Source organism: Takifugu flavidus, chromosome 9, assembly GCF_003711565.1.
Source record: "Takifugu flavidus isolate HTHZ2018 chromosome 9, ASM371156v2, whole genome shotgun sequence".
NCBI lineage: Eukaryota > Metazoa > Chordata > Actinopteri > Tetraodontiformes > Tetraodontidae > Takifugu > Takifugu flavidus.
The window spans coordinates 13490246-13760060 of NC_079528.1; the positions used below are offsets into that span (position 1 = coordinate 13490246).

The 269815-nt window shown below is 43.3% G+C and overlaps 34 protein-coding genes, 2 long non-coding RNA genes and 1 other non-coding gene across 70 annotated transcripts; 22 read left to right on the forward strand and 15 right to left on the reverse strand.

The window, feature by feature from the left end:
• Window positions 1-1706: 1706 nt before the first annotated feature.
• Window positions 1707-7256, reverse strand: cab39l1 (calcium binding protein 39, like 1). Of its 3 annotated transcripts, none has more exons than XM_057043304.1 (9): window positions 6877-7256; window positions 6274-6464; window positions 6026-6190; window positions 5831-5949; window positions 4853-5021; window positions 4713-4772; window positions 4572-4637; window positions 4341-4484; window positions 1707-4264 (listed from the first exon to the last, which is right to left on the reverse strand). In XM_057043304.1, the coding sequence occupies exons 2-9, from the start codon at window positions 6385-6387 to the stop codon at window positions 4073-4075; spliced, it is 1029 nt and encodes a 342-aa protein (XP_056899284.1). In that variant the 5' UTR covers window positions 6388-6464; window positions 6877-7256; the 3' UTR covers window positions 1707-4072. The 3 variants fall into 3 exon arrangements, with proteins under 3 accessions (XP_056899284.1, XP_056899283.1, XP_056899285.1); XM_057043303.1 differs by having other exon boundaries at window positions 6274-6414; window positions 6877-7254; XM_057043305.1 differs by lacking the exon at window positions 4572-4637 and having other exon boundaries at window positions 6274-6414.
• A 581-nt stretch (window positions 7257-7837) lies between these two features.
• phf6 (PHD finger protein 6) lies at window positions 7838-14436 on the forward strand. 2 transcript variants are annotated; one of them, XM_057043300.1, is made up of 11 exons: window positions 7838-7997; window positions 9757-9910; window positions 10207-10308; window positions 10615-10748; window positions 10833-10879; window positions 10953-11131; window positions 11227-11370; window positions 11448-11552; window positions 11630-11763; window positions 13421-13550; window positions 13664-14436. In XM_057043300.1, exons 2-10 carry the CDS (start codon window positions 9779-9781, stop codon window positions 13548-13550), a joined length of 1107 nt encoding a protein of 368 aa, XP_056899280.1. In that variant the 5' UTR covers window positions 7838-7997; window positions 9757-9778; the 3' UTR covers window positions 13664-14436. The 2 variants fall into 2 exon arrangements, with proteins under 2 accessions (XP_056899280.1, XP_056899282.1); XM_057043302.1 differs by having other exon boundaries at window positions 7852-8004.
• A 2152-nt stretch (window positions 14437-16588) lies between these two features.
• hprt1 (hypoxanthine phosphoribosyltransferase 1) lies at window positions 16589-21036 on the forward strand. Its single transcript, XM_057043309.1, has 9 exons — window positions 16589-16783; window positions 18107-18213; window positions 18634-18817; window positions 19474-19539; window positions 19714-19731; window positions 19853-19935; window positions 20060-20106; window positions 20213-20289; window positions 20356-21036. The coding sequence occupies exons 1-9, from the start codon at window positions 16757-16759 to the stop codon at window positions 20401-20403; spliced, it is 657 nt and encodes a 218-aa protein (XP_056899289.1). The 5' UTR covers window positions 16589-16756; the 3' UTR covers window positions 20404-21036.
• A 453-nt stretch (window positions 21037-21489) lies between these two features.
• Window positions 21490-26648, forward strand: pabir2 (PABIR family member 2). Of its 3 annotated transcripts, none has more exons than XR_008952079.1 (10): window positions 21490-22520; window positions 22602-22680; window positions 22741-22794; window positions 23454-23508; window positions 23895-23996; window positions 24361-24446; window positions 24615-24679; window positions 25018-25114; window positions 25188-25655; window positions 25733-26648. XR_008952079.1 is itself a non-coding variant. In XM_057043307.1 (10 exons), exons 1-10 carry the CDS (start codon window positions 22393-22395, stop codon window positions 25324-25326), a joined length of 849 nt encoding a protein of 282 aa, XP_056899287.1. In that variant the 5' UTR covers window positions 21491-22392; the 3' UTR covers window positions 25327-26648. The 3 variants fall into 3 exon arrangements, 2 of the variants coding, with proteins under 2 accessions (XP_056899286.1, XP_056899287.1); XM_057043307.1 differs by adding an exon at window positions 23319-23362 and having other exon boundaries at window positions 21491-22520; window positions 25188-26648; XM_057043306.1 differs by having other exon boundaries at window positions 25188-26648.
• Window positions 23556-23705, forward strand: LOC130531937 (small nucleolar RNA U109). The gene has a single exon (XR_008952237.1). It is a non-coding gene; the product is annotated as a small nucleolar RNA U109 (small nucleolar RNA).
• Window positions 26649-26686: 38 nt separating the features above from the next.
• mospd1 (motile sperm domain containing 1) lies at window positions 26687-29301 on the reverse strand. Its single transcript, XM_057043308.1, has 6 exons — window positions 29143-29301; window positions 28313-28609; window positions 28111-28186; window positions 27753-27985; window positions 27226-27387; window positions 26687-27135 (listed from the first exon to the last, which is right to left on the reverse strand). The coding sequence occupies exons 2-6, from the start codon at window positions 28467-28469 to the stop codon at window positions 27104-27106; spliced, it is 660 nt and encodes a 219-aa protein (XP_056899288.1). The 5' UTR covers window positions 28470-28609; window positions 29143-29301; the 3' UTR covers window positions 26687-27103.
• A 762-nt stretch (window positions 29302-30063) lies between these two features.
• On the forward strand, window positions 30064-37374 carry ints6l (integrator complex subunit 6 like). Of its 3 annotated transcripts, XR_008952077.1 has the most exons (19): window positions 30065-30334; window positions 30438-30515; window positions 31840-31989; window positions 32397-32486; window positions 32646-32829; window positions 32980-33108; window positions 33253-33416; window positions 33507-33659; window positions 33828-33960; window positions 34189-34283; window positions 34384-34494; window positions 34659-34868; window positions 34968-35094; window positions 35175-35317; window positions 35399-35630; window positions 35704-36084; window positions 36165-36258; window positions 36412-36612; window positions 36702-37374. XR_008952077.1 is itself a non-coding variant. In XM_057043297.1 (18 exons), the coding sequence occupies exons 1-18, from the start codon at window positions 30224-30226 to the stop codon at window positions 36515-36517; spliced, it is 2652 nt and encodes an 883-aa protein (XP_056899277.1). In that variant the 5' UTR covers window positions 30064-30223; the 3' UTR covers window positions 36518-37374. The 3 variants fall into 3 exon arrangements, 2 of the variants coding, with proteins under 2 accessions (XP_056899277.1, XP_056899276.1); XM_057043297.1 differs by having other exon boundaries at window positions 30064-30334; window positions 35399-35591; window positions 36412-37374; XM_057043296.1 differs by having other exon boundaries at window positions 36412-37374.
• A 1074-nt stretch (window positions 37375-38448) lies between these two features.
• Window positions 38449-40841, reverse strand: mmgt1 (membrane magnesium transporter 1). Of its 3 annotated transcripts, none has more exons than XM_057043445.1 (5): window positions 40747-40841; window positions 40413-40465; window positions 40216-40319; window positions 39236-39424; window positions 38449-38767 (listed from the first exon to the last, which is right to left on the reverse strand). In XM_057043445.1, the coding sequence occupies exons 1-4, from the start codon at window positions 40823-40825 to the stop codon at window positions 39268-39270; spliced, it is 393 nt and encodes a 130-aa protein (XP_056899425.1). In that variant the 5' UTR covers window positions 40826-40841; the 3' UTR covers window positions 38449-38767; window positions 39236-39267. The 3 variants fall into 3 exon arrangements, with proteins under 3 accessions (XP_056899425.1, XP_056899424.1, XP_056899423.1); XM_057043444.1 differs by having other exon boundaries at window positions 38449-39163; XM_057043443.1 differs by having other exon boundaries at window positions 38449-39424.
• Window positions 40842-40950: 109 nt separating this feature from the next.
• pfdn6 (prefoldin subunit 6) lies at window positions 40951-42596 on the forward strand. The gene is made up of 4 exons (XM_057043446.1): window positions 40951-41231; window positions 41419-41489; window positions 41610-41734; window positions 42350-42596. Exons 1-4 carry the CDS (start codon window positions 41168-41170, stop codon window positions 42468-42470), a joined length of 381 nt encoding a protein of 126 aa, XP_056899426.1. The 5' UTR covers window positions 40951-41167; the 3' UTR covers window positions 42471-42596.
• Window positions 42597-44055: 1459 nt separating this feature from the next.
• On the reverse strand, window positions 44056-45206 carry her5 (hairy-related 5). Its single transcript, XM_057043204.1, has 3 exons — window positions 45041-45206; window positions 44868-44963; window positions 44056-44789 (listed from the first exon to the last, which is right to left on the reverse strand). Exons 1-3 carry the CDS (start codon window positions 45200-45202, stop codon window positions 44340-44342), a joined length of 708 nt encoding a protein of 235 aa, XP_056899184.1. The 5' UTR covers window positions 45203-45206; the 3' UTR covers window positions 44056-44339.
• A 2065-nt stretch (window positions 45207-47271) lies between these two features.
• On the forward strand, window positions 47272-48868 carry her11 (hairy-related 11). Its single transcript, XM_057043258.1, has 4 exons — window positions 47272-47520; window positions 47788-47883; window positions 47972-48065; window positions 48165-48868. Exons 1-4 carry the CDS (start codon window positions 47467-47469, stop codon window positions 48713-48715), a joined length of 795 nt encoding a protein of 264 aa, XP_056899238.1. The 5' UTR covers window positions 47272-47466; the 3' UTR covers window positions 48716-48868.
• An 8157-nt stretch (window positions 48869-57025) lies between these two features.
• On the reverse strand, window positions 57026-59236 carry fgf20b (fibroblast growth factor 20b). The gene is made up of 3 exons (XM_057043834.1): window positions 58641-59236; window positions 58370-58473; window positions 57026-58227 (listed from the first exon to the last, which is right to left on the reverse strand). Exons 1-3 carry the CDS (start codon window positions 58930-58932, stop codon window positions 57982-57984), a joined length of 642 nt encoding a protein of 213 aa, XP_056899814.1. The 5' UTR covers window positions 58933-59236; the 3' UTR covers window positions 57026-57981.
• A 12919-nt stretch (window positions 59237-72155) lies between these two features.
• On the forward strand, window positions 72156-86717 carry zdhhc2 (zinc finger DHHC-type palmitoyltransferase 2). 3 transcript variants are annotated; one of them, XR_008951993.1, is made up of 14 exons: window positions 72156-72366; window positions 76052-76078; window positions 76336-76430; window positions 76570-76690; window positions 76791-76860; window positions 76945-76977; window positions 77286-77406; window positions 77616-77654; window positions 77794-77926; window positions 78029-78155; window positions 78941-79027; window positions 79152-79264; window positions 79359-80205; window positions 86701-86717. XR_008951993.1 is itself a non-coding variant. In XM_057042726.1 (13 exons), exons 1-13 carry the CDS (start codon window positions 72240-72242, stop codon window positions 79397-79399), a joined length of 1134 nt encoding a protein of 377 aa, XP_056898706.1. In that variant the 5' UTR covers window positions 72156-72239; the 3' UTR covers window positions 79400-80211. The 3 variants fall into 3 exon arrangements, 1 of the variants encoding a protein (XP_056898706.1); XR_008951994.1 differs by lacking the exon at window positions 77616-77654; XM_057042726.1 differs by lacking the exon at window positions 86701-86717 and having other exon boundaries at window positions 79359-80211.
• On the reverse strand, window positions 75413-146343 carry LOC130531043 (uncharacterized). Its single transcript, XR_008951996.1, has 2 exons — window positions 146203-146343; window positions 75413-75585 (listed from the first exon to the last, which is right to left on the reverse strand). It is a non-coding gene; the product is annotated as an uncharacterized LOC130531043 (long non-coding RNA).
• Window positions 80261-83929, reverse strand: cnot7 (CCR4-NOT transcription complex, subunit 7). Of its 3 annotated transcripts, none has more exons than XM_057042733.1 (7): window positions 83764-83928; window positions 83172-83295; window positions 82892-83085; window positions 82540-82701; window positions 82292-82436; window positions 82091-82201; window positions 80261-81705 (listed from the first exon to the last, which is right to left on the reverse strand). In XM_057042733.1, the coding sequence occupies exons 2-7, from the start codon at window positions 83286-83288 to the stop codon at window positions 81577-81579; spliced, it is 858 nt and encodes a 285-aa protein (XP_056898713.1). In that variant the 5' UTR covers window positions 83289-83295; window positions 83764-83928; the 3' UTR covers window positions 80261-81576. The 3 variants fall into 3 exon arrangements, with proteins under 3 accessions (XP_056898713.1, XP_056898714.1, XP_056898715.1); XM_057042735.1 differs by having other exon boundaries at window positions 81570-81705; window positions 82032-82201; window positions 83764-83929; XM_057042734.1 differs by having other exon boundaries at window positions 83172-83929.
• gabra4 (gamma-aminobutyric acid type A receptor subunit alpha4) lies at window positions 85754-95531 on the reverse strand. Of its 6 annotated transcripts, none has more exons than XM_057042712.1 (10): window positions 95228-95531; window positions 95013-95131; window positions 94447-94514; window positions 94003-94223; window positions 93622-93704; window positions 91749-91892; window positions 91515-91667; window positions 89116-89372; window positions 87070-87497; window positions 85754-86844 (listed from the first exon to the last, which is right to left on the reverse strand). In XM_057042712.1, exons 1-10 carry the CDS (start codon window positions 95299-95301, stop codon window positions 86811-86813), a joined length of 1581 nt encoding a protein of 526 aa, XP_056898692.1. In that variant the 5' UTR covers window positions 95302-95531; the 3' UTR covers window positions 85754-86810. The 6 variants fall into 6 exon arrangements, with proteins under 6 accessions (XP_056898692.1, XP_056898693.1, XP_056898695.1 ...); XM_057042713.1 differs by having other exon boundaries at window positions 85754-87497; window positions 94003-94092; window positions 94171-94223; window positions 95228-95528; XM_057042715.1 differs by lacking the exon at window positions 95228-95531 and adding an exon at window positions 94607-94715 and having other exon boundaries at window positions 85754-87497; window positions 94003-94092; window positions 94171-94223; window positions 95013-95125.
• cfap100 (cilia and flagella associated protein 100) lies at window positions 97424-101407 on the forward strand. Of its 3 annotated transcripts, none has more exons than XM_057042721.1 (13): window positions 97424-97471; window positions 98198-98386; window positions 98483-98547; window positions 98693-98856; window positions 98970-99050; window positions 99165-99283; window positions 99426-99513; window positions 99809-99857; window positions 99980-100134; window positions 100332-100461; window positions 100596-100798; window positions 100874-100967; window positions 101210-101407. In XM_057042721.1, exons 2-13 carry the CDS (start codon window positions 98251-98253, stop codon window positions 101330-101332), a joined length of 1407 nt encoding a protein of 468 aa, XP_056898701.1. In that variant the 5' UTR covers window positions 97424-97471; window positions 98198-98250; the 3' UTR covers window positions 101333-101407. The 3 variants fall into 3 exon arrangements, with proteins under 3 accessions (XP_056898701.1, XP_056898702.1, XP_056898703.1); XM_057042722.1 differs by having other exon boundaries at window positions 97434-97471; window positions 98251-98386; XM_057042723.1 differs by lacking the exons at window positions 97424-97471; window positions 101210-101407 and having other exon boundaries at window positions 97483-98386; window positions 100596-100625; window positions 100720-100798; window positions 100874-100969.
• On the forward strand, window positions 101873-109886 carry smad5 (SMAD family member 5). Of its 4 annotated transcripts, none has more exons than XM_057042716.1 (7): window positions 101873-101999; window positions 104704-105533; window positions 105891-106175; window positions 107229-107336; window positions 107713-107934; window positions 108054-108310; window positions 108402-109886. In XM_057042716.1, exons 2-7 carry the CDS (start codon window positions 105131-105133, stop codon window positions 108543-108545), a joined length of 1419 nt encoding a protein of 472 aa, XP_056898696.1. In that variant the 5' UTR covers window positions 101873-101999; window positions 104704-105130; the 3' UTR covers window positions 108546-109886. The 4 variants fall into 4 exon arrangements, with proteins under 4 accessions (XP_056898696.1, XP_056898699.1, XP_056898698.1 ...); XM_057042719.1 differs by lacking the exon at window positions 101873-101999 and adding an exon at window positions 102090-102104; XM_057042718.1 differs by lacking the exon at window positions 101873-101999 and adding an exon at window positions 102500-102622.
• Window positions 110667-119106, forward strand: syvn1 (synovial apoptosis inhibitor 1, synoviolin). Its single transcript, XM_057042708.1, has 16 exons — window positions 110667-110828; window positions 111776-111918; window positions 112039-112131; window positions 112231-112383; window positions 112484-112532; window positions 113323-113426; window positions 113574-113700; window positions 114314-114413; window positions 114533-114598; window positions 114722-114838; window positions 115683-115840; window positions 117453-117587; window positions 117676-117825; window positions 118028-118211; window positions 118302-118399; window positions 118475-119106. Exons 2-16 carry the CDS (start codon window positions 111784-111786, stop codon window positions 118648-118650), a joined length of 1845 nt encoding a protein of 614 aa, XP_056898688.1. The 5' UTR covers window positions 110667-110828; window positions 111776-111783; the 3' UTR covers window positions 118651-119106.
• smim19 (small integral membrane protein 19) lies at window positions 119756-121723 on the reverse strand. Its single transcript, XM_057042739.1, has 3 exons — window positions 121462-121723; window positions 121086-121210; window positions 119756-120387 (listed from the first exon to the last, which is right to left on the reverse strand). Exons 1-3 carry the CDS (start codon window positions 121593-121595, stop codon window positions 120329-120331), a joined length of 318 nt encoding a protein of 105 aa, XP_056898719.1. The 5' UTR covers window positions 121596-121723; the 3' UTR covers window positions 119756-120328.
• fam199x (family with sequence similarity 199, X-linked) lies at window positions 121986-126407 on the reverse strand. Its single transcript, XM_057042725.1, has 8 exons — window positions 126185-126407; window positions 125332-125514; window positions 124895-125114; window positions 124605-124763; window positions 123882-124043; window positions 123560-123734; window positions 123340-123443; window positions 121986-123030 (listed from the first exon to the last, which is right to left on the reverse strand). The coding sequence occupies exons 2-8, from the start codon at window positions 125508-125510 to the stop codon at window positions 122857-122859; spliced, it is 1173 nt and encodes a 390-aa protein (XP_056898705.1). The 5' UTR covers window positions 125511-125514; window positions 126185-126407; the 3' UTR covers window positions 121986-122856.
• Window positions 126567-129995, forward strand: commd5 (COMM domain containing 5). The gene is made up of 7 exons (XM_057042738.1): window positions 126567-126791; window positions 126965-127125; window positions 128108-128136; window positions 128238-128288; window positions 128471-128566; window positions 128655-128730; window positions 129645-129995. The coding sequence occupies exons 1-7, from the start codon at window positions 126680-126682 to the stop codon at window positions 129744-129746; spliced, it is 627 nt and encodes a 208-aa protein (XP_056898718.1). The 5' UTR covers window positions 126567-126679; the 3' UTR covers window positions 129747-129995.
• Window positions 130243-136984, reverse strand: atoh8 (atonal bHLH transcription factor 8). Its single transcript, XM_057042732.1, has 4 exons — window positions 135229-136984; window positions 133460-133615; window positions 132783-132974; window positions 130243-130601 (listed from the first exon to the last, which is right to left on the reverse strand). The coding sequence occupies exons 1-4, from the start codon at window positions 135844-135846 to the stop codon at window positions 130596-130598; spliced, it is 972 nt and encodes a 323-aa protein (XP_056898712.1). The 5' UTR covers window positions 135847-136984; the 3' UTR covers window positions 130243-130595.
• igbp1 (immunoglobulin (CD79A) binding protein 1) lies at window positions 137947-139815 on the forward strand. Its single transcript, XM_057042727.1, has 3 exons — window positions 137947-138438; window positions 138736-139068; window positions 139290-139815. The coding sequence occupies exons 1-3, from the start codon at window positions 137974-137976 to the stop codon at window positions 139560-139562; spliced, it is 1071 nt and encodes a 356-aa protein (XP_056898707.1). The 5' UTR covers window positions 137947-137973; the 3' UTR covers window positions 139563-139815.
• abhd18 (abhydrolase domain containing 18) lies at window positions 141244-150416 on the forward strand. The gene is made up of 14 exons (XM_057042741.1): window positions 141244-141374; window positions 142359-142467; window positions 143010-143094; window positions 143172-143272; window positions 143494-143569; window positions 143708-143792; window positions 143962-143989; window positions 145569-145707; window positions 145853-145942; window positions 146531-146632; window positions 147565-147800; window positions 148046-148173; window positions 148386-148548; window positions 149408-150416. The coding sequence occupies exons 2-14, from the start codon at window positions 142376-142378 to the stop codon at window positions 149460-149462; spliced, it is 1380 nt and encodes a 459-aa protein (XP_056898721.1). The 5' UTR covers window positions 141244-141374; window positions 142359-142375; the 3' UTR covers window positions 149463-150416.
• Window positions 150417-150580: 164 nt separating this feature from the next.
• On the reverse strand, window positions 150581-160531 carry LOC130531022 (storkhead-box protein 2-like). 4 transcript variants are annotated; one of them, XM_057042704.1, is made up of 5 exons: window positions 160306-160531; window positions 158499-158590; window positions 158195-158347; window positions 154043-156359; window positions 150581-153250 (listed from the first exon to the last, which is right to left on the reverse strand). In XM_057042704.1, exons 3-5 carry the CDS (start codon window positions 158325-158327, stop codon window positions 153046-153048), a joined length of 2655 nt encoding a protein of 884 aa, XP_056898684.1. In that variant the 5' UTR covers window positions 158328-158347; window positions 158499-158590; window positions 160306-160531; the 3' UTR covers window positions 150581-153045. The 4 variants fall into 4 exon arrangements, with proteins under 4 accessions (XP_056898684.1, XP_056898683.1, XP_056898682.1 ...); XM_057042703.1 differs by having other exon boundaries at window positions 158499-158629; XM_057042702.1 differs by having other exon boundaries at window positions 158499-158777.
• On the forward strand, window positions 151642-168906 carry enpp6 (ectonucleotide pyrophosphatase/phosphodiesterase 6). Its single transcript, XM_057042724.1, has 9 exons — window positions 151642-151881; window positions 162188-162415; window positions 165163-165342; window positions 165531-165642; window positions 166771-166912; window positions 167008-167187; window positions 167761-167898; window positions 168276-168399; window positions 168632-168906. The coding sequence occupies exons 2-9, from the start codon at window positions 162190-162192 to the stop codon at window positions 168838-168840; spliced, it is 1311 nt and encodes a 436-aa protein (XP_056898704.1). The 5' UTR covers window positions 151642-151881; window positions 162188-162189; the 3' UTR covers window positions 168841-168906.
• Window positions 168907-169761: 855 nt separating this feature from the next.
• Window positions 169762-173853, forward strand: slbp (stem-loop binding protein). Of its 2 annotated transcripts, none has more exons than XM_057042736.1 (8): window positions 169762-169977; window positions 171080-171199; window positions 171371-171487; window positions 171576-171647; window positions 171771-171893; window positions 171997-172152; window positions 172547-172655; window positions 173097-173853. In XM_057042736.1, the coding sequence occupies exons 1-8, from the start codon at window positions 169919-169921 to the stop codon at window positions 173166-173168; spliced, it is 828 nt and encodes a 275-aa protein (XP_056898716.1). In that variant the 5' UTR covers window positions 169762-169918; the 3' UTR covers window positions 173169-173853. The 2 variants fall into 2 exon arrangements, with proteins under 2 accessions (XP_056898716.1, XP_056898717.1); XM_057042737.1 differs by having other exon boundaries at window positions 171582-171647.
• Window positions 173854-173954: 101 nt separating this feature from the next.
• On the forward strand, window positions 173955-181466 carry immt (inner membrane protein, mitochondrial (mitofilin)). Of its 2 annotated transcripts, XM_057042705.1 has the most exons (14): window positions 173955-174145; window positions 174874-174947; window positions 175331-175517; window positions 176236-176368; window positions 176831-176920; window positions 177980-178144; window positions 178445-178578; window positions 178914-179017; window positions 179172-179307; window positions 179389-179518; window positions 179713-179936; window positions 180038-180169; window positions 180312-180441; window positions 180568-181466. In XM_057042705.1, exons 1-14 carry the CDS (start codon window positions 174104-174106, stop codon window positions 181173-181175), a joined length of 2289 nt encoding a protein of 762 aa, XP_056898685.1. In that variant the 5' UTR covers window positions 173955-174103; the 3' UTR covers window positions 181176-181466. The 2 variants fall into 2 exon arrangements, with proteins under 2 accessions (XP_056898685.1, XP_056898687.1); XM_057042707.1 differs by lacking the exon at window positions 176831-176920.
• LOC130531900 (MICOS complex subunit MIC60-like) lies at window positions 181271-183547 on the forward strand. The gene is made up of 6 exons (XM_057044076.1): window positions 181271-181298; window positions 181520-181594; window positions 181788-182011; window positions 182119-182250; window positions 182393-182522; window positions 182649-183547. The coding sequence occupies exons 1-6, from the start codon at window positions 181271-181273 to the stop codon at window positions 183254-183256; spliced, it is 1197 nt and encodes a 398-aa protein (XP_056900056.1). The 3' UTR covers window positions 183257-183547.
• A 664-nt stretch (window positions 183548-184211) lies between these two features.
• Window positions 184212-189966, reverse strand: ids (iduronate 2-sulfatase). The gene is made up of 14 exons (XM_057042709.1): window positions 189750-189966; window positions 189520-189613; window positions 188542-188584; window positions 188285-188462; window positions 188022-188110; window positions 187469-187669; window positions 186486-186656; window positions 186293-186419; window positions 185557-185721; window positions 185340-185446; window positions 185079-185195; window positions 184714-184824; window positions 184518-184637; window positions 184212-184451 (listed from the first exon to the last, which is right to left on the reverse strand). Exons 1-14 carry the CDS (start codon window positions 189820-189822, stop codon window positions 184374-184376), a joined length of 1674 nt encoding a protein of 557 aa, XP_056898689.1. The 5' UTR covers window positions 189823-189966; the 3' UTR covers window positions 184212-184373.
• A 392-nt stretch (window positions 189967-190358) lies between these two features.
• On the forward strand, window positions 190359-193648 carry dcps (decapping enzyme, scavenger). Of its 2 annotated transcripts, XM_057042729.1 has the most exons (8): window positions 190551-190658; window positions 190824-191209; window positions 191359-191870; window positions 192040-192190; window positions 192271-192416; window positions 192493-192606; window positions 192999-193109; window positions 193228-193648. In XM_057042729.1, exons 3-8 carry the CDS (start codon window positions 191634-191636, stop codon window positions 193492-193494), a joined length of 1026 nt encoding a protein of 341 aa, XP_056898709.1. In that variant the 5' UTR covers window positions 190551-190658; window positions 190824-191209; window positions 191359-191633; the 3' UTR covers window positions 193495-193648. The 2 variants fall into 2 exon arrangements, with proteins under 2 accessions (XP_056898710.1, XP_056898709.1); XM_057042730.1 differs by lacking the exons at window positions 190824-191209; window positions 191359-191870 and having other exon boundaries at window positions 190359-190658.
• Window positions 193649-193851: 203 nt separating this feature from the next.
• LOC130531035 (magnesium transporter protein 1-like) lies at window positions 193852-199875 on the reverse strand. Its single transcript, XM_057042731.1, has 10 exons — window positions 199717-199875; window positions 198236-198405; window positions 198045-198162; window positions 197220-197360; window positions 196556-196696; window positions 195591-195680; window positions 195444-195507; window positions 195238-195312; window positions 195057-195147; window positions 193852-194936 (listed from the first exon to the last, which is right to left on the reverse strand). The coding sequence occupies exons 1-10, from the start codon at window positions 199795-199797 to the stop codon at window positions 194921-194923; spliced, it is 987 nt and encodes a 328-aa protein (XP_056898711.1). The 5' UTR covers window positions 199798-199875; the 3' UTR covers window positions 193852-194920.
• A 440-nt stretch (window positions 199876-200315) lies between these two features.
• On the forward strand, window positions 200316-212505 carry fbxo38 (F-box protein 38). The gene is made up of 21 exons (XM_057043272.1): window positions 200316-200458; window positions 201560-201778; window positions 202453-202586; window positions 203819-203982; window positions 204086-204251; window positions 204649-204924; window positions 205515-205608; window positions 205857-205987; window positions 206288-206458; window positions 206552-206694; window positions 206913-207129; window positions 207310-207468; window positions 207887-208042; window positions 208361-209041; window positions 209202-209302; window positions 209568-209670; window positions 209815-209981; window positions 210102-210247; window positions 210586-210689; window positions 211119-211232; window positions 211303-212505. The coding sequence occupies exons 2-21, from the start codon at window positions 201645-201647 to the stop codon at window positions 211479-211481; spliced, it is 3540 nt and encodes a 1179-aa protein (XP_056899252.1). The 5' UTR covers window positions 200316-200458; window positions 201560-201644; the 3' UTR covers window positions 211482-212505.
• A 3835-nt stretch (window positions 212506-216340) lies between these two features.
• Window positions 216341-219988, forward strand: LOC130531095 (uncharacterized). Its single transcript, XR_008952013.1, has 3 exons — window positions 216341-216500; window positions 217762-217834; window positions 219636-219988. It is a non-coding gene; the product is annotated as an uncharacterized LOC130531095 (long non-coding RNA).
• A 2526-nt stretch (window positions 219989-222514) lies between these two features.
• Window positions 222515-242981, reverse strand: csnk1a1 (casein kinase 1, alpha 1). Of its 5 annotated transcripts, XM_057042847.1 has the most exons (12): window positions 242256-242981; window positions 241907-242013; window positions 238105-238231; window positions 237521-237619; window positions 233199-233282; window positions 227984-228123; window positions 227133-227211; window positions 226640-226714; window positions 226454-226560; window positions 225840-225988; window positions 225524-225541; window positions 222515-223809 (listed from the first exon to the last, which is right to left on the reverse strand). In XM_057042847.1, the coding sequence occupies exons 1-12, from the start codon at window positions 242376-242378 to the stop codon at window positions 223802-223804; spliced, it is 1116 nt and encodes a 371-aa protein (XP_056898827.1). In that variant the 5' UTR covers window positions 242379-242981; the 3' UTR covers window positions 222515-223801. The 5 variants fall into 5 exon arrangements, with proteins under 5 accessions (XP_056898827.1, XP_056898829.1, XP_056898828.1 ...); XM_057042849.1 differs by lacking the exon at window positions 225524-225541 and having other exon boundaries at window positions 225876-225988; XM_057042848.1 differs by lacking the exon at window positions 225524-225541.
• Window positions 242982-246503: 3522 nt separating this feature from the next.
• Window positions 246504-249279, forward strand: LOC130531645 (serine protease inhibitor Kazal-type 1-like). Its single transcript, XM_057043730.1, has 4 exons — window positions 246504-246711; window positions 247223-247317; window positions 248646-248755; window positions 249143-249279. The coding sequence occupies exons 1-4, from the start codon at window positions 246645-246647 to the stop codon at window positions 249192-249194; spliced, it is 324 nt and encodes a 107-aa protein (XP_056899710.1). The 5' UTR covers window positions 246504-246644; the 3' UTR covers window positions 249195-249279.
• Window positions 249280-269815: the final 20536 nt, after the last annotated feature.

The window sequence follows — 269815 nt, forward strand, 5'->3', positions numbered from 1 at the left end:
CCTTAGCTGGTGGACCGAAGGTCTCCAGGAGGCCGATCCGCCGATCCAGGCTGCAGCACCTGAAAGGGTCATACGTGAGGGGGGTCATCGTAACTCTGGTTTGAACCACCGAAAATAATAAATGTTGGCAGGAAAACACATGGAAATACGCAGAAACTCGTTGAACATCGGCGCCGTCGCATTAGAACCTGGTTTCAGATCTTTTGTTTACGCGAGATTCGGTTAAAACACAAAACAACAACAAAACTTGGGGGTCTTTTATCCATCAAACACGTGGTTTGAGCTGTGGCTTTGCCTCGTGTGGCTCGTACGAGATAAATGACGGGCTGTTTTACAGAGCCGCTCCCTGCCTTGGTGGACCTGGAGGAGCAGAAACGGGGAGAGATTTCCCTACCTGGTCGTGTGATCTAGTAGATCTAGTAGATCTTGTGGAGTTTGGATTCCGTGGAGGAGCTCCTGCATCGCCACCTCCCCCCGCTTGTGTCTCCGCCCGCCGATCGCCTGTTTGAACCCACAAAAAGTTCTGCCATGCATGAAATCGTGAGAGCATCTTTTCCTCCTGTTTTCTCTCTTTGTGGGGGTCGCTCGGGGGTGGGTGGGGGGGGGGGGGGGCGGCAGGCGGCGTGTTCTCCGTGTAAAAGTCCTCCTCCCGCCCGGACGCTGCTGTGCGGGGTTCTGGTCCTTTTCCTCCGGAGTCCACGTCCGTGTACAACCCAGTGCTGACCCAGAATCTTCGGACTGGTTCTGCTGGTACTTTAAGCCTCGGCTCGGCTCACGCAGCCGCAGGTTCGCTGGTCAGAGAAACCCCGAGGAGGGGGGTTGTGACCTTTAACCCCTGTCAACCCTCCCCCCACATAATCTAGTCCTCACTCTGAGCTCTCTCTCCCGTCTCCACTCATATGTAGGCGCTATTTTCCCCCACAGTAAGGTTGTTTTTGGACCAGTCCAGCTCGATGTGACCCTGACCGGCCCTCAGATCCCCCCCAGGGCCACGCCATCGGCTGGGGGAGCAGGTTGCTGCGTCATGTCGCTTTGCTTCTTCTCTTGCATGAGGTGGGCTGTGTTTATCGCCCAAAACTGTGGAACCTTGAAACATCTGATCCGAGGTATTGATCGATCTCCACAGACCATAATCCGCCGGGGTCAGCGGGGGGCTCCGTTTGCACCTCCTGGTATGGCGGAATGTGTCCCAGTGTTCCGGGTGCGCTGAGCTGCAGTTAAATCTTGGAGGAGGGGTGATTTTAGGAATGCTCATTTCCATGCAAGCACGGAAGAACCGCCAGATTCTGATCGGATCATTGATTATTTATTGGTTGTCTATGTGAGATGGATGGTCTTCTAGAGAGTAAAAACTGTGGGAAAAGGACCTCGGGCAAAGAAAGAATACAGATCTGTTATAAAAGTTACGAGATAAATGAGTATCTGAAATAAAACACAGTAGTTAATTAAATGCAATTACTTCCTGTTTTCCTTACTAATGCAACACATCAACAGTTTTCAGTGGGCCTTATATTCCTCCTGCATCCATCAGGAACAAAAGGCCAAAAAGGTTTTAAAAGAGCAATAACTTTATTGAGTTCGAGCCGCCTCGTTTGTCAAAGGTCAGAGACGACCTTTAACTCCGCCGTCAGGGTTTCACCGAGGTCATCGGCCTACATTAAAAGCTAAATGGAAGGATTAAGTCACCCACACAGACACAACCAACATTCAGGTTTGGTTTTTTTAATTTAATACCTGCGTTCACACTTTTTAATAGATTTATGTACACACACACACACACAATCCACCTCCGAGTATAGACATTTTATTTCGTTGCAGAAGAAAAGGAAAGTAGAGCAGTAACAAAGGCACAGCAAATATTTAAGGAAAAGTTCTGAATCTTGTAGCGGTCTTCTTAAGCAAGCAGTGTTAACTTTCTACATGAGGTTTTAATATAACCACAACAGGAGGAGGTAGGTTTACACACGCCATCTAAAGGGGCCTGCCTACCAACACCGCCCTCTGGTGGAAAGCCTGTGCGTTGCAAGGCCCTTTACTACTCATGCAGGACACGTTTTACGTGTTTCTGTGCACATTTATATTGTCCAATTTGGAAAATATTGCCCGAATCTTTCATTCAAACTGGTTCGAAAGCCCCTTGATCAACTAAACAATGCCTGACTTGCAAGTTCAAATTATTGAATATGTCTAAAGTGGCTGTGGAGAAATGAGTTTCACCATAAAGACCATGTTGAAATGAATTTCCACAAACACACAAATCCTGTCAACTCTTCTTTGCTTTGGTGCATAAAATAAAGAATTGTGAGTTCAAACAATGAAAATAAACACAAGAAACAAATGAATAAACAGGCTATGGGAGGAATTTACACACTGGGTGTGTCTGACTTTAAATCCATAGAGATTCTTTCACTTTCCATATCAAGTTTGGTTTTACAAGGTAAAAGGTCGTTCCTTAAATGCCTATCTTATAAATGCATTTATATAAAAAGGTATTTTTCTGAAGAATTGGCCACACTGACCCACATCCCCAAATCTACAATATATCAACTTAAAATGGGAGTTTTCCATAAGGAAAAGCTGGGAATGCAAGACGCTCACATCCGACTGTTTCTGCCTCATTACATTCTGGGCTGCTCACGCCACAGAGAAATTTATAAATAAATGATTATTTGGTAAAAAGAAAATCCTAACGTGAATTCAAATCCGATTCAAATGAGAATTCTTTTTCCTTCGAGGGTCAGGGCTAAAATTTTAAACACCACTCAATCAGTCAAAACCTCCACAATAAAATTAGAGAACACGAATATAGAATTTAAGAGAATATGTGAGAAACCCTGGATATGCATGTGCAAACTCTGAGAAGGCCGAGCTTTTCTTCAAACTCCACGTCTCGGGTCAGAGGCAGCGGCTAAAGTAAGGCAAACTGATTCAAAAGCAGAAAAACTAATCAATTATGCGTGTGACGACTAAATTCAGTGCTCCTCCCAAAATAACCCCAGCCCTCTGAGGACAGCGTGTGTGCCGAGTGATGGATCAAATATGTTACAGTGGATTCTACACTGCTCACAACAGCACTTTAATCCTTTATGGAGCAGAATAGCTTCAATGCTAAGCAGCTAACTGTGTGGCCTCCAGGACAGCGCAGGAGGGTCCGAACGCTGTGCAGTGCTCAGGAACAAACGCCTAAAAGGCCACATATCAAGTAGAAAAAGTCCTGTTAGATCACTATTTTACATAAATTTTTGTTCAGCCTCTGAGGATGAAGTGAAGCTCTGGGTGGGATCAATGGTTACGACCATGGGGGGGGGGGGGGGGCTGCTACCCTGCAGCATTATTTGATGCCTTGTTTCTATTTCAGCCTCACTGAGAGTAGACGCACTAGTCAGAGCACAATTAATTGATTCCTCTATGGTTTTGATTTTCTCTTCCTGTGTCAGCTAATGCGTTGGCAAGTACAGCACAGCGGGCTCATTTCTGACCTCTGTGACCCCCCCACGCACGCAAGCAAAGTCCTTAAAACGACCCATCGGTCACCTAAAATCACCCTGGAATCAGCATCCTCGTACAAACCCAGATTTCCAATGATCAAGTGAATCCCAACACAACTTCTGTCCAACACAAGCTGTGACAATCAAGGCAAAAACTCTGCAGAGTCCAACTATGTTCAGCCGAAACAATTATGGTACACAATCAACTATTTACCAGGAAAATACATTGGAAAAGTAAAATATTTACTTCACTTCAGCCTCTTAAACTATAGACAGGCGTTACCTCTGAAGGGGTTTCTAAGGGATCTGCCAGCAACACATGTGGAGAGGTAACATTTGAATGGTCTGATGTTACACCAACAGACGAGCGTCTCACAAAGAACAGCTATTATTTAATTTACACTTCTGGGCTCCCTTCAAAGGCTGGATGGAGACCACCTCCCCATCCAAATTCTAAAAAGAGCCAGAAGGCCAAAGGAGTTATCGTTGCATTTCTTTATGTTTCGCAGTTAATATTACAATGTATTGAAGCGCATCTGGTCGTTGTCCTCTTACGACTGGCGCGGCGGTCCGCCCCGCCAGCGCTAGGCCTCCTCCGGGGCCGCGGGCCTCTTCAGGTCTCGGATCTGCTTGATCAGATAGTTCTTCTCGTCACAGAACTGCTCGTCCTCTGCCCTGTCAGTCTGGAAGTGGCTCAGGAACTCCACTAGCTTAGTCTGGTTCTTCAGCAGTATGTCCAATACGGGCTGAGTTTTGTTTGGGTTTGCAACAAAAACCTTTGGGGTGGAAACCAGACGTTGTCTCAACTGGAAAAGTGGGAGCTGGAGGAAGTGCAAATGAAGGCCGCTTTACCTTGAAGACGTGGAAGGCTTCAAACTGGATGTTCCTGCTGTTGTCTCTCAGCAGGTTCATCATCAGCTTCAAGTTCTCGGGTTTACTGATGTATTTTGTCATGACGGTGAAATTGTGTCGGTCCAGGAGAAGTTCCCCAAGGAGCTGAAGACAGACAGAGACAGCGCGTCATTTGTGTAGCTTTGCTAAACTCCGACAGAAGCCCGCCGGCGCCCTCGAGCGGGGCTTTACCTTCAAAGACTGCCGTTTGGTGACATAGTTTTCAGAATGCAGGAGCTTCTCGTAGTCTTTAAACACCTGATGGACAGTTTGTTCTTAACTCCAGGGTGGAAAAGCCTCAACAACAATGACTAAAAGACACTCGTAACTCACCCTGTCGTAGTTGTTCTCTAGAAAATCTGCACACATAATTTTGTGTCTGGTGAGGAGGTCCTGGGGGGCAACAAGGAAGAACCACGGTGTTTAACAGACGATCGCAGACAAGGAGCAGTACCGAGGATCTGAGAACGGACCTTAAATGAGGCAAAGGCGTCGGAGGCGATGTCGAAGGTGGAGAGCTCCACGTAACGGAAGAAGCAGAAGAATTCTTCTGAGAAGAGCACGGTCCGGGCCAGAGGCTCGTGGCGGAGGCACTCCCTCAGCATCATCCCGCAGTTCAGCGCCACTTCTGGACTCTCATAGCTGCACACACACATACAGATTTATGCTGAGAGGCAGCACAAGATGGGGCAGATTATACACACACGCACATCTCAGGTCAAACGCTTGTCGTCAACAGAGACCCCCTGCTGCCTCACACTTTGCTTTATTTTCTCGTTCCCATCAAACTGGACACAGAACCAAAACTCCAACCGGCAGCTGGCAAATGTGGTGCAGGAGAGAGGAGAACATGCCATCAACAGGGGGGAAATTCATGGATTATTCCTACAGGGCAGCTGAACTGCAGCCAGTCACGCCGACGCTGTAGAGACGAGCGCTTTGTGTTAATCAGCCACATCTTCACTGTGCACGGCCACGCTGTTGGACCCAGAAACCCATCGGATGGATAGTGATCCGAACCTGGAGGTGGGTCCTCGTCGTGGTTTAGTGACAGATTCCTGCTGTTCTGGTTCAATTTCGTTCCCTAAAGCTCAACTATTCATTTCACTTTTGAAGTGGCTGTGATGCCGATTCAGGATATTCTCAGACGGTCTGGATCGGAGCCCACGCCCCGATGGCGTATCGGGGCGAGTTCAGACATCCCGCGATCAGGCCGCTGCGTCATGGCTCTGGTGGATCGGTTAGTAGCGAAAGCAACAAGTTTACGCTTGTATCTCCAGGAGTTGTCAAAACACCGGCGGACAATATAGGACGCGGCATGTCATGCGGAATGAAAAACACGAACGTTTCGATTTATCTCGCAATGGGGGCCGGAGTCCTGATCTCACACTGGAGATTGTCTAGACTCGAGGCTGCTACACTCAGAGTTCAAACAAGCCTGCACGACGTACCCTTTCAGAAGCATGAAGAGGATCTGCGAGTGCGCGCTGATGTACTCTACCGTCGGCGAACGGGCGCCGATCTGACGTCTCACGATGTTGCTGAACAGATGAACCACATCCTTCTTTCCCTGTAAAGAAAAGCACAGATGTCGACGCACCGATTCGCCTGTTGTGACAAGTAGAACCGAGGCCCGAGCGTCCCACCTCGAAATCGATCCTCTGTAGGTTCGCAATGAGATAAATCAGCAGGTCTGTATTGTACAGCTCCTGAGCCAGCTGAGCGACGGCTTCGGTCTGAGGCTCCTTGTCTCCCGTCCCTGAGAGGACCTCCTTCAGTGAAGCCAGGTTCTTGGACACCTCCTCTGCAACCTTAGGGGCCATTAAAAGTTAGCAGCATTAGTCGACTTGTGGAGCTAAATGTCAGACAGCAGGCAAGGACGACTATTGCTGACCTTTTCACACTTCTTGTCTGCAGCGTCCAGCCTTTCCATGTGTGCAATATTGTCCTTTAAAGTCCTCACTATTTCCCCGGGACTCTTCTGAGACTTCCCAAAGGAGAACGGCATGGCTGAAGGCGATCTGGGTCCAAATGTCTGACGAAACCAAACACGTTTGCGGGACTTAATTCGGCTTCCTGGAACCACTTGCAGCAGGAAATTGCAATAGAATAAAGCCAAGAGATCTCGCTTGCAGAGATCTGTTATTTTGCGGACATGCAAAAGTAGACTTTTATTCATTTGATAGAAACACTTGCTGCTTTTACTCCCTGAGCCGGTCTCAAACAGCTAGTTAGCCCCGGCCAACAACTAGTGATCAGCGCTTAGGTAACGTTACATCAAGTGTAGCTAACCCCGGTTCGACCAGGACATCACAGTTCATCGAGACCTACATTTATACTTCAGTCAGTCGTGGCATTATTCTCGGGAAGTCACCCACTGATCGCTGGCTTCAAGTTGGATAACAAGTAAACGTGTGTCCGCACATGCACACAGCAGGCAGACACACAGCAGGCTAAAAATCCACAGAAACACACAGTTCACCTCAACAAAACTCACCAAGTAAACTCCCGTGGAACGATGGCTGGTGGCTGAACGTTAGCTAGGAGGCTAACAACTCGTCCCGACTTACTTGCTTTCTTTCTTTCTTTTTTTTGGTCCACAGGGAAACTAATTGAAATGTCGGCAGCGGTGAGTGAATTTGTAGCTTTCGCTCTCCGGCGATCAAATCGTGCCTCCGACTTCCGCGAACTAAAGACCTTCGGAAGCTGTGAAACTTATGAGCCTCTCTCCTCGTCCCCGTCTGTCATCTAACTTGCTAGCTGCCTGCTTCTACAGAGAAAATGCTGGGCTGGCCTGTCTGACAACTTCATTTCCCTGTTCGCTTTTGTTGAACCTCCCGTCCTCTCTTCATCCCGGGGACACTGGGCGGGCATGTTTTGCTCCGCCATTTGACTGACAGTGACATCAACCAATGGGGTGCGCTATTTGAAGCTGGGGATCCTCCCTCTTCTACGTCATGAAACTACAAGACCCGCCTCCTTCTCTCCTTCAAAAAGAAAGTTTTTTTTAAAAGAGTTTAAGAGATTCTTTTAAAAAGAAATGTAGAAATGAGATTCTTTTAAAAAATACATTTTACAGTCACAGATAGTATGAACATACACACGTCATACTGTAGGTATAAACCCTAACCTTATACACACAGTAAATGCAGGTATGTGACTGACTATACAGAGTCACTATGAAATCCAAACAGGAAAAGGATCAATACAGGTTAAAGCGCTCAACATTTGACGGAAAGGACATGATAGACAACAGCAAATTGCATCCAAATGTGTTGATTCTTTAAATGACTGACGAGTCGCTCATCTTTGCAGCACTAAATTAGCTGCAGCAGTAGCTAATTAGTAGTACAGACCACCCAGGCATGTGATGGTTAACAAAGTCTTCGTCCCACCGGTGCTTTTTCCTCCGAAACCTGTTGGCGGAAGTATTTTATGCTGAAGCTTTTATTTTGAAAGCCCTGCCAGGATGTGGCGCGTCGCCGGACACAGTAGCTAGCTTGATGCTAATCGGAAAAGCTCACGTTCACTTCTGAAGGACGGAAAGAAGCGCAGTCACTGTACGGGACACTTTTCCACCTTTCCATCTGCCTCGGCGACAAACATTCACCGTCGCAGGTAAGCCGTAAGCCCGGACACAGCAGCTGGGTGTTAACCGCGCTGTTTTATGGCCTATTGTTGCTCCAGGCCGTAGTTGTGGCGTCCAAGCGGGGCTGCTCTCTGCACAGATGCATCACGTATGGCGCTCTTTACTCCCAAACCGTTTGAGAAGCCCCGCGCCTGTCATGATCATTTCCAACATTTAAAGGGAAATATTCGCACTCCCTGCGGCTCCATCAACCACCAAAGGGTCGACGGCTCATCTTTGCTCGTCCACGACCTTTGCTTTGCCCGACGGAAAGGCCTTTTGGAAGGAAATCGCGGCGCGGAGATGTTAGAGAACATTGTTTTCAATTCCAGCCAGTTTGGTGGGCAAGCAGACACACACCCCCTTTAATTCAAAACTTTAGAGGTTTTTCGCTTTTGTTCAAAAAAAGCACTCGCGATCCCTTCCTCGTTGTCGTCCAAAACAGAAAGCAGTCTCGACAGTTGCCACGGGAGTGTAATGTTGGCTTATTTGAGCCAAGAAGGGATGAAATGAATCATATTGGGTGCTTTTACGCGGAACTGGCGCCGCCGCAGTGAGATGTGGACCATCATGGCTGCAATGGCCGGATCGAGGCGTTGCAGTGCGTCGCTGCTGAGCCTGGAAGGAGGGAGAAGCAGGGCTCTTTTCAGATTTGGGTCTGGTTCGGTTCTGGAATTGCGCATCAGACGAATCCCGAACATGTCCTCCAGTAACAGCTTTGACCTGCTCCTCTGGATGGACACGCTGGGCTTTCAGGGCTGTTTGACATGATGTTCTTAGGGGAAATGGGCTGTTGCATTTATTTTAACAGGATGTTTCAATTTAGAAAAAAAATAATGTGTATGAAAAATCTTCCTTGAATGTTTCCTTATTGTAAAGCAGCCTTCAAGGGTCTTTCCATCAAAAGCACCCAGCAGCTAATCTGCAGGGTGCTTTTTCTTTCCATCATTCACACATAAGCACGATTCTAACAAATCTGAATTACTTTCCAGCCTTTACGGGTCACAACAAGCACTTCCCTGTCTTTAGGATTTAGGTAACGACTCAAATAAAACATCTGAAAGGGGGACTTTCTATCAAGGCGCCTTAAAAGGTTCCGTGAGTGGCATCGTTGGTTGAGATCTGCTGCTTTGAAACGCAGGAAGGGCCGAGAAGGTTTAAGACGTAGGTCCACAGGGAGCAGAGATCATTTGGCATGTGCACGTTCCCCCACACATCTGCCTGGCAGCACTTAGCTCCTGGCCCCGGTGCTGACGGCCGAGCTGCTGCGAAGAAAGATCCCGTTTGTAGCTCCATGCTGAAGCCATTTTTGGTGACTAATACAAATTACACGTCCACATGTTGATATTGGAGGCTTTCTATATGAATGTGCTTATACAAGTGTGATCAAATACTTCACCAAATGCTATTAAAACCATTACGAACCATGCCGTCTTCTCTTTATAGCTGTTGAAAAGCTTGATTTAAAGTAATTTTGTGCCAGGATTCATCCACCCTTTAACCTAAACCTGGCCTGTGATGATATATTGATATTACTTTTATAGTGTACATGTACGCTCAGGTGGGTTTACTGTAAATACATGAACCATCTACAATCAGCCAGGATGATACTACAGACTATGTGCTTAAAAGATTGAAGCTTCCCAAGTTTAGAGGGTCGGTTTGAGTGTAAGAATGCAGAGTTTTGTACTTTCTCTTTGATCTGCCTGCACAGTTTTGATGATCTGTTCTTTTTAAATCAATCTCCAGACAACCAGAGGAGCCTTTAGTCATGTCGGCACAGAGAAAAGGAGCAGCAGCGCGCCTTCCCAAATGTGCCTTCTGCAGAACCAGCCGGGATAAGGAATGTGGCCAGCTGCTGGTGTCTGACAGCCAGAAGGTGGCAGCCCACCACAAGTGCATGGTGAGGAGAGCACGTTGTTCGCGCTGGTTTCTCTCACCTCCAGGCGGCGTCTTCACGGGGCAGAGTGCAACATATTTGACATTTAGCCAAAACCCTTGTGCTTTTATTGTTATGTGGTCATGAGGTCGATCATTTCTATAATAATCTGAGTTAGATCTTGTCCTAAGCATGTATGAATAGTTGTACTTTCCCTAAAATTGACTGTTTTTGTGGAGAAGGGATCCACACGTCTATTAATTGGCGGAGAAAAGAGCGACCTGATTCAGCTGTAGCTAATAACTGGCTGTACTTTGCAGCTTTTCTCCTCCGCCCTGGTCACGTCTCCCTCCGACAACGACAACATCGGAGGGTTTTCTATTGAGGACGTCAAGAAGGAGATAAAAAGGGGAAATAAATTGGTAAGTACACGTTTCTTCCCCAGACGAGCCGTCAGCCCCGCCAGGGTTATCTCTGGTGTGATCGCACGAGACGTTTGAATGTTGATGAGGGATGTGTGTGAATCACCTGTTTCCAGACTGTCACAGTGTGTTTGTGCATCTCAGACTCTACGTGTTAAATATGTGACAATGATCAGTAAATGTCAGTAAATCAGCGTTTTCTACCTTAGATGTATTACAGGTGACATTCCTGGAGAAAACTGATCACTGTTGTTATTGTGGCTCAACCATGTGCTGTCTTTAAGTTGTGCGTCTTTGCCCCCCCAGATGTGTTCGTCGTGTCATCGACCGGGCGCTACTATCGGCTGCGATGTGAAGACGTGTCGGAGAACGTATCACTATTATTGTGCCGTCAAGGACAAAGCTCAGATCAAAGAAAACCCTTCACAAGGGATTTACCTGTAAGTCCCTTTTCAGCGTTAATAATCAAGCTTTCATTTGCTTTTGAAGGACGTGAAATGAATTCTCCTCTGCTCCGATTGTAGAGTTTACTGTCGCAAGCACAGAGACGCGTCACCAGAAGACCTCCAAGGTAAAGTGTGTGTCGCACCTGTTTCCTGTGTGTAGTGTTGTGTAGCTCACCATGATGAACTCCCATGACATAGAGGAAGAAGAAGAAGGAGGAGGAGGGGGAGGTGCGGTGAACGATTCCGATGCCTCGCCGCCCCAAAGCAGAGGGAGAGGGAGGTTAGAGAAGGGGCGGGGCAAGGTCGCATCCCGCGGCCAGTCAGAAGAGTCCCGTTCCACCTCGTCACAAGCTGCGGAAGAGGAGAGTTCCTCGCATGTAAAGACGTTTCTCTGCGCCTGGTGGCGAATCTGCAGGTTACCAAATGTGGCCCGTTTGCCGTACGTAGCTTCCGTTTGCTCCATCTTTTCTAGAGAGACAGGTCACCCATTCGAGCCAGTCCCGGAGACGGCGGCCAGCGCTGCGGCTTCTGTCACGCCGGCGAGGAGGAGAATGAAACCAGGGGCTTGCTCCACACCGATAACTCCAAAAAAGTGGCCGCGCACTACAGGTGTATGGTAAGGCTGTCGTGATTGTGAACGCCCCGCGCTGCCGACGCGCTGCACACGTTAACCTGAGCCGTGGTCCCCGCCAGCTCTTCTCTTCGGGGACGGTGCAGCTGACGACGACATCGCGGGCCGAATTCGGAAACTTTGACGTGAAGACGGTCATCCAAGAAATCAAGAGAGGCAAACGGATGGTGGGAGCTAGCTGCCTCTAGCTTTACCTGTTATACAACATTGAAATAACTCCATGCTCTCCGACCCTTTTTTTCAGAAATGCACGCTTTGCACTCAGTTGGGCGCCACCATCGGCTGCGAAATAAAGGCGTGTGTGAAGACTTACCACTATCACTGTGGCCTGCAGGACAAAGCCAAATACATTGAAAACATGGCCCGTGGTATCTACAAGTAAGCTGACCCCCCCCTCCAGTGGACATGCATGACAGCTGACAGTGTTGTTGAATTATAAATATTTTTGAAGGATTTTCTTTATATTTGCTGAGAGTTTATGCATATACATAGACATACCTAGTGTGTATTTACACATGCACTATCCCATTATCACCCTGCTTTTGTTAGAAACACGCTAGTGTCAAATTTGGACCCGGGACGAACGGAAAGCAACGGAAAATGTCCTTGTCAGAATCGTTTTCAGTTTATCTTACAAACATTTTCAGGAACAGCATCATAAGTGTGGAGTAAAGGTTATCGCCAAGTTGCTGTTGCTGCCCAGCCTAAACGCTGCTACGCAGAAACAACCTAGCCAATAGTCCTGCTACAGAACCTGTTGCACTGGCACCATTACTATTACCTGCTCTGGTTATTAACTGTGTGCAGGATGTAATGAGTGGATGTAATGGAATCATGGGCTGTCTGGAAAGGCTGGTTTTAAGAAATAAAATTCCTCCCTCCGTTCTAATCTGGACCTGTAAAGCTAACAGGCTTATGCCATCAGCACAGTTCTCCGCTGAAACCATTCGGGCTGACGTGTGTGATTGTTTCTTGTGGATATGAGCTGCACATTATAGACAGCCGGAGGTACCTAAACGGTGTTTGGACCAAGAGATGGGTCTTCCAAAAGAGGTGAAGTCCGGAAACTGAGTGTAGACAGATAATAGTGTCCAGTAGAAGAGGAAATGAACCTCCTGCTCCTCTGTGTGTCGGTATCTGTTCAGATGTCTATCAATACAGGAGTCGTTTCTCTCGTGCCCTCTAGGTGGTGCTGTTGGGCTGCAAAATACACCAGCAAAGACCAGAACTACTTGTTGTTGGTTTAAATCTGTGTTTCTCTCTATAGAGAGACAAAGATATTTTATTTATTTGATGCATTCTGCTTATATGTACAAGGACAGGGCTCATTAATAAACAGTGTAAATGTGGCTGTTCAGCCATAGGTGAAAAAACAATAATGCAAAACATAAAATGAATTAAAATAATGAAAGCTTTAACTCATATTCATGCTTTGGTAGTGACTTTTGGCCCATTAGTTGAGTGTCTTTACAGCTTAAATGACCTCCTTTTCTAGTTGTATTCTTCAGTAGATTGTTTTATTGATGGAGGAGCCACTACCTCAGCAGGGGGATTCTATATAAACCAACAAGGGTGAGAGACATTTGTAGGGACGATGTGATATTAAGAGCATTCCTCCCCCCAGACACTCGATCTGACAGCAGCTTACGGCATCTTTAACATGATTATCCCTCCTCCTCTTCCTTCATCCCTGACTTTCTTCACTTTCTCCAGCTATGCTAACATTATGAATTTGTCCCTGAGTAATTCTGCCCTCTGATTGGTCGATGTGACCCAGCGCTGGATCGATTGGCCGCGGTTCAGCAATGGTCACGGATCGGGAAGTCATTTTTGCGCTCGCTAGGATTTATCACTGGAATTTTTCCATCACCTGAACATTGAACATTGCTGGGTGGGCGACAGGCGGTGAGGTGTTTTGTAACTGCACCAGGACATTTGGCCTTGGCTCAGCAGCGTCTGCCTCACCTCACCGCCTTCCGTCAGCCATCTTCAGACATGATTTAAGCCTGTACATTGAAACGGTTTTACTTTTAAGGTTATACTGTAAGAACCACAGTGGCAATGAGGAAAGAGACGAGGAAGACGAGGAACGTGAGAATCGCAGCAGAGCCAGGGCGGCCATCGGCCCCGGAGGAACACAGTCAACGCAAGTGAACGGCAACTAGGTGGGTGCTGGAGCTGTGTGGGCGAACAAACGTATCACTGAAGCCAATATTTTGGACAAACAGCAGGTGTGAGATTAAAAACGGCCTGTTGTCTTTGTCTCCCCTTCACGCAGGTCGCTCCAGTGTAAGAGGAGAAAACCCAAGGACCTGAAAGATGAAGAAATGACATTTTTAAACTCATGAGCTTGTCTCAAAACTAGGTGGTACCAGCTCATATTCTTCTTCCAGTGATTGGACACAATGTTCCTGTGTTGTGTACCAGGCGTCTCTTCATGACATCCTTTCTACATGAGCTTTTCACAGACTGCTGGTACTCTGCAGAGCGCTGGACTGTTGCAGAATCACGAAAAGCCATGGCTAGTTTTTCCAAATAATCTCTAGGCTCGGTTTCAATTGCATGAGTTACTGCTGTGAATAAGAGCTGGTGGACTGATCATTTCTTCACTTCTTGCCCTCATCCCCCTTCAGATGACGTGACTCGCGTGTTCTTGCTCTTTGTTACCTTCTGAAGGACTCACTTTTGGGAGAAGTCTGTTTGTTACTCTACGCTATCAACTTGTGAAGTTTGATTACTTTGTTTCAGTAAATATGTCTTAATACTCTTTTGATGTTAGCCTTTTTTCTTAAAGTGTAATATTTTGCTACTGTTAGCTTGTGTGTCATTTGAAATATGTGGATTTCAGACCATCTTTGCATGTTTTGTGAGCATGCCCTTGGATAGTTTTCCACTGTGATGGCAGGTGGCGTGTTTCAGTTTTCCTCTGTTTGCTTTTTCACGAGCTGCTAAGGAGCAGAGTAGTGCTCTTTAGAGTTTGATGTAATGTTACTTGTATCTCTACCAATGTACCCATGAATAATTGGAAATAGGAAATATTTTATTTTACGAGTTAAGAGTCTTTGAATTGAATTTGTTACAGTTGATTAGCATGAAAATCACGGAATGTTTATTGGAGAGAGAACGCAGGGAATAGTCCGAGTTAGTGTCAAACATTTCAAAGATGTTGACCTGTGTCAAACGGGCCATAGCTCCGCCACAGATCAGCTTTTACACTTTTAAATCAAGAAAAAGTTGCCAGGCTCGGCAGATATAACGAACCCCATTTTCCCATTTCCAAGCTCTTTCAAGCACGTTCCAAATGGAGGAGACGTTGGCCATTTATTCAAAGCAAGAGATTGTTGCGTGGTTGCGATACATGTGTTAAAAGACGGACGAGGGTAAAAGGATCAACCGTTTTTACAGTATTTTACTACCCGTCATTCCCAGTCAGGGTCTGCAGGGGCCGGTAGTCTGTCCCTGGGTCAGAGGCAGGAATTTCCCCGGACAGGTCCCCAGTCTATCACAGTCACACTGATGGGCACTTATTCATCCTAATTTGTGTGTTTTATGCTTTTAAAAAAAAGGGAGCATCATTTTTTTTACCCAACAGAGGAAATGTATTTCTTTTTAATTGTGCTGCATCATGCTAAAAGCACTGTATTGGCACTTGAGTAGAGTTGGGGGTAACATGCAGCCAGTATCAGCAGAATTTATGAATCTACATATTAAAGATAATGATATAATGGGAGGCGCAAGCAGAAAATAGTTGTATTGTTCAGCAGTGTGCACTGGGTCCTGAAATGTGTCACAAATGTGGTGTGAAATGGAACAGCATGTGACATCAGAGCTGTCTGAGGGACTCCAGCGGTCCCGTCTTTGGTGGTGGTGGTGGTGGTGGTGGGGGGGGGGGGGGGGGAGTTGGATGAATCGGAGTCGGCAGGCTGTCTTTAGCTCACTGGACTCCACATTGAACAGCAGGTTTCCCCCAGCTCACATGTCCACAGGCGTCATGTTGTGCTCCTCTCCACCCCAAATATGGCAGGACTCTTCAGAGGAACCCTCTCCACTCACCTACAGTAACAGTGGCTGGATCTTGATGTGCGCACTGAAGAAATCCAGGAATCGTCACTTTGGACAAAAGCTGCTGGTGAAGGTTCTATCTCAACACTGTTTGGTCAGGTAAGTGCACTGCACCATGTGTGACGGCGCCTCTGTGGCTGCTGGGATGTTTGATGAGTAATTTAAAGCATTTCCTGTTTTATGAACAGTTATAGTTACTGTTTTACTCAGCAGGTTGTTTCCTTCAAATGGCTCCTTCCAGTTTAACCTAATGAAAACCTAAAACCACCTCTGACTGATAGTGAGACCTAAAATGTTGTACAGAAACTGCATTTATACTTGAACTAACTGGAACTGGAGGTGGACTAAAATGATTTAATCTCAGAAGTGGAAAGAATGTGACATAACATGTTTTAAGGTGAATGTCTGCTACCCCACATGCTGCGAGGACGCAGCAATAGCCAGAATCATCGATAGAAAATGATCAAATGGTGCAAGCTGTCCCCTACATGTCAATAAATGTTCTTACAAATAAATAAGATAACAAATAAATATGCATGTGGGGTTTTCTTTTTGTTTGTTTTTCAACATGAGGGATCAGAATGCTACTTTTTACCTTTAGTCCACCAGGAATACTGTTGCATACCCTCTATTTTTCTTCATAGAATGATCTTTGTTCCGGTCGACTAGTTGCCCATAGGGCAAAAGTGTCTTTTTCAACATGTTATTTACCATAATTATATAATCTTTTTCCATACCTTGTAATCATACATGCCACATTATAGATGGCTCCCTCAAATGAATGTTATTATTACAGATTTATACATTTTATTTGATGAGTTATTTTATTATCATTTCTGTTCTGGTGCTACTAATTTTCTCCACCTGAGGACATCCGGTATTTTCCCGGTATTTTTCACATTGACATGAACTTCAAAGGGCGCTACCGCCTGCCGGCGTCACCAAGAATAAAGAAACCTAGAAACAACATTCAGATGAGTTATTTTTTTATTCATTGCTGAGCATTATTCACGTCCCAGACAAACAGACTTTAACAATTCAATTGTCTGGTTTTTCTGCCCCTCGAGCGCAAGGACGTGCGCGGGGGCGTGGCCACAACCCCACCTGCTCATTTGATTTGCCCGGCGCCCGGTGACGTCACCACAGCAACTGTAGCCCGGAAATAGACAGACGCGGCTGCGGAGCGTCAGTTAGCCAACGCGGTGTGCGCGGTACCAACAAGGTTAGTGAGCGAGTCAGGCTGAGGACACGTTTGGCGTCTTTCCTACCAGTTGCGACCGAATCCTGACAGACCAATTCAGGCGAAGACATGGAGACCCCCAGCCCCTGTGTTGTGGTAAGACAGCGCGAGTATTTGTCGCCGCTCTCGCGTTGTCACCTCATGCTGGTGCTGCACCAGAAGAATGACTGTCGACCCTGGCGTTAACGGTGTAGGGACGCAGTTATTGTGAACTGGGAGCAGATCTGTAGATTTTAATATTTTTTTTACTATGTGGGCCGGTGGGATGGGTGAGCGAGTGTCGGGAGATGGACCTTCATATCCACCAGCCATCACACATGTGCGGTCCTTGGTTACAGCTTACCTGACTCAAGATGCAAACCTTCCTTATTTTACCCCCAGAGCAGGGAAAACTAACGGTTTTAAGAGTGTGTGTGTGTGTGTGTGTGCGTGTGTGTAAAAAGACATTTTCAAGGATGAATCCAAGTCTCTGTCATGTCGTTGAGCCTTATTGGGCACATAAATGTCAGAATCTGCTGGTGTCTGAGGTTACAGGATGCATCAACAGTCCCTCAAGAGTTTAAAAATCCGGTTTTTCTGCAGACTATTTTTGATGCACTTGAAATACTGTATTAAAGTGTTATTGGTCATTAACCTGGGGGCAAGTCGTCTCACAGCGCTATTTAATAACACTCAGCAAGATAAATCCACATTTTGCTAAAACAACTCTGGAAAAAAAAGAGTTCCTGTCTGCTTTATTAATTTTCACATGAAGGCAGGGCTCTGTCCTCGGAGCAGATACTGAGCAAACAGCAGAACTCCCGGCTTATCCTGCTGTGACCTCTGGTTGGTTATTATAACGGAAGGGAAACAACCACGGGATGGAAACGATCGAGAGTTTGTATCATTCATCCAGCCGTAAGCCTCTGATGGGTTAATGAAGTGCTAACATGCATGGCCCTGGGGATGTGCAGCGTACTGTGGTAACGGCCACATCGATCTAGCAGCGCTTCATGCTTTGCAGTAACTTCTCAGCTGTCACATGATCCTAGTTATGCTGTCAGGGTTCATGTGGGCACTCGGCCTCGGCTGCCGCACGTACACCGAAGCATTTAAGGTTCCCTCGGTGTGTCTCTCTCAGACCAAATCAGTATTTACTAATTCCTAAACAAAGTCCCGCGTGTCCATTTTAGCCTTAAAACCACGTGTGACCATGAGAACACGACATATTCTCTAAAGCCCGACTGACAAAGGCTCCTTGTCTTGTTCTGGGGCTGACAGAGGGTTTTCTGATCAGACGGCTGCTGCACTGAGCAGATCCACATGTTGAACCTCAGAGTTCTGTTTCCTGGGATTGGAAAGGGAAAGACTCTCAGACAGTTGGTGGGAAATCACACTAATACCTTTAGGAATTCTTTAAAGTGTCCTGCTTCGTTTCAGATCAGCGATGATGAGCAGGGATACGATTTGGACCTCTTCTGCATACCCAAGCACTACGCCACCGACCTGGAGAGGGTTTACATCCCACACGGACTCATTTTAGACAGGTGAGCTCCTTCTTGCTCAAGACAACTTGTGCTAGTTGTGGCGTGAACCTGCCATCGCCGTCAACTGGAAACTGTTCAGTTATCGGTCAGAACCAAAGGCCAGTGACCTTCATAGAGGTTCAGTAGATGATCAAACACACCTTATTTCACTGTTGACAGTGTCAAAAACCTGCTTGTCTGTGTTTTAACCAGCATGTTCTTTTAGCGGAATAAAAGCAGGAAGGGCTGCGTGAAGCCGTCTGGACATTTAGAGTTTTTGAGTAAACAGTAAGAGAAGTTTAAATAGACTTCCTGTGTTGAAACACACTGCAGAAGTGGGATGATGTTGAAGAGGCAGGGCTTCCACGCTTATTCTTCCCAGGCAAATGACCCCAAACTGACCCCCCCCCCCCTCTCTCTCCCCCTCCCATGTGATCTCAGGACGGAGCGGCTGGCCCGTGAGATCATGAAGGAGATGGGGGGCCACCACATCGTGGCCCTCTGCGTGCTTAAAGGGGGGTACAAATTCTTCGCGGACCTGCTGGACTACATCAAGGCTCTGAACAGGAACAGCGATCGCTCCATCCCCATGACGGTGGACTTCATCCGCCTCAAGAGCTACTGCGTAATCAGACCTCCTCTTTCAATCAGTAGCAGTTCGAAATGTTCTTTTACCATTATTGATCATGAAATGGCTGCAGCATGAGTAGAATCCCCAGGCTCTGAGGGCTTAGGTGGGTTATCTTCACACACTGAACCTTTGATAAGGAACTGGACTTTAGGACAGCGGGAGCTCACGTTAAAACGACCAGTTTCTTATCTGAAAGATCAAGCTGCCAGTGAATTTAAGGACAGTAGTTTGACTTGTGTTGTGATGGTTTCCACACGGGCCAGTGCTGCCCACTGGGAGCTAACGCGGGTGTCCCAGCCGGGACGTGACGCATGTGGACTTTTCTTTGGGGTTTTCCTGACATTTACCCACATGTGATGACTTTCATGCAGAAAACACAACTGCAGGCGTTTGATCTGGATCAAATCAGTTTAATCACCAGACAGTTTAGCCTAAACAATCCTTAAATGAGATGAAACCTGTCGTATTAGACAAGCTGAGCTGGGATCAGACGTTTCTATCTAATCACACACTAGGAGAATGTATGAATATGTTTTATGAGGTGTTTCATAATGGGTCCTTTCACCTTTGCACCGTTGCTACATTGTCTGAATGCTCTAGTCTTCTCAGGAGTTTAAATATATATGAAGGTGTTTCTCTTCATCTCGCAGAACGACCAGTCAACCGGAGAAATCAAGGTGATAGGAGGAGACGATCTGTCCACGCTGACGGGCAAGGTAGGACCAGTCCAGGCTACTGTGCGTCAGGGTTTAGCTTTGGTAGCGTTGACAGATTAACCTGTTTCCTCACCACGATGCCACCAAACAGCCAAAAGCATCAGGTCTCGTTATTTCTATGAGATGTGACCAGTTTTCTGTTGATACTGACGATCTTTTCTTGCTTTTACACAGAATGTCTTGATTGTGGAGGTACGTTCTCAATCATTAACATCAATGAATGTGTGAGAGAGAAAACAGTCTCTTTTTTTGACTATACTGTTTCTTTTATGACCTCCGGGGTGATTGTCCTTCATTGTTTTTGTGGTTTTAGGATATTATCGACACAGGAAAGACCATGAAGACACTACTGCAGCTCCTCAAACAGTACAATCCCAAAATGGTTAAAGTAGCAAGGTCAGCCGGAGGCCTAACGCCGTCTTTTCTGTTCAAGCTGTCTTATGTTAGCATCTTGTCGCTGTTAGCTAAAGGCTAATCTGAACCGTGGAAAAAGTATGACGACTTTTGTGTCCGTCCACAGTTTGCTGGTGAAGAGAACACCAAGAAGCGTTGGCTATCGCCCCGACTGTGAGTAGCCCGTGTTAGCGCGGGACATTAGCCGGCGCGCCACAGACTTACTGAGATGAGGAAGGTGGCGCCCAGGAACGTCAGACCCATTTCTTCTTATTTCCAGTTGTAGGATTCGAGGTGCCTGACAAGTTTGTGGTGGGATACGCATTAGACTACAACGAGTACTTTAGAGATCTAAATGTAAGTATTCCACGCGTCTACGTGCTAAATATGGTCTCAGCACTGATCAGCCATGTTGTCTTTCAGCACATCTGCGTCATCAGTGAAACGGGGAAGGAGAAGTACAAGGCGTGAGAGAAGTACCCGCCATGATGCGCTTGCCTGGTCACCGTGGCTACCTTTTATCGTAATTCCTTTCCCTTCGTGTTTTAAATGACTGCAGAGGCAGAGGGTGACATTATGAATCGCTGTGACATTTCAGCCCCCCACCCCCACCCACACACACACAGCTGGGTTTAGTGACTCAGCCCTCCTGCTGCTAAACCACGTGGAATATTGCACCCCAGGATTGGAAACATTAAAAGCCCCTATTGAAATATCACTTTTATTTAATTGTTAATAGTCACTTGTGGTAAATTGGAAGTGAAGAACTCTTTTATTGGCATTCACAGTTTAAGAAACCTGCTGGAGGGATGTCAGCTAAATATTAGCTGCTCCTGCTTTGACTGAACTCATCCAGGTTCTTTGGGCGACATCGCCATTGCATTTTTTTTGAAAATAAATTTATAAATGTACTGTGTAAATGTTCTGACTCAACTGCTGTTATTAAATGTATAAATCCTTTGGCCTGCACCTCCACCGAACACGAGTCACCTCTTTAGATTCGGGCACCTTTTCCTCGTGTGAATGTTCACACCAGCGTGCATCCAGTCTGACAAAGACGTTTATTCCTGTACAGCTATTAAAGATTCCCATCTTGTGGCTGCACTTTGTGTGTCATCCTGGTGGTTAAGGGGGAAAAGCTCCCATATATTAAAGAGAAATAAACATACTGCGCATCGTTAAAGAACGGAATGTGGATAAAAACGTTGGATGTAACCATTCTTTTGATTATTCTAACATAGAAAACACCTCCAACCTCTTTTTTTGGACTTTGATGTCAGTATCTACTAAAGGCAAAGCGACCTGCAGACATTTCGGGCTCCAGGCGGCTGCTGCGAGTCCTCCCCCCGCCTACAGAGACGATCGGCGGGTGAGCGTCGCTTCCCAAATGTGTCCCTTTGAAACGTGCTTCGATGTGACCGTCCAGTCATAAACGGGTGCCCCGTCCCTCCAGTCTGGCTCTCCAGGAAGTCAGACGCTCCAGATATTCCAGATGCTCCAGATGTCGGCGCGCCGGCAAACGAGCCTCCTCATTGGACAGCTGCGGTCACATGAGGGGGCGTGTCCTGCGCTGGTGACGCAGCCTCCTGCTGCTGCTGCTGCTGCTGCTGCTGTATGAAGGCTGAGGCTCTGGATCTGCTTCTGGTCGCGGTCTGTAGCGGAGAAGCCACTTTTAAAGGCGGGCTTTGCACAGCAGATGGAGTGTAGTTTTCTCCAGTGAGCCATAGTGAGCCTGTTTGGTTTTTCTTGTAGATAGATGACGCAAAATACGCCCGGCCTGTCTTGATGGCCACAGTATTGTGGCTCTGGCGTGGCTGCTAACATAGCTAGGGAGTTAGCATATAAGGCTAAGTACCAGTGCTGGATCGACTATTTAGCAATAAGTATCTCATGTGTGGTGCACATTAGCGAGCTTGGTGGCCTTTGCTTGAATATACACTGAGGTGTGAGGTAAAACACAAACACTGTTCTTTCCGAACACTCAACCCTGCACTTGAGAGGCTGCTGGCTTTGATTGACGCTAGCTAGTTTACCGCGCTACTATGAAACTAGTTCTGTAAGTTGCCGTTTCAGGCGTCACCACGGCTGCCGAAGAGCAGCAACCTAACGGGCTGCTAGCTAACAGTCAGTGGACGTTGGGCGGTATGTAGCCATGACATGCTAACCATCCACCGGTGGTGTTGCCCTCTGCTCATAACGTTGTTTGTAGCGTTAGCACAAGCCGAGCCTGTCCCCGTCGGTAGTAATAGTGGGTTTTGGTGCAGTTTTTATAGGTTCATCAAAGGTTATCGGTTGGAACTCCAGGGTTGACTACATCGCGTTAGCTAACGTCGCTTTCGTTAGCTCCTATGGCGGTTCCCCCCCACCGGAACACAAGTTAGCAAAGTCGTGAAAGGAACGATGTAACATCACTGCATTAGCGCCAAGTTTCTGCTCCATTAATTAGTCCCGCTAGCTAATATGATGAACAATCCTGGGGTCTTGCAACCAGAAAAGATGGACCTGGATCTGGAAATCCCGTCTTCATTGGTTCAGACGGATGGACACTTGAGAAGATCCAACAGTGCACCGATGATAAATGGCCTCAGGTTGAATAACCAAGCGATTTCTTCAACCTTTTAGCAACCATATTGTCGCTATGGGCCTGACTTCTGGATGTATCATTTCAGTGACAACTCCCTGGTCTTCCAGAGAGAAGTTCTACGCAGCCGGAGAAACAGCACAACAGTCGTGAACCGACCCAACATGGTAATTTATCTTGTTAAAATGGCTATCGGACGCTCTGCTCACACAGATTTTTCTCCACAGGTCCCTTCGTCACCGGTTCGCGTCCCCAGCACCAGGCTTCATCAGATCAAACAAGTAAGAAATGGAAAATGGGGTTATGGACCCAGCAGAACCCCTAAAATCCTTTGGAAGTTATGTTGTCTAATTTGAGATGCACGCAGGTTCACAGAAAATGATCTACATCTGTTTTATGCAACAAACGTGCATCTTATAATCTGTAAAGGCTTTATAGAGAGAAGGCAGAGGCATTTTATAGCTTGTATGGCTTTCATCAGCATCACGACCCAATTTAAGTGATGCTTCTGGTTTTTTTAGCACCATGAACCAGGAAAATAATGTCAAAAGGTGTCAGAACCTATTGGACTTGCAGGTTTCCATTCAGAGAGCGACAGAATTATGGCGCATGTGTGAAAAGAACTCAAGATGGCATCAGAAGATATAACTGACCTAATGACTTTATTTAATCACACGCTAAAAAGCTGCTGAATTCAAATAAAGTCACAACGTTTGATTTCATGAAATGTCATTAAGTCTAATGTGGCTGTGAGCCAGGCTGCACTTATATGCAACGATGACACGGTAAAAAACTGCTCTTGCAGGAAGAAGGGGTCGACGTGATGAACAGAGAGACCGCTCATGAGCGGTGAGTTGTGTAGTTGTGAATTCCTGCCCCCCCCCCCCCTTTGATAAAGCGTCTATGAGCATTCCAATGAAGGCTTGTTGTGTCCATGCAGGGGAGTGCAGGTCGCCATGCAGATGAGCCACTCTTGGGAGGAGAGTCTCAGCCTGGTAAATGTCACTCTTGTTTATTGTTTGGACCCTTGCTGCCCCGCCCAGCGCATGTCTGTGACCCGTCGGTCATCACCGACCTCTCAGCCGTTGTGGAGAGGTTGAAGACAAACATGCCAGATTAAGACGTGTGGAGTTAACAGGGCCACCAGCCTTTCAAGGACAGGCTGAGTCGGTAGTATAAAACTCCAACACTCCCCTTTTCCTGACTGTGCTACGTCCAGTTTCCGACTATATTTGGACCGCTTTGCTTCTCTACCTTCATCATCATCATCACTTTATTCTTACTTTACTCCCTGGGGAGCAGCAGGGGTCGCCTGTCCACATACTTGGAGCTTATTTCCAAATCCAGTGACCTTTACAGAATGATTCAAAACTGTTCTCAGAGCGACAACGACCTGGAGAAGTCGGCATCTTCCTCTCCGAAGCGCATCGACTTTGTCCCGGTGTCTCCCGCCCCGTCGCCGACCAGAGGGATCGGAAAAAAGGTGCACAAAGTCTTTGATCTGCACACACCATGGATGTTTTTATCTGCTGATTGGGATCGTTGTAATGAGGCAACTATCACGAATAAAAGCTCCAGACGTGCTTTGTGTAATTTAATGGTCCCGTTTCAGAATTCAAACGTCCCGTCGGGATCATAGTTGGCGTTTGTTCTTAGCGCAGCGCCCCTCCCGGAGGTGGCGGCGCCCGGTCCTGCAGTCACGTTGCAGCACGCGGACCTGGGCGCTTAGCTCTGCCCGGGTGCTCGCTGGCGTCCTCTGACCAATGAGCGCTGTACTCTGGTTGGAGGCGAATGCTAACCTGTTTCAACTCTCCCTCTTGTGTGCGTGTGTCCTGTGGCGCGAGCAGCAGTGCTTCTCTCCGTCGCTCCAGATCCTCGTCAGCAGCAACGGCCTCACCCCCAGCCCCATACCCAGCCCCACCCGGCGCTTCAGGTGAGCACGGGCTTTGTGTCCAAACATGTTGCTACCTCCCGTATGCTGGCTCCAGTTAAACGTTCCTGGGCTAGATTAGCGCTCAGGATTACGCCCCGTTGGCCTGGATCCACTGGTTTGTTGTGCTGATTTGGAGAGTTTGACATTGTGTGTTTTCTGTGCTCTTAGCCGGAGGAGTCAGAGCCCCATCAACTGCATCAGAGCCAGCATCCTGGGGCCCATAAAGCGCAAAGGTAACCCTCCCAGCATGGGCAACAGCTACGCTAACGTCAGAATCCCAGGGTACCACTGTGGTACCTGTAGACGGGAGGCTGCTACTGGGTTCCTCCTGGTTGAAAATAGGAGACTGTGTTTGGTATATGTGGATTTGGGAGCGTAAACATGTTTTTATGAGGCGTAACGTGTGTTACTGGTTCCCAGTAGAGGCCAGAGTCCAGATATTTACCCAAAAGAGAGCAGTTGGTTACTGGTTACATCACAATGACGGCCTGAGTAAAACCAGGCGACGCCATTAGTCATCCGTGTTGACCCTAAACAGTGCGAGACGGCTACGTGTCCCTTGTCTTTGTAGGAGAGATGGAGACGGAGAGTCAGCCCAAGAGGCTCTTCCAGGGCACCACCAGCATGCTGTCGTCAGACGCCTCCAACCTGTCGGAGCTCAGTTCCTGGTACGCTGCTCACATCCCACGCTCATGTTGTTCACCTCTGTTGATGGTCTGACACGGCTTCCGTTCTCCTCAGCCATTCTCCCGATCTGTTGGACGGAAGCCTCAGCAGCGTGGGCTCCTCCACCGACTCCCCAGGGAAGATGGAAGGCGTGTCGCCCTCCTCGTCCAGCAACTCCCCTTTCGCTTGTCTGCAGGATTTGTCGCCAAAGTGAGGACGGAACCACAGGAGCCTCTCTCCGGGGAAGCTCTTTGGTTCTCCAGCGGCTGCCCTCTGTGGCCTCGTCTCTGAGTGGGGGGGGGTCCAACAGCTGCATACTGAGAGATCCAGATGTTGGCAGCCCAGCAAAGGCAGGGTGGGCTGAGGACACCGAACACAGCTGCTATTGGAGGATCTTAGAGGCGATCTTGGCTTTATTGTCGCGTTCCTCCACGGCTGCACGTCATTCCATCAGTGGAGAGCGATGCTGGGCCCCAGCCTGCCAAGAAACTATGGGATGTTGAAGGTATCCTGGTCTCTGCTGGGACGCTTCTGTCCAGAATTGTGTGTACAGACTTTTCTTTTCTGAAGATTTAAATTATTGTCCCTCTTTTGTAAGTATGTACATATGTCGTCCATAGATCTGAGCCTGTGGTGGAGCAAATCCTAACTGAGCTTTTATGGGTGAATGAGCCCCAGCTCCTGGGGTAAATCTACAGATATTTGCCCTCTGCAGAGCTTCTAAGTTTCAGATCATTATATTTCAAGGCCGTGTTATATTTTCATCAGAGCCGATATATTATTATAAAAAAGGCCATTAAGAATCTTTGGAAGCAGTGTGCATCTAAATAACTTTATTTTTATTGATGTACTTCCCAAAAATCGGCATTTGGACTGAAAACGGATGAGTTTTGAGTATTCCTTCCATCGGTTCTCTGAACACTAAAGCTTCTCGTCTGTCCTGTGTTCTTGTCAGGATATCTTTGTAAATATGCAAAGCGCTGCAGCAACGGGCAGAAAAATGTTATTTATAAAGTCTGAAAAGTTCCTCTGAACTTGAGTGGCGGGTTTCCATCCCCAGTAAAGAGTAAAGGCTGGAGCAGGGGGCACGGAGCGGCGCCACCATGCCAGCGGAGCGGCGCCTCGCCTCTTGGGTTGCACGCACCGAGTCTTTTGCACAGGAAGTAGAAGTCGTCACGCGATGTTAAAATGCAGTATGTAAAGGTTCAACCTGTACTGCTCTGAGTCTGGAGATGCTTTCAACGGTCCGCAGCGTCGGATATCCGTCCGGTTTGGAAGTGTGCTAGCAGTCCTTTTACTGAATGTCCGTTACAGCGATTCAAAGCCTTGACCTGCTGTAAACAAGATCCTGCTGCTGCTCAGCCCTCATTAGCAAAGGTTCATCTGTAAACTGACGTGTGTGTGTGTGTGTGTGTGTGAGTGTGTGTGAGTGTGTGTGTGATGGAAGGCTGTGATCTGCTGAGCTGGCTAACACTGCCTGGCTTGTCTGATTGTAATAACAGTGGATATCAGGACTAAATAAATTATTTCTTTACAGGTCTGTGTGGCTTTTATATCTTTGACCTCATACCAGACACCTGTTATACGGTTTATTAAATATTTCATAGAAGCATTAATATTGTACAGCAAATAAATCGCAGCCTTAAAAAGATCTTTCCTTTGGTGACATGTACAATTGTGAGAGCAAAGTCATGCAAATAACCACACCTGTACTTCGGTTAACACTCAAAACACACTGTAGCAGAGCAAACCTACTGCTTTTATACACCGGTAGGATGAAGGTCCTTCGGGAGTTTACTATAATCTGCTGATAATGATACAAACCCAGGCCTTGCAAGAGTCTATGAATGGCTGTTTTCTTCCGGACGACTTCATGGCCTCCACTGGGGCATCGACATAAATGCAGGGAGCCTTTTTTTTTTTTTAAAAGAAAAGTATATTTTGAGCCTCTGTTGTAGACTCACACCCTCTGTCGGTATTATGGCCTCCTCTCACGTGCGTAAGATGACCATTGTAAGAAGACCTGAAGTAGAACAGAAGTGTGGGGGGGGCGGTTAGAACGTGGACAGAAGGATTTCCAAAAACAGTTTGGTCTGAATCGATTCTAGCTCACCGAGAACGTAAGCAGCTACGAGTTTCTTGTTAACACTTAAATGGAGGTAGACAGGCACCGTGGATTCGTGCTCCCCCAGCGTTGGAAGCATCAGGGCGGCCATACACACCAGCCCCAGCAGCACCGTCAGCAGACTGGGCCCTCCAGCAGCCGGACGGCTCTCTGTCAGACACACATTACAGGGTTGAGGACATTCCAATGTCAGAACAATGCACAAGGATATATGGTGCCACACGTTAACGGAGAGGACTCCGTTACCCATGGTGCATCTGTCGGGGACCATTGTGTAGGCTTTGGATTTGTAGTGAATACAATATGGAATAAAAGACACTTTGAGTCTAAAGGGATCAACCTGTCCTGTGGCCTCTGACAGTAGCGTGTCCTTAACTGCAGCGTGAAGCCGTAACCAGCTTTCAAATGTGATGCAACACTGCACCCAAGAGGTCAGGGAGTGAAGGGTGGCCATTAGCACTCCATCATGTTGGCGCCATAGCAACCGTTTGTCGGTAACGTCGCTGTCATGCTACCTGTCTGAAACGCAGTCTGTTCGAAGAATTCACTGTCTGTATTCTGCTCTTTCATTCTGCGCTCATCATCTTGAGCGCGGGGGCTGGCTGGATCCTGCGACGCTGATGGACGGAGGGTGGCCGTCACCTCTTTACGACCAAGAGCTTTCCGCTGGCTCTGCTCCGACACTTGCAGCCGGAACTTGTCGTACACTCCATAATGGCACGCCCGCACATCCCTGTGTCTGATGACTCTGTTGAAAAGGCAACCCTCTCAAAACTTGCAGTCCAAACAAATAGTTCCTTTTTAGCAAAGCCAGCAACAAACAAGACAAATACATTTTTGAGACAAGCGAATTGATGCAGGGAAAATACCCACATGTCAACACAACACTGTGGCTTGACGGCTCCAGTGGCATCCACCACTGTATACTTGTTTGGAGATGTGCACAGCACTGGAACATAAATAGAACAAACAATAATAACAGCTTGTGGGATTATGCTGTGTATAGAACGCATGGCGCTATTTCCCCATACTGTTTCATCATGTGCAAACACAGTACTGTGCCCGGCCAACTGACCTTTAAACTTGAGCGCGAACTCATATGGGTTGTAGAGGGTGAGCACCTGCTTGTGAGATGTCTGATCATCTCCGTAGAAGACGAGCTCAGTGGGGAACACGAACACAGGAAGGCTTCCTTCCACCAGCTCAGGCTGTCGATGCTGCTGCTGCTGCATTGGCTCCAGCTGAGCTCTTCCTCCGTCCACAGTCTGCCTCAGACCCCCACCCCTTTATCAACAAACCATTCAGCTGCGTGGGCTCCCTTTTGGTGCAAATAATGCTTCAGCACTCATCACCTCAAGGCCATGACATGTTGCTGAGGAAATGAAGGAGATGAGTCATTACACGTGTTTACACAAAACGCAATATTCTTCTACCTCCATTCATGTCACAAAGATTTCAGCCCATCTCTGTATAGTATGTATCTATGGGTGTATTGGTGTTGTGTTATAGTACATTATTCAGTGTATAGTTAATAAAAATGGGGGAAATAACATCTCTACTTGGTGTAATCTAATAACCTGACTTTCTATTTGTACCATCTGGTCCAGTGGTCACGTGCTGCTTGTTATGGTACAACTCGTGGCGTTACGACACTTTTGTTCTCGTACACATAAAAGAGAAAACCTAAGCCAAAAAGGCGTTATGCGCCAGTGTTTGTAGGTTTAACAACGGGGGTGATGCATCGCTTTGGGGTGGCAACATGAATGTAAACGTTGTTGGAGGGGTTTGGACAGAAAGCTAACCCTCGCTATCGGGTAGCATACAGACAACAACATTGCCAAACGCAGTTTCCTTCTATAAACGCAGTCAGGTTTTATAAGAGGGACGACAAGAGACCACTTCTACCTTATTGTCAGCTGTGTGCGCTTTGGGATGTTAACGTTACGCTTCCGTCGGTGTCCCCTCTGTTGTTTCTCTCCAGGCTTTTTTGCCCCTTTGTCAATAATGTACTGCAAAACTCGCGTTGCATGCCGGGAGGGCCGAGCGCGAGCCTGCGTCAAAAACGTCAACAACACGGACGTTGGTGTGTTCTTAAACACTCCTTTTCTCTGGGAAATAGTGTTCAAACTTTCATCATACTTGGGTAGAAAGTCAAACGTTAACAAGGGTTAGCTATATTAACCATTGATACGATTCATATTGATATCTTTAGACACAAATATTTGCTACAATTCTACCCTATGCTGGTGAATTCGTTGCCATTTAAAAAGGGTAACTTAGCAATATTATAACATAAAAATAGCTTGTTTTTTTTCTCTTATTGCGTTTCGGTTTTATAGCATTAGTGTATTTTTTTCTCTCAAATATGCCTTGATACACAAAATAAATGTCACTTGCAATGCCTCGCGAAAACCAAGAGTAACCTGCTCTAAACTATTAAGGGAGTTTGTGATTTAGACCATATATTCAAGATTGTGAAGGACCACTGAGGCTCGAGCAGAGGACGACAATGAACAACTTCACTTATTTTTTTCTCCTCACAGTATTGATACGTTGTACTCGGTTAGTTACTTGCAGCAATCGATGATTTTGTTTCAAATTTCTAAACAAATAAAGGGTTATCTGGCTGTAAAGACCGAGTCCATAAAGCATTGTGCCGTGTAATTTACCAAAAGTCTGAGTTTGATTCGGACGCTTCATAGCGAAATATGTACATGGAGTTTTTACACAGCATTACGTAGCTGGTGTGGGGGGCGTGGCCAACGGCCAATGGACTGAGCCAATCAGGAAGCAGCCTCGATTTCGGGGCGTTCCGATATGGCGAGAACAGAAGTTGAACAGCACGAGAGAGGGAGGGAGTGAATCCGGCCCTCTTCTGATGGGGGGGTCATTATAACAAACATACACATGTGTGAAGCTGTATGATAGGACATATGTAGATAACACTTATTTTACAACACGCACAACCGCGTCTTCTACATTTAAAATGCCTATTTTACTTTTCCTGTTAGACACGTCCGCCTCTATGAATCAGCGCACTTATTTGGGTACGACGTATCTGGATGTGGCTAAAGGCGCGGTTGAGGTCTTTATGAAGGTAAAGAATGAGATCACCCCGATGTTTACCAGACGAGCGCGGGGTTCTTTTGCAACATTGGTCGAAATTGATATATGTTGTTTTGGTTTTCTTTTTTTGACAGCTGCGTGCTCGAGATCCGGCTAGTAGAGGCGACAGGTACATGCTAGTTACATTCGATGATCCGCCATACGGAGTGAAGGTAATTAGAAACTGACGGCTTTATTTCAATCATTTTTCTGCCATGGAAGATTTTTATTTTCCTTCTTGTTTGTAGTCACTTTTCCGCAGTCTCCCGTTTGAGGAAAAAAAACATGCACCCGCAGCAATGCCCCGACACATCCCGCAGACATTTTGGTTTTGTGTGGAGAAAAGTCTCGAGCGTTGAGATGGAGGCGGAGAGATTTATTATCGCGTGACATCGCGCTTCTTTTAAAAAAATCCAACGTACCTATTGGTCAAATGCCCCTTCAATCATTGATAACCCCGCCCCCTGCGCCATTTTTGTATTTCTATTGGTCAATCCTGAGGGAACGTCGATAAATCCGCCTAATTAAGAGATTTTATTTTTTTCTCTTGTCCAGTTTTCGGTTTCACAAAAAATACAATTAATGTAATATGATCAGCAATATGCATCAAAACAACGCCGTGTATATTCAAAGCCAAGCACGTAACATGATGTAAATCCTTTTAAATTCTTTAACGGTTTTGGTTACTGCAGAAACCTTTCTACAGTGCATTACTAAACAACCAGGTAATCTCCCAGCATATAGGCGGTAGGAATACAAAGTTACGTGACATAGGTTGCTTTATGATCAAAGCCCCTTGGTCTTGATCTTTGGAAGATCAAGGGTCAAAGTCCATCTGGAAGCTTGCCTAAATTGAATCCTCTGTTCTTTGGCCCATGATTCATGAAAATCCATTCATAACATTTACTTATTTTGCAATCAGCAGCTTTCACATAACCTTGGCACAACATATTGTTTTTATATATGTGTAGGACTGAGGCAATCGCATTGTTTTAACAGTAAGAATTAAAAAGAACAAATGCAGCTGTCAGTTAAGTAGTGGTTTACGTATATTCTTTTTCAACCTTTTTATATCACCTTTTTCTCAAGTCTGCCAGTCTCTCCATGTCCTTGCACTTTGATTTGCAGAGTGGAGATTAAGAAATTACTGCTGGGAAAAAAACAGAAATTTAATCAAGACAATATAACTTGTCAAATATTGAGTACTGAGTATACACAAGGTTCTATGATTGGGTTTTTATGGGTTCCTAACATCACAACCATCACATATCAACTCAGTGGTACTGAGAAGTAAAGCACATTAAGGTTATTTTCTACCAGTTCATTACACTGCTTGGTTTTGCAACAATATGTAGAATCATCAATCAATTTAAATGGTGCCAGTTTAAAATTAAGCTCAGCTTTTCTCTCATTGCATATTTTCATAGGTGTCTGAGGGAACAGACCTATTTTGGTCTTGCTCTGCTCCTGTTTTATAGCTCTGCATGTGTATTTCAGGCAGGCTGGAAGGAGAACCACACCACTTTTATGTGTGAGCTGAAGAACCTGCAGGCATCTGGTCTGACAACATTAGGTCACGCTCTCCGCACAGCATTTGACCTGCTTAACCTTAATCGTCTTGTCTCTGGCATCGACAATTACGGGCAGGTTTGTGACTCTAACACCATGTCATGCATGTCTTTGGCAACAGTCTGGTGTAACATTATGACCAGACTGGGTTCTCATTCAGTTATTTTAAATAATTTTATGTTTTAGTCAGAGGTGAAATCAGTAATATGTCGTTGATCTTGTAAATGTTCACAATGGGAGTGTAGTTGGAATCAGTTGATTTGAATAAATAAAAAAATTAAGGTTAGAATTGTGATGTGAATCTGGCAAACTAAAAAAACATTACATTTTTTAAAATAAATTTTGCTAACATTTTTATTTTGCCGGACCAGAGACAGGCTGTGATTTAGCAGATTATTTGGACACACAGAGACCAGAAGCATCCAATGATCCAAAACAATTAAACAACATGATGAGACTCTTTTTGCTGAATGGTTCTGTCTCAGGGCCGTAACCCGTTTTACCTCGAGCCAGCTGTGATCATCACCATCACCGATGGGAACAAGCTTACGCACAGCTCAGGGGTGCCAGATGAGGTGAGATAACAAGCAAGAGCGCCATCACTGCAGTGTAGTGGTCATGTGATCTGATTAGACTCAGGCTGGCACCAGTTTCAGGCTTTGTGTTTGTAAGCCTTTTAAAACAACCGCAGCCGTTCTAAAACTACTTTTTCTTTCTTTACGCTGTCTCTCCAGCTGCACTTGCCCCTGCATTCCCCATTAGTTGGCAGTGAGTTAACCAAGGAGCCCTTCCGCTGGGACCAGCGTCTCTTTGCGTTGGTCCTGAGATTGCCGGGAGCAACGAGACCAGACAATGAACAGCTCGGCAGCGTCCCCACAGATGATTCTGCCATCACCCAAATGTGTGAAGTCACAGGAGGTTTGGCATTTTTTTTATTTTTAAATATACAAGGACAGCAGCAAAACCACACTGCACAAACACATATAGTGGCTGGTGCAGAGACCATGGTCAATAAAGAATGAGGTGGTACTGTTACACCACTAAACTGCGCTCACCGGTTTTTCTCAGGCCGATCGTACTGTGTGCGGACTCAGAGGATGCTGAACCAGTGTCTGGAGTCTCTGGTCCAAAAGGTTCAAAGCGGTGTTGTCATTAATTTTGAAAAGACTGGACCAGATCCACCCCTTGTCGGGGAAGGTGAGATTTAAGTTAAGGTGTCGTGAAAAGGTGAAGCTTTTACCTTCCTGCAAGCTCTCGTCTATACAATTATGGCGATTTTATTCTAAAATGTTAAGGGACTGTACATTGATGACTTTGTAACTTTAATGTTTGTTGTCATAGACAACTCTGTGGAGCTAAATCGCGCCGTGCCGGATTTTAACCTGCAACCGTGGCAGAGCTGCCATAAACTCATCTATGTGCGGCCAAACCCAAAGACGGGGGTTCCCATTGGGCACTGGCCGATCCCTGAGTCCTTCTGGCCAGACCAGAATACTCCGACTCTGGTGAGTCTTTGAAATAACTTTATACTCTAAATGAGCCTCTAAACTGTTGGCTGTCTTGTGGTAACATCTGGAAATGTCTCCTACTGCCAGCCCCCTCGTGCTGCACATCCCGTTGTGAGATTCTCTTGTGTGGACTGTGAACCAATGGTGATAGACAAGCTTCCCTTTGACAAGTATGAACTGGAGCCATCTCCACTTACCCAGTTTATTTTGGAAAGGAAGTCTCCACACAGTTGCTGGCAGGTATGATGATCAAGGGGACTGTGAACCTGAAAAAACTATATCTTCCTGCACATGTGATGTTATAACCCTTTGTTGACTGAAGCTGGGGTTTATTAATAAGCCTCATTTCTAAGATTTGCTCCCATTCAACTTGTAATGCTCTGATTTGGTTGTTTATGTGGTTCCCAGGTGTTTGTGAGCAGCAGCATGAAGCAGAATGATCTGGGGCAGCCTTTTGGATACCTGAAGGCCAGCACCACCCTAACATGTGTCAACCTGTTTGTCATGCCATACAATTACCCAGTCCTTCTCCCCCTTCTTGGTAAGACGCGTGGCATTAAATGCCCCCTTTAAAGTGGCTTCAAACTTCTTTGGCCAGTCGTGCGTGTTTATATGAACTCTAAAGCTTTCTTTGATTTCATTCTTTACGTGTTTTGCAACAAATACTGCAGATGTTTTGGTGTCCTGCAGTGTTTCAGTGAGCCAACTGTCGTCTACCATGTGAACGCGTTAGTCAGCAGATGGATGACCTCGTTTGTTCCCTTTTTAGATGATTTGTTTAAAGTGCACAAGCTGAAACCAAATGTAAAGTGGCGGCAGGCTTTTGAGATCTACCTGAAGACGATGCCTCCGTATTATCTTATGGTAAACGAAAGCTCTTACGTGTGTTTCCATCAGTACCTGTCATCTAAACCGACTCACCTTCTCATACGTAACGGCTGCTGCTTCTTGTGTTTTCTGACAGCCCTTAAAAAAGGCGTTGAGGATGATGGGTGCACCCAATCTTATTGCAGAGAATATGGACTGTGGCCTGAGTTACAGTGTGATCTCGTACCTGAAGAAGCTCAGCCAGCAGGTGAGGTCACATTTATTTAGCCATCGCAGTAACTTTATATATGTTTCTACTCTCTCAACAGCAGATGTGACAAGGACACAACTGCCGGGTTACGTCTGAGTGGTTAAAACAGTCGTTGGAGCAGAGAGATTTGCAAATGTGTTTCTCTCACTTTGTTGTTTAAGGCAAAGCTGGAATCAGATCGTCTGATTGTGTCTGTGGGTAAGAAGGCTCCTCAAGAGATCGCCATAAAGGTGAAGAACCAGTCCAGCTCGCCGTCTCTGTCCCACTACTGCGACTTCAAACACTTACTGCAGGGAATCAGTGGCGAGGGGCCGCTGCGCCTGGCGGACCTCAAGGAGTTCTCTGGCTTCCAGATTGCACTGCTCAACAAGGTTCACCAGACAAAATGGCCCACCTTCTCCCTAACTGGGAACCTTAGAATCCTTTGCTGAATGATTGTTTTGACTGAGACGATCCTGATGTGTCCACAGGATGTAAAACCTCAAGCTTATCGAAACGCCTTTGACATCCCGAGAAGAAACCTTCTGGATCATCTTACCCGCATGCGCTCCAATTTGCTCCAGAGATTCCAAAAACGGATCCGAGGGCAAGATGAAGGTATACAGATATTACTACCAACCCTTTTTACTATATATCACTGAGATTTGCCTAAAGAGAGTCCGTTTGCTCTTTGCCAGACTCTCTCCACAGCGTCCCAGTGGCTCAGATGGGAAATTATCAGGAGTACCTGAAAATGATGCCGTCTCCTCTGAGAGAACTGGACCCTGACCAACCCAAACGTCTACACACATTTGGAAACCCTTTCAAGCAGGATAAAAAGGTAGAGGCTCGAGTGGAACCTGCAGATGTTTTTCCCTTATGTCCGGCACTTTAGTTTTATGTTCTCGCACGTAAAACACAGGGGATGATGATTGACGAGGCGGACGAGTTTGTAACAGGACCTCAGAATAAGAAAAGAGGAACCAGCGGTGACCTGAGCTCTGGTGTTGCTGTAAAGAGGAGGAGGAGCATGTCTCCGTTACTGAGGCGGTCACAGACCCCACCAGGGAACAACAACCACGCAGGGGCAGGAAATAGTCCCGCAGGGGTGCAAGGTCAGCAGAACGCCCTCAAAGCCATCCCACAGCACAGAGGTTAGAAAGCTTGGATATAAAGGATGGTCATTATAGGAGAATATCCCATAACCGGCGTTTGTTTCTCCCATAGAGGGGGATGGTAACGACATGGTGGTGATGGAGAGTAATGGTGGCCTGAGTCTTGAGGCTGAGTCTGGAGACAATTGGCCCGCGAAGGCTGACATTGTAAGCAAACATTCATCTTCGCCGAACGCAGAGCAGAAGGCCGGTCTGGGGGCAGCAGAGCCGGAGGGGGGCGTAAACCCGGCCTGGGAGAGACTAGAGGAAGTTCACTTGGGCCAGCAGCTGTTGAAAGAGACCCACAACTGTGAGGAGCTGAGCCCAGAGAACCATCTGGAGGGCACTGAGCCTGACCCTGAAACGGCCAACACCATATTCATAGCCCCGCTCGACGGAAGCCAAGCAGAGCTGAGGAGTCGAGTCATCAAAGAAGTCCGGAAACCTGGGAGGAGTAAGTAGGAGCCAGCGTGGGGTACCAACCAAAGCTTGCTCACTAGTGTTCACGAGGCTGTCTCTCCTTTTCTCTCTCAGATTATGAGCCCATAGTGAGACTGCTACAGCAGGTGAAAGGCCCAGTGGATGTCCAGAAGTATGTCATCCAGCACGCTATCAAGGAGGCTGTCAGGTACAAGACACTGGCTCCCTTCAGCCTTTTAAACACCCTGGGAAACGAGTCCATAAAGATATTTAACTTTGACTTTTAACCCCAGCTTCATTGCACACGCTGCCATTTAGGATTGATTTGCAACCCTCCTAATAGTTTTTGCCTCTCTGACAGGTTCAAAAAACATGTTCTGATCCAGCAGCTTCAGACCACCATTGCCGAGCTGGAGAAGAAGGAATCGACAGCCAACCAGCAGCCAACCAGCGATCAGGAGATGTAGTCATGAACCCACGAGGACATTCTTACTGGGAGAAAAGACGACTCACTCTTTACCGTGCAAAAGCCTCCGAAAGAGGCGATATTTAGAAAAAAGAGGTGAATCATGTGGGCCGTGACTGCAGGCTAACAGACACTTCCCCTTTATACTGACAGAGGCCTTTAACGTTCTTCTGTTTTTATGGCAGCGTCTTTCAGCGCACGTGCATGTCTGACACTGGGTGAACAGAGAGGGTTGATCAGCAGGTCTTTCTTCAGCTGGTCTGAAGCTGGAAGACCATCAGTTATAAAAGGGGGTCTAGACCACAGCCTGCACTCCTCAGCAGATATGTTGTATTTTTATAATGAGGAACGTCTGAAGGTACTACATCACATTGATGCCAGCCTTTATAGATCCAGTATTGTCATATCAACGGCATTAGCTCACTCCTGCAGCAACGTCCCTCCTCCTTTTAAGGTTATAATGTCAAAACTCCACATTGCCTCATCTCTAATCGCAACAAATGACAGATTATTTTAACAGAGACAGGATTCTGTTGTGTTGACGCAGCGCAAACGTCCAGATTCAGAACGTTCATATCAATCGAATGAGCTCCTTCAACGCGCACGGCAGACCTCATTACCTCCACAGTCCTGCAACACGTCCTCCTACAAGCCGTCTGCTCCGACTGTATCAGCACTCCTCTTTTTATCTGTAAGACTTTTTATTGTTGATAGCAAATGCAGATTATTTTTCTAAATTTGTTACTTTCGGTATAAAATATATTGGATACACAAAGACAGTTTTGTATTATGTTGAATATGAATTATGAAGGTTTAATGTTGCTGTTGTCTGTATTAATAAAAAAGAAGCAAAGCACATTTTGACGTTTGTGTTGTATTTTTTGTCCTGCAAAGTGTAAAAAGTAAACAGCAGAATTTAACTGTGGTTGTACTAGATCCTTTAAAGTTAGATTATTTTGTTGGTTTGATTGTTTAGTCGGTCCCACTTCTACCACCAAACCAGCTGGGACCCGCTGGGACCTGCTTGTCCATTGCTTCCCACAGATGCTCGTCTGGGCGGCAGGACCCAGGTTCTCCAGCAGGACCCAGGATCTCCAGCAGGACCCAGGATCTCCAGCAGGACCCAGGATCTCCAGCAGGACCTTTCCGGAAGCATCTGACTGCCTCCGCTGGTTCACCTGCTTCCCAGAGTGCATAGCCCATAACTGCTGACCATATCACCCAATACCGGCAGATATTGGACCTTCCTTCTGTTCTCTCTGAGAGGCAGTAGAGGGAGTGCAGGACCTGTACTACAATCATTAGGAATGCTAGTAACGGGCTGGATTTCTTCTTCGCCGAGGCCTTCAGGTAGTTTTTAGCTGTTCAAGCTACAGCGGCTGGTTGATCGGATCAGACCACCATGACCAGCCTTCCCTCCCCACGTGCAACGTGGATCCTTGACCACCCCGACTCGCCTTGGAGCAATTCCAAGAGACCACAGCGGACTGGGAACCAGCCCAGAGGAGCAGGAGTTTTGGAGATAAAGGGAGAACCCATGGTGTTCGCCTCACCTGTCACAGGTCGTAATGTTACGGCTGAATGATGTGTTTGTGTGCCATAATTAACAATGCATTAATTAAGAGGTTCACGCTGCCTTCACTCATTTACAGATCCTTTGGGGGTTTAAAATGGATCCTTTCTAATAGTTTTAACCCTTGACATCATCTCCAGGTGTCTTCCATTGTAGTAATGACAAGCTCAGAATTTCTTTACAATGAATATTGAAATCAGACTGGTGTGCAAGGTTTCCTGTTTTAATGGTTTCCATGGTAGCCAAAAACAATTCTAAATATGGAAACGGGGAGTTTCTGATCAACGAATGACTGTTACACCACCTGAGCAGCAGGTCCGCTTCCCACATTAAATATAAAGTAACACATTAACAAACTGTAAAATCAGTTAGGATTTTATTAAACATTTGTTAAATGTTAACAAATGAAAACAAACGAAAGAAAAAACAGATCATGTACCAATCGTTACAGATGTAGAATGTTTCCCACCCCCTCAAAACAACAGAAAACTCCAAACCAAAGAAACAGAAGCAAAAGGAAGAAGACTCATGGCTGCTGACAGATGTTCACCAGCTGCTGGAGACTGGTGCAGCTGTGAACTTCGAGGGTGTGTGTGGCTCATCTGGGGGTATACAGGGCAGGAGGATTGCAGTTCAGTTCAGCAGGCAGTTTAGAACAGACTCCAAAGTGATGAAGGACTGTATAGAAAAACAGAAGGCTCTAGAAAAAGCTTGGGGTTGGCACATGCTGGATTGACAGTTTACCGTGTTTGGGATGGGGGGGGGCAAGATTACAACATCTGGCAGCTGCTGAAATGAGTTTTGACTCATGAGACTGATGAGGGGATGGAGATGGCAGATGGGGGCCCGCTGAGAAGACAACCAACGGCGGCCAGCGGAACATGCACTTTCTGAGAAGGTTTCATCAAACGGAGGCTCTAAGAAACAAAACCTATATATGGCTCGAGCAGGTTCACCCCCTCGCCCAGAGTCAGCGGTCAGCTGTTCCCTCAGCGGTGTCACGTGACTGAACGACATCAACACGGCGGCGCTTGTTCCCACTGGCGAGGATGCTCAATCTAACAGCATAGTAATCTATGTAGAAATACAAATAAAACTGGAAGAACTCTCACCGCCCATTCTAACAAACTTAAACTGGTGTCTAACCTCAGTTACATAACAGGCATGAGAGCCCAGTCTCAGTGCAAACGCTCCAGCTTGCGTAGTCGTATGGGGTTGGGAAGAGCTTGCTGGTTGCGTACAGAGGAGGCTTCTTCCTCCGGTGAGCGGAACAGCACCCGACCGCGGTGGTTGAAAAGATAAAAGGACGGGTGGTTTCTCAGCGTATCAAATGTTCTGGAAAAGCACAAAAGAAAGTTTATTGAAAGAAAAGAATCAGTAGATGACAAGCAAAGTCCAAGATAGTAAAAATGTATATTAGATGGTGACTTGGACTCGTGCTCCTATAAACAACAGTTCTTTTTCTCCTTTAGTTCAGCTCAGAACTCAAACATTAGAGGAATTTAATGAAAGTGCTGATTATTGCCGTAGTAACACCGTCCAGGTGTTCCATGTCTGATGCCACCTTGATACTGGTGTTAACGCACATGCACGGCAATGCTTTTGCCTCTAATGACCAGCACTTAGTGGTGGGAAGTAAATTAGTAGTCAGCCATGCAGGCAATCCTTTAGAATACAGAGAGCAGCGGTCTTTTTCTCGCTGCTGCAAACTTGAGAGATAACCAATGACTCAAGTCTCAGGCGGCAACGCATTCACCAAATCTGTCATTCAACAGCACAGGAAACCTGCTGCTCTGACCCAGATCATCCCGAGAGGTGATTTCTGAAACTTTGGAGTAATTCACTCATCAATCACTATTGTCTATAGCACATGTGTCAACTCAGTCCTCGAGGGCCACGATTCTGCCGGGTTTTCTGTCCTACCAGGCTGAAAATGCAGGCAGGATCGTGGCCCTCGAGGACTGAGTTTGACATGCCTGGTCTATAGCATCTATCATTCATTAACCAAGCTGGAAAATTCGCATTGTCGTCATAATGTTTAACATCTCAGACTATATTCACGCATGCAAACGTGTTGGTTTGGTGCTCTGGTGGAGGCTGGAACTGTGCACAACAGATGAACCTACTTGTTTTTCAGTTCCGATGAGGCGTCCATATCTTTGAACTCTCCGGCGATGTTGACAATACCGTAGCAAGTCATGACGAACGACAATAGCGTCTGCAGTACGATCTATGAGAACACAAATCAATTATAACTATTACAAATCTGTTGTTTTCGGTAAACGTGACCGCGTGAATGGATGCATGCCTCAAAGTCACTCACATCGATCGGTAATGTCTCGTTTTCCTTCTCCGTCAGCCGCATATATGACCGATCTGATCGGGGAGCACATTTTAGGAAGCAAGTTAGTCGACACCAACATCATTTCTAAGAAAATACCATTTCCAAAGACACAATATTTTATTAGACATTTATCATTTCATGCAATTTTCACATTAATGGTGAAAAACGGCAACTATATGCGTTAGCATTTAGCTTCAGTAGCTAGCCGTCAGCCGAAGGGCTAAAATTCTTGATGTGCCATCATACTCTGTACGATCTAAGGAAATAAATCAAAAAATACTTTTAACGTTTTAATTGTCAGTACAAAACTTACGTTGTGCCGCTGAGAAAGCTGCATGAGCTAAAGCAAAAAGTCCGACTCCAACAACACCTTTCCAAAACGAAGACGCCATTTTTCATGTGGAGATACTACAGGAAATGGGCAGCTCATTAGCACTGTCGTAAACCAATGTCGTAAAAATAGAAACCACGTTCATGTCATACAAAAAAACTGAAATATCCGTATTTGTTTGTTTTTTTTTATTAAATGTAACATTAAAATTAAGAACCAATTGTTTCCGTTTTTTGTTAAGAGAATATCTGGCGAGGAAGTCTTACTTTGAAGGGATTAAATAACATCCGCTGGTCACACTGCCTCTTCCTGTTAGCTAGCTCTGCTCTCATGCTGTGTGTTTAGCCTCTCACTTAGGTAATACTTTTACTCCTCTCTTCTGCTCTCTCGAACCTAAATAAAGATGGCAGACGCAATTCAAAGGAAACTGAATGCGGAAGTAGAAAAATATACTCAAATGCAAAAAGGTTTGTGCCGTCTGGTGTTTTCTAACTATCATGTATGAGGCTATGCTAATGTTCTCCATTAAGGCAAGGAGTCATCTGTTCAGCCGACCTAGCGGTTCTGTCCAAATATCCCTTGAGCTTACCACAATATTATCATGTTTCGCCAGTCAGAGTATATATTCACTAATGATCCCTCTTTATTATCCAGATTTTAGCAAAAGCGTGTCAGCCAGACAGAAGCTGGAGACGCAGGTGACAGAGAACAAAATTGTCAAAGAGGTAACTCGCAGCTTTTTATCCATTTTTGATAATTTTACCTTACGTGCCAGCAATATCGGTAAACTAAAATGTTTACATCCTCGAATAAATAATAACTGCATTTTTTTGTTCTCTTTGTAGGAGTTGGATCTGTTGAATAGTACAAACACAATTTATAAACTCATTGGTCCCGTATTGGTGAAGCAAGACCCAGAGGAAGCCAAAGCCACAGTTACAAAAAGGCTAGAATACATCAATGGAGAGATGTAAGTGGGTTAATTAAGAGAACTAGCCAAGCTCAGATAATAGCACAAACTGTACAGTAATGATACATTAGTCGGTGTCTTGTTTAGGTTGAGATGAACAGGATACTTATTTCAACCCTTGCTTGAATAAATGGTTGTGATTACACTTATATAGTTACATTTATTGTCATTGTAGGTCTATTTATAGGTTGTGCAGATCGATCCTGTAATGTTTTCACGACACCTGGGTGTTTTTCTGAGATCACAAGGATCAGTGCAATCAGAATTTCTTAATTTTCTGCAGGAACATTAATAAATGGATGACTGACTGTCACTTAAATGCTGATGGATTAGACCATTTTTACAATGTATTATACTCTCAACACCCATTGGGGTCTATTAGTGTGAACACGGTGTACCACAACAAGCAAAACACACTTTGTAATCTGTTGTTGCCAAGAGGTGCCTGGTGTGTTTCATCAAGCGAGAATTCAGACATTCAAATCTTACCAGTCTAGAACTGGAACACAGTTGTACGATACCTTATTATTTTTATTGGTATTGTTGTTGTGGTTAACCAGGATCAACTATGATCGTGTGGTGTTTTCAGTTGTCCTGTCGTGTTCTTTGTTACAGTCAAAGGTATGAAATACTCCTCAAAGATCTGGAGAAGAAATCTGAGGAGCAGCGAGAAGTCTTGATCAGTTTACAACAGGAGTTCAAGAAAGCTCAGGGCCTGTCTGCTGGCAAAGCCTAACCCAGTCATCCAGCTGGCACACCGGACAGTTTAATGAGATCACTCATATGTGCATCTGCAACATTAGACTGGATTTAATCCACTTGTATCTTTTTCCTTGTGACAATTAAATTTGTTTTTCATGTATATTTTTTCTCTTGTCTTTTTTGAAGGGGATTTTAAAGGTATTTGTGCAGAAACAACATGAGCATCTTTAGAACATCTGATTTAATTGCAGCAGGCTGGCGACCACCAGAGCAGATGTTTTCTTTATTCCCCAACCTGCTGGCAGCAGGGAAAGGGCAGCGGTGTAGCATTGTTCCCATTAATGAATGTACTTTCCCCTGCTGTATACCACCATGCAAGCAGTCAGGCAACATGAATAATGCTAAGTCTTTTAAAGGATTAGCAACCACAAAAACAAAACTTGGTAACAAAGCAAACTGGGATCAAAGAGCTGAAGCGAAGGCCTGAGAGAGAGTTTAAAACATCCTCCAAGTCTGGGAGGATAATTAGATTTCAGAGATATTTTTGTGACTGTCTACCTTCCCCCAGTGTGATAATATTCAGACAAATTGCAGTTTGATTGAGGTTAAAGGAGCTCTGCCAAACACGTGTACAATGTACACATTTAAGATTCAGTGTCGCCCATCGTTACAATAAAATGTATTGTTTGTTGGCTTTGCAGTGAACTGATGTTTTCAGGTTTTTATTCATGAGACCAAAGGTGATAAAGTCCACCACTTAAAGCTAATTCAAGTGTTAAATCTGCAATGTGCGGCAGATCCTTTCTAATGGTTGCCAAACTAAACAGGTTTGACACATTTCTTTGGCTCCAAAATGCAGCTTGTCTATCAGTGAAGCAGCTTAATCTGTAGACAGAAACCTCAACATGTAAACCTTAATCTCATTGTGCTTTTAATGGATTTACTTCCCCCTCTGAGTCTTTCTCATGACTTTTAAGGCTCAGAATAAAAGAACTTCCTGCTCAGAGGTGACTGACACCAGCACTAACAGCCTTTGTTTTTAGGATTATCATAGTTTCATTAGATTAACCTAAATACTCCATCTCGAGAGTGTAGAAATTATGGATCAATCATGCGGCACTATAATTTAGTAAGGTTTCGTACAAAAACAGGCTTTGTGTTAAAAGCAGTTTTGACCAATGACCAGTAACACACCCCAACATGTCTGACCTAAGTAAAAGATAAAATTGTTCATGTTCTAAATGTGGCAAATATGACATCTTGTGTAAAATGTAGTAAAAACTACTGTTTTTTCTGCAGGATTGTAGCGACTGTTGAAACTAATAGCAATAGCATAGCCTTTATGATGCCCTAACAAAGCTGTGTACTCCACCTCTGAAAAGGACTCTAAATGGGAGTTTGTAGATTGGACGTAGCCTCACGGGTCTGGACGAGTGCACAATTGACTGCTCTTACGGCTGAAAAGCAACAGTTCAGGACACCAAAGCACCTGATTCATTTCAATACAAATGCTGTTCAGTCTAAATAAAGAATGTGCTAACTGCCAGTGAGGTGCCCCCATCTTCCTCTAAATGGAGCTGCCAGGTAAGCCATTCACACAGTAAAGAGACCACTTTGGCTTAGGAAACGGAAAAAACTTTATTGTTTCAAAGGTCCGGTTGAGTCCCGACACTGGAAAAAACGACCCTGTAAACATCCAATGGCCTAATTGTTTCTGTCCACATTTCTGAGCATCAGACATCCACCTCCAGACAGGACCAATGCTAAAAATATACAAAAAAATGCTGCATGCAGGGCCTTGTAGCAAAAATACACTATACAAAACGTTTCCTGTACAATAGAATCACTATTATACTACAAAATACATATTTACACTGTTTCTGCATTTACAAGAAGGCCTGGATCATCCCTGAGGCCACGGCCTCCACACGGGAGCGCTGATGTTCGGTGAGAGCGGGGAGAACAGCTCCTGGGTGTGGGTGGCTGTGAGGTGTGGGTGTGCGATGGTGTGCTGCTGGAGCCAATGTGGAGGAGACAAAGTCGAGTCACGGACAGGAGTGTGCATCTGTGCTCCGTAGATGTGTCTGTGGTGGAGCTGAGGCTGAGGAGGTGGTGGCGAAGCCTGGAGCGCACTCTCCTCTGAAGGCTCCATCAGGGTTCTGCTCTTGCTGCTGATGAACTGGCTGATCCTCAGCAGGCAGGACCTCCTGCCTTCATCATAGGCCTCCTGGCTGAGGCGGGTTGGTGTCGGCAGCTCGTTGGCCTCCCGATCCTTCATCTCCTTCCCCATCTTCAAAAAGTGGATCACACTCTCCAGAATCTCTGCCTTTTCCACCTTTGGATTCTTCAAGTTCTAAAAGAATAAAAGCTTTAATGTGTCTACTATCACATTGCACATCAAAGATGCTGAAAGTGTGGGGTCCTTGTTTACCATATAATCTGTGTTTTCCAGCATCAGCAGTCGCAGCGTCTCCAGGTTGTGGTTAATTCTCTCCCTTCGGCGTTTCTCCATCTGAGGTTTGGAGAACTAAGCGATGGAAAGTTCTGGTTAGAAGCTCGTTCGACCTTTCATGCGTTGCTGCTGCAGGCGGTGAAGGATCTTACCCTCCTCCCTGTCCGACGCCCGGAAGCCCCCGAGGATAAAGCCTTCATGCTGGGAAACGCGTGCCTCCTCACGGGGATCTCAAAACAAACTGGCGCGTTTGAGCTCACGTCGCGTCTGTTAACGAGCCGGGCGCAGGCCACGCCCCCGGGCCACGCCCCCATCCACCGGGACGCGCGTTGCCTTGACAACAGCAGAAAGTGGATGCTGCTTTTCTGCAGACCAGAGCACAATGGAGATGATGTGCGCGCCAGTTTGTGTCTTTAAAGACCAGAACCAAGGTAGATTCGGCTCCATCGGGAGCGAGGGCGGCCTTTAAGTCAAGATATCGCCTTTTAAGCGTTTCAAATAGTTTTGCTCTTCTTTACAGCGTTGTTTTCAAGCGCAGGTTTATATTTGAACATATTGTAGTGAAATAGAATTCCGACATGTCACATTCCTGATCATATTTAGGCTGTGTGCATGTAGGGTATGTGTCTAAATATTAAAATCACAGAAAGACTCCGCGTGGAAATTACATTTCAATCTGGACCAACACCATTAATTTTACATGTTACTCGTTAAAACTTAACAAAAACCTTCTCAGATGAAAACAAAATGGTGTTACCAAACCTAACAAAGTTGCATTAGCGCGATCAGTTTGGTCCTTTTTGTGCAATTTGTATGACTACATAAATAAATTAATACATTTAAAAACAAACAAACAAACAAACTATAAAAGGAGCTCACAAAGCTCACAAATTGTCCCGAGGGACAATTATGAGGCACTTTAGAGCAGAATTAAAAATAAAATAAAAAACCAAACACATAAAAAAGCATAAATGAAGTTTAATAGTTAGTAGCTTTACAAACACAATACTGATCTACTGTAGGCTCCATTTGATTGGTGATCGTCCCACATCATCATTAAAAACAGCATCATCACATTGAAAATGCCGTTTTTTATTAAAAAATAAATAAATATATATATATGTTGTTATTGGTCACATTTGGTCTCTTTCCGCCTGTGTTTTTAACCCGAATGATACCCCCAGTCCCCCACCCAGTCTGTTCTGGCTTTGTTTTGCCAAATTGGCCCTTTCACACTTGCCTCGTGTGAAACAGTCGTGCTCGTCTCCAGTGGGCGCGCTTTCACACTTCGGCACGCGGTCTGCGTGACAACCGCCCTTTTATTGTTTCGAACCTCTCAAGTCCATCCCAGACCTCCAAAGTTTCCCCGGAGTTGCTGTTTTCTGTCTCTATGGTCACCCTAATCCCCACAAAAGGTCCAATCAAACAACACCGGGATGATCGGATCAACAGGATCCCGCAGATTAAAACAGATTAGGAGGCTTTTCAGAAGTAGTGATACTTCCGATCCAAATCAATGACGGTTTGAGAGGGAGGAAACTGGGGAAACTCACTGTTTACGCACTTGGTTATCTTATATATGTTTTAATCTGTGAACACTCCCCAGAGAGATCCCGATTGACCCTCTGCAATGGAAACTGATGGTGAGGAACGTTCCCTCAGAACTGGACCAACGGAATTCTAATATCGTGACCCGTCGTGTGCATCGGTCACACATGCTGAGGGGATGTTTTTGAAAGGGGGGGAGGGGGGGCTTCCGACAGAAGTGCAAACATCAGGCAGCGGGCAGGAGAGCAGCCGCGCACACTTGACACGCGGGTGCGACCGGCTGCTTCACACCCGACACCCGCTCCATCCCGACCAGAACCCGTGGCGCGGATGGGTTCACCCGACAACACAAAAGTGCTTTTACCTTCGGCCTTGTTTTCTTTAAATTGAAACACGCGTGATTCAATGTAGATGAGCACACAACCACGCAATAAACCGGGATTCCGTTCAAATTGGAATCATTTGGACAAACGCTCGCTCACATTTGCCCCCCCCCCCACCCCCCACCCCTCCCCGTCATCAACGTGTTGAATCCTTTACACGTCATAAACGGCCCTCTTTTGCGCTGTTCCTCACTTGATTTGGGTTCCCACGAGAAAAAGAAGTTTCCCACAGTTCCGAGGAAGAGGTGTGAGGGAAATACTGCAAGCTGCTCAGTAAAATAACCTGTTTCTAATATGAATTAATGGACGGACGAGCCGACAGACACACCCATAGATAGATAGATAGATAGATAGATAGATAGATAGATAGATAGATAGATAGATAGATAGATAGATAGACAGACATTTGGTCGATGGTAGATCTTTAATAAATGAGAAGCTGATGCAGATTCTGTGGGAAACTTTGCCGCATGAGAACTTTCACACACTGCTTTAGCAGCCTTGCTTGAATTCAGCCATATAAAAACGTGTCGGGGCTGAAGTGTCGTCGCTTACACCTGTCAGCCAATCAGAGGCGGGTAGGATGCTTAAAGCCCGCAGCGCGGCCCCGCAGAGGGTTTCTAAGCCGGGACACGCGCACCGACACCATGACTAAAAAACTGCAAAAACCGACCGTGGAAGACTGCAAGAGCAGGAAAAGGGTAAGAACCGAATTAGCGATGACTAAGAATGTTACCACACGTCACAGCATCATCATCTTCAAATGTGATCATGAAATAAACTATTGCTGTAATTGTAGAACTTGCTGTATCAGTTGGTTCTCTGAAACAGGTAATATTGCAGAAGCATTTTCAGGATAATCCGTCTCAACAGGCTAGTTGAACTCACATCACTGTGGGACGATGTCTACGTTGACGAGGGGCCAACCCTCCCCAGGTCAGATTCATCTTCATCCACTCTCTTTGTAGGTTCTCAAGCCCATGGTGGAGAAAAAGAGGAGAGATCGGATCAATCAAAGCCTGGTGGAGCTGAGAAGCCTCCTGTTGACTCACACGTCTGATCCGGTGAGTATAGTGAGGAAAACCAGCCTCGGCGTGTCCTTAGATGAATGTATCACACTCTTCTCCCCCTCTTTACGTTGGAACTCTGCAGCGGTTGCAGAATCCTAAATTAGAGAAAGCAGAAATTCTTGACCTGACTGTGGAATATCTCCAGAGGTGGACATATAAGAAGTACCAGGGGAATGGTTCGTTGTTCAAATTAATTAAAATCTCCTAAAGAAAAAGAAAGAAAGAAGAAAGGTGCATTTTGTGTTTGATTCATGGATTATTTCCACCTATTGCAGACATGATGAAGACGTCTGCTCCTTTGCTAAAGTGTAATGACTCAGACTTGAGCGCTCCGCTCTTCCTCATGGAGTGTGCAGGGTTTCAGCAGTGTGTGGCTCAGCTGACCAACTACATGCAAAAAATCCCTGGATCACAAAGATTAAGCTCTGAGGGACTCCACCGGCCAGTGAGGCAGCAGCCACACAGCCTCCAGCCAGACTGCAGCCACACAAACCCTGAAGGGGAAGTAGAAACTCGCCTAACATCTGCTTGCCCTTCTGAGAGAAAAGACGACTCTCTGCACGCCTTTTTCCCGTCTCACTCCCCGTTTCAGCCTCTCTCCTGCTCCACCCCCAGCCACGAGCATGCCTTCGCGCCCCCCTCTCCCTGGCTCTCTCCGCCTTTCTCCACGTACTCTCCTTCTTTCCTCTCCTCTCCTCTCTCCACTGACACCTCCTTTTTCAGCATTTCACCCACCGCCCCTCACTTCGGCCCCCCCTTCCTCAGCTGCCCTGCCACCACTGCCCACCCTGCCCCCTCCTCACTCATGTGGAGACCTTGGTTCTGATAAGGTGGACCAGAGACTGAGCAGCGGAGCAGTAGAGGTGCCAATAACAGAAGAATGGCAGCAGCTCCACACCACTCTGAATGTATATATGTATAGATTATTTAATTAGCTCTATTTTTTATTTCTTTTTATAAATAAAATGGATGAACACAAGACATCTCACTGTCTGTTTATTCATAACTGCAGTTTTACCATCCTTTAGTGACTTCATACTTTGAATACTGACCTTTTGTAAATGTGTAATTCAGTCGCTCACCTTAGTGACCCCTGATACTCTAATTACTGTACATTGTCATTAGATCTAATTGCATCTAATAATTCACATCTCTGTAAAATCCTCGTAAATGGAGAATGATGAAATGATATTGCATTCATCAGGCTTTGAGTCAAGCATTTCTTATACAAAATATGTGCACTTATTTAAACGTATCTGATGTTCTTGGTGGTATGAACCTATATACTCCACATTGTTTGATTTTTTTAACATTTAAATCTAAACCTACATTTGGCCACTCGCTTAAAATGATTTTTTGCATTTTTGAAGGATCCTGGGTGTGTAGATTTGCTATTTTATATTAGATTATTAGAGCCAGAGCTGTTGTCGCGTGTTTATGTTGTAATTTACCTTTGGATCGACAGGGGGCAGCATTGGCACAATAAAACAGGCGATATTGGGCTGTTCCCTCGAAAACACAATAAAAGACAACACTTCAATTAGAACAGAGGAGCTTTTGGTTGTCCCGTGAAAGAGAAACCATACATACCATAAATGATCCTTTCCCGTCCTCTTTTCTCAGAATTACTTCTGAGCTGACTCTTATCACGTGACAAATGTTAAGCATAATGGATATTTTGCACATGACTCCCGCCATTGTTCGCTGTCAGGAAAATGAGAGGGCAGGTACAGCAGCGGCAGCTCGATTCTCCACATTCTGTCTGCAACATGTTTTGATCATCCTGCACAGTGAAAGGAGAGTCTGCAGACCAGAGCAGCTCAGGCCCGGCACATAATTAATAGGGGAAGAGATCACCTCCTGAGTGAGCTGACAATAGTGTCTGACAATTTCTCAGGACACGCTGATTAGAGCTGATCCAGTTACTCTCTTTAATCTTCATTCTTGTTTGTCACCAATGCACCCAGAGTCTGGAGAAAATATATGGAGCTGTCCTCTGGAGACGGAGAAGGCTTGACGGGGCCCACTTTGAAGTTCCGAACACGGATATCGGCGTGCTTTAAAATAAATAAACGACACAGGGGTGTATTAATAATCAGAATAGATCATTGAAAGACTTCATATGGCTCCTCTTCAGTGGGTTTCACGAATCGTACCTAAGGTCCACTTAGTGAAATATAGTTTAATCTGCATAAATTGCAAAAATAGCAGTACGGATTATTTTCTTTGTATTAACCGTCCAGACCACAAAGATGAGGGTTTTCTTGTATTTGGGCAACAATAATGACATTTTCTGTGTGCACAAGCATCAGTAAATTCTTTTGGAGCAGAGTGGAGATGATGGGGATTCTCCATTCCGATAACATGTCAATACTCCCAAATGTCTGACGACCCACAGCTATTTTTCCTCCCTTTCATTTCTCTCTCTTCAGCCCTCTGCAGGCCTCTTTGAAGTAACAGTGAACGGGTCCCAGACTGTAGCAAATTACCTGAGGACTGAAGCATTTTTGACATAAGTCCTGAGAGATAGGCTGGGCCACTTTTCTCGGCGGCCCCTTTGGCGTTTTTTAATCTGGGGCCGAGCGAGACAGCGGCGCTGACAGAGTGACGGGGCGGCTGGACGCACTTCCAGGCTCACAGGGACGGGCAGCAGAAGGACCCGGAGAATGGCCGCGGCAGACAGCGCTCCATGGAGCCAGCCGGGACAGACAGGGGGAACATCCGCCCGCTCTGCTGGGGCTGAAGTCAGGGATTGTCCCAATATAAACAAAAGAGAAGTATTTTTGTCCTGCGAATGTGAACGTGGTTCTGAGGGAGCAGGAAATCAATAGATATTTACAGGAAGTAACTTGATCCAAACAGAGAAGAATTCAATAAGACATCAGCTTCTAGTTCATGGGAGGATAATAACTGGATGTCTGACACAGAGGACTTTTCCTACGTCAAGCGGGCCCGTCCCCTTTTATGGGCTCCCGCTGATGGGAAATGCAAATGGAGAATTTGCTCATACCATTTTTTCAGCTCGGCACACTTTCCGTCCCAAGTGGAAGCTCAGGTTGACCTCACAGGTGTGGCGAGCTCATCAGGAGCGATGACCATGCTCACAAATTCATGCTTCCCCGTGTACAGCGTGCACGTGGGATCAACCCGCCTGATCTGACTCTTTTAGTCACAAAGCTGTTTTGCAAACGAGTAAAAATGTCTTTTGAACAATTCCACATTTCATGGAAACGTATCAAATCCTCTCCTGGCCTGTGCTTTCCCATGTTTTTTTGTTTCCATGCTCTGGAGTTGTGTACCTTCTCTCTGGGAACATGCATCCTCCCCAGCCTTTGTGACCCTGTCTTCCCACCCCCCTGGGTGGGCTGTGACCCTGCTAGCCTGCAGCTACTGCACGCTACAAACTCTCACCCTGGAGTAATCCAGAGGGTGCACTTCTGACTGCTTTATGCTCTTTGCCCCTTCCTAAAAGTCAGCCCGACCCCCAGAGGTCACAGGTCAATACACCAAACCGAAGCAGTGGACAAAAATAGCAAATGATACACAGGTCATTTAAAAATAGAAGCCTGATGCCTATTCTCATTTAGATGACACTGATTTGTTGGTCGTATTTTGGAAACTTTGGCATTGAGGTCTAATGTTTACCGAAAACAAGAGAGGGTCACATGTGTTTTTTGTTCACAGAAAATGGGGCTAGATGATGTGGAAGACTTTTTCCTTACATGTAACCCCATACCGCTGAGAAAATGTCAAAGAGCAGAGGAGAGAGTATGGGCCCCTTGAACTAACAAATAAAGCCCTCTGTCCTTATCTCTATCATGTTAAAATTCCACCACTGCTCCCGGAAGCTGCAGTGGAGGAAGACAAGATGCTGGACAATGCAGGGCAGCGGCGGATCGGCTTCTGCTTCCTCATTTTTCCCCATCGGTGATGCTTCCCCGCGCTGCTGGGCGCCTCTGTGGCCGTGCAGGAGTCACGTCAGTAGAGCCTTAAACACCAACATTAGCATCATTTAGACAGAATCTGCTACGCCGCACCTCCAAAGACGACCTCACCCAACGTCTACATGTGTGTCCGACGCTGCGTGATGGCAACATGTACAGTTGTGCGCCGTGCGTGCTCTCACTTTGGTTCCCACTGTTTTAAAGCTGCAGACGTGAGCAGGAGAGGTGAGCCAACTATCTCCTCCTCAGGAGGTGTGCGTGAGACGCTCCATGCTTTTATCAGCCCTTTTGTCTCCCTCTTTTTATCCAGATCCATATTTTATAAAACACACACCTCCTTTTGTATAAAACAAGAATTATCTATCACTCAGCCACTCTTTTTTTCCCCCCTTTTTTTTCCACGGTGGTCTAAACGCATGGACCACCAAACTCTCATCCCCCCCCCGCGATCACTAAAAGCAGAGATATGGGGAATCAGATGAAACTCTGCTCAAATCTACAGGGCCTGGTGGTACTTTGTCTGGCCCATCTGCATCTCTCTGATATGGTGCCGTGATAAGGAACATGAAAGTAGCCTGTCATCAGCTGCTCCTGTCTCGGCCTTTGTGGAGAAAAGCCTCCATCGTGTGCAGAGCAGACAATATCGGTGCACATTACGTCCCTTCAGCAAAGTTTAAAGCCCTCAGACAGGTAGGAGGGATGTCTCCAAAACGCTGTGTTTACCTTTTAGTTCAACACTCTCACACCAGCAGAGCTCTTGATTGTTGGTGTGAAACGGGGGCTTCAACAGTGAAGTGGACCCGACGACTGTTGCCACGGTTGAAGCTTTCATTATGATTTGAGGATTGGCTGGAGAAGTTTAGAGACAGTGTCTGGGAGTTGACATCATTTCCCATTTACGCCTCAGACCTCCTTCACCTGGACGCAGTGTAAAAAAAAAGGAACATCTGCAGATGAGCAGACCTGCCCCTGCTCCTCTTACTACATCCTTCTATGTCAGACCAAAGGAATGAGGTGGTCCCTCTGAAGACAAACACCACCTCAAGATGTACGACGCCCGATTGGTTAATGCACCAATGACAACATAAACCCTCACCTATCTACCTCCAGGGCCTGGGATTGCAACTGCTCTTGTGATTGTTCCCCACAGGTGAGGCATATTGAGGGAACTGCATGCCTTTCTCCTCCCAGAAAGCCTCTTTGTTTGCCTCTGACAGGGGGAATGTCTAGCTAAGCATCTGCCTACATGTGGCTGTTTAATTGCATCCTCTTTATTTTCCAGATACTTTGATCCTCTCGGGGTGTAAAGTGTCTCAGAGAAGGACATGCAGCGTCTCCTGGCTCATTTTTCTTGCAGGTTTTCTTTGCTTAAAAGCACACAGGTATGTTTCCTTTCTTTAACCACAGATGTGTGTCCATCTTGGTGGCTCTCCTCTTCTACCTGATCAACAGGAAGCAAGAAAAACCAAAGTAACTGACTCGTGAGCTCAAACTGTGGACCATTTCATCCGGATCAGGAAGATTTATTCCTAAAGGGAAATGTGCCTGAGAGTGGAAATAACCATTTTCTTAGACAGTGAACAAACATGAATTAAGACTGTATCTTACAAACACCGAAGTAGCGACATGTCCCCTCAATTATCTCTGTGAAAACTTTTACTAATAATGCTATAATTACGGCTCATTGATACCTACGTACATGTCTGCCGGGGTTACCACGGGCTGTTATTTGAAGGTTATGACAGTGTTTTGGTGGTCTTGCACCACCTGGCTCGCTGCTGCTGCTGCTCCTGCTGCTCTATAGTGATGTGTTTTCCTGCTGAGGGGATTTCCTTCATTCACAAGCACTCAAGGTTATTGCTGCGGAGGAGGGTTGCAGCCTTGCTGCCATGTCTTTTGAAGTTTCCCACCACAGATCGCGTCCCTTAGTTTCAGTTTTAACCCATATGTTATAAATCCTATTATAAGTAGTGCCCCAGGAAACCTGATGTCGGCCGTTTGTACAAGTTTGTCATCATTAAATTTCAGCTCCACTCTGAGCTTCTCTGCACGACTCCCCGACTGGGGAGCTTTTCACGTTGAACCTTTCATCAGGCATTTAATGGGGTAAAAAAGAAGATGGCGAACGTCTTTCTTTTGAGCCTTTCAGAACGTTCTGCGGTGGTACAAGTCACAATAATTACTGCTATTCTGCAGGTCTGGGATCCGTCCAGAAAGCAGCGCATCACCTGCCACTCTGGGCTAAATGCATGTTCGGTTCAAATAAGCTGAAATGGGCGATGGCGGCAGAAGTTTTCACGGCGAATTCTTCCCACGTATCATTTTTCTCTCCCCCTTCCTCAAGTCATTTGCTCTAAGCCCTCCTTTCTGCCTCTCTCCCCCCGTTTTGTTATTTTACCTGGAGGTGCAGGTGCGAGAGGGAGAGGCCGTGGAAAAACATTTGATTCCGTAAGCTTGTCATGAAGGAATCCACTGAGTGACCTCTGCATCTTGTCATACAATGACAAATGGATTTGCAATTTTCCGCCCGACTGAGCGGCAACAAAGAACATTTCCACTTTCGCCAGGAGGCAGCGAGCGTACAGTCTTCCTCCATCAGGCTCTTCAAACAGCTACAAACATTACACACTACTTTGGTTTGGCCTTTGCAACTCAGAGGACGTTCCGTCGCTTCATTCCCACGTTCACGTAGAGTTTTGTTGTATTGCAACTGTTTGTTAATTATTTATTTACTGCATCGCAGAAACTTTTGAGACCTGGACATAACTGAGCTACCTCCTGATCTGTGTGCAGCCCCCCCGTCTCCTGCTTTTGGCTTCAGCTGCATCATCCAGGTGTCAGTAATGTGGGTACGAGGGACAGAGGAAGGATCTCCACGACTGCTGCAGAGGGATTTGCCCCCCCTCGGCGTACCACAGCAGCAGGGTCAGAGGTTCAGTGGGTTAAAGTGATGATTCTACATTCGCAGCCAGTTGGGATTGTTGTCCCTTTATGCTTTTTTCTGATATGAGGTTCAGGCCTTTTGATTTAGGGATCTAAATAAATGAATGAGCTCAATCTCGGCCTGTCATCACAGACGATCGTCAACAGCTGAATTTGCCTGTTGAAATTATTTGATGTGTAATGTTTTTAAGCAATTTTGGACAGCGTCGTTCCTACTGTGGCAGAACCTCTTTAATGAGACCTGAGGGCCCTTAAAATGGACCTTCAGGTACAATCCTGAAGTAACTCCATTATTTCACAAGACACAAGACCATGCAGTTCCAAATTTCTTGGTTTTCAAAGCCTGTTTTCTAAGAACTGGGGATGTATTCTGGTGTGACGGGGCCTGATGTCTCCTTCAGGCCAGCAGAGATTAGAGTGATCTGGATTTCTCACCTATGTGCTCCACACGGCACCTGTGCACGGCGGCAAACGTCTCCATGGAGACCTGCAAAAGAGAAGAGCACATTTTCCACTGCTTGTGAGCTGATGTGCAGACCAAAAACCGCTCTTAAACGTGATGCTACACGAGTGAACCGACCCACAGCAGCAGGTGTGAAACGCCGCCGTTAATCACAGGAAGGATGTTTGTTAATTGAAATCGGCGACCGACGCTTTCTGATAACGCCGTATACGCCTGCTCCTGTTGTAATCCTATAAACACGGACGCAGCTCGTTGCTTTGTGCGCATGGCAATTTAGTAAGTAATAAACAAACAACAAAGAGCCTGAAATCAATAGTTTGTGGGATTCAAATGACACAAAGCTGCACACACCATCCCTGCACAAACACACCCTTAGAAGTGGCCACAGGTGAGCGCCGGGGCACCACCCCTGTCTTCCCCACCGCAGCCGACTAAATATAGAAATTATACTCTCTGGAAATCGGGGGGAGAGGGAAAAAAAGGAGGGGGGGGGGGGTATTTTCACCCCCCCTCCCGCCGCTGCTAAGTCAGATCCCCAGCTGACAAACAAAAGGCCTGAGATCAGAGTGTGAACGCTTAAGTGCTGAGGGAACACCTGTGCAGCAGTCTGACGGCTCTGCAGGGACAGACACAGGAGATCACTGACTTCCACACCTGCCAGCGGTGGACCCATGCCACACACACACACACACACACACACACCACACACACACACACACACACACACACACACACACACACACACACACACAGGGGTTTGCTTAACAGTCATTTAAAGTTGCTGCTGGAGAGGCGATGAAAGTCCGGGAGCACCTATTAAGCGCGAGGCGGCCCTCCAGAGTGGCTGCGGATGAGGGGTTTAAGTGTTTTCAGACCACCTGCAAGAGGCGGAGAAAGGTGGGAACAAAAGCATCTGTCTCGGGGACAGGTAGGCTCCAAAAACACTGCTTTAGACGAGTGCCAGGGAACACCTTTGCGCATCAGGTATCACAGGTCAGGCTTTTCAGCGTGTTTAGAGAGATGACCTTCAAAAAGGAGAGGGCTCACTCTGCTTGGTGTTCACAGTCTGCTCTTCAGGACTACAGCTGAGTCACTCTGGAGGCATCGCTGTGATTCAGATGGTATAGCTGAAACTATCTGATGCTCCTTTAGATACAGACCACATCATTGCAGACATCTTTTTAACTCTATTAACTTAAAAAGTACCGGAACCTTTTCTGGGCTGCTGTCGTGGATGGGGCCCGATCACCTGCACGCTCTGGGACGCTGACTACAGGAGCACGTTGGCGCTCCGGTTGTGTGAATGTTGGAAAATCCCAGAGTCTCATGGTTGAAGGAAGGGGGAGTTGGCAGCAGAGCTGACTCCCAGTCCTGAGATCCCCCCCCACTGGCTCACCATCACACACACTGAGAACACAGGCTTTCATCACAGGCTTCACGGAACTATGAAGGAAACCGTGCACAGATATTAAGATATTACTTCTAGAATGTGATAGTCAGATATTTCTACCTGGCTCACTCAGCTTTAGAAACTCCCCGTACGAAGGCAGATTGTGTCTAAATCCATCCTGCAGAGGTTACTCAAGGCGTCATCCACTGACCTCCACTTATAGTGGCCAGAGCTGCTAGGCAAAAGTTAAAGGTCAGGTTTTATTTGCCCCTAATTGTGTCACAGCGATGCCGCGGCGTTCCGATGAGTTTGCAGAGGCTTTGAAGTTTTATGTGTGCATCAGGTCTGTGACTCATCTCCTGGCATAATGGCGTCCATAAAGAAAGACAACATTGGTCTCGTTAGTGGGTTTATATATTTAAACTTGAAAAGACAAAAGCAACCAATAAAATATGCTTTTTATGATCTGCTATTACCACTAAAAATTTGGTTTATTTAAAAGAATGCTGTTTTTTTAAGAACATGAACTATGAACACAGATTTTGACTTGTGATTAGAAAAAAATGATCATTTTGAGCTATTTTTTTTAACTGTTGCAGTTTGCATGATCAGTGTAACACATGTAACAGAACATGAATTAATATGTCAACAATACAAGAAGTTTAATAAAGCGATTCACTGTTACCATGATTAGATTTTGAAAAAAAAGAAATGTCTGTAGCATGTTGGAGATGCAACTATACCCTACCGCAGCATTGATACAAGACATTCTGGAGTAGTTTAATAGTTCATTTATCTAACTGTAAAAATATACTTTCCAATAAATAAATATATAACATAAATATATGCATCTAGAGGGAATAAATAATTTGTTACACGAGTTGCTCTTTTTCAAACGGGTGAACACAGACGTAAAGAGAAACAGAACCATTCCTTCAAAGTCCTTCTGAACAGACCACGGCGCTCCTGCTGCAACCGCTGCTAAAAGAACCATTTCAGAGTTCCCTCTGGCTCCATTCTTCAGCCCAGCTGGTATCTCCACTGGACCCGATGAGACCATCCTCCACACAGCTCTGGTTCCAGTCATCTCCTATTCCAAGCAAGAACTTTTCAGGTCACCTCTAGCTCTAAACAAATGACCCGCTCAGGCCAAGTGCTCAGACATTCTAGCCCATCTTCTTGGCTGTTGAAAAATGGACCACGCATCCCTTTAAGAGGCGCCGGTGCCTTTCCCCACGTGGGTCGGCCTGCTGTCCCTCAGCCTGCTGCGGCCACATCTGCCTCTTCTTCCCTGTTCCCTGCCTTCCAGGGCTTCAGCAGCTACTCCTCAGTGTCACCAAGTCCTCCACGTCTCAGCTGTGTCCTAAAATATCCCTGTACAGCTCTGGCACACGGTCAGGGTCCACCGGCCTGGGCAAAAAGTGGGTAAATTTCTGGTGCCGCCTGGATTTAGTCCCATCTCTGGGGGTCCCATCTTTGTTCAAAGCCACAAAGTAACGTGCCCCTTTTTCCCCATGTTTGTAGAGGTTGGAGGAGTAGGTGTTGTACCAGTTCTCTTCAAACTGCTCCCTGAAGACACATTCTGATGTGAGTTTATCCTGAAAGAAAAACAAGCAGGTAAATAATAATGAAAATAAGGGCGAGAAAAGAACATATCTGGTTTATTCTGCATGCCCCGTGACATATCTGATATGATTAAATGATATTAATATAATATAAAATAGGATGGGCGGTACGTACAGAACCATAAAGTTCCCCTTTGTCATTCATGCCCAGATAGAGTCCACTGTCCACCCCTCTAATGCTGATCAGTCCAACTGCCAGGCTGATGAATTCTAAAATACCTGGAAAAGAAGGCACATAAGAAAATGTATACTTTTAAAATAAACACAACAAATACACTATTGGCACTATTTAAACACGAATCACTCTCTTATTGGTTATGTTATTATTCTGACCTGGTTTAAAACTAGTATCCATTTATAATACGCGTAACAATCGGTTTCTTTACCGAAACGACTGTGGTCCCTCCTGGTGCCCTGCACGGTGCCGTCCGGAAGTATCTGCAGGTGAAATCCAGTCCTGCAGTACAGCTGTCTCCTCCGCAGGATCCCCTTGAGGTGCGTCAAATCCGTCGCTGCGCCCCGAGAGAGTCGGTCCCCGGCGATCAGCGGCTCCCCGAGCAGCGAGCCGGAGCTGTCCCCGAAAGGTGTCAGCACGAAGCGGGAGCCGACCTGCGGGATACCTTCGATCCCGAAAACGCCTCCAACTTCCCCCAGAAAGGCAGCAGAAGCCACCGCCATCGTGTTCAAGCGCAGCGGGTAAAGTTCAGAGAGGAGGTCCTGAGGCAGCGCTCCTGCGTACTTCACCTACTGCATGTTTACTTCCAGGAACGCGGACACACGCACGGCCGAAAACACCGAATCTCCGCTCGCGAGTGCGCCGATTGTCAACAGTTTTGTTTGTTGCGGTGTTGATGGGTCTGCTGTCAGTGGTGGCGCCGCTGCTGGTGCGCAGGTAGTCCCGCCGCAGAGAGGAGGCGTTGGGAGGGTTTGCGCTCGGAGTGCCAGCGGTGGAGAGGCAGGTGCAAAACCCACAGGGCTATTAATGGGCGGGGCTTTACAGTCCGGGCGTGCCCGGGCAGGATCTCACCCCCGCCCCCCCCCCCCCCACCTCTCTCTCTCTCTCTCTCTCTCTCTCTCCAAGATAAGAAGAGAGACGATGGTGGAGCGTTCTATTTCATGCAAAATCCTTCAGAAAACCAAACATGCACAAAAACAACAAAATAACGAGCGTGTTTTTGATCCTTGTTGGAGTTTACTTCCCCTAATTTGGACAACCTGTCATTGTTCATCGTCCACGCTGTCCTTCCTCAGCAGGAGCTGCATCTTATCGGTTACTTATCGGAAACAGATTAAGTGGACTCGGACACGCAGCCCCCAGCGCCTGCCCCCCCCCCCCCCCTTCTCCCCTGCGGGTGGTGCTGCGGTCTTGCCCTGCAGAGGTCGGTGGAGGCTTCGGCTCCAACAACCGTCCCCGCCTGACATCATTACCTCCACGTCCAGGCAACAGGGGGACATTTGTGGGGGCCACAATCATCACACAGTCAGGAAAAAAGAAAGAAAATCTCAGACGAGCTTTGCAAATTCCCGCTTTGAGTCAGAACCAGGACCTCGTGACAGTCCCGTTATGTTAAAGGTTCTGGAGCTGTCCTCCACCTTTGGTGCTGAAATGGTCAGTTTATATGATGTCACATAACACGAGGGCGACAGAATCCACAGAAAAACCCAGAGTTGTGCTGCAGGTTTATGGAGTAACCGCAAAAAAAGGAAACTATATGAAATCTAAACTTTGCAGGGATCAACTGACCCATTCGTGTTTTTTAAGATGCAGCCTTGTGATGTTGGCGCTGCTGTTGACCTGATGAGGCTATTCTTTTTTAATTAAAAATACCCAAAGAGAGTTTAGTTAATTAACTAGTCAGTGATTCCTGCATTAACTTCTCCAGAATACTATATGAGCCTGTTCCATCCACTTGTTGAGGTTTTATAGATTGAAAGAAGTTCATGTTGGCTTTCTAAAAATTGGTTATTGCCTGTAGAAAGGTCAAAGGTTAAAGAGTTAGATCTCCAGGATCACTTGGAAAATATTGAACAAATTATGCAATATTATATATTAAGCAGATTATACATACAATATAAAGAGGGTGAAAACAGGCCATTTTCATTCTGACGGGTCATTGGTGCGTTTACACTGTGATGAATCAGAGGATGACAAATTTAGCGCATTTATGGGACATTTAGACCATTGATTTTTGAGCTGTTGTAAATAAATGTTCTTCTTTCGTACTCCAGCTTTTACTCACCTCCTTATTTATACCGTTGGGTTTGTTATACAAGATTAGACCTGTGTTCACCTGTCTTTCTCATGTTATTGGAACTACTGATTATTTCTGAACTGTATTTTTAACTACAGGTCAAGACATATAATCAATCTATAATCAAACTTGTTCATTTTTATTATCCAGATGGATTTGGTTGAACTTTCATGCTGTAAGATTTTCAGGTATTTCTTATATCACAATGTGTTTACTGTCTAATATCTGCATTAGAGCCACGTTGCATTAGTCCCCAACATGAGATGGGGGTGGGGGGGAGCAACAGGGCTTTAATGTGCATCCGCTGGCGTCCAACTTCTCCCAGTAAACAAACATGGAAACTAAATCTGGTTGACACTTAAAGATAAAAAAGCTTCTTGTTTCTTATCTATTGATGCTTTAATTTGACAAGTGTTCACAGGCAGCAGGAATTCGGGGACATAGGAAACCAGACACTGGGACTTGGCGGAGGTGTTGACATCTGATGAGAGAGGGGGTGGTTGGAGGGGGTTTAATGGTTAAGCAAAGGGGGGCAGGCATTCCCTGGCTGTTTGCTCTGTGCCCAGTGGACCTGGCACTGTTCCACCTGATGGAGAGATCCATTCTGTCTTCACCAATCTGGCCTTCTGATCTGGCTGAGGTTGAGCACTTGTCTGGACATTATCTGGTGCACAGAGATGAAAAATAGAGCTGGCATCACACGTACCCCATTAAGGTCCGGGGCTCTTTGTTGCTCCACATGACTGAGACTTTTCATGTCCGAAAAGCCTCAGTAGATTTTATTAAAACATTTATCAGTCGCCCAAATCAACAAATCACTGCTGTGATTGAAATGTCACCGCAACAGCAATTTGTTAACAAAAGGTGTTGCTTCAGTACCATGAAAGCATCTGCACTGTTGTCTCCTGATGTGAGGGGCGTCTCAATAACCCCTTGATCAGAAGCAAACACACTCACAAACCTTTGAGAAACTAACTGAAAGATTCTCAATGCTAAAGGCTAAAGCTGTTCGTCAAGCTCTCGAGGAGTTCAACCTTAAATTAAATCAAATTAAATGAAACAGCTTTTGACACTGTTACTCACGCCTTTGGGCAGAGGTTTTTGTCTCCCTCCTGTGGCGCCATCATTCATTACACAAACATTGTTGCCAGTCCTTCACACAGGCTTTAGCTGTCTTTAGCTTTAGCAGCTATCCAGTTGGCCTGTTGGCCAGCAGCCAGGGGAGCCTTCGCTTCTTCCATCACATCTGTTCCCTAATTTAAAAGGAAAGTTGTTGTCGCTGGACAAAAGGCAGTGACTTGATGAGTCACTATCAGTCAGTCATAACACCTGCATAAAGATAGACATCTTTACCAGCAACCCCGCTTTTATGGCCCATTTATGTGGCAACAACCTCGTAGACACAAGGCGAGATGTTATGTGTTCGCGTATGTGCCATTGTTCTCTGCTGCCTAATGGCGAGCCTTACAAAATCCCAGGCATGCTGTTTTGCAGTTTGAACCTTTTTAAGACATGATTCCACGTTCTTATTTTTATAAAGTCCCGAAGCAGCAGTGATTGTTTTTAGAATAAATCATGAAGGAGAAGGTGGGTAACGGCCTTTAAATGTCAGCATCTGATTTATGTGTTTGTAGTCAAAGATGAGAAAGTGTTTACAGCCTTTTACCTTTTTTCACATGTTGGAATATTGTTGATAATAATTAGAAAATACTTCATTAGTCTAAACTCAACACCCCAGAGTGACACAGAGAAAATTATTTAACTGACTTGAGCATCAGCTCCTGATCCTGCAGTTCTCCTGATCATATATATATATGTGTGTGTGTGTGTGCCTGTGTGTGTGTGTGTATGTAGATATATGTGTATACAGTATATATACAGTATATGTATATATATATATGTGTGTGTGTGTGTGTGTGTGTGTGTGTGTGTGTATGTAGATTAATGTGTATATATATGTGTGTGTGGGTGTGTGTGTGTGTGTGTGTGTGTGTGTGTGTGTGTGTGTGTGTGTGTGTGTGTGTGTGTATGGAGAGAGAGAGAAAGTTCCAGAGGGTTCAAGGCAGGACTGCATCAATCTGAGCTTTATGGAAGGTGAAGCACTTGAAAGCTCACCTGGAGTGGATCTGAAATAAAGCACCTTCATGAATCACTAAACTTAACTAAACAGGATTCTCTGATCTGACCAACTCAGTCAGTGTCATATTAGGAAGCCCAAAACCCAACAATGAAGTATGGAGGTGGAAGCACCAGAGAACCTGTTCAAAACATGGTCAGGATCTGAGACGGGGCTAAATGGTCACCTCCCAACAGGTCAGTGGGCTTAAGGTTAGGGTTAGAACAAGGGTTTGGTTAGGGTTGGGGTTAGAACTAGGGTTTGGTTAGGGTTGGGGTTAGAACTAGGGTTTGGTTAGGGTTGGGGTTAGAACAAGGGTTTGGTTAGGGTTGGGGTTGGAACAAGGGTTAAGGTTAGGGTTAGGGTTAAGCTTAGGGTTAGGGTTAGAACTAGGGTTTGGTTAGGGTTGGGGTTAGAACTAGGGTTTGGTTAGGGTTGGGGTTAGAACTAGGGTTTGGTTAGGGTTGGGGTTAGAACTAGGGTTTGGTTAGGGTTGGGGTTAGAACAAGGGTTTGGTTAGGGTTGGGGTTAGAACAAGGTTTGGTTAGGGTTGGGGTTAGAACTAGGGTTTGGTTAGGGTTGGGGTTAGAACTAGGGTTTGGTTAGGGTTGGGGTTAGAACAGGGTTTGGTTAGGGTTGGGGTTAGAACTAGGGTTAAGGTTAATGTTAGGATTAGAACTAGAGTTAGGGTTCAGGGTTTAATTTAGATCTTTATTGTACAGGCCTACTGATTGGAATGATGGAAGAGTGTTTAAGGGTTAGTCTAGGGTTAGGGTTAGGATTAGGGTTAGGGTTAGAGTTAGGGTGGAGTTACGGCAGAATAACTCCAAATCCACGTGTGCAATGCCTGTAACATCCTACAGGATGACTGGAGGCTGCAACTGTTGCCAAAGTTACTTCAATTAGGTTCTCAATAAAGGCTCTGGGTACTAATTGTTCAAAAATCTTTTCAATTTAATACATTTTATAATTGTTTTTTTTCCCTCAGGCCACCAAATAACAAGGTGAGAGAAGAGAAACTGAAAAGTTGCCAACAATTTCATCTTGTCTAACCCTAACCCTAACCCTAACCCTAACCCTCAGGCATCAGACTTTTGTGGAGGTCTTAACAATCAAAATTAGTTCCTGGCTTTAAAATGTGTCCGTGGTGGGTTATCGTCAGTCATCAGGACAATTTCTTGGCCATTTTTTAACAACACCTTCCATCTTATCTCCTCCTTTTATTGACCATTGGAATGTGTCCATGGCGATATGTCGTTGTGTTTCCCTGCACACCAACACCTGTTTTCACTTTTGTCTCCTAGTTTTACATTCTTTGTGCTCAATTTAGTGCTTACATGCTTTATTATGTAATTTATCTCGAGGATCTGCTAACTGCTAAGCTTTTGGCTGTGTTCAGCACTTAAACCTCTAATGAATGCTGGTTACCTGGGATTTACAGCTAAAGGAGTGAATTAGGATTTTCCTCTTCTCTCGGGAATTACAAAAGGTCGGCTAATATCTGTTTGCAAAGGAAATTGCAGAAGAGATCTTCAGTAAAAAGGATGATGGGCCACAAAGGAATCCACTCAGATTAAGGGTTTATTTCCAACCTTAACTTCATCGCAGGAAACATGACATCAGCCCATCCTGTTTGACTTTAGAAAGTGAATTAAAAACATAACTTTGAAAGCTGAACATCACCGGTAAACACAATAGCACTTTTCTCACCCTAACGGGAGGAACAAGGACGATTTTGGAGGTAAATTTAATTTCCATAGTCCTCAAAATTCCCTTGAAGTTTAGCTTTCATCTAATCCGGAGCTCGAGTGTGTTGTAAATACTATCTTATCTCTCCATCAGTCTGGTAACGTGCACATGTCACCGGTGTGCATGTGGATTTATTCTCCCGCTCACCCTGCAGGAAGAGAGCCTCCCGAATCCACACACACAAAGATCTCCTCAGCGTTTGGAGCTTTGTCACCCTTCAGCTGCAGGAAGGCGAGATTTGATGAAATGTGATGGGCAGCCACAGGAAACGTTCAGTGACATAGATCATCAATCAACCCCCCCCCCCCCCCCCCCAACACACACACACGCGCGTGCGTTGCTGAGGAGGCCGCAGGTCCTCAGATCTGACTGTACCGCTCTGTCCTCTGTTGCTCTAAGTGCCAGCGTTGGGATTTGGGCCTTTTAATCCGGCTGTAAAATGTTGTGGCTCTGTCAGGGGGGGAAAAGGGCCGCACCGAATGGGGAACAAAGAATGAGAGAGTTGTTTGAACCCAGCTATGTCGAGACATGTCCCGCCGGCCGCTCCCGATCACCGTGGACATTATGAAGCCTGAGAATGGCATTGGATTACATCTCTGCAACTGCCACTCTCTATGAAGTGTTTCAGTGGAATTCTTTGTATTGTCTAACAACATCTACTTGAGCTCTGAGGCTCACAGAGCAGAGGGGGGGTCGCCTTCCTTTAGGAGCGAAGGTGTGTGGTATCGGAGAAACACGACTGGAATCTCAAAGCGTTTAAGCTTTAGAGGCTTTGAAGCGGGAGACTTGTGATATGGGCTGGTACCTGCCAAACCGGCGGCCTCTTTTATCTCTTCTGGATGGACGTCTTTGGGGAGGTGTTCATCGCTAATTCTCTTTTCACACCTGAGGTTTCACATCTCATTCTTGCCCTTACGTCATCGTCTTCGCATTTGACTTCCAGATTCTAGAGGAAGTTTTTCTCCCACCTCTTCCTGCAGAGATCTCCCTCCACAAAACTCTGTCCCCGGAATTCTTTTCCCGTAACACCAGAAGTCACCCAGAACTATCTATGCTCAATTCTCAATCTTCCCAAGGAAACAAAAGCTTGGGAATGCTTTCAGAGTCAGAGGGGAGCAGCATCCTGAGTTGAACGAGACACCTCCCGACACTTACTCCTTCCTTGTCCGTGTCACACAACAAAGGGAGCTGAAGGATGTGACACAAATCCCGAATCGGCCATTCTCCGCTAGTGACAGATCACTTGAGGGTGTATTACAACTTGTTAGTCACACATGATCAGAAGACAGGGGCCTTAAATTTGTTTGGGTTCATGTCCCGATAGGTCAGCTTTAGTTGTAAAGCCACTGTTTGTGTGAGGGGAAGGACAGAGATCAGGTAAAAGACACCTTTTAAGATGTTATCAGCCAGTGCCAGATTACTCTTGTCTGAGGAAGACCTGCGCATTTTCTTTGGAAACGGCTTATTCTTCTCAGGCGGATGGCTTTGAACACTTTGAATGTCTTTTAGCTGAATGATTTATGCTGTTTGATGCTGCTTTGGCAGAAACGGAAGCCTTCCGGTGAGGTTTTTGCTCCTGGATCTAAACTTGTGGATCTAAACCGCAATGTGCTCAATACATAAAAAAACCAAACAATGCCCACCCATCCTCAATTTCAACATGGCCTCTGTGTCCACTGTAACATGCAGGGAAACGCCAGTGTTCCTGCTGGCAGAGTTCCTGGAGAGAACCCAGGCTGCACAGAGGTGAGTGTGGTCATACAGGGTAAAACATGCCTGAAGCTTTCATCTCTTTAAGGCTGCCCTCTGCACATGCAGGTGGATGTAAACAGGCAAGGCTGAAGGGAGCGATAAAAGCAATTCTTTGAGGTCTTATCACACAAACACAGCATGCACAGCGCCGGGGCAAACGTTAGCATCTAAAGACGGCCTCGCAATAATCTGAAGCCCGCAGGAGCATCAAAAAGATCATTAAAAAGGCCACTTGAGATTTAGAAAAATTATGATGCTTTGCAAAGACACAGCTCAGGATAAAGGATCTTGAAAAGGTTGTTGATTTGGGGAGTTTTATAAATAAAGCGTTATGCACCCCAGCATCTGTGCAGCCATCATACGTACAATATATTAGATAATTACTGTCCGTCGCTGTCTGACAGGGAAAATATCATCTGGGACATTAGCGAGTCCATACAGAAGACTGTGTGTGTGTGTGTGTGTGTGTGTGTGTGTGTGTGTGTGTGTGTGTGTGTGTGCGTGTGTGTGTGTGTGTGTGTTAAGGGTTGACAGGACCCGTATTTGTCACTGTTAACAACAGATAACCTCATTCACGTTCACTGAAATTGAAACACACCGTATGATCTGGAATATTGTGTGTGTGTTGGCGTGCATGTGTGTGTGTGTTCTGTCTTCACATGGTTCTTAACTGAAGAGTGACAGGGTTCCTCCAGACCCCCGTGCTTTATTTTTACAGTTCCTGAAGGATCGGTATTTTGGCTCAGGTTACCTTTTGTGGCAGGTTTGACCATGAAAATGCCCATCATGGAGAGGCAGCACGGTGGAAACCACTCAACAAACACAGACGTGCCTACAGCCAACAGGACATGGCCATTGTTTCAGAGACCGAAGACGCCCCCCCCCCCCTCCACCGGGAGTGTCTTTTTTGTTTTTGCAGGTAAGGTTCAAGCAGAAAGTTGAAACGTCAAAGCTTTGGTGGAACAGCAGGCGTGTGTTCAGTGTTGTGGTTGGGCTTTCCCCACAGCGTCCTAATTACAAGTGAATCGGGACTTTTTTTTTCCCCCCCTCACAGGATGAGAACAGAGCTGTTCCACAATTAGTTGAGGGATCAGGCAGTAAATCTCTGTCTCACAGGAAGAGTCATGTAGCGTAGAGGGGAGCTGTTTCATTAGCCTCAGATCCACCCTGAGGCTCTTCACATGAAAAACAAAAAACATAGAATAAACATGATGGAATGAAGTCATTCTGAGAGGGATGTTGAGACCTGAAACATCGTGATAGATGGAGCCGAATGAACGTGGTTCTCGTCGGGGATTTTCATCTCCACTAGCTGAAAAATAGCATCTGCCACCTGCTGTAGGATCCTCGAGGGAAAGTTCTTCTGAATACAAAAAGAGGAGCGATTTCTACTGATCGACGTGTTCCGTTTGCTATTTCTCATAATTTTCAGTGTTATATCGTGGATTCACTTATTACTTATATTCCTAATATTAAGATGCTTGAAGTAAAAGTGCAGCACAAACCAAAGCTACACCTGAGCAGATGTCTGCTTGTGTCTGAGTTCTCCTTTTTACAGTTTTCTCCTCCTTCTGATTTAGATTTTAATCTGAACTATAATCTGATCCTGCAGATTACACCTCTTTTTCTCTGAAACTCTTCCATCATCTTACATAAGCGGCATTATATTCAACTTCTGCTCCGACCAACGTGAAGGTTTGTTTCCTCCTCCTTTGTAGGAGGGTTTAGGGTTAGGGTTGTAAAACATTTCTGATAATGACAAGAAGCGGGCATTCTGCTGAGATGTGTTACCTAACCTCTGGAGGTCTGACTGCCATCCTGCTTTCAGCATGTGTGAGCTGTGCCAGGTCGGCGTGCTGCACAGAGGACGCACGCATGGCTGCAGAGCTCGCCGATGGGCCCCTCAGATACTCCGCTGTCATCCGTCGTCTCGTTCTGCCTGTCTCCACCTCCTGTCTGACACGTTTGTCTGCTGCAACATGTCTGCCTCTTCAGTGTTTCTGCCCATGCAGCTCTCTTATACTGCTGCAACCAGGGGCTGGTATGTTTTCAGACACTTTAATGCCTCACTGATGACGTCGCGCTTGTGAAAACAACCCGACCTACAGCGATACTGCACATGCCCGGCAGAAGCGTAACATCTCCTGGAGCACCTATGCTTTTAGTAAAAGGAAAGCCTCCAACAAAACTGCTCTGTTTTCTGTTAAAAGGTTTAATAAATGACTAACGAATCTGTCACACATTCTTATCGTGCAGAAATTAGAACTGCCAGTTTAGTTTCAGGCACAGCGAAGCATTAAACATTAACTCCAAATAATTATTCAATAGCAGAATCGAGGCATGGCTTTGCACATCCTCACTTACATCTTGAAGCGCGGTTAGATAAATGGCATTGTTAATGTTTACCGGCTGCTCCCATTAACATATATTAAAACGGAAGAATCTGGCTTTAAATCGTACTGGTTGTTAAAGGGATTCGCTGGAAGGTGCTCCCCTCTGTCAGCAGGTAGCATGAGGATGAGGAGACGCAGCCAGAGGAGTCTCAGAAGACCTGGAACGTCTAAGAGCTCAGCCTTCACTGGTTCTGCTGGCCGTTACGTGGACCTGCAGCTGTCCACCTGTACTCAGCTGTCTTCCCGTCCACCGGTGCTCACAAGGGGCTCACGCAGGAGCCTTGTCTGTTGATTCAAAGTCTCTATTTGTAGCTTGAACGCTGCAAAGCTATCTGTCTGGTTCACATCGTAGTCAACGTGAAGACATTTAAATACACATCCGGCAATTAAAGAAAATAAAAACAGCATTTCATTGTATGAAATTTCTCATTTGCCTTCCCCAGCACTTAAATGAGGAAAGGTTAGAGATGACTGTGCACTGCAGCCCTGTGGCGGCGTTTACCACCTCAGGACAGTTCTGTCCCGCTCTTTCCCCCGATGCCAGCCTGCTCTCGTAGCTGCTGAGTGAAATGGGCTCTGTTTAGCTTTAATTTGTTTCCCCTCTTGGCCTCTGGGCCTGTTTCTTGGCCACCTCAAGTAGCTCGTTGCTAGATCTCCATTGATTATCAAGTGGGTCTCATGGTTGAGCTGAGAGATATTTTATGGCCCACGTCTGGTTAAAACAGCAAAGTGTCTTAAATTAGTCATTACTCCATTTGTTGGGCCATGTTGCCTGTGTGTCGGGGGCCCCCGGTGAGGGAAGGAGCTGGTAGCTGTGGGATGGTTGAGTGGAGATCAATAGGCTCGCTGTTTGAGTCGTCACTGGAGCTTGAGGTGTTTGGGGGTTCTTCACTTTTTGTTGTTTTTGTTTATGGGAGTATCGGGTTAATCCGCCTTAGAAAATGGCCTGACCTCTTCACAATTGCAACAATCCCCTCCCCGCTGCTGACAACTCGGCAGCATGTCCGTACTGCGCAGGGGAAAATCCAGCAATGTATACTTTGTCTGTTTGGGTGTGTTATCTAGCTGATGGCTTCAAAGTCCCCCCACACGCTAAAGGATCCTGTGCAGGATGAAAGGAGGCAGATTATGTGCTGTGAGAATCGTAGCACTAGCCTGGGCTCCGGTGTTGACACATGCGGCCATTAGCTTTATGTGCCACTTCACATGCTGCAGGTTTGATAATGAACACATTGTTTTATTGTTGTTATCTGCAAGAGGATCGACTCTGAGGAGGTCAGGGCTCACTCGGGGCAACCTCGGCGACGTAAAAAATGTAATGTAAATGTGCGACTATGCTAGTTGTTGGAACAGCCAAGGTTAAGTTGAGGGGAAGCAACTTCAAAAAACACTCCTAAATAGTAAAACCATGGGAGCCCATCTCCTGTCAACTCCACAGGGGATGCTGCAGCCTTCGCCACTATGAACGCTGAATATCGGGAATCCGCCCATTAAGGGTCACCCTGTCTTCGTGATTATTAAGGTTCATAGCAACAGAAGTTAGATTAGCAGTTGGACTGTGTCTGAAGCTGTTGTCCTCCCAGTGTTGGCAGAAGTCTGGCGGCTCATTTTGGGCCTTTATCAGTCAGGTCCTTCAGGACTTGCTGCTCCAGAGTTCTGTTCAGAGTGTGACATGTGGGCCAAGGTGTCCCTGAGATCTTGGTACGGTGTCTTCTCCTCTGTTCAGCTCTTCTCATCTACTGAAGAGGCTCAGAACTTCAGAGATGACAGATTAAATCATCAGGATTTCAGGTGATGTTTGATCTTCCTCATCTGCTGCTTGGGTGAAGGACAGTTTCCTCCAAAGATGATTGCTCTCCTCTTGCAGCCTTTGCGTTTCTTACTTAAAGTTCTCTACTTCCTCCAGATTTTTGCAACCGTCCTTAGATCCTCCCAGCTTTTCCTTCTGTCCTTGCCTCCGTTTCTCCATCGCACGAAGATATTAAAGGAATATTATCCAACAGAAATGCACATTTTGGCTTCTCCTTGTGCAGAACACAACCTTGAAATCTGACGTCCTTGATTGATAAATGTTAAAACACATTCAAATGGAGACCTGTAATTTTTAACACATGAGCTGTTCCAGGATCAGTTGTGCATCTACACTGTAATCATTCACTTGCACTATCAAACCAGCTGCACCTGAACAAACTGAGATGGTTTGTTTCCGTCTCTGACCTCACTGTCGGCCTTCCTTCTCTTCCAGGAAGCGGATCGAGCAATAATGTCGCATGGGCAGCAAAGCGCTACACAACCTGGTCCATAAGGACAAGATCTTCAGTCAGGATGGTAACAATGAGCTTTTTCACCAAGAGTTCTGAGGTATAATTCATGCACGGCTGCACTGTTGGTGCTGCACTAAGGCAGATCCATTATATCTGTGCATGGGATGGCTGCTGCAGCTACTTCTGTTAGCTGGATGGAAGCAGAGCAAATATGGAAAGATCCTCAGAGAACAATGAGCTTTCCTCAGAAACTGACGTACTTAAGAAAACAAGAATCAAACTTGTCTGAATTAAAGCCCTGCCAGTCGTTACAAGTGTCCACTGAAGAGAGGCTGTCTGCACTTCCATCATTTCATGCTTTTTTACAGCTTAGAGTGATTGAACATCAATCGTTATTTTCTGTCGTTTATTAATGCAGTATGTCACATAGCTGATGCCAGCTGGGAGCAGCCCGCTGGGGTAAAGGTCTGCGGGCTGTTTTCTAGAGGAAACGAGGTGAGATGGTGCTGCCATCTTCTGGCTGAGCATCCTTCAACAGACTGGAAACTCAGCACCGTTTACTGTTCAAATCAATAAAGTAAATGTTTGAAATAAATTGAAATTTCATAAATCCACGACAACTTCCGTCCAGCTAACGTAGCTCATTAATCTGTCATCAAAAGCACTGACATTAAAAGTAAAGGACTTTTTCATCCTGCTCTTGTGCATTCATACATTCATTTATACGCTCTGCGTTTGGGTGGTTTAGGTCAGGGCTGGAGGGTTCGTTGCTGTACTGTACAAACAACAATATCTATACATACACAGGAAATTATAGATATAAGAAACTGAGATGTGTGAAACAAAATGTCTTTGTCAAATTTAGGTTTTCAATCATGGAGAAATCGTGAAAGAGACAGTTTGAGATAAGCTTCTTGGCTCTTGACAAGACTTAAATAATGTTCAATATGTGTTGCAGTTGTATCATGATTTATTACTAATGGTGTTATTATTACTATTATTGGTGTTATTCCCTGTTATTATTGAATGTACCGCGGATTAACGGCTGCCTGTAAACGCGCACACATGAAAACCTGATGTCTGTGAACTTGTTGAACCCATGTGGTCGCAGACAGAAATGTGCCAGACTTGCAGCATCGCAAGAGCGTCATGGCAACCCGTGAGGAGGCGGTCGCGTGCGTATACACCTTTTCTCCTTCTCCTCCTTCGCCTCCTCCTTCTTTCCCCCCGGTTTTCGCCCGCCTGTGTGGCTGAACAGGGCGGCGGCAGCGGCGGAATTAGCGGCATTAGCAGGAGAATGGTGCGATGTTGCGCCTGTGCGGCCCAATAAGCTGATAAGCGCCGCTGCAAGCAGTCACACACACACACACACACACACACACGAGAGAGAGAGAGAGAGTGGTGGGGGGTAGGAGGGGGGATAGGCTTGCGCACAAGAAATGATCCGCCTGCTCAGACTATGGCACCGACGGGCTCGCGTACTATCAGGAATGGCTGTGAGAGAGTTTTGTACTGGATCCCAGTTCTCTTCATCGTCCTCATAGTGGCGTGGTCATACTACGCATACGTACTGCAGCTGTGCGTAGGTAAGCAAACCTGGGTATAAACAGAGGTAGTCTGTGTGTGTGTGTGTGTGTGTGTGTGGTGTGTGTGTGTGTGTGTGTGTGTGTGTGTGTGTGTGTGTGTGTGTGTGTGTGTGTGAGCATTTTTTACAGCATCTTGTGTTTGCAGCTCCAGTCACACTCCCTGTCTATTCAGGCTCAGGCAGCATTTTCTTGTGCTAACATCATTTCTGTTTAAACCGAGAGGGAAGTTCACCGTTTTGATTCTGACTCGGGGCAGAATCGTCCCGTCTGATCTTATCTTACACTCTCATCTGTATGGGTTTCTATAACTACTAATAATCACTGGAGCTTCTCTCACAAGTTATTGCAGCGTTCAACACCACCACATCAGTATATTCCATCCCTGGAGGCTTGAGGTCTGGATTCAGTGGCTCTCTAATGGTCTTCTGTGGTTCCAGATGATCCTTCTCAGTGAACACACATTTTGATCCGGATAGAGAGGAGTGGTGAGAATGCGTCGAGGTGTGTGTTCCCTGAGAAGGATCATCTGGAAACACGGTGCTCCACTGTCAGGTTGACCCAGAAAGAGAAATGTCTGCTATTAGTCTTACATCTGATCCAACTGCATAGAACACCATCAAATGCATGTGGTCGCGCTGGTCCGAAGGTAGCTAGAGCATGTTGTGAGCATGACGGCGCACTAGCCTCTGCGCACGCGCTACATTTCACTTATATTTCGCTGACCTGGGAGCAAAAACGTCCCACTGAGTTGTTTGCAAACAGTCCGGTGTGTGGGGCATGTAAAACAATAGCAGGTGGCCGGACTTCACCCATAATCCGACGACTGCAAACTGCTTTGTGAGGGGGGTGGGGGGGTGGGGGTGTACACAGGAAGTCCGGTTTCAATTATTATTCACGCCAATCGGGCAACATAGTGCAATCCAAAGACCATAACTGGTGTCCATACTGTCCCACTTGGTGTCCCACACCTAACTGTCAGGACACCAAGAACAGCAGGCGCACAAAGAGCAACCTCACTTAGCCTTCAACTGTCTGAGCTCCATGCAGAACCTTTTTTCTACACAGGTAGTTTCAACAGAATCAGTAAACACGAATACGATCAGCACCTGGTGGTCCAGATCTTTCCAGATTCGTCTTCTTTATTGGGTTTACTGGCTATCCACACTGCATAAGTGTCTCCTATAACCAAACCGAGGTGTACTGTTCCAAACTGTGTCATTCTGAACAGATGTTAGAACTCATGACCACCCTCTACCCTCTATGTGGCCTTCAAGCTCCCCCAACCCTCTTAGCGTGGAGGCTTGGCATTCGGGTTTCCAGCGTGACCTTCTTGCTTCCACCGATCGGCCGATGTGAGACGTGCTGGCTCTTGTTTGTCCCTTCAGACCAACAGAACGCAGCAGCACCCACTCTGAGTTTGCAACAACAGAGCAAAGTTGTGTTGCCTTCATGTCACATGGGACAGAGACATAAGCAGCAGCGGGGCAGCAGCGTTGTTGCTCAGGGCCGGCATGTGCTCTGCTGAGAGACACTCAGACCCTTGTGTGACTGTACTATCAGCTGATACCTCTCATTCAGCATCTCAGTTAATCCCATTGTCTGCCTTATATAATTCACCCCAAGAAATCTGTCTTTGACCCAGTTATTTTAGAAGCCCTGAACGCAGCGCAGTGCCCGGGGGATGGGGGGTGGGGGGCTTCGTCTTCCTTTCCAGTTTTAATGTGTCAAATGTTTCGTTCCTTCATTCTGACAGGAATGTTTTGGAAGATGAGTTCAGGGACACATGGTTATGTGGGAAAATTTGGAAGCGGCAATCCAGCCTAGAGGCAGCACAGGCGCACATGCACATTCTCTGCCTCTTTTGTGGCGCAATATTCCTGTTTTGCAGGAGGCTAAAGTTATAAATACCATAACTCTAAATAAGTGCTGGGGACAAAACAAGCAGAAAAAGAAAATTTAATTATCTGCTGCTTCTGGAACACTCAAGCTCTCTCCCCAGGGATTTCAGAACTGAAGAAGTCTTCTGGATAGAAGGCGAAACGTCTTCAAGAGAAGATACCAGTCCAGTTGACAGAGAAAACTACCTTGGATACAATGACCTGGATCTACACAGACATCTGGAACACAGGTCACCTGTGGCTGGAACATCAGCCATAAAGAGTCCTCTGGTCACCTGGTCCTTACTCAGGATCTCCACTGAGGCTTTGGGCTCTAATGCCCAGGTTGTTGGTTCTCATGTTGAGTCCCATGCTGAAGATTTTGGTTCTGATGCAGTGTACATTGGTTCTATTGCTAGGGCTTTTGTTGCCAATACCCCATTTTTATAGTGCTGAGGCTTTTGGTTTTAATGCTGTGGCCCATGGTACTAATACTGAGGCTTTTGGTTCTAATACTGAGGCTTTTGGTTCTAATGCTGAGACTTTTAACTCTAATGCCCAGGTTGTTGGTTCAAGTAATGAAGCTTTTGGTTCTAATGCTGAAGGGTTTGATTCTAACACTGAATCTAATGGTTCTAATGCTAAAGCTTTTGGATTTAAAAGAAGGGGCTTTTGGCTGTAATGGTTCTAATGCAGTAACCTTTGGGGAACAGCCAGCCAAATATGCATGTCTGACACGGCTTTTGTCAGCAGAACAGCAGATTCTGAAACGATTCATCCAGTTTCTGCCATCTCAGACTACAGCTGTCCCAGTGGAACATCTGCACTTACTTTTCCAGACATATTGGTGATTCCAGAAAATGCAGACCATCATTTTCTTTCTGATGAGTAAGATTCATCTGTAGATGCTCAAACTGCAGCTGGTCGAACTGAAGAGCATCAGCTCTTCTACACAGAGTTGGCTCATAGTCGTGTTATAACTGACATCTGTAATAACTACTGTGACTGATGGGTGTGACATCACTGACTAACTGGTCAGACTGGTGCATCTGGCTTCATGTTGGCAGGATCTGTGTTGTGGCAACAAATCAGTTAAAAACTTGGTGCTTAGAACTCCTGGAGTATGTGTGTGTGTGTGTGTGTGTGTGTGTGTGTGTGTGTGTGTGAAATCAAATCAAATCAATCTTTATTTATATAGCGTCTTTTACAATCAAAATAGTTTCAAGGCGCTTTCCAGAATCCCAGGGCCTGACCCCAGTCAAGCAACAGTGGCGAGGAAAAACTCCCCTTTAACAGGAAGAAACCTGGAGCAGGACCAGGCTCATGTAGGGGGACCCTCCTGCTGATGGGGGGGCTGGGTAGGAGAGAGGGAGGAGAGGAGAGGAGAGGAGAGGAGAGGAGAGGAGAGGAGAGGAGAGGAGAGGAGAAGAGGGGAAGGAGAGAAGGAGAAGGAGAAGGAGGGGGAAGAGGAGAGGAGAGGAGAGGGAGTAGAAGAGAGGAGAAGAGAGGAGAGGAGAGGAGAGGAGAGGAGAGGAGAGGAGAGGAGAGGAGGAGAGGAGAGGAGAGGAGAGGAGAGGCACAGAGCACAGAAACACACACAAAAATACACTATACAACGGGTCAGTGTGTGTGTGTGTGTGTGTGTGATTGGGTGAAAGAGGAACTCCATGACCGCCAACCAAGCAACAGGAAGAACCCTCAGGACCAGGAGGATATAGGATATATTTGGAAAATAATCCACAAGGGGTCGTTTGAGAATTGCCTAATTGTTTCAACAGAATCTTGACTTGCCTTTCATTTGTTTTCAGATTCTATCGAGGACACAAAAGAAAAAGGTGATTAAGACTCAGCACAGCAGAAATCACATCAAATACAATCCAACGTAGCAAAGACGCCGAAGGACCAGACACAGAAACAGCAACTCAAGCAGAGTTAAAAAGGACACTTTACATCTGACTTTAGGACTCACTAATGTTGTCCATCCCTAACATTTTCACAGAGATTTCAAATAACTTGACAGTGAATCAAAGTGATATTTAGGGGGGGGGGGGGGTCTTGTTAATAACGATCAGCTGTTTGTGGTTGTTTTTAGTCGGCTACCTGCTGGTGTACCATCTCATCTTCATCATGTTCATCTGGACTTATTGGCAAACCATCTTCACCAAACCAATGACACCCCTGAAGGAGGTTAGTGTGTGTGTGTGCGTTATGTGTGTGTGTATATGTGTGTGTGCTTTCATGCATATACTCTACAGGGAGAACGATTAATAATAACACAGCCTATTAATAAATCATAGGTGTTGTTTGTGTGTTCTGCCCCACGTAGTTTCATCTGTCCCACGCTGACAAAGAGCTGCTGCAGCGGGAAGATCGGGAAGAGTCCCAGCAGGAGATCCTGAGGAGAATAGCCAAGGACCTGCCAATCTACACGCGCACCAACTCTGGAGGTGCACCGCAGTACTCAGCACTGGTGCTGCCAGCAGCAGGGCCAGTATAGAACGATGTGGTCAGGGCAGGTGTTGGTCTGACCCGTGTGTGTCTCCTCAGCCATCCGATTCTGCGAGCGCTGCCAGTTGCTGAAGCCTGATCGTTCTCACCATTGTTCAGTCTGCGATAAGTATGAGGCCACATAAATATGGAATAAAAACACAACTGCGTTTTCGTTCAGACCCCCCAGATCAACATGTGTTGACTGTTACAGATGCGTCCTGAAGATGGATCACCACTGCCCCTGGTAGGTGCTGACACCCACATCTTCGTCTAAACGGCTCGATCAACATCTTCCCCGCTTCTTTACATTGTATTGCACAAACCCGTATATCGGGACGGTACAAACTGGATACTTTATATATTTTGGTCTGTAATTTCCCCAGCACCAGCAGAAACACACGCTAAGCAGACCAGCAGAAATTAAGAATTTCTTCTTCTTGTAGTCAAAAGTTGGATTTTTTATGCTCATGCATGAACAGAGCCAGTCATGCTTACAGGCCGAGCCTGTAAACGCGACATTTTCCCACTCTGACCAGTACTTTCCTGTTCCAGGGTGAACAACTGTGTAGGATTCTCCAACTACAAGTTCTTCATGCAGTTCTTGGCTTATTCGCTGCTCTACTGTCTTTTCATAACTGCTACGGATTTCCAGTACTTCATTAAATTTTGGATGGTGGGTATTTCTTCTCTCAGAAACTTCATTCATCATGATCTAGATGTCATGGTTTTTAATTCTTCTGAATCGGTCAATCAAAACCAGATATTTATGATGGGTTCTCGCATCGTCGCTAACATTTCCTTGTATTTATATCTAAGCATGAAGCTCTGGTCCGGATGTGTCCTCATTAGTATTCACACTCTGGTATTGATCTTCCTCACTAGGCCGGAGGTAGAGCACATTTCCGACTGAAGGAATACCTGGTATGAGCCGACAGTAGCCAGCTAGTGGCGCAGCTGTAGAAGTATTGTAGCGGGATCGGCTGCTGTGGTAGAAGCTCTCAGAGTGGGAACGTGCTGTGCGTTCCAGCCGTGCTGATGTTCTGTTGTTGTTTATCTTAAGAACAAACTCCCGGACACTCAGGCAAAGTTCCACATCCTCTTCCTCTTCTTCTCAGCCTCCATGTTCTCAGTCAGCCTGGCGGCACTTTTCATCTATCACTGCTGGCTCGTCTGTAAGAACAGGTCCACTCTGGGTGTGTATTTACCGCCTGTTTTCAGGCTTTGGTGGTGGTCTGGTAGACGGCGTAATGGGAATACGACGCTTCCGTGGTGACTCAGTCTGTGTGTGCTTGCAGAGGCCGTGCGCTCTCCGGTTTTTGGCCATGGCACAGATAAGAATGGGTTCAGTCTGGGCTTCAGCAAGAACTTCCTCCAAGTTTTTGGCAATGAAAGCAAATACTGGCCTGTCCCCGTGTTTTCCAGGTAAGGTCTGCTCCGAAATACTGAACGCTCTCCTTAACTGAGTTACTTGGTTTGTCTGGGTCCCTTTTTACTGTTCTATTTTGGTAGTCAAGTCATTTAAAAGGTTAGAAATACAATATTATATCAATTTGACTGAATGATTGAATTATTTTATTTCAAATGTATTTAAAAAATAAATAAAACCAGAAAAAACAACAACAAATAAAGCAAATTTCAACAATTTCCTAGAATATTCTGTAATGTGGATATTAATTACAGGACATACCTTGTAATGCCTCCACCCCAGGCTCTAACATAGAGGTTCCACAGTTCATTTCCTGTTCATGACATCCTCCATCTTCTGGGAATACTAATGTTCTCCCTCAAAGCCTTCATCAACAGCTTCCATTTATCTGTCTCGTCTAAATAAGGCACATCACCTGGAGCTAAGTTTGTCTGAGGCCCTTAGCTTCTTACCCTGGGTAGAGATCTCACTTTCACTACTCCATAAAGTAAATCCATCTGAGCTGTTCCTCATCTTCTCATATTCTTTGAGCGCTGTCTCTGTTTCCTTTGTGTGCTACCCTCAGTTGTTCTTCTTCAGATTTGATCATTCAAGACACTTTAATCACTGAAGCTATTTTTGACAAAAGCTTTTGTCTCTGTATTTAAATCTCGAGCCACCTCTGCGCTGTGCAAACATCCATATTCATTCATCCAGTCTTTTTGCTTGGTGCCCAAACTTGCTCTTTCTGACTATCCATACATCAACCTGATTCTGTGGCGTGTTTTTGGTTGGATTGAAGTTTAGGGGATGGATGTTCGTTCCCAACCGGTCCGGTGAATCTGGATCCAGAACAGCCCTCGTCGCCCAGTGGCTCCAGCCTAAATGGGTGAGTTGCGATGATGAATAAATATAAACTAATAAACAACGTAAAATGCGTTGTTTCAAAAACTTGTCTCTGCTATTTCTAACATTTTGGCCCATAGAACTCGTTCACATACGTCTGTTTCCAGGGCAACAGAGGCGCGCCACTTCTATCCCAAGCCACTGAGGGAGTCTCAAAGCCGGTTACTCATCAGCGCCCACTCGTGGTCAGAATGTGACAATGCAACAGACAAAGACAGGGGTCAGTAAGGGGTCTCATTAAAACCCTGGTGCAACCTAAATGAACAAATAAACTATAGAAACTATACTGTGTTTGTGTGTGTGTGTGTGTTCAGGTGCCAGCAACCCAGGAATGGTGATGGAAAATGAGGCCTAACTGGAAGAAGATGTTGGCCTAAATGCAAAGACGTAAACCTGCATTCACTCTTTTGTCATGAATGGAATTGTCCTTCTCCCCCAACAGCTTTCTGCTGGCCTCCTTTCGCTCTTTATACCGGTGGTAGTGAAATATAACCTATTGTAATAAGAACGAAGATCATCAGCATTTTAGTCCCATGATCAGAGCATCAGCTTCTATTGCAAGTGAATGTATTTGGTCTTCGGGCCTAAATTCCAATTTTCCTGATCCAACTGAGCTGCTTTGTATGTATCTGTGAGATGATCACTATTTACTTTTTACACCATACGCTGTCATAAGCCACAGCCACTGCCAAACGTTTTGCATATTACCTCCAGTTTCATGAGTATCGTGTGTGTCCAGGTTTCCCACTATGAATATAGGCGTTGATGATGTCATGATAACATTGAAATGATGCATGAGCTCATCTCAGGATATAACTTGGAAACAAACATTTGAGTATCATGTGAATAAGGGCTTTTCTGATGTTGTAGCATGACTGAGCGGTGTCACTGCTCCTCTGCTAAACCCGCTCTGCTCCGGCAGCCTCCAGCACACAATAAGCAAACGTTCCATCGTCCCTCTGATGCTGCAGCCTGGACATCAGGCTACTGCATACGTGTCCTGCTGTGGACGTGCTGTGGCTACGGGCAGAGTCAAAACCTGTACACAAACCTCCTCGGTGAGTGTTGGTCTATATTTTTCTATTCTATATGACTTGAAACAATGTGAGATAACATCTTGTACAGTTGTGAAGCCTTAGTGTGTGTGAATAAACACTTCCTGTCAGTGACGTTCTTTCTGGGGCCTTGACAGAAACAGGAAGTTCGGAGGGAGATGTAAAGGTAGAAAACTTTCAAGCCTTTATTTACAGATATTTATCATCGTCAAAAAACAAACAAAAACACCTTGCATATTTTTTTTACTGTTCAAACGGAGTCACCCTATGGAAGTCGGTGTGTCTGTTGCGCCTTGGCTTCAGCACAGACATGCAGAATCGATTCAAACATTTCAACAGATGCAGCTATTCTGCGCAGCGAGATATGGGTGTAGAAGGCAAATACAAAAACAAGCCCTTCCAGAGGCTACCGGGCAGCCAACCATCAAAGCTTTAATAACCCGGCAATGAGTAAAAGTCCCCTTTTATAAGTGTAAAACTACAAAATTCAATTCAAACACTAAAATGTGCTCCAACAGAATAATGTGTGGGGACTTTAGGAGGTCCTTCTTTAAACGGTTTTTATTTTAAAGGTCGGATGAAACTGGATTGAAATCAAGGCAGGACCACAGAGGTGCTGCATCAGGTGTGCTTGTCTCCTTCAAGCCTTTTACAAGCACATTCCTCCAAAGGAAGCGTACACATATACATTAAGTACTGTACATCCCCCCGTGTGCAATAACACAGCAGTATAAATAGCAAAAGCAAAACAAGTACACTTAAGATGAAATACCGGTGGGCTGGTTTCATATCCCGTTTACAAAGAAGCAGAACACACTGGCTGATTCCGTCTCAGAGGGAGTCGCACTTTTTTTTTTTTGGGTTGATACAAACAAACTTTATATGAACGATGTGCATATAAACAGACCGGCAGATTTCCTGGTCTCGCCGTGGTCGTAAAGATTGCACGACGGCGGCCGAGCCCGCGGTGTTGCTTCCCCAGGTCGCTATCAGGTCACCAACACAATAAATAAAAGGTTAAAAGATAAGAAAACTGCTAATCTTAAGGCTGAATGTGGTGACAGCTGCTGCTGTGAGAGGTTTACACGTCCACGATGTAAACCAGGAACACAGAGAAGGCAACAAAGAAGAGAGAGGCGGCAGACACGAGTTCAGCTTTTCCATATAAAATCAGGTTAGAGCTTTAAAGTGCAAAACATCTTCTACAGAACATTTTAGGAAAACTAAAACCCCATCTTCACAACCAGGATAAATGAAAGTGCCACTATCACTGTAGAACTAAAAGGGTTATCTCATACACACACACATGCAGCGAGCAGGAGCATGTGTGAGGACATGTGGGATATTAACTGGCGTGTGTGTGGCGAGCAGAGCCTATGACAAGCAGCAAATCCTAGTGGGTTGGTCTTCCGTCATTGGCGTCCAAAGCTGGAGTAAAGGTGCATGTAGAACCAGAGGAAGAGTCCCCGGAGCCGTGTCACGACTGCTTGTTGGCGTCTTCTTCGTACGCGTTCCCGGTTCCGTTCTGGACGTACGCCGAGCCGGAGCCCAGCCCGTACAAGTGACCGCAGTACTTGGCATCGTCGATGTGGTCCTCAAAGAACATCTGTGGGGAGAAAAGGGGTTACAGGCAGCGCAGCCCATAATAATGTCGGGCACAAGAGTCCATTTAAAGGGATTTTACACAAAGCAGCAACAGAAGATGTTGACACTTTTCCCAGGACTAGCAGCTGTTCCTGCACTTATTCAACATCACTGATGACCACCGGTCGGTCCCATTCGGCCCATTCATGGCAGAACCACAAGCTCGTCCGCCTGAAACTGTCCAGTAAGTTGCAGGAATGTTTCACGTCTTAAATTCGGGGTATTTTAGCCACGCGGATGAAAACAGCTGCTCAATCAAACTGGGATGGTGATCTACCTTGAACCCACCTGTTCAATCCACACCAGCTTCATATCAGGCTGCATTCATTCCTGCCGCTCCAGCCTACCTCTCTCATCTTGAAGAACGCCATGCCTGTGAGTAACGAGTCTGAGCCGGCTTGATGCTGCGGTCCGATCCTCTCCAGCTCCAGCTGCTCTGCCACTTCCTGCAGCCCGCCCTGCAAACCAGGCATCAGTTACCGGCGTCCGCCTCAGCGTCCGGGTGAGACGGGACAAATCGATGCTTCGGCTCAATAAACTGGGAAAACCTTCAGGCTTTTGCAACTCTTCATGAGGTACTTGACATCGTAAATGACTGGAAAATACAGGCGAAGGATCTCGAAGAAGTCCACCTCCTCCTCGGGCAGGTTGGCGTTGGACAGGATTTTGATCAGGTATCCAAAGTCGTAGCCGCTGCAACACAGATTAGACAGGAGCTTGGAAAAGAATCCCTGGAAAACCCACACAGCGTTCTGGTCCATCCCAGCCTTCGGAGGCGGCGCCGCCCACGCCCTACCTGTGGAAAGACAACCATTTGACGCCGTCGCAGAGCACCACCCCAGAGGTCATCAGCAGCTCTGCGAAGAAGAGCGTCTCGATCCCCTCGTCCTCGTGCTTCTTGAACTGAATCCCTGAAGTGGTGAGAAGCTCGATGGAGTCCTGCGCGTACATATCTTCACTGCGGACACACAGACGTGACAAATATACCCATAAAGAACGTTAACGTACGAGCGAGGGCGGGACATAAACGCCCCGAACAGTTGAGCGAGTTTCAAAAAGGTCAGTTTAGAAGATCCAGAATAACAGACAACCAAACAGGACGTGTGTTGGACACCACTAACATGGGAGAAAGACCGGAGATGCCTTACGTGAGGTTAAATTTAAAATTGAACTGCCAGGTGGATGTCCCTGACGGGTATTCCCCTTGTTCATTCATAAAGGTGAGTCCCAGCTGGATTATCTTGAGCAAATCCACATTGCATCGCAGTAACTGGTACTGATAGTCGGCGTTGCTCCTGAACTCTCCGATGGGTCTGGCTACCACTCCTGGAAACTCAGTGTCCTGGAAAGAGACAGGCAGCTTCTCTTTATGCACAGCAGAGGTGTTGGCGTGCAGGGCAGCTGTGGCCCAGCTCCGCCATCACTCACCATCGCTATGTAGTTATACTTTCTGATCACATGCCGGATCCTCTTCAGCTCCTCCTCTAGGTTGTTGGCCCAAACCTCACATATTCTTTGACTGTGATCCACAGTAGCAGCGGGCATAGTGCCACTTCAGGAGAGACAATATGGATAAAGTCAGAGGCTTCCTGACAGCTGCTCACAGGACATGGACAGGCAGCAAAATTATATGGAGAATAATCCGAAGCGCTGCGACATCAACACATCCACTCTGCTCATGTCGACTGAAACAACCCGCAATCTGTGCCCACAGCCGCCGGGTTTTGATCTAAAAACCCACTGTGCGTGAACGATGAGGTGGTCCTGGCTGCTGACGGAGACCCGGAGCGCGTCGCAGGGGTTGTCTCCGTAGCTAGCTAGGTTAGGTAGCATGTAGCCGGCTACAGCCCGCAAACGGTACCGAGGGGCCGTTGGGGAGGTAAGTTGGAACACCCGTGTGGAGACACACAACTGTGCAGATGAAACTGTGTGCAGGACATGGAACACGCACACACGCACACGCGCGCACACTCGGTGTCGCTTTTAACTGTCAAAGCCAAGTGTAGCTCCGTCCACTTACCGTTCCCCAAACCGTGTTTTGTGCACTATCGGAAAACTGTTAGGTTGGTCTACGTGAATGTGTCAGGGGGGTTCCGCTAACTTTGAAAGTGTTTATTCAGTGTATCGATGTCAACCCGCGGCTGCCATCATAGCCGAGGCTGAAACACGTCACCCCGTCGGGCTGCGGGCGCGTCCCAAACTTACGCACGCACGCTGGTGTCGCCGCTCCGCGTCCGGCTACTGCCGCTCTCCGCTTCCCTCACATTTATACACACGGATATTTAAAAAGTTAGTGGTCCGTTTCATCTCAGCATTGTTTCGGCTCATGAGTGGTATGACCACAATTCAATTAAGTCAAATGTACAAACGACAAAAGTAGAATTTATGCAAATTCTAAGGCTTTGCGGATGGTCAACTTATTTTATTGTTTCAACATCAAAGAACAGTGTGCTAATTATCCAAACGGACTTTATTTTTCATTCAAAATGCTCTGTATAGTGGGATGTCTCCACGCATGGATTCTTAACAGTCCAGACATTAGGAGGTGGTAGATAAATATCCCAGTGTGATCAAGATGGGCCAAGGTGGGACAAATGGGTCAAGATCTCAGTTTTAATTTCCTGATCAATTAGCATAAGAGTGAGATGCTTCAACAGGACACACACACACACACACAGATGCGCGTGCTCCTAAGAAGATCTTAGAATCTTATGTGGTTTTGTCACAGTTGAAAACTCAATATCTTTGGAAAACATGATCCAGGCTTTCACCAGATCCTAAAACAACTCAAGTTAGACAAAAAAGGAACAATTATTACACGAATAAGTTACCTTTAAAGCTCTGTCATCACGATGTTGATGGGGTTTGTACAAAACAACCACGCTGTTCTTTGCTGGGGAACACGAGCCGTTTGACCTTGACCTTCTCGCTCCGGAGAAGGCTACTGGAACCGGTGGTGTGTGTTTACTCTGTTATAACTTTAAGACCCTCTTTTGAATCAGACCTTTGTCTTGTTTTGCTTGCCTTGGTTTTTTAATAAATGTGCTGCTACATGACTTTGGATTGTAATAAGGAGGTCTGAATCAATTGATTCAAACCAAGCAGAATACACATTTTCAGTTTTTAAATAGCACACTGTTAAAGTTTTACCGTCCTGACAGCAGGTTGGAGAGGGACATGTTGGTCCGGTGGTGTTCCAGTTCTAAAATTGTCTAACTTTTTAATTTTTATTTATTTATTTTCTTGCTAAATCCCTGTCGGGGTCACAGGGAGGCTGCTGGAGTCCATCCCAGCTGCATATGGGTAGGCAGAGGACACCCCTGAATAAGTCACCCTATGTTAGCTTTTGGGGTTAGGTACCTTGCTCAAGAGTACCTCGGCAGTGCTCTGAGGGTGTCCCATTACCTCCCCCTGCTACCAGAAGACCTCTCACGTTTTTGTCCACACCAGGACTCGAACCCGTGACCCTCTGCTTCTCAGCCCAGCCCCCTCCAGACTGAGCTGCCTCTACATTTAATTAATACGAATAATCTACAATCAAAACCTCAGAGTGACAAAGTAAAAACATAAATTCTAAATATGGTTTATCCTCCATGTTGCAAACAGATCAAATAAAAACTAAAAGATTGTGTTGACACAGGTATCGAGACGCTTTGCTGTAACACTTGAACTCTGGGGTTTCTCGCTCAGCTTGGAGGTGTTTCCACACCTTGATTGGAGTTACCACGAGGTCACCAGTTCAACCTCCAGAGCTCCAGACTGGGTTGTACTGAGGCACAGATCTGAAGATGGCTGCAAAAAGAAACAAGCTAGAGAACCTGGGGAAAAGGTTCCCGGGATGAGACATGAGCAAGAACCAGTGGGGTCACTCTGGAGGAGCTCCAGAGATTCTGGGTTCCAACCATCACATTCGGAGGAAAGCAGCATCCGACCCAAGATGCCCGGAGGCTGTACTGGATGTTTTAATGTTGGTACAAGGTCACATAAAAAAAGCAAACTTCCAATCATACTGATGTTCACCAGTCTTGCTTTATTACATATTAGTTAAAGTCTTCTGCTTATAATACATTGTTAAACCAGTTGCCTTTGTGATTACGAAGCAGGCAGCCCAGGTAAAATCAGGAGTCAGCCGACAGATACAGAATCATGTAACTCTGTAGATCTCAGAGCCTGAGGGAGTGCACACGTGTTGCTCCAGTGATTAATGATGTTGACAGTGATGGTTCTGTGCAGCCCCCGCCTTGGTATGAGGCTCTGCACGGAGGAAGGCTGTCAGCTGGGTGTGGAGGAGCAGGATTCCGAAGACTAAAATCAATATTACAGAATCATGTAAAACATACTCTGATTAGTTTACCAGACAACCATGGAGACCTTTTATCTTCCAGCCAGATAAAGACCATAAAAACATCAAAAGCCAGACGGAAGTAGCTCACCGTTCGATACTCTGGAGTGATCGATTCAAAGAGAACTTGTGGACTGAAAAAGGCCTCTGTGAATCTCTGGATATCTGGTGCTGAATTCACCTCTTTGTCCCCAGAGAGCAACAAAGGGTGGGGCAAACGCTCCAGACCCACTGGAGAGATTTCTGTGTCTGCAGGCTGTTATCAGGGTTTCATATTATAGCTGGGCTAAATCTAATTACCCTCATTCTAATTAACAGAGGCTGAAGGACCTAATGTGGGATGCACGTCACCTGACTGTGGAACAGGTGGAAGGATTCATCTTCCTGGACCTCAGCTCGCTCATTATTAACACTCTGCGTACGGTCAGAACTAACGTTGCGTCCGATCGTTGATCGTTTTTGGCGCTGAAGCAACAAACGTTACCCTTTAAATGAAAACACCATATTTGCTAAATCTCTCTGGGTGCAGCCTAATAAATGGCAAAGTGTTCAAGTTTATTTTGAAATGATACAACACAAAACAACGTTTCTTTTAGGTGCGTTATACAAAAGTAGGAAAATGAAAAAAAAAATCTTCGTTTACTAATGGAGGTCTTTAAAGTCAGCTGTAGCCTAAAAGGAGAAGAAGATATTCCAGATGTTTTTCTTCTGTTTGCTCAGTTCTTTCAGCTGTTCCCAGTACGGCTGCTGAACTGGACACTGAGGGAAGTTAAATGAAGACATTGTGGTTACATTTTACAGTTTTTAAATCTTACTGTAAAATCCCATAATCCTGTTTGGCTTCATGCTGAAGAGTAAGTTCAGTTCTGTTGCTGCGGTGACCTTTAGCCACCTTTAGCCTCCATCGTATCCTTTGATAAATAAATCACCCAATAGACGATGTTAAAAGCCCCAAAGGACACTGGGAAAAAGATCCGCGCGTACTTGTCGATCTTGCTCGTTCCATCGATTCCCGCCGTGCTGGGCTGAGAGCAGGGCGTCTGCTTTAGCTCCGGGTTCTTCCCCATCATCTGGACTCGCTCCAGTTTGGGTCCCAGCAAGTGGTGCAGAGACGGAGTGCTGGCCGTCTGGTTCCAGGGCCTCCCCGCGGTCACATCTGGCGTGGACGCTGCAGCCTGCGGCCTGTTTCTCACCAGCTGGGTGGAAGAGGAGGCCACGCTGAGAAGGCTCAGAGATTTGGGGCTGGAGGGAGTCAGGGAGGAGGAACTATCGTTGGCTCCTCCGACAAGAGGCTGCGAGCAGCTCACTCTTCCCATTCCTGAAATATTGGAAGAGGACTGAGCTTTCTGTTGAGCTCTGGACGCCGGGTGGGAACTGTTATTCACGCGTTTCCTCAGGCTTCTATCGGGATTCTGTTAAGAGATTTAAATAGAAAAAACAAAGGTTTCAACTGGCTGCGGGTTTAAAATGCACTTTAACTGTTAATCACAGATTTGTTTCTGAAAAAAATGTATATTTTTCTAAAACTGCTTGGGTCTGGTTCACAAAAATGGCTTTTTACATCACATTTGACTCATTTTGACTGCTTGTGTGAAATGTGAGTGTGGCAGCAGAGTAAGACGTGCACAGGCTCTGAGGATAGCGCCAGGTTTCAGTTGGATCAGCTCAATTAGTTTGACTTTATTCTAGTGTGACCTTTGTCATTTTTGAGAGCCAGTGTGGTTTGGGACTAATATTATTGACTTTTGTCTTTTCTTGTCCATGTCTTCCTGTAATGTCCCACCTGTGGCATGTGCTCCCTCACCTCCTGTAGAAAAGCTAAAGATGTGCTCTGCATTCTGTCTCTTGCTTTTTTCCTTGTATTTCAGGTTTCCCAGTTTATTCGTGTTGAGTTCTTTTTCTTTTTTGTGTTTATTCATGTCCGACTTGTCTCCAGTGGTAATCGTCCCGATGCTGATAGATCTTATTTTTAGTGTGTTTCATGTTGAAAGAACTGTTTTAATGTTTTCAGGGACAGTATGAACCCAACACACAGGTAATTAGCAAGGATAAATGTGACTTTTTTTTGTTTTATGTAAAGGTTTTATTAAGTAGATGTTCATGCTGCTCTTGTACTTTTTTCTTTAAATTATTCTACTTTATTTGTTGTTCATATTCAGCTGGGACCATAAAAACAAAATTATGCACCATCTTGTATAAATATGTGGTGCAATGGTAAAATAATGATAAAGCTTCTTCAATCTTATGTGATGATGTAAATACCAAATAACTTTTGTCCCTTCTCAGCACAAAAAAATTGCTTTTGCATGCATTTTGCATTTGTCATTGTCATTACTGCATCATGGATGATGAACATTTGATTCAAGTTAAAAGGAATTATCCATCAATGTTCCCTCTAACTGCAAAAAAAAAAGCTAATTAAGGTGCCTGTCAGCAGGAAGGAGATTAGCAGGGAGCTGGAGAATGAAGATAAAGTGTAATAACATCTCGCAGAGAATAAAATCTCTATTGTTATGTGTCATTTTCATAAATGTTGACATCTCTGACACCATGGGCTCATTTAGGTTCAGTGGGTGTTGGTGAGAGTTGAGTTTCTGAACCACGACAAGCTACATCAGTGCCCCATAATACTGGTACCTTTGAGGAGCAGAGCTCAGTAACAGCAGCACAGCTATGAAGTCACATAGGCTTCACGGACTGCTGGACATTTTTTTATGTAGCAGGATCTTTATATCTTTTCACCATGGCTGAAGGCTATAAGGCTATAATTTCGAAAATGCTTTTTTTAATTTAAAAAATAGACACGTAAACATCAAGAACAGTCAGGGGTTCGAGTAGGACTCGCTGTGGCGCCCCCTAGTGGTCACTACCAGCAATACTTCTCAGATTCAAGCTTGTCTAATCTTCACCTAAAAATCAAAAGGACCTCCTTGTGTCATTAAGTTCGTGGTTCTTGTAATGATCATCCTTTCAGTCCCTGTAATTAATTTAACTGTGTGTCAACAGTTTAGTTAAGACAACAGTCATCACCTGGAGCACTTCCTGTGTGTCCTTGACCTTCACAGGTGTGGTTTGTGGTACCGGAGGACACTTGGCCGGCTTCCCTTTGGGACGTTTAATCTGTTCATCAGTAAAGTAGTTTACAGCAGCAAATTCAATAAGAGCCGAGAAGACAAAGGTGAAGCAGACAGCGATGAACCAGTCCATCGCTGTGGCGTATGAGACCTTGGGAAGCGAATGACGTGCACTGATGCTCAGCGTCGTCATGGTGAGGACAGTAGTGATGCCTTCAATGACAAAAAAAAGCAATACATATAAAAATAAAATAAAAATATATATGTATATACTGTATATAGACAAACGAAGGTTGGTTAATACTTTATTATGGCCCTATATTAAAAATGTAAAACATCATTTGAATCAAAATATTTCTTCTTCCCTGAAATCGATTGAGTTCTGTGTTTGGTCAAGGTGAGCGTGCTGGAAATCCCCCCATTTATGTCTGTGGCTGTAACCAATGGGTCAGAATCTCCCAGAAGCCTGCCTGAGCATGTATAGGGTGTGTCTGCTGTCACTTCAAGCACATTAATACACTGTTATTCTGTCCGTAATGTGTAATATACTGTATTTTTGATATATATTGATAAACCCATGCTGCGATGTATAATATTAATTCCTAATCAGGGTTATCAGGGTTGCTGGAGTCTATCCCAGTAGTCATGGGGTGAAACTAAACTGGTCAGGTCACCAGGTTGCACAGGCCATGCGCTCCAATCAACCTAATGTCTACGTTCTTGGGATATGGGGGGAGAAGCCAGGCACCATCCATCCATCCATCCAGCATGCATCTATGAATCCACACAGAATGGCCTGAGCCACAGTGGAAGCAACATGTGTCAGAATAGACTCCTCAGAACAGGACTGCACTCACTTTAAACCTCCAGAGAAACTCTGGCTTCAGAATCCATGCAGCCTTGATATTGTGCCAAAGACATGAGATGTAACAAAAACGGTGCCGAAAGATATTCTTGCATAAAGTCTTTTGTTCCGTTTTCCATTGACCGGTGCTTTAACGTTGATGGACCTTTTAGTGTTGTACATGATCTGTGCCTCTGGAAACACTGAGGGATGCTAACATCATCAGGTAAAAAACACAGCCTGGGTCTGCCTTGTTAGAGCCTATCCTGATTCAGCATCACACACACACACACACACACACACACACACACACACACACACACACACACACACACACACACACACACACACAGGCAGGCAGAACAATGACCTTGTTTCAAGAGGAAATGCTAAAGCGGATGCAGCAAGCTCACGCTCCCTACTTCTACTTATATGCTTCCTTTAAACACACACACACACACACACACACACACACACACACACACACACACACACACACACACACACACACCACCTGTGCCTTTCAAGGACATGCAGGCCCAGGCAGTACACACAGTACAGTAGAGGAACTGCAGTGGAGAACGGTAACTGTGTTCTTGATGAATGATTTAGTTCAAGGTGGATTTTCCATCTTATGTCTTTCTGGTGACAGACAGACAGACAGACAGACACAGACAGACAGACAGACAGACAGACAGACAGATAGACAGATAGACAGATCGATAGATCGATAGATAGATAGATAGATCGATAGATAGATAGATAGATAGATAGATAGATAGATAGATAGATCGATAGATAGATAGATAGATAGATAGATAGATAGATAGATAGATAGATAGATAGATAGATAGATAGATAGATAGATAGATAGATTTGTGTAAACTTCCTAAAGTGCGTCTCTCTCTGCACCACCTTCAAGGTCAACTCATCGCTACGCACTTCCCTCAAAGTTATTGTTCTAATTATCGAGAAATGAGTTTCACTTCCTTTATTCAGCTTAAACCTGCCTAAGGTTCTGTCCTGCATGGCTCTGATCCCGTTCTGGAGGTATTGTTTCAGAAGCACAAAGGCACATCTGGTGGCAGAACATGGACCTCTGGGATGACACACCGTCCAGGATGACAGTGGGAGCCTGTCCAGACATTTGTTCAGGTCAAGTCACTATTTTTGTTGCCAGCATAACGTCCGTTTGTCACAATCGGGGGAACGTGGTGCGTGTATTTGTTAAAACAATGTGTGTTAAGGATAAATCAAGTCTTCATTTCCCAGTTTGAGTCCCTCACAGACTTTTGTGTATAACTAAACAGGATGGTAGAATGTGATGTGTGGTATAGGGCATGATCCACTGTTTGCTTCCCATCATTAACTACTTGCAACTTTCAAACCAAACCAAAGATTTAAACAATGTTTATATTTCCTTTAAGAAAGGCGCTCTAGCTCTGAATGAAGAAATGAGATAATAAACATTGGGGGCTGTGAGGGAGGAGAGTTGTGTTGTGTTGACTTACCAAAGACGGTGCGAGCAGGAACTGATTCTTTATTTATCCAGAAAGACACTTGGGACAGGATCACAGTCATTATGCAAGGAATATACGTTTGAATCAAGAAGTAGCCGAGTTTGCGTTTTAAGTGGAAGTAGACTGTCATCACCACATATTCACCTGGAGGACACAACATGAGTTACTCGGATGGGGAAAGATTTCAAACGTTGGGGGAGCAAAAGTGCAAAGAAGCGGCCTCACCTGTGATCGACTGAATGGTTTCACTGGAAACGGTCTGGCCGATGAGATCATACTGAACCAGGCTGGAGGACTCGGGAGGAACCTCCACTGAGTGCTGAGGGCCTTTGGTCCATGTGTAGATCATCTCAGATTTAGGATAAGCATCTGTGGGCAGCCAGCCAGATCCCCAGGGATTACTTATTGAGTAATCATGGAGTAGTTTTATATCCATGGTGAAACTTCAGCTCCAGACTTGCCAATGTTCCCGGATGGGTGAGGTGTTGCGTGGATGCTACGCCTGCCTGACACCTACAGCTGACACCTGGGGCTTGGCTGGTTTGGCTGCTATGCATCCATCCCTCCCCAGCCACTCAAGCAGGTTCCCAGGGGCCTCAGCTAAAGGACCAAGCTGGCTGTTTGATGCCTTTGTGAGGGCTTCAAACTTCAGTCTCACTGAAATCAGTGCTCTTAACCCGAATTAACTGAAATTTTGCAATGCAAAATCAACCAGTTAGAAATAACTATTCCTATTAAGTGGCCCCCTAGCCAGAAGGGTTTGGGGTTGGCGTGTTTTGGCGTGCAGCTCCTCCAGCGAAGGTGCCATTTTGGCCTCCCTTGTCAGTCTCTTTCCTTTAGAGTCAGGAGGTGTTCACAGATGGTGACTCTCAGCAGATTTACATATTTGATATACATTTACCGTATATGAACTCCAGCTGGTGTTCAGAGACTTGGAATTCGAGCCTGTTAAGTTAGGTTATTGAAAGGGCTATTTATTTTACATTTTATGTTTATAGATCATGGTATGTCCTTCCTGTGTGAAAACTTTCCTTCTGACATCAATGCTATTGTTGCCCACAAAGATAGGGTACAACTGTTTTTCCCTCATTTGGTTAATACATTCAACTGATGAGGTGAAACCATGACCTATTCCTTCTCATGTTTGATTCTACATTCTTTGGGAAGAAGAGCTTTAAGTTAAAGTTTGGTTTATCAGCCTAGACCCCACAGTTATTTCAGATCCATGTGAAATAGATAAATGTTCCCTAATAGCGCCTCAACATGGGAATCAACATGCTAAATGTGTTTAACTTTCAAGTATAACAAACACATCTTCTCTATTTTCCCTTTTTCCCCTTTAAATGTTCAATTAAATACTGAAACATTGGGATTTTACTGCAAAGTCTTGTATGGGACATTAAGGACAGAGTTTGATAAATTGTGGGAGACAACATGTGTCAATACTATGAAGAATCTAAACATTTATCCTCCATTCGGAACAATGAAACCACAGCTCAGCGTTATTGTTCATAGTGGGCCGACTGGTCAGCAGAAATGAATTATCTCAGACAGAGTTTATCAAACGGAGCAGCTACAGTCGTCTTATCAGAGAAAGGCAGCAATTTGGCAATTAAATCTGCAAGAGGAAGGAAAGAAAAGGATGACAAAGTTTGCTTTTAAACTTGCCCAATCTGCCATCAATTCTCCAGTGTGGTGACATTGCAGAGGACAAAACAGCATTTCTCCGTTATTGTCATCCTCCTCTCCTCCTTCGTGCTCCTCCTTACAACATCCTGCCTGCCAGGAGTCACAAGGAACAGACTTTACATCCCATGTGGACTAAAGCAAACCAGAAAGGTCAGAATCCTCTGCCTCAGGATAGCACAGACCTATGCTTCCGTCTGTGTGTGTGTGTGTGTGTGTGTGGTGTGTGTGTGTGTGTGTGTGTGTGGTGTGTGTGTGTGTGTGTGTGTGTGTGTGTGTGTGTGTGTGAATTAATAAATTTGAAGAGCCAGAGCGGAGTATGGAGAGAAGAATATGTAAGGAAGGTGGAAATGGACTAAAAACAATCACTGACATGATTACCGGTACACACACACACACAAACTGTACTTACAGCTTCCAAACTTGAGGGGACACGCATGTCCGTCCATGGGGAAATCCACAAGCTTCATTGGGCACTCAGCACTAATTGTCAGCCTGTTTCAGAACACACGAGTGTTTGTAATGGAACATAAGCAGGCACAGGCTTGTCCGTGCACTGCCGGAGAAAATGTCTGGCTAACTACGGCTAACCACTAACCGTTATTTGGCTTTGAAAAATAGGTCTCACACACTGTTTTACTCAATTGATTCAAATCAAATCAAACACAGAATAACTACTTTGCCCTTGACGTCAATTGACACCAAAAAACACGTCTGTACGATGTCTGTTTAAAGGGTTTAGGTGTGGAGCCTCACGGATCCTGTCTGATAACAGATGCGAAGCCTTCACTACCTCATGGTGTATAAAATGGTGCCGTTCTTCATGATGCGGAACAGTTTGTTGGGGGCTGTCATGTTGTGAGCCACCGACTTCTTCCCGTTCCTGAAGAAGGTGTCAGGGGTCCACACTTTAGTCACCATCAAGTTATTGAGCCTCAATATCTCTACCTGGCCCTCGTACGTCAACCTCCGGTCCACCCATGTCTGTCGAAAGAAGACATCCATGGTGTACTCCTAAGACAGGGACAGGGATCAGTACAAGAGACTGCTTGGAAGGACGGGGAGTCCTCGTCTGATGCAAAGTGTAGCGATTAGGGATTCATAACTAAGACCTGACCCCACCTGGCCTTTCCTGCACTGCCCTTGCACGTCCCAGAATCTCTATAATATTCTATAAGGTATTAAAAGTGTCCCCTCCTGAGGTAAATTTAGCATCAATAACACTCGGTGTACGTACCATTTCAACATCTGACACAGGCCCAAAACTTGTCACATAAATATCTGTCTTGACCTCAGTTACAGGACCTATGGAGCAAATGAACAAATGACACAAATCGAATGAGTTTTGTTTTCGCTCCGGAATTAGAGACACAGCTTAGTAACACAAAAGGACATACAAATGAATTTGGAGGCCGCTGCTACCCGTTCTGTGAGCTAGTCCTTTTCTGACAGCATTAACATAATTACATATGCTTTGACACGCGTGCATGTAGCCCCGTCTGTTGTCTGGAGAGGACAAAGCATGATGTCACATTGAGGATCTGCATGACCGTAAAGCGCTACGGTCCTCACAGTGCAGGTCAACCACACAACCAAGATTACAGCTTTAAAACGTAGAAAACCAAAACCCCCCTTGGTATTCACAAGCAGAAGATCGACTACTTTTAAATGTAAGTGCAGAAAATATGCAAAAACTATATTAATAGATTATATTTAACATATAGAATAGAAACACTGAATAACCTAAATTATATAACAATGATTAAAAACTCAATTAAAAAAATAACACTTTTTTTTACTCACCCCCAAATCCAGGTCTCAGTCTGCTGTCATAGCCATCCAAAAGTTGGTCTAAAATGCGGGTGAAGTTCTCCGGGTAAATCCTCTCATCGTTCTTTGTCTGTCCAGAGATTTTCTTTATACTGGGAATAAAGAAGCTATGATTAGGAACTCCCCCCCCTGTCAGCGTCAGAGGAGCATCTGGTTTCAGCACCATGGACAGACACACTGAGACTCACCAAGTGGCCAAAAAGAAAAAGTCCAAGAGGGTCCAAATGAAAGTCACCATTTCTTTCTTCTTGCCCAGGAGCATCTTTACATGCCATGCTTTAAGCCTCTTCACATGTCACCAAATCAGAGGTCTGAGTCCTGGGAAGAGAGGCTTTACAGCGACACAGAGAGGCAAAGTAGCGCAGAGAGGAGGCAAACTGAGCCTCTCTCGCTCCTGCAGTTTCCTCACCTACACACACACACACACACACACACACGCATGGAGAGGAGGGGGGATTTGATCAACTCTTGTGTAGGCTGTCAACGTTGGTGGTGTTGGAGTTGAACATGTTGAGGGAAAAAGAAACAATTTTCTCTCTTTTCCTTCCCTATTGCGTCTTATTTGTGCCACCCGGTTTGGTGCCTGCTTTAGTCAAGGCACAAATATTAGGTTTGAATTGCTTTTAATAGATGGAAAAAGAGAAAAAGTGAACCATACTATTTAGTGAATAAATGATGATAAATGCCTGTTTTCTTCTACCATCCTCTGTGGCCCCTGTAGCTACCTAGCATAGCCTACATGTTGAACTAGTTTCAGGAATCTATTGGTGAGTGCCTGTATTACTCAAATGGGTCAGTCTTGTCGCAATATCCCCCCCACCACCTCTACACACCCACACACACCCACACACCCACACACACTCACACAAGGCACACAAGTCACACAAGTAGAGGAACTGGGACAAGCCACATGCTGCTTCACAGATTTCTTTGCACCTGGGATGAGTATATGACCTTCACTCTGTGTGTGTGTGTGTGTGTGTGGGGGGGGGGTGGGGGGGGGGGGGTTGGTCCTGTCACAGAAAAGACAAGATGTCTGAGTTCCACTACACTAGCTTTCCTGATTAGTTTTGAAGTAGGTGTGGGGTAAAAGCACAAACATAAACCCCAAAGCAAACACGCATGCAGCTAAAACAGAACTAAATATTATAGATTCAAAAAAGAAACAATTAACAAGTTGGGACATGAGTTTAAACATGTTCTGCTGGGGACACAAGCTGCCATTACCCTTCCATCATTTGATGATTACTTTCTGAACTTGTTGGACTTAAATGGATGTTATTCATCCAGCATCTGTCCTCTTCCCTGGAATGTCAGAAGTAGTTTTAGGAAAAGTCACACGAGCCTAATTATGCCACAATGACCTTTCCATTTATATCCCTTGTTTAAATTATAGTCTGTGATGCAGAACTATCATCACATTTGCAGCCTAAAGCGCATGTAATTGTAATGCATACGCCTGTGGAGGAAAAAATGCTGGGGTGGGAGATATTGCACCACGAGAGCGAGGGGCTCCAGTAAAACCAGGTCATCACATTTGCCTTTTGTCAGAGCCGCATTATGATGGCTTGATAAACCTGTACTAAATCTTCAAGCACTCATTGATGTGTTAGCTATGGTGGATTGATGGATCATGTGCAGCGTTAAAAACACGTGGCAGCAATATCGCACGATTACATGAAATGTTGTTTTGATCTGTTTTATTAGCTATTACACTGTCACAGTGGTGGGAAACACTCATGTAGCGCAGTGAAAAGAAGATGTAGCTTCATTTTGTCTCCCTGTCATGACGGACTATAAAAAGGCACGCTGGAAATAGACTTTCACTCTCAGAGGAGCCTCCCAGAAGAACACCAAGACTATTAGACAGATTTTTAACACTTAAATGTAGGTTAGAATATTTTGACATCTGGATTCCATGTCACTTTCTGTGGAATCCCTTCACAGAGTTCCCCATGCCCACTGTTGTATTACAAATATATACTGTATATATATATCCATTTCTCAGCTAAAGCCTTTCCTCACCTGGCTTGTTTAGCAGGAGCCACTCTACACTACTCTAATTATCTCACACTGCTACTGCACTAAAACGGGATTTACAGATATCAATTATATTTGATTTCTTATAGTGTATTTTTGAAATGGACACACTACAATATAAAAGTTTAATTTAAACCAAAGTGTGTTTTCCCCGATACTACTAAACCAGGATCTGGAAATCTTCCCCCCCTTAAACAAGCTCGTAAATAATTCGGTAGATTTATCTACTTGAATCACGTGTTCTTTTTCAAAACTGAAAAGTCTTACAGCATAACTGAGGCGTTAATGTGACAACGTTCTTCCTCGGTCGACAAAATTACAAGGCGGCCCTGAAGGCAACAGTTTCCATGGCAACGGTACACCATCGGCCTGTAACCGGAGGCACGCGAGAGGTCTGATTATAATATACATAATTATTTTATGCTAGCCATTTATTTACCGACGATTCTTTAAAACTGTTGCTAGAAGTCAATCATATGTTTCTACTGTATAAAAAAAACTAAACCTTTCAATAAATTAACGAGTTTGGCAACGACCGTCAGCTTTTATGTCGTTTCCACAGTAAACTCTTGTTTGAAAGAATCGCGTAGAATGATATAAATCAAGGATTTTACATGAATAATGAAAGCAAGGATTGAAATGAAGGCGAAATCTATCGGCTTTTTGGGGTCAATTCAATAGTATTTAAAGCAACTGCTTAGATGTCCAAATGTCTAAAGTTTTTTAGTTTGCTGCTAAATACGTTTGTAGATTAAACCAAGGTAATTGAGAATAGTCAACACTAATGTTGTGTTAATAACTGGATTAATAACAGGATTTTTACTAAACACAAACAAGGTTTTCAAACATGGACACACAAAATATAGTGAAATTATGGACACGTTAATGTTACTAAAAGTGATAGTGCATCAAATTGATCATGATTGATACTCCAATATGGAAGCTCTAAACACCTTGTCTAAAGAAATATATTTATTTATGTATCTGTTTGTGCATTTCCTTCATTTTTTTGGTCTCTTGAGCAGTAGGGAGAATAAACAGTGGGGCCAACAAAAGGTTGGTCTGTGTGTCGCAGTAGTGCAGAGTTAATTACAAGGAAATCAAATCACCCTTTGCAGGCTTATTTTTATGCACAGACTCATGCAAAGCAACATTATGAAATGTTGAGCAGATGATCCACACAGCAAACATGACGAGCGTAGTGGAGGATAAGAGGGAGCTGGAGAATGACCAACTCAGGAACAAGACGGTTCCGGCTGAACTGGCAGCCAGCAGACACGAGTTAAGGATGGCCCTGATGAAAAGAGGTGTGTCATCATCTACTGGTGTCGAAGCTCTGCATATGGCATACGGTGATCACTGACTAATGTAAATGTTAATTTACCTCCAATATCTGTCTCCAGAAAATATGACAAAGGACAGCAAACATGATTTGATTGCCACTGAACGACAGAAGGCATTGTTGGAGGCAAGTACATCCAGTATCCAGTAACATTTATCCAATTCAATGTTTCCCCGCAATCTATTATGCACAGATTTGATTGATTATTGATGATATCAACCTGCTCATTAACAATAATTGTTTTGTCACGTGCTCTCTCTCTGATCAACAGTTGTCTCTGACAGTAAAGACGAGGGAGATTTCAAAGATGGACCTGGCCATTGAAAAAGAGGAGAAACGAGTGAAACAGCTGGAACAGGTCCTCGAGAGGGAGAATCTCAAGTTTGAAGAGTTCCTCAAGGAGAATGAGAAAAAGTCTGTGGAAGCCAGGACATTGTAAGCTCACCCGATACTGGCTGGGGTCATAATCGTGCTTCCTTTTTTAATGTAACGTGCGAGACTTGGTTCTTGTAATGATTTAAACGCTCTGTTGTTTTCTCCACTGGCAGTTTTGAAAAAGAAGCCAGGACCAAACAGATGAAGAATGCTGAGATCAAGAGGCTGACAACTGAAATAGTCACAATAAAAAGGTATTACTCTCATAATGGAAGAGCAAACACATCGCTTATTTCAGTTTTTGGTGAAGAAATGCAGAATTACAAATGGATTTGTCATCTAATCCAGATTTAACCCTATGATTGTAGTGAAATGAGCAAGTTTGAAGAGACACTGACCGACTATAAGAGATACAAAGAGCTTCTCTTTAAGCTGTCTCCTCCAGAGTGGCAGGAGGCCCACAGGACCACGACCAAGAGAGTTAAAGGCACGTACATTTAAAACTAAGGGAATCAGCATCATTGTGAGGACCGAAGACACATTTGTTAATGATGCGATTTGGTCTAAGGAGCTCTTTTCTACAAAAGGGGCCGTGTGTGAAAGTGTGATAACACAGAATGTGTTAACAGGTGTGGACAGTGAGGTTTCCTTCTCTCCAGGAGGAGAGACACCCTCCATGGAAGACTCCAGCCTGCCCCAAACACAGAGTGACACACAGTAAGAAAAGAATAGCAATTTTTGAATGCTGTAAATAAATTAGGTTATAACATTTCTAAAGACCTTAGTATAAAATAATCATTCCACACAAGTGGATTTGGTGATAAGAAGCTGCAATAAATGTTTTTGAACACGTTAATACTTGGTGAATAAATATAAAAATGAACAATCACAAAGAGCAGATATTTTTCACATGAAACACTGTTTACAGATTTGTCTTGACTCTAAAACACTGCTGAAAACACTCTTGCAGAATTTTCACACTTTGCACCTGAAACTAAAACTTTCTCTCTAGAGAAAAGGAAGCCAACGACCAGGAAATAGAAGACATCTTGGAAGCCGAGGTCGCTTTTCTGAAAGAGTGAATTGTAGCTTTCTGAATCATTCACATAATCCTTTGTGGAACTGTAAATCTTGTATTTATTGCGTTGTGTGATTATTATTTTTTTTGGGTTGATTTCTGCAGGATGATCTGGATCTGTTCTTCACTGATCCACAGCAGCTTCTGGATCTGGTCACAGAGCTGACACAACAGAACCTCTCGCTGTTTAATATTTCCACAAAGGTGGAAAAGACATTAAAAGAGCTCCAACAGACCATCGAGACAACTAAAAACAACATGTAAACATCATGACGGTTGTTAGAACCTCAGTCTGACTTTACTGCTACAAATGGAAGAAATAATTAAACCCTTAATATAGGTTCCTGAAAATAAATTTTAAAGGCATAAATTACAGGCAAACCCTCAAATTATTATTATTACAGCTTATATTTGGCACCCCTGTGACCAATCATGAAATTCTATTTACCAAATGCAGTGAAAAGGATGAAGAACCACTACAAATACAGATCAGTGATATGCACCAAAAAATAATCAAGGCGAAGGAAAGAGGTGCCAGGCTCAAGCAGAAGGTTCAAATCCTCGGATCGCTGAATACAACAAACCAGGTAGGGACACAAAATGGAGGCTACATTCTAATGTAACTCCCAGTGTGCTCCAGATGGAGGAACAAAGACACGAGGGAATTACACAAGCATAGAAACATTGCTGTGGTTAAAAATAAAACCTCCTTTATTCACAGGACAGCATGTTGGAAGCTTTAGACCACAAGGTAGGTGAGGTTTACTCCTGCTGTGTGGACGATGGGGCCACCAACATCAGCACCTTGGACAAGTTAACCCAAATTGAAAGCCACGTGTCTTCAGTGCTCCAGAGCCTCAACAGCATCCCTGAAGACAATTTAAAAACACTGAATAAGATAATGAATCATGAGAGGAGGACCAGGTTTGTCATACTTCTCTCTAGATTGTGTGTGTGTGTGTGTGCATTAAAAGTCTCCTTTTTTTAAACTTATGACAGACAACGTGAAGAAAAGCTGAGAGAGCAGAGAGAGAAACAAGAGGAAAGAATGAGGAAATATGATGAGAGAATGCGCTCCGAAGCTAAGAAAAAAGTAGGATATTCTTTGTAATGCCAAGCCCACAATTGTCTACTGTCTTTAATAAACAATAACAATAGCTATTATTTGTGACTGTAACTTCTCCAATAAGCTGCACTGACTTCAGTTTCTGTATTTGTTGAATATGTCACAATAGGAAATTGGTATTATATTTGTGAATTCTGTGCTATCAATCAAATAAGATGACGCAGTCAAAGCATACAGGAAGGCTTCATTTTCACATCTTTTTCTTTCAGGTTGAGAAAAAGGTCATGAAAAAATCTGTCCCTGTTGCCCAGAAGGTCAAAGTGTGCAGAGTGGACCGCAGACCGGCTGAAATGGACACCACATTCCTCTACGCTTCTGATGACACTGAGTGAAAAGAAAAAATACAAAAAACTGGATGTGTGTTAGCTTGACTTACTACAAAATGAATAAATAAAACTGATAGCAGAGCTCTGACTAAAGTACACTGATTTATCAAACATCAACACATCTTGTTCTGTAGTTTAGTGTGTTTAGAACTACCTCCATACTTCTGTCTGTTTTAGTCTACTTTACATAAAGGAAAAAGATTAGAAACACTGATTTTGATATAGCTCAATACAACAGCATGGCTCCTATATATATATATATACACACACACACACACACAACTATGGCTCTTATTGACTTATGACTCTTCCGTACTGGATCACGTGTGATTGCCTTACTTCATGTCGACATCTGTGACTGACGCTGTTGCTACGGCTGCTTTTGTAGTTTTTGTCTTTGTGACAATGATGAGATATTGTATAGAATGAGGTAAATACAAAATAGCGTAGGAAAAATATTTTATTCACCTGGAGCATTTTCCAATTCTGACCGATAAGAAAGGCTGGTTGCGGCTCCTGGCCTGTAGGCGGCGCTGTGGTAATAAACACGCCCTCGGTCTGCTTCCTGTTCCATTCTGCGCTCTCTGCTGCTTGTAGACCGCGACGCTCCAATTGCGACTTCCGAGAGTAGCCAAGAACTTGTGACACGCTTAAGGACCGAGGCGCGACCACTGTAAGAACTAAACCTATATAATCCACGGGTTTCCTCTGTTTCTGCTGTTGTATAGATATTTTTTTGAGGTTTGTGGACTCGGAAGTCTGTTCGAAGTCATCAAAGGTAGAAAAACTTCATCCACTGGGATCTGTATTGGGAATGGATACATGTTTTACGAAGTTAGCTACTTAATATTCTGTCTTTGTAAAATGATATAGTACCAGTAGCTCTAATCTTAGCGATGGAGTGACGCTTAAAAATGCACGTAAATCGCAAATGATCTCCGGCTGCAGTTTAAAAGCGAGCACTAGTTTGTTGCCTAGCGGAGTGATACGCAGTCCGCCCCTTCACGCTGTGCGTTAAAAATGGGGAGAACATGGTTGGAGAGAGATGATAGTGAAAGATGTTGAAAAGATTTTCCCCCCCAGTTCGATCGGTTGTTAAACATTAGAAACACTCGGAGGATGGCGACTGAGTAGGTTGTTAAAAGGTAGGTGAGAGCGTGTCGGGAACGTTGGCGCTGATTGGCAGGATATGCTGCGGCATCGCTTGTGCACTTTCTCTCGGAGGGCTCAGTTGTGGAGTTCACAAAGTTTCTGGAATGGAGGAAGGGAGAAGTGACTCTGGATAAACATTAAGAGGTGGAAAATTCTGACTCACACAGTTATATTTAACAGACCGAACTATTCCTTTCGACCCTGGATAGTGCTACATCGTCTTGGGTGGCTCTTGATATGTGGTTAGCGACAGGCTCAACCCAAATTGTTGTGGGTTGGCTAAAGTTGTTAGCAAATTGTCGCTCCTACTTTAGCTTGCGACCAAGGCAAGACTTTGCTGATGCTGTCCCATTTTAGACAGTTTAAAAGGCATAGTGATGTCGGAGGAGCTGTAAAACTACATTCATATATTTTTCAGCAAGTTTGACGTGGGTTTTTCGTTAATAATCTCTTTTGCGTCGGGATTATTTATCCATCGAACGCCTGGTCCGGATTGAGACTTGACACATTTTTGTCACATTTCTTCTCTGAACCACTGAAGTAGATTTGTGACAAAACAGTGTTTCAAGATTGATTGCAGTCTATTTTGCCTCCCAAAAAATCCCCACCCGCTCCCACAGGATTTAATAATACCGGGACAAATTGACCCGTATATTAACCGCTTTAGCTAAAGTTTAAGAAGTGCGTTTTCTATTCAGTTTTAAAGGTATTGTGTCTAATTTATTGTCCGGTTGCTTTAGGGTAATCCATAGCTTGGATAAATCCCCCTTAAAGTCACAATTGACCCTTGTGATTGCCTCGTCCTTGACTCACGTTAACAGTGTTGTTTTAAGATCCCCATTCCTATTTATTTGCTCCCGCTTGGTGAACCTCTTTGACAACATAATGTCTCATTTCTGTTTAGTGTGGCACACAGATGTGTCTTCCGTTGAGACCCTTTGACCCAGGAAGTCTTGCTGCTGCTCACCACTGCCCCGAGGCAGAGGACTGACGGATGACCCCAGACGATTAAGCACAGGAATCCTAGTGTTCAACCCATCAAATCTCTTTTATTCCCCTGTCCAAAAAACGTACTGCCAGAAATCTGTGCTAACGTTTGAGTCGAATCTCTCCGTCCAGCATCAGATCAATGTCCAGATAAAAACCATCCTGTAACCGTTTGACCTGGAGAAAGACTTTCCTGCCTGCCCCGTTTCCCCCCTGAGTAACTCAAATCATTGCAGTGAGTCTTTGCACAGGTTTTAATGGATGACTGGTCTCCCTGTAGCAGCAGCAGCAGTAGCGTGTCCATTTTAGAATTTTTAAAAAGTCACCGGTTACTTTACAGCCGTGTTTAGGTCCAAGAGCTGTTGACCCCACACCAGCCAAGCCGGCCTGCAGCCCGGGATCCTCTTTTAGACTCTTTTGGTTGTTCCAAAGTCGATGTAAAAGGCTTAAACAGAACGGCACTTTACGGTCAGGGCCCCTCGACTTTGGAACAACCTACCCCGGAGAGATAAGGCTGCAAGGTCAGTGAATTATTTTAGGTCTCTTTATAAACACTTTTATAGACAGGTATTCATGTGATTTGTATCATCATTGTACCGTCTGTATTCAAAATCGGGTGACTGACGTGGCTTTTGTAAGATATTCTATTAATTCCAGCTGCACTGTGACACACTAGTTTATCTCATCTAAATGTGAGCAGATTATAGATCTGTGTTTCAGAAGCCGCTCCGCTGTTTACTTCCATCATCTGTAAACAGCAGTGATGGACTCCAGGTTGCAGCTATACATACAGATACATACCATAACAATGCCTCCAGCATGTGTGCTGTGCGATGCGATCATTATCCATTCTTATTTGTCTGTATCTCTAATACAATATGTGTATATGATGTAGGGATTGGTTTCACTTGTGTATATTCTTCAAAGCAATGTTTGGTGTTTCTTTTTTTCTTTTTTTCGTAGGTCATTTTTAAGAATCTTTCTAAGATCAATATTGGATCCTGCTGGTGCATTTAGGATACAGTGTCAGTGATACAGTGTGATACAGTGTTAATGTGTTTGTGTGCACATGTGTCAGGTCATTGGTACCAAAGAAGTAGGTGATCTACAAAGACAAAGGACTTTCCTGTTGTTTGTCACAAGATTCCCTAAAGAAATTCCCCATTAAGCCCTTTCTTATTTTTTTAAACAATTGTTTCCAGGTAACGTGTGACTAATTGTGCGTTTTCCTGTTGCAGAAGCCTGGTGCAGCACAGAAGGAGGGCTGCTTTAATCCCCGCTCAGCCCACAGAGGTGCTGGGAATTGACTTCTTTTTCTTCCTCAACACCCTACCTGTGTCAGCGCTAGGAACCAAAATTCGGGGCACTGTGCTGAAGCGTCCTTCCTGAGCAGCAGCAGCTGTGTCCTGCTTGCTGACTCCCCACCCTCGCCAGCTTCCTGTCCTCTGCTCTCTCCTACCCCACCCCTCGGCTCCAGCAGCCTCAGAGACAGACATTCAAGTGGTTTCTCTCACTGACCACACATTCACACGCTGTTTGAGGCTATTGGCAAAAGCTGAATCTCATCAGTGGGGTGGGGGCTCTAGATGTTTCTCTTCCTCCTGGAGTGACCTGCTGCTGCAGAAATCCTCCCTTGTTTTTTTTCCCTAATCTACAACCTCAAGCATGACCTCCATGTCAAGCCTTTTTTCATTCACAAGCCCAGCAGTTAAACGGCTGCTCGGCTGGAAACAGGGAGATGAGGAGGAGAAATGGGCAGAGAAGGCTGTGGATGCACTGGTGAAAAAACTAAAGAAGAAGAAAGGCGCCATGGAAGACCTGGAGAAAGCTCTGAGCTGCCCCGGGCAGCCCAGCAAATGTGTCACCATTCCGCGGTCACTCGATGGCCGGCTGCAGGTTTCTCACAGAAAAGGTTTACCTCACGTGATCTACTGCAGAGTGTGGCGCTGGCCAGACCTCCAGTCCCACCACGAGTTAAAGCCCTTGGAGGCGTGTGAGTATCCATTTGGCTCCAAACAGAAGGAGGTGTGCATCAACCCATATCACTACAAGCGAGTGGAGAGTCCTGGTGAGTACATCCAACCACCTTCCGCTCCTTTCATTTCACAAAAAAATCAATATGGTTTGCTTTTTCCAAGTCTTATTAGATTATATGCATTAGACGTCCCTAATGGGGTGCAGCTTTCTAAACCACTTAGTTCCCAGCTCCCAGTTATTGCTGCTCCACTCTGCAGTCCTCTGTCTTCATATATGCTATATCACTAACCATTACAGGTTACTGTCAAAAAACAGGGCCGTCGCCAACAATAACATGTCTTAATATTTAAAACCAAACTGTATTAGTAGGCATTTACTATGGGATGGCGTCCGTGCTCCTGTTAAAGAGAAACTTGTTTTTTCTCTCCCCACCCTGTCCTGTGTGCAGTGCTCCCTCCTGTCCTGGTACCACGTCACAGCGAGTTCAATCCACAGCACAGCTTGCTGGTCCAATTCCGCAATCTCACTCACAATGAACCACACATGCCACTGAACGCAACCTTTCCAGAGTCCTTTCAGCAGCCGCACAGTGGGGGTGGCAGTAGTAACACCGGGGGAGGCAGCTCTTTCCCCATCTCTCCCAATTCTCCATATCCTTCATCTCCAGCCAGCAGTGGTACTTATCCCAATTCTCCTGCCAGCTCAGGGCCATCCAGTCCATTCCAACTTCCAGGTATTTTCATTTAGCTTTCCTGCTTTGAGTCAGCTTTTAATGCTAACAACAAGTAGTCTAACAGGGTTAACACAATCAATGTAATTGTGTGCATGACCAGTCACGTGCTCATACACTGACATTAAACCAGCTGCATATGCTTTAGGCTTCTGAGGACTGAAGCTTATGCAGCTGTTTTAATGTCAGCAGTAAATGTATATGAAGTGAACTGATAACTGGTATTTACACCTGAAGTACAGGAGTAGACTTCTATGGGTTCAGGAGACCTCGACAAGTTTTGCCAGTGTGATTCTAGCATAAAGTCAAGCTCTCCTGGGCATCATTTTATGTTGGCTATATGGCCACACATGATGTGGGAATAGGAGGAACTGCCTCACACATTGCTGGAGGGCACGGTATTTCCAGGGGCAGTATAAAAATAGTAACCCTGTGCCAAATCTACAATGATCAGTCACAGCACACTGTGGTAGGAACAGCGGAACAGAGTTAATGCCCACGCTAGTGAAACATCAACTGTTATGAAGCAAAGCTCATAAAAGGTAAATGATTAGTGTAAATGCTTATTAATGCCCATTATTAGCTTTTAACTCAGGGTAAGTTAAGCAGTTGGGGGTATAATGCTCTGACCTGTGTGGAACCACCTTGTGATGTCATTTTTGTTATCTGATGTTAAACATTCTGTATGTGCACAGTAAAGATCACTGACAAACAACTGTATTCCTGAGGAACAGCCCTAGATTGGCTACTATTGAACGGTTGGGTATCCTGTAAAATGCAGATACACATCTTTGCTTTTACATTTTAATACATTGTTTTGGTTGTCAGGATATCCCCCTAAACAAAAAAAATCTGTACCATTTCCATATGTATTACAGTATTTGTGCTGCACAGGAGAAGTAACATCAGTTGTAAATACACTAATAAAGGTAGCTCACTATATTTATGTGGGTCGGTACGGGAATCATATGTGAACTTAATCACTTATATGTTGTGCATGTAAATGGAATGTTTGTGTGATCAACAACTGAACTTGCTCATCTCTTACTGCCTTAGCTGACACGCCACCTCCTGCATACATGCCTCCTGATGAGCAGCTCGGTCAGGAGAGCCAGTCGATGGACACAACTAGCAGCCTGGTGCCGCCTAACTTAGCGAGGGGAGGTGAGGAGAACATGTAGTCACACCATGATCAGAAGTAACTGCAAGGTTCAGCTCATTCTTCTGCATAGACACTACAAAGTTATTGGGGATCTTCAACTCTCCAAATGTACACTACAACTTGTTAAAGGAAATGCTGTGGCTGAAATTCTTTGTCCCTGAAAATCGAAGATGAATATAATTAAAGTTGGCGCTGTGGTCTTTTTTTATTTTTAAATATGTTTTGGTGTATAGAGGAAAAATGATAAATTGCACTCCAAAAATTTCTGGGCAAAACTACTTGTAAATTACTTCTTGGGGCCGTTTTTGCCCCGTGTGGGAGGTATTTCGCCACTAAATCCATGATTCACTTGTCTTTTTGTGATCTGTGATTGCTTAGATGTCCAGCCGGTGGAGTACGAGGAGCCAAGCCACTGGTGTTCCATCGTCTACTACGAACTCAACAATCGTGTTGGAGAAGCTTATCAGGCCTCATCAACAAGTGTGCTGGTGGATGGTTTCACTGACCCTTCAAACAACAAGAACCGCTTCTGCCTTGGACTCTTATCCAATGTCAACCGCAACTCGACAATCGAGAACACCCGCAGGCACATTGGCAAAGGTACGGTTTACATACCGCAGGTGGAGGAGTACGTCTTCTCTGCTGTGCTGAGTGATGCCACTCAAATGTATGAATTTTATTTTTTGGGACTTGTCCTAATCACCACTTCTGTTTCCCAGGGGTGCATCTGTACTACGTAGGAGGGGAAGTGTATGCGGAGTGCCTTAGTGACACCAGTATTTTTGTCCAGAGTCGGAACTGTAATTACCACCACGGCTTCCACCCCACCACTGTTTGTAAGATCCCCAGTGGATGTAGTCTCAAGATTTTCAACAACCAGGAGTTTGCTCAGCTTCTGGCTCAGTCTGTCAACCATGGCTTTGAGGCTGTTTATGAACTTACCAAGATGTGCACCATTAGAATGAGCTTTGTGAAGGTAAGGCCTTGATGAAACCGGAGGCGTGACAAGAATTGTCGGTGAAGAGGCATTTATGAACATGTTTTTAATTGATTTAAATCTCCTCCAGGGCTGGGGAGCCGAATACCACAGACAGGACGTCACAAGCACCCCCTGCTGGATTGAGGTGCATCTGCACGGGCCGCTTCAGTGGTTGGACAAGGTGTTGACACAAATGGGTTCTCCTCTTAACCCGATCTCCTCTGTGTCTTAGTGATGGACTTCAGTGCTTTGGGGAGTCCTTTCTAGTTTCCTTTTCCCCGGGGCTGCAGTGATTAACGGTCTTACTGGCTAAAGTGCATTATCTTTGGGATGACACATTGAACTCTGGCTGGAAATTCAGCAGCTGCAGCTGCCTGGCTAAATAGCTGAGAATGTTACAGACAATTAAGAATGAAGAGGATTATAACAATAAAGAGTGAATTACTGCAAAGTACAAGTGGAAGGTACACCATGGACTTCCTTCTGCTTGACAATGCTTCATCTGTGAGAGTTGAGGGGGTTTGAATTCTTTTTTTTATGGTTTTCATAAATGTTTTAATTTTTGTGTGGACATAAATGATTCACAATCTGACAGTGAGAGGACTTAAGAACACTACCTTATCTCAGAGCATCACAATTTTTACTGAACAGTTTTCTTACATCCCCGCCTCTGCGTCAGATTATTACATGCAGGTATAGAAATGCTTAATTTACCATTAGGCTTAGGTATCCCATTGTTTTTATAGACTGTGCTGTTTAAAATGAATACAGGGCTGCTGTCTTTAAGATTCCAACCTGATACTATTTGATGGGACATAAATCACTGAACAAGTTAAACACGCCATAAGCTGACAGCATCATGAACGCTTCGTCTTGCAATAGAAGTAGCCATTTATAATATAGTCAGACAGTGGACGTTATCATTCTTATTCTTTTGAGTTCAAGTAAGAGTGATTTTTTTATTTTATTTTTTTCATTATCACTGTAATAACAAATATGTGCACTCTTGGATATTTTTTGGAGGCATATTAAAATCTTGGCATGACTACCAAGGCATTAATGTTGCTAAACAATTGACTTTATTAGCTCACTGAAATAAAAGGGCTATTTCTTTATACTGTTTGTCTGTTTCTATTCTTAAAAACTACCCAAGGAATCAAAACATCAAACAGTATTAAACTTGAATTGTGGGATGATGTCCGTCTTCAAAGTTCAAGCCAGTTTATTTTTTCCCTCTTCATTTGCTATTATGACATTGTTTTTGGTTTTTGACAGGAGCATGACCACGAGTTTGTTTTTAATTTCCAGTGATGCATTTAAATTTTAAGTCTGACGGGATCAGTGAGGTCTGTGTTTTATTTTAATCTGGAGCAAAACATTTCAGACAGTCTTGGCGTTAACACGCTCTTTATTTTGTTTTAGATTTGGAGCAAACTAATCTTTTTGTTACACTTAATTTTAAGTTTGTGCAGGATTGCTTTGTGTACGACTGCCCAAGAACAGTTGGAACTATTTCATTGGACTATGTCGGGAAAAAAATAAAAGTTTGCAATAAAATGTTTCTTGAAAAAAAGTTGAACTGCGTTTTAGGAGCGTTTGCAAATTTATTGAAAGACAAAATATTGAACTGATATACGTATTCAAACCCTTTCTTGAAGAATCTTTATCAGCAGTTATCCCCACAGTAATCTGGGGTATGATGTCCCACACTTGGGAATATTCTGCCGATCTTTTCTGGACATCTTCCCACGTTCGGTCAGGACGGACGGTGACCGTCAACATTTCCACATCTCTCCAAAAGTGTTTGATTGGATTTGTCAGGGCTCTGGCTGGTCTGTTAAGGACATTCGCAGACGTGTACACAAGCCGATCCTGTTTGTGTGCTTAGGAGCTTTGCCTCGATGGAAGGTGATTCATCTGAAAGCCCACTCTTTGAATTTTTACATTTAAATGAATGCTCCTAATATGTAGAAATGTATATTACGACAATATACAATTTTTATTGTTAGGCCTTATACTAAACATTCGTTCTTGATTTAATAATTTGGGTATAAGGCGTCTTTATTACTCTGAACGTATCCAAATAAAGACACCAAATTATTTCCGGGTGTTTCCGGGGTAACTTTTTATTGGTCCACGTCGGCACTTACCGTAATTATTCAAAATGGTTGGTTACGACATGCGTTAGAAAAGTTAACTGCAAAAAAGAAATTCTTACAAGTGCTAGACAAAATAAAGTTTCTCGTAGTTCAGTTACTCTGCGAATATTATAACGTTATCCTTTCAACAAATAACAATACGCTGCGTCTTGTTTTTCATATTGTCTTGCGTGAAATTACCGTCCAAGCCGGATGTGAGGTGGCTCCCTGCGAGCAAGCCTGAGATAAAAACACGTAGCAAGACAAGCAGGGACGAGGATAATACATCTTCTGAAGGGTTACTACAAAAGAATGGAAATGTAATAGCTGTATATTTTTAGATATTGTCAGATAAGGCCATATTACCCAAGTACAAGGTAGGTTAACTCTTTTGTGACACGGATTCGGCAACACCAGCATAGTTCTGACAGCTGTATCGTTACTAGGTAGTTAGCTAATAGTAGCTAACATAATTAACTCAGTTGTATTTGATCAGGACCGTCTGCAAAGTAAACTTAAGTTATTAATACATATTTTACTTTTGTGGCGTACAACTAAGCCCTGACCATTGCGTTGGAAATCTCTCACAGGTTAGCGAGGTTGAAGAAACGTGATGATTCCTCGTTAGCTTCACAGTTAGCGAGTTAATTTTGAGTGAACTAAAAAGATAAATACCAAAGTTCGGGGTGATTACGGGCAACATGAAAATGATCCAAAAGCTCTAAGCGAGAGGCTCTTGGAAATAACTTCTTGCAGTGTGCGCATTGCAAAGTCGAGGGCGTTATACAGTAAATGTACGTTCATTTAAAACAAGAAATCATTTTGCTTTCATTTTTGATTGGTTTTAAATGAAATGGCCTTAATTCGGAAGCAGTTGCCTCTCGTGTGAGATATAATTCTTAAGCCAAGTTTTAAGTTTCTGTTCAAGTGATGATTTCATATATGTAGAGCTCACAAATCACCTACTGTGGTACTTGATCCAATACCCTTCCTTCCTTCCTTCCTTCCTTCCTTCCTTCCTTCCTTCCTTCCTTCCTTCCTACCCCCATCTTGAACAGTACTCTCCTCTCTGCCACTGTGGACCCTAGGAGCTACTAGTTATTCTTCTAATTGTAGCTATATTCTACAGAACAGTGCAACAGGAGCCTCAGGGCAAGTGCAGTGACGACACGTCTTAATCTCAATCTCGAACCCGCCGTCTCCATATAGGCCAGTTTTCTGAAGTGGACACTCTACCCTAGAAATATAAATGACTTTAATAAGTGTTGCACCACTTTAACAAATAACATTGTTCTGTTTTGCTTCCCCTCGGCCATGTCTGCAGCCGAGTCCATGATGGTACGAGCAGTCTTGGTGACTGCCACCAGTCTGGCATTGACTGGGGCTGTGGTGGCACATGCTTATCTACTTAAACACCAGTTCTACCCAACTGTGGTCTACCTCACCAAGAGCAGCCCGAGCATGGCGGTAAGGCCAGTGCAAAATAAAAGTCAAATCCTTAATGTGTTTTTAGGAAAATCTTTTTCTCACACCATTATTTTGAAAACAGAATTGAGCATTTGCCCTGTGGTTTTTCCATGCTGCCAGGTGTTGTATATTCAGGCCTTTGTGTTGGTGTTCCTCCTGGGAAAGTTCATGAGGAAGGTCTTTTTTGGACAGCTGAGGGCGGCAGAAATGGAGGTACACTTCTGTCTGTGTTCATTCACGTCACTTGCTTTTTCTAAATGCCTCCTCTGGTTTGTTATTTGACCTATTTTTGCCATTGTTCAACACCGCCAGCATCTCATCGAGCGCTCCTGGTATGCAGTGACGGAGACGTGCCTGGCATTCACTGTGTTCAGAGATGACTTCTCTCCCCGCTTCGTTGCTCTCTTCACCCTTCTGCTTTTTCTTAAGTGCTTTCACTGGCTGGCTGAGGACCGGGTGGACTTTGTGAGTGATGCTCTTATTTATACTGATACTTCAAGGGCTAAATGCCACATCTTTGAACTAAGGCGTCTACAATTATTCTCTTTTTCAACTTTGTCATCAGATGGAGAGAAGTCCAAATATATCATGGCTTTTCCACTTCAGAGTATTGTGTAAGTCCAGTTTATCAATAGCAGGTCTCATTCTTTCTTCCCTCTGTGTTGCTGTTGAAATCTTTGCCGTTGCATTTTCTAAATGGTCCATTGCTTCTCAACATCAGATAGGTGGAAAATGAAGTTGTATGCAAATCATTTCCTTTCACTACAGCTGCACACTGTTGCGCCATCAACGGGCTAGAGTTGACTTTAATTATGCTGCTGCAGCATTAACAGTGTCGTAGTGCTACTTTATAGACCTATTTGTTCATTTTATGTCATTGCTCTTATATCTGAATTTGTTGGAAATACACACAGCCAGTATTGTGAATTTAGGGCAGATGATGGCTTGATCTTCAGGGCTTTCCTAGTTGGCCCATTGAAGTCTTCCAAGAAGAAACACTGTTGCTTTCACACAGTCTCTTTATACAGTATATGGGGTGAAATTAGGAGTTGAACATGCTGACATATTAATGGGGCTCTGTGATGCACTTCACTATATAAATTTGAAAGACAATGTGATGTTTGATTGAAAGATTCATATCATGTAAATTGAAATATTAGGTTCATTCTAAAAGTAGGTGTATGAATAAATGAAATATAAGTAATTAAAGCTAGTAGTGTGCTCCACTAATGTCTTCTTTGATGTTTGACCTTAGAGGGTTGGATTCTGTATGTAATGGAAAATGTCACAGATTTCCCAGGGAATGAGCCTGGGCTACACATCAGCCTGTCACATGACTGCTCCTCCAACAGATACATTCCTCACTGGGTAAAGTTTTCTTGTTCACTCTTCTACTTGTTGCAGCTCTCTTGGGGATGTTGGGTGTTCTGGATTTCCTGTTTGTCAACCACGCCTGTCACAGCATCCTCACCAGAGGAGCATCAGTCCAGCTCGTTTTTGGATTTGAGGTTTGCCATTAGTTTCACTTCTATTTTGCAAGAAACACGACTTTAGTTTCTACATGGTCATTTTTATTTGGCAAAGCTACAATAAACTGTCATGTCCTAATTTAGACATAAAAAGCACAAAATGTCTCTTTTCTATTTATCCTTTAGTATGCAATCCTGCTGACCATGGTGCTGACAACATTTATCAAATACCTTCTGCACACTATCGACTTGAACAGTGAGAATCCCTGGGAAAATAAGGCCGTCTACATGCTCTATACTGAGCTCTTCACAGGTACTGTATATAACGATGAAGTCAGGCATTTACATGCACTGCTACTAAAGTCAATAAAACTTACAGTCAGCCCTTTACACTTTACATGTTAACAGTTACTCACTGATTAAATTAACAGTATTATATTGCAGCAATCATAGGTCAGTTAATTGGTGGTGTATCAGGTGCACTTAAGGGTCTGTTGTGTCATCATCACATGGCATCTCACCAAACATGAAATATGGACGTCTGGAAGTGCTGCACTTGCTGGACTGATGCTCTGACTCCAACTCGGCCAAAGATAAATAGAACTGAAAGAGCGTTTGAGCTCGAACTCCGTCTGTTACACCAGAATAGAGGAACTGGCCAAAGTATGAAAAGCTTGTGGAAACTCAAGTTGGGTCAAGACACTGCTGCCAAATTTTGGCTGAATTTAGATGTTTTAAGTAAAATCAGTTCGGGGATTGATCCAACCATTTAATCACTGGAGAGATTATGGTACCCACTAAACTGCAGTTGCATTTTCCATGATCCCAAATGTCAGCCGAGTTATTCGTCTGCGCTGTTTTGCTTTGGATGGTGCGTAATGTAAAATAAAGTGGAAGCAGTGCTCACTTCTCACTCGGTCCTGCAGGTTTCATCAAAGTTCTGCTGTACATCGCCTTCATGACCATCATGATAAAGGTCCACACCTTCCCACTGTTTGCCATCCGGCCCATGTACCTGGCTATGAGGTAAGTTTCCTGTTTGTCTCTGTATCTTTATTGATTCATTGTTTTCTGTTTTAATACATTTCTTTCTGAAACGTGTTTGGCCATGTTTTTATTGTGCTCGTTTGCCTTTTTTTCCTCAGGCAGTTCAAGAAAGCTGTGACAGATGCTATCATGTCTCGCAGAGCCATTCGCAACATGAACACGTTGTAAGGATTATTCCCTGATCACAAGCTGAAACTCTTAGTTTTCAGTTTGCCTTTTTTGTTGAAAGCATTGATGGATCTGCTCGCTGAAGGTCTGGATTCTCTCCTTTTCTGTTGTGCCTTCAGGTACCCTGATGCCACCCCTGAAGACCTGCAGGCTTCTGACAACGTCTGTATCATCTGTCGCGAGGAAATGGTTACTGGAGCCAAGAAACTGCCTTGTAACCACATTTTCCACTCCAGGTAAGTTGCGGTCACGAACTTGATCTTCAATAAATAAGGGTTAAATAAAGCAGGAATTATCTTTGCTTCAATGATAAGCAATTGGGGAACAAAAAAAACCGATGTGCTAAGACGTTACAGATGGTGCGGGACACGCCAAATGGACCGGGTCAGTAAATATTTACAGACTTTTACAGCCGAGACAAAGCGGGTAAAACATGCCCCAATAAAATCACATTAGGATTAACTTAAAGAACAGATGTGGTACCGGTGATGAGTCGTTATCATGACTTTACGATGGCAATATAGCAGAAACGTTGTTGTAATTTTCATAATTAATATAAAGACAGACCTGTTTTTATTATAGAAAAACCTAAGTTATTACCTGCATGCAGCCACATGTATGTTCTGTCCTGCAATGATGTCAGTGGGCTGTTTACATGAACTTAGAAAACTGAGTAATCATGTAATTGCAGAAACTGGATCTGACTCGTTTACATGACTTTCAGAAATGTGATGATAGAAATATCTCAATTTATATGATTTAGTCCCTTTATAGGATTTCATAAGGAATAGTGATGTAAGACTTTGTAAAATGTATCTTTTTTCACATTTCAAAAGAACAAAAGTAATCAGATAATGGGTGAGAATCAGAAACCTGCCTTTATTTGTTAATGCGTATTACATTCTGCTGTTTACAAGATCGCTAAAGTAATCTGACACCTCCAGGAATGACCAGATTTTTACTGTCATGTGAAAAATGAATCAGGGACTGGCTCTTGTATCTGCTAATTCATCACTAAACGTGGCCATTTGCTCTTATAAAGCCTGAACTAATGCCGTCCTTTTCCTGTCCTCCCCACAGCTGCCTGCGCTCCTGGTTCCAGAGGCAACAGACTTGTCCGACCTGTCGAATGGACGTGCTCCGGGCCTCTAATAACAATCAGACCCCAGCGCAGCCACAGGCACAACCCCCTCTTCCAGCAGGCCCTCCAAATGCACCCGCAGCTCCACCGGCTAATGGTGAGGCAGAGCCAGAATAAAAAAAGCATCTAACTCTTCAGAGGGACAGCGTGGGGGGGTCATGGGCACGTGGGCTGTCTTGGGTTGCTCCAGTTTCCTCCTGTGGGCCTGCTGCGTTGCCTTTGGAGCTATTGGCTAATTTAAACCGGCCTTGGGTGTGAATGAGGGTGTGAATGTTGTCTGCTTCTGTATGTTAACCCTGCAATGAGCTGGTGACTCCAGCTGTGTGGCTCAGACCTGGAGGCACCTGGGACAGGTTCCTGTACAACCCATTAAAGGGAAAAGTGAGAGGATTGAGAGTTCAGTTTATGTGGCATCACAGTACAAGCAATGGTCAAGTGTCCACTAAAGCAGTGGCCCCCAACCCTCTTATCACCGCGGACCGGTCAGCGCTTGACAATTTGACTGCGGCCCGGGGGGGTTGAACTGTCCGATAAGTGTGCCCACAAAGGCTCACACGCGCTACTCTCTCCTACTCGCTACGATAACGTGTAAACACCCCTTCAAAATAAGCTACAGATACGCTACAAAGACGAATATAAAGAACATTTTATTTTCATGAAAGTTTTAACTCGCCATATTGACAAATCAATGGGAGCCCTGCGCTTGTTTCTCTGCAACGAGACCAACGGTCCCATCGGGGAGTGATGGGAGACAGTGACACCCCAAGTGTGTTGCTTATGCCCAGTCTACTCCATTGTTTTGTTTTAGTTGCTGTCACCGCAGAAAATCCCGCTTCACACAGATAGGATGTCGCAAATGGCAACCGGGTTTTCAGTGCTGTGGTGGCGATTTCAGGGTATTCTGCCGTGACTTTAATCCAGAATACTGGACCACCAGGTACGATGCTCTCAGTGCGTTCACATTTACTCATGTGGTGGCCCTTCTTCTGCCCATCGTGTTCCTGTTTTTTTTCTTTCAAAATACTCCAGCGGCTTGTCTTCTAAACTAGTGTGATGTGGCGAAGTAGTTTTGAAAGCTTCATAGCCTCATTAGCAAGCCGGCCACCATAAATTATGCAGAGTGGGCTTGGTATCACCTACTGGGTTAAATCCATATTTTCAGTAGAACTCATGATATTGTCTGTTAAAAGCTCTTCTCCCGTCTCTTGATTGGGGCTGTTCTTTTTCCCTTTTTTTTTAAAAAGACGTCTGTTTCTTACTCATTTTGCTCGCTTGTGGGTTCAATTTTAGCGCTTAAGACGTAGCCAAGAGAATCCAGTCATTTCCCAAAATGTTTTTCAAAATAAAAGATCATTCAGACTCAGCTAATGCATAAAACGGAACTATTTAATTATTTCTTGTGCGGCCTGGTACCAACTAATCCACGGACCGGTACCGGTCCGCGGCCCGGAGGTTGGGGACCGCTGCACTAAAGGAAGGACGGTGGGAAGAAGGGACAGGACAGACAGTGACAGCTCTGTGAAGAAGCCTGAAGAATCAGAGGGGTTAAAACCACCGGAGAGCTGAACATCCATAGAAAGCTGCTTGTTGGCAACCTCTCCGACCTGCTATAAAAGGAAATGTGCTGTGCTGTGCACGTTGCAACGTGTGTCAGGTCCATAAATGCTTGGTGCACACAGGCCACAAAAGGCTTTTTTTTTCTTCCGTAGTTCCTGGTATGTTGCCTGGTTTTCCACCTGGGATCTTCCCATTTTGGGGTCCCTTCCCAGCGGTGCCCCCTCCGGCGGCTCCTCCAGCTGCTGCTGATGCTCCACAGAGCAGCACAGAGGCTCCGCAGGCATCTGGTGAGCATTTACCCTTTTCCTGCCAGAAAGAAGAAAACCAAAAAGCCCAACTGGGTTGAGTTTATTTTGCATCATGTCCTTTTTCCAGGTTCCAGTCAGCCCTCGTCGTCAAACGCAGACACTGGTGCTGCTGCCGCCCCGCAGGGACCATCAGTGCCAGGCTTCCCCTTCTCCCTGCCTCCCCCTGCCCCCTTCCCCGCTGCACCATGGGCACCGATGCCACCACTTCCTCCCTTTAGTAAGCACATCCACTGAGACCCATCTGAACAATAAGACCTCTTACCTTTAGAATAGATTTGAAATTACTCAATGTGCTAGAAGTGTTTTATTTAAAAGCATGCAGCGGGGACCTTTATGAAGTTTTGCCGTATTGGAACATGGTTGTCTGCTTAACCGCTGGTTTATCAAAGTAAAAGTGGATTTTGTTTTGTCTCGTCCAGTGTCATCAATGCCTCCTCCTCCCCCTTCTCTGTCTCAACTGTCCGAGGAGGAGCTGAGGGACATGGAGGCGGAGGGACGGCGGGGGCTGGAGGCCAGGCTACAGTGTCTCCAGAACATCCACACCCTCCTGGACGCCGCCATGCTCAACATCCACCACTACCTCAGCACCGTCACCACACTCGCGTAACTGCCACTCTTTCCCCTTGAAGTCGAAGGCAAATAAAGTATTTACACAATTTGAAATCCTCATTGTCCGTCTGCTGTTGATTCCAGTCCTCCCCGTGCTGACGGCGGGCCAGATGTCAGTACCAGTCACATCCATTCCTCCCCTGTGGTTGGCAGTAGCACAGATGTGGAGGACGCTCCCAGCTGTGAGTACGCAAAACAAGTCAGCCAAGGCCGCAACGCAGAGAGCCGCCCAGCTAAGGATCTTTTGTCCTCTCCAGCTGAGCTGCCTCACGCAGCCGAAGATGCGGCCGTTTCCTTGGATACGGAAAGACAAACGGCGGACGAAGGAGCAGCGGCGGACGAGGAAGGAGAACCGAGCGCTGCCGAACTGAGGCGGCGCCGCCTTCGCAAGCTGGCGTCATCGCCGTTCACTCCTCCTCCTCCAGAGAACTGACCCACACACACTGACTCACTTTTCTCTGGACCAACGGGAATTCCGAGCCGGTCGCTTGGTTGCCTCTTTGCGCCGCGACAGTGCAACCAGATGGAAGAGGAATTTTGATTTGGAACTTTGGGTGTGAGTTTGGATTTGTGTTGGCTAGTTTTATTGTCAGTGATGGATTTGCTTGTACTTTAGTTTGATTCAGTTCTCTTCAGTATAAAAGTTCTTCCCTTTGACCACATCGACATGTTACACAAGACCTGGATCAGTGACGGAGCCTGGCCCAGGTCCTCTCGACGGACGATGCCCAGCTACTCTGGCTTTGGCTTTCTTCTTCAGCGTTTGTCTCTTCCATCCATTCTCTGTAGACATCATAACGTGGATTTCTTTGATTGTGTACATACTGTAAAGACTTTCAATAAGAGGATCTGTACATATTGCAGAATAAATTGATCAATTTAAACTGCAGCAGCTCATCCTGGAAACTGTTTTTCATCTCCCCTGTTAGAACGGTTAAAAAGAGGGTGCTTCCTCCGCCACCCCAGTCGGCCTTTATCCCCATCACTAAGAGGATAAATAGGCTTTGTTAGAGGTAGACGGTCCTAGTTAAACATCAGAAAACTGTTGGTGTCTGCTGTTCCTGGGGCCTGGTTATACAAATAGAACACGTTTTTTTCAGTGTTTACGTCATATCCTCCAAACAGTGAAGACTCTTCAGAGAAAAAATATTTATTATCCAACTGTTTCGCTGCCACCTGTCAGCACCTTAAGCATCCAGAATACGTCCTGAAATGTGAGCTTTTGATGCTGACCAATATAGATTTTAAAATGGAGGAACTGGTGTCCAAAGCCAGAAAAGCTTTGCAGCAACATAAATAAATCACTTCTGCATCCAACTAAAAAGCATAAAATCAGTGGTTCCATCTGAATAGCTTCATTTACTCAAATCTGGGGAAAATATATTCAAATTAATCTCATTTTTTCAAATCAATTGGGAACCTTAAAATCAAAATATGGACCCAGTTTTGTCAGTGTCTTTAACTTTACTCACCAACACTGCAAAACCATCTTTTCAATCCCTGAAACCACCTTTGTAGCACTGAAGGAAAGAAATTGCTCAGCTTAAGAATATTTATTCACAATCTGGCATCATTTGAGCAGTTCAGTGAAAAAAAGTTCTCTTCAAGCAAACTGTTGTGCATTGACCCCCTGCAATTGCAAATGTCATTCACAGCCTTTACACAGTTTAGAGAGCACACACAAATATGAAACGGGGTGTTAATTGGTAATACTGGTTCACAAATAGTTAGCACTTCTAGTTCTCATGCTGTGTTCGTGCTCATCAACAGTGTCACATTTTATGATCCACCCAACCCTGTTATAAATAAATGGAAGCGATCAATGAAAAATGGATCAACCTTTTTTTATTTTATTATGCAAAATTAAAATAATCTAATAATTAAAAACAAAAGAGACCAGCTTGAATCTATTTTAAAGGCTTCTGTAATATATACAAGGAAACTTTAGATTTGATGTAGGCGTATCATTCTGGAACCAACATTTCCGGCCACAAACTCGGCTCTAGCACACAAAATAGCTGAGGAGGAAACACCATAAGATCAACGCAGCTCTTTCCAAAAGGAACCAGGACAGCAGTTCTGGTCCGAGTGTGTCCCAATATGAAGTGCTGTCATTCCATGGAGAGCTGCACGCTGTCCCCCTGGCTCTGCTGCTGCTCAAATTTCCTGGCTTAATGACACATGAGAGGAAAAATGATTTAGATTAGCAAATCAAACGAGGAGTTTAAAGTTATATATGAGAGCTAAGGCCAGGTCCAGCTACAAAATGGTAGCACATTATAATTCAGCCTTCTACTTCCCAGAACTTTCCACCTTGTGTAACTTCCACGTGTCAATATTAGTGGTTCCTCCAGCTACTTAAATGACCCACAGTCCTGTTCGTGTCCAGGTAAGGAGACATGCAGCAGCTGCCCCGTGTCCTCTACTCACTCTGCCTGGGGACGGGTTCTGATCTGTGGGTGCTTGAGTTGGTCAGGTCCAGTTTCACTAACATTACATTAAAAAGTTGAGCCGACCACCATAATGAAATGAAGGACCAGGTTATTCCATCAAAGGATATTTATTCCCCGCTGCCACAGAATAGTTTTGTGCTGAATTTTTAGGTCGTGGGAGAGTTTGAGGCTCATCATCAACTTGTCCTCTCCTTGTTTGATTTTGACTTTTGTGTTTGACTTTTACATATTTATCTAGTTTGATCCTTCTCTTTGTATTGTTATCGGTACCTGGAACCACTGTTTACTTGCATTGTGCAACATTTTGGTCAACTGAGGCTATTTTGCAATGTACTAAATGAATAAACTTGACACCGAATCGAACGCGCACGGTGCTAGTGTGTTTCTGTGCGTGTTTCCAGATCACAGTGCTCACCCAGGGAGTACATTTCCAGCTGTTGACGTAGACGGACCTTCTGTAGGCTGTCATAGAAGTTTGGTTCCGTGTTGTTGCCAGCGGATGGAGGCAGCGTGAAGATGCGCATGATCTTCCTCTTGTTTCTAAATCACAGTAGAAGCGAGAGAAGACAATCATTATAACTGTTATAAATATACATTACCCTGGCGGTTACATGCAGCAATATATTAAATATCAACGTCATAACGCCGCAACAGCCATCATTTTATTACGTCGTAGGCACCGATGGGAAATAATGTGATAGAAATGACATTTTAAATATCCGAGGCGGACAAAAAGATATGATTACATGCTGACTTAATGCAAACTTGTTAATTAAAGATAAACTGCTTACTTTTTCGCGTATATCAGCAACCCAAAGCTAACCAGGATAACTAGCAGATAAACATTGGTGGCTTCATTCCAGGCTTCGTGCAAAGAATAGTCAATGTCCCCGGGCTCGTTGCCCAAAACACCATGAGCACCCATTTATAATCGATTATAAATGGGAATTACAGACACAAGGATAAATCTACCGACTGAGAGGAACTAATGAGGAAAACAACAACTGATACAGGCGACGGCGGGATATAATTGCGGTACATTCGTGTTTTACTTTATTTCCGGTTCCCATTTTTGTCCCGCCCCCATCGGCCTCTGATTGGCTGTCTCAAGGATCTTAACTACGTAATCATTTAATGTAATTTCCTGAGGGTCTCTCGCAGTGTAAAAACTGGTTAGGTGCGTTTCTGCTTTTATATTTATACATATTAATTCACTGAGGAAGTCAATTTGCTTTTTGGAAAATAACTCCATTTTCAATATAAGAATATATATCAGGTAAATACAGGCAAAAAGAAATCATGACCAAGGTAACACTTCTGAAAGCTGTTATGCAGTTATTTATTTATAACATATATGTTATCTGTATTATGATGCATGTTGTCTCAAAGACCACATTGTTACAAGGTTTAGGGCGACCATTGGAACATGCACGGCTTCAGTGCTCCCTCTAAGCCTAAAGGATGAGATGGAACCATGACTTCCAACAGACAGACCTGCCCAATTTCCCTCACATCATCATTCTTACAAGAATTTTTTTTTTAAAAATTAGACATGAAGTTTCAATGAACATTATTCCACTAACCCAAACCGCCCAAGTAAGATTGAAATAATCACCCCCATTTCTTCATATCATAGGCAAAAACCTTTCTTTTCCTCTTTCCTTCAGTCTTTAAAAGCTTCAGTGGCCCTTGACCTGTCACACTATCAGGCATGTCAAACTCAGTCCTCGAGGGCCACGATCCTGCCGGGTTTTCTATCCCACTGAATCCTCGAGGACTGAGTTTGACACATGTGCTCCAGAGGTTACCTTCTCCTAAGTGAACAGCATACAGGCAGATGTGTGTCAGCCAACAGAAGTAGCATCTCCTGACAATCATCACACCAACTCTGCAGTAAGTGTTAATGCGTTAGCATCCATGAGCAAGTCTTTGACATATCGAGCCAAGGTGACTCATTAGGTGTCTGAATTGCCAGCAGCTCCTTTATGGATGTCAGGCAGACGGTTTTATTCACTACATTTGCCACAGCTGTAGTCATGATGGTACTGACTGTGCTAACACAGAAAAGCTAACGAGTAGCCACTACAAGCTCTAACTGCTATCTACCATCAGTCAAAGGCTTATGAGGTTATAGGTGGATTAGTACCAGGGCAGGCATAGAGGGAGCACTGATTGATTCACTAGTGTCACATCAGTATGTCCAAGTCATCACAGTGGTCATCCTCCTCCGTCACTCTCAGGGACAACACCTCCTCGTTCAGAAACAGTCCACTCAGGCGCTCTTTGCGAGCCTGCCGCTGCTCTTTCAGCTGCCGCTTCCGAAGCGCCTTTTGCTGAAGTTTACGTTGCTTTGATCGTTTCTGAAAGACGGCACAACAAAACATTCACACATGATATTTAGAATAACTATCTGAACAAGACGCTAGTGTTTGACTGGAGCTACACTATCAATTATCCATCTTAAATATCCCCCCTTTAATTACTATCAACAGGTTTTCCTTTTAGCTACAACTTTTTGTACAGCAATTTACAGTCAACATGTTACTGAAAAACCTCTCATAGTCAGCTGAATTTCTCATTAGGGAATGGAAAAATATGTCACATATGTTCACTGGTGATTGGGTGGAGTAGTTTTAAACATTTTCAAACCCGAGGATCACTTTTCTTACTTTAGAATCTCGTATACGCTCTGCAGCGCTGGAAAGGTTCCCATCGCTGTAAGCTCTGCTGATGTTAGCCACGCTGCTTCCCCCACACGATGACGCGATACCACCTAGGAACAGGAGGAATTATTGGGATTATAATAGGTCAGAAATAAGTAAACTATGTCAACGGACCATGTGCTAGGATTAAAAGACTTGACTGCGACTTCAACATGAATGACCTCACCTGCTACGGCGTTGGATGTTGTCGAGCCAGTGGAGGAGCTAGCAGAGCTGACCATGCTAGCATTACTACTGCTAGCCCCACTGACACCACTGGTGCTCGCGCTACTCCTCTTCCAGCTTTCTCTAGTGCTGCTGGCTCGCTGTCTGGGGCTGTGCTCCCTGATATAGTTGCGTACCTGATGTCACGATGACAAGATAAGAATTAGATGGAAAAGAAAAAGTGGACACACTTCCAGATGTTGAGCTTGATTAGAGAGCAGCTGCAGTAATATTTGTTTTTCCTTCCAATCATTCTGACTGTAGCTTTGGTTGCTAATACCCACCTGTTTAAGTTTTTCATCAGTGAGGCAGTTGAGCTCTATGATGAACTCGCTGTCTGTGGGGGAGATCTGAGCACAGGGGTCGATGATCTTGATGATGTCTAGCTGTTCCCTCAGGCCCATCTCTGTGCTGACCTTCCGACTCAGATACTCGATGTACTCCACCTGTAAGGAGGAAATCATAGCTCATTTGTTCTGGATTTTCTGATTGAGATATTCTTCATACAGTCATGGAAACCAGTATCTTAATGCTAGTGTTACATTTTCAATGCACATTTAAAATGACTCCTCTAGCCGGGAATGTGCATTTAGTTGAGAGAAATGTAAAGGGACATTAATAACAATGCCAATAATCCAACTGAGCACATTTGTGTTGAATGTACTGAAAACAATCGAGTATCGATCCCAGGTACCGGTTTTGGGACGATACCAGCCTTATTTCAAAGTATTGGCCCTCATAATGGCTGACAATACCAGTCTCAGATACACAAAGCAAAGAATACATTTGTGTTGAGTAGAGTTCTTTGCCAGAAGATGGCAGGGCCACAGGGTGACATCACACATCGTCTCGACTTAATTTACCGATCAATGATGCCACTGACCTTTTGAAAATTTTTGCTGCCATTGCCCCTAAAAATCTGTATCAGTACACAGTCTGACAAAAGGGGTACTGAAAATCGAAAATCTCCAATAACAATAAGAATAATGCGCAAATGCATGTTTTACCTGTTCATCATTAGTCATGGAACTCCATGGCAATTCATCCAGATTGCGGTGAGGCGTGGGCTTAGGCTTCCTCTTGGAAATAAAACAGGGTGAACTTGGAATGCTTGGTATGATATCAGACAGGACGTCGCTGCCACTGGTGATGTCACTTCCTGGTAACTGGAGACACAGCAAACAATACAAAATGCAAGGAGAAATTTTGTAGCAAATGATCATAATTTTAATTGTGCAAGATCAAAGTAAATTGTACAATAAGCGTTTCTCCAATGCTAAAGTGGCAAACAACCAACCTGCCATTCAAACTCGCTGTCGGACCAGTCCCAGTAAGTGCTAATGGAGGAGGAGACGTCGCTGCACACACTACCCTCTGGAAAGAGGTCCAGAGACGTCAGATCCTGGTCATCCAAAAGGGAGTAGCAGTCATCCTGGTCCCCCACTGACACAGAGGAAAAGAGCTCCTCGCTGCACTCTGAGCTGGCAACGCTGGTTCCACAGGACGTCAGGTTCCATCTGGGGAAGACAGCAGCCAGCTGTCAATAGAACCTAAACCATGAAATGAGTTCTGGAATGCTGCATATTGCCCCCTATTTTACTTAAAATGGATGAAGATGGCTTCTACTCTGGCAACTTTGGTGTGAGTGGGAATACTTTTTCCATTCCTATCCATATTTTTGGGATTAATAATGTCCAAGTCGATGGCAAACACATTTGGTCAGGTTTTACTTGCCTATTAGTGTGGAAACGATGTAAAGGGTCCGTTCTGTGACAAGATGAGAGCTGGCAGCCAAAGTCACTGACATCGAGGGTTCCCACATCGCTCAGGTTGGCTCTTTGGGAAAGGAGAGGGAACGGCTCCTCCGGGGCCAAAAACTTCTCATACAGAGATTCAGACATGGTTTTAGACATAGACCTGCAAAAGAAACACAAAACTGTCACAGTGTTGCAATATGACCTCAAAGTTTACAAAACTGACTAACAGACTAATGTGCATAGTTGTTAAAAAAGGCCAAATATCTTTCCATGGCTGGAAAACTAAAGCGGAATGTTTGAAAAGAAACCAAGAGTTTATAAGAAATAATGTCAAATTGGAAAAGCTAATTAAGAGAGCATTTAAACTATTTCAATAACAGTGTCTAACTGGTAATAACTAGTTGGCATTTAGATAACCGAAATCTCTTTTTAAATGGACGATATGAAGCCAAACTGGACCTGAAAATGTTCTACTGAAGATGGCGAAGCTCTTCGGAAAACACGTAAATCACGTACGGGCAGCTGCTTTTAACGCCAACGCTACTTTCGGTGTAAACAATGCGTTTGTGTAAGAGGACACACAGGTGAGAATCCAAAAATAAGATGTAGTTATTAAGTACAACTAGTGTGCGAACTACACGAAAACACAACAGTCTTTGCGATCCCAACGTTACAACGTTAGCCCTGTGCTAACGTAGCTAATGTCTGCCTATCCTTTACAGAGCCAGGAAACTATTTTTCTGGAATCTTTGCTAATTCCGACTTCTCTTGGAAGCAGCTTGGAAACTTCAAATTGTCACCTTCCATAGCTGGCTGCATTAGAAACGTACCTTTCGTTGTGAAACGGTCATGTCTACGACCTCCATTTGCAATTTGATTCTTTAACAGATTATCAGCAGAAGAACCGCGAGACTACACAAGAAAAATACGTCATATGACGAGAACACAGATCCTCCTCATCATCGTCGTCAGCGTCTTCTTCTTCGATCCATTTGAGCAGCTATTAATAGTAGAACTCTTAGCTTTTCATTGTCAAGTCAATTGATTTTTGAAAACGCAATTTTCACTTAATAATGCACCACATTTTAGTCAGTCCACGTGTCTATAAACATTTGAATATTTTGACATCGAAATAAAGTATTTTTATTTATTTCATTACCAAAACATTCCTTCGCTTCGCCCTGCATTGCGTCACTTCCCTTTTGCGACGGAAATGACTGCCTGTCATGTGATAAATGTGAAACGTAACATACATTTTAGCTGTTGCTCTCTTCAAATTGTTATTTCTCTTTTTTTCATCCGTATGTGCAGTATTTTACTGCACAATGGCCACAAAGGACAGCACCTTTTTAGGAAGCAGAATACCTCCAGAGGTAGATTCACTGTCGAAAAATCTAAAGGATGTGGATCAAGAAACATTCAGGAAAATACTGAAAGGTAAATACAAGTGATGCGACCAGAGGAAAAAAAACATGAAGTGAGTCGTGCTACGTATTAGCAGCTGCAGGTATGAGGTTATAAATGCAGCAAGAAATGAAAAACACCGTGAAAAACACAGTGTTCAGCTGCAGGTGTGAAGCACATAATAGAGGTGTGTGTTGTGTGTGCAGTCGTGGTCAGCGCTCTGGAGGGGAAGGACTGCAGGGAGGCCATGAAGACGGTTGCAGATAACACTTCCATCCCTCACGACAGGCTCAGTCACGTCGTGGCGGGGATGTACAGAGTCCTGACTGAGGCTACCCGCATCCCCACATCATCACTTAAACAGGAGGTAGGGGGATGTTTTAATGTGCTGGGGCATATGTATTTATGATATGTATTAACTGTGCGTGTCTTTATTCCAGAATGATGAGTTGAGTTATTGTGAGTTAATTGGTTATTAAAGGTTTCCGGGGGGGGGTTGTTTGTTTTTAATATTCTATTGGGTATTGGGCTGTAGTAGCCTACAACTAGTTTATATTTAATCATATACTGTCAAAGCAAATCGTATCTTGATTCACGGTTTACATTGCTTCTCCACCAAAGTCCTTAACAAATGGGCAAACAACAACACAGCCAGTCTCCCAAGTGCATGGAGGTAAATATTAAACAGCTAGTGGACACTACACTGGTCAGGATTCTTATTTTTATCAATCAAGCTCTGGTTGATGAGAACCTGGGGAGGTGTGTGTGTTACTGGCCTCAGGAAAACATTGCAATTACAAGGGTCTGCAGTTGTGACCTCATTTTAGCTGATGTGGCTACTTCAGATTTTTGCCCGATTCTATAGTTCTTGCTGCAAAAACAACAGTGTTGTTTTAGTTCATTTGAAATTGGGTTGAGAGGGAAGTTTTATTAGAACCATCTCAGGAAATTTAACAATAATAGTGATTTGAGCACAGTGCAGGAAGAGTGTTTGTGTCACTATGAGCTCAGGGCACCACTTCAACACTGTGCACGTGATGGATGATTTTTCATGTTACCTTTCCATTTCCACAGCAATGAATAGACACACTTACAAATTCTTTAGCATGTTTTTGAATTGTGAATAATCATGATTCATTCACAGAAACAGTGTGAATATTCTTATAATCCCCCATAAATAATAATTTGACATTGCTGACTTTTTGTCATGAATATTATTTTTGTTGTAAATCTGAAGCAGCTTTGTCCAAATGTGCATTAACATTGTTCTTCTGAAATAAAGACAATTGTGTGATATTTTAATGGATTAAATTCTTAATCCTCACTTCCTGTTTTTTGTTTCTCTTCAGGTCTTCAAAGAGGATCTCAGAGAACTGAGGTAAAGACGTCACATATTACACTCTAGATGCACAAATAGGTTATTTATTTAGATTCCACAAGTTTTGATTGAGGAATCTATTTTTGTCCCCTTTTCACCAGGATATCTGAAGACTTTATCACCGATTTGGCAAGTGTGGTTTTTGGCAATCGGTAGGTTGAGTTTACATCCTCATACTTTTATTCATTCACATTATTAGTCGGTCAGTATCTGACCCAGACATCTCTAAATTTAGATGGGTCAAATTCCCCTTTTGAGGCCATTTGCTTTGTAAAATGATTTTTTTCCTCAAAACATTCAAGTCACTGTCTTACAAACCTTTTGTCACTTGAAGACGTGCAGCTTTAGAAGCAGCATTGGCCATGAACGATCCCCACTTCCCCACTATGGAAAGCTTGAGATGGAGAGTGGATGTAGCCATTTCCACAAGGTAAAGACCACTTGTCTGATTTTGACATGTAGCCTTTCTAACAAAGTGTAAATTAGATTTATTACAGCCGTACTGTTTGTCCTCACAGTGCTTTGGCCCGCGCCCTGCAGCCTTCCGTCTTGATGCAGATGAAATTATCAGATGGGAGTTTTCAGAGCTTTGAGGTACATAATATGGTCTTTTTACAATTTTCAAATTCAATACATATCATCTTAGATTCGGGGTTTGTTTAAATTGCATTATCATTGATTTTGGTTTTATACAAGTTATTTTCCACAAATGTAAACTTGAGGTCGTTTTTTGAATTCTGCAACACTACCCTCTAGAGGTTTAATTGAAAATGACACATTGTCAAAGTGTACAGAAGATAGTGAGTTTGAGGGACTTTTATTTGAGGCACAACTCAAGCTTCCCTCATGTTGTCAATCCAGCAATGTTGGGTTTTCTCCCTTGAGCTACGCCAGTTTTATCATGGTCTGAATGAAGGAAGATGTCAGACAACCAGAATGGGTTTCATTTATGCTTCAGTTGCTGCTTCATCATTACAATAAGAACTTGTGCCTTTATGGATGTCTTACAGGTGATAAAATTTAATGGTAAGGTGTGGAACCTAGTTTTAGAGCCCCAGTAGACCCTCAATTGACCGTTGTCCAGTGAGGTGGTAATATTGACAAGAATTACTATGATTAACTGGAGTCTGCATTTAGCTTGATCTCGGCAGGAATCATAGTTGTACCAGATGTAGGTGCAACAACAGAAACATGCAGTTGTTAATTATTTGCTCTGATAAACCGATATAACAATTCAGAGTGCAACATTTCAATTACCGGGGATGGAACTGAAGGCAGATTCAGCACAAAAAAGCATCAAATAAATTGTTTGAGCAAAATTATTATTTGTGATAACACAGCATCTCACTAAATATAAGCAAAAACTTTCCAACAGGTTCTTTCAAAATGTTTTTTGTCGCCTTTTGGCTCTTCGATCTGAGATTCCTTAGATTCCTTAGATTTACTTAAATCAACTATGTATAAAAATATGTGAATCGTCTGTGTGATACTGTTGTTTTCCTGTTCAGGTGCGTATGTCTAGATTCCAGGAGCTTCGCTACAATGTGGCTTTAATTCTGAAGGAGATGAATGATCTGGAGAAGAAAAGCATTCTCCAAATTCAAAGCTGAATTTCCCCTGCAGGGTTGTAAATAAGTCTGGATGTTGCGTGATAATAAAACCTGTCTGCCATGATGCTGCGCCCTGACGGCGTCCACTGATCTGTTTCTAAAGTCACATCATCTCCAACAATTTCTGGCCTTGGTTAAATATAAGAGGCAAATGGCCATTTATTCACTACTTTTAGATTTTTCTATGTATGTACCATGTTTGTCCAATTTATTTTCAAAAAATGTAAATTTATAAACCATAAACCAGAATTCTGAGTCTGCAGCTTTAATTCGGACAACTGAGATGTTTCGCGGTTCATCAGGAATTTATAAAAAAAAAAAGAAAAACTGTACAACAATCTCAAAAAGGATTTTTCCTCTTCAGTAATCTAAATAAACCTCTGTCTGGGAGAACATAAACATAAAAAGCCCTAGATGGATCCGGCAAGTGGAAAACATCTTTTAAGAAACCTTTATGGGGATTTTAGTTTATGTAAAGAACAAAAAGGCTCCACTCTAAAGTATAAAGGTGTTTATTGAATAAACACAGTTGGTATATCTTACAGTACAACATACAGAGTATAGAACAGTCATCTAACACTAAACATGTTGAACTATTGTGTAACTACAGTGAGTCAGTATTCTGAATTCAACATGTTTTATCTCTAAGTCATTGATTGTGTGACATTTAGTCCTAACTCTTTATGTTGGCAGGAAATCCACATATATAAACATGGTATTTACAAAACAATAGAACTATCACATCAATGTTGTTATCTATGTTCTGTTATTCTCAGGCTATCGCCGTCGGTCCATCGCCGTGACGACGTATCCATTCATTTGTGCCGTAGCTGTTCACTGATACCAGCTTCACTCCTGACAGAAAAAAAACACATTTGAATCAACTTACAAATTAACAAATCTATTAAATAAAAGTTGCCTGGAGCTTGTTCTCCTCAGACAACCGACTGCGTCTAACAGTTATTGTAACCTCAGTCGGTCCAAAATCAGCTCAACTTTTGCTGTTGCCAGAGTGTGAAGACCCGAAACGATTGTGTTTAAAGATGATACAACGTCTCGTGTTAATATACTGTGATATTGAATTAAACAGTGGTCCCACTAGTTACAAACAGCTGTGAATCTGCTGGGAAACCACAAAAACAGAGATGTGCACTCCAGATGCCCACAGTTTGTATATTCTTCTACCCCAGCTGGATCATCAGTTATTGTCAGTGTATAAGCTGCCCCAGCAGGAGGTGGAGGCCATCTGGCTCTGATGCTCTCAGCCAGATCACCAGCCTTTTGATTTTACTTTTGATTTTATTTTTATACTTCAAATTAGAAGAATCGGCGGAGGGTTGCTCCTTAGTACGGCTCACAAATTTAGAGCTTCAACAAAGCAATATGGTGGTAAAAGAATCACTACTCCTCTAAAAGAGAGAAACCGTCTAGCGCTGATCACCAAAGAATTAAAGTTCAGAGGTAAAAATCACTCCTGGCTCTGCTATTCTAAGAGTTTATTAACAACATGACAACACACATGATTTATTTAAACCGTTTTTGAACTGCTGCTTCTTTTGTTGCAATGATGAGTTTTCCTGTAACTTATGAGGTCATTTTTCCTAAAACTCAACATCTTTGTGAATGAAGTCAGTGTTGACCCGTCAGGGTTGTGACGACGCCTCTCAGAACCGGCGAGAAGCCTCACTGCTGCTTTTTAACTATTTGGAGGAGGAGAGAGACTTCAGGGGCATGCTGGACAGAGCGAAACGTGGACAAGACGAGCCTGGATCTGCTCAAGGTTTCCTCCTGTTCAATAGGGAGATTACCCTGGTGACCATCACACACACTATGGAGTTGATTTGAACTAAAGAAAGGTGTCTTTGTTCAGAGAGGCTAACCCGGGGAGAGATTTCAATATTAATATGCAAAACATGTTACACACGTGTGCACATGTTCAACAGCGCTGCCTCCTTTTTATTGTGTATGAATCACAGAATGCCACACACACACACACACCACACACACACACACACACACACACACACACACACACACACACACACACATTCCTCTGCAGCACATCCTCTATTCTACCTCTCCAGGCCATCAACCCCAACAAACTTTAGAAAGAGGAAGGGAAAAACCGTCATCATCAGATCATCAGCCTGTCAGGCAGCAGCAGCTGGTGGAAACAGGCAGAGGTGTGTGTGTGTGTGTGTGGTGTGTGTGTGTGTGTGGTGTGTGTGTGTGTGTGCATGCGTGTCTGTCTGTGTGTGGTTTTAGTTTGCGTGCCTTTTCTCTGCCCTCTGCCCCTTCGTGGCGCCAGTTCCACTTCCCCCTCCATTCTAAACATCTGGTGTCTGGAACTTTCAGTGCGCGCACACACACACACATACACACATGCGTGCGCGCACACACACACACTAGCATTCACACAGAGAAGTTGCTGGCAAACAGAGAAATCAAACAATAACACTACATAAATGTGATGCAGGACGTAAACACTTCACGCTGTATTTATTGTTACTACCTCCATTCTTTCTTTGTACACTGTAAAAAATGAACAAGAGTTGAGACTTTGTACAGGGGACCCCACAGCACATTTTAGAAACAAAATAAAGTGCTTTGTGACTCATTGTTGTTCAAGGCCGTGAGATAAGACTTGAACATGTTTCAAAGTTTAATGTTTTGCCAACTCTTCAAGCAGAAGGTTTAAAATGTTTTGTCACATTTAAAATTAAACCTCAACACTGACTTCATTTCGTTCTCAACATGCAGAATGTGGATTTTTGACTCCTAACATATGCGTGGAGACGCTGAGCTTTGAAAGAAAGCAACGCAAGTACTGAGTTCATGAGGGGGTTTTGATAATTACCGCTACATTAATTATTATTGATATAGTCAAACTTGATTGAATGGTAAAAAAAAAGTCTTGAGTTCTTCTGAGTTTGAGCAAAACCCCGAAGTTCCGACCCTTTAAACTATGTTAGATTTGACTTGATTTGACTCTTTGATTTTGACCTCCAACCCTCCCCTCTGACAGTGCTTACTCACTTTCCTTTTCTTGCTCCGGCCCTCGGCCTGCAGGGTCCTGGTACATTGTTCCACACACTGAGAGAAGTTCACGCTGTTGTGGTCGTTGCTGTAGTCCAGCTCAGCCAGCTGTGCCAAGGACAGGATGTAGTTGCAGGCTATACGCAGAATAGCCAGCTTTGAGAGTTTCTGGCCATATGAGTAACATGGCACCTTGGGATGGAAAGAAATGGAGGATTTGGGATTTTAATGTGACAAGTTAACCAATTGAATTGGTTAATGTCAGATAACTAAAGGTCAGTGTAGATGACACTAGCAAAAACACAACTTTGTATGTGCGAAGAAAAATAGGGCTCCATCAACAATCAACTCACATTTGGTTTATGGAGGGGAAAGTAAAGGAAAAGGACAGGAACCTTCAAAACAATAGCAATGTGCACTTGTCTGTCTTCCAGTCATGTTTCAGCAGCTGTTTCTCCTGACATGTTCTTGCCATGTTAGTGCTTTTGGACTTTCAAACATCAGAGTTCTGTCTACAGTGTCTCTGAGGGGGGATAGATTCTGATGAGCGTCTGTCTGTGGAACATATGTGTGCGTGTTGGGAGTTCAATTTACATCCAGGACAGGTTCTGGAGTTAAAGGAGTCAACATGTGTGACCTCTAATTAGTGATGTTTCAGTCATGACGGAGGACCTGACCTGCTTCCTGAGGGCCTCGAACGCAGCACTGATGGTGTGGACGCGAGTTCTCTCCCGGGCATTAGCCAGCAGCCTCCTGGTCTGCTGGATGGCTTTGACCTCTTGAATTTGTCCAGGTCCATCTTCTGTCAGTCCAACCCGCTTCCTGGGTGATTCCTGAGTGTAGACGAGAGAGCTGATCAAAACAGGCTCAACACTCTAAATTGAACACTTGTGTTCCATGAGTTCAAGTGTGACTGTCACAAAAGCGACATTGTCATCCGAGACTCGTCCACAGTGCGTCCGTCATTTGATTATCACCAGTGTACAGAAACGTCTGTTAATATTTTCTTCTTGGGTCATTTGAGGCATAAATTATTCAACAACTTAAATAAACTAAACTTAAATAGAGGCTGTGAACTTTCCTCTAATCAAACCTGGTTGGGATGGTTACTGTCACATTTGTGGGGGCTTTGCTGGACTTCGGAGACTTTTTTCTCCTACATTTTCTCCTTCTTGTGCTCTCAAAACCCTCAACTTTTATGGTGACTTGGTTATTGGGTAAATAAGCCTTGTGACAAAGTATAACTTAGCAGTTATTAGTAAAAGTGAGTAGTACTATTATTAGATTTGTTATCAATATACTTTTTTTTTCAATCCATATAAACAAATTAAACCACCTCAGTTGACTTTGTGGTAGGATTAAGGACCAGATCTTCACTTTGGAATCTGGGGTAAATGTGGTTAAAACCACTGATAATGGATCATCATCGTCGAGGCTGAAATGTCATATTGCATGACTAACTGATCAGGTGCTTAGTTGACTTCTCCTCGCCCACATCGATACCCCGCCTGGCGTCTACGATGTCACAAGATTTATTTCTGTCCAGTGTTGCATTCACTTTTCACTAAGGTCTTGTGTTGATGTCGGGACAGTCAGACCACCAAAGTTTCTCTAGCTGCCCCTAATGGTTCCCAATCCATTGATGGACCAACCTGGTCGTTCAGTCTCTTCCTGTCATCAGCTGATCTCATTCTTTAGGCCCATATTGTTCCTGGACCTGAGCAACCCCAGATCAGAGCTGCCCCCCGTCAGCTGGCCTCTCTTCTTACCCCGATGCCCCCGTCACTCTGGAGGAGGGTAAATCTGGACTCATCAGATCACCTGACCTTCTTCCATTGAGTCCGGTCTTTATGCTCCCCAGTAAATTCAAGCCTTTTTCCCCTGATTAGCCTCACTGATTAGTGGTTTCTTAAGGCTCCACAGCTGTTTAGTCCCTTCAGTTCCTTCAGAAAAGAGTTCACTCTTTAACACAGCCCTCAGGCCTACTGTTGGGTTACTATGATCTGATTTCACCAAACCTTGAAGTGATCAACGATTGTGATCCTTCAGGATTGTATCCCGACCTCATTTCTTCCTCAAAGACAATGGTCCCCCTTCAGTTTTTAATAATTTTTTGCACAGTTCCGAACCCAATCTTAGCAGTTTCTGCATCCCCCAGATCTTTTCTGTGCTTGATGCAGCTGATGATTTGACCCTCCTCAAACAGACGAACAGCTTTTTCACGATGCGTCCTTCTAAATGGTTGTTTAAGAAAGCTCAGAGGCTCCTCAGTGCATCAGTTGGGGTTAAGTAACTTGCTGCCAGCTGAAAAATCATCACCCCTGCAGTAATTATCCAATAGGCTCCTAAATATTTGCTTAGTTGAATCCAGGTGGTGACTTTCCTTTTTGGCCAGGGAGCGTATAACATAGAAACATCTGAGAATGTGCACAGAACATAAACTCACCTTGAGCGACTGGACCTGAGGATCCATGTGGTTGTGATACTGGGGGGTCTGGGATGCTCTGGGGCCAGGCAGAGTTGCAGTTTGGCCTGCTAAAGAGGGCTCCTGGTTGCCTGGTGAGCGACTGCTGCTGCTACTGCTGCTGGTGGATGTTGACAGGGTGAACGGTGAGCAGAGGCCCAGTTTGAGTCTGTTGGTCAGAGGCTGAGAGATGGCTGGGGGCCACTGGGAGATCTCCAGGTTGGGGAATGTGGAGGCAGGTAACTGGGCCATTTTAGATGGAATGGCAGGTAAATTGATGCCAATTCTCATGTCTATAGCGGCGCTCTGAGCGAGAGCCAGGCTGCCTTCTGGTAGTCCTGACAGGATCCCTGGAGTACTGGCCATTACGTCCTGGGACATGATCAGCTTCCTCTGCAGTGGAGCCAGCATGCTGATGTCACAAGTCTGAATATCATCTGCCATGTCGACATCGGACATTTCCGATGGAAAGGTTTTTAACCTTTTAGGCTCCCTGGACTTCCTCTTGAACTTCTTATTAGGCTCTGGTGCTGTGATCAGGGTCGGCTCTTCATTAATGGATCGAGCCCAGGTGTTACACAGTGGATGAGGGTTTTTCATTTTCCAACACTTAAAGAATGATCCAAACTCAAGAAAGACAATATAAAAGAAAGCAAAGTATACAGGCTGAATACAGGGCCCTAAGACTCTTTACACATTTAAGTTCAACAAGGGTTTTAAAGTAGTGCACGTCCTTACTGAGAGGACAGCAACCGTTGTTCCGTGTGAGAAACTTTCTACTTTTAAATACACTTTATACTATAAGTCCGAGTTTTAAACAGTAATACAAGCTTAAAACCTTTAAATCCTCAGATGCCACATGTGTAATAGAAGCTGTGGAGCAGCACTGACAGACGTGTTGCTTTTATTACTTGAACTTTACTTGCCAATTTTATGTGGCTCCACTCTGTCTGCATAACAGCATCCTGAATAATCCACATTAAAAGACCAAGTCATACATAACATCTGCTCCTCTGCAGAGTTGTCCCTCAGGATTGACTTTTTTTTCTTCCTTCAGCTGTTTCTCTCAGTGTGAGCTGCAGGGCTGCAGCCGAGCTGTCTGTGTGTGGCTCCAGTCTGTCTGCATAGCAGCACTGAGAATAACCCACATTGATACACACACTGAACTGTGAGCACCAACAGGCTGCAGCTCTTATGTTCACTTTCCAAAGTAACTACAGAGAGATTAAATAGATAGATAGATAGATAGATAGATAGATAGATAGATAGATAGATAGATAGATAGATAGATAGATAGATAGATAGATAGATAGATAGATAGATAGATAGATAGATAGATAGATAGATAGATGCAACTGTAAATACTTCACTGCACCTCTAATAAAATCTATCACAAGAGCAACAATTAGTTAAAAGGGCAAGTGATGTGGTCCAATAATGATGATGATGATAATGATGATGATGGGGGGGATCTTGTCCTCTGCATGTTGTCCTTGTTGTGATTTATTCCCCAGAAAGTTTCTTCAAAGGTGACGTCTGCCCAGGGAATTCCTCAGCTCAGAAAATCGCGTGTTGACCGTGTCGACAATGGAACTGAAAAAAACTGTAATCCACAAAAGTTTCATGAGTTCGGGGTTCTGCTGTCAGTGGCTCCGCGTCTGCCTCACAGCCCCGATGCCTCCGCGCTGCTGCCCCGGTGACAACTGGAGCTTGAGCCCCTGTGGTTGCTGGCGTCTGGCTGGCTGGAGAGAGAGAGAGGGGGGGCAGAGAGAGGGAGAAAGAGAGAGATAGAGGGAGGGAGGGAGCAAGAGAGAGAGAGCATGGTTCCTGTTGTTTTGTACTGGGACTGTTTCTTAAAGGTTAACTGCAGAGTTGGTCCGTCTAATGTGTTAAAAATAATAAAGTGCATTAATAATGGCTTTACTTATGAAAAACTTCTTAATGTGCCAGTTTCAGTTCCCAAAAATGGTATAATGTGGAGTAAGATTTGTTCATTGTCATAAAATAACCACACATTGATAAGTCCTCATCAGCTGTTATATATTAGCATCTATACTAATGTTTGCATTCATGCCTGGCTGCATGACTCTATACAATGAATCAAGAAATCTGTTGTGTTTTTAATGCACTGTTTTGTTGAGTAAGGCATTTAATCATCTATGTATTTAAATAATACCATAAACTTTCAATTGAGAAGTTTAGGAAAGCCTTGACAAAAATACTGGTTTTCGTGTGGCTGCCAAAATCCTGTCCAAAGTTTTAAAAATTGTTTTCCCTGCTTAGTCTCCTTCAATGAAAGACATGTTGAGTTATCTTACACCCACGCCCGGCCTCATGCTGGCGTAACACCAAATAACGAGCCAAAGTATCAAAGTTTTGATTCAAAGCAAAGAACAATATTCACTTTGCTACATTGAACTGCAACTTCCTCCTATACTACCAGTATCAATTAACTTCAACCAGTCAGTGACTATAGAAAGAAATACAAAATGCTTGAGTATTGTGAATAAAAGTGGCTGTCAAAATTACCATCTTAAAGGCTATTGAACCCATTTTATTAATGAATCCTGACGGTCAACCCATTCTGATTGCTGCTTATCTGACGAATCAGGGTATTGCGGTCCCTGTCGCCACCCATGCGATATAATCCTCGCCAGCTGGTGGCAGTAGTGCACCTTAGATGTTTTGGTAAGTGTCAAATAAGCCTCGAAGAAGAAGGAAAACAATATGGCGGAAAGCGCAGACACCGAACATTCCAAACTGCCCTCTAATTTAGGAGAAGAGCCTTTAAATTTATCAGTCTTACTCGATCGTGGATGGAAGATTTTTGAAGATGTAGACAATACAAATGAGGCACTCAACTCCGATGCTGTCCAGAATAAAGTAAAGTCAGGCCTGAGTATGTTGGAAGAAGCGTCACGAATGGTAGCTCAGCTCAACCTTTTCAGTCGCAATGAAGAGCTTGAAGAAATAGCCACGGTGGACCTGAAGTACATGCTGCTTCCAGCTCTGTTAGGTGCACTGACACTGAAGAAAATTAACCGAGACAAGCGACTAGAAATAATCCAAGCCGCCCAGGCTTACTTTAATGATTTCTTGAAGAGATGTAAAGAATACAACGTGACAGATTTTGAACTGCCCAAATCAACGGATGAAAACAGAAGCCCCGGCGCAGGAAGTGACCTGTCTACCGTAAGTTGTCTGGATATATCATCGCAAATCAAACACATCGTATAAACCGTTTCCAAAGATTTAGTCTATAAATGAATCACAACTTACCTACACATTTGCACCATCTACAGCTACCTTAGCTGGTTCTAAACCTCTCAACAACATCCCTTACCTGATGGAACTAGATGATTGTTAAGTTCTTGATACAGGCGTACTAACCCTTTCATTTATTCATTTTTACTCGTGATAGGCAGGAAACACGTAGCAATAGCACAGAAATGAATGAGCCAAAACTGTGAGGTGTGCTTGCTGTTCCAGGTGGGGCCCTCCTCAACAGACCTGGTTTCCATGGCAGTTCAGAGACGAGCAAAGATAGAACGCTACCGTCAGAAGAAGGAGCTGGAATCGAGGCTGACTGATGTCCAGCGAGCCGTTGAGAGTGGGCAGGCGGATGAGGAAGCTACCAGAGATTTTTATCTTCTCAATATAAAGAAATGGATTACTGTGGGTCTGGAGGAACTAGAGAGCATTGCCCAGGAGGTGGAGATCCTCAGGAGCATGGGTGGAGGGAACCAAGGTGCTACCAGGCGGCCTGCTCAGCCAGTCCGACCTCCCATGAAGCCATTCATCCTAACCAAAGATGCTCTACAGGTGGGTTTATGTATAGAGGACACTCGAGGTGCTAGCTGGTTTTTCTGATTTGATTAGTAACAACAATAACATCTTTTTAGAATTGGTATTTTGTTAACAGAAAACACAGGTGAAAGTAATGACTTATTATTTTCCATTGTATATGTAGAGTTTTTTCTAATTTGTATTTGATTTCTGTTTTTTAAGTGTTTGCTTTTCTTTTTTTTTTGCTTCATCCACAGGCTCAGGTGTTCGGGTCTGGGTACCCGAGCCTTCCCACCATGTCAGTAGATGACTGGTATGAACAGCACAGAAAACAAGGGGGCCTTCCTGACCAGGGCATACCGAGGAAGGTCCCTGTGGAGGAGGACCCTGTGGCTGAGGAGAGAGAAAAGGAAGAAAAGGAGGAAAAAGAGGACAAAGATGATGAGGAAACATTAATGAAAGCCAGAAACTGGGATGATTGGAAAGACACTCACCGTAGAGGTTATGGAAACCGCCACAACATGGGTTAAATTTAACAGAACTTCCTCTGCCTTCATTGAAATTGTAATGGTGTTTGGAAGTTGATGTTCTTCATATTGTGAAGATCACATGATCAGATCAATTAAGTCATAACGCCCGTGCAGTTAAGACAATTATGAAGAATATTAATTTCTGTCGTTGCAATACTGTCAAAGTAGCAACAAAACTGTTAAAACGTTGGAGATCTTGTAAAGTTTTTATGTTCTAATATTCATTCTTCATTAAATGCAATTGCCAAATGTCTTTGGTGTTCTGATGTTAAGATGAGACATCGTTGAGCTACGCAAGCTGGAAACTGTGGATTTACAATACGAGCCATAAGAGCCATTCTGCAATTTGTTTAATTAATTACAATTAGCTTATCCTTAAACCGGGCGGCACGGTGGTGTGGTGGTTAGCACTGTTGCCTCACAGCAAGAAGGCCCCGGGTTCGATCCCCGGTTGGGACTGATTGGGGACTTTCTGTGTGGAGTTTGCATGTTCTCCCTGTGCCTGCGTGGGTTCTCTCCGGGTACTCCGGCTTCCTCCCACAGTCCAAAGACATGCATGATTGGGGATTAGGCTAATTGGAAACTCTAAATTGCCCGTAGGTGTGAGTGTGAGAGTGAATGGTTGTGTGTCTGTATGTGTTAGCCCTGCGATTGACTGGCGTCCAGTCCAGGGTGTACCCTGCCTCCGCCCATTGAGCTGGGATAGGCTCCAGCCCCCCCGCGACCCTCAGTGGAGGAACAAGCGGTAGAAAATGAGTGAGAGTGAGTGAGTTATCCTTAAACCTAGTTTCATTTTGAGCAACTGCCAGACAAGACAACAGTGATGTCACCATCCTGCAGGGAATTGAGTTAAGGTGGCGCAGTAGTGAGCAGAGGATGTTTCCACAGCAGACGTTCTAGAGATGGAAGGAGCAGAATCTCTGCAGTGTTAGAATTGTTTAACATCAAATCCGGAATTGCTGAAAAAGCACAAACCTCATTGTAAAAAAAAAAAAAATTTTAAAAAAATTGATTTTTCTCTGGATTAAACATTTTGTGCAACTTTCATCCACTAAAACCTCTTGAACAGTTTCTCTAGATGACAAAATATATAAGGTTTATTGAATGTCCAATACTACAATCTCAATCTATTAAAAAAGTTACCAACGAGCTAAAAGTAAAGGTATTTTTGTAGCTGTATAAAATGTGAAGTAATATCCATAGAGGTCGGGTGGTGGTGTAGCATCTGCAGATTCCTTAAAAGTGAAACAATGGCACTGTATGAGGAACTGCCTTCGTTTGAGCAAATATTCGTTTGAATCGCGTTCACTTAAACAAAAAGCAGCGCTTGTTTGTATATGATAGGTATTTATGCTTTTATTTGCCCGTGTCTGGTGACCTGGGGGTGACCTGGAGAGCCTGATCCGACCCTGGACAGCTCAACAGTTAGTAGAACAACGTGGTCCGTCAATTCCAGATTTGTACACGTCAAACCAAATATAGTGTTTCCCTTCAAAATAAGATACTATTTAATGTCTACGCTGCAAATAATGCCGCAAAGTCCTGACGATTGTAAATACAAACATGTATATAATTTTGTTGCACATAAATTAAGTCATTTTACTATTTTAAAGAATCTCTTTCACATTTCTTTTCCGTATAATGAAAAAGTTGGACACGTCAAAGGCGAAATGATATTTTATTTTCAATACATTGGCAGGAAGTAGATGTAGTTAAAGGTAATTATTGACGAAACATGATTGAATGATTTGTCCTTCTGATCGCAGCTGTCAGCGTGGTGTTCCAAATAATCCACAAGGTCGCCTGTTGGAGGTTAGTAAATCTAAATCATTGTTTTTGTAATAAATCAGTTCTTTGTGTGTAACTTTACCGTTAGCAGAGGCCTTATTCGGTAGCGAGTAACCGCAGCTATGTTAGCCTTCTTAGCTAAGTTAAACTTCATGCAGGACGCATTCCATTTATAAAAATATGCGTAATCCGGAAGGTCAGCGATATTATATAACTTCAACCCTCGTATTATCTCATCTTATTTCCTCAACATAAGCGCCAACATTTAGAGTTTCTGTGGATATGAAGCGAGTGTGACCGAGTTTCGGTGGAGCTCCTTCCTGTCAAGATTATTGGTGGTGAACAGAAGTTCAGTGTTTTCCTTGGGAGTTTGATCTATTTAATCTTTGGTTTTAAAACTTATGGAATCAGCAATAGTAATACTAGAGACAGTAATAGTATAGAAGACAATAGTGTCAGGTGCAAAAAGAATGTAGGCAACCGTCTGAACGCCAGTAAATTTGAGATTTTCGATATTATTATATGAATTAGTCTGATAAAACAGGCACAAACGCAGAAAAACATCGTAGTTGAGCAATATTGACACCTTTTAACTCATTGTTATTATTACTGATTACTTAATAGAAAAGATCACGCATTAAGCGTGGCTTTCCTTCAAGCCACGTTATCCTTTAAACTACAACAACGTGTAAAGGCTCCTAAAATGTAACAGTTAAATAAATCAATGACATAATTCAAAATAATATTTTTTTTGGAGGAACTATGTTCCACAAGTTTTTCTTCTGACAAGCAGTTCAGAAACCTCCTAGTGGTGAGATTGTGACATCTACTGGCAATGTTCGGTATTGCACCTCGGTTTTGGAATCTGCATCTGAAATCACGTTTATCAACTGTTTGATGCCATTTAGATAAAATTATCTTATGGAAGGAATACGACCATCTTACTCCTTCCATATTCTGTGTTGCATTATATGATATAAGTATAATTGTCTTCTTAAATCTGTGTAGATGCCAGTTGATGGTCCATGGGTGTGAGCAGACTAGATGTATTTTACAGAAGACTGCTCCTCACCAAACTGTTCATTGGAGGATGGGGAAAACCTGAAGATCTCAAAAGGTGCAGGAAAATGAAACCCCACAGAATACACTAGAGTCACACCGTGATAACCCCTCACTAAGAGTTTTATGAAAGTTTTGGTCAAAATGTTGCAATTGAATTGCGGTAACAAGTGAAACCGGACCCCCCCCCCCTTCTCATTAAAAAGGCTGTGTTTATCATCATGTCATGAACAAGATTAAACAAGTTTTGTAGATGCTGACGGGGTTGGTCACCAAAGCTTTATGCCTGGAAACAACCTAGCCAAAATCGTTTGTGAGGACACTTCTGCTCCTCTAACGGATCATAATTCTTTTCAAAAATGATGGCGGTTGCTACTGCCCCTGTAATTGGGACAAAAATGTAAAATCAGTTTCAGTATTTCAATGTGTTGATGTTTTTAATTAAATGTGGCGTTTAAGTGTTTGAAGCATGATTTTAAATACCAATTTCACAACCCTTATGAAAACCATTCTGGAATGACTTGTGGTTAATGTCCCATGCAGTCAGTTCCCATTCTGTGGGAGAATACATGATGTGCTGAGCTTTCTTCTGTTTTGTAGAATCTTTGAGTTTCGTAAGATCATTGGAGACAGAGAAAAGTGCAAGTCCCTGGTGCCTAAGGACTACCCAGTTTACATAAACAAGGTATTTTTCCCTGGTCTCTCTTCACGGGGCCCTAATCTGATTAGGTTTTGACGGCTATCTGTGTCTCTGTTTATCAGACAGAGGAGAATAGTGACTGTTATATCCATGAAGGGTACTTCATCTCTCCACTTGAGCACTTTGTTTCTGGAATTCTTCCTCCAGAAGCTGTCAAAGCCAGGTAGAATCTGTGAATCCTCCTTTACCCTCAGCTTTTAGCTCCAAAAGCTGGACATGCTGTCTCAAATGGCCTAATTGACACCTCAGACTGTCAATCATTTTGAAAACAGTTGTGTTTTTGTCCAGTTTATCTGTTGTTTGATTTGGTGTTTGTGCAGAAATAGGAGGAAATGTCACTCGTGGCTCCTGAACACACATAATGGGAATTCTGTTGGATTTCAGGTTCCAGTTTATAGTTCCCAAAAGGTGGCAGAAGAATAGACCAGTATGTATCCACTTGGCTGGGACTGGAGACCATGTAAGGCTCAAAAGCATTCCAATGTGATGTGTAGACCTTCAATGTAACAGCCTTCATCGTTGACCAAGCCTTTTCCCCAGATGGATATTCGTCATCTCGCTCTCTTTGCTGTGCTCACAACTTGTTCTGTGTGTGCAGTTTTTCTGGCGCAGGCGGACCCTGATGGCCCGACCCATGATCAAAGAGGCGGGGATGGCCTCTTTGCTTCTGGAGAATCCCTACTATATCCTTTAGTGTCTTTCCTCTTTTCGTTTTTGACTGCTGAAGCACACCTCTGTACAAAGGCTAACAGATTAAACACTGTTTTAGCGTTGAGAACCTGTCACCTAGTCATATGTTGCACATGTTCTTGGAGATGTCTGCTGTTTTTTTTCCTTGACTGACCGTTTTACATGGCTATCGTAAACCCAAAGACCAGCTGTAAGTTCTAAACCTTTGACCTTTGGGATTTGACTGATTGCAGATGCAAAACATTTTGTCCTTTACTTGATTTTACAAGAAAATATGAGACTCTACAAGAAGTCAGGCAATTATTTTCAATTGTACATTATGGTGCAACTCATATTTCATCAATCTGCTCACAGTAACCAAGAATGACAAATACACTGAACTTTAGATTGGAAATAATGATAAATAACAACTAAAACATTTCCCTGACATCCATGCTTTCACAACTGATGATGAGTTCTAAGTCGACCATGAGGTCAGAAGACTGTCTCCACAGCTCAGAGACAGGATTGAATTGAGGCACAGATCTGAGAAGGATACAAAAAAAAAGAAAAAATCTGCTGCACTAAGGGTTCCCAAGAGCACAGAGGCCTCCATCCTTCTGAAAGATTTGGAAGGGCCATGACTCAGAGCTGGCTGAGCATTCGGGGGGAAAAGGATCTTTGTAAGAGATGTAACCAGGAAACCGATGGTGGCCCTGGCTGAGCTCCAGAGAGCCTGTGTGCAGATGGTGGAAGGTTCCAGGAAGTTTGCTGTCGCTGCCATAAAACCCTGATTAATGGAGTGTTGCACAGTGGCCTGACAGAAGAGGCTTCTCAAGAAAAGTTGGCAAAGAAACACCCAAAGGACTCCCAAACTGTGGGAACCTGGTCTATTGGGTCTGATGAGGCAAAAGTTGATCTTTGTGGCCTCGACTTTAATGATCACCTTTGATAGAAAATCAAAAACTGCTTCATCAGCTGCTCAGCAGCATCCCTTTGAAGCCAGGTGGTGGCAGCATTAACTAAAGACAACCTGATCCAACCTGAAAACGCCCACAGACACTCACAATCTAACCTGGTCCAGCTTGAGAGGATCTGCAGGGAGGAATGTTCCCCAATCCAGGTGTGCAAGGATTGTAGCATCGTCCCAAGAAGACTGTAACTGCTGCCAAAGCTACCTCGACTCCTCAGCTCCTCTAGGTTGCAACCTAAACTGTGGGGAAAGTAGAAGGGTCTGAGCTTTGCCAGACTGTGGTGCACCAGTGGGCTTGAATGTGTTATAGGAAAATGTACAAAAATATCTGTACAATGATTGAAAACATTCCTAAGACTTTGGCTAAAGTGTTCCATGTGCTGCAGTCTTGCAATTTTCTTGATTTTTGTCATTTATTGAATATATTGAGTGAGTAGTTTATATATTAATATGGCATAATTTATATATTTGAGCTTATAGATGCTGTAATTGTTTTCTGGGAGACCAATATTTACCCTGATTCCCTCCTGTAAGCCATCAAAACCACACACAAGCCTGTAGTTCAGTTTACAGTAAATAAAACAAAACTATTACAGTCTTAAGGCTGTTTTGGGAACTGATTTTGTGCTACAGAGATCTAACCACGATCAACTGATATGTAAATGCATGTGAGGCATTTATGGATCGCAGTGATTTCGGATGCCTCCTATATACATATACACAAACAAACATATATTCATGTTTGTTTGCCGTGGCTATAAATGGTAGCTTCAGTGGAGGTTTTATATGCTGAATCCTTTCTAAAAATGTGTTTTAGGCGGTCCAGTCTGAAGAACGTCTCGGACCTGTTTGTGATGGGAGGGGCCTTAATCTTGGAGTCGACGGTGCTGCTTCATTGGTTGGAGAGAGAAGGCTACTGGCCACTGGGAATGACCGGCATCTCCATGGGAGGATACGTGAGTGATATGAGCGAACCATTTTTAACCTACAGAACATCCTGGTCACACACAGACCACACCAACAGGCACACCCACTTTTGTCTGATGTCTCCCGCATTCCAGCCTGCACATGTTTGGTTTCCTTGTGTGTCTTTTTGTTCAGATGGCATCTCTGGCAGTGACTAACTGGCCAAAGCCAATCCCCCTGATTCCCTGTTTGTCCTGGTCCACTGCCTCCAGTGTCTTTACCAGGGTAACACACTCCACTAATGTCTAACGTACAGAAACTCGGACGCAGTTATAACCGCAGCTATTATAACCGTCTCTAGGTGAAGCATACAGGTGTATCACCACAGCAGATTTTTCCAGTCGTCATCTGAGCGGAATGGAAACACATTCAGTAAAGTAAAGCAATGAGAAGAATTAAGTAATACGCGACTGTTTCGCACAGATCTGCAAAAATACTCAGAGGAGTTTTCCTCGCTCAGTTTGATTTAAAACTTAATTTAAAACCAGAAATCAGCATGAGCCACGATTCAGCGGGGTTTAGGAGATGCTGGGAAGCTTGGGCCTAAATATATTTATTTGGAGCATAATGCCTCCTGCACGGAGGTTTTATTTAACCAGTTGTAGACCAGCTTAGGCTGCAGCATCACAGCTTTTACAGATGATGTAAATCGAAGAATATTTGAGGAGGTAATAAGATTACTTCATCTAACTATAGAGGTTATTATGGTTGCTTTGGTAACTTTGTGTTCTGATGGACATGAACATGATTGGTAGCCTGAGTTTGTGTATTTGTCTAATGTCTGTGCTATCTTTAACATTGTTTTGTGTGCAGGGTGTCCTGAGTAAAGCAGTAAACTGGGCAGAGCTGGAGAAGCAGTACGCCATTAACTCTGTGTACGAAGAGGAAATCATTAAACTGTTGGAATATTGTGGGGTATGTTAACAGTCCCAGTAATTTGTAGTTGAGACTTTTTATGTTTTAACAACTTAACAAGTTATCAAACACTGGTGACAACAATGAGGCTGCTTTTAAATTAGGTATGTTATTGAATGATTGGTAATATTGTTTGAAGCCAATGCACTATCCAGAACAGTAGGCGGCGCTGTGTCGCTGTTACTCAGGTTTCAGGAGGCCTTGAAGAAGAAAAAAATGATAGATATTGTGCTTTAGTTAGTGCCTTTGCCTTCACTCTGATTAAATGAGCTGGAACTTTGGGGTCAGCTACACTGAGCTGAGTCAGGACCCTAATGCGAAGTCCTGTTATAGTTGTGAAGCGCTCTTGCTGAATCCTGGCAGGTTTGGACAGTAGTACACACACAGATGCTCCTGAGATCATTGTTCTTCCCAGTCTTCTCACAGCAAATGGAGCCATGGCTGAAGCAGACGTGAATATACGGGGAAAATAGAACAGTCAGTGGCCTGAAAAGCCGTCTGTTCCTGATGATGTAAAGCCACGTGTGCCTCATGTATTCAATTCAGTTTCCCTACAGGGATGAATAAAGTACATCTTGAATGTAGGAAGCAGTAACCAAGTTCATGTCCTACTGTGTGCTGAGTGTAGGTCAGCCAGGGACAGGGGAGGACTCTTAGCTCAGTAAAGAGGAACTCGGTGGGTCGTAAGCACAACTTAAGTCTCCAGTGGGGGCAGAGCACCTGTTGGTGTGAGCGCATGTCAATAGACTTTCAATAAATGAGACTTTTGATATATTAGCAATGTCTTTTGCCATTGTATTCACACATTTTCATTGATGGACACCAAAAATGATCCTGTTTTTAGAACATTTACATTGAAATCTGAATTACTATGTACTGGAAATCAAACTGTAACACAAATAAGCACATTATATTTCTGTTTTGGTCCATAGGCCGACTCATTTAAGAAGAATCAAGAACTTGTCAAAACTACAGAGTCTTCTGAGCGTCTGGTCCACCTGTCTGGAAATGAAAGGCGATCAGCATACTCCCAAGTACACATGGAAGCACGAGCCACACAGATCCTGTTGAACCATAAAGACCCTGAAGGCATCGGGTCTGGAGACAGACTCTCCCAGCTCTTATCGTCTTTGAAGAAAAGTGGAAAACAGCTGGACTTTAGGCAGAGGTCAGCAACACTTTTACAGTTTTAGCTGCTCCTTTCAAACCATTCTGAGACAGAACCAACTTATAGCTGACCTTGAGTCATCCCCTGTGACAGGAATTATAACCCCCAATTGATGTAATTTAAAGCTGACGGAGATATGATTTATGACCTTGTTTACTGATGATTTACGAATGAAAAGTGATCTGGAGTCAAACAAATTGATATCTGGTTTTCAAGGCCTTGCGCACTTCTTTATCCTGTTTCAGAGGCGGCCGCGTGAATACGGTGCTGGATGAGGAGTCGACCGCTTGCTGTCAGCGGTCGTTACAAAGGGAGTCTCTGAGCTTCATGAAGGGTGTGATGGATGAATGTACACACATGGCCAACTTCTCTGGTTAGTGTTATGGTACAGGTTAAAGCATCTTCTCAAAGATGAATTACCATAGCAAGGAAGTGATCAAAGGCTGCAGCAGAGAGGCAAAATGATCAACACGGGTGGTATTTGAGCTGCAAGGCTACTTCAGATTAGCTCCTCCAGGCTTTGAAACACAAACCAAACTGGTAGTTTCTAAAACCATCTTTTATATGTCCACCCTTTCATCTTAGTGCCAGTAGACACCAGTCTCATCATCGTGATCCAGGCCAAAGAGGACGCCTACGTCCCTCGGACAGGGGTTCTCAGTCTGCAGGACATCTGGCCTGGATGTGAAGTCCGATTTCTCAACGGAGGACATATCAGTGCATACCTGTTTAAACAGAACGCCTTCCGGTAAGCTGCTGCTGCTGGGACAAGTGTATGTTTGGTCCAACTAGACCTGGAACAGTGCAGTGTGTTTCTGATTGAGTTCATCCATTTATTCAGAAACGAAGGCAAAGCTGTTAAGTGTCAGCATTAGTTGAAACTAATGGACACAAGCTGCTTCTTAATATAACGCTCAGCTGTTAGGCTGCTGCTGTCAGCTGAACATTTATACCGTGAGCATTTAAAAAATTTGGAATATACCAGACAGCTGGAGAAGAAACACATGCCAGGGACACTTCAGCTGACCGGGGGCTCTGGAGCAGGACTGATGGGAGCTGATCGCTGTCCAGGATTTCATAGTCAGAATTAGGAGATACGTGTCTGACTTTAGTTTTGACTTTAGCACCTGATCTATTTGTTGTGTTGCTGCTATTCACATTGTGGACCGGAGCTCTTCTGACCCAGAGACCACGTTACGAGTCCATCGGTGTGGTTATTGTCTGGATTTACACTCACTGGTTGAAGTCCATCCTGAATCAGAGCCGAGTGGCGAATCCAAAACTCTCTTTACAATTTTCTACCAAAAATAAATAAATTCAATTTTCTTTTAAAACAAATATTGTTGCCATTAAATATGCAGGTACCTTACTTCCCAATTTTGTTTGTTAGAAATACAAGCGTGTATAATTATAACCACATCCTAAACTTCCTTGCCTTCACTCAAAGTGAGATTTATACATCCATGTAAATTTTGCTGCCTAATTTCTGTTGTGGCTCCACTTTATTCTGTATAATTAGATTTATTTTTTTTAAGAATGGGGATTTAAAATCCTCTGGGTTTTGGAAAAACCTTTTTCTTGTATTTATTCTTGTATTTTCTTTTCAGACAGGCCATATACGATACTTTTAACAGATTCTGCTTAAAGTATCCCGACCTGTAACTCCCACCCGGAAGTGGACCCGGCTGGACGTTGGACTCGTGCACCCAGCTGAACTGATGGCGGATCACATGTGTGATCCTCTGTCATGTGTCTCTTTGTGTTGACCTGCACACATTTCTTGTGCTTTATTTTTCTAACTAATCTGACAATAACCTCAAGTTTTCTACTGGCCGACCCATTTAATGGGCCATTTTCGGGCCAAATGTTAAAGCAGCAGGGTATTTATAAAGGTCCAACATTGTAGGTGTCTTCTCAAAGTGTCCCCCTACTCCCAGACCAGAACACCCCCACAACACAAAGACCAGAACAGTAAAATTGAGGATGTTGAGAATATTCAGGTGAAAACAGATTTGCCTGTCATTTCAGATTTGGTCGTTTTCTGGATACTTGATCAGCTCTTTTAAAATAAATGAAGCATGACTGATTCTATCTAATGTGTGTGAATATTTAGGTGAACGTTAATATTTATACTTGAGTTAAACTGCTGCCAAATGCAAATCCAAGACCTGTAACCACTCCTGACCTTTCCTGGTTCATTTTGGGTTTGGTACATATAATTTTGAAACATCTCACATCTTGTTTTATTTCATCTCCTTGTGGTGTATTAGCACTAAAAAAAATGAAAACATTGTAAACATAGTTTATACGAGCACTGCTTATTGATTTGATTGATTTGTATTCATTGTCTTGTTTTAAAAGTATTATCTTGGACCCCAAATATAAAGAAACTGCTCAATCACATGTGCTGAAGTGTTATTTGAAATTTTAAATAAACATGATTATTACATTTGTATTAAATATTGTCCAAACTGACTGAAAATATTGACAAAACTACTAAATGGTTTGCCCACAGGACAATTACTTGTTATATTTTGAAACTTTGGTAAGTGCTGCATTGTTGTGATCATTTAAAAAAGCTTTTTGAATCGCAGTAAATCTTTTTACCTGATAAAACCTCTGCATTGTCATTTTTTCCTGTAAATCCCCATCTTTGTCACACCCCCACCAACACACGCTGCACTACAGTAAATGGATCAAAAAATGTAAAGATATGGACCAATATTGTTAATTACAGCAGAGGGTGTGAGTGCTAGAACACAACCACACACACACACACCTTTGTATCCAAACATTGTTCATTTATTATTTGAAAAGTTACACAATCCCCATAGGGTATCACATACACTATGACAATGGTAACACCAGGACTACACAACAAAGGGATTTTTAAGATATTATACATTTTTTTAATCCCTCTTTTATTGTTAATTGATGGCACAGACCACATCATTTACAGGTATGACTCACCATCACCATTAGAAACAAAGTCTTTATTGATTTCTTCATAAACCATCACTGATGTTAAGGGAAGACATATTTCATGGACGTTCAGTCTCGTGAGCGGACGGACGTTTACAAGAATGTGAAAGAAAGTAAGGGAGGATGAGGGGAGCCTCCTGGTGCGGCTGGGGTTTAACGTAATACTTCTTGGGTATCAGCCTCAGCAGAGGCCCAGCAGGGAACTAAAGCAACAGTATTATTGTGATAGATCTAAACGTACCTGTGAGACCAGACCACAACGCTCCAACAGAACTGCAGCCGTCTCGGAAGGTTTTAATACTATAGAAGGTTTCTTAAACGAGGTTTTGTAAACTCTGAGGTCTTCTACATCTCTGACCTCATTCCTTATGTTAACCTGGAGCCCGATACACTCTCGACCGCCCTGCTACTCGATTTCACCAAAATCTGCTTCTTTCTCCTGGATCATACAGTAACAGGCAGATGAGTATTATTCACAAGGTCATGCAATTAAAACTCAACTCTGCACTTACAGGTAGGTATAACCGTGAGGATGCAGCAGCCATACTGTCCTAAATATGTGACGTGGAATCCACGTACAGTCCACCATTACACGTGCGTACTTTTTAATTTAATATTTCAGCATCAATGTTATTGCACCTGTCACACAGACCTAATGTGTATGACGCTTTTCATTTTGGCTTTTAGTTTCAAGAGTTAGAATTCTCTACGCTTGACAGGAAGTTCCCAAAACACAGTAACAGACACACCACATCCCTGTGATAAAACAATACATTAGATAAATCTTTGAAAATCGACCCCACACTGTGCAGTAGGGACCTTTTTTTTTGGTTGCAGGGGGGTCTTACTGACTTTGGGTCACCAATTCTCCAGAAAGAAAAGTCTGTCTGGCCACAGGGAATGTTTGAAGCACGTGACCCTGAACAAACAGGCCCAACCAATCAAACACAGATCCCAACCTAGGATTAGGGAGCTGTGATTGCTGGAGCTTCCACCCGCTACCCCACAAAGCCAAAAACAAGAAGGAATTTGCAAGGGCTGGCAGGTGTTTAAGGCCCAAAGGAGCAGAATTCCTTAGGTGGTTAAAGGAAGGGGATAGGTGAGTTTTTTTTGTTGCGGCTGCTAATGCACATTAACTACACCCGTCATTTTTATACATGTAAATCATTTGCAGGCCGAACAAGTTGAGGAAATGTCAACATGGTAGATTCCAGAGGTAAAAACGTTATTGTTAAATCATAAGAGGTGAATGTCAAGAGTCGGCATTCTGTAAGATGACTGGATAAAAGCTATTACTACTGTACATGACCTTGTGAAGATGTAAACCGTTGGAGACAGTTAGTAGTTTCATATACACACCAAAGAACTGCTTCACTATACAGAACATGTCTAGAGCCTGGTCGTACCGTGTTGACCCGTAGCAGGTTTGATGAGTCTAAGGTCACTTTTCAATGAAGGCGTCCTTCTCTAAACTGGGTTACCACGGTAACCTGTGTTAGACACACACCCTGGGCAGACTGAAGTAATGTTTAGCATTTTAAATTAAAATCAGATACTAAGAACGACCCACATTCTTAATTCCACAGGATGTTGTCAAATGCTACTTTTAGTAACAGGAGGTGAATAATAAAAACTCATATTTTTATACAAATTTATCAGCTGTAACTAACACAACTGCTCACCTTCATTGGTTATATTGCCTGAACCATGAGCAACAGGGGAAACAATTCCGTATATCACCAGTGGAATACACCATTATCATGAAGTGTAGTGTGGATATAATTCAGGCTGCTCTAAACACCACACTACTGCTTAGAGCTTGTTTTAGCAGGTGAGACCTACACATGTCATATTTCCTCTCGTTACCATATGAGGAAGAGCAGGGGGATGAGGGCTCATCTAACATCTGATTTTAATCTACCTCCACCTTCAATACACAGAAAAGTTGGGCTTTAGACTCCGCATATCTGCTAACCAATGAGTCAGAGCAGCCACCAGACCCCAAATGAGTGAAAGAAAACCCCACAAAACAGTGTTAAACTAGTCAGATTACCAGGACATGGCCACAGTCTACCTAGTAACCTAGTAACGTGGTGCATTTGCGTCTGTAGTTGCCTGGTGGTGTTAATCCCTCTGCAGTTCCACAGTATTCCAGTGTCTGCACCACTGATTCACAGGTACCGATTCACAGTCTCGGGCTTTAACGGTTCTCAAAAGTGGTTTCAGTTTGTCTTTTTCTATCCAGTCCTCACAACCCTCCCTCTCACACACTGGTGATTGATGCAAGGCAGTTGTTGGGCTTCTGGACTTTCTCTGTCTGAGCAGCAGCCGGTTCTGGGATGGTACGGAAGGAGAAGGGCGCGCCGTTGCCAGTGGTGATGCCGATGTGTCCAGGGCTAAGTGCCAGGTTCTGACGACGGTTACTTTCCAATATGGAGGAGGTGTTGGATGCCAGGCTCTCCCTTGTTCTGCAGACAGATATGTTTAATAACTTTAAAATATAAAACATACAAACAACAAAACTGAAGAATAAAATCAAAAGTACAAAAAAAAGTAGAAAATATTCCAAAGGATTTGACTGGGCATTTAAGGAAGCCAATTGTAATTTCTGGTCTACGTTTTAGTTATAAACCAACATACAGAAGACAGAAGCAGACAAAACAACAAGAATGTGACAGGTATATGATCTGATTTTAAGTGAAATGCCATTTCTGGATTACTTGAGTGTTCCGTAGATCCTTTGGATCTGCTATAAACACACATGATCCCTTACATTCACTCATTATCTCTGAACCATCAAACGAAAGATGAGCAGCGACATATTTAAAGTGTGATCTTTTATCCCGAAGAGAATGCGGCCCCATGGCAGAGTGCCAACGCCGCCTCTATTTTAGCTGAACTGCACAGCACCGGTCCCAGTGTTGGCCCCGCTAGATAACGCGAGGCCCCCTTGTTGCCCTAATCAAACTCTGTTTCCCACAGTTTGGCCAAAACACACACACAAGCACCCTTCTGTTGTTTTGTAAAGCTCTGGCACCGCACAGAGAAGCAGTTGCTGTTCCTGTTGCTGGGTAAATTCCCTTTCAATGGTGCTGTCCAGCTATTGGCACATAGTGCCCAAAGCTTCCATTAGGACAAAGGTTTAGTCTCCAAAAACACCAAAACACAACAGACAATAATGTCAGTCAGCCTGCTGCCTCGCTCCTACAGATGAGATAGTAGATGTTCATGATTGCATATAGAATACGGCATGTTCTTACCTTGGGGAATTAAAGCCACTATCAACAGTGACAGAGCTGGAGTCCATACTATCCAGTCTGGCTGAATGGGCTGAATGCTGGTTCTGACTGGGCTCTGGGATGTTCTCTTTAGTGCCGGGGAAGGTCAGGGTCTTCTCAAACTTTCTCTGAAGATCCATCTCTTTCTCTCTCTCCAGTAGCCACTGCATGGTTCCCGCTCCGCTACCTGCTCTCCCAACGACTCTTTCTGCGGTCTTCTCGCCCTCTCTTTGACTTTTGCCCTCCCCCTCCTCGAGTTCCTCATCCTCCGAGACATTGTAGTAATCAAACGAGGCCTCGGCGCCGCTAGTGGTGGGTTCAGCAGCCTGTGGGGGAATAACCGGCGTGGCCACTAAAGGTTTGGGGGCATCATCATCCTCCAGGGAATCGATTGCGTCACAGGATGAAGACAAAGCAAACGAGGTAATGACTGGGGCTTTCCTCAGAGAGCTGTAGCCAGACAACGGGAGGCTTGGAGGAGGTTTGAAAAGCGTGTCTTTACTAAAAATGTCTTTATGTTTCTCTTGAACAGAGGAGGCACTGTGGGGAATTTGTCCATTAGGTGGGGGGGCATCTGGGATAGAAAGAGGTATCGGAGGCAAGCTGCCACCGTTAATTCCCATCTTTGACACGTCTTCCTTGTTTTCTAGCGGATGCGGTGTGTATGAGTCGGCCTGCCTGTCAATGCTTTCTAACTTTAGTCTATCGCTACTACTTTTCCCCAGAGTTCTCAGTGGGTTTGCCGTTGAGAGCACAGCCTCAGAGGAGCCGGTACTACGGAAGTACTCCTCGGCCTGGACAGACCCAGACCCAGGCACCAGCTTCGGTGAATATGGGGTAACACTGTCTGTGCTTTTGCTCTTCTCTAAACTCCTACAGCCATCCAAGCCCAGAGACTCACTAAGAAACTTAGACGAGGGTGCTGTGACGTGAGAGTGGGAGGAGCTCTGATTGGTTCTCAAAGTGCCGGTATCAGTATAGTAACGGTTTCGGTCGTGATAATCAGGTGGTCCCATCAACCCAGCTCTAAAGGAGCCTTTGCTATTGTCCATGGATCTAGAGCGTTCCTTTGCTTTGACGCTGCGTTCGTTCCTTGACTTCCTTTCCTGTGTGTGGGACAGGGAGCGGTGGACTTTGGAGTAGTGTGTTGTTGGGCCGTGGCTCGGCTCAGGGAAAGGCATTTCTGTGCGGCGTTTGGCAAGCTCTCCAGACACATCCCATTCTGGTGTGCTAGGCAGGTGGGACGAGTCTAGGATGTTTGGGTTGCTGTGTGCTAAATGAAGCCTGTTTCGCTGTCGTTCGACGGCCAAAGCATGTTCTCTTGGTGACCGAGCGAGAGTGGAGGAGTACGATTTGTAGTTCCTGTCGGCGAGGAAACAATCAGCCGACTCGCCTCGCAATGCCCTCGCTTTGCTGTGCGAGTGGCTGACTTTTGCTTGGGACTGCTTCCTGTGCCTACCTCCGCTCCTCCTACTCCTGGAGCTTTGATTGGCCGATGCCGCTTTATTCCGCTGTGCGCGCTCTTCCTCCAGACGCTTCATAACTGCAGTATGCCGAGCAAGGTTCTCTACTGTAAGGTCAGGGTTTATCCTCCGGATGATTTCCATTTCTACTGGCCAGGGCAGTTGACTGGGCACTTCTTCATCGTGCAGCGGCCACTCCTCAGGGGGGAACTGTGCAGAAAAGGTGGCCAGCTGCTTGGCCTTTTCTTTTTTAAAGCTCAAACGGAATAACTTTAAACCAAATTTCCGACCTCCTGTACCGATTCCTCCGACTGCTTGTTTTTCCGCCTCTCCAGAGACCCCTCTTCCGCCCCCTCGTGGCTTGGTAAAACTATCCATCTTAAAAGAAAACCCAAAAGCACTGCGAGTCTTTTCTGTGTTGACGCCTGCTTGCTGGGGAGGTGTTTGTGGAGATTGTGTGGGTGAGTGTACTTCCCAGTGGTCTTTAGCAGATGGATGCTGATGGTTAGATGCTTCTTCTCCACGGTAACTGTACAAATGGCTGCCACCTCCTCCACCACCCCCACTATGGTTTTGGCTGGACTTGGGGAAAGCGCGATCTCGCACACCTCCCGAGGGGGATGGGGTGACGGTGCCAGAGAGATATTGTTGCTGCTGTCGGTCAGCGGATTGCTCACCTAAGTGGTACCAAGAACCGGTCTGGATTAGGCTCGGTGTGATGAAGTAAGTCTGGGGGGTTATATTAAAATATCCGTTAGGCGTTGGGCAGATCTTCCTTTCATGGACAAGCATGCTTAGCGTATGGTGCAGAACCTCCTCTGATGGGGTGGGAACACCTAAACACAATTACAGATGAGGAGTAGTTAGACTGGTCCAAACACTGTGTGCACACTTTACAACCAGTAAACACAGAGGGTTTTTAAAAGGTACTTTTAAAAAAAAAAAAAATAAGCACAGGCTGTTTTTTAATGGAGTGTTTTGTCATCTGGTTTAACCATTCACTCATCTGCACCAAGTATGCCAATAATCCAAGAATAATTGAGTGAGGGAAAGATTTGTAAACACTCAGATGGTTAAACAAGTTCTGAATAGTCCAAAACAATAATTAAATATCATTTCACAGAAGAGTTAAGTAATTTGTCATTTGCAGCTCTATTTAGGAAACAGAGGGAAACATCAGCCTGTATATATCATCACAGATTATCATAACCTGACTTAATGGCTGGCTTAAGTTCTGATGGTGAGCTGCATTTCTATGGCTACAGAGGTATGTTTATGTTACAATACCTCCCAACTACAGTGCCTAAAGAATGTTTCTATCTCTTGGATGTTTTAAACCTTTCCTACACAATTTAGAATTAAAAGCAAATTTGTAGTTAATATAAAAAATTAAGAAAATGTGGAGTGTAAAAACATGTTTAAATGGTCCAGTAAACAGTAATTGTAGAAGTGTTTTTGCTACAATTACACTATGAAGACCAAATAGCCCCGGCTTTAACGCTGAATAAGGGTTATTACAGGGTGGGGTAAATCCATCCTTGATAAATACAGTTAATATCTCCACTAAAAACTGACCCAGAGCAATGTGGGAGAAACCAATGTTGTATGGAACAAGTGCAGTCGAACAGAGATTTAGTAGTTTTTCAGTTCTTGTCATTTTGTCTGATAGATAAAACTGATTCGGAAGAAGGCAAAAGAGGAACTAGACAAGGTAAAATAGGTTTTTTTTATTATCGAGTGAAGAAACTAAAAAAATTAAATTCCAGCAGACAAAAGAAACTGAAAATAATAAAGTAGTTTTGCAAAACGATGCCAAAATCTGACACCAAAGTTTCTATATCAAGCCCTCAAATTTTAAATTAGGATGCCATGAAGCAGCTCATTTCCCCTCTACATCTGTAGTATAGTGTGAGTGTGTGTGTGTGTGTGTGTGTGTGTGGGGAAGGGGGGGGCTAACAAGACGAAGTTACATAACACAGTAGGTCGCTAGATGAAAGTCCCCTGGCTTTGATCTTCGGGAGAAAAAGGCAAAAGTCTCCCTCAGAATCTAGAAGATCATCAAAATTCATCATCTGTTCCGCAGCCCATTAACATTTACTGATAATGTCATTAAAATCTGTTCCCTTTGAGTTATTTTTCTCACACCTAAACATAAATGCCGGCTGTCATGTCACCTTGCTGAAAGTAATTAAACGCATGCATCTAGGCCTTAAATAACATCTTAATGATGTTACTGTATATGTCTATATAGTCTAGCTAGTATAGTCCTAATATGTGTTATATTGGTAATTAACTTGTGCACTCAGGAGTGATCAATCCATTTGATGACAGCTCATACAAATATCTGAATATATGAACTTATTTGCTGAATACACCATGAATTAATTCACAAGTAACAACCAATCAAATGGAAGTGTGTAGGTGGGCAAACAGTGAATGGGGGGGGACACACAAAGAGGGTTCTTAGAGACCTCAAATACCAGATTTGATCATAAATGCAGAGAAACTAAAAATGCTCATAATACCCAGGATCAGGATTAATGATGATTAAGGGTTAATGAGTCCAGATAGTATTCTGAAAAACTCCAGGCAAAGCAAGTACAGGACATTCAACTATGTTCCCTTCATATAGAAATAGACAAGTGATACTAGTTGTGTCAATAGTTGTTACCTGGAAAACATGTCTGTAGATGTTCAGTTAGTGTCTCCTGAGTGACAGACTTATGGGCAGAGTTCATAGCAGAGATAGCCAATAGCAACACCTCGCCCAATGGGATGAACTGTGATTGACTGATGGGGGACATACTGATGGGAGGCACATCACCTGTTGAAAGACAGAAAGCACTTTTATTCATGCTGGATTCAAAGGTCTCAAATGGAGCCAGTACATTCGGGCAATTTGTACATTTTAAAGTCAAAGTCGATATCTAATTATGGCTGTTTGGAAGTCCAACGTGCCGCTTTCACAAACTCACATTCAATTGCATTGACAGAGAGGATGTGTTCAAGGCCTTCAGCTCCAGGGCCTTGTCCACCCGAGTCCACCTGAGATCATTTCGACCTCCTGCTTTAAAGAGACAAACGTCGTCTACGCGATGTCTCACGGCTGATGATGCATGAGTAAAACAAGACCATGAAGTCAATAGAGGTGCCGGTGGAGCAACTGCGGTCTGTACCTAGCCACAGCTCTCGGGAAGGCCACAAAAAAACGCAGCGCTCTGAAAGTTCCCAAGAGCACAGTGGCCACCATCGATCTGGAATGGAAGACGTTTAGAACAACCAGTAGAACCTCTCGCCTGTAAAAGACACGTGACAGCCCTTGAGAAGTTTGCAAAAAAGAATCTTAAGAATGCTCTTTTTCAAAGAGTTTGAGGATTAGCTAGGTTGCTGATCTCAAGTTTGATTCTTAGTTCTTAGCATTGTGTTTTGGAGAAAAAACAGGCACCGTGTATCACCGGCCCAAATATCCCCAGGGAGAAGTGTGGAGGCAGCATCAAGCTGTGTTTTATCAGCACTTGGCAGAAAGACTGGTCAGGGTTGGGGAAAAGGCAAACTGGTTGGTCATGAAATATGGTTCAATTTATCACCCACAACCCAGCTCAATGGGGCATCTAGGGAGACCTTGTAAAATGTGACACATGAGAGCAGTCGTGAGTGCACATGATAACACACATTGTATAGTGTGTATATATAGTGTACAGGCAGTAGGAACGCAAGGTTACGTAACATCGGAGGTTGCTTTCTGATCAAAGCCCCGTGGCTTTCATCTAAGGAAGATGAAAAGGTCAAAGTCCCTCTGGAATCCAGAACATCATCAAAATTTCATCAGCTCTTCCTTGGCCCATTATTAACATTTACTAGAACATTTCATTAAAACCTGTTCATAACATTTTGAGTAATTTTGCCAACAGATGAACAAACACCAGCCATCACATAACTTCCTTGACAGGGGTAGATGTCAGAGAAAAGATATTTACAACTAGGCAGAGTTTCTGCAAGACTGTTCTGGACTTTACTCCATATTTATGTGCACAGAGCACTGTAGCATGGTTGAAACAATATTTCAGCCATTTCTTCATAGTGCATTTTTAGAATACGACTGTTTCAGCTGTTTCAATTAAAATAACCTTGTTCCTGGAAAATATGCCAAATCCACAATTTCCTTCACACCTTGCATTAAATAGCAAATCCTTGAAAGCTTGTCAGTATTGAATGACACCAATAATGCCCAAGTTACACTTCGTAGCAAACTCCTAAGACTTTTAATAGGAAGGACAAGGAAAGTGTTTATAAGAGGAGGAATCAGAGTGTGAGGATGGGAGGAAAATGATGAGGGAAAAACAACAGTTTGTCAGGTTGGCGGGAGATTGAGAAGCAGAGATGAGGAGATGATGATATGGAGGAAGCAGCAGTCAGGACAGGGGCCGCTGATTGTCCATGCCTCCCTTTGCAGTGGTAGTAAACAATCAGCCTGCCTCCTTTGTCCAGAGCACTAAACCACGCCCCCTCTTTTTGTCATGACCTCCCTCTTCTTTACATATTTCCCCTACTCTCACGTCTCTTTCACTATCTCTTCCCCCAATGAATAAGCCCTCTGTGCTATTGGTTCACCAACATCACGTCTCCGTTCTTACAGTCGTTTCCTTTCACTGCTTATTAGTGCCTTTCCGAAGAGCTGTGACGAGATGTCGCTAACGCTAACTAGCTGCAGCCGCTAAGGTGCTAGCTCATAATGACATAGAAAGAGAGGACAAGCGGACAGTGAGCCCGGAAGAGCCTTACCTTAGCTTGATTGTAATCCTCTCCCCTCAAAATCCAAAATCCACTTCAAAGATGCTGTACGGTTCCTGAGGGCAACAGCACTCTCCCCGTCTTCCCTCACGCATACTAGCTAATGCTAATGCAGCACTCTCCAACACAGACCCGGCTCCTCCTCCTCAGAGGTCCCCCCTCCCCCTCACTCGCTCGCGTTCACACACACGCGCGCGCACACACAAATGAGCGTTCATTCAATGACTAACCACAATCCCTTGCGCCACACAAAGACAAGGGGGTGTGACCAATCACGCTCTGTCTCCCTCTGTGTTGTTCCCACTCCCTCACTGTTTGATGCCTCCTGACGTACAAGTTTGTGTGCGGGCTGTCCAAAAGGTTGTCATGACAACACATCCCCCAGTTAAGCTTTGTTGTTATAACTTAGATCGTCCTGTTCACACAGGCTCGCCTTTGGGCACCTAAACGAAGCGTCTAAAATAGGATTGTTGCATATCACGGTGTTCATCTGTTTAGGTTTTATTTGTGATTTGCAGCGGAACCGTGTGTGTTGGGCTCATCTTTCATACTATTATTAATCCATTTTTTCCTGAATAAAACATAAAACAAATGCTTGTGATCAACTTGTGGGGGTTCTGATACTGCTGCTACTAATAACGGTGATTATATGGATTTTTATTTAAGATTTAAAGTTTCATCAGGATTGTTCCTGGAACTTGCTTGGTGGCGATTGGACTATTTGATAGTGCTCTTAGGACCACGGCCACATAAAGAAAGATAAAAGATAGAGAAACGGTGCGACGTCACAATGTAATTTTTATTTACTTTTTTAAAAGGTTTTTGGTGTTGTTCAACATTACATCTGTGAATTCACACAGTCTCTTTTAATAGTTTTCTGTGTTTTTTAAAAATCATTTATACGTAAAACCCGAATACTTATAGTAAATAATGGCCTATATGCTCTGTACATTAGTTCAGATAGAAGCATAAACTAAAGTTTAACAAATAGTGTAAACTGTCGTTTACTCCTACTGTTCTCGTATTTCTTTAGGTGTTTCTGTTTCCCTTAAGCGTTTTTTGCTCCCCGTGTTTAAAGCGAATCCTACTTTTAGTCTTTAGGTTTACTTAAATAATTCCCAGTGTGTCGTTTTCTATCACACTGACCATTATAATGAAACCATTTCAAGCTCAGTCCGCCTCAGAGTTTTTTTTTTAAAGAAAGGCCATGTGCATTTCTTTCCATGTTTTGGAGCGCGACTCGTGAACAAATAACCCAGAGGTATTTTTGGCCTGTTGGTGATCACAGTTATCAATATCTGTGGATCAGTGCGCTGCCTGGCAGTCCTGAGTTAGCCATTTCTATTGAGAGGCTGCTGAATCAGCAGGCAAGGGAAAGAAGCAGACCACGTGACCGTGTGTGTGCGTGTGTGTGTGTGTGTGTGTGCGTGCGTGCGTGCGTGTGCGTGCGTCTTTGTCTGTGTGAAAGGGGGAAAACCGGTACCTTAAACGATTCATAGAGGAACGGAAAATAAAGAGGAAAAAACTAATAAAAAGAGGCATCTGGGTATAGAAATAAATGCATCACCCACCAACCACCGCCAGTTAAAATATTAAACCAGTTAAACTTCGCATTTGGAAATTATTTCCTGCAATACAAATGGAAAAATGCAGAGATTTTAATGCTGTATTGAAAGAATTGTTTCCAGGCCGTTGTGTCCCCGAGAGTTTCGCTGGTTTATAAGGTTGATACTATATGTTGCACATATTTCGGGCTCCATAAAGAAGCACTGGGCGGCTCTGCTCCGCAGGGGCCAATGATCGCTGAGGGCTGTCGTTGGCAGCAGACTACCTTTGGACCCCGACCGTCTTTGCCTGCTTGATTCGGCTGCAGTCATGGTTCTGAAACACCTGCTGGTGCTGCTGCTGCTGCCGCCGCTGCCGAGCCTCGCAGCCCGGCCGCTCCTGGTGTTTCTCATCGATGGCTTCCGTTATGATTACATGGACAATCTTCACAACCTGCCAGGATTCCGCGAACTTGTGGGCAATGGGGTGAAAGTGGACTACATGACCCCGGACTTTCCGAGTTTATCCTTCCCAAACTACTACACACTGATGACGGGTAAGAACACATGACGCTTGTAACGGTTTAGATGAATCCAAATGTATTTTGCACACTTTTGTTTATGATGTTGAGTTAATATCTAATGCACTTTGTGAGAAGAATTAGAGTTATTACTATTATCGTTTCAATGCTATAGTAAGTATAGTAAGTAGATTTAGAATGTTTAATCAAAAGGAATGTATGAGTGTTTGAATCAAGTATTGTAGCTGTTATGTACCCAGCACTGGGAGGTACCATGTTCAAGGACACGAGGAAGTCGTAGAGATAGGAGGAGAAGGAATCATGAGGTCAGATTGACACAAATCTTGTGTGCACCAAATAAAAGAGGAGAGCGAGCAGCAGACGGACGGAGTTGAGAGAGGAAGCTTGAACTGCTCGTCAGCTCTCCCTTGCAAGGCCTCCTGTTGTTTGCGTGGTTGATCTGAGTCTAGTGCACGAACAGCGCGGGTGACCAAAACATCACCCTCACAACTTCAGTCCAGATGTTTAGTGATTTAAAGTAGTGATTTACTTAGACTCCAATTCAACTGTAAAGAAAACACAAAGGAAAGAAAGTGCGGATTTTTGATTAACCAGTTGTAAATCAAGCTAGAGGAGCAACATGTTGCACAGTCCGAGAACATAAAGTGATTCTCTAAATAGTTTGAACATAATTCGCTCTGCTTTAATAAGGGACATCTTAAGGGGAGTGGGACTGTGATCAGGATAATAAGGCTTGTAAGCCAGTAACAGGGCCTAAAACTTCTTGCAGCTGAATTTGTGAGCTATAGCTGCAAACATGATGAGTGCAGCCTGTGTGGTCAAGAGACAGAACAGGTTTAAGATTTATTGGCAGCTCTCTCTAGTGACCTGCAGGCACATCTGTGATGTTCACATGTCTTCTCTCCAGTCTCCTATGTCAATCCTCTGGAAGACACATGTGACTGCCTTCTGCATAAAATGACAGATGCGGCTGAAGTCTGGTTCTAACTATTCAAATGTTAAAAGTCTGTTTTCCCAAGCTTTAAACTGGGCTGTGTAAAAAATATCCAGTCAACCTGGTAGACTGATTAATATAGTCAATAGGAGGTGCCACAGAGCCCTGAGAAGCTGCTCAAGGCCATTTGGAAGAAAAGGAAGAAGCCACAGCAGCAGACCTGCCTGTCTCTAACCCTGGTTAAAGTCTGTACTAGCAGTCCCCCAAATACAGGCAGCTGTCAACCAGCTGTTGGACGTTAAGCTCTGGGATGTTGCCGGAAAGGCTTTGAGATGGTTATGGTGTACTGAGAGGTGTGCATAAAAGACTTCTTTAATGTGTATGGTCATAAAATGAAAACCTATTAAAAACCTTGTAATGGTCTGATGGGACACAGTCGCCCTTTAACTCCCCTCTAAACTACCCTTTTTGCAAGTCTTGACTCATTTTTCCCACAATGCGTCTCCCAAACTAGCTGGAGTGTTTTTATGACTGTTGCGTTACAGGACTAATATCGTGTGAAACACAAATAAACACAGAAACAGCATACACTATTTGTGCCTATAATGTTCTTACACTGTATCAGTGGTCAAGAATGGGTGTAGGCCCAGGACAATATTGGCCCGTGCGCGGGAATTTAACAAGCAGAATGTGATTTCTGTGGCCTCCATCAGGGCTGCACCCATGAAATATAGTCTTGTGCTATAAACGTGTAGGGAAGACTAAAAGCTTGGCGCGGCGTTCCATCACATGGACGTAAGGTGTCAAATGTCAGGCTATTATTACAAATACTCCTGGGTTGGATTGATAGGTCCAGCCTATTTATAAACAGGATCGGTTCAGTAGTAACGACTGGGCAGTTTAGGCTACATAAACAGAGGTTCAATGTTTAAATGTTTAAACATATTGCCAATTAATAACATGGAATGGAAACATAAATGAAGCAATGTAACTGATACACCCTGAATTAGAGCTCATTACAGCACGATTCTAAAGGATCTCTGATGTGAGAGGGCAGAGGGATTGCTGTTGTTACACATTTCTGACACGTAGATAACACACATCAGTTTTATGATATGTGTCAGGAACCAGATGAGAACCCAAATGCGACACACTAGTTTGGCTGAACACCGCTTTATTGTCGGAAACAGACAACAGACAGGATTCACCGGGGAGCGAGCAGAACAGAATAGTCGGGGACAAGCAAGGTCGAGATCAGGCAGAAGGCAGAGTTTACAGGGGAGCAGGCTAAACAGAATGGTCAGGAACAGGCAAGGTCGGAACCGGGCAGGCAGGCAGGCAAACAGGAATACGCTGGAAGGTCATCGGAACACGAATAACGATCTGGCACAGAGCAGATGCGCCTCCGGAGTTTAAGACGAGCGTTCATTAGAGTCCAGGTGTGCGGGGCGAAGCGTCTCACGGGCATGATTGCCAGATATGCTTGAAATGAAAAATATTTCTAACCCTTAGATAATACCTTCTGAATTGTAAACTAAATTACAGTATATCATACTGCTGCTGGCTTAGAGGATCATAAAAGAAGACTCAGACTTTGCAAAGCATCATTTTCAGAGAAGACCTGTGAAGGTTTTAGACTATTGTGTTGTCTGGCCACCACATTCCACAGCTAATAGAACACAAGTTTAAAATGAACACCTATACAGAAAGTAAAGGCAGTCAGTTTTCAGTAATTCTAATTGCAATTTTAGATTTATCTTCATTTACTCATTCCAATTTGTTTAATGTTGATTTTCTACATTGTACACATTTGAATTCTTTCTGCCAGGCCGTCACTGCGACAGCCATCAGATGACTGGAAACTACATGTGGGATGAAGCCTCGAAAGCAGAGTTTTTGATTGGGACGAATCCGGACAGCAGATTACCTTTATGGTGGAATGGATCGGAACCAATATGGGTGACTCTGCAGAAGCTGGGAAAGAAGGTTTATATGTACTTCTGGCCTGGTAAGCTGTATACTCTATACTGATGGGATTTCTTTCTTTTTAGATACCAAATTGAGTTTTTTGTAGCATTGACAGAGTGAATCCCTGTGTGTGTGTGTGTGTGTGTGTGTGTGTGTGTGTGTGTGGTGTGTGTGTGTGTGGTGTGTGTGTGTGTGTGTGTGTGTGTGTGTGTGTGTGTGTCCCCTCAGGCTGTGAGGTGGAGATTTTAGGTGTCCGTCCATCATTCTGTGAGGAATATATCAGTAGCCCATCAGAAAAAAACCTCACAGATTCGATTGGGAATGCTCTCAACATGCTCAAGTAAGATGAACACACACACACACACACACACACACACACACACACACACACAGTTGGGATACGATGAATACCTGTCAGTGTCAATAAGAGTCTTTCTGCTGCCAAGAAATGTGTTTTTTTTCAAGATAAAGTGAGTTAATTGTGTTCTGGAGTCATCAGGTTCAAGCTTCACTGGTCAAAGATAAGATACACGTAGGGTGTGTCTGATTATGGAATGAGTTGTGTAAAGAAATAAACTGGCATCAGTTTAAAAAGCAGTAAGAGACTCTGGGTGATAAAAAGGCAATGAGGCAGAGATTTGATAAACATCATGAATAATGGTTCTCCCCCTCTTTTATGCTCACAATTTCTCTCCTTTTCTCAAAAGTAGAAATTTGGAGTCAAACACAAATAAATAAAACCACATTTTAAAATTCAGAAAACACGAGCTATAGTTCAACACCTATAGAAGTAGCTTAGATAAGTTAGCAAAGTTCTGTCCTCTAAGCCAAGCAAGCGTCCTGGCATTTGGTTTCTGGTCAGTGAGACTGTTAATGTTGACCTCATCAAGTCTTATTATTCATTTAAAGGCAATAACAGATCTGACCACCACTTGTGCCCCTCCTTTGTTTGGATTTCTCTTTCCCATTATCAAGCTTCTAAAATAATTCAGGATTCTAGACAACCTGTCTTTCTGCTCAGTGCCAGGACTAAACAGTCTGAACTGTCTCATTTAGAAATACTCCTTGATATTCTCTGAATTTTTTCATATACTATCCTGTCGACAATCAAACCTCACATTTCTCTGCAGTTCCCACTTTCATAGCTATCTCACTATCTCAAGGATGGTCTCTCAGGGCTGGCAGACCTTTCCTTTTTTGTCTCTTGCTGGTGTCTGTCTGTTTCTTTGGCACCTTAAACCTTTCATACTCAGTCAATATAGTCAATATGTTCACAGCAGTATTCATTGTGATCCAATTTGTTTGTAATGGCGGCGTCGCCACTAGAGGGTGCAAGAGCGCCTGTAAATGAAACGTTGGAATTCAGTTTGATCACCGTTTGTAATTAATGTTTTGTGGATAAATAATGATTTTGTGTGTGTGTGTGTGTGTGTGGTGTGTGTGTGTGTGTGTGTGTGTGTGTGTGTAGATCAGGGGATGCAAACATGGCTGCTATATATTATGAGAATATAGATGTGCAGGGTCATCATTGGGGTCCAGACTCTCAACAGGTCAGAACAGCTGTGCAGCAGCTGGATGATGCCATGAAGACGCTCAACAACAAAATCAAAGTCAGGTTCTTGATGGGATTCTTTTCATGATTAGTAGCCTTACACTGAACTTGTCAGGTAATTAGCTAATTATTTCTCTCTGGTTATTTTTACAGGAGATGAACATGGCCAACAAGCTGAACGTTATGCTATTTTCAGATCATGGTATGACAAAGATCCAGTGGATGGAGAAGGTCATTGAGCTGGACAAGCATATTAACATGTCAGACATTGTCAAAACGATGGACAGAGGACCAGTGATCAGTCTGTGGCCCAAAGTTGACAAATACCAAAACGTAAGATTAAATCCAGTGTTTTCTGCTCAGCTATGACATAATTTATCACTAAGGACTAAAATGGACAAAATTTCTTTTGGTTGGAAAGTTGATGTTGCTTTCACATTTTTGAAGCTGTCCACTCATTTAACACCCACCTATGTTGAGAGAATCTGAAAACAGAACATATTCAGCCAGCAGCAGTTTTGGTTAATGCAGAGAAGACGTGCTCGGGCAGCAGAGATCCAAATAATCCCCAAATAGAAAAGAAGTACAGATAAGAAATACCTTTGACTGAAGAACACGACTTCAACAGAAAGATTGAACAACTTTAGAAGTTAGCTATTGTACAGTTGCACCTTTTTTCTGTGGTCTTTTTATAATTCAGAATCTGTTATTGCTGTTTTGGATTTTTTTAAAATATTCCATAAAATATGTACAATGTAAAAACAATATAATCTGTTGTTGGAACCATGGTTCCACCTGGCAGCCAGCAGAGGGAGAAAAGATTTTCAAGTATGTTTTAATGAGCTAGTTACTAGCATAGATTAGTTTACATTGCTTTTTGTAAGTCTGTGCACTATGTTATTACAGGTGTATGCTGCATTGGTCCAGGTCCCTAACATGCGTGTTTATGGCAAACAAGATGTCCCTGAACGTTTCCATTATAAGGGCGGGAGGTTTGTTTCACCTCTGACGCTGGTTGCAGAGCCTGGCTGGTTTATAGCGAAGGTACCGTATCCTCCATGTTTCCACCTTTAGTTCATGAGCTTTGTTCTCATCATCATGACTTGAGGACATCACCTGAAACCAGTTCGCCCCCCCTCAGTTCCAGTATGTACAGTATACGCTACAGTAAATGTACATCTTTACATGGTGCAGAAACTATATGGAAACTGACATTTATGTAAATATGACTCAATCAATGCTGGATTATGAAATGATTTCAGGTGGTTGTCAATGTGAATAACTCCAGTTTTCTGAACTATAGGAAGCAAAATGTGTGATATCGTAAGAATGAATGTCATGTATTAAAAGCTACAGTTGCCACAACAGTTTAAATCTTATCCAGTTTGAATAAATTGATCTATTGTTGTGTGTTTGCGTAGAACAAGGCAGACCTCCCGTACTGGAATAATGGCTCTGCGTCTTCCACAGCCTGGCAAAATGGCTGGCACGGATATGATAATGAGTTCCTGGATATGAGAGCTTTCTTCTTGGCGACTGGACCTGGTAACAAGACAATCCTATTAGAATCTAAAACCTGTCTTTTGTCACGCGAGTTCACGCTGCTTTCTCATCTCTGCATCTACCACTACCTTCTCAGAGACTCTCAGGATTTTAGTGTGAACAGGGACAGTTTCTGCAGGCTTTTCAGTAAATGGACAAAAATGTATTTTACTGTTATATTTTCATTGTGTTTTTACAATTCAAAAGGTTCCATTTTGTCCTTTTTTAAATACAGATTTTAAGCGGAATGTCCAGGCAGCTCCTATTCGATCTGTAGACGTCTATAACCTGATGTGCCGGACATTAGGAATCGAACCTCTGCCCAATAACGGGTCCTGGTCTCGGGTGGAGTACCTCCTGAGTGGTTCTGATGGTCTGTTCCAGCATACAATGGTCTGGTCCTGCTGCTTGTTGTCGGCAATACTCGTCGCTATGTGGGGATAAAGCATTTGACTTGTTCTCCTAGCAGTGTATCATTTAATAATGTCAATAAAGGTTTTTTTATTGGTCCATTGAGTGCGGGTGGGTGTGTGAATGTAGGTCCATGTTATGCATCAACTACCATTGTGTCTTTTTTCATCATCTATCACTCCATTTAGAAAATGCACATTTTACACTATCAACTGTCTGTTTAGTCACCAGTTGCATTCTGTTTAAACCCTGTGTAATTAGTATAAATTGGTCATAACTGGTCGCTCGATGAAAAGCCTGCTAGCAACAGAACTTTTTCCCCCTTGAATAAACACATCTCATATTATGTGTTTGAAACAGGATATATTCAATCACTACTTTTGCTTTCTCAGACTTTATACTCACAAGATTAAAAAGTCAACAGTGTGTATTGTTTTAACAAAGAGAATATAAATATGATTTTCACTATATCTGTTGAATTTGAGCAAACTCAGTAATACTTGTCCACTGTTGTAATCATATGATGTCGTTCTTGAGAACTTTTGTCATTATCATGCACTTGAGATGCTATTTCAGATCTTTAGATTGCAACAGCATGTATGACAATAAATACATTTGATTTAAATACAAGAAAACATTGTTGGTGTCAGTCCTGCCATGTGTTCTTTTTTGTTTTACAACCTTTGAAATACAAAAAAATAGATGACAAAGTGCTTGAACTAATTATTGAGCATCCACCTGCATCTCCCCTGGTCCAAACCCAGCAGTGGCAAAACCACTGTCCACAGACCAGTCATTTTCTGCCTTATTGGAGGATGTAAATCAGAAGAAAGTGATGTCGATGAGGAGAAAATGCCTCATCAATTTCAGGAGTAGCTGCTGATGGAGGGTGGGAATGAGCAGCTGAACCAGACCGACCCTGCCACTAGGTGGCGGTGTGGCGAGTGATGCGGAGAACAAACAAGCCCCGCCTGTTCCGGTGACGTCAGATGCTGTATTGTTTTGGGGTGCCGCGTCTTTTAGCCTTGGCGCGGATCACTGTAGCTTTTTTGTGCTCAGATCCTCCCAAACTATCACAGAAGTAGAAGAGAGGAAACATTTAGCAGCAGAAATGTCTGGTCGCACACAAGACAGTCGATCTGACACTCGTCACGACCAACAGGGAAACGGGTACATTTTGATCTTCTACTGTCTTTTTCTACTAAAACAACTTTCGCGTGCCTTCTTGCGTTGGTTTGAGGTTAGCTTGTGATTTAAATCTATACAAATGTTTCTGGTTGTTACAAAAAGCTATTGTATTATTTAAAAGCAAAACACAACCTGTCTGCGTGTTCCAGAAGTTAATTTGTTTAATATTTTCCGGGTTTAGCTTTAACAAGATCTAAAAGAATCTTTGTAGTTCTTCCACTTAGCGAACAAACCAAAATGACAATGAAGATGTATTTGATAATCGATCATTAAAGGATGAGAAGCGTTTGTCGATATTATCAAATGCTTTCTCTTTGAATAGAAATGAGAATTTCTTGTCCTGCGACTTACGAAGCTTAAAAAATATTTGGCGGAAGTAGAAAGTTCGTGGCGGGAGAAACTGTTAAACTGGTCACATTTTCACGCGAATGGGCAATAAAATGCTTTTAAAAACCGCAGACATACAGCGTTTTTAATTTATTTGTTACAGTTACTTCATTATGCCAAATTGTGACATTATTGGTGATTGACCAGTCTGAACGATCTGGTATCAATAGGTTTCCGTCTTTGTTCCGAAACAGCTACATGAATTAATTTGATCAGTACACAATTAGGCAGATGGTCTAAACGATGCTTTTTTTTATTTATTAATGGTACGCGGGGCTGATTAACCACGTTTGAAATAATGCATTTAATAAAAATAAAGCAACTTGTGAGGATATTTGTCCCAATAATAATCGTCGACATCATCATGTTCTATGGAAAATGGAGAACTTTTATCTTATTCGGGGTGCACCGTTTAATTAAATATCAGACCAGCTCTTTTTATTTTGTAAGTGCATTTTAAATAATTTGTCTAGCTGATAATCGTACGGGGAAAGACAGATTAGATAAAACATGCACTCAAGCCCAGAACATGAGTTTTGAGGAAGACATTTTAGTTTAAGTTATGCGTGGTGGTAGTTTAATGACTGTCCACTGGATCCTAATGTTCTTTTAGGAGATGTGAACAGCATATCTGAGTTGTCTTGATTAGTGCTGACTATAGATTAAATTGATAAAATGCTTGTTTGGGCTTTTGCAGACGGTATGGATCATCTCGCTGGACCCACTGCAGGAAGCGAGGGGTCGATGGGATGCTGCGCACCGACAGAGAGTGTGAGGAGAGGGAGAACACTAAATATTCTGACAACAGAAACTCCAGGTAAGATGAAATATGGGACTGCATAATAACCCAGATGTGAATACCCCCTAATCAAAATGGTGAATAATCTCATACTCGTCTGTAGTCAACAAATACATCAACATGACTTATTTTAATTTGTCCATATGGGGGAAGGTAAATTGACATTCCTCTTAATTGTTTTCTGTTCAGTTTCACCACACCTGAGAGCACCGGTCCAGTGTCCCGCTGTAGTGAGAGACGGACGGACTGGGGTAGCCAGGTGGAAGATGATGAGATGCGGAGAGGTGTGCAGAGAGACATGCAGCGGTAACTAAACCAACTTCTGATTCTGTTTTCTAATCATAGAATTACCTGTCTGAAATCTGTTAATCAATGGTTACTGACTGTGTTACAGTTACAGGAGGAGAATACTGGGGGCAGAAGGCGCCCATAGAGAGAGGAAGGCTTCTTCTGGCTCCTCTGGAAGGTATTCTTTTTCACCAGTTTCACGTCGGTGTTGTACTTGAAAATGATAAAATGTTTAATGCACAATCAACTATTGTTTCTTTGAAGTTTGTCATTGTGTACTGAGCCTTTCTTTTTTCCTTAGCTGTGACTCCAGAGAGGGTGACAACATGGAAACCGACGAGACCGTGCTGCTACGGCGACAGAAGCAGATAAACTATGGCAAGAACACACTTGCCTATGACCGATATATCAAAGAAGTCCCAAAGTAGGTTACGTTTTTTTTTTCAATCTCTGTTCTTTGTTGATCTGTTTTCCATGTCAGTGTGAAGGGGTGGAGATTAACAAAGCTTTTTCATGTTGAATTTCAGACACATGCGTCAGCCTGGTGTTCACCCCAAGACACCAAATAAGTTTAGGAAATACAGTCGTCGCTCTTGGGACCAACAGATCAAACTGTGGAAGGTGAAATTACACGCATGGGACCCCCCAGCAGAGGAGAGCCAGGACGGAGCAACGGACAGCATGTAAGACCTGCTTGAAGCACCATGGCTTTTAAAATGATGACGTCGGACGCCGATTTTATGAATGCATCGTGACAATCAGTGTAAAACTCATCGGAACATTTAATTCCTCACACCTGGTTTTTCCATTAGTGTCTCATTAATTAAAAAAAATAATAGGCGAGGTGACCACCATTGGTATAGAAAGTAAGAAAAATGTTAATTGAGCATTTGGTAATGATATTGCTGGTTAGTTTTTTTTTTTTATTATTGTAGGGGATGTTGAGCTGCACAAATCCGTTATTGCAGACTTTTGACTGTTAGACAAATATACACACATCTTTTGCTCTTAGGCTCAAATAGGAGCTGTAAAAATATACACTTACCTTTACTCACTCTGTGTGTCATGTTCCTGCAGCGATGAACTGGGCATTGACGATATCATGGATATTGAGCTGGACTTTCCAGTCCTGTCAGACCCCAGTTGTGCCCCAGCATCTGTTAATGTGCATCGAATTTCAGTGGAGGTAAGGATCTCTGAGCTGTGCATGTTCAATGAAATGTGACATACAGGTCATTTGGAGAATTACACTTTTTAGCCATTTTGTCTTCACATCACATCTTAAGTCAAGTATCTTTACATATCTGTGTAGATTCTCAATCATCCAGGTCATTGTATCCAAGGTAGTTTTCTATGTCAACTGGACTGAGAAGAAACCCAGTCCAGTTGACATAGAAAACTACCTTGGATATCTTCACATAGTACACGTCCTGTTAGAATGTGTTCTTGACTTTGTGATTATTGAAACATTGAAGCAAGATAAGAGTCAGTCAAGCAAATGTTGGCTTTGAAAGTTTACATGTGTCCTCAAAAGCTCTAAATCTGACATCAAAGGTTGAGCCCTTAAGGTCTGTGGTTGATATCAGGTAAATGGTAACTATATTTCTGTTTCTTTTTTTTTGCTCAGGAGGAAGACTGTTCTGGCACTCCAGTTAAAGTACAGAAGACAGAATCTGCAGCAGAGCTTGAAATGTCATAACTCGTAAATGTTGAAGACCCTACACACATCTCGCAATCTGTTATTTCACACAAAATAGATTGTGCCTCTACACACATGCATCTTGTAGCTGGCAGTTGTTTTCCTTAAACATATATATTGTAACCGATTACAAATTCACTCAGGGAGTCTTCTTTTATGATGGGATTTTAAGTGGACGCTTAATGTAAAAGTCAACTTCCTGTGAGGACATAAGTCATGGAAAGAACATGTTTGAAGTTGAAAAATGAACAGTGATTTTTCTTAGAAAAAATATGTTTTTGAGTATGTAACATAAATGATTAAAGAATTTGTTTTGTTTTTATACTGGTTTTCAAATGTTCATGTTTTCTTATGGACCGAAAATAATTTCAAATAAAACTAAATTTAATTGTGTGATTCTAAGTTATAGTTTCAAGTCATATCCATGTGGATAAATAGAACATTTACATAATCCCAGCTTTAGAATTTAATATCTTATAATATGTAATGTTTAGACATACATTTCACTAACAACTGGGTACTAGCATGAGTGGTTGTTGCATCAATAAATGAGTAAAATACAAGGAAATTGTATAGAATGTATATTATGTTTGACTAACCTGGGCTCAGTCATGTGTTCGAATTCAAGCCAACCTTTTGTTATGTCTATACGTAATAAACCATACTATTAAAATTTATAAACAAGTGTTTGGCTTCTAAACTAGGAAAGATTGTTTGCTTTGTTTTCATTCTGCGTGCACTTCTATTTCACACGAACGTCCAGTAGATGGCGGTAACGCACCATCAGTTGTGTTCTCATACCAACAATATACCAAAGCGGAGAAAAAGTGAAAAGGCCCAAGAAGAAGAAGAGTGACGTATTCTGTCTGTCTTTAAATAGAGTAGAAACGTTTGATTGTTAAGTGCAAATTAGAGGAATATTGTCAATAAAGACCATGCTGAGGGCCTGTTTGAGAGGAACTGTTCACACTGCTCGGGTAAGTAAGCGGACGAGGACGGACCGGTAGAAGTAGCTTCTATGCTAACAGCTACCATTTTGACCGTACATGACCCACGGCTCAAGGTTGGATCTTTAGCAGCAAAATGCGATAATGGGAAAAAAACAAAACATTTTTCTTGTCACGACTTACACGAAAGTTTCCGATATTAAACATGTTTTGGTGATTAATTGTTCATTTATAGTAACGGGTATCTAATGCTATATCAGTCACTCTAAATAGTTGATGTGTCAGGAGGTCAGGGTAGCGATCTCAGAAAATGATCCTGCAATTTTGTTCACTTGAAAAATGCTCACCGGGGTTGTGAACATACTGTGTACTTTGGTTGCACTGGTCAAGCACAATATTAATTGGTTTTTCCTATCGTTCATGTCTCCCCCCATAATAAAACCGCTAGGTTGCAGAGTTGACATGTCATGGCAGCATACAGCATTGCTTGTCACAAGCATCACTAATGATTCTGGATTGGTACAGTTGGTTCAGATAAACTTGTGATACCATGCGTATCTACTTTAAAAGCTTAAAGAGTTTACTTTTATTCCAACCTGTGGGTACCATTATCCAGTTTTAGTTTCCCCATTAGATGTCGAATATGGAGGGTAGAAGTGCCCATGTCCAGGGTCCTCTTTGTTTTAAATATCTGTAAATACATTTTCCAACAGCTTACTTTGTCTTTCTCTGCCCCTTTTATGTTTCCTATATTCTAGAAGAACTTTGGGAGGAATAGTGTCATAAACTTGCAACATTGCCGAAAATACACAGCGGGTACAGGCGGGAACAGGTAACACACACACACACACACACACACACACACACCCACACACACTACCTATGATCTTCTGATGGTCATGTTATTAACACAATGAAATATAAAAATGGGAACCCTGGAGAATTTCTGGTAGGTTTAGATATTTTAGAAATTTAGCCAAAGAAAATACAATTAAGGTGATACATTTACAGAAAGCTTTAAACTCCTAAACATCCTTATGAATTTGTACACCTTGGTTTCTTGAACTGCTTCGCCTGCGTTATCAGGCACCACTGCTATTATTGTTATTATCAGGGGTTTTAGAAGCTGCAGTAATGGTATTGAATTTAAATCAACGGATTTTGAATTTACCTTTTGCTCTCGTCTCATGATTGTTCTGTGCTGTCTTGATTCAGTGCAGCAAAAGTAGTTGCTGCTACTGTGCTGACCGTCGGTGGCGGCGTCGGAGGTACAATCATCTATGCCAAATGGGACCATAAATTCAGAGCAGCTGTGGAGAAGAATGTTCCTTACTCTGACTGGTTGTTTAATCTGGCCTTGGGACCCTCGTCACAAGATGGAAGCATCCCGATCAGAAAGCAGGTCCGCATGATTATTATTTTTTTGTGTGTGTGTGTTTTTTTAACAATTGATGTCTTTTGAACAAATTCTGCATTTCCTCAGAGACATCAGGAGCACATCAACTGTGGGAAAATCATCTAGTTTTCAGAAAATAAAAATAGACTTAAAGATAAAGCCAATAAATTCTATTTTGAATATGTTTCAGTGCATAGAACAAAACACATGAGATCTGTTTTCTTTAATATTTGATAATGAAAAGTCAAAAAATATATATCTAGATGTAAACTATATAATTTCAGCCTTTAGTTTTTCTTTATGTAGGAAAAAAAGAACCACCGAGTCCTGAGTGCAACAAAACAAATCATAGTCTGAAGGATTTAAGACATTTTTAACCCAATATACATATTACACAACAGGCGCAAGTGACTCCTACATTCTGCTCTAAGTAAGCATAGGTTGATTTAGAGAATATTTTATTTCTTTTTTTTTTTCTTTTAGTGTTTGGCAAAGGCCAAACACTAAATGTTGGTGGAGGGTTGTAGCATCCTGACTGCACTGTATCACATTTCATATCTGCAGAAATACTAACAGGAGCAGGCCTAAAAATATACCTGGTGTAAATTCAGTAATATAATTGGTCAATAGAAAGTTTCACACTTTGGAATTTAGAATTAGCTCTTTGTGTTTCAAACATGTATATGGGACACAAATGGCTGCTTTTTCTATTACCGGTAATCAGGTTGAACTGGTGCAGCCTCCCTCAATGATGGAAAAACAAGCCAAGACAAAACCAAAGTCGGAGAAAAAGGCGAAGGTGGCGGAGAGTCCAGCACCCGACCAGAGTCCTGTTCAGCCTGCAAAGACTATAGAGGGTATGTTTCTGCTCATTAAATATCCTCATTAATACTCTGTAAGGGGATTTCAGGGAATTGGGCTTGTTCGGTTTTACCTTCAGCCACCTTCAGTTGCTGCTTGTTGTTGTTTTTTTCCATCTTCAGTTTTGCTCTTCTGAGGTAGAGATAAGGTGAACAAAGTGACCAATGAAAAGCTGCTCATCTCTTTGCGTAGAAACTCTTAAGTTGCTTTAGCAGCTGGATCGGGGCCATCATCCATCTGCATGCTGATGTGCTCTCGTTCATGTGTGGAAGCCACTGAGTTGTGTCACACAAGCAGTTAAATGAAATGTCACCCTCATCTGCTGTTGTTCTCATTCTAGATTGCACTCTTTGAATTTATGCATGCTGTTTGATGCTCAGAGACATCTCACATATGCATGTTGTGTCATCTGTTCAATTTGCCAAATTGGTATCCTTGTGTATTTTTGTTACATCCAGAGGCTTCAGTAGAGGCAACACACATCATCTCAGCTATTAGTGAGGTCCCAACAGTCCCTGCTCCTTGTGATACAGAGGCAACAGTCAAAGGTACACAAACTTCTCTTGGGTTGGTGTCCATATGGTGCTCTGTATCCCATCATGATATCCTGGAAGCTTCAGATGTCAAGAGGAGTCGGTCTATGACATCTTCCCAACACGTGCAAAAATAACCCAAATCAGTGTGTTTATTAATGTTTATTAATGCTATATATCTTTGTTTAGCATTATACCAGAACTAAAAATGAATGCTTACAATTTACACTGGAAAGCAACTGGAAGAATATTTATGAAACTATTTTTTTAATGTGGGACAGTGGCTAAATGGAGTGGAACATAGAACCTAGTGGAACATGGACCATAGAGGATAAAGTAGATAGTTATACTGGCCTAGGACAGAGGATGACTGGACAGGTGGGACAGAAAGGGGGGAAAATTAATGATTTAAAAGACAGAATATATTGACCTGTAATACTTTTTAAGAGATAATAGATGGACTGGTTATAGTGGAACAGACAGATTAAATGGACTGGTTATACTAGGACTGGATAGGAGGATACATAAATTTGTTAATTGGGACAAGATATGGAACAGAGGATAAATGAACTGGTTATAGTGGAACAAATAGACAGTGGGTTAAATTGGTTCATGCAAATGTAATTAATTGTCAGCACTGGGGGATAAATCTAAAAGGTGTGTTGCCAGGAGTGCCTGAGGCTGAAGCCACTGTGGTGGATGGTAATGCTGCTGTGTAAATCCAGTTTGACCACTGCATCAGTGATGCTCTGAATATATTTGGAGGGTCACACAGCTCCATGCTGTAAACTGTAATTTTCAGACCCTTGGTTCTCCCAGTCTGGGACGGTAACCATGGTCAGTGTATGTATACATCGTGTAGACTGTAACTATTATTATGACCACTTGGGCAGTTTTTACAGATACATTTTTAATTAGTAACTAATTTTCATTCAGAGGACATTTTTAAATATGTATAATCAAGAAGTGTTTTTGCTCACTGCTGTTTAAACGGGGACATACCACTGGTGTGACACCTCAGCTCTGAAAACCATAATATGCTGGGGGTTTGAAGAGCTGTCTTTGTACTTCCAGATGAGTGCAAGGACTGCCATAATCACCCGAAGACTCCAGAGGCAGCTGCAGTCCAATCTAAGGTGGAGGCTGCTGTGGCAGAAGGAATATTGAAAGAACGTCCCGCAGAAGAAGTGGCAGCTAGGATAGCTCAACAAAACCAGGAGGAACAGGACATCATCGCAGGTAGGCTGGCAGGACTAACACTAACAGGCAGAAAGTCTATATTTAATGGGATGTGTGGTCTTAGGTTTGGAAGGAAAATAGCTGCAGATGGACCAGATCTCTGATAATGTCTCCAATAATGCTGAAGTTTACTCTCTCATATTACATCTGACTTCTTCTTCCCTGGACCCTGTGGATTTTTGTTGTATCAATGGTTGTTCAAGCATCTAAGCTTCTACCTAAATGTAATAAAGGGGATCAATCTCTGCTTTGTTGTTGCTTCCTACATCGAGCTTTCACATTCACATCTGTGTTTTCCAGCTGTATCTGCAAATCTTGAAGAGTCACTGGCTAGCTCGGCTAAAGCTACGCTACAGGCCATTGGCGCTCAAGAGGCTGCTGTGCAAGCAATCACACAGCACACATACAAACTGAAGGCAGCTATGGAGGCAGAGGTACACCACAGATCACCAGGAGACGATGGTGTGATCAGTAACTTATGAATCATTTATGTGTGCTACATTAAATACAATATTCATCCTGTTGCACATGCAGCTACATGGAAATATTGTTATACCAAGAATACATTTTGTTCAAGTCATGTACATGTCTTCTAAGGTGACAGTGTGACAAAGTGTCCCCTTATACACATGTTTGGTTCATATCAGTCAGTTTATTTCAGCATCATACACCAAATGATGTGTAATAAAATAAGTAAGGCAACATATTTTGCAGTAAATTTGCCAGTTGCACGTTTTTAACAAAGTGTCATTTCTGTTGATAAAACCAGGATCCAGAGTCGGAGAAGTCGGCCCAGTGGAAAGATGTTGAAGCGGCTGTCGCTGTTCGAGCCTCCGCAGTTAATGCTGCCGAAGCTTCCTTCTTGAAAGCCAAGTAAGATATTACATGCAAATGTTAATCAGTGATTTAACCCGGGACATTCATTCATTTGAAAGATGCAAAAATGACTGAATAGTTTCATGGCCTGAAACTGACTCCACTGAGGTTCTGTTCTATTCTTTCTACTTGTTTTTCCCTCCTCCTGTAGTGAAGTCTTGTCCAACCTCAAGGCTGAAATCAATAAGTCTAAGGAGATGAAGGTAGCTGCTGTTCGCCCTCTGATTTTAGCAGCAGAGGAGAACCTCCACAACATGACGGTGGACTTGGACAAAGTGGTTACGAAAGTATGAAAGATTCTTGACACAATGCTGCTTATGTAGGCAACATCAAAGCTCATCAAGCCCTTTGTGCACATCTGCCCACAGGTTCAAACCGCAGAGTCGGAAGCTAAAATTGTCTCCCAGTACAGTGAACTGCTTAAAGAGGCCAAACAGCAGTTCCAGAGGGAAGTAAGCAGCCTAACTCCAGAGATCCAGGCCAACTGGAAGGGACTCAGTAAGACTACACACAGATGCAGTATTGGCTGAATTTTGATGGCTAATAAACCAAATATTGAGTAAATATTTTGAGTAAATATTGAGTAAAACAGTTATGTACGGTAAAGCTGCTTTGTAATAAGAATTACAGGAATTGGGACACGGTTGTGCTCTTTTTTTCATGATGATGCTGAACATTGTTTTGTCTGTTAGCTGGTAAGCTGTCGGAGGATGACCTGAATGCTCTGATAGCCCACGCACACCGTCGCATCGACCAGCTGAACCGAGAGCTGGCTGAGCAGAGAGTGACTGAACAGATCCACATCGATGCAGCGCTGGAACAGCAGAAACTAGAGCACCAAAAGTCCTTGAGCAAAACCGTCAATACTGCCTTGCAGCACGTCACGGAGGAGGCTCGCTTGGAGCAGGAGAGGAAGGTAAAAGGAAGGGATCTTCCTTTTATTCCACAGAGTATTAGAATGTGTCTCCTACTGCTGTCAGTGTGACAGGAACTGTGTGTGTGTGTGTGTGTGTGTAGCTGTCTGAGTTGAGGGAAGTGATGGAGGCAGAGATGAGAACTCAGCTCCGGCGCCAAGCTGCCGCTCACACCGACCACGTCCGTGACGTGATTAAAGTCCAGGAGCAGGAGCTGAGATCTGAGGCTGAACAGGTAATGACGAGTAAACTTGAATGATTAACATGTAGGCATCGACTGGCTTTGGTGCCGAACTAAAACCTGCTGGAGGTTGACGTAAAAGACGTGGCTCTTCTTTTTCTATTACTAATTTGGTCACCTCTACTGGTGTGATCAGGTCTTGAGCAGTAAGATGCTCGAACAGGAGACCAAATTCCGTCAGCTCAGCCAGGAGCAGCTGGATAACTTTACTCTGGACATGAACACAGCCTATGCAAGACTGAAGGGGGTGGAAGAAGCCATAGACAGTAAGACTTGTGCATCAACTGTTCTAGTGAATTCCAAAACACCTTTGTGATTAACTGTGCACCACGGTTGCTGTGACGTCTCCTGCCTCCTGTAACGTGGCACAATCTCTGGTCTTTCGCCTGCAGGCCATGTGGTTGCAGAGGAAGAAGCTCGTAAAGCTCATCACCTCTGGATCTCCGTGGATGCTCTCAACTACACCTTAAAGACTGCGGATGTTGAGGCCCCCACCGTGCCTCTAGAGGGCGCTGTTCGGGCTTTGAAAGACAGCTGCCCCAGTGACGATTTCGCTTTGGCTCTGTCAGCAGCCTTTCCTGAAGAATCCCTGCAGCGCGGTGTGTACAGTGAGGCTTCCCTTCGCGCCCGGTTCAATGCCATCCGACCACTGGCGCGCAAGGTGGCCCTCATCGATGAATCCCATAACTCTTTGTACCAGTATTTCTTATCCTACATCCAAGCTGCGCTGCTGTTTGAAAAGAAAGAGGAAGCTCCACCTTCTCAGCTATGTAGTGAGGATTTAGACCCATTCAAGCTTCTGTCGTATGCAAGCTACTGTTTGGAGCATGGAAATCTGGAGTTAGCAGCTAAATTGGTGAACCAGTTGAGGGGAGAGGCCAGGAGAGTTGTGGAAGACTGGCTGACTGAGGTCAGACTTACTCTAGAAACCCGGCAGGTTGTCAGTTTACTGTCAGCTTATGCAAATGCAGTCGGTGTTGGAACCACCCAGGCTCCATAGACTGCTGCTGATCCCTCACCCTCACCGGACCCCCCCATCATACAGTAAGCACCTGCCTTAGGCTTCCGTTAAGTCACAGGAGCATCTATGTGGAGATGTCGTCACCTGGGATTCTATCAGGAAGTGGAGATGATTGGATAAAACAAGTTAATTAGTGTTTGGTTTTAAAAATCACTAAATCAATGCTTGCACTTAATTGTAAGGAAATATGTCATTAATGCACCCACCATTTAGTCTTGTACATTTTTTTTCCATTTGTCAAAAGTCGGATATAATAAATTATGAAAAGTGGTGCTGTTTTATTTTTGTTAGCAATAACACATTTTTAAATGTAAACATTGAAGAAGAGGCCAAACAGCAGTTCCAGAGGGAAGTAAGCAGCCTAACTCCAGAGATCCAGGCCAACTGGAAGGGACTCAGTAAGACTACACACAGATGCAGTATTGGCTGAATTTTGATGGCTAATAAACCAAATATTGAGTAAATATTTGAGTAAATATTGAGTAAAACAGTTATGTACGGTAAGGCTGCTTTGTAATAAGAATTACAGGAATTGGGACACGGTTGTGCTCTTTTTTTCATGATGATGCTGAACATTGTTTTGTCTGTTAGCTGGTAAGCTGTCGGAGGATGACCTGAATGCTCTGATAGCCCACGCACACCGTCGCATCGACCAGCTGAACCGAGAGCTGGCTGAGCAGAGAGTGACTGAACAGATCCACATCGATGCAGCGCTGGAACAGCAGAAACTAGAGCACCAAAAGTCCTTGAGCAAAACCGTCAATACTGCCTTGCAGCACGTCACGGAGGAGGCTCGCTTGGAGCAGGAGAGGAAGGTAAAAGGAAGGGATCTTCCTTTTATTCCACACAGTATTAGAATGTGTCTCCTACTGCTGTCAGTGTGACAGGAACTGTGTTTGTGTGTGTGTTTGTGTGTGTGTAGCTGTCTGAGTTGAGGGAAGTGATGGAGGCAGAGATGAGAACTCAGCTCCGGCGCCAAGCTGCCGCTCACACCGACCACGTCCGTGACGTGATTAAAGTCCAGGAGCAGGAGCTGAGATCTGAGGCTGAACAGGTAATGACGAGTAAACTTGAATGATTAACACGTAGGCATCGACTGGCTTTGGTGCCGAACTAAAACCTGCTGGAGGTTGACGTAAAAGACGTGGCTCTTCTTTTTCTATTACTAATTTGGTCACCTCTACTGGTGTGATCAGGTCTTGAGCAGTAAGATGCTCGAACAGGAGACCAAATTCCGTCAGCTCAGCCAGGAGCAGCTGGATAACTTTACTCTGGACATGAACACAGCCTATGCAAGACTGAAGGGGGTGGAAGAAGCCATAGACAGTAAGACTTGTGCATCAACTGTTCTAGTGAATTCCAAAACACCTTTGTGATTAACTGTGCACCACGGTTGCTGGGACGTCTCCTGCCTCCTGTAACGTGGCACAATCTCTGGTCTTTCGCCTGCAGGCCATGTGGTTGCAGAGGAAGAAGCTCGTAAAGCTCATCACCTCTGGATCTCCGTGGATGCTCTCAACTACACCTTAAAGACTGCGGATGTTGAGGCCCCCACCGTGCCTCTAGAGGGCGCTGTTCGGGCTTTGAAAGACAGCTGCCCCAGTGACGATTTCGCTTTGGCTCTGTCAGCAGCCTTTCCTGAAGAATCCCTGCAGCGCGGTGTGTACAGTGAGGCTTCCCTTCGCGCCCGATTCAATGCCATCCGACCACTGGCGCGCAAGGTGGCCCTCATCGATGAATCCCATAACTCTTTGTACCAGTATTTCTTATCCTACATCCAAGCTGCGCTGCTGTTTGAAAAGAAAGAGGAAGCTCCACCTTCTCAGCTATGTAGTGAGGATTTAGACCCATTCAAGCTTCTGTCGTATGCAAGCTACTGTTTGGAGCATGGAAATCTGGAGTTAGCAGCTAAATTGGTGAACCAGTTGAGGGGAGAGGCCAGGAGAGTTGTGGAAGACTGGCTGACTGAGGTCAGACTTACTCTAGAAACCCGGCAGGTTGTCAGTTTACTGTCAGCTTATGCAAATGCAGTCGGTGTTGGAACCACCCAGGCTCCATAGACTGCTGCTGATCCCCTCACCCTCACAGGACCCCCCATCATACAGTAAGCACCTGCCTTAGGCTTCCGTTAAGTCACAGGAGCATCTATGTGGAGATGTCGTCACCTGGGATTCTATCAGGAAGTGGAGATGATTGGATAAAACAAGTTAATTAGTGTTTGGTTTTAAAAATCACTAAATCAATGCTTGCACTTAATTGTAAGGAAATATGTCATTAATGCACCCACCATTTAGTCTTGTACATTTTTTTTCCATTTGTCAAAAGTCGGATATAATAAATTATGAAAAGTGGTGCCGTTTTATTTTTGTTAGCAATAACACATTTTTAGAAGGGTCTAATGAACTTGGGGCAGTAACCCAGGCCAGGACTCAGTCATGATCAAACCCTTGACATAATACCAACCTTTCGTTTGTTTAAAAGCTGACATGAGCTGCCTCAGTGGTCGAAACATTTTGTCTAATTAAATTTCTAAGTATTTATCCTTAAGACTATTAGATTTGGAACCATCTTAGAACCCCATAGTGTAGAACTTTTCCATAAGCATATCTAAAACTGAGTTTTCTCCAACCGTAAAACACCAACATCCAGGAGGGAATGTTTGGGTAATTTTGTAGGATTAATGGGGGGTCGTAGATCCATTAATCCATTAATGCTGCCACCAGCTTTGAGATCTAAACTAGCCACGAATCAGCCAGGAAGGCTGAGACTGAAGTATCCTGTGGCCCACACCTGCAAAGCAATTCTGTAAGAGGGTCTGTGTATCAGTGGCTCCCCATTTACTCCTGAAAAGGTTTCGCTCAGTTTCCTAATGACGTTTCCATTTCTGATGCTCTTTGTGATTCACCTTCATAAAAAAAAAAAAAAACATGACAAACACATTGGCACACTGACATTTAAAATCTAACCTTTGTAAATCTCTAAAGTAGTGCGATGCCATCTTTAAAACAGACAGAGTCAGACTAATGTTTATTTGAAGTCTGAAGACAGTACAAAAACAAACTAAATCCCATTATGATCCTTATTCACTATTAAAACAGGTTCTCTTTTCAAAAATGTGCAAACGATTTTCCCTTTAACCCTTGTTGTACTGCTCTCGTCCTTTTGTTCCATCCATGGTCACGCTGTTCCTCTCGTCTTCATCCCAGCTGTGATGTAGAGGAGCTGTTGTCTCATCTGCAGCTGCAGACTCGCAGTCTGACAGAAAACACAAGTTAATGCACAGCAAAAATAGGACATTTCCTCCAAACTCTCTCCACTCACGGTCAGGTTGGCCAGCTTCGCTACCATCTTGTCAGATATGAGCTGGTAGACATTGTGGTCTTCACCGGGGTCATCTTCCACCATGTAGAGCTCGCCAGCGTGGATGTCACTTGTATTCGGCTGCATCAGAATTAAACTTAAACAACCCATCCAGCACAAAACCAGGTGCACTGAGGAACGTGTGCGATTCGACAACCTGGAATGTAGTTGGGTTGAATCCCAGCCACAGCGTGAATCTGTAATTCCAGGAGCGTACAGAATAGCCCATGACCTTTATGTCTTTAAGGTCAGGAAGGTCAGAGTTTTCCTGCAAACAATTTTGCAGCGATGTTGAATTATTTTGCCAGTTTGGACCATTCGTACAGATGCCATGATCACCTTATTCTACAATACTAATATAGAACATAACACCATAAGGTGTCAATTTAAAAATAGCAGTTAAATCAATTGCAAAATATTTTCCTTACAAGAGCTAAATTAGCTTGTGTTTTCATAACATCGCTTACTCCATTTAAAAAAAAAACCAAAGCAATTTATCCCCCCCCCCCCCCCCCCCCCCACCTGGGGTGAATCAGCTGGTCGAGGATACTGGCTAAAGGCAACATGTTCTCGATCCAATTCAACCGCCTCGTTTTGGATGTGGTGGGCCAGGTCGACTCCTTCAGTACAAAGACTCTCCTGGATGGAAGAAGAGTCTAACCGTGAACAATTTAGCTCTGCACAGATACTCGCATACAGTAAAGATGAGACACGGCCGAGCAACGAGACCTCAGAGAATACTCATGATCCATTTACGATTGACTGAAAACGGTCATTTTGTACCTTGAAAGACAGCTCACCGCAAGGGTCAAGTTCTTCAAACCCAACCAGGCTGGTGAGAGTGGGAAACACATCCACCAGCTCCACCACGTTCTGGCTCTCTCTTCCATCTGAAGAACGACAGCATATTCTTGGATTCAGGAACCCTTGACGCTTCTTTACACATATTCAAGTGTTCATTAAATGATGGTAGATCATTTACCGCAATAACAGGACTCACTCTGAAAACTAAAGGCTTTTTTGTTGAAGACGTCAATAAATGGGAATGTTGAGTTTTCCTGTGGATGACTGGTGACACCCGGAATGTAGAAAATGAGGGGAACGCGCATTGCCACCTCAAAATTAGAATATTTAGCCCATTCTCCGTGTTCTCCTAATGACCATCCTGGAATGTGGAGAGGAATTTTAAAATTTGACGGTGACAAAGTTCAGAGCAGGCATGGGCAAACTACGGCCCGGGGGCCACACGCGGCCCGTTAAACGTTTTAATCCGGCCCGCCAAACTTGAAAAATTAAATGAATAAACCTTGTTAATGTTATATTTTCACTGCAATTCTGGTGTTTTCCCACTAGAAAAAAGACAGTCAGGAGGAGAGTGATGGTGATATCCTGAAGGATAACAGAACTTTCAGTGCTTTAAAATAGAAATGGTGATTCATTTTTTTAAAAAAGGAACATTTTATTCATTTGATTTTAAGTGTTTTAAGACTCATTCCAAAGTCAGATATTTTGTTGTAATGCTTCTCTTCATTTTCATTTGAAATTAAAGCACATGTTTTCTCCATATCCCAAGATGTGTATTTTTTCCTCCAATGAGGTGAGGTTACCAAAGCACTCCATCCATCCATCTGCTCCTGGTCCGGCCCCTTTGTCAAATGTTAGAACCCATTGTGGCCCACCAATCAAAATGTTTGCCCACCCCTGGTTCAGAGCCTCACATACAGATAGGATCGTACCGTGATCGGAGGTAAACACCACCAGAGTGTCTTTACTCATATTCAGCTGATCAAGAGCACCGAGCAGCCGACCCACTTGGGCATCCATGTAAGACACAGCAGCAAAGTAGTGCTGACGGATACCCAGCTGGAGGACAGGACACAGGACATTACACAGGACACGGCAGGTTTCAGCCAGCCTCCATCAGCATACCTGAAAGTCTTTAGGAACTGGGCCATATGGGAAGCTGATGTTGAGCTGTTTGACGTCGTCTCGCTTCCTAACATCTGTCCAGGGGTTGTAGGCCACAGGAGGGAGGAGTTCGGGGACGATGGGGTCAGGGGCCAGAGTCATTTTCTCGATGGGATACAGACTGAGGTACTCCTGCAACACAGCATGAAAGACCTGCAAACCTCCATGTAACAGGATGTGTCAGCTGACCCAATTCTATCAGCAAACAGCAACCACCAAGGGAGGCCACCAAGGCATCTTTGACCACTCTGATGGAGTTATGGTGCAACCTCAGATGGAGGAAACTGCACACAACAACTACTGGCCTGGTTCTTTAGTCTGTATGGGAGAATTGCAAAAAAGAAAAGACACTTCCGATAAAAGCTCAAATTCTCGCCTTTAAGCCACTAGAATAGACCCTAGATGGACCCCACGGCACATGAGCATCACCACATCAGCTCTGAAGCATGTTGCCAGCAGCGTCTGGCTCTGGGGATGCTGCTCATCAGCAGGTCCTGAAAGGCTTGTAAAGGCAGAAGGGAACAGGACTGTGCAACACTACCAAAACCCTGGAGAATAATCTAATTCTGTCTGTAAGAGAACTCAATCCCGTCAAGAATTTGAGGCTGGAGTGGGAAAGAGGTTCCCATGACTGATGCCTGAGCACTTTGACAGCATCCGAGATGGTCTTTAAGGAAAAAATAGAGAATTGCTGTAGTGTCCAGAAGTACCAGCTCTATTAAGACACTCAGGGCTGTGACTCAGGGCTGGACAGGTCCAAAGGTCAGCTAAGGAACATGACACCATCAAAAACCAAGGGATTTTTTGTATTCTGTACCTGATCTATTCATAACCAATGAGACAGCTGCCAGACATCTGCACCTAATACTGCCATTCACAATACATGTGTGCTACAGTCAACCTGTATTTCCACCCAACATCCGAGGGGTTAATATGTTCTCTACCTGTGGTATCCTGAAGGGAATGTGGGGTTTGTGAAAACCCACAGCCAAGAAGAATGGCTGGGTATTTTGCACTCGACCCTTCAGCAGGCTGATGGCCTCCTCCGTGCTCTCCAGGTCAGGGAGCGTTCCTCCGGGCTGCTCCGTCACATTCACGGCACACAATAAATTAGCATGGAGTTGCCCATCGTCTCCTTTACACATCTGGAAACAAAGATCAAACACCTTTAATTCACAATATTTAGACAACACAACGCAGGCAATAACCACAGTAACTTAAAATTCACTTAAGATTTCAAATTCTGTTTTCTACAACAATTAGTTGATTCTCATAGAAGCTTGAGTAGCTGTATAAAAAGAAATTCTACAATATCTTTGAAGCACAAAGTCATCATGCAGGAGGAAATCCATCTTAAAAAGGACAAGTCACTGATAAAAATAGCTAACAGAACTGAGTTGTTAGATTCGTAAGCTGTTTAATTCTGTTTAAATACTGCCCATTTAATACTGTAAAAGAAAGGTTCAGTGGCATTAACAGTATGTACGCCGCTCCCACCTTTTGCTTTTCAAAATGTAAAGAAGCTGGGTGGTAGGGAGGGATGGACCAGCTGTAGGGGTAGTCGTCGGTGTGGTTAGATGCAATACCTAGAGGAAAATAGGCAACACAAAGACTGATAATCTAGGATGGTGAAAGAAACGCAGTAAACACACGTACATAACAAATCTGCATGGTTCAGCGATCTGAATCATCAGGATGGCGCCGCTGAGGGAACTAAAACCAGCCCAGCATTAGTCAAAAACACCTCAAAATAACCTTACCTGGATGAAACACCTTGCCCACAGACATTGTGAAGTACCCTTTGGATTTAAAGTACTCCGGTAGAGTAGTGTAGTTCCCAGAATGGACCCTCCAGTAGGTTTTGAAGTCATAAACCCGGGTTGTGTCTGGTCTGCGACTTGTCAGCATGGAGGTCCGGCTGGGAGCACACACAGCTTGCTGCGTTGCAGCAACACAAGAATCAGGGATTTAAGCCTCCTTGGAAGGATACAGGAAAAAAGACACATCCAAGACTCACTTGTGCATATGCATTGAAAAAAACGTGACTCTTCGAAGCCAGTTGGTTGTTGGATCGCAGTACCTCTCGTGTGTCACTGCCAATCCGCGTGTTCTTTAAATGAAGACTTCAAGTAAACAAATGTCAATTTCAAAATGTATTTAGCAAACAGATGTATTTAGCAAACAGATGTATGTAGCAAACAGAATCAATTCAAGATACAAATATTACAGAGCTCTGGGCCAGTTCATAACCCTAGCAACAACAAAGTCAATTGTCAGGGCATGAAGTCTGACGACCTAACTATCCCTTGACCCAGTCTTTTATAGAAAGACATATGTAAATTATTGATGCTAATTCAGTCCAATCCAGTCCTTCTTCTTGGATGACCCCATCTTCTTCTTCCAGCCTCCTTTGGTGTTGGTGTGGTCCTTCTTCTCCATTATCTTCTCCAGATGGCCAGGTCCGAAGTCATATTCCTGCCAAGGAACTTATCAACACCAGTAAACTACGTTGTCATGTTTTACGATGGGGGTCTACCATTTCCTGTCTGCCTGGCTCCAACTGTCTGACCAGTATTCAGGTCAAGGAAGGGTCAACTGACTTGCTTATGTGTATTCCTACTAAAGAGTATATAGTATTCCTAACTTCTAAACTAACTTTAACCTAAAACAAAACATATAGTATAACACATGCTAATAAGATAAAAGATGCTAACAAGATAAAATAATTCTCTTCAATCCCCCTTTTGGCCTAGCCTAAACTAGGCCAATACTACCAAATTATTGTCAATTCCCTTAAATCTCTCCATCACTTACTCCCATCAAGGGAATGGTTTCCCCTCGAATTTGAGCCATCTGGTAAGGAGGAGGTTGCTTTCCTTCAATTGCAGTTACGATTATACGATTACATAGAGAACGAATACAAGGAAACAAAACATATAGTATAACACATGCTAATAAGATAAAAGATGCTAACAAGATAAAATAATTCTCTTCATGGTCAATATTTGGGGATTTAACTAGCGGGTCCTTGTAGCAGCCCAGTGATGTCCGCAAATCATCTGCAATGATGACAAGGACATTCTTCCTCTCTGCAAACAAACTCTGCAAACAAACAGTTTATTAAGGACGATAATCAATGAAAGATTCAAATGGGAAATAAATACGCATTCATATTAATCACATTTTCAAACGTCGCCGACGTTTAAACTTCTGTTTCAACTACACCTGCACTGGCATCTACAAGACCAAGTGAACAACGAGCCAAGAGGACGAACCAGAACTGCACATAAATGTTCATTGTAGAAAAATCCTTTAGTCTTGTTAGTTACATAAATTGGCAAACACTCCCCCAAACCAAATAAAACTTTCTATTTATGTCAACAAACAGGCGTGTTGCTGCCCTCTTTAAATAGCTTCCTTGTTAGTGACGCCATCGCAGGCGACTCCTCTGATTGGCTAAAACAATTAGTAAGACCCGCCTTCACACCGCGATTGGAATGGTTCAAATTTGTGTCAGTCACGCTTTATTGATTCGGGCATGATTGATGCTTGCTGATATTTTAACTGGATCACATTATATTAAGGGTCATTTTAGTATTTTAGTATTTAAAGACTTAGTATTTAAAGACTTTTGAAGAAGACGGGGTGAATAAAAAAGTAAATATGTGCCTTTAAAAATAAACCATTGAATAACCCTTGTGTCTGTGATTCTCAATCATCTAGGTCATAAACATTGTGGATTACTTTATACATGAAAACGACTGAAAGAGGGTGGAAGGAAAGTAGGAGGCTTTTCTCCACGAATCCCTCCCAGGGGTGGCCATAATGCGGGTTACTGTTGCAGAGGAGGAGGAGAAGAAGAAGCGGGGGAAGATGCGCAAAGTGCGAATGCAAACACAAACACGCTGCTCTTTTATAGAGTTTTAAGTGAGTGAATTTGTCACCGTCTTAGAATTAAACAACATGACAGACATTGTAGCTAAACGCAACGCCGGCCGTAAGAGACCCCAAACGGACAAAGACCCAAGTGAAACTATGGAAGGATCCGATTCCCAAAGTGTTCTGTCTAAGTTTAAAACGTCCAAAATTTTGAGGAAGTCCGCCTGGGAGAAAACCATGTTCATCCACGGAAAGGTAACGCTTTATTTACATCCCATTTCAATTGGAATAAACACTCAAAATTGCATTGGGGATTTTTAAACATAAAGGCACATTTCCGAGAAGTCGTATAATGAAATTTATTAGGTTTATATATGTATATATTAAAAAAATCCAATACACGGAAGAGTCATCACGTAGGAACCAACCAACCCGGGGAGGAAGCTGGCGTAGGGCGCAGCGCGTCCAGGCTCAGGGGCACCAGCGGACCAGGGGCCAGATCCGCGGCGAAAAGGTGGAGAATGTTCCGAGGGCAGACGTGGAGCACCGAGGAGGTGCAGACGTGAAGAAACTGCGGCTGCAGTATTTCAGGGTCCGGGACGCGCTCGGAAAAAGTGGCGGCTCGCCGGAAGAGAAGGAGAAGTTCGTGTGGTACGATGAGCTGGACGGAATCCTCGGATCCAGCCCAGCAAACAGAGCCAAGCAGGTCGTGGAGTCTTTTAAAGAGGAAGCACCCTGGACGCCCACATCAGCAGAGCCCACCGAGCTGTTCGAGTACGCCGGTGATCGGATCGCGATCAAAAATGGTAAGTGTTTTTTTCTGGGTCTTATTTAACTCTGAGCCCTAATCAAGCGGTAATCTCTCATGATGATGGTTATTACGCACACAGAGGCATTGAAAAAAGGCTTTAACAGGCCATTGGCCTGTTTACAGTGACATGTTCTGTGTTGCCAGGAGATGAAGACTACCTGGAAGTTCATCCCGAAGAAGATGAGAGCACAACCAGCTCAGTGGACGGTTCCTGGCGCCCAAGTCAGGAAAAGGAAACGCAAGGCCGATCGCTTGGAGAGTTTTTTGGACAGCTACTTGCAGCAGAAGAGGCGTATGGATGAGGCTGACCAGAAACGGCGCGAGGAGGAGAAAGCCGTGTTCGAGAACTTCATAAAGAGGAGCGCCAGTTCCGAGCCATAACAGAGCTGCAGCAGGCCAACAGCCAGCTCCTACTGCACATGATGGGGACTCTCGCAAAGGCATTAATGCCCTCCTCAGACTCCCCACCGGCAGGGTGCACACCCCCAACCCTGACGCCGTCCCCGTTTGCCCGGCACCCTAACGTCCCCCCGGCAGCTACGGCCAACCCCCAACCTGCACCATCACCTCAGGCGACCTCTAAACGTCCTGTAGCAGCAACAGCAAACTACCTCCCGGAAACAAGTTATTCTGCGCTTCCTGATATACACAAACAGGTCTTTGTCACTGGTCGACCAATAGGAAGGCTGGCAGAGATAATGATTTAAAGTTTTCCATGCTGACGCCCTTAAATCGGCATTTTTAGCAGCTAGCTTGTGTCAGCTGTGCCAGTTTCTGTTATTTTGAGTTGTTGGAAGAAGAAACTGATTATCCTGTTATTACCAGCTCGGTGACCAGGATGCTGTGGTTACTCTGGAGAAGACTCCCATCACAGAGGACACCCTGACCGAGCTTTTCAGCGGCTCCACGCTGTCTTCTCACGCGCAGAACGACGTCTACAGCACTTACCGGCTTCAGCCCCCACCCCATCTAAACGGTACAATCAGAGAAATGAATAAAGAAGCCTTTTATCAGCAGGTGGAAATAAAGATCGGAAACAAAACGCTTGTTTTCTAGAGATGAAAGTGACGGTGGTGTGTCCAGCCACAGAGGAGCACTTAAAGAAACATCAGTATCAGGAGAGCTACCTGGTGGAGGAGACGGCTGAGGACTACAGCTCCATTACTCTGCCCTACATCGAGAGTCAGAGTTTCAGTCTGCAGGTAAGTCCTGACATTTTCGTGTAGGTAAATCTCACGCCTCGCGGAGAACTCAAGCGTCACGTTCTACCCCAAAAAGTGGGTATACAACATCCTGGAGAAGAAGGCCGAGGCAGAGAGGATCGTCTACGAAGACCCAGACCCAGATGTTGGTTTTGTTCTCCTCCCAGACCGCAAATGGAACCAGAAACAGGTAACAGAATCCAAATGAAATCTGAGACGATTGACAATGGAAAAGCTAATTACCTCCGCTTCTTGATTTAAAAGGCTTTTGAAATTTTATCATCCGCACAAGCATTCCACATATAAACAACACTTTCATTGTTGAGCTAGTTTGGGCTCAGCTGCTGCAGGATCCAGGTTATTCTGGGATTATTTTTTTACAGTTTATAAATGGTCTCCTCAGACCAGAACTCATCACATTCTGCCACTCAGGATAAAACTTCACTAGTTTCACCAAACACCTGACACACTTGACTACCCTGACAGCACTTATGAAGTTTACATCTATCAAAGCAGATCTTCACATATATCAGAAATCTTTGCAGGGTGGTTTGAACTGTGAATTGTGCTTTCTTCTGTCAGGTTGATGATTTAAACCTGATAGCCATAGTTCACCAGAAAGGCATCAGAAGTATCAGAGGGTTAACGGCAGAACATCTCCCATTACTGAAGAATGTCTTCCAGAAGGGAAAGGTGAGACAAAAGTGTCCTGGCCTTTGAGAAATGACCTCGAAACGTAGTTATTTTGGTGTTAGAGAGATCCAAAATGTACTGCCCATGCAGGAAGATCACCTGTCTTATTTTTCCTTAGGAAGCCATAATGAAGAAGTATGAACTTCCTGCCAGTAAGCTGAGAGTCTACCTGCACTACCAACCCTCCTACTACCACCTGCATGTCCACTTCACCATGCTGGGCTATGTAATCTCAGGATGTGGAGTGGAGAAGGCACATCTTCTGGGAGATGTCATCCAGAACCTCCAATCCAACCCGGACTACTACAAGTCTCACACCCTCTCCTTTCCCCTGAAAGCTGAAGATGGACTGCTCACCAAGTTCAGAGAGGCTGGAAAGATTTAAGCCAGTGTTTTTCTGCATCACAAGTGTATTTTTGTCTATTTTTAATAAACCTGTAGTTCGTCTTTGGGTTCTTTTTATACTTGAACTGAATATTGGCGATGACTGTTTATAACAAATGTGACAGCAAGATTAAATGTGACCTTGTGTGTTTCCATGTTGGTAAAGTTTCATTGAAAACATGAAATGGAAACTGCTGCTTGAGTCAGTTTCTCTGCCAACAACTCACTGCTCAGAAGATGAGCTCAGTGTTCTTTCCCAGACCATAATAGTCAGGACTGTCCTCCACCTGCTTATTCTGCACATATATTCATTTAAAAAGGGCCCCAAGAGATTTGACTGGGGGAAAAAAAACAGGAATCCAGGAGAAATTTCTTTTAATAGAACAAAATCTCTTCATCCGATACAAACGTCATTAAAGCACTTTGTTTTACAAAACATAAAATATGCATATTTGTGATTTAGTACTCAACGAGGTTTACCTACACAAGTTTTCCAACAGAAAATGATTCCAACAAAAACAGGTCAAATAAAGTCCATATGAAGAATCACCTCATCATAAAAGCCATATTTCTTCGACCATTTACACTTTAATTTCAGTTAAAATCAAGAACGTCACTGATATTTCCTATCAGAGCTTTAAATGACTGCAGGTTGCCTTCAGGGAAATTAAAGATCAGTTGTAAATTCGACTTCATCCTGAATCTGGTCGTCACCTCAGCGGTGGAAAAGGCAGAGAGAGAAATAAAGACATCAGTGTTTATCCACAGAAACAAAGGCACTGCATGGTGCTAATGCAACATTTAAAGGACAGCAGGTTAGTGGGAAAAACCTTTATAAACCATATTTTATGGCTTAGTGTTGAGTTCAACGACTTTTGTTCGAGCAAGGAGAAACCCTGTAGCCACCTCTGAAAAGGCAGAGATGTAAAATGACACCTGAAATAGGTTTTTATATATATATATATATTATAGCTCAAACTGACAGGAAAAAGAAGAGTGTGGACAGTTTGGTAGTTTTATTGATGAAATCGATCTAAAATCAGCATTATCTCTGACGACATTTGTGCAGGAGCTTTAAAGTTACGTTCACACGATGGAAGCACTTCTGACAGATTTTAACTTGTACCAGGAGGCCAAGTTAGGGAATATGTTCCATAAGTTTTCAAAAATGTAAAGATTTAGAGGTGACACACAAAAATATAAGAAAATCCAACATCTTCAAATTCAATATTCTTGTAGAAAAGAAAAGACTTGTGGTAAAATACAGTTTGGGAATTGAGGATGAATGGAGTCATCTTTGAGGCACGTCGTATTTGCATGATTTAGCATAGACTTCTAAAGGTCAAAGGTCAGCAGACACAGTGACTTAAACACACGCAAGATCCTTGGAATCCACAGCTGAGAGGAACAGCGGCTTTTCATTACCTTCAACTCATCAGGAAGCTGCAATAGTTAAAGAAAATACTATTAATCAATCAGAAATAAATACATCGCTTTAAAATAACTGACTTTGGATAAAGGAAGAAGAAAAATACACAGGTAACCAAGTGCTTCTGTCTCTACCTGTATGGGTATCCGTGGTATTTTGCTCTGAAGACTGACAACAGCCAGCTAAAGAACACCATCACCAGGGCAATTCCTGCCACACACATAACTGGCACACACACACAAACAATATATCAATAGTTCGGGGCACAAAAGTCACATGTGTGATCATTTACGGGTCGCTGTGTGGGCAACGTACTTTTTCTCTTGCCAATCTCCAGGTCAGAGGAAGCGGCTTCACACAGCATCACCATTCCCATGGTAATAGCAGCATCTGACACAAAGGTCAAGGTCAACTCCCAAAACAACTACGGTTTAAGAATCGACCTAAAACTCCAACAAAGAGAAACCAAAAGGCCGGTGACCTTTGGGATAAAAAGTGTGAGGCCTTATAATCAAGGATACTGAACAGGAGAACGATGTGCGTCTCGGCGACGAACTGGGCTTGACTGCTGCCGTGGATATAACTCTGAAACACATTTTAAGAGCGTTCCCGTTGTTTAAATGATGCATTATAAAGCATTTCAGGTTAATCATCTGCATCCAGCTTACAATTTGGCCGGTGCTGGGGTTCTTGTGTGCGTAAGGAGGTCCTCGAATGTGATTCCACATCTGTCCAGATGTCATGATCAAGACAAAGCACTAAAATACACAGACCAGTCCAAAAGAAGAGAAATATTACCGAATGCTCACACATTCATCATCCATCCATCTTAATTCAGATTTGACAGCAGATGTTAACTCCCCCTTCCTGCTGTGATCATGATCTCAGTGCAGCTCACCTGAGCATGGCTGGAAACCAACAACATACAGGTGATTTCTGATAAATCGGACATTTAAAGGAGTTTGGTGTTCAAAAGCATAAAATAATGAACATTTCACTGATTTGTTGCAGCCCAATGAACAAGTTTAAATCCATAAACAGACAAACTGGAAATCAAAGCTGACTGGTCCAGTTTAACTGAACGTTGTCATTTGTCAGAGCACTTTGTCACCTTTAAAAAGAAATATCCGATACACATCAACTGTGTGTACTAAGAACAATGAAGGCCTTTTTGGTTCTTATCACGTATACTATTAGCACAGATACTTTAGTTCTACAGTACTAATAGCTTTTAACTGAATAGGCATCTTAACTGAATAGAGAATCTGTGAACCTGTTCAGGGATTAACTGGTAGAACTGGTTCCGAAAATTTAAGGTAACAAAGGGAAATGACCCAACTGTCATGTGTCTGCATACAAGCGTTCAATAAGGCTGTGAATCTGTTAGTGACAGCGTGGTATTTGAAAAGCTGTAGGTCTGGCCTTGATTGTGTCAGCTCGACAGACACAGAGGTAAAACGCAGTTTAGTTATTTACTTATTAACGCACCGACTCCATAAACATTCAGCTCCACAAGTGTGCAGTCCCTCAGTGGGAGTACTGTTAACTTCCACAGCATCACTGACCCACGGCCCAAGTGGATGTGACCAATTACAATTCTATAAGTAGGTACAAAGATGGATGATGACGTTACCAGTGCGGAGAAGGCCCACACGTTTTTGTTGAATAGAAACTCCAGGTTGTTTCTCCGTAAATATGCCAGGCCTCCGATCCCAGCCAGGAGGAAGCCCAGCAGAAGAGGCCCCGCGTAGTTCGGAGGACGAATGATACGAATCTGAGAAACAAGAACAAGCACAAACACGGCAACGGTTTTGATTCCATTATCACAACCTGCACAGATTTAGCAAAAACAAGAGGGAACGGGGGTCACCATGACGATGATAAACATGGAAGACAGCAATGATGGAGTTAGCCAGTGAGGAGATAACAATTTTTTGGACTTAGTACTTTGGTTCAATCCAAACTTAAAAGGTCTTCTCGTAATCCTCCTTTTAGCCAACACACACTCACAAATCTGCCAGCTGCCAACACACACCTTTTAAATCTAGACTGACCAGCTTCAGCGGCTGCTTCCCTAATCAACGTTCTGTGTGTGACGTCATATAATGTTCAACTGAGCGTGCGGCTCACTTCAGGAGTGTGAGCCGTTCACATTGCAGTCTGCAGACGGGAGACATTTACACACGTAACCAGAACAGCTAAACAAGAAAAGCGGAGTTCAGCAATAAATCAGAATGGAGCATTAAGGCCTGCAGTGTGAACACAACCTCAGACTCGGCGCCGTGTTTGGGTTTTACCTGCACATCGGTCCTGTCTGCCACCCATCTCGCCAGCTGCTCAGCTGCAAAACCTCTGACCTGCAGTTCATAGGTGTCAGCCTTACGAGGTTTTCCTTTGGACGGGAAATGAAGGAAGGTCGGAGCAGAGTTCATGTTGAGCTGCAAGCCAAACAACACAAATATGATTATTTATTTAGAATAAATATGAGACGAGAGGTTTAACTGCAAATGCATCTGCAAAGGCTGCATGTTCCCAACGTCATCAGGAGAAACTGAAGGAAATGAAAAGAAATCCACCATGGCCAAAAACCATGAAGCTCAAGTCTGGAGCTCCACATTCATCTGGACCGCTCAGGATGGAGCCATGAAGCGATGAATGTGTTTTGGTGTGGAAAATGCTAATCTAGAATTCTGGAATACAAATGTAATCTGGAATTCCTGGAAAAGTTACCAGAGGCATTAAAGAAACAATTAACTTTCCACTTTGGGGAAAAATATTTCACATTTCTGAGCGTATCATCTGCTTCGAAAGAGAAAACATATCTGTTTGCTCATAATGATCATCTGGAACACTTTTTGACACCAGAAGCTCAGTGAAGAATGCAGATCAAGAAAAATCTACCAAACACTGAGGGATAAAGAAGAACACCCGTGTGCTCTGTCTCAGCCAAATCTAGCAAAAGTGGAGGCTGAATACAGCACATAGCAGAACAGAAATGGGAGGAACTTACTCTGATTCCAATCAAAATATTTTAAGTGTTCCTCTGTTACATCTAAGTTTGCATCTGTGTGCAACATAATGCAGGTCAAACCGATTTCATACAAAAATAGAAAGCTTCTCACCATCTGAAAGACGTCCGATCCTTCATCAAAGTCAACAGATGCAAAGAACACTTTATTAGTAAAGGCAGAGGAATAACGCCAAGAATTAGCCAGAGCCTGGAACTCCTCATCAGCTTGTCTGGAAGAAAGAGAAGAATTTTCCATTTCCAGAATCTATTCCCGGGTTCTAATTTGTTGCTGTTGCACTTTACCTGCAGACTCCACACTGTCTTTGTGGCTGCAGAGCTGTGAACATGATGATCACAGAGTAGTTCCTGGGAGGAGCTCTGACAAAACGACGGAACTTGTCCCCGTTCATTCTGATGACAGAACGTTTGGAGGTCCATTCCATCATCTGGGCCACCTTCTCTGACAGCAGAGTCTACACAAGACACACACACGCACACAATTTCTACTGCTACTGCACTACAGCTCGACTACAAAACAGGAAAACATTTGAAATTTGAATCCAGAAAATTCAAATCAGTACTACTGCGTACTTTAAGTACTTGCGTAAAAATGTTGCAAAGTTCATACAAAAATACAGTAGAGACAATAAAAATCTGACTGAAGTGCAGATTTTGAGCTGTTATAACAGGAATTTCATTACTATTATGGATTTACCATTTAGAGTTCACAGTTATTCTATTCACAAATACTTTGAAAATTGACTGACGGCGGTTTCTTCGTCAAATGTGATGGGTGAAGTTTTACATGGAGACAAATGAAGCAGATAAAAGTTATCAAGTTCAATTCTTTGCTATCTGTGTAATGCGGCTACATAAATGATAACATGCAATATGAGGTCCAAAGAAAGACTGATGCAAATGGAGAGCTTTGAGAGATATCACCAGTCAGAATGAGAGGATTACCAGTGTAGGATTCTAGCCTGCCCAGGTGCGTCGCCAGTAAAAATCCTCATGTTTAATGAACACACTCAACAGATCAGTAAACACAGCCACATCTGTCTTCACTGAACTCTAAGAGTCAGTAAATTCTGGTTGTACCTTTATCTTATGTTGCGCCTGATACCCATTTGAGACACTGATGGATTTTAATGGTCCACTTTTATGTCAAAGCTGGTGAATATCATATAAACTTGGTTTGGGACTAAGACAGAAATTTTGTATTGTATAGAGAAAGACTCAAGGCAAAAACATTTAAAACGGACAGCGCATGATACATAAACTGTATAATTAATAGTCTTTGTGGGAATAAAGATGCACATACTTTTGAGTAATAGTTGCTAGAAAACGTGGATTTTCGTGTAAATAGGAGTTTAGTAAAAGTGTCATATTCCCTAAAATCACAATTTGTTTTATCCTGTGTCGTTACTTTAACGCAGTCGTGGTGGATTCGTGTCATAAAGCTATCTGCTTTATATTGGAGGCTAAGATCCATATTCCTGCACTGACCTCATGAGTTGCATACACCGGCGTGTCTACAACCTTCAAACACACTTTGAACTTGCCATGAAATATAACCCAACTGATCAATTACATGTGCTATAACTTTGCCAGTGTGTCACGATAAAATCATGTTTTATTGAAATCTACTCTTGCAACCAACTTAACGCGGCGCATAACTTCTTCTTTTAACTCTGCAGGACTAACACAGACGGGAGGTTCCTTCAAAGCGCTAGAAAATGACACCCCAACTTTATAAAGATTGATTTTTGTGTTGATTGATTTACCTCTTTTTTCATCTGTCCATCAACGCGATCGTTGTAGACAAATATAAAGGCAAAGAGGAAAATATAAAGTTTTCCGTACATTCTCCCACACTGATCAGACTGGCGTTCCCCACGTAAGAGGAGCTTCTGTCACCTTCTTATTGGTTAACTCCCATCCAATCACGTCACAACAAACTCCTCCTCTTCCTCCTTCCGCCTTCTTCTTCTTCTTCTCCGTCTTTTCTGCGGAGCGATAACGCCACCTTCTGGAGTGGAATTTACAAACGCTCTAATGTCCATTAACACGAGAGTTGCTTAGGATGTCAGCTCAGTTCAAATTAATTTGATTGAAAAGCATGAGTTGTCTCGTCAGGGCAATTAAAGGCAGGTGCGTTGGGCAGGGCAACTTCAAAGAGCAGACTTTACATCCAAGTAAATGCTAATTAAAAATACGACATTATTTCCCACTATTGATGCAATTTAATTTTTACGCTCAAGTTGTATTGGCCACTTTTCTTTTAACTTTTTTTTTTTTTTTTAGCATTGTTTTATTTTCTTTTGTCAATAGAAAACCGCCCAGCAGGTGGAGTCCCTGCAAAATAGAAGAAGAAGCAAAAGAAGAAGAAGAAGCAGTAGTAGTAGTAGCAGAAGAAGAAACTAAAAACAAAGAAGAAGACGAAGTGCTGTAGTAAAGTAGTCCCACAACAACTATGTTTACAACATGTTTGAAGAGCAACATCTCTTAATCGTTGAGCTGTTAATGGTAGGTTACCTACAAAAGATGCAACCAGAAAACCGGGTTGTTTACTCATGTAACTGAGTGAAATATGCATTTCACTAAGCTATGATACGCAAGTTAGCATCGTATAATGTTGAACTTCATGCAATTATGTTCCGTGTTCGTTGCTGCTCTTCCCACTGACGCAAACTTGCCTGTCAGCTGTAACCAGTATTGCTAATGTCACACGTTTCCATGTAAATTGTAGTGGTTTTACTTAAAGGTATTCTGATATAGTGACCTAGCTTTATTATACGTATATATTGGGTCGTTTTTCTTGAGAATTTAGGGTTTAGAAATGCCTGCAGAAAGTATTTACCTATTCGGTGGCGCCATTAGACGTATACGTCCCATAATGATTGATACAGACCTGCTAACAGAAATGATCTATAGAGATCTATAATGTTCTATAAAGAGTATTCACACTGCTGATGGGCTCCAGGGATTGAAGAATCTTTATATTGTTGGCTAAGGTATATTTGAGTACTTATTTAAATTTATCGTACAGTTTGGAACTGAATAGATCAGAAGGCAAAACGTGTTTATTCTAAACTTGTATATTCTATACTATTGTTAATATTTTTGCCGTCATGAAACTGAAACGTTAAAGCTAAAATATGAGCCACTGCCTTTGGTTAATGTTGCCAGCACTGTCTGCGATTAAAACATATTTTATTTGATCTGTTTAGTTTATAGAACTGGTTGACAATTGGGTGTCTTTAAGATCTGTGGTAGTGAAGAAAAACCCTTGATAAAATGGGGGTTATTGGTTGACATAATTGTCACAGCTGTTCTAAGATGAACTGTGATAGTTCATTAATAGTCTTGTGTGGAGAGGTCAAATCCGGAGCCTCCCAAGCAGCATCGTCTAATAAAAGATACAAGTACCATTCGTAATAGCTTCCTTGATTTCAAGGATTTTGCTTCCTAAATTTTAATTCCATACATCTTTCACACTGAAGCCATTGCTACAATTCGTGATGATAAACCCTTTGTATGGCTGACTGTAGAACAAGTGATGAGACAAATCATTTGATATAAAATACTTCTCTAACAACTTCTTTCTTTTTGTTTTGTGCTGTGGAGACCTTCGGTTCATGCTGGGAACTGAAGCCACACAACAGGACAGACAAGTTGTGTTTGTAGAGGCTGGTGGAGGGACAGTGAAGCCATGGGTCCAAGGAGGAAGGCCTGTAAACTCCAGCCTGTAGGGGGCAGTGGTGTGGGAGAACCTGGTTCAAGACCCAGTGAACCCAAAGACTACATCAATGAGCTGTCCCATGAGGTTCTCTGTCACATATTCAGGTACTATGCCCTCTACCTATAACACTCTGCTGTGTGCATTATAATATAGTGTATTCTATCTGGAATTCTGTCATATTAAAAATGATTATAGTTTTAGCCATTTACTTTGCTTTACCATTGTATTACTGACATTTGTTCTTTTTCATCATCCGTCCAAATACAGCAGTAACTGTTGTTTTAAGAAATAGAAGAGTGTGTGAATATATATAGTGTGTGAGCTGAACCGTTAGAGCTCTGTTGGTGTAGTGATGCATTGTCAGATTTTTGGCCATAGCTTAGAAAATCTGTGAGCTCCGTGACACTGCAGAGGTTTAACAATTTCCACTTCATGAAATCCACTGATTTAATTTAATTTCAACCAGGTTTTTGGTTTAATTTTGAATGCTTTTCTTTATTTTTATTTAAACCTTTTCTTTGCGTGTTCTCATCATCTCATGTCCTACACAAGTTATATGTGCCTTAGTAAAGATATTCAAATGGAATCCTTCCTTTATTATGATCATATATCTGATTTAATCTAATATATCTGTTGTTTGTTTTGTGATTATGTTTCACAAAATGATTCAAAACTGGTTATATGTGGTTTATTGTAGTTTTAAAAATATGACAGAAACGTAGCCCATTTAAAATGATGGTGCATATAAAGCAAAGTGTTTCCCTGTGGTTCTGTGTAGGTACCTTCCCATGAGAGACATCATGTGTTTGGAGTGTTTGTCCAGAAAGCTTCGAGAAGCTGTAACGCTTTACCTGCGAGTGGTCAAGGTGGTGGACCTGTGTGCTGGGCGCTGGTGGGAATATATGCCTTCAGGTAAGAGCTCACAGCCGTGTTCGTCTTCACGATGAAAGAAATAACATGTTCGTGGTTGCAGCTCAGCTGATTCAGGCTGCTTCTGACTTTAGTCGGATTTCTATCACAATAAGTTCAAGATTTAGTTGTTAGACTGGTTTCAGTTCAAACATAGAAATAATTATCTGAGGCTATTAATACTAGACACTAATATTGGTACGCTGGTAACAAGCTAGCAAAAGACTGACCTTTCTCTCTAAAATATTTAAATACTGTGAATTTTACACAAAAGCTGTCAGTTTATAAGAAATGATCAATTCTCAAAAAAAAGAAAAAGATTTGTGACATAAATATTGCTGGTCACAATTGAAGGAATGATTATTGGTTCTAAATTTATTTTTCCAGGGCATCCTATTGCCCCCTCTCTCTTCCGTCTTTCCGTCTAGTTTTGTATCTTGAAAATAAGGCAAATTGGTCTGTAATTTATTTCAATGATTTGCCTGAACAAAAATGTACAATTTGTCTCAAACACGTTTAGATGCACAGATGAATCGAGCTTTCCTCAAAATTCGACTTTGGTGTCAGGATGCGGGTGTTGGCGACAGGCATCTTTTCAGCGGGTTAATACAGCGCCCCCAACTGGTTGAATATAACATTACACAAAATCAGCTGGAGTCAGGCGGGAAAGTGACGTTTTACAAAACAGGAAGTTGGATAATTGTTTAACTTTGTTCATCTCGTATGTCTATGTAATTTACATTGTATGTATTGTGCAGATAAAATGCATGCGCTCCCTTATTGCCTCCCTCTTATTCTTTGATGTTTTTGTCACTGGTTCATACGTCAGTGTAGTGGTTTTGGAGTATGCCCACGTGTGTTTTCTAATTTATCTCCAATTACAGTAAAGAATTACTGAAGACAACTAATTTCAATTGGTATTATCCACATCTCTTAGTCAGATAAGGAGAATTCTGATATTAGTTTGACTTCCACATTTACATGCACTTCAGTTGTCAGTTATTTTTGAATTGAGGTAACAATTCATACTGTATGTTATCTGTAGTAATTCGCAATAATTCGCTTTTCCAAAATCATCCAGTATCACGTGAACCTAGTGACTTTTGTCCATTATAAAGAGAGGCTGTAGTGTGGAGCTCAGCAACAAAGCCTCTAAGGATTGAAAGCCTGTGAAAGACAGCTGTAATAAAAGGAAGGATGGGTCATTCTTGGTTCTGTTGCATTTTCTTCTTTAGGTTTTACAGATGGCAGCTTTTTGCTCCTTCTGAAGAAGATGCCAGATCTGGAGCAGCTGTATGGCCTCCACCCCCGTTACCTGGAGAGAAGACGAGTGAGAGGCTATGAGGCCTTTAGTATACCAGGGGTCTTGGAGGCACTTCAAGCTTGTCCTAAACTACTGGTAAGTGTTCCCATAAACCAGTGAGCGCTGTGGTCCGGAAATAGGCTGTAGTGTGTTTGTGCACAGCAACCAAAGCTTTTGCCCATATTTAATGTCATTGTAGGGCGTAGAGACATCACACCTGGAGTTGGTAGAAGCCATATGGAACTATATGCCTCAGGTTCATATACTGGGAAAGTTCCGCAACCGGAATGGAGCTTTTCCAATTCCTGCTGAGAACAAACTGACCATCCCCATAACTGCAAAGATCCAGACACTACATTTAGTGGGTGAGTAGGACGTCATGGAAACAACTGTCACAGCTACTATCTCACAATTACAACTGAAGTGGAGAATAGAAATAAGAATTTATGAGTTACAACAGACTGGAAGGTAAAGAATAGTAATAGAATCGAATAGAGAAACTGCTCATCATTATGTGTGACCCAGGTTTAAGCAATGCTCTTAGACATGCTGTGAGGAATCCACCAATTAATGAAGCATTTTTGCTTGGATTAGATTCACACGTTATATTATAACTAAACCATATTCTTATATATAAGAAGTGTTACCAACTGTGACCTTTCCACTTATTTGTTAAGACACGCTATGTGTTGCAATAAATGAAGCACTTTGAGAGACATTTTACCAATGAAAGGAAACTTCTCACATATTTGCTTGTTTTAGGTGTGAATGTCCCAGAGATCCCGTGTCTGTCTATGTTGCGCCACCTTTACCTGAAATGGGTTCGTCTCACCAAACCTCAGCCTTTTAAGGACTTTTTGTGCGTAAGCCTGAGAACATTTGTCATGCGGAACTGTGCAGGGCCCACCAACTCCCTCAAATACGTACCCCTGGTTACTGGTTTAGCCTCGGCCCGCAATCTAGAACAACTTGAGTTGGTGAGAGTTCCCTTCCTGGGAGGGTTGATCCAACATGTGGTGGAGGACAGCTGGAGATCAGGTATGAAGAAATGAGTTTATGAGAATAATGCACCATTTATGAACGTGAACATTTTTAAATCAGAGTGTTAAAGTTTGAATTGATACAAAATCTAAACACCATTTAAGTAGCTATGATTCAAATGTTTACATACACCTAAACTAAAGATTTTTTTACAATTCCTGAGATTAGATCCAAATATATACTAAAATAATTAGCAAATATGTCTGGAACATTGGAAAATGCTGAATATCAGTAAAATATGATGATTGCTGTGGTATTAAACCTCATTAATTGGATAATTAGATAATAAAAAAGCAGAAATATCTATAATTTAAAAATAAATGTTTATTTACTTAAATTTGAAAGAGACAAAACCATTGTGCAAGTCTCTATATGAGTTTGAGTTTTAGACACATTTTGTAGACATACACATTTTTACATCAGTGTTTTCTGCTTCTCTAATCTCACCCTGATCTTGTTCTGGTGGTTTTATACTCTTTCAGATGTTGAATATTGTTAACGTTTAGGATTTGTAGATGATATGCAGGATAAGATAACTACTGTTAGAGCCACTCTGAGTTTTTTGGGCGTATTCTGTGTATCTGTAGGAGGATTTCGGAATCTCCAGACCATCGTGTTTGGAGCCTGTAAGAACGCTCTGGAAGTGGACTTGGGCTACCTCATCATCACAGCTGCTCGCAGGTGCAGATCCAGGGTTGTTTCCATTCATTCATGTGTTGAATTCCACATGGCTGTCGTGCTGATTTTGAGGTTTTTGGAGCCTCGTTAGTTGCTGACCTCTACTACACCAACCAGGCTTAACAAACATCAGCTCCTCAAATTAAAATTAACAATAGTTAATGCAAGAACCTGGTGGACCTTCTTTGTTAAAAGCTAGGTCTACCTGCAAAGGTTTACATGCATTTAATAATACTGTTTCCATTCATCAGGCTACATGAGCTCCGTATCCAGCCTTCTTTAACTAAAGATGGAGTCTTCTCTGCTCTGAAAATGGCTGAACTGGAGTTTCCACAGTTTGAGACACTTCATCTGGGATATGTCGATGAGTTCCTGTTGCAATGTTTGTCCCTGTTTTCAGATTATGGATTAATTTCAGATATTAATGATTGTTTCGCTTCAGTAATTACCTTATGCGTTTCTATTTTCATGTGCCTGTGTATGTTTGGGTTGTAGATGTACAACTTTAACATAATTATCTGATTGCGCCACCTTCTGTTACGACTAAAACAACATAATGCTCATGTCACCAAAAACAGTTCGTGTTTGGTGGCTGACATGATTAACCTCTTACTTTCTGTTAGAAATATTACATTTTCCCCTCCAAATCGGTCAGAGTGACTTTGTACGTCTCCATATGCAGGTAAAATGAGCCATTCAGAACTGGTGAAGTACGGTTTGGCTGACGTCATCGAAAACCCTGGCATCATCACTGATATTGGGTTAAAGGTCGTAAACGAGGTGTTCACTAACATAAAATATCTGCTCATCTACAACTGCCCCCACCTGCACAACCCCCATTACTGGATCACAGGTAGAGAAACTCTTGGATTATTGCTGTCCATGTGTTTGTCTTTATAAGACTGTGTGGCCGCTGATGCGCTGCTGCACATCGTTCTGTCCTCAGATCAGTCCAGATGGAGCCGTCTTGTCGATCTGACGTTGTTTCGGTGCCACGCTATCAAACTTGAGTCATTTTCCCAGTTCATAGAGTCACTTCCCAGTCTGGAGTTTATCTGTTTGGACCAGATGTTCAGAGAACCACCAAAGGTAAACACCCACCCACAGAGTTGGATCCATATTATTCATATATTCATTTAGTTTTGCCTTGTGGAATTCCTTTAGTTTCAGGTGTTTGAAAAAGCTAATATTAATGCAGTGGTCAGCGGTAGTGACAGGATGAGAGAGCAGTATAAATGACTAGACTGAGGTAATACTGGAGGGGCGGACGAGGTTTCACCACCTCTGTCTGTTTCTGGTCCCATCAGGGCTGCGCCAGAGTGGGTCTCAGTGCAGGAACTGGTATTGGTGTCTCCTCTGCATTGGTCAGCAACCAGAACTCCAACAATGACAATGAGAACAACAACAACAACAACCACAACCACCACAACAACGAGGCAAACTTGCCTCCAGCTCCTCCGCCGGTCAACAACATCAACAACCAACGGAGGCACTGGCAACACGAGCAGCAACTGGTGCACAATGGCAAGTCCCATCTGTTGTCTCACTGGTCGGTAGTTAAGTTTCAGTTGTAATTTTGATAGAGGTTTTTATTTTAGATTCAGAATTTCCAGTATTCAGTAAGATATTATATATTGTGAAGGAAACACCTTTTGAGTGGATGTCAGCTGGAAGCACGCCTGAAAACAGGGTCTGTTTCCACAGCACCGGTGGAGGTGAACCCACTGGATGAGGAGGAGGAGGGGATGGAAGAGGAGAACATGGAGGCTGAGCCTCAGGTCAATGGAGTGGAAGAAGCAGCAGCTGACATATTACCAGGTCCCAGTTATCCAACAACACAACCATCTGATGAAGAGCAAGCAGGTTTGGATATGATGATTTCTGACCATAAGAACATTCAAACAATATGACATTAAAGTGTCTGCACTGCAGTTTCTAGTAAAGGGACGCGGTGTTAAAGAGCATCATTAAATCCCTGCGTTTGTCTTCTTTACCCTCCATGTTTGGGGGCAGATTTATTTTTCTCCTCATCTGTGTTGCGCCTTAATTAGGAATCTACATTTAATACTCCTGAAATGAAGATCAAATGAATAAATCATTAGTGTCATTCAGTACTAATTGTCGTGACAGTTAGCCCAAATTCACAGGCGTGTGCTGACTCTGTCAACATCCCCAAACATACTGATTACAACCCACTCAGATCGATAATAGTGGCAGGTTTATGAGATGGATAACGAGGATAGATGGCATGTAATCAATAAGGACGCCTCTTCGTCACCAGGTCCCAGTGGTTTGGTCCAGCAGGGCAGACCAGCTGGGGTCCGTGTTCCTAAACCTCCCTTGGTCATCTCAGACTCGGACAGTGAGGAAGAGGAGGGCCTGGTTTCAAGACTGATGCCACCTTCCAGATTACATCAGCCCTCTCCTGGCACGAAAGGTACCAGCACAGCCCCAAACACACCTGCAGTGTGAAAATGGATCCTCATCGCATCATTTACTAACATCAGAGAAGTACATGGATATCGTTTCTGTTTCCGTTTTATCTTTATTCTTTTAGTTATCATATGTAATATTTACTGTGGCAAATATTAGAACATTTAAAATGCTTAATTGTTGTAATTGTCTGGATTTTACATACAGTATTTTAGGGTAATCCAGCCACAGTGTAACAATATCCACAATCTTTGACAGGACTGAACGACATGCATATAATGTTACCTTACACATAGATTTATTTCCATTTCTGTGTTTACAGGTAAAGGAAAGACTCCCCTGCGCCGCAGCAACAATTCAGGCGTACCGGGGGAGGCAGCAGCAGATCAGCCAGTGGTCCAAGTGTTGGAGAGCAGCTGTGAGAAGAGCTGTCAGGTGACCAGCGAACAGATCAAAGCAGACATGAAGGCTGCAGCAGAAAACGCCAAGAGGAGCAACTGTAAAGGCGTCACTCCTGATGCAGTGCAGAACAGCGCAAGGGCTGGGGCCACCACTGGAGCCGTGTGGGGACCTGGAAGTGCTGGAGGACCAACAAGGACTCGAGCAAAGCCAGTGACTGGACCTGTGGGAAGGGCAGGACCTGGGGGAGCCCCAGCTAGGCAGGTGGGTGGGTGTGGGAGTATGGTGGCTGGTATGGCCCAGAGACAGAACACATCTGGAGGGATTGACAACCCTGAGGGGCCCCCCAGAGCACAGAGGGGTACACTAGAGGCTGGTGTTGGACAAAACTCTGGCGGGGTGTGTCTGGATTCTACCACTGTTACTGGAAATCAGGACTCCAGGAGAATAGCACTGCTGGCTGGACAAGAGGACAGACGAGCCGCTCCTTCCAGGTCTGCTGTAAACCAGCACGGTCCCGGCGCTGGCCAAGATTTTGTTCCTAGACGACCTTTGACGAGATCAAGGACGCGCTTGTCTTCTGTACCTCTTGCACCAGAGACTGGTAAGGTTGGAGTTCCAAATGCAGGTACAGTCAGTCATCCAGCTGTGCAGCAGCTGGATTTTAGTTTTTTGTTGGATTCTATTTGCTCCCTCCAATCACTCAACTTCAGCATTTGCACGACCTTTCTGTATGCAGAATTTATATATTTGGTGTTTCGCAGATTTTTCCAGACCAGCGTCTCGGTTAACAGTGAGAAAGAAAAGAATGGCAGACAAGTCAACGAGCACCTCAGACCCAGTCACCGAGGACGACCACATACAGGTACTTCCTCCCTTCTTTCTAGATTACTTATATTCATCTCTTTCATGTAAGAGCAGGTGATTAGTTTTAATGTATCTTTTAATTTACTCCATACTCTTATATATGCTCTCATATATACTCCACATTCCTTGATTGACACGTCAGTCTTCTGGAGACCAAAAAATTGCTAGATGTTCATCATTTTGTCTTTTAAATGTTTATATCTAATAATTGAGACCTTGCAGTTAAAGGTTGTTATTTTCTGTTTGCGCTGTTGTACATGCAGGTTTTATCTCTGAAGAGTAAAAACTTAGTGGGTATAACACTGACCAACTGTGGGATCACTGACCTGGTCCTCAAAGACTGCCCCAAGATGATGTTCATTCATGGTAACGTACAAAATAGAGGTTTCCCCGTTTTACCGCTAGATGGCGCACTGACGCTAACTTTTAAATGGCACGCATCCCAAAGGTTGCACCTTATCAAATATGAGATCGCCACTATTCTTTCTCTTTTCCTGTCATTATCTTCAGCCACCAGATGTCGAGTGCTGAAGCAGCTGCGAGTTGAAAGCGCCCCCATAGTAAATCGATTTGATTATGCTCAATGTAAGAAGCTGGACATGGAACAGGTCCTAGATCAAATATTAAGAATGCCTCCTGAGAGGAATCGCATTATCTACATGCGCCCCATGCATCAGGTAAGTCATTAAATCACTCTGTTATTATGAACTGATAAAAAGTTGTCATTGTCCACATTATTGGCTGTATTTCATATCTTCCTCATTCCCCCCCGCATCCACGCTCTTTTGTTCCTGTAGGTTGACACGGTTGCATTAGAGCAGCAGCTGTTTCAGGGGCCGTATCCCTACCACATCGCTATCGTGCACGAGTTCAGCAACCCTCCAAATATTCGCAACAAGGTTCGCATTCGCAGCTGGATGGACACAATAGCCAACATCAGCCAGTGAGTAGAACGATAGATAAAAGATGAACCTCCTCATGCAAGATGCTTTCATTCTTGGATCATCGGTGATACGTCCCCAAGTAGAAACCACGGGTTCTCCAGCAGCTTGCATGGAGGTGTTTGGTTTGCATGTCCCCTCATATTTAGGGGAATTAATTAATCATTGTTATTATCGACCTACCTTCAGAACCAGTTTGATAATAACAAATCTTGTCTACACAATGTAAAGCTAAATGTTTATATTAGTAAACTATGTTGCCAAATGTCAGTTTGAAGCTGATTTATCACCAACAAACTGTAAACTGGTGTATATCTTTGTTCCCCTGTTTCTATTCCAGAGAGTTGATTAAATATGAGTTCTTCCCCGAGGCCACCAGGACTGAAGAGGATGTGAAAAAGCATCCTAGATACCCCTGGGGGCGGGATATCTACACACTGGAGGGTAGGATGGTTTCATTTTCCCAGTGTAAACGGATGTACAGGCCTGATTTCAAAAATATTTGGAACATTTAAACAGTCCTTGCAACCTTTTGGAATTTTGAGGTGGAACCAGTGTCACATAATGGTGCAGAGAGGCTGTTTTAAAAACTGGTCTCACAGGAGGGTTGGGCTGGTGTTTACCTGCTGACAGAACCACCAGGTGATGAATGAGGAGTAGAGCAAAGTTTAAATACCGTAGCTGATGAGTTAATAACCCCGGTATGGAAAACAAGGTCGACAGGACGGCTGATCCACATCCTGTCTGCACAGCAGAGTCCATAGGAGCACAACACATCTATATATTAATATATCAACCCATCATCTGTAAATAAGGAGGGTTCTATATGTGACGGTTGGTTTATTGATCAGGTTTTTCTCATGTCTGTGTCAGGTTTGGTTGATGGCGCCCCCTACAGCATGGTCACAGATTTCCCTTGGCTCAGGACTCTTAAAGCAGCTGAAGCTAACAGCTACGCTCGCTATGATTTCGAGGACGATGAGAGCTGTAAGTTCGCTCAAAACGGCTGTGATCGGTACATAAATGTAGGCTCTGAACTTGTTTCCCCGTCTCTTAGCAACCATCTATGCACCGCGGCGGAAAGGTCAACTCTCTGCCGACATCTGCATGGAGACTGTTGGGGAAGAGATCTCCGAGCGCAGACAGAGCAAAAAAGGAGTCTTTCAGAGAGTGGTGGTTCTTTTCCTTCATCACTGTGACACACCAGGAGAACCGGTGGACGACGACTACATCTGAGCCCCACCGCCGTCCGTCACCCCAACAAGATTAACGCATATAGATCATTTTGTTTGAAACGCTAAATAAACGAGACTGTGTGCTGTGGAATCTGCGGGTCAGAGCAGCCCTCTCCCACATTATGAATAACAATAATGATTAGGAGGAAGAAATCCATTTGAACTGGGACAGAAGTTCCCTCTGGGCACAACACAAATGGAGAATATATAAATCGGTTTTTGTGATTTAATCACTAAGGGATTGAAGCCTTTGTCACTTTTCTACAGCAGCTCCAGTGTTAAAGAACCTAGTGCCATGTTTATTTGGGAGCAAATGTTACTGCTGGGCACTGGATTTGGACAGGACCGCGGCTGTTAGGCGTGACGGCCCGCCTCTTATGGCCACGGTTGTGGGGGGAACACGCTTACTGCTACTGCTGCTGCGTACATGACAGTTTCGAATCAACTCCTCTGACCTCGGGGGGGTCGGCCACATCTCATCTATCACGTGGACGCTCGTCTAGTAATGAAAACATCCAACATAAACTGGGGCCGCTGCTTCTGAACAGAAATGGAGGCGAGAGTGAAGATTTGGCTCCTCTCACCAGTTCTGCTGTAGAAACCCTGAATTGATGTCAGGCTGTCCTTTAAAACACGTCGCTGCTTCGCCTCTTCCTTCAGCTCTCCTCTCTAATATGACTCAAACAGGAATCTATTTTTTTAGTTTTACACGTTTGTAAAGAGCTTTGAGGATTCGAGTCGACGGGAAAGGCCGTTGTGATCCAACAACGCGGGAGCGCTAACGGAGCTGGCTCGGTTTGATCAGTCACGCGAATGCAAATGTTCTGTTCAGCAGCGCTGCTCCTGGTTCCCATTCTGAGGGTTCTTCACACAGTTGAAGCTGGAGGAATTGATGGATCTTTTCAGCAGTGAATGTTGACAAAGTTTGCAGTTTTGAAGGACTGAATACTGTCGTCGTCCTTCCTTCTGTTTGTAAAGTATATCTTTCATATTTAAAGAGAGGATAATAAAAAAGATATGCTATACTTTTGAATGCCCAATTGTTTTTCACCAATCATGGATTAGATTTTAGTTTCAGCATTATTGTAATTGTAGAATAACAAAGATGCTTTTACCTGTTAAATTTGCTTTGATTCAGTGTTAGACCGAGTGGCTGGAGTGTATTTATCCTCAATCTACCCACAATACACTGCTGCGAAATACCTTCACACTGCCTGGGACACACTCTCTAACACTTGTGTGTGAGTGTGTGCTTGTGTAAAATCCTCTACATTGTGGAAGAGGGTTGAAAGCTGTTGCAGGAGGACATGCTCGTGCCAGTGGAGTACCAAAATATTCTATATCAATATATTCTACTATCAAGGTGAGGACATTTTGGCCGGTCTTCCCAACACAGCGCTTTCATGGGGTAAAAGGTTGAGGTTAGATTGTACATTAAGGTTTGAGTGTGTGGGACTGCAGAATGTATTCTGTCTATAAAAGTCCTCACAAAGACAGAAGTACAAGAGGGTGTGTGTTTATTCCAGCCTCTGCGCCACTTTACCTGGGTCATGTGCCATTTCCCCATTTTGTAAATATAAACGAGGAGCTCAGTGAAAGGTTCTCCAGACCAGACCACTACAACAGGGGACATCAGAGGTCCAGGCCACCTTTGAATGTGGCGTGTGTTGTCCACGATGGAGTTCAGGCTGAGTGGTAAAAGTCATCTTTAGTTTTCCACACTTCTGTTCAAATTTAACACATTTATAGACATTCACCAAAATGAGGCCAGTTGTCCAAACAAAGATCGTTTGTACAAAGAAGAGCATCATTACACTCAAGGTTATTGGAGGTGTTAAACTGGGTGTTTGTCACAGTGGTGTCACGCTAAAGATGATGTTACAACTGAAGCTTTTTAAAGACAAATATTTGCACAACACTCAAACCCTGAACAGTGCAGAGGTCTGCCTGCAGGGGGCGCGTCAGAGCTTCTGGGCCAGAGCTCACTCGCTGGACTTCCCACAGTTAAATCCAGCTACACAGGGGAGTCCAGACTAGTCCCACGAGGGCCAGAACCCAGCTGGGTGTTCTGTCCTCCCAGATGGAAGTCTGCTTTTACCCTGGCAGGCCTGAGCTGGACACGTTTAGTTCGGCGTCAGGTGTTTTCTACAGGGTGGCAGAGAAAATTGGTCCCTCCAGTCAGTAAACATTTGTGTCACTGCCATAAAACCACCAAGTCTCAATGGAAACGTCCCCCCACATATTAAAATATGACAAATGAGTTTGTTTCCTGCTGCGATTGTGCAGTCAAACATAATGACGATGAGACAGAAAAGAGTCTTTCTTCCTCCCGATGATGAGGAAACTCACCGCTGTCATATTTGATACAACAACGGACCAAAGTACATCCAGCCTGGGCTCCACATGAGTTGTCCTCATGTCCCACTTCATGTGAATTTAGTTGCATTTTATTGTGTTTTGTGTTGGCTCACGTCTCCGAACTGATGTTTCAGTGTAAAATCTTTGAGCTTTGGTTCAGTGTTTCCTCTCATTGCTTTATTATTATTATTTTTTACCAGTTTCTTTGCGGATTACTTCAGTATAGGAGTAAATGAGAGTACTGTGATTAATAAAGTGCAGCAACTCACTGAAATCAAGTGTTCCTTCTCCCATTTGACCTCGGATCCCAGCCCTTTTGGCTGAGGATGTTTGAACATTTAGATGTAACGGAGGATTCTTCCTCAAATAAAGCACCTTTGACGTGGGTCCGATCTGATCAGGCTCCTTCTCAGTTCAGAATCTGCTTCACCAGAGTAGGATGGAACTAAAAAATGCTCTATTTTTGCCCGTAGAGTCATCCGTCCGTGGTGCTGTCTGCCTCCTGAAGCCTTTATACCCATTAGAATTCCTTCAAAGGATTTAGGCTTTGTGTGGAGCAGATGAATGGCTGTTTATCCAGTTTAGTGGGCAGGACTCTTCTCCATATGAGGGAAAAGACTGCACACACACTCGGGAAGATTCACTTAAAAATCAGTTCTCATGTACTCTGTTGTGCATGGTTGTGCAAGGATAATGGAGTGAGTGTGTGTGTGTGTGTGTGTGCGTGCGTGTGTGTGTGCGCTCTGCGACCATCACTAGAACCTGAAGTCTTGTCATTTGCTGTACAATAACAGTGAATCATCTCCAAACATTACCTTATTAAGACACAGAAGGAAAGAAAGCTGACTCTACCTGCCCACCTTCTGTCTCACACACCCACACACCCACACACCCACACACACACGCACCCACACGCACCCACACACACACACAAATATAAATCCACTATACGGAGTGGAAAAAATGTTGGGAGCGTTCTCTTTTCCCCGGAGCTCTTTTAACGGTCGGCTCTTTCTGATTTGACGCTCTCACGTGGCGCGAAACTGTCCTGATGTATCAAAAACAATTCTTATTTGAAAAAAGTCTCCTCGTTGTTACTTTAGGAGTAATAAACAGACTAAAGGTCAGCTGATGCCTTCAGGTGGGGAAGTAATGTTTGCTAGCTGCTTGACTGAGATAGATTTTTTTTTAAAGGGCTAAAAATAAACCTGAATCATTAATCAGAAGAGTAAAGAACGTCATGACGGTTCAGAGAATCTCTGCCAAAGTCTCCAAGGGCCAAAGTGCTGGGAGCATCCGAGAAAATAAGTCTTTATGTGAGTTTAAATGCATGTTTTAGTAACTGTGTTCTTATCATAAAAAAAATCCTACATTTACAGGAGGTGTTCACTACGATTAATGAACTTCTGGGGGGTCAAAATGTTCAATTTGAATAAAGGTATAAAAGTGAATCGCCCTGAGGGGGTTGCTTTGATGCTTTCATGTGTAAAAAAGGTCAATCATAAACTAGATTTGATTTCATCCAGAAAGTCTGAGATGCGTTCGCTGTCCTCTGGTGATCCCAGCTTCAGCCCTGGTGAGACTCACTCTGCCGCCAACATCTGCTAAATATGCTCTTACTTATTTTGCTTTAAAGACGATCATGAGTTGATTTAGGAGAAATGTGTGTGTTGTTTTTCCCACCACCAACCATCCGTGGCTGAAGCTGCCCAACAGTCTCTTCCTAAAATCCTCTTTACTTTGTCCAGATTTGACATTTTTCACATGACACACACACACACACACACACACACACACACACACACACACACACACACACACACCACACACACACACACACACAACACACACACACACAAATTCCCAATATTTTCTCACCATCTTACACTACTGTTCCCCGTCATTGCTCCCATATGTCTGACCCCCCTTTTTGCTCACCTCTCGCCCTCTCTCTTCCTGCTCCCCCCTCTAGATTCTCTTTCTTTATCTCCTTCTCTCTATCCCTCCCTCTCTTCCTGTCTCCCTCCTCTGATATTGAAAAACCCAAACTTAGAAAAACCACAAGGAAAGTTTTTTTTATTTCTTGGTGAATTCACGCTCTTGTCTTTTCCTCCCTTTCATGCCTCATTTTATCTTTCTTTCCCCCTCCCTTTTTCTGTATTCCCTCATTTCTTTCTTTTTAGCTCCCATCCTTCTTCACCCTTCCTCGCCTCCTCCTCCTCCTTCTCTATCACTATTAAAAGAACAGCCTTCCTCCCCCTCTTCCTCCCATATGTCAATGTCTCCTCTGTTTATGCTGCTGTTTCTCATGTCCTCCATCTTCTCCACCAAGACTCACCCGGTCAGTGTCGAGGGTTCTCCGTTCCTCGGTCCGTTTTTTTTTTTTTTTTTTTTTTGGAGGCGGGGGGGTCGTCCTGGGTTTCAGGACCTCCTTCTCATGAACATATAAGGTAAAAGTCAAATGCATGGCTCATCGGCTCCAGGAACTTCATAAAGGAGTCTCACGGTTTGAACCAGAGCAGAAGAAAGGTCCAGTTTCATCTGCGCCTCGCTTTGTTTAAGGCCTTGAGAAGAGTTGAAGAGCGCGGCTGAGACAGCTGCTACAGATGTGGAGAAGAGGAAGAGCGTCTTCGTGGTAGCCCCTGCCAGACGTCTGCATCAGGTATGCTCTCATCAGCGTTAACACAGCGTTTTCCACTGTTACGCAAACCTTCTGGCTTTACAACCTCACACAAGTGTCAGTGACCTCACTCTCCTGACCTGACCTGTTATAGAGCGGTAATAAACACAGGCATGTGTACTAATGTGATGAACAGCGTGTGTGAGCTGGACATGAACGACCAGACGGAGGAAACGTAGCGAAACCGTTGAGCAAAGCCTTAGAAGACTGTAAATACTGTAAAAAGGTGCCGTAAAAGTCTGAAGGTATTTTTGGAGAAGAATAAAAATACAATAGCACGATCGTCCGATTCTTCAACACCCACCACTCATTTCTACTCATGCAGTCAGATTTATTCATGTTTTTAAGATTTCTTTTTGTTTCGTTTTGAACAGTTTTGCTCTCTATAAAATTGTTTGTTTGTTTCAAAGCTTCATTTCCACCACTGAAAGAATAACTTGATATCTGTGACAGATCACCTGCAAAGTTCTAAAATGATGATTAGCTCTGTTTTCATCCCTTTGAATGAGTGTGATTGTATTTTCCCTGATATCAAACACATCAAATCTGTGATTCTTGTCTACATCCTTCCTCCTGTGGACAGACAGACAGATAGGCAGGCAGGCAGGCAGGCAGGCAGGCAGGCAGGCAGGCAGGCAGGCAGGAGGCAGGCAGGCAGGCAGACAGACAGACAGACAGTCAGGCAGACAGTCATCAGTCAGTCAGTCAGTCAGTCAGGCAGCAGGCAGGCAGGCAGCAGGCAGGCAGGCAGGCAGGCAGGCAGACAGTCAATCAGTCAGTCAGGCAGGCAGGCAGGCAGTCAGTCAGTCAGTCAGGCAGACAGACAGACAGACAGACAGACAGACAGACAGACAGGCAGACAGGCAGACAGGCAGACAGTCAATCAGTCAGTCAGTCAGTCAGGCAGACAGGCAGGCAGGCAGACAGGCAGACAGGCAGACAGGCAGACAGGCAGACAGTCAATCAGTCAGTCAGTCAGTCAGTCAGTCAGTCAGTCAGGCAGGCAGGCAGGCAGGCAGGCAGGCAGGCAGACAGACAGTCAATCAGTCAGTCAGGCAGTCAGGCAGGCAGGCAGTCAGTCAGTCAGTCAGGCAGGCAGACAGACAGACAGACAGTCAGGCAGACAGTCATGGTCACCAGCAGCTCCAGGACCAAATCTATCAAACAGGAGTGTGTGAGGACTAAAATAAAAGATGCACTGATGTTGTTTTTGCTTTCTTGCTTGTTTCCCTGACACATTCAGACGTGGTCACTGCCGAGGGCGGCTGAGCAGCACCGAGGATCCACGGTACCAGCGAGGATCAGAGGAACCAGAGGTGAGACGCCTGTCACACACGCACCTGAGCTACAGGTCGAAGCTCAACCTGTGGTCACTCCTGAATCTAGAGCCAGCTACAGAACACCCAAACCTTCACCAGCCGTCTAAACGTGCACGAGTGAAGCCAAACCAATGGAGAACTGTCCTGATGTGGCGCTCCAGAGAGGACGAGCACGTGTGTTAGAACATGTGGGTGAGGTTACTGCAGCACCGGGGAGGACGGCAGGAAATACAGATTTATTTATGGAGCAGTAGGGAGAATTTTCACATAACCCCCCCAACACTCACTCACACTCACTCACTCTATCTCTCTCTCTCTCTCTCTCTCTCTCACACACACACATGCACACCCACACACACACAGTCCCCCTCTGGGACCACGGCCTCTTGATCTCTCCCTAACCCTACTCTGGATAATTTCACATGGGAGAAAGAGGAAGGACGGAAATGGCAAAGGATATACAAGGAAGGAAGGAAGGAAGGATTCTAAAATTTGTCATGTCTTCAATGTGTTTCTTTTGCTTTGATTGAGGAATCAAACTGTGAGTGCGCACACGTGTGTGCATGTGTGTAAATCAGTGTAAGGCAGAGAGAAGCTTCCTGTGTGTCATTTATAGAAGTGAGGATAAACAGAAAGGAAACCATATTAGGGAATGTTTGGATGAAGAGCAGGGATGCTTCTTACTTTTATCACATCTTGTCTAAACACATATTCACTCACTCAGACATGCACACACACGCACGCACACACACACACGCACGCACACACACATACATTCCCCTCAGTGGTCTTTGTTTAGACTGGGTTATTCTATACATGTTGCTGGTTTTACTTTTCACTGTGATCACACAATTATTTGATCTTGTGTTTAATACACACATTTCCACTGACCCACAGCTTAATCTAATCCAGACCGTGTGTGTGTGTGTGTGTGTGTGTGTATGCTGAGACCAGTGAGGAGAGAAATTGGTGGCACCTTTTACATCGACACCTTTCAGCTGCAGCAGGATCTACACACAGATCTTTTTACAGTACGAAGTTCTCTTTAGGAGTTGACTAAAAGCAGCTGCAGCAAACAAACAAACAAACAACATCCATAAACGTCAAAAACATCAAGTTGGCATATGTTCTGAATGATGTACATGCAGTGTTCTCCTTTTTACTTTTGCCATTTAATATAATAAAAGTGAATACTAACCTGTGTGTGTGTGTGTGTGTGCGTGCGCGTGTGTGCTTTGGGGATCCTCTACATTGTGGAAGAGGGTTGTTGGAGGGGGACAGGAAGACGTTCATTGGCAGGTTTTTATTGGTTTATTTTTGTGAGGACAAAACTTCCTGAGAACAAACCTTTGGGAGCTCTCTGCTGTGTGTGTGTGTGTGTGTGTGGTGTGTGTGTGTGTGTGTGTGTGTGTGTGTAAAGACCTTTCTTCTTAATATGGGCCTGTTGAGCCCGCTGCAGACAGGGAAGGACAGAGATAAAGCCGTCCTCTCTCTCCCAGTCTCTCTCTCTCTCTCTGTGACTAGAAAAGGCAATAAAGCGTCCAGCTGAAGGAGGACGCAGCTCCACTCATGGGGATGTTTATCCAAAGCAGCAATCCCATTTTCCATGATCCCCAAAATAAAAGGCAGCCTCCAGCCTTATATGGACACACTGCAGTTTCCAGTCACACCGAGGCTGACATTCCTGAAAAACACCCAGACCCCCCCCCCCCCCCCCCCATTGACATTGATGATGAACTTGGCTGCGTCGTTACTCTGCTGCATCGCTTTAACATTTGGACTTTTTTTCTAATTCCAGGCCCTGTTTAATGGACTGAAGCGCTTGTCAGGGAGCTGCTGGGGGGGCTTCTGCACGCAGACACACCAACGTGTGTGTGAGAGGAAGCAGCAGTTATGTAAACCCACTGAGGATTCCATCATTTCCTGTTTGTCTAACAACAGTTTGTACTCTCCGTTATTCTGCCCCTTTCGAATCCTTCTTTTATTCTTTATGCTGTATTATCAGGTGTGTTATGCATGTAAAATAAGACCCTGTTGTAGCTCAGTAACTTGTTTACGTATTTACTTGTTTATGTGTTGAAAGATCTGCTGTGTTTTAGTGCTAAATGAGGGTTTTATCTGCTTAATTGTCGGTATGTTCCTGTGGCCCACGGTGCAGTGCTGCATCTCTGGTCAGTTGGTAGTCTGAGATGAAGCACTGTAGCTCGGGACACGGGAGAGACGCACCTGCACGCCTCCAAAATGGCTCCACGTGTGGTGGATCAGGTAGGAACGCCGGAGCCGTGGGGACACAATCAGAGGCGACCGCGCTGCTTTGGCGAAGGATGACTCCCGAAGAACATCCGGATTGTCTACATCCTCTCTCCTGGGGTCCAGTTTTCCCAGGAATCCCTTGACATTTCAGAACAGGGGGATTCCTGGAAATACTGTTCTTGGGGGCGGGGCTTATCGACTAGCTACAGGTGCAGCGCACCTCTGTGCACGTGCACAAAGGTCAGATGCGCTGATTTATAGTTCCAATCAGATGACATGGAAATGTGAAGCTTCAGGATAAAAAGGTCTGATTACATGAATAAATATTCAAAGAAACGTTTGTATTTCTTGTCAGTTACTGCATCCAGTTCATGAAAAACACGTGAACCCCCCATATTACATATATTTCTGCAACAACATCTTCTTGCTACCCATAAGAGTTCAGCATAGAAAAGAATCACAATTGTAGAGGCACCAATTTTGATTTTAATATCGAAAATATTGAATAGTGGACAATTGTGTAATATAAGTGAATAATATTTCTGTAGGGATAAAGATGAAAGGCTTTATTTTTGAACCAACTCTTTCCTTGAAATTATGACGTACACATTGTAAAGTATGTCAGGTTCATGGTTCTATAGTTATTGCTCATGTTTGATATATAGTAGCTATAGGAAGTTGAAATCAACATAGTTGCAGAGCTATTCTACAAAAACCGTGTAATAACTAAAATAATGCAGTTGTATGTTTGTTACTGGGATTAAATTGATTATATGGAGACTAGAATAAAATAAAAAAATCATTGATAATTATTGTTTATGACACTGTAGAATCACCTTTCCAATGCTGGATAGCTCAGACCTGTAATGAGACACATTATTGCTTGTGTAAGAGTTAAGCTGCACGTGTTGTGTGTACATTGTGTAACATCTTATAGCAAACTTAAAGCAATCCAAGTATACATTTACTTGCATTTTCTTTTCTTACAGTGTTTTTATGAACAGTTTTTTAATGTGTCTGCACGTGGAATCATTTAGATCAATTTATGCATCTGTTACCGCTGAACGAAGACATGAGAACCTGTAGCATGAACTCAGAACACAGGTGGTGCCCAGCTGGGGCCCAGTCCCAGCAGCACACGCCAGTCAGAGTACAGCTGCATTCTACTTGGTCTCCAGCAGGTGGCGACAGCAGTGGGTGTAAAAATGCAATAACTGGAATTGAGCTCCTTAAAACAATAAAACTTGTGTCAAATTCCCAACTCGGTTGGTCCTTCCGGTAATAAACATACAAAGATATAAAGTGATTTACATATTATAGAGGATAAACATGCTTGGTTCGGGGTGCGGCTACAGCTGTCAATCCTCAGAGCCATGACTGACGTATCGACACATACACACACATATAAAAATTAAAAAGAATAACTAAATGGGAAATTAAATGCGTGCATTCAGTGTGACTTTCAAGCATTACAAAGTGAGCAAAATCCCTTTACTGAGTCGGACTGAAAAATAACTACCTACAACTAACTTGACTTTTCTGGTGACGCGCTAACGTGGGTTTCACATGTAGAACTAGATGCAACACGTTAAGGAGGTTCCGGGGCTGGAATTTGGCGGCTTCCACCGGCCTGTGAGAGGGAATGCGGCGTGTCCTGGTGACTCCAGCTAACGGGGACAGACAACCAGTCAGCCTCTGCGTCAGCTTCCTCTGGAGGCGAGGCAAGAGGTCCAAGGAAGTGCATATTTGACTCCATTACTGGCAGAAATTCCAGGTAAACCGATGCGTCAGCGAAAATCAAAGGTGTGTTCACTGACTCATGAGTTTCCAACATTTGCTGGAACAGCTCGACCGAAACCGGAAACGCGTTTCCTATTATTCAACACAATAAGATGACTGCGGTGGAACTTGCAATTCAAACCGTGTCCTCTGAAATAAAAGACATATTGACTCAATGAGCTCTACCGAACCTTCTCAGTACTAAAGTTCATCGATTTTCCTGAATCCACCTGTTTTCTGTGACGAGTGGAGGCACGAGGACATAAAACATGCGCCGCTTTGTTCTTCGTCCTTGACTCTGCGGTACAAATACTTAGAATGAGGAGCCATAATTGCACAATAGTGGCTGAAATGGCTCTTACGAAAGACAGTTACATAAAAGGATTTAGCAGCAAGCATTCGGACAATTGACAAAAGGCTCGGGGAGCAAAGGAAATACAAAAATATTCAAAGCCAACACTCACCATCATTTGGATCTCTAGAGCGGAAAATTACTGTTAAAGTTCTATCAAAACCTAAATGAACGAGCAGATGTGCTACAAATCCAACTACATCTAGAATTATTAACCTACCTTCACCACCGGTGTTTAAATCCTGCCACTATTGCTTAGACTGGTGTGCTTCTTAATGGAACTGTAAAGCCTGTTTTGGTGGATTTAGATTTTAATGGACATGTTAAACTACCAGCATCACGAGGCCTCTGCACTAAAGTGGTCTGAAGGTGTCAATGTCATCTGGTGGTAAACTGGCCAACAGTTTCAAACGGGTTCGTTAAAGACTTCAATCCCAGGAGGCGTCATAAAAATCACTGGTCCCAGTATGGCAGCAAACCCAGTCACATCAGGTCAGAGTGAATCTTGGCCTCAACACTCCAGTGAACACGAGTCCAGCAGATCTGCTCAGGCTGCAGGTCTTGAATCTGGTCCAAAGGCACCACTGAACTTCATGTTGCTGCTCCCTGTTGTGGATCACTGGACAAAATGTCCCATCTCTCTTCAATAGTCGGTCCTGGGATGCAAGTGTATCAGAAATGATCTCCAAAAGATTCAGAGAAGCGCTCGTCCATGGGAAAAATCACCATAGAGCCGGAGGCATAAGACCAACTTTATAAATACCACATGGTATTATAAAGAAAAAAATAAATGGCAAACGCTTTCACATGCAAGACAGTTTTCATTGTGCAGGCTGTTGACAAGCATTTCAGGGCTGAGTTATGTCATTTTTTTTTATTATTATTTTTGGACCAGAGGTTGTACAACAGATTTAATTATATAATAATAGGTCAGAGCTCTAAAGAGAGGAAGAGAACCAGAATATCATTCTACCATTGACTGTTGCAATGAACAGCTTATAATGTCAACAGGAAAAATCCTAATCACCATAGGAAAATGAAGAAAAAAAAAAAAAGACAACAAAAAAAAACCCCTCCACATCTGAATTTTAGTAAATAACATCCATGGTTGCATCATTCAGTTTAGAAAGTAAAAGGGATTTTTTTTAAAAAGTTAACATGTCTTAAAATCAGACTGAAAAAAGTCAAACAATGGCATGAACAGGGCAACGTGTTCTGAAGATCCCAGGTGGGACCAAACAGGTTGAGCCGACCATCTTCAGTTTCTGAGAAAACAGTCAACACTGCAGGAACAGAGAGGATGGATGGGGAAGAGATGCATGTGTTTGCAGGTGGGGGCAGGGGGCTATAGCCTCCACATCCAGAAAACCTGATTTATCATTCTTTTATTTCGGAGTGCAGAGTTTTATTATATACATATGAATATACAGATAACACAGCACTGTGTGTAAATCTATATATTTCCATTACATATAGAGTTATTATGGAAGGAGAGACAGACTCTTTGTCGCGTATCCAGGAAGAGAGTTGTTGGTCCTGGTCACCAACACTTCTGCAGCTCTGCTCTGAGCAGATGTGGCTCAGAAACCTACAGAGACAAAGAAACAGGCAGCGCAGTTAGCCAGACGTGTCACATACGGCCTCACACCAGCAGCTCGTCTCGGGTGACGGAAAAGCAGTCGGTGAAGAACCGCTCGGAGCACGATTAGAGCGAATCAAGGTTTAACAGAAGAAATGAAGCCTCTAACTGATCAGAAGCTTGGACAGATCAGAAGCTTGGACATTTGATTGCCAGCTGCTTTCTTCACATACATGAATCAGTGTTTGATGTAAACGTGACCATTTCTCCTCTGAGCAGTCCAGCGTTCTGAAAAGCATCGACACACTCTTGCCTGGGTGCTTTATAAATAATGCTGAATTAGAGAGCCACCACGCATATGTATCGAGGACGGCCCCAACCGTTTATTACAAATGAAGAACAAGAGCGGCATTTCTAGCTCCGCAGGCCATAATCATCAAAACTGAAAGAACCATTTAAAATATATCAATCTGTTATGACTCAGAGGTTTCTCAACAAGGAAGGTGCGTCACAGGGTGAGCTGGGTTAACCACTGCGCGTCTTCCCAACTACAACCTTTGGCCAGTCTATAGGAAATCAGATTAAAGAAAAAAGATCACAGCTGGCCAATATTATCTTCTAGTGTCAATCGGGAATACCGCAGTTGCCATGGATCCATAAATGTCAACAGCATGTAAAGATGTTCTGATTCTATCACCATTGTGGCTGCTAAAACCAATGGTTATGGCTCACTGGTGAATAACTCAACGCTCCCATCGCCGTGCACAGCTCAGGAATAGCTTCGTCTTCTCTGCAGCACACTTCCCATAAGGGAAGTTTTAAATCCAGACAACACAACCTCCACATCCTCCATTCTGCTTTTAGGTTGACTCCACCATATGTTCAAACATCAGGCTCAAACCATGTCTGTAGCTACTTTGGAGCACGAATCAATGTTCCTTTGCAACAAAACTTGAATAAAATCAAAGAATCAATTACACGTACAATTATATACATACAATTATAGACTTGAAAAGATTTGAAAAACATCCATAATTCAGCTTTTCCCAAGGATCAATTGTTAAGAGCCATTTAAATTTGATCGATTTTCATTCTTTCCCACCACCAGATCAACTATTTTGACATCATTTTCTTGTCTGCTGCAGTCTTTTGGGGCATTTAGCATTACTGTGCTTTTTATGTTTAATTTGTGACGTTTGATTGAATTTGGCTGACTCGTTATGGACTCTTTTGGAGACTATTGTCTAATTTAAGTGAACAGCCGCAAGTCAGACTAGACCCCGATCGTAATTACAGTGATACAGTAACAATCTGTAAAGTGATCCTTGTTACCGGCTTGAAACCAAACAACTTGCTGACTGTTTCACCTGTGAAGGCATCAAAAGCTCTGACTATATGGGTAAAGAGATTTATAGTGGTCCTGGAGGATCAATATTCCTCAGTCTCGTCAATATGGAGATTTCAGCCGTCTGACTGCAGCGATAGATCGTTGATGTCACAGACAAATAAGGAAAAGAAAGGTGTCTGTTAAGCAAAGAGTTTAATGGGTTTTGTTGAATGCCCAGTTTTCAGAGGGAACGTTATGAAAGACACACGGGAGAACAGTGGCTATGCTCAGAGCAGGTGGGCTAGCCATGAAGCAGTTTGACAAAGGAGAGAGCCCATTGTCCTTTCCCAACACAGGAACAGGAAAGCATATCAACAAAGTTAGTAGTCAAATTACCCAAGGACGTCTTTGCTTCTGCAAGACAGACCAATTGTGTCAAACTATTTTATATTACATTTGGATACATATTTTCTCTTTACTTAAATGGTGCCTCCTCGTTCTTTTTAGTACGGTACTAGAATTAATTCCAACAAGGAATAAGTTTTATATGTTTTTTTAAATTTACAATTTGGTGTTTTAACGGTTTAAAACAAGGGGCACATGGGTGGGGGTTAGAAAATAAAAAATGTTACCTACTAGTCATAATACAATGCTAAGTGAATATACGAGCAATTGGTGTCTAAAAAACGTCGCTTGGCTGTTTGCTACTAACCTTTCATGTTAGGCTTGGGTTTGTCAGTTTGCTTGCCTGTGGGGGTTTGTGCCTGCTGGCCTTGGCCCCCGGAGGAGGCTCCCTGCTGTGCTGCTTTCTGTTTCAGCATGGTCCAGTCAAACGTGTAGTCATACTGATGGTTCAGAGTCCTGAAGGGAAAACGCTTGCCATAATTTAATATTCCAAACAACGCAAGAGAGCACAAATCATACCTAAACACGGAGGACGTGCATTTCTTTATATCTCAGCAGATTCAGAACTTCAATCAAAATTACATATTTCGCCTTTGAACACATGAGTAGATCTGCTATGTATCATTTTAAACAATACTCCACTACTTGAAGTATTTCTTCAGATCTCGGCTCATGAATAATATTTACCACAGCCAAACTGATTTACTTGAAGCCATTTAAATGAAGGTTAATGAATTATATTTAAAAAATAATCTGATCAACATTTGCTGAATGTTACATTTTAATTTAAGTCATGTAAACCAGCAGAATCCTAGAATAATTATACGGCTGATATCTAAAGGAAAAGCTGCTGAGCATTTCAGAGGTGTGCTGAAGCATAACTCTAAATAAATGCATCTTGAAGATTAAATGTGTGTTTACCTGAAAAGGATGCGGAACAGCTGACGCAAGTACATGTAGTCGGGAGCCTCCTCAAAGCGTAAGCCACGGCAGTAGTTCAGGTACATGGCAAACTCTGCTGGGAAACCCTGGAACAGGCAATATAAGAGGTGAGGCTCTTGGAGACCTGCCTGCCTACACACGCATGCCCCTCTATACTGGACTCACCTTACAGAGGACCTCCACAGGGGTTGACATTTTCTTCTCCGAAATCTTTTCATACTTCTGTTTCTTTGTGGCAGCCTGTCAAAAATAAACAACTTCCATTAACACACAGACACTGATACCATCTCTAAGCTCACCAGTGTCTACTGCAACACACACCACTGAAATGTTCTGATAAAACGCATCGACAACAGTTCACTGGACCCGCGCTGTTGAACTCTAAAAGCTTAATAAACACTGTATCAGCTCCTTTAACCCAAAATGCACAACAGACAAAACAACTGAATATCAGCTGTGTAATGTTCACCCAACACAATTTAAAAGTGTGTGTGTGTATGTATGTATACACACACATATATACATACACACACACACACACACACACATATATATACATACATACACACACACGCACACACACATATTCATATTTATATATTTATATATATATAAAAATAAAAGTACAAGTTTGTCAGGGGTGAGTGGTAATTCATACCTTCAGTCCTTGCCATGGTAGACTGGTTCTGTTGAAATACATAAGCACGTAGCCCAGCGACTCCATGTCGTCACGGCGACTGCAAGATCAATGTGTTTGTTTAGTCTTTTTATCATATGATTTTAAAGTCTGGAAGACTGGGCTTTATTTGTTACTGTAATGAAATGGGAATGAAGAAAAATAGTTAAACTTCTTTAAAACCCAGAACAAACCCCCTTGTGGGATCTCAACCTGTCTCGTTAAGAAGCAATGCTGACTGAACTAATGTTTCTCTCCCTCTCCTCTTTCCCCTCCTCCTCCTCTCCTCTACCTCCACTTCACTCTACTTCTCCTCTCCTTTACCCCTCTCCTCTCCTCTCTCTCTACCCAGCCGGCCATCAGCAGGAGGGTCCCCCTACATGAGCCTGGTCCTGCTCAAGGTTTCTTCCTGTTAAAGGGGAGTTTTTCCTTGCCACTGTTGCTTGTCTGGGGTCAGGCCCTGGGATTCTGGAAAGCGCCTTGAAACAATTTTGATTGTATAAGACGCTATATAAATAAAGATTGATTGATTGATTTTGAGCAAATAGGACAAATGTTGTAAATTGCCATTTGGGTGAGGGTCTTAATTTTAAATGGTGGACAGAACATTTCAAAAAGTATCAGCCAACAGAAACATGAAGGTTTTATATACAGAGCAGAACAGAAAAGATGATCATAAATCTTTGGGAATGACGCCACTAGACACAATGTCACAATAACTAAAAAAAAAACTGTTTTAAGCTGTTTGGGGTTGATCAGCTTCCTGTTCGATAATGAATAACTGAAGGTGTCGGCATTTCTTGAAGAGGTCACGGAGGAGCGTGAAGACGCACCTCTGCTCGATCCCCAGGTGTGCATTGATGGAGGCGTAGCGAGCTGTGCCAGTCAAGTTCTTGTCTTCTCTGTAGGGTATGTGCTGCCGAGTGCGGTTGTCCCGGTACTTCTTCGCCAAACCAAAATCAATGAGGAACAACTGACAATCAAAGAGAACACGCACGTTAAAATCATTGTGCACATTAGCCTCCATTACAGAAAAACCACACAAATGTTCAGTGTTATAAACACTTTAGGATAAAACTATACATGAAAAGTTCTTTCTTGAGTAAACATTCTTCACATTTCATTCTAAAGCCTGGCAATAACAAGTTCTGAAATTTCTGTATTATTATTACTTTGTGAATATTTGTATAATCCCACAGGAGCCTACGGAGACACAAGTGTCACAAACACTCTGAATTCCCTAAACTACTTTCTCTCTGTTTGACCTGAACTTATCAAGTCCCGAGGTGACGTATACGGAGCACCTAATGTGGTGATGAGGGTAAAGATAAAACGATGGACCACCTAAAGTGATGCTTGCTTTTCCTGCATCAAAAGGTAACAAAACAAGTTTAAGAGCTCCAGAACTATAAAAACTAGTCCTTTGTTACATGTAATCAGTCCTGAACAAGCAAATTTTTGATGAGCAATAAAACTGTCATGACTGTGTACTTTTGAAATACCTTTACCCTAATATTTACGTGACAACACAGACCGCTGATAAAGTAGTGTTTGAAAACAAGCAAACACATTACAAATATGGTCTGGGTGGCACTCTGTCTATACTATTAAACTATCCTTGACGGGGAAACCGGTCAGGGTTCTGATGCAACTTAATATTTAGGTATTTAACATCAAGCCAGGAAAGAACAAATAGTAACTTGTTACTTCACATCACCTTCCCACATCGTGATGTATATGGTCCAAACTACTGGTACACGTAATTAGAAATGATGGAAGTGTCAGAACCAAACAACTTTTAATGTTTTTAGTTGTCAAAATGAAACTTTATAGTTATGACGATTCTGAGTTTATTTAGGAAAAATGTTGGTGCCACATAAATATAAGAAAGGCTCTGATTAATTTACCAAAATAATAAACTTGACTAGGGATCATCCTCAACTAGAATCCATTTTCTGATGATCCATGAAAAAGAAGTTGTTCAAGCAATTCCCACAATCTGAATATGTAACCGAAGCTTTAAAAAAAATAAAAAATAATGAACTACCTACTTGCTCATGACCCAGTCTAGTCACGAGTGCAAACACACAGTTGGATTCATAATCAAAACAGTTGGTGCGTAACTTTAAAGCACCAAAATCAAGGCTTTAAAAATGCTCCAGACTGTTGCTCAGCAACCCTAGCACATCATTTTCAGCCCAACCACATTACAGACCCATGAAGGCCACATCTTACAGCTTTTATCGTGGAAAAAATACAAAATTCATACAAGAAAAGGAGGCCCATAAATGTTTGTTATGGATTTTCACGCTAACGACACTCATTTAAAAGATTTCACTATACATTTCACAAGTGCCTTGTGGACATGCGCAGGACCACCAGAACCATGGCAACTAGCACAACTCACGACGGCACATTGAGTTTTTGCTTGCAACTTGTTGCGTCTGCTGACGTAGCAGCAGTTTGACGGTGTAGCAGTCAAGTGGCGTCATGTAGTGCAGCAGCAGAAGCTTCATATTGTGCGACGGCCCGTTTCTGTCACCATTAACCGTGGTAAAGCACTGGATGGGTTTGGGACAAGACTGACACATGTGATACATTTCTATGACAAATCCTTTATAGCAAAAGCATGAGTAAAAGAAGCAGCCCTGCGGAACATTTCAGCCTGAGTAGCAAATAAAAAGCAGCATGGTCTGAACTACGTGGGAGCTCTGTGACTGAATCAACTGAACCAAAAATATCCACTTTGTGTGGAAATACTTGGAGCAGAGAAGAGAGCGAGCATGAGTGAGTGTGGGCTGGGGCATTTAAAAGTGTCTAAAATTATTAAAGCCATGACCCACAATGACAGACAGACAAGTATAGATAAAATATTGTTTTAAATGGAAGATTGGAATATTGTTCTAATTTATGACAAATATGAACATTTAACAGAAGTTATGAAATTAATGAAACCTATGTAATATATATAATCGAGCGTCAGGGATACAAGGATGCTGTGAAACAAGGAAAATGACCTATGGAATAAACTTGCTTTATTTTTCTAAAGCGACTTGATCTGACCTCCCACTGAGAGGTGGGCAGCTGTTTTTTGTCCTCCCGCTCATACGCCATCGTACTGACGTAATCATTGAATATTCAAGTGTGCCGGAACACTGCAAGGTAAAGGATGGACAGAACGGACATAGCTGAGCAAAGGTGAATGGAACCTGTGGCAAATCTGGTCATACAAGCTACAGTCGGAGGAGGCGAGCCCTTATTGCCCCCACGTGACCATTAGGGGCAAATTTGTGTCGGTCCATCAACGGAGCGTTGTCACAGCAAAGGAAGGCTCAGTTTCAAAAATCAGACAGCATTTGACTATTTTGTCAAATCTATCGGTCCAGTGGTTAACAAGTGGACTAACATCTGAAGAATTTGCCTAAAATCCTTTTTTTGAAAATAAATTTGTTTGCAATTTATGAGTCTTAAATTCCTGCAGGGAAATCAGCTTTGTGTTCATCTTGAAAGCTCTTGGTTTCAGAAAGTGTAAATTCAGGCGACACAATATATCTAAAGTTTATTTTCATCACTAAAATGCCTAATAACAGTCCTGGAAACTGCGATAATTGGCTTGGTGCAAAACTCTACTACTGCTCCCTCGAGTGTTTTATTTGCGGAAAACGCTTTAAATCGTTTTTTTGTTTTAATAATTGCCAAAACTCTACCTTAGAATGTCTTACAAACATTAAAAAAATAACATTTTACTGCTGTACCTTTTACTGATCATTTTGGGGGGGGGGGGGGGCAGTATTTGTCCCTCCAGTCTGAGCCTGGCTTTGACAAAATATGGTTGTTCCCCAAAACTTGTACCGATACATCTAGTTTACATTTAACTTTACAACAAGCCTGTACACCTAATATATGGTGGCAGAGAACAGCCACTAAAATGGCAGCATTTGTTGCAAAGGTCACTATTCACCTGTCAACAAACCTAAAAACACTTTAACTTCAACATTTGTTTATATATTGTATCGTTGTGTACAAATTTCAGTCAGTGGTGTGTAGTGGTACTTATTCCATGGAAAATAAATGTGCCATGGCTAGTCAGGGGACATGGATGGCACCGTTGGGGCAGAACCAGACGAGGTTTGCCAGTGCTCAGTAGCTGTTTATTAATTTGTAAAGTTCATAATAAGGCCACTCAGGGGCCTCTCAGTTTGTTAATCACCCGTTTCGTCCAGTCAACTCTCCGTTCTCTCACTATGCAGGCAATATTGCCATACATAAGTGCATCCTGCACAGTGTCTACAATCGTTTCCACGGATGCTGAGCGGCTTGTGGACCTAACGGTGCACTAGCATGATCAATGCAATGGCGGGCGATAATCGCCGAGATCAACCCTTTTAGTTTGCAGAAAAGACCCATGTCGATCTGGGACTTTTGTGCAGTGTCAAAGGGGCTTTTCAGACACCTCTGTAGAATCTTTCTTCCCATATGACCAACACAATGTAGCTCTGACTCTCTGCAAGGCCCCAGATCATCCGTCTTTAATTACTGTAACATAAATACTAATATACATAACTACTACAAGCAAAATAAAGTCCAATTATTTGGATAACTGAATTTGAAATAGAATGAATTAAAAAAGGGGTCTGCAGGTGACCCACTACTGATATATATATATATATATTTTTTTAAAGGTACGTAAAAAGAAAATGGTAGAAAGGACTTGCAATATTTGGACCAAAGGAAATCGTGCAGCCTTCCAAAAGGGTTAAAGTCTGTATTATATGCACAGCTGGCCAATGCAAGCTCACAAGAGTGTAAAGTGATAATGAGGTGGAACATCTGTCTCAACATGGAATTTTGTAGTCTTCAATGGACAAGCCTCACTCATCTCAACCAAAAGAGAAATGTTCCAGTTACCAAGGCCAAAACTAAAGATCAAGCTCCTGCAGTAAAACTGTGGCAAAGCACGTCAATAGAAGAAACCTAATGTACTTAAAGGCTGCCCTTATATTAACCAACTAAAGGGTTTCAGACTCCCTGAAACTCTCACACTCAAGTTAAGAGTGCAAGAGTTAATGCGCCCGCAGGAGGCGATCAAGGCTTCAATAAGGAAAAGGTGGTATTTTAGTTTTGAGATTATGGTGATGCTGAACTGGTTTCTGGCCCAATCCACTAATTAAGCTCTCCTTAAGAGAGGAGATGAACGTGGCTCAACACCTTGAAGTCCATTGTGGCTGTCAATGTTTCATTAGCTCTTCCAGGCTACTCTGATGAAGTGTAGCCTGGACATGTTGCAGTTACCACAGCAATGTTTGTGTTTGTTTTGGATACTGTATATTTCACTGCAAAGGTCGTTGAGAGAACAAGAAGTTCTCAGCATCATTGTTCCTAATTTGTTCAATTGAACACATAAAAAAAGACAAAGAAACACTCTTTGACACAAGGCATCCTGCTCATTTCAGCTCCATTTTCTTTCAATGGGACATAAGTGTGAAAATTATGCTAATATTTACAGCTGTTGGACCAGGGCTTCCAGATGACCACATGGGGAAGAGTTATTTACTCTCATTTTGTGAAAAGATTTGGCAATCAAATCCTAATCCAGCCTTCAAATGAGTCCATTCCCAAACATAGTTCCAGTTTAATTTGGTACTGTAAGTGAATGATAAATGTATTAATACTTTTGTTCCTTAATCTCCTTTTTTAGTAAACACCCACAAAAGGAGCTTTCATCAAGGTTAAAAATGAATTTGAAAAGAACCTGTACTTCGAGTATAATCCTTCTTATAACCTGTAACTTAATACCTTTTCTGTCCCCTCTCAACCGACCGAAACAGAAGTCATGTTAAATGTGCACAGGAAGCCACCTGGGGCGCGCCTGAACCGACTGAGACCCTGTCCAAACTACGGAGGGATACAATGTGATCTGCTGTACTTTTCTGCTACGATGAGTTAATTTGGGTGGTGGTGTGAACAAAGTAACCCAGCACAGTTACAAATGAATGCAAAACGACAACTGCGGTTGTAAGGCAGCTGGTGTTGTGGTAAAGGTCACACCTGGTTTAATCCTGAGAAAGATGGATCCTGAGAGGAGCTAACAGCCAAGCTTCTTTTCCTCTTCCCCACTGATGAGTCTAAACACTAGGGCAGACAGTAGAGGAGCAGGGGTCAAAAACAGCCTGGATCCACCTTCAGTCACAGATAGCATGAGCACAACAGTACAGCATTCTGCCTGCTAATCGCTTCACAGTTTAATTTATTGTCTCCCTCTAGTACGAGACTGTAGTGTAATTTTCCTTCAAAATGCCCATAATTACATACTTTAAAACATGGGCATCTTGGTGGGCGTTATCCTTTAAATAGGCTGATAGTGTTTTGATTCGACTTAGCTTTGCCAGGCTAATCTTCATTTACCGTTATTCCCACTGACAGGTGAACTGTACTGTCGTCACAATGGAAGCACTCAAGCTTAGATTCCACTGAGGACTACTGTTGAGTCAATACTTTGTGGAAGGAATGAACTGCATTTTTACTGTCAAATAGCAGCTTTAAATGGCTAAAAAAAATGACTGTGCCATCGATTGAGTGGTTCACAGACTGGTCACATCCAAGAACCAACGGGAATCCAGAGAAGCAAAAACTGAAGGAATGGATCAAGTTGAAGCTAGAGTGATCGGGGTTGTGCTGTGTTACTGACAAACAGCTTGAAATCCCAAGATTCCGAAGGACAACAGAATTAAATGGACCCTTTCCTCGTAAAACAACTCCAACAAATAGACAAGGGCGTGCTGGAGGACAGGCATGCCATCGTTAAAATCATCGTTGAAATACTGGGAACGTGCACAATCAATTTTGACTTGCTATATAAAAAAAACCCCTGTTGACAGCTGCGCCCAAGATAATTGTAGTAAAAGATGAATAATGAGGGAAAGAAAACAAGTACGGCAGCTTACAACTTCCCCTGTCAAACAATGTATAGGGACAATATTTGATAACGGGATTGGTGACAGTATAATCAATTTGAATAGTTGCACACTTCTGCTACCTTTTACTTATATGCTTCAATGTAAAACGTTGCTCCAGCCAGTTATTCCCTCTCAGGACAAAGTACATGAAGGAAGCAAGCAGCCCTCCATTTAAATAGAGACAAACTGAACTGAAGGAAGGGAAAAAGCATTACCTATATACAGTGGGACCTCTACTTACGAACTTAATTCGTTCCAGAAGTTGCTTCGTAACCTGAAAATTACGTAAGTAGAGACGCGTTTTCCATGTAAATGCCCCAATCCATTCCAAGCACCCAAAAATTCAGACATAACTTTTTTTTTAATAAATCATAAAAATGCATCAAAACATGTAACAAATACATGTCACAATTAGATTACCGCAAAATAAATGTAGTAATTCAGTGCAAGGCTTTTTCAGGAACAAAATGAACTTTATTAAAGGGTAATCTTACATTAGCCGTCATTACTAGCAACAAACGTTAACATTTGTGGAAACACCGCCATCTAATGGACAAACATACGAACACCCACAATAAATAAAAGCGAAACGAAGGCGACGCTGGGATACACACAAACTTGTACATATTGACGTCCCTCCTAGCTAATGGGATGACAGGAAGATGCTAGGCGATAGCCAATGGCAGAGCAGCTACAAGCAAGTTTGTGTTTGCTAAACTCCGCGAGCTGCGAGTAGCAGCGGTAGCGCATTTTTGACCTTCGTATCCTGAAATTTCCTTCGTAACAAAAGGAAATATTTTCCCGTTGAGACGCTTCGTAACCTGAAAAATTTGCATGTAGAAACGTTCGGAAGTAGAGGTCCCACTGTATTAAGGCCCCGCATGACAAAATATGTGAATCCTTTCAACAAAATGTCGACAGAGAATATTATTAATGTAAATTGATAGTCTCTAACCTTCAGTAACAACAGCAACAAAACTAAGCCAGTCACATTGCAATTATGAATTATAAAGCCTGTATTGAAAAATACAACTTTACATCGCCATTTGAAAAGTTTGAAAGCATTTGGGCTTTTATGAAGTTCACTGGAAACAGTAAGTGAACAAGACCCATTAAACGAGACCAAACCTGATGAGAAAAAGAAACTATTTTAAGCAGCTGCCAGCCATATACTATCATCAAACGTCTCTTCCAACTCTGATAAGATGAAGCAAATTCCACTTTCTATTAACTGCCAAAGATTTGCATACTCGTCAGTCACCGAGAACCAGGGCTATTGTGTACTTCTGAGCAGACATAAAACAGCCCATCCCATATTTTGCAGATACAGCTATACCACACAGAGTATGAGACCAAACCAGAGACTGGGAATGACTGGGCAGAAGAGTGGTAACATAATGCTTAGAGAACCATTGCATTCTTTTATGACCCAGACGTGAGCTAATATTTTGTGCTTCAAACAAGAGCAGTGACGGAGCCACACAGGTGCCAATATGGACGTGCTGTTAAAAAAAAGCCAGCAGGAATGGCAGATCAGGAAACATGGCTGTTGCTGCTGAACAAGGAAGATTCCAACCTGTGAAATCCTACACCCACATGCTAAACTTCACCTCTCTGCACCTCTCCGAGTGCTCAGTGTGCACAATGTGTCAGAGCTACCGAGGAGGGGCAGACATATTTCTAAATTTTGCAAAGGAAAAACACATGGAGGCACCAGGTGCATACAAGCTGATTAAGAAGTTTCCGCACCAGCGTTCCTTCTCCTACGGTGAGGAGAGAAGAAGAGAATGAGTCCTCTGCACTCAGTGAAGCAGACGTCACACGTGCAGGACATCATTAAGGCCAAAGAAAGAGGCAATTACTCTCTGGTCAGAACAGAGCACCGCCACCATCTCCGTCTCCATCCAAGGAGACACATGTAGGATGGAAGGCAGATATTAACTGGACACTCCACCCAGTGCATTAATGTACTATAAATTTGGGTCTCAATTTAATTCAATAAATAAAATCACAATTTGGGGCCACTGTTTAGTCATTAAATTAGCAAGTACTTTGATGAGAGTCATTCAGTGATCTGATGGCCAACTTCATTCTGCAGAGTGTTACTTGATTCAGCACTATTCAGGAATAAGTGATTATTCTGTATGCCTCGTGATCTTGATACCAAATTGAAGGTGAACAGGAAGCAAGAAACCTCTGACTTCAGTTATTTCACTTTGGCCGTCTTGCCTTTCAACAACATGCATGTGCTTGTTCAAAAAAATGGCATTGCAAGTTGAAACCATCCAAGTGGTGATTAACAGCAAGATGAAACTGATGCAACTGCACACATTAAGGAAGTATTGGATTGAGCTTTTCCTGGAAGACTCTTCCAGTAGCAGAGCTGTAGAGTGGATCAAAGTATTACTAATAGACAAAGACAAAGGAATCGATTACAGAAAATCAGAATAAACAAAACTAGTGAATCAGTGTGAAATAGGCACCTTAGGAATGTCTTAGGAAGTCTGAAGAAACAGATTTGATATGAAAATGGATTACATTCCTCAACAGTCAACTTGGTTGATGATTACCTTGTTCTAGGTCTAAGATCTGGGGTGGAAAAATACAAAAACACATTGCACTTTGACAAAATTGCAGAGGAAAGAAGTGATAACCTTTAATAGTCTATCTAATTGTCAGCCACTCACAATGGCTCCAGACATAACAGTGAAGTCTCTGCTCAAATTTGGTAAAATGCATTGACCATCGGCACTTTGGTTCCTTCTAGAAGACTCAGAATTGACTTGTAGCACTGATATATCACCAACAATCTGGGTAACATTGATGGTTACATCAGCTCTCATTAGACACATCATATGCTGAGCAGATATCACTAACAGCAGAGGTAGGAATAAAACCAAAGAGATAAAAAGAACGTGGAATAAACCACTGGAAAACACAGTAACCTGAACATTGAGCCAACAACCATGAAAGCAAAGAGGCACCCTGACATGAAGGATCACTACAGATGAGGTGTGTTCACATCCTGTGGCAGCTCTAGTGTCTCCCTGCTGCTTATAGTGATATATTGTGTGTGTGGTGTATATCTGTGCACCCACTAGCTGAAGTTCCAAGATGTTTCCATCATTGACAGCAGCAGGTATTCCTACACTGGGGGTAAAAAGGTAGCTCTCCTGCTGTGTTTGCTTGTGTGTGTGTGTATTTGTGATGCTGAGAAAGCAGAATAATCACATCCTGTGCCACTTTTCTTCACCAGGTTATTTCAGATTCAGGAGCACAAACAATATAAGTAGATAGTGATCAAATTTAATAGTGATTTGATTGATTCCCTCCTGCAATTACGTTGCAAAAATGTTGTCCTGCTACCACGACATTCTGCTCAAGGTTCTTGCAATCCAGTTGGATTGATCTTACCTTATTACAATGACGACCGATGCCCATGAGAAAGTTATCTGGTTTGATATCTCTGTGAATGAAGTTCTTTGTGTGTACGTATTCAATCCTGCTGATCATCTGAAAAAGGGGAAAAAAACGTCCATAATTAAATATTTAAGAAAATTGTTCATACAATATTTATAAAACTGGCTTGGTTGCACAACAGGAAAAGTGGATCAATAACAATGCAAACCGTTTAAATGTATTGGAAACTGGTTTAATTATTTTTTGCAAGTTTAACTGGTTTTAAGTATGAATGGCGAGTTAATTGTCTTCAACCAATTTTAAAATAAACTTAACTCACAGTTGATACATTTGTACAATTCCAGTTTATGAAAATAAAACACATGCACAAGGGACATACAAATTCACCGTATGTTACATATTACCTGTCAATTCTACCTATCAAAAAAACAAAAAAAAAGACTTGATAAAAGCAAAAGGTTTAAAAAGGTCCGAACATTGGAAACAGGCCGCAACCAGGATAATCTTCACCAAGGGCAGGGCCCTTAATGGTTCCTCAGACAGCCAGTACAACATCTGTAGACCTGAGTGTAGGTTACCTGGTCTGCCAGCATCAGCACTGTTTTCATGGTGAAACGACGAGAGCAGAAATTGAACAGATCCTCCAGACTGGGCCCAAGCAGGTCCATGACTAGGACATTGTAGTCTTTCTCTTGGCCATACCACCTGTTGACAAAGTTAAATAAGGGTTTGTTCTACATCAATCATGACAAAAAAGAATGAATCACAATATATACACTTAGCTGTGTCCACCAACTTCACCACTAGATGCTGCATTTTGCCCGCAGAGCCTTTGGGCAACAGTGCAACTAGCAATTTTCAAGCCACAACACAGAGACATGAAAGAAACGCTTATTTAAAAGCAAAAATTGCACCAAACTTATGTGGTACTATTTACAGGGCTGATTAAAACTGTGTGGAAATACTCAATATAAAAGAAGGATATTTTATTTACGCCTATCCATACATCTCCCACATCTAGCTAAAACCCCAACATTATTTAACTTCTGATGCCATTTCCTAAAAGTACCCCACACATAAGAGTAGAGCACAGACCAACCTAACATAGGTGGGGATTGTATTGTGTCTAATCCAGTTTGTACTTGGAATGGAGGAGGGGCAACAGGGTTAGCCGGTTAGACAGGCTCTTACAAGCCTGTGTTACAATATTAAGGCTTCTACTCCCAGTACAGGATTTAACTACCGGCAGTAGTCAGCGTTCCATTTGGAGGCAACGTATCAGGCTCCCAAAAGCTGTAAAAACTGATATTCACTGAACTCAAAACACAGAATATATGTAAAGAGCATTTTCTGGCTGTACCAGAGATAGTAAGGGAGAAAAAGCAAATGAATATGAAGGGCTTGGGGGTAAAGATTAAAAGCAATATCCTTAAATTATTACATTAAATGAGGGTATATGGTAAAAAATAATTTTATACAGAAAAAGAGCAACTAAAGATGAATTAAACACAGATATAAATTACAGCAACGTAGTTACCAGCTATCAAAAAACACAATAGAATAGGCTAACCCAGGCTAAGACAACAATACTGCAGCTCAACATGAAAACAGATTCAAATAAAGATAAAATAATTCACTTAACATCATTGATTGGAAAGACGTGGCTCTGCTCTTACATAGCTGTGAAATAGCAAAACTGCGAACTAGGGATGGGCTGTAATTAATGGACGTAACGGATTGGAAATTTCCGTTGCAACCAAAGGAAATTTCAGATGTATTAGCTATGTCCGTGTTTTAACGCTGTCTGCTCAAATCACTCTGCAAGTGAATCATGCCAGCCAGTTTGCTCCACAACTCCATTCAGGAAATCCCTTCCAGCCAGGCAGCTAGCAGCCTAGCACTGAGCAGCACTGGGGCACGTCAACTCTTACCGACTTTTCCACACGTCCACTGTGCGGAAATATTTTATACTCCAAAAACTGCAAAGCAAGACAGCAACATGCAATGTTTGCAGAGCTGATATTCTGAGAGGTGGAAGCTCACTGCGACAACCAACACCATTAATGAAACCTGATCAAACATTTGAAAATGCACCAAAAGGGAGCACAAGGATTATTTAGCCAAGGAGCAGAACAATGAAAAGAGCCAATGAAATGAAACAATGAAAAGGAATAACCTCTGGGTTTGCTTTCAGGATGGGACTTTTTCTGTTAGCAGGATTTCCTGTTTTTCCCGACTTCCTTTTCTGACCTCATACTTACGGCAAGTTGTCTTTTGGGACATTCATGCATACGTTTGTACACATTCTTGCCTTAGCAGTCTCATTTAAAAATCAACAACAACAATAATATTAAAAACAGAGCTCTTGTATTGGAAGATATCCAAATTTAGGCTTTGGGATCAGATGTGAAAAATGTGGATCGGTGCAACCCCAGTGCAAGTCATTGTTTTTGTTTATGGAACCAGCTCATCAAGCTATTGGCACTGATTTACCAGACTATTGTTTTTGTTAGTCCATGGGAGGATAGCCAGCACTGTAGTTTGCACACATATTGCAGGATTACATACGATGCACAATACTACAGGAACCTATACAGTTCACACTGTGCCATCTTCGGAAGTCAACTCGGCAGATGTGAGGATTCCTACAACTTTCCAAGTAGGAAATCCAATCTCTACAGTTGAAAGTTCTGACTCGGAAAACAACTTTGTTGCACAATTGGAATGCACGATAACATATCTTCTTCTGAAGGAGCCATATTTTAAAACTTTTTCCTTGTTGTGAGCATTGTGAACGCCAGATGAACGTACATAGGGTGGAGTTTTAAGGCTCTGATCAATGAAAGCTGCACCTCATCAGAAAGCAAAGTAATGGGTACCATACTAACAATGAAAATAGCAACAATAGTATCGCATTATTGTCACCCTCAAAAATATATGGTATGGGTCATGAAACCACCCAGCCCTACATGTAAAAACACCTAATATGTTTGATGTTACCTACAACCACAATACTGTAAATGACAAAAAATGACTGCTACATCTGCAGGTAAACCTTATTCAGTAATAGTGCATCTTATAAATATCTCTTAAATTAATAATGCCGTTAAATGTGCAACTTTCCATAGATTTTATAAATTATTGAAAGAACCAATATACCGGCCTATTACAGGATTCAATGCAATTTTAAACAGAACTATATTTTAACCTGACATACCATCATACTCCATATGAATCACTAGATTGCATATACAATTTAGGTCTGATTAGTTTAATATCACCAAAAACACAAAATGATTTATATCCACAATAAACCTTTTCAACTGAATATATTTTGATGTTCCCTTTCTCACATACATCCCTCTGTAGGACTTGCCTCCTGTATTTATAGCAGGGTTGGTAGTTGCCGTTTTGCCTTGAACATATGTGGGGAATTCAACAATGTAGACAACACGATGGCTCCGAAGTCATTGAAATAAATAAACCCATAAATCTAAGTATACTAGAACACTAGGAGGGTAACAAATAATTGAAATATGGGCTCAGTGTGAAATGAGGGCAAACATCTTTAACCAAACTCATTAAAAAAATGGGGTATTCAAAATAACCCTGCTTATTTACATCAATGTGTGTAAATAATCTTCCACATCGGGCAGAGTCTCAGAGACTCTCCCCAGAGTTGGTGAAATATCCAGGAAACGTTATGATTTCCCCAAACACACAACGGGCGAGCCTCCATTTGAGAGAGCCGCTACCCCCTCTCCACTCCATATTACTGGCGGGGAAAGGACTCGCATGTCCCGGGCGTGGACCGGAGCGTGCCCGTGGACGTGGGACACTCGCTACATCTGCGAGCTCCCACTCGCCAAGCTAGCAATATCCCCTTCATTTACAATGACTTTAACCCAGTAAACACGTCGGGCAACCCGATAACACGACCACCGTGTATGGGCCGGTGTGCCATCGGGCCACCGAAGCGGACTTAGGAGCGTCTCAAGTATTGTTTTTGCTCCTGTGTCCCGCCGCCATTTTCTAACAAGGTAGAGGAGACATGTTGAGAGCTGAACACAACAAAAGAGGAGCGGCCATTTCCAACCAGCCTCCTTACCTCGCTCCTGACAGCTGTTACTTTCCACAAACGCACCAATTGAGGGTTCATAGTGGGAAAATATAGAAATAAAAATATTCTTCGACCAGCATTTAACACGCCTCGGTCCTAAAATACATCGTTTAAATTAAAGAGGAAGTAACTCCGACGCCGGAGTGGTCAAGAGGCCTAGAGCCAACAAGGTTGCGAACACTTTCACATTTGCCTTCTCCCGCAGATTACAATTAATTACATTAATTAGAGACAATCGGTTCTTTTAAACGGGTACATACCTGATGTGTGGAATCCCAACACCGCCTTGTAGGATTTTATACAGCTTACTTTCGTATAACAACTGCGGATGTCTGGCTTTCTGTGATTCCAATTTTACAGCTACCTCCTAGAAGTTGAATAAACATGACAAAATGTAACATTGCGTTAAATCACACACGTCCAAGTATTATTTCTGTACTGGCTAAAAATAGAATAATGCGGCTTTAAGCACCGTCTGCCAGCTTTAACTACTTCAATTTTAAAACAGATGTCCAACAACACATCTTGTTATCTTGCGCAGGTAAACCGACTACTTTTGGCTATCAATCGCTTTACTAAGACAGAATTGATGTGGATGCACAAAGTTACCTCTCCATTTGTGATGTTGATGGCCAGGTATATGTCACCGAAAGATCCCGATCCGATTTTTCTGACAAGCTTGTATTTTCCACCGACTATAAATTCAGCTTTGGAGCCACTGCTACTCGCCATAGTGTCCACCAAATGACAATCTCCACCTGATATTCCTTAAGTAATTGTCAGCAGTAGCCCGTTCGTCAGCAAAAAGAGTCCAAAATGTCGAGTTATAAATGACAAAGGTGATCGTGGACTCGTTGGTGCTCCAAGTGTATTACCAGCAACGCAGTTAGCGAGTATAAGTAACCTTGATTTAACTTGGTGTTTTTGGTATTAGTCATAGGCCAAAGTGAAAAATTATGATGGATTTGATAAAATGAAATCTTCCAATGGAATGCAGCGCCAGCGTCAAGGTGGGTATATATCAAAAGTGGGGTCCGCAAAACCGTTTCGGCCTTCGCCAACCACACAGCGACTTCGAAGTAGCTAATGTTACAGGATTCCAACGCTAGCTAGCGTTAGCATCGAGCTAAGACCGCCGCAGAAAGCTTGTCCAGACCGCCTTCGTGTAAACAGGCAAAGGCCGCCTTTCGATCTTCCCCCAATATAGTCACTAACTGCTGATGTTTTAGTCCTTTGAGAGCGTTTTCGCGAAATCCAAGGATTGGAACCGTGTGTACAAACCCCGATTCCACTCACTCCGCCATCTTGTCTTCTCTATCCTTTTCTCTCAGCTGCTTTCCGGGGGGGTGGGTGGATTAGCTATCTCATGACCCCTTAAGGAGCTATAGGAAAGAACAGAATGGCGGCTCTGCCACCACACTGACTCTGTGAACATTGATAAATATATTTATGATGGGATTTAATGTACACTTTTTCGTAAAAACTAAAACTTTAAACAGAATAACACATGAGCTGAATGATCGCGAATTCAATAAATCCGTCGATTACACCAGCATTTGGTGAGCAAAATGAGAAGTTCTATTTGAAAGTACGTGAGGATTTTATTTGAATTTCGGATTAAATGTGCATTGATTTTCATCAGATACAGCCCTTCAAACACAAACAGATATGAGAAAATCGCCAAACATCCACGCATAGAACGGGAATTTTAGCGTGTATCTGAAGCCCTATTTCGTTGAACGCATCCACAGGTGGCATGAAAGGAGACGTTTTAGAGTGCGCTGCGTCACGTTGACGTGCGCCACCACGGTCAGGTAGTGCAGGTTACTTGCTTCACATTATGTTGGTTTCTCTCTCCCTCGTTTTAACACCTACATAATATAATGCATTGCATGGGTTGTCATCTTTTATTCATTACTTGTCATGGGAATTTCAAAAGTCCGTAAATTTTTGTATGCATACCGGTGAAGTATTTGTTCAATTAGGAAATGTTGTTAGTGTGACTCCTATTTGGTCCTGTATGGAGCCCACTCTGGCATTCCCGCATCTGTTCAGCTGCTGTCCTCCCTGCGGTTAATTCAGGGAGAGCGATCTTTTTTTGCGCTGTGCGGAATTATTGCACCACCCTGTGGCAAACAGCACCACCTCATCAAGCCCATGATCCATCATATACATGGCCTTTCAGCTTATGGTGCCATTGCAGGCTCTGGCAAGTGTGAATGTGTTAAAGAAAAATTAATTCAACTGACTTCATTTCAAATACAATGCTCTTGATTACAGGTTGTCTTGATATGTATTGCGTCTTGGGTTTTATGTGACCGTTTCCCTTCCGAAATTGTTTTTTATTTGATGTAAATGTTGATTAAAAACAACAAAACCAAAATACCAAATGAATATCATATAGACATTCGTTATGCCCAAGTACTCCTGCAGCACAGTGGTGAATATGTGCGACGGCCACCAAAATTCAACCATATGCACCACACACACACACACACACACACACACAACACACACACACACACACACACACACACACACACACACACACACACACACACGATATATAGACAATATAAAAAGATACCACATATATGTGCAGTCATTATTAATGTCTTAACAGATATTTGAATGACCAAAAATATGTTTACAAGGAGTAAACATATAGAGGAATTCAATGAGAAACCATAAAATAGTCTCAAGTTATAGCTTCAGCTTCTTTAGGTTGAGGACATATAAATAGAGCTTGGTTGGAAACTAATACCACCCCTTAACAGATGTCTTGAGGACGATCTCTATTCATGTATCTGGGCGGAGAGGAAAGATTTAGGCTGACTGCTGATGTGTCCATGTGTACCCTTTTCTACGAGACAGAATCAACCACATAATTAAATATGAATATAAATCCTCATTTGATTCTACTGTTGTTTCCACTGTGATATTTACCCATCATATTTGCTGTTATGTGTCATCTTCAATCATAGAAACAGAGCATATCTGTCTCTAACTGAAGGTGGATTCACAGTGCACTAAATAAGCACAAAGCTACTGAAAACTGAAGTCCACATTTTCTAAGATGAAAAAACTTTTAAAGTATGAGAAACATGTTTGTCGTCACAGAAAGGCGAAGCATGTTGACAGAGGATGCTGACAGCCTGCATACATATGCACAGACAGCCGCTCCTTTCTCTTCCAGATGTGCAGCTTATACATGCTTTGACTCTGAATGTTGTCAGAATCAGAATCAGAATCAGAGTACTTTATTGATCCCTTTAGGGGGTGTCCATTAGGGAAATTAGCATCTCCAAAAAAACGTACAGCACTGTACAAAATTACCCACCACCATTACACACCATAAAAACCTATTAAAGATAATAAAAATAGAGTAAAATAAGAAACAAAATAGAATAAATTAAAAATAGAATATAAATACAAAACTATAAAACTATAAAAATGTAAATAAATGAACTGAATGAATGGATGGATGAATGAACTGAATGAATGGATGTCCCAGTATTATGTTATTGCAGTGTTGTTCCAGTCCTTCTGTTGGCCCTCCTCCCCCCCAGTGAGGAGTTGAACAGTCTGATGGCTCGGGGGATGAATGAGTTCCCCAGTCTGTTTGTTCTGAACTTGGGGAGGCGCAGCCTCTGGCTGATCAACAGGTAGACTGCTCTTTTAGGAAGTGTTTCAGTGTTTTTGTCTCATGCACGGCTGATCACGGCCACACGAATAGGCTACCAACATTGTCTCTTCAGAGATGAAGAAATCAAAGAAACTGGAGCTGATAGTTTCTAAAATAATTCAGCGTCTAACTAGAAATTTAAACCAAGGTCGTAGAAAAATACCTCAAATACGAATGAAGTGAGACATAAAACTCATTAAACAAATATTTGAAAGACTTTGTACTGTTTTTAGATTAAGTACATCTAACCTAACCTAAGTACATCTAATCTAATGTATACATTTGCTGCTATTACAATTCAATTCCCCTACGGGGATGAATAAAGTAAATCTTGAATCTTAAATCTTGAATCATCAGTGTATTGACTCTCGTATGAGAGAGAACGACACATTTGATAATTATTCTCAAGGAAATGCATTACGCGTTTTAAAGTGCAAATATAACCTCTCGAGCAATGCAATTTTTAGAGGTTTTTTCTTTCCGCAAAAGGGGGAATAAACGAGTCCCAGGCAATGAAAAGGAAAAAGGGGATCTTCTCCGCTTTTTGCGAGGTTGAGATGTGGCAGCAGATTTGCTGAATCATTCCCTCAAAACCTGTTTTCTCATAGTAAAGCCCAGGCGGCTTCACGATCACTGGATTATGATTTATGCTGTGATTTATGTTACATGTGTGACACCCATATATCCAGCAGTCTTGAACGCACCACACTGCTGACTTAATGCACGGGATCTGTGCGTGCGAAGCTCTGGACGTGAGTGCGAGTTGCTCGTTTACGGCATGTGGATGCTCCGTCGCTATTTTCCTTTATCCATTCAGTTTAGTGAGGCGCGTAAATAGCAGAGGACCGCCATTCAATCAACCAGTTTGGACTGGGAATCTACCTTCGTGCTCTGTAATGGGACCACCAGAGCTCCCCACCTCACAACTCCACTATTACTGGAGACAAGGCAACCCTCAACATTTCAGATAAAACCAAACTTTGTATTCAACTATTCAGTCTTATTGCTTTAAGGTCGATTTCCCTAAATTCAGTTTGCTTTTGATACCAACTACAGGTTTAATAGGAAATATCTGAGCAAAAATTAAAAAAATGTTAAAATGATTTTTTTTTTTTTAGAAAGTTTTTTTTCCCCGCTATGGAAAAGAGGCTTCAGAGAGGAGTCAGAACAGGTCACACCTGTCTGAGAGGAGTACTTTCAGTCCATGATAGCATATCAGTGGCCCATGACACAGAGCCTATCAGAGAACAGCAGGTGTGTTTTTGTAAAAGCAACATTTGCCGTGAGAATCCAGCATCTGGTAGAGACAAACAATGGCAACCATGAAGCTGAAGCTGGCTGCTGTGCTGCTCGTCACCGCCGTGATCCTCTTGGTCTCTGGTCAGTTTGGACGTTCTTATTATGCTTATTAGTTAGGGTTAGGGTTAGTAACTGTGTATCACTTTAGTCAAAAAAGGGTGTCAAATTTGAATGGAGATGTAACCTTTTGGTGTTTTTTTTTTTTTTTAACTATATAAGCCTTTGACAACTAAGCAGTGTCAGAAATGTGATTTAATTAAAAGACAACTTTTTAAATTAGTCTGTTCTAACGAAGCAGTCGTTCTAATCTGTAATTAGATTGAATCCTCAACATGCTCAGTCAGTCTTGTTAAATCCTGCTTCAGAAATAGTTCATCATCGACAATTGGTCTGGCAGATTTATATTTCTAATCAGCAGAAGATAAATTGTAATTTTCCTTTTTAGCATAATGAAAAATCTTTAAAAAAAAAATCCATAATGGTACAACTTGACGGTAAAGTAAATACAAACAAGGCTGTGTGTAATACAAAAAGCTACCAATGAAAAGAGTGTGAGATGAACCCAAACCCAAGTTCTGCATCTATTGTTTAGATTCCGCCCAGTCTGGGGAAGCGACTTTGCTTCCTGACGGCGAGGAGACGATCCATGGAAGACCCGATGGTGGCGGTACAGCTGAACCCAGAGAGGTGAGAGCGGAGATAATGGGACATTCTCGGCTTTCAGCACGGACACGGAAAATTCCAGAGTGTATTTCTGTAAAAGAGTGTTGTGTCCCTGCAGAAACACACCGGGGCCTCAGCACATACGTTTCCTCATTCCTTCACTCATGACAGACACCTGGACCCGTATCCACAAACAACCCTAAACATAGCGACTAGTGACGTCATTCTCAGGAAACTCTTAGACATCCTTGTTTTTTTTAAAAGAGAGATTCTCTGTATATTGATACATTTGAAACACCCTTTCCAATATCCATATGAATAAAATACACTTAAGCAGCAGTATAAATAAAACTTTCTGTCCCATCCTGGAGGTGAAACTTCCTGAATCACTCTTCAGTTCAGACTCCTTGCTGGGACTTTTTAGGCAAAGTTAGGACCTCTGAGAGAATCTAACCCATTTAATCCCCAAACTCCAGTTATTTATCCACCCGTTTAACTTCATTTTCACATAGTCTAACATTAGTGTAAGTCTTATAAAGCATGAACATATTGTTTGTAACATTGTCACCGAAACGTTTAGTGCAACATTCAGAAGTACCTGGTAAGATGAGCTTCAGAACCAACTTGTTTGTACATCACTTTTGACAGGACGACTGTCCCGAGTCATGAAAATAACCTTCAGAAGTGAGAACTGCAGCCCAGCACATCCTGAATGTTGATATGATGGACGTGGAGTCACTGAGAAGGGTCTCCTCATGCTTCTCTTCTGTTATTGGACCTTTCAGCTGTGCATTCATGCTTGTCTTGCTGACTTCTGTCCATGGAAGACTTTGATTTACACGTGCATGTGTAATGCACCTCCCTTGATCCTGCAAGGCCAAGTGTGACCCAACCCAGTGTTGGGGACAAGTGTGGTTCCATGTGGTGTCTCAGCTTTGATATGGTCTCACGCTTTTCTTAAGCCTTCTTGGACAGTCCTTACTTTGAAACATGTGCTGATGCTGTTTCTTTGTGGTAACATCAGTCTGCTATTTTCTCCTTAAAGTATATTTTGTTTTTCCACTGGCTCATTACACAGACCCTGCAGAAACACACATTCTTTTGACTGCTAAGGTGAATGCAAGGTAGCTGCAGTTTAACGTCACATTTAAAATATAAATGAGCCGTTCATTCCCGTTTAGTCAAGCACTGTTTACCCCTGGGCTCTACATATTTGATTGGGTTGAAATTCTTTATGATTTGATGAGAGAGCAGCCTTGGCAGTAATGGATTTGTCAAAGACGCAACAACCACAAGGTTGCGTCTTAATTACCTGGTGGATACCTAATGTCAGTGTTGGCGTGTGTGTGCAGCCCGACTGTTATAAGTACGCCGAGGGACACTGCACCAAGGAGTTTGACCCGGTGTGTGGCTCAGACGGAAACACCTACGGAACAGAATGTATCCTCTGCCAGCAGAACAAGTATATAACACTCATGCATGCTCACACACACAAATGACCGTGCTATGCATAATTAGGTTGTAACTCATCAGTCAGTCTTCTGACAACCTCAAGAATAAACTTTGGCTTGATTATTTGTTATATCTCTATGAGGTCCAATAGAGTTTACACATCTACAGAGCATAACAGGAATTTGTTTTACAGTGTAATGCAACGCAAGCTTTGGACATCCAGGAAACCTTTATTGTTGTTGGTTCACGTCTGCTCACTCTGCTTTTATCACACTCGCAAATCTGATCATTTGAGCTGCTTTGTGGTTTTGAATAGAAGTTGTTTACTTGATATCAATGAACACTTGATTTACTGCACGGTATTGCTGAAATTATGTTTGGTCTCTTTTCCTTACAGACAACAGAAGAAGAATGTAAAGGTGGCAAGCAAAGGAGTCTGCTCTGTGTAACAGACACATGACCCCCCACCACCACCACCACACACACATATATACCAAATTCCATATTTTCCTTTCAATAAATTGAAACATTGCATATCTCTTGTCTCATTTTTTAAAATAATCTAATGCTATTTTCACAATAATAGACAGACAGTGAATAAGACATCCCAGTTTAATGACGAAATTATGTAACAAACAGCAACAATAGTATTTTATCTGACTGTTCTAATTATATTACCAAGTACTATAGTTAATGTAACAAATCTGTTTTTATTTGTTACATGCATTAATCGTGTAATTATTCGTTTTAATGACCGGGATCACTGAAATGTTGCTCAAATCTAAATCGCGGAGCTTTCAAGGAGGAAAACCAACCGGATATGGGTGTAATTCCATAATTCCGCCAGCAGGAGGCGATGCTGCTGTTCGCTAAAGTCATTATAAACCTTAATGGAAAAATGGCTCGATGATTTTGTTCTTGCAGCACACATTTACCCATTTAAACGGCACATTATAGGCAGGCTATCATGTTGACGTCCAACAGAGGCAATAAAAACTTGTAGCTCACTGATGTGTGTGACAATTTGACCAAGAACCACTAAACGTGTTCACTCTCTATAATATTAAATGAATATTTATGTGGCGGCGAATATGTATATATTACAACATCTATATCTACTGTATGCCTGTACTGAAAATAACCTCATCCCGTTGATACATACAGCTGCTTGCGAAATGATCATTTTGTCTAAATTTCAAATTCAAACTTTTTGTTTCTAATGTGAATCTCTACATGACAAAGTAGCAGATAAAAGGCAAAATAACGAAATATGATTGCTAACGGAATCACGCAAAGCACGGACGACAGACTTTATATAAGTAACTTGATGGTGATGATAATATAACATCTTTAAAATCAGGAAATTGACGTATTGAGTATAATTGAGGAGTTGTCTAGTGCCTTCTAGTGGGCATTTATGATATAGCAGCCACTGCTGTCTGCACCGAGCAACGTCTTCAGTTTTCTTTTTTTTTACCCAATCTATATCTAATGTAAATTTGATTTTTAAAGAACCAGCTGACTTAGATAGCACATAGATCACCAACATGTACAAGATTTAGAACAAATGAGTCAAGCTAAAACTCCCAGAGAACCTAGAAAAAGAGTAATGATGGTGACTAACTTGGTCACTTTAGGGACACGACTCTCATCATTGAAGAGAAGTTTGTGCTACTGAAATCCAAGATTAAACTGGCCTCGCTGTGACGGATCCCAATCTAATGTGGAGCTGAGAGTGATGCTTTTTTATTGTTAAATGGAAATCCTTCCACACTTCTCCACATCCAAGTATACATTATTGTTTCTTTCACACACAATGCAAATAGAGGCATTCATCACATGAGACATTCCATGAGTTCTCGCAGCAGACATTACTATTCATGGAATATCCTGTTACCTCATTTATCAAACTACTGCATTGACCTGTGATGAAGAGGCTCTAAACTGACCAGTCAGCAGATACATATTACCCAGATAGTTTATAGCTTTAATCAACATAGGACTCGCCAACCGGTGTATTAGTCAAAGCTGGTGACCGTTGTTGCTGTCAGATGGAGAATTTACAGCAAGATCTCTCTGGGATGAAACTCTTTGGTCATGTGATCTGAATTTAGTTTGTGTCTCCTGTTGTTCATGGACTGACTGAACATTTTATCGCTAAACATAAGATAGTTTGCTGGCTGTTTCAATGTTGAACTTCTGCATCTTCTCCATGTCAGAATTACTGATCCTACTACACAGAAAATTGGCAATATAAAACAAATATTTGAAAACAAGTAATGTTAAAATAGGGAAAAGCTGAGTTTCTTTTAATCTATTTTTAATGAAACACACTCACACTAGGTGAGAGGGCTGGTGGGGCCGATTATTGCATGTTTGACTGAGGGTTGCTGTGTTTTATAATGTAAATGTACCACGAAGTATCTGTGGTACCTTGATGTAATTCATCTTAATTGAAGCGTGAAAAAGGAAAAAAGTTAGAGATTATGACAATGTTTAATATCAGATTACTTTTCTTCTGTAAAAGAAATGAAAGCCTTCTGTAATAACAACAACAACAACAACAACAACAACAACAACAACAACAACAATAACTGACCACTAGCAGAGTCACAGAATTAGAGATAACCGGGCTTGAATCCCTCTGTCCACTTGACCTTTGACCTTTGGGCGTAGGATAGGAACGCAGCCTGGGGGCGACATCTGATTTAGTCATTGAAATTTAGATTATTGGGTTGCTTCCAGAAATGCTCCAGCCCTGAAAAGCCTGGCGCTCAGGTGAGTGCACAGACGTTCTTTGTTTTAGTGGCACCCCCCCCTCCCCCGACCGAACCCAACACGGTAGAAATCTATTCCGTTTGATGTCTCCTCAGCTATTTTCTGCGTTCACCTCCAAGGGTATAAAGGATACATTTGCACCTTGTGAAGCCTCATTAGGATTCAGACAGATGGAAAACTTAATTCTCCTCTGTGTTTTTCCTCCTCTTTGTCATTTCTTTGTTTACTTTGGGCTGTACTGTACAAGGTGCTGCCACATGCGACACAGGTCAAAGGACTGGCCATATGCTTTTAGAGCAGGCACGCTGATGTTATTTCCATAATTGTTTTCAAAAGGTTATTTGAAAGTAACATCAACTTTTGGAGAAGAATTACCAGATAGAGTTTGAGAAGAGAACAAAGAAGAAGCCCACAAGGACATCATTAAGAAGACATTGAAAATATTCTAAAATCAGGCTAGTTTCAGTATGTTTACCTCTATGAGTTTGGGACTGATTTGTAGTTATTAACAACTTTGGATTCATTGAACCAGGAACTGGTTGTGGACACGGTCTCCAAACAGACCGGGAGGTTCTCGTAGTGCGTCTGGAGTCAGAGGGAGGCTCCATAAATAACAGTGATATTTTGTGATATTTTTACCTTGTCTGCATCTCTATTTTCAGGTCAGACCTGCTTCCAGTGTGCTGCAGCTTCTGAAAGGCCCGTTCCTGGACCGTCTGAGCAGACAGGACGCCTCACTGGGCTGGATCTTCACACTTGTGGTGGAAGCTGCCGTTTGTCTTTAAATAATGGTCCTACAGTTGGTCATTAGACTGTTGGTGGCTTTCAGCCTTTGCTTCCAGCCCTGCTGTGTGGCCAGACTTGCTCTCCTGCTGGCGAGGTCAGCGTGGAAGGTTCTGGTGGGCTCCTGCTGGGTTTTTCCAGAGCCCAATACAACAGTTTATTACAGAATCACCTCAGGAACTACTCAGCTGAAAGCTAACAAACACACTTTATATTTAAAAAGCTTCTACGACATGATACACCTGATGCCACCCAACCGCTAAATGATGTACAACGCATGTTTCTCTGTGCATGTGCTCTATTCCTGTTTGACTGTTGGTGTTTGGAGGTGATTTTCTGAGGAAACAGCTTCACGGCAGATGGAAACCACTGCTCTGTTGTCGCCCGCACAGCAACACGTACCCCAGTAGGGACAGATCATTAGGCACACAATCACGGTACTTCAGGGAAGAACAGACGTCAGTTTAATATTTTAAAGACTTTTCACTGACACATTCTCACATTTTGAAGGATCTCCCCCCTGCTGGGCTTTTAGCTTGGCATCAGTGTCCAAGGTTAAGTTTAATTCTAGATTTAAAAAAGAAAAAAACACCCAAGATTTTAAGTTGGAGATGAAGTGAATGTGAATAAATGAATTTAATAAATGGACGTGTGCACTACGGTGAAATAAATCATCATATCGGTGCTGTCACATGGCCACTAGGCATGAGTTATTTAGAGGCAGCTAAAAGCCGTCTCCACTCTCCACCTGAACGGACTCAATACAGCCATAAAATCTGCAAATGTTCTGCCTGAATATTTCCAGAGACTCCAAAGACGTTATCTAACTGGAATAAAAGTTAAGAGCGGAGCAGAGCGGTGACCTCTGCCACCTCCAACCTCGCGGTCAGTCCGCCCAGCGACCCCTCCCCAAATGTCGAGCCATCACTTTGATGCAAAATGTGCGAAATAAATAAAAGATTATGACCTGTTTTTGAATAGATGATTTGACTAAAGAGGCAACAACAAGATTTTCCTCCATCTGCTTCCCGTTCCACCTCTCCCCCCGTTTCTTTGTGTGGGGTGAGACACATTCATTTGAATCAGGGTGCTGAATGTTTATTAGCTCCCTGAATTTAAATTTTAATTGGTGCTTGGCCTGCTGCCATTGAGCTGCACTTGTTCTTTTCTTCTCTCCTTTATAAACAAACGGAACATATTTAAATGATTTTTAAGGATTATATCACGCCGTTCTCTCTTTGCCGTGGTGGCTGAAAGATCTGCAAATGCTTCTTCAAATTGATGCCAAAACAATAAATAAAACACATATTAAATGATCAGATTACTGGAAAATACTGACTTTCCGGATGTATAGGTTTACAGAGGTGTTATGTCAGGTCATCAAACCAGTTGTTCATTCATATGATACAGGATTTATCTCTTTATAATGAAAGGACTCAATTAAAGAAAAGCACAGAGATTCTTTAATATTCAGTCGTCTGTTCTCTCTGCAAAGGCCGCTCCATTAAACAAGATGAACTCATTTTCCCTTTTGTTTTTACTGTTTTTGGCCTTTTTCTGGAGCAAAACTGCTTTCTTACTAAGCAGTTAAGACTATAAAAATAACAGTCGTCCACTCTTTCTCTGCTGTTTGTGTGCGATGAGACATGTTAGATGAGGATGGGTTGCATCGCTATAGCTTCCTCCATGACTGCAACCTCCACAGAGGGGTAAAATAGTGGAGAATTACCATCCAGTAGGGCAAATCTTCAAATCATTCCTAAAGCTGCTTTCTTTCTCTCAACATGCCTTCAGTTACAGTGTGGAGATGAGACATTCTCCTGCCCTTGTCTTTAGGAATCAACGCCCCTTTGTTCTCTCCCTGACTTTATTATCTTTTCTGCTTAGCTCCTTGCCTGGATGTTACCCAGTAGCATGCAGAAGAAAGACATGTGCTGTTGAAACTTTGATGGACTCGAACAAAGAAAGTGGTATTGTTTGATAGACTCATAGATAGAGATTGTAGTTTTTTCTCCTCCACGTCTGCACTCCTCTCCCGTCTATCGAGCGCCGCGGGTCCACGGTCGCCCTGACTGGATATCAGCCGCTGCACCTGCAGCCCCTCACCTTCAGAATGTTCATCAGAATCTTCTTAAAGCTCCGCGTAACACAGACAGTAAAAAACAAATGGGTTTTTCCTCATTTCTGATCTTTGTTTTGAAGTCCGATCTCATCTGAATTCCAACCTCTAACCCACTGCTGCACACAGCCAGCTCACATTAATATTTAAAGGATGGCGATTATCCAGAGAGACTCATCGTTAAAGTTCTCCCTCGCATACGGTAACTACTCACTCTCCTTCACCGTTAAAGGGGAAGACGAGCACTTCAGCACAGCTATATTTCATTTCAAGTGGCTTGTTGTGGTGTTTAGATTTAAGTGGTTAAAGCTGTGACTCGGTCAGGTCTTTAATAACCTGACAGTGGCCAATTTGTTGCCCTGAAATTGCTTGTTTAGGTCATTTTCATCTTCTTAAAAACTACTGAACAAATCTTGATAACTTGTATTCATGGGATAAGAAGGACTCCGATATTAGTTGGACTAACGTGTTTACATGCCCTTCGATTGTCCAGTTATAGTCTGAATAAGGCCATAATTAATTTTCAGGGCTCAATGTAAATGTACTGACTGAATCACAACACTACAGAATATTAGTCAAAAATCATCATTTTCCTTTTAAATATTATCATTATTTTAGATCCAATTAGTCTATAGTGCTCATTCAGGTCTGTAGGGGCCCAAATCTAGACTTCCTTCTGACTTGTTATGTGCAGACTGTTGTTCAGTAGTTGAAGCAGACAAGGCTACATACAGGAATTGTCTCCCCGAGAGACTCGGAATACGTGCAATAATGAGGACGGGGACACAACAGAGAGGAATATTGTTTCTCTGTTCGCCTCCGGCTTGGGCTTGTGCTGCCTGTTTTGTTCGCAGCCTGAGGTTGTGCAATCTGTTTGACTATTTAACGTATCAATTAAAAATTAGTCTTGTGCCTCCTGCCGTTCACTTACGGCCGGGACGCCTCACACAGCCCCCATCCTGCAGAGGTGCACGTGGTCCCAACACAAGCCGCTCGGGCTCTCTGTCACTGGCAGACTGGCTCATTTTAGGGCCCCAAAATTTAGACATTTCATACAGTTGAACAGCAACAAGCATCACAGTCATGGACAGGGACCCTTTTTCAGAAGTTCTGAGTTTTTGTAAACTGCAAATGTGGTTTTTGATTTAATTTTGACAATTTAATCAGTTACAGGAACTTTACACTGTTTCTGCACTACGCAGCTCTTTTAATGAAAGATAAACATACCCTCATTATCTCTAAAATATTTATGCTAGTTTTTCTGGAAACAGACGCAGACATGATGGTTTCACCTCAAATCCCAGAAATAACATTCACGAAATGATCAAATTGACTTAAACATGAATGCAAATGTATGTGAAATTGTTGTTATAGTGTTTGTCATTTCAGAATTCCACTGTTGCAAAGGGACTAAAATTTGAAATCAGATTGTGCACGTGGGCGATGGAATACAGTGACTCAAGGCTGTAAGATTGTTCAGGTAGATAATGTGGATGAGTCTAGAGATGTTCACCTACCTAGTTTTGTAACGTCTATGGCATGACTTGTGTTTTGGCAGTAATATTCAGTATGTCCCCCACTAGATGCTGTAAAATGATTTCAGCATTTGACCTTTTTAACCTCAGTGTTTCCCTGTTGTTGGTTGAGCTCAGGAATGTTGTGCACTTTTTGCTCATGGCCATTGGTTACTTGTGTTTATGTCATTTGTGAGTGCAATCTAACCTTGTATGTGACCTCAGACAAAAAACATGTTTTAAATGTTTTTGGGTACCTTGGATCTGCTTTAGAATTCCACAAGTAAACAGTGTAAGATCCAGAAAGAATAGTTGGGCCGTTGCTTCTCTGGCAGCATCAAAGAATTGACATTTGGCACAACAGCAATGAAAAACGACCAAATGATTTAAAATACCAAGAATATTTGAAAGCATGCAATCAGTATTACGATGACCAAGGCAGAAAGAGCAACATTAGTGTCAGAGGTCGTCTCATCAATCTCTGCTTTCATTGGTCTGATTCATCACTAGTTGCTCCAAATGTTTCATGAAAAAGAGATTTATTTTTTCTCTTGTGTAATTATGTGGCATTATTGCAGCTCATGCGTCACATATCCAAAAGACTGTCCTTCCCTCTGATAATGAGTATCTTCCGACTGTAATGAAATAGATGATGTTAGACTCTTCCTTTAAAATAGCAGCTAATTCAATAGACGTCCTGGACATCAACACACAGCTTCCTCCCCACTTTCACCTCTTGATGCTCCTGAATAAAAGTTGCCTGGAAGGTGGGTTGTTGCTGGTGCGCGCTCCTGGCCTACTTTTCAGCTGTTTCACATTGTTGTTCATCATCACAGTCTTGGGAAGAGGAGAAAGTCCTGGGGGAAAAAGGGTTCCCCCGAGGCCAAAGTCAAACCTGAAATCCCCCAGATTCCCAACACTCTGAGGAATAAAGTGATGTTATTAAGCGTGACGAGCGGCGCAGGCGTGCCGATGCGCAACTTTAACCATGACCCAATAACACATCTTCATTTAGTGAGGGAGAATATGCACCTGATCTGTAAACGCATTGACTGCACATTTAAAATCACCCTCCGGTCTTCTCCTGTTTTTCTTGCTCCTTCACAGTGCAGAATAAAGCACAGTGATGTTTCTAGTGTACGTTTGTAAAAATGGAATATCTTACTCCTCTTCCATTATTCAGGATATAAATATGGATGAGACTTCATAAACTTGATGTCTATAACAAAAACTTGGACGTCACAGTAAAAGAGACATTTTGTCGATTCAGTAACATATTATTTGTATTTTTCACGTCGGCAGTCGTAATTGTGCCCATCTTTCTTTATATTCTCCATTTCAAAAACCGTATAAGATATTATTTTAATGGTACATTAGATGGTAATGGTATAAAATGGGGAAGAAGATAATATTGTATTTCTGATTGCGTTATTTATTTGCCACTACCACTAAATTTTGAGATGATTTCTTTACAATAGTGGAGAAAAAACAGCCTGTAGGTAAAGACAACTAGCTTGGGACGAACCCACCCCCCATGTTCTGTGGGTTTATCTTATTTTATATGAAAATTAAAAATCCAAATGTTTGACACTTCAGAAACCGGGTTAATCCAGACAGGAACAAGGGACAAGTGCAAAAGGGAAACGGAAACCATGGAGGAACCAAGCAGAATGCCTTTGTATCAGCATGGCTGCGATTGAAGAAAGAGTGTTTGTGAGAGGAAGGCAGCGCTACCTATAAACAGCTGTTTTCTAATACGCTGTTTACCCTGTTTACCATAGTCATGAAGAATGCAAATGTGCACTGAATATTTCACAGAGGTTGGGGTGGCTGGGAACTGAAGCCATCTGGCTGCCGGAGTGCTTTTCATTCTTTTAAGGCTGCAGTCAGAGAAAACAAAGACGTGGAGTGACAAGTGTCCTAGCGAGCACCCACTCCACACACTCCTCGGTGTGAATATTTTATGCACAACCTCGATCAGAGCAACAGAAGACTTTAATGTTTGTTTTCACATCTGTTCTCCTCTCCTGCATCCAGGTTCCTTTAATAACACATAACCAATCACAGACCAAAAGCTTCAAGTCCTGCTTTGGAAAAGAAAAAGGCAACAACTTCACTTTGTCTCTAAGCAAATGCAAAATATTTACCAAGCCCTAATTATTAAGTCCCATTTCCCTGATCAATTATGTATTTTCTCTACCTGAAGTCTGAAGAGCCTCATGTTATTTTAGTGGGGAGAAAGCAAACAGGGCTGGTAAAAGTAGACAGACAAAAAAAGAAAAGAGAACTCTTTACCTTCTGTATTTGAAATGTGAAAGAAAAACAGTGGCCATGTGTGACAGCAGCTCCCTAGAAGCGCTCACAGCCATTCCTATTTGATGAGAATGTGGCAGGTCAGTGGAATCTAGTTAAATCAGTTAAATCTATTGGTAACTAGATTCATCTGGGGGAAAGGTCGGGGGTGTTAAGGTAATTAAAGCTACCTACATTTCCTGTCCTGTTCTCCAACAGCCAAAAATCATGTCAAAATTTAATCAGAAATAATATTCTGTTAAAGCCTTTAACTGTATGTGTGTCACCAAATGGATCCAAACGAAGCTCCGCAGTAGTTCGTATCTGGGTTACTGTCTTCTTCCCAGTCCTGAAGTGGAATCTGCCTCACACACACACACACACACACACACACACACACACACACACACACACACACACACACACACACACACACACACACACACATCAAGTTTCAACACTCTGTGTGCTGCATTAATCTGGTATTATACAGTAGAACAAATTCTACAGGTTTCTGTATTTCTTCTGATGTCTGTACCCCCCCCCCCACACACACACGCACACACACAGACACAAAATTAGTATGTGCTTCACCACGTCAACAGCTAAAAGCAGGTTGACTGACACAACTCAACATTGACCAGAAATACACACATTTAGTATAAAACACAAACTTTTCTGTTCAGTGAGTAATCCTCCAATAATGCTTCTATGATCCTCCTGATAGTTTCCTCAGAAACTATGAAAGATATCGGTTTCACATCCAAACCTTACCCTAATGTCACTGTCACAGACATTGTTCGGTGAAAGAGATAAAAAGAAAAGGAAATCATCCTCTTTACTCGCTCTCTCATTTCCTATTCATAATTAAAGTGTCTCAGAGGAGCATTTCCACTGCTCTGTCCTATTTCCATATTCACCCACAAAGAAAACCTCTTTATGCTTTGTTCTGTCAGGAGAAATAAGTGAATTTCCTTCCTTATAAATGGTGTCGCCCGGTCCCACTAGAGTTGTTCTCCACTCCTGCGCGTGGTCTAATGTCTGTCCGATTGCTTCCAATTCCAACAAACCCTTATTGCGATTAACCCACTAAAAGTGCTGACCTTGAATTATCAAGAAAGTGTTCCATGAACGATGTGTCCTCTGATTACAGGAGTGAAATCCATGGAATAAACAGCACAACAACACAGAAGCTGAAGTAGATGCTGTAAACCAACCAGTTTTTGGGGGCGCCCGCCAGACTGGAGTTTCATTGACAGGTTGAATTTCCAAAGTTTTGTTCAAACTGCAGCTCAGTGTCCCAATTCTGGTATTATTTTTGTCATCTGACACAGATTTGATGTGCGAGGGCCCTATTCTTCTGCCGTACAGTGAAGGACCAAAAAAAGCATCAATCCGGTGGTGCGATAGCATCAAATTGCATTTTTCTTACTGGAAACTTGTGTTCCGCGGAGTGGTGCAACAGCTTTTGTGAGATTAAAGTGATTACTGGCAGCTGCTGGAACTCTTCCTTTGACTGCTCCCAACAATCTCCCCGTTTGCTGCTCACTTTGAGCATTGCACGACACACTATACTGCACTTTAACTCGTGTCCGGCCTTTCTTGGACCTTTCATGCTAATATGGCCGCCTGCAGCTGCTGAGTCCCCGCACGCATCTACTGTTCTGCCATCGGGTTCCGGAGTAGCAGAAAAAGCGATATGATGGTGAACAAGCGGACGCATCACAGCTGTTGCGTGTGTGTAGCAGTGACGTGAGGTTTCAGGGCCGGAGGGCTTGGAGTCAACATATGGAAAAAAGGGGTCTGTATGGCACATGAAGGTATGGATATAGGAGGGGATTTAAATAAAGTCCTATGAAGCTCAATGGAATGGAGCAGTTATTTGGGCACAGCTCGGATTGGAGGGTTCTGGGTTCATTTAGCTGCGTTTCACTGATGCGAATGGTCTCGCACGCCAGATTCCAGACGATGAAGCCTCTGCTGTCATTCTTTTTAACCAGAACAATTAGTTGCTATTTTCTTTTCCGTAATGAAGCCGAAATGGTTAGCATGTGGCGGTTAATGCCTCTGCCTCCGCCCCCGCGTGGAGAACAGCTTATCTCATGCTTCGAACTGTAGAACTGAGAAAAGGCCACTCTGACATTTTACACAGCTGTTACATTTTATTATTTAATGCGAGTGTGTGTGCGGGTGCGTGCGTGTGTGCGTGCGTCTCTCCTCCTCTGAACTGAATTTTTATGCCCCGCTAACCAAACTCAGTTTGGTTGTGGCGAGCGTGCTTGGATGGTCAGTGCTGCTCCTGCGCTTCAGCACGTATAATTCTGCCTTTAGTGGCTACAGAAGAACCAAACAGGAGACTGACGTCATGCTGTCAGCGTCGTTCACCTGCAAAAGGCCGACTCATGAGGATCAGTCAGGGTGTTGAGTTATTCTGTTGTTAAAGAATCAAGCCAAGGAATGGATTTCAGCGGTTTTAAAGCAGAACAAATCGAACTGGTCGACTTTCTCGGAGATGTTTTCCTCAGGAATAAACACAGCCTGACCTGACGTCCTTCTGTTATGGGTGAGGCTTTATCCTCTTCACGTGTGGGTCTGGTGGAGGTTTGTGCCTTGGTGGCCAACTGCGTACGGCTCTGAGGCGCAACTTTAGCTCCGCTATGTCGACCTTCATCCTCCCACGACTGTTCCAGCAGCCTTCTGGGCAACTTGAAGGCCATTTAGAAGATGTTGGCATCGTGTCGTCTAAACGAGCATTTATCAAGTTTAACTTAATCTCTGACAGCAACCACACAAGCCAAATTTCACAAATATCAAAGCAGAATAAGACTGAATGGGTGATCAATGATCGCCTGCAGCTCGTGCACACACAGGAAGTTAATGAGCAACACACAAAAGAAAACCATTTATAATTAGGAGCTTGTTTCTGATCACATGATCACACCAATATTCTGTCAGAAATGTATCACTTGCAACAATCACATGTTTATTGTAGACAGATATTAAACTCTTGATCAATAAAACAGTGAGACTCAAAACATCAAAGCATTTTTTCATGTGCTGTTGTAACACCAGACTCTCTCTCTCTCACACACACACACACACACACCACACACACACACACACACACACACACCACACACACACACACACACACACACACACACACGGCTGAAGGTCACCTGTGGTTTTTAGGGTTTTATGCATCAACACAAAGCATTTACATTTGGGTTGGAACACTTCCTGTCCTAAGCAGCAGAAATTTGACTTTAACCTTCCACCAACGCTGAGGTGGACAGGCAAAAATGACACATCATGCAAAACCAAAATACAAATGTTCTGGCACCCACGGGTGGGTGGGTGGGTGGATAGGTGCTATTTGAGATCCTCACATTATTAATGATGATTATCACATAATGATGTTCCTATATGGGTCTAATCCTATACAATATTGTCACTGTGTTTACAATAATGAATACATGTGTTTTAAGCCAGGGCACCTGTGTGTGATACTGAGTGTTTCATGGTGTTGCCATTTTACTAGTATCGTGGTCATGTTCTCATAGTCTTGGACACATCTCAGGACACATCCCAAACATGTTTATGTATCAACAGTTAGCATACTTAAACAGCAGGACTTCATTTCTGCTGACAGATTTGACCATTTGAATGTATGATCAGCTTATAGAACAAAGTCACAGGTGAACTACAGAAATTCATCCAATCAGGAAGCACAATTGCTCAATTGGCAAAAACAGAGACAACATGAGAGAAATAGTCTTAATTGACTTTACATTTGAAACTGAAAGTGAATCAGTGTCTGAGATTCTTGATAGTCCAGTTGACTGTCCAGCTTTGGTAAGAACACACACACACACACCACACACACACACACACACACACACACACACACACACACACACACACACACACACACACACACACACACACAGAAGAACTTGCTGATTCCCGCTGCAGCAGTGCTGATTTCAGCGTCTCTGTGTGACTGTTTAACATGCTGTAGCTGCGACTACATCAAACGACCCCCCACATGGACGTGGTACCGTGGCCCAATTGTTACAGCCTCATTTATTCTCCATCTGTGAACTTTCCTGCATTACTTGGCAGACGTCTAATTATGGCAGATCCTAAGTTTGACCAAACGTGATTTGAAATGCAGCGTCTCAGCCACTGGTTTTATTTTGAGTTGGGCTCACGTGCACCTCCCAGCAACACAGCGTCATTAATCTGTCACTAAAAATATGTCTCAGAAAGTCCCTGGAAACCAAACATTTAATTTGGCCACACATGAGCAACAACAACATTATTCCCTCCCTTTGTTTTCCTACTGTGAGTCCTATTTTATACACCTGATGGTGCGTTGCGGCTGAAAATATCTCCATAAGAAAAGTGTATAAAAAAGGAGATAATGTGTCCTGACAATAGAGTGTCTGCAGTGGAGGGGAAAACTCCTGACCTTATTAAATTAATTAAGCCACAGCTTAATATAAAAGAGGAGTGGAGAGAGAGATAGCGAGCAAAAGTAGTCCCTTTTAAAGTCTGTCACTGATGAGGCTGGAGGGAACGAACACCAACCTTACAAAACGTATTCAATTAATTTTAGTCTCAATGGAATGAACAATAATTGTCCTCCGTGTCATTAATTTCAACCTGTCTTTGACTGTTCTCCTCACTCTTCTCACACACCAATACACCCGCTGAAATTTACATCTCTCTCTCTTTTCCTGTGTGTGTGTGTGTGTGTGTGTGTGTGTGTGGACATCAATTTGATATTAGCGTAAGGTGAGAGTTGAAAAATGCTCATGTGATCATTTACAAATAGTTACAACAGTATAAATCAAAGAAAGTTGATGGATTTGCTAAGCTTATCCATCCATCCATCCATCCATCCATCCATCCATCCATCCATCCATCCATCCATCCATCCATCCATCCATCCATCCATCCATCCATTTTTAATCATTAGGACGTGGACACAAAAGGAAAATGAATGAAATTTGTTGTATTTTAAGTGTCAACATGCTATTCTGTCTCGAGCAGGACGGTTTCCAAAACACTACTTTAAAAATAACCTTTTATTTCCTCATTTGCACTGAGGAGCTTAAACAGGAAAGGATACATTTTTTATCAACTTGTCTGACTCTGAAATTCAAAGAGCGTGTCTGAGATTTTTCCGGCCTCCGGGTTTGTAAGGAAATGGATTCATATGTGCAAGCTCAGATATTATCTTTGCTCTAATGGACATCTGGTTTCTCAAAGCATTTCTTCAGAATGGAGGCAAGTTTCAGTAAATAACACGCAATAGTTGTTTGGACTCCGGATTTATTCTGGGGTGGAGGGATGGTCTGCAGATATCGCCCTTCACCTCAGAAATTATTCCCTTTTCTGCCCACAGATTTTCTTAATAAAAATAAATTGTTCCTAGTTTTAATGTCAGGTCTTAATATCTGTGGAGAAAACATGCTAATGCCCTCATTTCCATACTGTCTCTATTCATGCAGCAACTGCTAAAAGAGTGGTGGTCTTAAACTATAACATTTGTCTGTGTTGGTTTATTAAAGGTTGGCTCAGACCCTTCTAGCATCACCTCTGTTGATATCTGCACAGCTTTGCCTTAAATCCACAATCTGGCAAAAGGAAATGTGCAATCTTATTTTTTAAATCGTGTCTATTCACAGCAACATGCACTGATTTACATCCCAGAGCGGGCATGCATTTATTTACCATGATTCATGTTAAAGAACCCTCCCAGGTCCTCAACAGTTATGAACATGAGTACTGAGACAATAAATGTGGAACAAGAACAATGCTCTCCTTAATCGTGTCTTCGTGTATTCAGTGTCTGTCACAGTTTAAGGACAATGCAGAAACACAGTAGTGACAATATGAGGGTCCGAATGAGACAACTGAAGAGGGCACAGACACCTCATGCCTTCAGAACTTCTGAAAAAATGGAATCAGGAATCAGTTGTTGGTTTAAAGTCCAGAAGAATGATCAAATAACAGCGTTGAACTTCATACCTTTATTGTCTTACCATCCTCCGGATGCCATGGCATCCTTTTAATATTACAGTATCTTTATATTGTTGGTAAATAAAGCTTTAAAACTGTAAAGCGAGCATCAAACCTGAGCCTGGAGGAACTGCTGGGATGTTGGGAACAGAAAATGAAAGGACGATCAAAGAACAACTATTTATATAGCACGTACACACATGTGTGTAAAACATACAGATGATAAATATACAACACATAATTTAAACATGGGGAGATAAATTACATGTCCAATGTGGGACTAGGACACATAGCAAAGAAAACCAACTCTGCTGAGATCATTAGCTGTAAACAATGGCTGAAGAACTATAAATTTGAACTGTGATATGGGGCCACAGAGATACAGACATGCTCTCTTAATTAGCATGACTAATTAGCTGCAATAGAACAATAATTAATTTTAAAAATGACATTTAATTATTGACTACATTATTAAGTCTGACGGGGTAAAATGGAGTGTGGGGGTAATTAAAACAAATGTTAGATGTGTTCTTAATTAGATTAGGTTTGGAGTAAGATGGCAACACACAGATCGGGGGCCAGGGGAGAAGAGGAGCAGGCTGTCATGTAGCTGTTCCGTTCATCAGCAGGCAGTGAGGAGAAACGGGCGCAGATCATGCGCCGACCCGCGGCACTGTGGCTAATCATCTGTGGACTTTCTTCAGTGTGTTTTGACTGGTTCACCAAGCCTCACTTATTGCTTTTTTGGCTTGGAATTGAGGCTCAAACCTGCTCAAAGATCAATCCCTCTCCTCCAGAGTTGTCAGCAAATTCTAAACACGTTTCACTCAGCGTTTGTATCAAATTAAACCAAATCTGTCAGATATTGATGAATGATTTCACAGTAAAGGGACTGGCTGTAGATGTTTTTTGAGAACAGCAAAAAAACTAAAACTCGAATCCAAGGTTGCGCTGATGAAAGCTCTAAATGGGGATGGGGAACAACAACAACACCGCCAAGTAAATGAAGCTTCATTTCTACTCACAGGCAGAAAAACACATGACATTTATTGAGGGAAATAATCCCTGGAACGTTTCTGTTTCCAGCCCCTACCTCACCAGTGGTAGAGGCTGGAGGTCATGCACGCGCTGGCCTACTAAACCACCAGGTTGGAGCTGTAGACCACAGCAGATCACATCATGTCGTGCTCCAGCCTGAGGGGGTGCGTGTAAAAAAAGAAATCACCAGGTAGATTCTGTTTGTTCGGAAAAAAGACAAAAGAAGCAGTAAATGGAATGAAGTGCTCCCCAAGAGAGAGAGAATGGATCCCAGACACCCGCCCCCCCCGCCATCACCAGGAACAAAGAGGGTTTAAGGGGGTGAAGCAACCCAACGCGTTATCAGCAACCACACGTGTCTGTGAGCAGAAACTGTCGGCGGATGCTGCTGTGCTCTCCGCCTCACTGGTGGCACACTTTCATGTCCCACCTTTCACCGCTGGTGTCGTTCACTTCCACCACTTTGTTACCACTTTGCCACACACTTTCCTTCTGTGGATGTTGGAACAGGAACATCACACCAGTGTCATCAGCATCTCATTTAAAATAAAATAAGATGACTGAGTTGAATGACACTACACCAGTGAAAGATCTGCTGGTGGGATCCAGGAGACTGGGGAATAAGGAGGGTAACTGGATCAGAAGAGACACATTCCACCCTCCCCTGTTGGCCTGATAGAATTAGAGCGCCAATGGTGTCAGAGGACGGCTCACGTGTCGCTAAAGAGGGCAAGCGATGAGTTAAAAAACCAATCCAAACGTGCTGAAATTGGAATAAAGTCACCACCTTCATCCAGGTTTGGTTTCCACCAAGCTCTCATCAGGTTGTTTGTTACTCTGGACGAGCTGTAGCTGTTAGGAGAGCGTCGCCATCCCAGCCTGCCAGAACAGTTCTTTCCCCTGGTGACACTGTTGCACTTGAATGAGGAATATTCTGCTTTTTCTGTCATTGTCTCTTTGGCCAGTGTCAGCTAAATGGGCCACTGGCATGAATTTGACTGCAGCACAAAGTGTTGTTGAACCCTTAAGTGTTGATATAATCGCTGTAGTACAGCCGTGACATTTAGCAGCGCTCAGAGGCAGTCAAGGACTTCAGATGTTTGGTGTCTTTGAAAGAATTCTTTTTTATTTAACCAGAACACCTTTAAAGAAACATGTAAAACGGAAATAGATCCAAGAAAGACGTTTCTGCTCAGATGTAATTTCCTGGATTTGTCCTCCTCCTCAGCATTAGGGTGGACCCCCGGACCCCTTTTCGCTAGGAATAGAAATAGAAACACATTATTTATAAATTGTTTTCAAAAATTAGCCTGATTGCAATAATGATTTTATGTGAATAGGAAAAAGAAAACACAATAATTTCCCAGACGTCACCTGTAAATTTATGCTCGCAGCAATTGAGAAGATTAATGAAGTGTTCTTTTGCATAATGTATGTAAATCTATGTAAATATAGTATGCTGCGCTCCTAACAATTATAGGAGCAGTTATTCCTTTCTTTTTAGATAGTGTAACTTTATATAGTTATTATTTTTATTTTTTTCAACCAACCAGCCAGCCAACCAACCAACCAACCAACCAATCAATCAATCAATCAATCAATCAATCAATCAATCAATCAATCAATCAATCAATCAATCAATCAATGAGAGGGGCTCTGAACTGAAACAGCCTGTGTTTTTCTGCCTAAACCACCCAAATGTTGCTGGTTTGAGCGGGCTGTGCTGGAGCTGACGGCTGCCTGATGCTGAATCTGAACCTGATGGAACAGCAGAACCCACCAAGAGCACCAAGGGAACCACCCACATGCACATGTGGTGTCCTAACACCAACAAAGAAGGAGCTGCTTTATTTTCCAGCATCTCCATGTAGCTGAAGGCTGATTGCAAACATCCCCGCTAACGCTGGCGGACCGTCCTAACAAGCCTCCATTTGGGCAGATCCTGGTTCAGCTCTGATTGTTGTTGTTGCTCTTTGTGTGCGCCTCCACAAACTGATTAAAATCAGATTGTGCGTCCCCAACACACCAGCCTCTGTTGGCTCCGCTGTCGGACAAGTGTTGGCCCTCGGCCCAGAGCCCGGCCCTCCCATAACCGGGAACCTTTTGTTCTAACAAGCATTGTGCTGGTCTGACACGATGAGGGGACGAATAACAGTTTGAGGCTAAATATAGACCGGAATTTATTGGGATTTAACAAGATTTCCAAAAAGTGGCTTTATATTTTGTTACCTTTGTACACTTTAACTTTAGTAGTTAGTACCGGTAAATCACGCACATCGACCCTGTTTTCCTGTTGTAGTAGTTGTCAAAGCAGCTCCTCTGTCCGTGGATTGATTTTCTTTTCCAATTGAGGCCTGGTAATCTGTCCTTGTGGTCCTGTTAACATGCGTTGGTCCTCCACAGCTTTTGTTGATATAGCTCCTCAAAGAATCATCCCAAGGTTCTCAGCATATGGGACACAAAGACCCTTTGAAATGCGAAACCTGGGAGCTGTGGTCTTCCTCTATTAACGACCTTGAATGAGGTCAGTTTTGACGAAAGTTCAGATCTCCAAATTCATCTGAAATAATAATTAGTTAGATGAATAGATTCTTCTCCTTGTTTCACCCCCTGAGTATCTTTCATACTTCTTTGTCTTCACATCTATTTACTCCATCTTCCTCGTGGCTCCAGACATCATGTAAAGGCCGTGAGAGACGGAGATGTGTGTATTATGGGTGGCTTGTTCAGGAAAAGAAAACCCACTGGGTGGTTCTTTCAAAGATGAAGAGTTTTTTGTAACGGAGCGGTCAGACGATCGTCTCCTCTGATATGCAAATGTGAGAGAGACACCGCAGGAGTGCCTCCACCTGTGAGGGACATTGTGCTTTTGTTCAACAGAGACAAAACCTGCTGGTTACAGATGTGATGACCCTCTGCTGTTCTATAAAATTCAATAAAAGGCTCTTTCTGCTGCTCTGATAGTCTTATAAGGAGGTTGCTGCGGGGCACTGTTTTACAATGCTCATCCGTTTTATTCCACACTCAGCTCCAATCTTCCTCCGTTTGACGCTCATTATTTTTATACGCTAAAGGACAGCAATAATTGGAAGGGTGCTCAACCTTAAATACGACTCCATTTTAATCAACAGCTGTTTGCTGATGTGTCCGTGTGTGTGAACGTGTCACTGTATAATCATATTAGCCTCACATATTTGTAATCATATTGAGTTATTGTTCATGGCTGTGAAAGTGATTTCTGTGTTCATCACCGCCGACCATATGCATGTGCACGTATACCGGGTCCACGTACCCCTCCCTTCGCCAGCTCCTGTTCTGACATTGATGCATGTCTGGCTGCACCATTGACTTGATGGAGCTTGATTTACAATATCTCTTTCTGCAGACAATTGATGTTTCTCCTCCAGTGGTGTGTTCTGAGGAGTCCTGACAGCTTGCAGACAGCATGAATGCACTGATGTTGCAACGTATGTGTCTGTCTTTCGCTCATTCAAGCGCGTGCATGTGAATATGTCTCAGCACAGCTGACAGGGGAAGGGTGGAGGACGCAAACCACCCCGGGTGTCCACGCAGCGGTCAGGTGGGTGTAGTACCGTAGTTGGTCGACAGGGGGAACTCACGATCTGACTGGAGTATACGTAAAAATGTATTTTATAGATATATAGATTCTACAACACTGTGAAGTCCTTATGAAAACTGAAACAGAAACATCTTTTAGAAATGAAAAATGAATAGTAATCATAATTTTGTTTCGAATATTCCCTTTATGAATCTTATCTGTGCCCTCTGGTGATGGTCAAAATTCAATGAATTAAAATGTTTATTTTCAGGAAATATTTTTCTGTATTGATCAGAATGAACAATTTTTTGGTTTTTGCTTTGGGCGGGAATGATGATTTTGATGAAGCTAGTTGAAGAGCAGTAGGAAATTCCATCTTTGAATTTGTTTTTAACATATGTTGCAGTTAGATGCTCATAAATCATGCCATTATCATAATACAAGCCATGTCTATATGATATAAGCAATATGTCACACTCTTGGTTGTCTCTCTTCACTGAGCAGTTAGTGATCAAATAACTTCAGTTTCCTGACTGAAACATCAATTCAAAGTCACCTCATGATGCTTAACATAAGCAAGTTAAAGTGAAGGCCAAGGTTTTTAAATGATCAATTAATGTCATTTTTAATTAAGACATTATCAATTAATTGAGTCATTAATTAAAGTAATTCCCTGTAGACCCTCGGTGTTCACATTGTGGCTCCTATCTAATTTTATTATGATAGAATGTAGATGTTTAAGTTAATTTCTATGATGCATGAACCCAGGTTGAGCTGCCATTGTTTACTATGTGAATGCGCCTTAAAGAGATCACAGAGGATGAAGCTGATCACAATCGCAGGCCACTTTTCTTCCCTCTGCTATTGTCCTATTCTGTCTGTTTCACCAATAGTTCACATAAATCCTTTTGAGGCTTCTATAGCTTGAAATGGGTGTATGGTCTTACATTTAATGCT

What these genes read in the sequence shown, in the direction of transcription:
- cab39l1 (XM_057043304.1), bottom strand. Translation starts at nt 6,387, where the DNA reads ATGCCGTTCTCCTTTGGGAAGTCTCAGAAGAGTCCCGGGGAAATAGTG. An exon ending in TACAGAGGATCGATTTCGAG is followed by an intron (nt 5,950 to 6,025) that starts GTGGGACGCTCG and finishes TTTTCTTTACAG; the next exon opens with GGAAAGAAGGATGTGGTTCA. An exon ending in TAGAGAACAACTACGACAGG is followed by an intron (nt 4,638 to 4,712) that starts GTGAGTTACGAG and finishes ACTGTCCATCAG; the next exon opens with GTGTTTAAAGACTACGAGAA.
- phf6 (XM_057043300.1), top strand. Translation starts at nt 9,779, where the DNA reads ATGTCGGCACAGAGAAAAGGAGCAGCAGCGCGCCTTCCCAAATGTGCC. An exon ending in CAGCCCACCACAAGTGCATG is followed by an intron (nt 9,911 to 10,206) that starts GTGAGGAGAGCA and finishes TGTACTTTGCAG; the next exon opens with CTTTTCTCCTCCGCCCTGGT. An exon ending in AAGAGGAGAGTTCCTCGCAT is followed by an intron (nt 11,132 to 11,226) that starts GTAAAGACGTTT and finishes CATCTTTTCTAG; the next exon opens with AGAGACAGGTCACCCATTCG.
- hprt1 (XM_057043309.1), top strand. Translation starts at nt 16,757, where the DNA reads ATGGAGACCCCCAGCCCCTGTGTTGTG. An exon ending in TCCGCCTCAAGAGCTACTGC is followed by an intron (nt 18,818 to 19,473) that starts GTAATCAGACCT and finishes TTCATCTCGCAG; the next exon opens with AACGACCAGTCAACCGGAGA. An exon ending in CGTTGGCTATCGCCCCGACT is followed by an intron (nt 20,107 to 20,212) that starts GTGAGTAGCCCG and finishes TCTTATTTCCAG; the next exon opens with TTGTAGGATTCGAGGTGCCT.
- pabir2 (XM_057043306.1), top strand. Translation starts at nt 22,393, where the DNA reads ATGATGAACAATCCTGGGGTCTTGCAACCAGAAAAGATGGACCTGGAT. An exon ending in TCGTGAACCGACCCAACATG is followed by an intron (nt 22,681 to 22,740) that starts GTAATTTATCTT and finishes TTTTCTCCACAG; the next exon opens with GTCCCTTCGTCACCGGTTCG. An exon ending in GGGAGGAGAGTCTCAGCCTG is followed by an intron (nt 23,509 to 23,894) that starts GTAAATGTCACT and finishes AACTGTTCTCAG; the next exon opens with AGCGACAACGACCTGGAGAA.
- mospd1 (XM_057043308.1), bottom strand. Translation starts at nt 28,469, where the DNA reads ATGCAGCAGCAGCAGCATCGACAGCCTGAGCTGGTGGAAGGAAGCCTT. An exon ending in GTTCGCGCTCAAGTTTAAAG is followed by an intron (nt 28,187 to 28,312) that starts GTCAGTTGGCCG and finishes TTTATGTTCCAG; the next exon opens with TGCTGTGCACATCTCCAAAC. An exon ending in CCACAGTGTTGTGTTGACAT is followed by an intron (nt 27,986 to 28,110) that starts GTGGGTATTTTC and finishes CCTTTTCAACAG; the next exon opens with AGTCATCAGACACAGGGATG.
- ints6l (XM_057043296.1), top strand. Translation starts at nt 30,224, where the DNA reads ATGCCTATTTTACTTTTCCTGTTAGACACGTCCGCCTCTATGAATCAG. An exon ending in GCTCAGGGGTGCCAGATGAG is followed by an intron (nt 32,487 to 32,645) that starts GTGAGATAACAA and finishes CTGTCTCTCCAG; the next exon opens with CTGCACTTGCCCCTGCATTC. An exon ending in TGAAGAAGCTCAGCCAGCAG is followed by an intron (nt 34,495 to 34,658) that starts GTGAGGTCACAT and finishes TTGTTGTTTAAG; the next exon opens with GCAAAGCTGGAATCAGATCG.
- mmgt1 (XM_057043445.1), bottom strand. Translation starts at nt 40,825, where the DNA reads ATGGCGTCTTCGTTTTGGAAAGGTGTTGTTGGAGTCGGACTTTTTGCT. An exon ending in AGCTTTCTCAGCGGCACAAC is followed by an intron (nt 40,466 to 40,746) that starts GTAAGTTTTGTA and finishes CTCCCCGATCAG; the next exon opens with ATCGGTCATATATGCGGCTG. An exon ending in ACGAGACATTACCGATCGAT is followed by an intron (nt 40,320 to 40,412) that starts GTGAGTGACTTT and finishes GTGTTCTCATAG; the next exon opens with ATCGTACTGCAGACGCTATT.
- pfdn6 (XM_057043446.1), top strand. Translation starts at nt 41,168, where the DNA reads ATGGCAGACGCAATTCAAAGGAAACTGAATGCGGAAGTAGAAAAATAT. An exon ending in ATATACTCAAATGCAAAAAG is followed by an intron (nt 41,232 to 41,418) that starts GTTTGTGCCGTC and finishes TTTATTATCCAG; the next exon opens with ATTTTAGCAAAAGCGTGTCA. An exon ending in GAATACATCAATGGAGAGAT is followed by an intron (nt 41,735 to 42,349) that starts GTAAGTGGGTTA and finishes TCTTTGTTACAG; the next exon opens with TCAAAGGTATGAAATACTCC.
- her5 (XM_057043204.1), bottom strand. Translation starts at nt 45,202, where the DNA reads ATGGGGGCGTGGCCCGGGGGCGTGGCCTGCGCCCGGCTCGTTAACAGA. An exon ending in GGCGTCGGACAGGGAGGAGG is followed by an intron (nt 44,964 to 45,040) that starts GTAAGATCCTTC and finishes TCCATCGCTTAG; the next exon opens with TTCTCCAAACCTCAGATGGA. An exon ending in TGGAAAACACAGATTATATG is followed by an intron (nt 44,790 to 44,867) that starts GTAAACAAGGAC and finishes TTATTCTTTTAG; the next exon opens with AACTTGAAGAATCCAAAGGT.
- her11 (XM_057043258.1), top strand. Translation starts at nt 47,467, where the DNA reads ATGACTAAAAAACTGCAAAAACCGACCGTGGAAGACTGCAAGAGCAGG. An exon ending in TGACTCACACGTCTGATCCG is followed by an intron (nt 47,884 to 47,971) that starts GTGAGTATAGTG and finishes GGAACTCTGCAG; the next exon opens with CGGTTGCAGAATCCTAAATT. An exon ending in TAAGAAGTACCAGGGGAATG is followed by an intron (nt 48,066 to 48,164) that starts GTTCGTTGTTCA and finishes CACCTATTGCAG; the next exon opens with ACATGATGAAGACGTCTGCT.
- fgf20b (XM_057043834.1), bottom strand. Translation starts at nt 58,932, where the DNA reads ATGGCGGTGGCTTCTGCTGCCTTTCTGGGGGAAGTTGGAGGCGTTTTC. An exon ending in GAGGGACCACAGTCGTTTCG is followed by an intron (nt 58,474 to 58,640) that starts GTAAAGAAACCG and finishes CTTCTTTTCCAG; the next exon opens with GTATTTTAGAATTCATCAGC. An exon ending in AAGGGGAACTTTATGGTTCT is followed by an intron (nt 58,228 to 58,369) that starts GTACGTACCGCC and finishes TTTTTCTTTCAG; the next exon opens with GATAAACTCACATCAGAATG.
- zdhhc2 (XM_057042726.1), top strand. Translation starts at nt 72,240, where the DNA reads ATGGCACCGACGGGCTCGCGTACTATCAGGAATGGCTGTGAGAGAGTT. An exon ending in CAATGACACCCCTGAAGGAG is followed by an intron (nt 76,431 to 76,569) that starts GTTAGTGTGTGT and finishes TGCCCCACGTAG; the next exon opens with TTTCATCTGTCCCACGCTGA. An exon ending in TAAGAACAGGTCCACTCTGG is followed by an intron (nt 77,927 to 78,028) that starts GTGTGTATTTAC and finishes GTGTGCTTGCAG; the next exon opens with AGGCCGTGCGCTCTCCGGTT.
- cnot7 (XM_057042734.1), bottom strand. Translation starts at nt 83,288, where the DNA reads ATGCCCGCTGCTACTGTGGATCACAGTCAAAGAATATGTGAGGTTTGG. An exon ending in AGAGTTGCAAAAGCCTGAAG is followed by an intron (nt 82,202 to 82,291) that starts GTTTTCCCAGTT and finishes CCTGGTTTGCAG; the next exon opens with GGCGGGCTGCAGGAAGTGGC. An exon ending in CGTTCTTCAAGATGAGAGAG is followed by an intron (nt 81,706 to 82,090) that starts GTAGGCTGGAGC and finishes TTCTCCCCACAG; the next exon opens with ATGTTCTTTGAGGACCACAT.
- gabra4 (XM_057042710.1), bottom strand. Translation starts at nt 95,301, where the DNA reads ATGCTCCTGGGCAAGAAGAAAGAAATGGTGACTTTCATTTGGACCCTC. An exon ending in ACTGAGACCTGGATTTGGGG is followed by an intron (nt 94,515 to 95,012) that starts GTGAGTAAAAAA and finishes TTTGCTCCATAG; the next exon opens with GTCCTGTAACTGAGGTCAAG. An exon ending in TCCTGCTCGCACCGTCTTTG is followed by an intron (nt 89,373 to 91,514) that starts GTAAGTCAACAC and finishes TTGTCATTGAAG; the next exon opens with GCATCACTACTGTCCTCACC.
- cfap100 (XM_057042721.1), top strand. Translation starts at nt 98,251, where the DNA reads ATGATCCACACAGCAAACATGACGAGCGTAGTGGAGGATAAGAGGGAG. An exon ending in AAGACATCTTGGAAGCCGAG is followed by an intron (nt 99,858 to 99,979) that starts GTCGCTTTTCTG and finishes TGATTTCTGCAG; the next exon opens with GATGATCTGGATCTGTTCTT. An exon ending in GCTCCGAAGCTAAGAAAAAA is followed by an intron (nt 100,968 to 101,209) that starts GTAGGATATTCT and finishes TTTTTCTTTCAG; the next exon opens with GTTGAGAAAAAGGTCATGAA.
- smad5 (XM_057042716.1), top strand. Translation starts at nt 105,131, where the DNA reads ATGACCTCCATGTCAAGCCTTTTTTCATTCACAAGCCCAGCAGTTAAA. An exon ending in CAGTCCATTCCAACTTCCAG is followed by an intron (nt 106,176 to 107,228) that starts GTATTTTCATTT and finishes TTACTGCCTTAG; the next exon opens with CTGACACGCCACCTCCTGCA. An exon ending in TTAGAATGAGCTTTGTGAAG is followed by an intron (nt 108,311 to 108,401) that starts GTAAGGCCTTGA and finishes AATCTCCTCCAG; the next exon opens with GGCTGGGGAGCCGAATACCA.
- syvn1 (XM_057042708.1), top strand. Translation starts at nt 111,784, where the DNA reads ATGATGGTACGAGCAGTCTTGGTGACTGCCACCAGTCTGGCATTGACT. An exon ending in AGCTCGTTTTTGGATTTGAG is followed by an intron (nt 113,427 to 113,573) that starts GTTTGCCATTAG and finishes TTTATCCTTTAG; the next exon opens with TATGCAATCCTGCTGACCAT. An exon ending in AGCACCGTCACCACACTCGC is followed by an intron (nt 118,212 to 118,301) that starts GTAACTGCCACT and finishes TGTTGATTCCAG; the next exon opens with TCCTCCCCGTGCTGACGGCG.
- smim19 (XM_057042739.1), bottom strand. Translation starts at nt 121,595, where the DNA reads ATGGGTGCTCATGGTGTTTTGGGCAACGAGCCCGGGGACATTGACTAT. An exon ending in TTGCTGATATACGCGAAAAA is followed by an intron (nt 121,211 to 121,461) that starts GTAAGCAGTTTA and finishes ACTGTGATTTAG; the next exon opens with AAACAAGAGGAAGATCATGC. An exon ending in GCTGGAAATGTACTCCCTGG is followed by an intron (nt 120,388 to 121,085) that starts GTGAGCACTGTG and finishes TGTGTCATTAAG; the next exon opens with CCAGGAAATTTGAGCAGCAG.
- fam199x (XM_057042725.1), bottom strand. Translation starts at nt 125,510, where the DNA reads ATGTCTAAAACCATGTCTGAATCTCTGTATGAGAAGTTTTTGGCCCCG. An exon ending in CCATGACTAATGATGAACAG is followed by an intron (nt 124,044 to 124,604) that starts GTAAAACATGCA and finishes TCCTCCTTACAG; the next exon opens with GTGGAGTACATCGAGTATCT. An exon ending in CTGATGAAAAACTTAAACAG is followed by an intron (nt 123,735 to 123,881) that starts GTGGGTATTAGC and finishes TCGTGACATCAG; the next exon opens with GTACGCAACTATATCAGGGA.
- commd5 (XM_057042738.1), top strand. Translation starts at nt 126,680, where the DNA reads ATGGCCACAAAGGACAGCACCTTTTTAGGAAGCAGAATACCTCCAGAG. An exon ending in ATTCAGGAAAATACTGAAAG is followed by an intron (nt 126,792 to 126,964) that starts GTAAATACAAGT and finishes TTGTGTGTGCAG; the next exon opens with TCGTGGTCAGCGCTCTGGAG. An exon ending in GGAGTTTTCAGAGCTTTGAG is followed by an intron (nt 128,731 to 129,644) that starts GTACATAATATG and finishes TTTCCTGTTCAG; the next exon opens with GTGCGTATGTCTAGATTCCA.
- atoh8 (XM_057042732.1), bottom strand. Translation starts at nt 135,846, where the DNA reads ATGAAAAACCCTCATCCACTGTGTAACACCTGGGCTCGATCCATTAAT. An exon ending in CTCAGGTCCAGTCGCTCAAG is followed by an intron (nt 133,616 to 135,228) that starts GTGAGTTTATGT and finishes GTCTACACTCAG; the next exon opens with GAATCACCCAGGAAGCGGGT. An exon ending in TCGAGGCCCTCAGGAAGCAG is followed by an intron (nt 132,975 to 133,459) that starts GTCAGGTCCTCC and finishes TTCCATCCCAAG; the next exon opens with GTGCCATGTTACTCATATGG.
- igbp1 (XM_057042727.1), top strand. Translation starts at nt 137,974, where the DNA reads ATGGCGGAAAGCGCAGACACCGAACATTCCAAACTGCCCTCTAATTTA. An exon ending in CAGGAAGTGACCTGTCTACC is followed by an intron (nt 138,439 to 138,735) that starts GTAAGTTGTCTG and finishes TTGCTGTTCCAG; the next exon opens with GTGGGGCCCTCCTCAACAGA. An exon ending in TAACCAAAGATGCTCTACAG is followed by an intron (nt 139,069 to 139,289) that starts GTGGGTTTATGT and finishes CTTCATCCACAG; the next exon opens with GCTCAGGTGTTCGGGTCTGG.
- abhd18 (XM_057042741.1), top strand. Translation starts at nt 142,376, where the DNA reads ATGGGTGTGAGCAGACTAGATGTATTTTACAGAAGACTGCTCCTCACC. An exon ending in ACCCAGTTTACATAAACAAG is followed by an intron (nt 143,095 to 143,171) that starts GTATTTTTCCCT and finishes TCTGTTTATCAG; the next exon opens with ACAGAGGAGAATAGTGACTG. An exon ending in TTTAAACAGAACGCCTTCCG is followed by an intron (nt 148,549 to 149,407) that starts GTAAGCTGCTGC and finishes TTTTCTTTTCAG; the next exon opens with ACAGGCCATATACGATACTT.
- LOC130531022 (XM_057042704.1), bottom strand. Translation starts at nt 158,327, where the DNA reads ATGTCCCCCATCAGTCAATCACAGTTCATCCCATTGGGCGAGGTGTTG. An exon ending in TCTACAGACATGTTTTCCAG is followed by an intron (nt 156,360 to 158,194) that starts GTAACAACTATT and finishes AATTGTGTTTAG; the next exon opens with GTGTTCCCACCCCATCAGAG. An exon ending in AGTGGCTTTAATTCCCCAAG is followed by an intron (nt 153,251 to 154,042) that starts GTAAGAACATGC and finishes ATCTGTCTGCAG; the next exon opens with AACAAGGGAGAGCCTGGCAT.
- enpp6 (XM_057042724.1), top strand. Translation starts at nt 162,190, where the DNA reads ATGGTTCTGAAACACCTGCTGGTGCTGCTGCTGCTGCCGCCGCTGCCG. An exon ending in TTATATGTACTTCTGGCCTG is followed by an intron (nt 165,343 to 165,530) that starts GTAAGCTGTATA and finishes GTGTCCCCTCAG; the next exon opens with GCTGTGAGGTGGAGATTTTA. An exon ending in CGCTCAACAACAAAATCAAA is followed by an intron (nt 166,913 to 167,007) that starts GTCAGGTTCTTG and finishes TTATTTTTACAG; the next exon opens with GAGATGAACATGGCCAACAA.
- slbp (XM_057042736.1), top strand. Translation starts at nt 169,919, where the DNA reads ATGTCTGGTCGCACACAAGACAGTCGATCTGACACTCGTCACGACCAA. An exon ending in CACGACCAACAGGGAAACGG is followed by an intron (nt 169,978 to 171,079) that starts GTACATTTTGAT and finishes GGGCTTTTGCAG; the next exon opens with ACGGTATGGATCATCTCGCT. An exon ending in TCTGACAACAGAAACTCCAG is followed by an intron (nt 171,200 to 171,370) that starts GTAAGATGAAAT and finishes TTTTCTGTTCAG; the next exon opens with TTTCACCACACCTGAGAGCA.
- immt (XM_057042705.1), top strand. Translation starts at nt 174,104, where the DNA reads ATGCTGAGGGCCTGTTTGAGAGGAACTGTTCACACTGCTCGG. An exon ending in GAACTGTTCACACTGCTCGG is followed by an intron (nt 174,146 to 174,873) that starts GTAAGTAAGCGG and finishes CCTATATTCTAG; the next exon opens with AAGAACTTTGGGAGGAATAG. An exon ending in GCTTGGAGCAGGAGAGGAAG is followed by an intron (nt 179,937 to 180,037) that starts GTAAAAGGAAGG and finishes GTGTGTGTGTAG; the next exon opens with CTGTCTGAGTTGAGGGAAGT.
- LOC130531900 (XM_057044076.1), top strand. Translation starts at nt 181,271, where the DNA reads ATGTCGTCACCTGGGATTCTATCAGGAA. An exon ending in ACCTGGGATTCTATCAGGAA is followed by an intron (nt 181,299 to 181,519) that starts GTGGAGATGATT and finishes TAAACATTGAAG; the next exon opens with AAGAGGCCAAACAGCAGTTC. An exon ending in TGAGATCTGAGGCTGAACAG is followed by an intron (nt 182,251 to 182,392) that starts GTAATGACGAGT and finishes TGGTGTGATCAG; the next exon opens with GTCTTGAGCAGTAAGATGCT.
- ids (XM_057042709.1), bottom strand. Translation starts at nt 189,822, where the DNA reads ATGAACATTTATGTGCAGTTCTGGTTCGTCCTCTTGGCTCGTTGTTCA. An exon ending in AAATCCCCAAATATTGACCA is followed by an intron (nt 188,585 to 189,519) that starts TGAAGAGAATTA and finishes ATCCAACAACCA; the next exon opens with ACTGGCTTCGAAGAGTCACG. An exon ending in CAGTTCCTAAAGACTTTCAG is followed by an intron (nt 186,420 to 186,485) that starts GTATGCTGATGG and finishes CCTGTCCTCCAG; the next exon opens with CTGGGTATCCGTCAGCACTA.
- dcps (XM_057042729.1), top strand. Translation starts at nt 191,634, where the DNA reads ATGATGGGGACTCTCGCAAAGGCATTAATGCCCTCCTCAGACTCCCCA. An exon ending in GCAAATGGAACCAGAAACAG is followed by an intron (nt 192,607 to 192,998) that starts GTAACAGAATCC and finishes TTCTTCTGTCAG; the next exon opens with GTTGATGATTTAAACCTGAT. An exon ending in ATGTCTTCCAGAAGGGAAAG is followed by an intron (nt 193,110 to 193,227) that starts GTGAGACAAAAG and finishes ATTTTTCCTTAG; the next exon opens with GAAGCCATAATGAAGAAGTA.
- LOC130531035 (XM_057042731.1), bottom strand. Translation starts at nt 199,797, where the DNA reads ATGTACGGAAAACTTTATATTTTCCTCTTTGCCTTTATATTTGTCTAC. An exon ending in AGACAGTGTGGAGTCTGCAG is followed by an intron (nt 198,163 to 198,235) that starts GTAAAGTGCAAC and finishes TCTTTCTTCCAG; the next exon opens with ACAAGCTGATGAGGAGTTCC. An exon ending in GGAGATTGGCAAGAGAAAAA is followed by an intron (nt 195,148 to 195,237) that starts GTACGTTGCCCA and finishes TGTGTGTGCCAG; the next exon opens with TTATGTGTGTGGCAGGAATT.
- fbxo38 (XM_057043272.1), top strand. Translation starts at nt 201,645, where the DNA reads ATGGGTCCAAGGAGGAAGGCCTGTAAACTCCAGCCTGTAGGGGGCAGT. An exon ending in CCAGACACTACATTTAGTGG is followed by an intron (nt 204,252 to 204,648) that starts GTGAGTAGGACG and finishes TGCTTGTTTTAG; the next exon opens with GTGTGAATGTCCCAGAGATC. An exon ending in ACAATAGCCAACATCAGCCA is followed by an intron (nt 210,248 to 210,585) that starts GTGAGTAGAACG and finishes TTTCTATTCCAG; the next exon opens with AGAGTTGATTAAATATGAGT.
- csnk1a1 (XM_057042847.1), bottom strand. Translation starts at nt 242,378, where the DNA reads ATGGCGAGTAGCAGTGGCTCCAAAGCTGAATTTATAGTCGGTGGAAAA. An exon ending in TCAACATCACAAATGGAGAG is followed by an intron (nt 242,014 to 242,255) that starts GTAACTTTGTGC and finishes TTCAACTTCTAG; the next exon opens with GAGGTAGCTGTAAAATTGGA. An exon ending in CTTTCTCAGGATTAAACCAG is followed by an intron (nt 228,124 to 233,198) that starts GTGTGACCTTTA and finishes TTTGATTGTCAG; the next exon opens with TTGTTCCTCATTGATTTTGG.
- LOC130531645 (XM_057043730.1), top strand. Translation starts at nt 246,645, where the DNA reads ATGGCAACCATGAAGCTGAAGCTGGCTGCTGTGCTGCTCGTCACCGCC. An exon ending in GTACAGCTGAACCCAGAGAG is followed by an intron (nt 247,318 to 248,645) that starts GTGAGAGCGGAG and finishes GTGTGTGTGCAG; the next exon opens with CCCGACTGTTATAAGTACGC. An exon ending in ATCCTCTGCCAGCAGAACAA is followed by an intron (nt 248,756 to 249,142) that starts GTATATAACACT and finishes TTTTCCTTACAG; the next exon opens with ACAACAGAAGAAGAATGTAA.